The 232,620-nt window shown below is 31.3% G+C and overlaps 22 protein-coding genes, 2 non-coding genes and 6 pseudogenes across 67 annotated transcripts; 13 read left to right on the forward strand and 17 right to left on the reverse strand.

Moving 5' to 3' along the window:
• Nucleotides 1–1,166: 1,166 nt before the first annotated feature.
• LOC111310200 (Transducin/WD40 repeat-like superfamily protein) lies at nt 1,167–9,771 on the reverse strand. Of its 11 annotated transcripts, none has more exons than XM_089748300.1 (16): nt 9,598–9,770; nt 8,917–9,110; nt 8,606–8,732; nt 8,426–8,463; nt 7,915–8,008; nt 6,944–7,578; nt 6,071–6,202; nt 5,414–5,486; nt 5,045–5,084; nt 4,847–4,919; nt 4,554–4,619; nt 3,399–3,476; nt 3,138–3,310; nt 2,428–2,474; nt 1,768–2,023; nt 1,167–1,675 (listed from the first exon to the last, which is right to left on the reverse strand). In XM_089748300.1, the coding sequence occupies exons 2-16, from the start codon at nt 9,090–9,092 to the stop codon at nt 1,338–1,340; spliced, it is 2,346 nt and encodes a 781-aa protein (XP_089604426.1). In that variant the 5' UTR covers nt 9,093–9,110; nt 9,598–9,770; the 3' UTR covers nt 1,167–1,337. The 11 variants fall into 11 exon arrangements, with proteins under 11 accessions (XP_089604426.1, XP_022765150.2, XP_022765149.2 ...); XM_022909415.2 differs by having other exon boundaries at nt 8,426–8,466; XM_022909414.2 differs by having other exon boundaries at nt 8,426–8,469.
• A 3,273-nt stretch (nt 9,772–13,044) lies between these two features.
• Nucleotides 13,045–22,366, forward strand: PAT2 (protein affected trafficking 2). 2 transcript variants are annotated; one of them, XM_022909411.2, is made up of 11 exons: nt 13,045–13,440; nt 13,975–14,051; nt 14,632–14,881; nt 15,346–15,972; nt 16,821–16,994; nt 17,786–17,912; nt 17,997–18,106; nt 18,525–18,725; nt 19,650–20,644; nt 21,343–21,612; nt 21,801–22,366. In XM_022909411.2, the coding sequence occupies exons 1-11, from the start codon at nt 13,225–13,227 to the stop codon at nt 22,162–22,164; spliced, it is 3,411 nt and encodes a 1,136-aa protein (XP_022765146.2). In that variant the 5' UTR covers nt 13,045–13,224; the 3' UTR covers nt 22,165–22,366. The 2 variants fall into 2 exon arrangements, with proteins under 2 accessions (XP_022765146.2, XP_089604425.1); XM_089748299.1 differs by lacking the exon at nt 21,343–21,612.
• A 450-nt stretch (nt 22,367–22,816) lies between these two features.
• LOC111310201 (ternary complex factor MIP1 leucine-zipper protein (Protein of unknown function, DUF547)) lies at nt 22,817–25,679 on the reverse strand. Its single transcript, XM_089748302.1, is given in 10 exon segments — nt 22,817–22,832; nt 22,834–23,129; nt 23,233–23,340; nt 23,643–23,726; nt 23,884–23,943; nt 24,033–24,132; nt 24,226–24,646; nt 24,732–25,041; nt 25,123–25,239; nt 25,315–25,679. Coding segments are annotated over 10 exon segments (1,581 nt in total). The 5' UTR covers nt 25,384–25,679.
• An 814-nt stretch (nt 25,680–26,493) lies between these two features.
• TRNAK-UUU (transfer RNA lysine (anticodon UUU)) lies at nt 26,494–26,566 on the reverse strand. Its single transcript has one exon. It is a non-coding gene; the product is annotated as a tRNA-Lys (tRNA).
• Nucleotides 26,567–27,077: 511 nt separating this feature from the next.
• Nucleotides 27,078–30,713, reverse strand: LOC111309789 (Calcium-dependent lipid-binding (CaLB domain) family protein). Of its 2 annotated transcripts, none has more exons than XM_022908797.2 (5): nt 30,421–30,713; nt 29,627–29,692; nt 28,676–28,814; nt 28,026–28,161; nt 27,078–27,260 (listed from the first exon to the last, which is right to left on the reverse strand). In XM_022908797.2, exons 1-5 carry the CDS (start codon nt 30,485–30,487, stop codon nt 27,207–27,209), a joined length of 462 nt encoding a protein of 153 aa, XP_022764532.1. In that variant the 5' UTR covers nt 30,488–30,713; the 3' UTR covers nt 27,078–27,206. The 2 variants fall into 2 exon arrangements, with proteins under 2 accessions (XP_022764532.1, XP_022764531.1); XM_022908796.2 differs by having other exon boundaries at nt 28,676–28,826.
• Nucleotides 30,714–32,753: 2,040 nt separating this feature from the next.
• On the reverse strand, nt 32,754–36,502 carry SCL30 (SC35-like splicing factor 30). The gene is made up of 8 exons (XM_022909425.2): nt 36,420–36,502; nt 35,636–35,828; nt 35,481–35,558; nt 34,204–34,368; nt 34,057–34,094; nt 33,735–33,813; nt 33,490–33,660; nt 32,754–33,093 (listed from the first exon to the last, which is right to left on the reverse strand). Exons 2-8 carry the CDS (start codon nt 35,815–35,817, stop codon nt 32,967–32,969), a joined length of 840 nt encoding a protein of 279 aa, XP_022765160.2. The 5' UTR covers nt 35,818–35,828; nt 36,420–36,502; the 3' UTR covers nt 32,754–32,966.
• A 567-nt stretch (nt 36,503–37,069) lies between these two features.
• Nucleotides 37,070–40,427, reverse strand: LOC111309790 (Radical SAM superfamily protein). Its single transcript, XM_022908798.2, has 10 exons — nt 40,156–40,427; nt 39,989–40,064; nt 39,803–39,900; nt 39,281–39,382; nt 39,052–39,138; nt 38,767–38,883; nt 38,198–38,301; nt 37,940–38,079; nt 37,672–37,808; nt 37,070–37,573 (listed from the first exon to the last, which is right to left on the reverse strand). Exons 1-10 carry the CDS (start codon nt 40,378–40,380, stop codon nt 37,397–37,399), a joined length of 1,263 nt encoding a protein of 420 aa, XP_022764533.2. The 5' UTR covers nt 40,381–40,427; the 3' UTR covers nt 37,070–37,396.
• A 1,635-nt stretch (nt 40,428–42,062) lies between these two features.
• Nucleotides 42,063–44,134, reverse strand: LOC111310203 (receptor-like cytoplasmic kinase 176). The gene is made up of 6 exons (XM_022909426.2): nt 43,973–44,134; nt 43,458–43,774; nt 43,197–43,332; nt 42,967–43,109; nt 42,753–42,876; nt 42,063–42,663 (listed from the first exon to the last, which is right to left on the reverse strand). The coding sequence occupies exons 1-6, from the start codon at nt 44,022–44,024 to the stop codon at nt 42,206–42,208; spliced, it is 1,230 nt and encodes a 409-aa protein (XP_022765161.2). The 5' UTR covers nt 44,025–44,134; the 3' UTR covers nt 42,063–42,205.
• Nucleotides 44,135–52,801: 8,667 nt separating this feature from the next.
• On the reverse strand, nt 52,802–60,040 carry LOC111310204 (P-loop containing nucleoside triphosphate hydrolases superfamily protein). 26 transcript variants are annotated; one of them, XR_016330310.1, is made up of 6 exons: nt 59,991–60,040; nt 56,482–59,799; nt 56,046–56,145; nt 55,295–55,347; nt 54,918–55,154; nt 54,656–54,795 (listed from the first exon to the last, which is right to left on the reverse strand). XR_016330310.1 is itself a non-coding variant. In XM_089748304.1 (3 exons), the coding sequence occupies exon 2, from the start codon at nt 59,784–59,786 to the stop codon at nt 56,484–56,486; it is 3,303 nt and encodes a 1,100-aa protein (XP_089604430.1). In that variant the 5' UTR covers nt 59,787–59,799; nt 59,991–60,040; the 3' UTR covers nt 52,802–53,847; nt 56,482–56,483. The 26 variants fall into 26 exon arrangements, 7 of the variants coding, with proteins under 7 accessions (XP_089604430.1, XP_089604429.1, XP_022765163.2 ...); XR_016330313.1 differs by lacking the exons at nt 54,656–54,795; nt 56,046–56,145 and adding an exon at nt 52,802–53,847; XR_016330311.1 differs by lacking the exon at nt 56,046–56,145.
• A 562-nt stretch (nt 60,041–60,602) lies between these two features.
• Nucleotides 60,603–63,907, reverse strand: TPI (triosephosphate isomerase). 2 transcript variants are annotated; one of them, XR_002692525.2, is made up of 9 exons: nt 63,753–63,907; nt 63,410–63,485; nt 62,855–62,978; nt 62,449–62,533; nt 62,172–62,304; nt 61,757–61,851; nt 61,528–61,606; nt 60,964–61,060; nt 60,603–60,854 (listed from the first exon to the last, which is right to left on the reverse strand). XR_002692525.2 is itself a non-coding variant. In XM_022909431.2 (9 exons), exons 1-9 carry the CDS (start codon nt 63,789–63,791, stop codon nt 60,804–60,806), a joined length of 765 nt encoding a protein of 254 aa, XP_022765166.1. In that variant the 5' UTR covers nt 63,792–63,905; the 3' UTR covers nt 60,603–60,803. The 2 variants fall into 2 exon arrangements, 1 of the variants encoding a protein (XP_022765166.1); XM_022909431.2 differs by having other exon boundaries at nt 60,964–61,046; nt 63,753–63,905.
• Nucleotides 63,908–68,995: 5,088 nt separating this feature from the next.
• Nucleotides 68,996–70,555, forward strand: LOC149513318 (DNA topoisomerase 2 pseudogene; annotated as a pseudogene).
• LOC111310207 (DNA topoisomerase 2-like) lies at nt 69,516–77,817 on the forward strand. Its single transcript, XM_089748307.1, has 19 exons — nt 69,516–69,863; nt 70,611–70,903; nt 70,988–71,054; nt 71,139–71,409; nt 71,499–71,698; nt 71,817–72,026; nt 72,155–72,268; nt 72,353–72,463; nt 72,580–72,744; nt 72,853–73,194; nt 74,626–74,759; nt 74,841–75,186; nt 75,263–75,449; nt 75,552–75,601; nt 75,711–76,133; nt 76,220–76,406; nt 76,525–76,583; nt 76,708–76,801; nt 77,085–77,817. The coding sequence occupies exons 6-19, from the start codon at nt 72,009–72,011 to the stop codon at nt 77,639–77,641; spliced, it is 2,787 nt and encodes a 928-aa protein (XP_089604433.1). The 5' UTR covers nt 69,516–69,863; nt 70,611–70,903; nt 70,988–71,054; nt 71,139–71,409; nt 71,499–71,698; nt 71,817–72,008; the 3' UTR covers nt 77,642–77,817.
• On the forward strand, nt 70,626–71,999 carry LOC149513319 (DNA topoisomerase 2-like). Its single transcript, XM_089748635.1, has 5 exons — nt 70,626–70,903; nt 70,988–71,054; nt 71,139–71,409; nt 71,499–71,698; nt 71,817–71,999. Exons 1-5 carry the CDS (start codon nt 70,626–70,628, stop codon nt 71,997–71,999), a joined length of 999 nt encoding a protein of 332 aa, XP_089604761.1.
• A 9,870-nt stretch (nt 77,818–87,687) lies between the features above and the next one.
• Nucleotides 87,688–90,743, forward strand: PSF2. The gene is made up of 8 exons (XM_022908799.2): nt 87,688–87,874; nt 87,967–88,041; nt 88,131–88,245; nt 88,922–89,021; nt 89,102–89,132; nt 89,212–89,301; nt 89,504–89,656; nt 89,898–90,743. The coding sequence occupies exons 1-8, from the start codon at nt 87,827–87,829 to the stop codon at nt 89,913–89,915; spliced, it is 630 nt and encodes a 209-aa protein (XP_022764534.1). The 5' UTR covers nt 87,688–87,826; the 3' UTR covers nt 89,916–90,743.
• Nucleotides 90,744–93,607: 2,864 nt separating this feature from the next.
• Nucleotides 93,608–96,345, forward strand: LOC111310208 (uncharacterized). The gene is made up of 3 exons (XM_022909433.2): nt 93,608–94,050; nt 94,577–94,793; nt 95,335–96,345. Exons 1-3 carry the CDS (start codon nt 93,820–93,822, stop codon nt 95,820–95,822), a joined length of 936 nt encoding a protein of 311 aa, XP_022765168.2. The 5' UTR covers nt 93,608–93,819; the 3' UTR covers nt 95,823–96,345.
• Nucleotides 96,346–100,601: 4,256 nt separating this feature from the next.
• On the reverse strand, nt 100,602–100,943 carry LOC111309499 (protein RDM1 pseudogene; annotated as a pseudogene).
• Nucleotides 100,944–104,131: 3,188 nt separating this feature from the next.
• LOC111309793 (glucan endo-1,3-beta-glucosidase-like) lies at nt 104,132–106,479 on the forward strand. The gene is made up of 4 exons (XM_022908801.2): nt 104,132–104,662; nt 104,842–105,429; nt 105,882–106,182; nt 106,286–106,479. The coding sequence occupies exons 1-4, from the start codon at nt 104,189–104,191 to the stop codon at nt 106,309–106,311; spliced, it is 1,389 nt and encodes a 462-aa protein (XP_022764536.2). The 5' UTR covers nt 104,132–104,188; the 3' UTR covers nt 106,312–106,479.
• Nucleotides 106,480–107,004: 525 nt separating this feature from the next.
• On the reverse strand, nt 107,005–107,077 carry TRNAK-CUU (transfer RNA lysine (anticodon CUU)). Its single transcript has one exon. It is a non-coding gene; the product is annotated as a tRNA-Lys (tRNA).
• Nucleotides 107,078–107,143: 66 nt separating this feature from the next.
• On the forward strand, nt 107,144–111,069 carry LOC111310209 (uncharacterized). Its single transcript, XM_089748309.1, has 10 exons — nt 107,144–107,352; nt 107,462–107,510; nt 107,973–108,079; nt 108,694–108,739; nt 108,966–109,100; nt 109,236–109,325; nt 109,399–109,530; nt 109,631–109,714; nt 109,862–109,926; nt 110,610–111,069. The coding sequence occupies exons 1-10, from the start codon at nt 107,240–107,242 to the stop codon at nt 110,794–110,796; spliced, it is 1,008 nt and encodes a 335-aa protein (XP_089604435.1). The 5' UTR covers nt 107,144–107,239; the 3' UTR covers nt 110,797–111,069.
• On the forward strand, nt 110,854–113,386 carry LOC111310210 (uncharacterized). 4 transcript variants are annotated; one of them, XM_089748311.1, is made up of 4 exons: nt 110,854–110,991; nt 112,322–112,444; nt 112,568–112,729; nt 112,815–113,386. In XM_089748311.1, the coding sequence occupies exons 2-4, from the start codon at nt 112,350–112,352 to the stop codon at nt 113,251–113,253; spliced, it is 696 nt and encodes a 231-aa protein (XP_089604437.1). In that variant the 5' UTR covers nt 110,854–110,991; nt 112,322–112,349; the 3' UTR covers nt 113,254–113,386. The 4 variants fall into 4 exon arrangements, with proteins under 4 accessions (XP_089604437.1, XP_089604438.1, XP_022765171.2 ...); XM_089748312.1 differs by having other exon boundaries at nt 112,655–112,729; XM_022909436.2 differs by lacking the exon at nt 110,854–110,991 and adding an exon at nt 112,005–112,237.
• A 1,132-nt stretch (nt 113,387–114,518) lies between these two features.
• Nucleotides 114,519–117,154, reverse strand: LOC111310212 (actin-like). Its single transcript, XM_022909438.2, has 5 exons — nt 117,073–117,154; nt 116,426–116,495; nt 115,899–116,292; nt 114,888–115,501; nt 114,519–114,795 (listed from the first exon to the last, which is right to left on the reverse strand). Exons 2-5 carry the CDS (start codon nt 116,483–116,485, stop codon nt 114,730–114,732), a joined length of 1,134 nt encoding a protein of 377 aa, XP_022765173.1. The 5' UTR covers nt 116,486–116,495; nt 117,073–117,154; the 3' UTR covers nt 114,519–114,729.
• A 1,538-nt stretch (nt 117,155–118,692) lies between these two features.
• LOC111310214 (very-long-chain enoyl-CoA reductase) lies at nt 118,693–121,015 on the reverse strand. The gene is made up of 4 exons (XM_022909439.2): nt 120,720–121,015; nt 120,545–120,584; nt 119,395–120,149; nt 118,693–118,954 (listed from the first exon to the last, which is right to left on the reverse strand). The coding sequence occupies exons 1-4, from the start codon at nt 120,786–120,788 to the stop codon at nt 118,886–118,888; spliced, it is 933 nt and encodes a 310-aa protein (XP_022765174.1). The 5' UTR covers nt 120,789–121,015; the 3' UTR covers nt 118,693–118,885.
• A 1,813-nt stretch (nt 121,016–122,828) lies between these two features.
• Nucleotides 122,829–124,395, reverse strand: LOC111310211 (KIN17-like protein pseudogene; annotated as a pseudogene). The gene is made up of 2 exons (XR_016330315.1): nt 124,272–124,395; nt 122,829–124,183 (listed from the first exon to the last, which is right to left on the reverse strand). The product of XR_016330315.1 is annotated as a KIN17-like protein pseudogene (transcript).
• A 1,553-nt stretch (nt 124,396–125,948) lies between these two features.
• On the forward strand, nt 125,949–139,059 carry LOC111309501 (protein ROOT HAIR DEFECTIVE 3-like). Its single transcript, XM_089748636.1, has 22 exons — nt 125,949–126,175; nt 127,776–127,842; nt 127,965–128,067; nt 128,393–128,463; nt 128,803–128,866; nt 128,956–129,021; nt 129,149–129,196; nt 129,299–129,361; nt 129,493–129,549; nt 129,658–129,816; nt 129,903–129,971; nt 130,115–130,206; nt 130,289–130,367; nt 130,578–130,743; nt 131,595–131,719; nt 131,816–132,078; nt 132,176–132,251; nt 132,345–132,479; nt 132,597–132,701; nt 132,823–132,945; nt 138,224–138,300; nt 138,690–139,059. Exons 1-22 carry the CDS (start codon nt 126,025–126,027, stop codon nt 139,057–139,059), a joined length of 2,529 nt encoding a protein of 842 aa, XP_089604762.1. The 5' UTR covers nt 125,949–126,024.
• Nucleotides 139,060–143,506: 4,447 nt separating this feature from the next.
• LOC111309502 (protein ROOT HAIR DEFECTIVE 3 homolog 2-like) lies at nt 143,507–147,899 on the reverse strand (annotated as a pseudogene).
• A 31,592-nt stretch (nt 147,900–179,491) lies between these two features.
• Nucleotides 179,492–180,250, forward strand: LOC111297604 (uncharacterized; annotated as a pseudogene).
• Nucleotides 180,251–182,401: 2,151 nt separating this feature from the next.
• Nucleotides 182,402–188,874, forward strand: LOC111309505 (protein ROOT HAIR DEFECTIVE 3 homolog 2-like). Of its 2 annotated transcripts, XM_089748314.1 has the most exons (21): nt 182,402–182,510; nt 182,627–182,860; nt 183,336–183,402; nt 184,146–184,248; nt 184,413–184,483; nt 184,757–184,820; nt 185,081–185,146; nt 185,269–185,316; nt 185,416–185,478; nt 185,584–185,640; nt 185,768–185,926; nt 186,018–186,086; nt 186,181–186,272; nt 186,465–186,543; nt 186,636–186,801; nt 187,249–187,373; nt 187,472–187,734; nt 187,854–187,923; nt 188,020–188,154; nt 188,526–188,630; nt 188,712–188,874. In XM_089748314.1, the coding sequence occupies exons 2-21, from the start codon at nt 182,713–182,715 to the stop codon at nt 188,811–188,813; spliced, it is 2,052 nt and encodes a 683-aa protein (XP_089604440.1). In that variant the 5' UTR covers nt 182,402–182,510; nt 182,627–182,712; the 3' UTR covers nt 188,814–188,874. The 2 variants fall into 2 exon arrangements, with proteins under 2 accessions (XP_089604440.1, XP_022764277.2); XM_022908542.2 differs by lacking the exon at nt 188,020–188,154.
• Nucleotides 188,875–189,293: 419 nt separating this feature from the next.
• Nucleotides 189,294–192,283, forward strand: LOC149513320 (protein ROOT HAIR DEFECTIVE 3 homolog 2-like). Its single transcript, XM_089748315.1, has 7 exons — nt 189,294–189,838; nt 189,937–190,028; nt 190,393–190,558; nt 191,385–191,495; nt 191,590–191,852; nt 191,924–191,999; nt 192,104–192,283. Exons 4-7 carry the CDS (start codon nt 191,478–191,480, stop codon nt 192,137–192,139), a joined length of 393 nt encoding a protein of 130 aa, XP_089604441.1. The 5' UTR covers nt 189,294–189,838; nt 189,937–190,028; nt 190,393–190,558; nt 191,385–191,477; the 3' UTR covers nt 192,140–192,283.
• Nucleotides 192,284–201,411: 9,128 nt separating this feature from the next.
• Nucleotides 201,412–203,041, reverse strand: LOC111309796 (CASP-like protein 4D1). The gene is made up of 3 exons (XM_022908802.2): nt 202,825–203,041; nt 202,517–202,652; nt 201,412–201,782 (listed from the first exon to the last, which is right to left on the reverse strand). The coding sequence occupies exons 1-3, from the start codon at nt 202,995–202,997 to the stop codon at nt 201,576–201,578; spliced, it is 516 nt and encodes a 171-aa protein (XP_022764537.1). The 5' UTR covers nt 202,998–203,041; the 3' UTR covers nt 201,412–201,575.
• A 19,334-nt stretch (nt 203,042–222,375) lies between these two features.
• LOC111309508 (CASP-like protein 4D1) lies at nt 222,376–227,179 on the reverse strand (annotated as a pseudogene).
• Between the last annotated feature and the right edge of the window lie 5,441 nt (nt 227,180–232,620).

The raw sequence follows: 232,620 nt of genomic DNA on the forward strand, positions 1-232,620 counted from the left end.
CTATTCTTTTAACTCTAAACATCAATCCAATTAGTCCCACTTACAAACCAAAAATCATCTCAAATGGCATTAGAGCCATTCGTTTCACCGTTGCTCAACCATCTTAGTATCATTTTGAAGCATTAAACTCAAATCTTTAATTTCTTTCGCATCTCAAACAAAGCACATTCAATTATACCCAAACTTACACACCAATATTCAAAAGAGAAGCATATAACTGTTGAAGCATTCAAATGAAAATTTTATTTAACTCACAAGATTTGAGGGATTTGGTGGTTTTTATCTCACAAGATTTGCGGGATTTGATGGATCAAGGTTATTAAGAATAAGAATTAACAAGCAAAAGGATGCAAGAGCCTTACTCTTCGTACAACAAGGAATTCGCAGGAGTATCTTTCCAAGAATAATGACAGCCAACACTTCAAAGAAGCAAGAGGCATGGATATTTGAAAAATGAACTCAAGGATTAAAAAACAAAGTATAACTAATAGTAGTTTTATGGTTTATTTTGCAAATAATGCAGGAGCTGGCTTCCAGTCCGGATATGCTTCGGGGTTTTTACAAATGAAAATAGTTTATATATAACTATATCTCTTGCAATAATGCAGGTATAATTATATCTTTTACTTTACTCTAAAGAAAAAAAAATCCTGTTTGCTCTAATAACATGTATTAATTACAGTATAATTTAATGAAAATTTTGGTGGGTTGATGGCATGCATGCAGATGCAGTTGACATCAAATCCACATAACACAGGAGGAAACCATGACGAGCTTTTGAGTTTTTAGGTGGCAAAGGACAACCTTTTACATTACAAACAAATATTTTCGCTAATGATAGAGGAGGAGGTTGAGAGCAAAAGTTTCATCTTTGGTTTGATCCCACTGCTGATTTTCATACCTATGAAATTTTTTGGAGTAAACATCAAATAGTGTAAGCAAAAACTATTTTCTTAAAAATAATTTGATTCTAGTTTAACCCATTACAACATTGCTTTGAAGTCCTTGGCTTTATGTTTTGTACATGGTTGATGCATGGAAATTAACATATCTAATTTATGGTTCTCAAAAATAATTTGATTCTTTAATCCTATTTTTTCTTACCTTCTTAGGTTTTGTGGAAAATACACCCATATATAATTGGATTGAAAGATGTTGAACCGTGATCACAGAAATTAAAGTGTAAAATTTTATTAACAAATTGCATAATTATTGACGAATTAACAAAAGAGAGGTTTTTGATTGAAATTTGGGGCTAAAACATAAAGGGGAAAGGCCAATATAGACATTACCTTAAAAATGTAAGACATTGTCAAAATGTTGAACTTGTAACGTTCTTAACTTTTTCTAGCTGATTTCTTATCAACATCAGGAACTATAATCTCTTGACATCGAAGAATCCCGGCTGCTCCTCCATAGCACAACCATCTCTCACTACCCTTGTTCATGTTCCATCTCACTCTATGCATTGCCACAATCTTGGGAGGAAATACTTCTATTTCATTTCCAGTTTCTTCTTTCTGTGTATTTGTTGGTTCTTCAATTCTGATTGCCAATACTTGATCATCATCGGCTTTCTTCTTCCCGTTAGATTTTTGTTTCCTTTTGCTTTGAAGAGCTGCCAATGTTTCCTCAGATTCAGATTCCACACCAGGATCATTGCCATAATAAAGGGCTGCAACAGATTTAAGAACTTGTTGGTTGTTAAGAAAGAAAAAGAGTAGTTGACTAGGAATATCTGATTAGCAACCCGACTGTCAAGCTTACCTAAAGTTTGCTTATTGGAAGCTGCAACTTTTGCCTTCCTATCCTTTGCGTTTTTACCCTGATTTGACTCAGTTAAGAAGGCCCTCATGGACCTTGGGCCCTCCCCATAATCATTACTCGGCTTCTTCAATGTCACAGGAATATCTGGTAATGGAGTATTAACTATTACAGCTGATTCCTCCTCGGTCAAGGATCCGCATGGAAAATGTGGGGTTCGATGTCGAGAAAAATCTTTGTCCACTGCTTTTGAAGTAAGCTGGTTATAAAAGCAATACCATTAATTGAGGCAAAAGCTCAGAATCAGCTTACCAATTTACAATGAATGGTTTTAAATTATATTTTGAAAGAAATTTCAAACACTGGTGTCAAATATTTTAATGATATGCAGCATCAATGAAAGGACTCCAATAGTTTTACACTGCCAATTGACTAACAACTAAAAGGCTAAGATTCTGTCTAGTAGGAAATGGAAGTAAACATGAACTACTTGAGAAATGCAAGCCGAGAAGTAACAAAAAGAACTTGGAACAACAATTCTCAACCATTTCCAAGAGGAATTTTCATTGGAGGCTAGGAAAAGAAAAGAAAATATTTATATTTTGGGCCCAAAGTCTGTCAGGGAAAAATTATAGCAAACATTGTAAATAAAGCTAAACTTACCTGAAAGCGGGTAACAGTACCATCTGCACCGCAATATGCAACCATGCCTAAAATATAAATTCACCAGTCAATCTATATTTGGAAACAAATTTTTGAAAAATCAAGTTGTTTGTGATCCCACTTTAATTGTCAAAAAATTTTGTAACTGCCTACAAACATGTGTAGTGACATGCAAAGAGACAAAATACAAAGAGAATTTATGACCATTTGATGAAATAGGCATGTAATGTTGCAGCAAAAATACTAGATCAATAAGTATCATCCCACAAATTTTTTTTAAAAAAAGTTAGTTTGTCACATTTAGAACAGTTTTATGCTCGCAAACAATTTAATCTAAAGAACGGGTTCACATCTACCTCGTAGGAGCAAATTTCTTTCTACAGTATGCCTATACAATTTTGAACACATTTATAGTCAAACAGCATTAACCATACATTCGTTGACTTTGCCATCTTTTATTTGATCTTTTGTTTTCATATCTTGTTCTTTAAAAAGTTTCCAGGTTTATGCACATCAAGATTTCATTTTTCTTTTGGAGAAACAAACTACAATTTGAGTTATTGACTAGCATATTAGGTCCGCTACAAATTTTATTATAATGAAAAAAAAGTTTGTTGTAATTTTGCTTGCATAAATATTTTGTGTTTGAAGGCTACTTCTCTCACAAAAAGACAACATTAATAATGTAAGAAAATCAATGCCTGGCATACCCGTTAATCGTGACACTTGGACACTCCAGATAGCAAAGGATGAACAATTATAAAGGTGCAATCCTTGTTGCTTGGTCCCAGTGAAAGGTTTTCCAGTGACAGGTACATCACATGCTGCATGAACTAAGCTGAGCATTTTCATTGTTCCATCATCGAAGGATAGAATAACACATCTAAAGACATAAAAAGTTGCCTCAACTCTAGTTGAAGAGAAGACCATCAATTCCAAAAATAATAGGAAAGGCATCAGGTATAGCCTACCTTGGTTCTGGCAGCCAATCGAGGCTATAAATGAACTTTGGTGCTGGATGGACGTCCCACAAGGGAAGGAATGGATCACTGCAAACAATCATCAAACTATAGCTCTTAATAATATGTAATCATACTACCGCAAAAACTAGAACAGGTAAAATTCTTAGAGATAAATGTTCAATACAACGTTCATATATATATATTTACAGACACACACAACACACCAAAAGAACACATTTTCAGTGCTTTTAGTCAAAAGGAAGTCAGAATTCAGGATTACTTCCCTTCCTATTTAACAGTTAACTTATGCAAATTTTTCCCGCATCCTAGAGAATCAGAGTTTGCATCAAACTATAGATAAGATGTAATCATGCTACCACAGCAACTAGAACAGGTAAAATTCTTAGAGATAAATGCTCAATACAACATTCATATATATATATTTACACAGACACGCACAACACACCAAGAGAACACAAGAGAACACATTTTCAGTGTTTTTAGTCGGAAGGAAGTCAGAATTCAGGATTACTCAACTTAAAATCAATGGAAACCTATTTAACAGTTAACTTATGCAAATTTTTCCTGCATCCTAGAGAATCAGAATTCTTTTAGAAGTACAAACTCAAATTTTGAATTATTCAGAACTGATAGGGAAATTGGAAATCACTCGAACTTAAAGTCTTCCAGATTGATATTCTAATTTATAGTAATTCACAACTGAAGGTAAAATAGAGGAAACATTGAAGAGAATCCAGCCAACTCCATTCACTAAATAATGATAAAAATAGAAATTAATTTGACTTCTCAGACAATGAAAGCTGTAACTTCAGCTGAAGCTTCTATAAATCTGTAAACTTCATTAAATCATGGAAGTTCATGGCACTTGAAAAGAATCATGAAGAAAATGAAATACATAATAGTAAATTAGAAGAGTAACCATTAAACTGTCAGTCTACCTAACTCTGCTATGTTGTACTATTTAGAAAGTTTAATTAAACTTTAGAACTATACAGTCAAAGAGTTTAATCTTAAGAAATGCAATAAAAGCCACCAAGCATCTGAATTCAATTGGGATGAATGTATTGGAAACAGAAGCAAAAGCTCAAAGATAACTGAAATACAAAGTGATTAAACTTAAACCAAAACAGGCTATCAAGTTACCGTATGTCCCAAAACTTAAGACCTCCATGTCCAGCAGTAAGAATAACATTTCTGCTCTCCATATCACTGAAATTCAACAACAAAGTTTTATTTATGACAATCAGCAAGCATCAAAGGATAGCCAACAACCTTGGAAATTTAAAACAAAAAAATAGATAGACGCAATATTGATAAAAGGTCAGTCCCCTTTGCATTTTAACCACCAAATTACAAAAGGTAATTTTTGTGAATTGAAGAAAGCATAGCCACATAAAATTTTAGTATGTAAAAGGAACATTGAAGACATCACCGACCTTCCAGATGGAGCCCATGCAACCGATCTAATTGGAACACTATCTGCACTAAAACAAAGCAGAGGTCTTGTATCTGCATGATTACAAATATGAAAATAAAATTCAACTGTTGATTTAATGCCCATAATCAAACCCTTCTATAAACCACATGAATAACCAAAAAAAAAAAAAAAGAAAAGACTAATACATTGACATTACCTTTAGGTGTATCACTTGCAGAGAACTTCCACAACGCAACCTGACAAAAACTAAGTTAGTTCTGATACCAAAAAATTCAAAATTATGAGTAAATGGGAATCTTATGCATTGAAGTGATAATGATGGGAAAAATCTAAGCAACTTAACAGATGGTCAAACAACAAATTAATGCAAAAGGAACTTAATTTACAAATAATCCCTAGAAAAATTATATTGACTATAGATTAAATTCATAAACAAAAAGAATACTTCTATCCCATTTATGCAAAGGCATGATATCAATTCTCTCAAAAGTCAAAACATATACTATATAAGTTAAATTTTTTAATAAAAAAAGAAGATAAAATAACAAACTAACTGACATTATACCATTCCATCATGGCATCCAGCTAGTAAGTAATCATGTGGAGATGAGGTTGACCACTCAACTGTTGAAGGGATGCTGTACGATAAATAGGAGCCTGTCTATTAGTGATAAACGAAATAGAATCGAACACACAATAAGATCAAAAAGGAAAACTGTAAATGACAAAAGGTCGTAGAACTAATGGAAGAATTCTACAGATCAAAGGATAAGCTTGTAGAAGCAACCAAAGAAAAGCTTTTAATTAGTAAACCATTTAGTTGAATTCTATGTTTGCACTGCATCTGCCTGGTGCATTCTATCGACTGCACCAAATCTATTTGCAATACTGCAGTGCACACTAAGCTGCACTGAGTATTTTGATATTAATTGCCTATGCATAAATAAGGATCAATGCTGCATAATAGCCCACGCCCCACACTTCCACAACCTCCCCCCTTCTCCCTCCATTTTCTTCGTAAGCATAGCCATTAGCATCCCTAACTCATTAATATTCTAATAAATCTTCTGTTTCCATCATGTTTTAAATATTCTAAAGAATTATTGATAAATGTTTAGCCTCCATCATGTCTTAGAAATTCTAGAAAATTTCTGCAATATTAGAAGAACATGTCTATATCTTGAATAATTTATTAGAGAAAAATGATAGATTTGCAAAATACCTCTGTATATCACCACATTTTAACTTTGAGCACTTCAAAACTGGCTCCAATTTTACAAAACGAGGATCAGTACCCTGTTTAGGTGACGAGGAATAAACATTTCTAATCATATTTGGAAGAGGAACCTCCCACCTGCATTGCATTGGTGGAATCAGGACATAGAATCAACAGACGTTGTCAATGATACATCATAATGAAACATATAACCAACTAATTGCTATAACCTAATGCAAAAGTGGATGATATGGAACTGACTTAAAAATGAGAAACAGGGGGAGCTGTCATGGAAAGCTAAGATTCATAAGGATGCCTTTAAAATGATACAGCGGGCTAATTTTTTAATGTTTACTGCAATATTTTTTATTTCTACATTTCAAGTATTGAACAAACGCCTTATATCCCTCTCTCATTTACATACTTCTTATGCACCCAATCTATTTGCCATATTGCAGAACTGAATTCTAATCTTTCCATAACATTCTGCTTAGCTTCCATCATCTACTTCATTACATCATTGTTAATATTCCAAATATTTCCTTATTGTTGAAAGCTCGAAATGACATCCAATATCAACATAATTGTTCTTTGGATTATTATCCAATCCGCTGCTAGTGCAGTGCAAACACTCCACAAGCGTGGTTGTTTGATGCAATGCTTCCATTTAACAAATTGGAAATTGAATTATGAAGCAACCTAACTGCCAAACAAGGCATGGAAACAGAAGAGCTCCTTGAAGAGCTTTTGTGTTCTATCATTGTTGTATAAGATAATGATGTTTATTCTTTTATGACTAAGTCCTAAAGAATGATAGGAAAAAGAATAACGAAGAAAATTTTGAATAAAAAGTCTAGACAACTAAGGCAGATGACTTACACTTCCAAAGATCCATTTCCAAGTAAGACAGCCAGATAGCCCATCCGTTGGTTGAATTTAGAATCATTTATATCATAAGGCTTCCATTTTACATCCCAAGCAACTTTTCCATTGTGAGCTAGGCAGAGGACAGCTCTTGGCAGTGCAATGTCCCCTGGAATAGAAGAACCCGGGCTGACCTCAAATGAATTACTAGAACATTTTCTTATCTGATGATTCTTATCTGGAACATTTTCTTGCATATTTCCAGGAGTGTTGTCTATAGAAACTGGCTCAAAGGAACCTTCTGGGTACTGAACATCAAGAGGCTGGAAAGGCTCGTCATTCTGATCACTGTTAAGAGGTTCACCAATTGATTTGTTTCTAGGTCTACCTCTTGGCCTCTTAACCCGATCTGTTTGAGATTCATCTAGTGGCTTCTTTCTAGGTCTTCCTCTAGGCCTCTTTAACGAGCTCTCCTCCACGGCTTCCGTACTTTGAAATCCCCGTTTTGGCTTTTTCTTTGACAGTGGATCTTCCTCCTTATTCCCCCCAACATTTAGCACACCCCATATTTGAATGATGCCTCTACCAGTAAGTGGGGTGCCCATCTTGTGATAATAAGATTCGGGAGGATGAGTAGCGACAGCAATGAACTGGGAAAAAGAAGGCAAAAAAATGTCAAAACAAGGATGGTCTCACAAAATTGCAGCACTAAGATAGTGATAATTATTATTAAAAATCCTACTCATTAAGCATGCATGCAATATTTTAAACTATTATTTAAGAACAAATTTAGGCTTTTGTCTCTTTCATTTGAAATAGCCAAGTAGATTGAGGTTTGGGCTATAATAATGTGAAGCCCATAAATAGAAACATTTGAATGCAAAAACAAATTGAAGCTCAAACACAAAAAAAAAAAGAATAAATAAATAAATAAAAGGTTCCCAAAAGTAGGTTAGGGATTTGAGAGGGGAGAAGTGGGGAAGTACCTCACATTTGACAGGTCTGTTGGGATTCTCATGAACTCTAGGACACCAATCTAATGCCCAAACAGACCCTCCAACATACATCACGAAGTCCTTGCTGCAAGAAGATTGTACTTTAATCATGTTATTCAATAAATGTATACAACATACCATTTTGCAGCAGTGTTGGTTTGGCTCTAAATTTTCTTTCACAAATAAAAATATTTGGTAGCCCATACACATCTTAAATAAGAGGAGCAATAATAACACCAAAGTTCTTATCTTATAATATGCATATGCATCATAGATTAACAAGAGCAAACACCATCCATAACATGCTGTTCATAAGAGTTAAAATTAAAAAAATAAGATAAAATAAAAAGAAAGAAAGAAAGAGGAAAAACTTTTATGGTCAATTAACTTCGATTTATGCTGGTCAAGAATAAAACTAATACCTTTTCCAAACCCAAATTACACCATCCTTTTACCAATAATATTGAAAATTAATATTCCTCAAACGAAAATCCAATCATACCTGGATTCCGGAGGTGCGTTGCTTCCACATAGTCCTTCCTGCTGCTTCCATAAACCAAAAAAAAAACAGAGTATTAACAGAATATTATAATATAACAAGTAATAACTATTCCAGAAGATTTATGCAGTCATTGAACATTCCTACAAGTAGGGGACCCAAAAGAAAAAGATTTTCTCTCACCTTGGGAACAGTTGCTGATGAAAACTGAGGCAGGTTTATGACATCAGAAACACCTTTACCTGGTGAATCTCGTAGTTCACTAGCAAACCTAATGATCCTAGGTTCGTAATTAAAATGCCTCCATTCCCTAAAAGCATGTGCAATAGTAAATTAAGAACATGTAGTTGTAAATTTCTATGTTAAACAGATATAACTAACATCAAAAGAAACAAACCAGACTCATATCAGCAAATTAAATTCAATAAACGCTGCTTAAAAATTGGTTTAAAAATGTGAAAGTTCTAAATGCACAAAGATAAGCATAAATTTACCTTAAAAAAGTGATTGAAGAAGAGAATCTCTGGATATCAGTTTCATTGAGACCATCAATCTTGAACTCTTCACAAAGCTTAGAGATTGTATCCATCGCCTTAAAATGATTCTCGATTGAATAATCAAATATAGAAATACTAACTCCAGGACCATCATTCAAGGATGGTTCTTCCATTTTTCTATTTCTTTTTTCCTACATGTAACACAAAATATGAGATATATTATAAGAAACGGAACCTAAATTGTAACTAATGCTAAATTTGGTACTTTAAATTAAAAAAAAACACATAATTCAAAATATTAATAAACAAGATAATTTAATTTGAACAAAATAAATGTAATATGAAACATCAGATTCAATAATAATTATAACGCATTAACTTAAAATTCTTTCTAAACTTTTTTCCTCAATCAGCTTCGAGTTTTTCTCTCTCAACCAAAAACAAAATAAATAAATAAATAAGATCCATGAATTTCATATATTTTTCCTCAAAATTTCCGTGAGCCAAACATAGAAGTAGACAAGACTAAGACTGATTGATCTCGATTTTTGTTTGACAAATAAAGCCTGTAAACGGTCACGCGCTCCAGATCAGACGATGAAGTGAAAAACATGTGGATCTCAATTTCAAAGAGAAACAAAAGAAACGCAGAGATTAAATTTCTAAAAACTAGATTACCTAGAAAACCAGAGATACTCGGCCAAAAAAAAACAGAAACAAGAGACAGCGTTTTTTGGTAAGATAGGAACAGCGAATGGAAAGAGGAGGGAAAATCGTAACTTTTTTTTTTTTAAACGCGGGAACCTTCTTCCGTCTTTTGTTTAGGGTTTCCAGATTCGAACCCAAGAAGGCAAGACCGATTGTAGTCTTTTGTTTTATTATATGTTTATTTTGGGAAAATCATTATGACCCCCCTGAGGTTTAGTGATAATTTTACTTACCCCAGAAATTCTTATAATACCCTCTTACCCCCTAAAAAATTGAAAACTCAAAAATACTCCTATACCATCTTCATCCCATCTGCCCCGGTAAATATCAGTCTTGGAAAACTACTCCAAGGGTAAAGCAAGAATTTCCAACTAAAAATATTGAACCAAGGACGTCTATAATTTTTCCAAACAAGCTTTTGCACCATGAAAGATTCAACTTCATTCAATAAAGATTCAAGTTTGTAACAACTCAAAATTATACCTACTCATCGCAAATTGATATCATCAAACTCGCTCAAGATGATAAAAAAATATTTATATTTGATATGTTATCAGTATATAAATTTTATATATTATTAATGAATTAAATAATATTATTTTATTAATAAAATAAATCAAATAATAACATTTTATTAAAAAATAAATAAATTTTTATATATTTATTTTAAGAGTTTATATTAATTTATTAATAATATATAAAATTTATATATTAACAATATATATGATATATAAACTCATAAAAAAAATGAAGATTTCCAAAATCTCGGATATGTATTAAACCAACGCAAAAAATTAGGTAGAAACTCGGAACAAATGGACAACAATACACGAAAGAGAAGAATTGTGCATGCAGTGCGCATACATTGTTTACCGTAAGAAGGATCAGTGCGGAAAATTTTACCTTGGAAAAGAACAAAACGTAATGCATAGAATGACTTGAAATGGATTCTAACACTTGAATTTGATTTCCAATTATTAGAAGAATAGAAATTGTATCGAGGATCAATCAGTTTCAAGGAGAGGAGAAAATATATCCAAATACAGAAGTTCTACCCTCTAAAACAACAGTAATCAGTTCACTGTCATCAAAACCAGTTTATTGATCATAATCCTGCAGAAATTACAAAGTATTTACCTGTAATTTCAGCTGAAGTAGCTATTTTATAGTAATATACAGACAACTTTAACATAAAACTCAGCCTCAATTGCCTAATCATCCCAAAAGAAATTCATATCAGCACCATGCAATAAAAAGGAAAACAGTAAAACCAACAAGATGATCAAAACCGAAAGGGTTTGATTAACGGGGAATCCATAATCACGGTTTAAAAAATGAAGCATGAATTGTAGAACATTTAAGAGTCAACAGTACGAAGACAATAAAATTTCACAGAATACCGAGGAACAAAGCTTGTAATAATAGGGGCGTTTGGTTTGGAAAATTTGAAAATTTTTTTTAAAATCTTATTTGTAAGAACGTAATTCTTATATTTGGCTCATGAGTATCTTATTATTGAGATTAATTTTAAATTTTCAACAATATTCAAAAATCTCATAATAAAATATTTTTTGTTATTTTTTAATATTAAAAAAAAATTATTTTAATATATTTGACTTGAATGAAAATTTATATTATTCTATTTTACCATTTTAAAAACCAACATATAAAAGAAATATAATAATAATTCTTTATTTACAAATATTATATTGAAAAATAAATAGCTCCAATACTGTAAATAAAAAAAAATATTTTTATACATTAATAAAATCATATATTTTGTTCATGAAAAATATAATAGTTGCTATATTACAATTAATTTATCATTTATGTGATATTTTATCTTTTTGCTTTCAATACTGCATGAAAGCGACGTGAAAGACAGCAACGACGGCGGTGCAACAGGGCAACTACGGCACAATGATGGCGGTGCAACGATGGCAATACCGGCACAATGACGGCGGCAATGCTGGTTACAAGCGGTTAGGGCTTTGATGAAATAAATTGAATTGATTTTAGCGGTACGAGGTTTCTGTGAAGTTTAAGGAGTGGATCAATTCAGAAACGACATAATATTTGTTTTAAATTTTTTTATATCAGTTACGAATAGGGATGACATCGGATCGAGTTCGGGATGAGTTTTGCTCGCCTCGAATTCGATCCGACTTTATGTTTTAGCATACCCGAATCTGATTTTACCTAATTTTTTAATATCCGAATTCGATCCGATCCGATATTATGTAAATCGTATTCGACTCAAAATTAATAAAATATTATTTTTTAATATAAAATATTATTTTTTAAATATAAATATTTAAAAATATCATTATATAAATATATATAAACAAATAATTAAATAATTAATTAAAAAATAAATTTTTATATAATGTTGGATCGGATCGGATTTTAGGCATATTCGATACCGATTATTTTCTAACTATACCCAACCTTATCCAACTCGAAAATCGAAAAAAACCCAACCCTATGAGATCAGGTTGGATCGAAACCCGTTGAGGACGGGGTTAATTGTTATCCCTAATTACGTACGTTTTTATATTTACAAATTATATAGTATCTGGTTTAAAATTTTTTATATCAATTACGGTAATTTTATATTTCAAAATTATATAGATTTGAAATGACATAGTATTTGATTAAAATTTTATTTTTATATCAATTATGATGTTTTTATATTAAAAAATAATGTAATATTTGATTTAATTTTTTATATTAATTATGATGTAATAATTATTTTAATTTTTTATATCAAATACAACATTTTTTATTTTAAAAAATAACATTGTATTTATTTGATAATTTATATCATTATGTTATATTTATTTTATTTAATATAAATTTTCATTTAAATTCAAAATTTATTGGTCAAATACTATTGTTATATTTAACAAAAATTGTGTATTTGACATAATTTAAAAGACATTATTATAAAATTTTTAAAAATAATTTAATTTTTTTTCAATCAAATAAATGAATTTAATATTTTCATACCACGATTTACACTTTTTATTAGCCTACACTTATTATGTTAAAAAAATGCACAATATAAATGAAAAATTATTTTCAATGAATTTTTAGAAAAAAAGTTTTAAAAAAGTTAATAAGATGTCATATACGCTTTAAAATACATTAAGAAACAAAAAATTAATTAAAAATAAAAGCAAGACATATGTTATTTTTTTAATTTGATTAAATTAAAAATAAATTATTTTTATTTCAAATTTATAATGATAAATTTATTTTTTAAAATAAAACTATACAAAAATTTAATATTTGTTTATAATGTAACGACAAATTGAATTTTTATTTAAAAAATTTATTGCATGCAAAACAAATTACATCCAAACACTGACTAACATTTTCTGCGTTAATTATCAAGCATAGGAGTCATAATAATCCACGACCAGATCTATTATCTATTTGCATACCCAAACATCCTCTCTCCAGCTCCACGCTTGCCCACTCCCTCAAAGCTCTAGATCTGAAACCGGTGAAATAAATTTTCAAATGCAATTTTGATAAAATTTTAATTATTAAGGAGAAAAGAAATAAAGAAGAAAAAGAAAATACTAATCGAAAATGTTTCCCCAATTCGGAGCAACGGCGGAATCGTTGAGCAAGGCGTCGACGATGGTGTTCCGGATAGGAACCGATGCTCACCTTTACGACGATCCCGATGACGTAAGCATAGCCCCTCTTTTGGACAGCAAATTCGATTCGGAGAAGTGCGAGGCTCTCAAGCGACTCCTCGCTCTCATCGCTCAAGGCTTCGACGTCTCCAATTTTTTTCCTCAGGTTATTTGATTTTTATTTTTTAATTTTATTTCTTCGTTAAATGGATATATGAAAAAATAATATTAAAGTGTTATCGATTTTGAAATTTATTTAGGAGCTCTGTTTGGCTGCAAAGAAAGTTGCAGGAAAATGAGAATAAACTTAAGTGTTTGAAAGTTTAGATATCATTGTTTAATAGAAAGTGTTTTGAACTTCAAAATTATATGAACCGGTTGTTTCAGTTTTCTGTTTGGTTGCTAAGAAAATTGCAGGAAAATGGGAGAGAAAATTAAGCATTTCAAATTTTGTTCTAACCGAATTCCACTATTTCAATTTACAATCCATGGGTTCTTTATTACTACTTATGTTTTGAGTAGTTAACAATGGGTTGAATTGAGTCTCGGAGTGTGAACATTCATTGTTATTCATTGTTAAATTATTGACAGTGTTTAATAAGGAAATAAGGGTTTATCAATGGATAATTTTAAATCTTATGTTTTGTTTTAGTTAATTGGGGTGCTATGTTTTTCATCTCTTTGGTTGATGGAATTACAGGTTGTCAAAAATGTGGCATCTCAATCTTTGGAAGTAAAGAAGCTGGTTTACTTGTATCTACTGCATTATGCTGAAAAGTACGTTCTGCAAACTTACATTATTTAGAGTGAATTATCTTTTAAAATCGATTGCTGTTCCCATATGAACTTACATTATTTGGAGTGAATTATCTTTTAAACTTCATTGCTGTTCCCATATGAACTTACATTATTTGGAGTGAATTATCTTTTAAACTTCATTGCTGTTCCCATATGAACTTACTTTATTTGGAGTGAATTATCTTTTAAAATTAATTTCTGTTCCCATAAGTTAAATAGGCAATAGTAGTAAACCAAGAGAAATTTAGTACAACCGAAGTGCTTGCTTGCTTGAACTAATTCTCTTTCTCTAATTGCGATGGATACAAGTGGATCAATTTCTATTAAAAGTAGGTCAGCTTAGAGAAGTTATTAGATAATGGTTTGTTATGGGCTTTCAAGGTAAATGAATTATGAATAATTTGGAAGTCCCTATTTGATTTCTTATATAAAAGTAGTGCTCGAGTAGGTAGAATCTCAGTAGCTTAAAATAAGGGAGGGGGTGGCTGACTGGTTTGTATTTGTTATGTTTAAGCATTGACATTGAATGTACTAACCGTTTCTGCATTTAATTATGTAGGCGTCCAAATGAAGCATTGCTGTCGATTAATTGTTTTCAGAAGGATTTGGGGGATCCGAATCCTTTGGTGAGAGCATGGGCACTTCGCACCATGGCTGGTATCCGTCTACATGTTATTGCACCTCTTGTTCTGGTGGCAGTGGGCAAATGTGCTAGAGATCCATCTGTCTATGTCAGAAAATGTGCAGCCAATGCTCTTCCCAAATTGCATGATTTGCGCCAAGAGGAACATACCTCGTCGATTGAAGAGGTTCGCTTGATAACTTTATTTTTTCATACTTATTTTTCTTTCATGTTTTCTATGATTTAGTTTGACCTTACAATTTGCTACTATTCATTTTTCTTTGTTAAGATCTGGTGAATAATGCTTATGAGAAGACTGCTTGGAATGTTGGATGGCTTTCCTTAAAAGATTTGATTATTTTTGGAAATAAGGTTTTAAACTAGTTTGACTTGCATATCAAAAAATATAATTTGTGCATGCATTTTTAGGAATTTCTATAATTTGCAAAGAGTATTGGCTTCTTCTGTTTGTTTATATTTGTACAAAAAATGGGCCTAGTCTAAGTTATATATAACTTTCAGATTTATGCTTCTTTAATTGGATGTTCAAATTTAGATGTCTTTAGCAGCATGTTACCTTAGACATCTATCTCTTGTTATAATACATTTTCATAGGTTGGATTTATACTATTAAATATTTATACTTTGCAGATTGTTGGGATATTGTTAAATGACCACTCTCCTGCGGTAGTTGGTGCTGCTGCTGCTGCATTTGCTTCTGTTTGTCCGTATAATTTATCTTTGATTGGGAGGAACTATAGAAAGTTATGTGAGATTCTTCCTGATGTGGAAGAGTGGGGTCAGATAGTCTTAATTGGAATCCTTCTACGCTATGTTATTGCAAGGCATGGGCTTGTCAAAGAATCTATTATGTGTTCTCTGCAATGTACTGATAGCTCCCATTCTGAAAAAAATAGTTCAGATGTAGACTTTGGACTAGTAAAGGAATCCAGAGACATGAGTGGGACATGTGATTCTGAATTTGTAAATATGGTTTCCAGGTGTTATATTGAGGGCCCGGATGAATATTTATCTAGGTCAAGTTATGCCAACAGGGTGTCCTTTGAATTAAATGGTGCACAATTTACATCTGGAAAAAGTAATGATGATGTGAAGATCCTGCTGTGTTGTACATCTCCACTTTTATGGAGTAACAACAGTGCAGTGGTACTAGCAGCAGCCAGTGTACACTGGGTTATGGCGCCAAAGGAGGATGTTAAAAGAATCATTAAACCACTCTTGTTTATACTGAGATCCTCTAATGCCTCAAAATATGTGGTATATTACGTGTCCTTATTTCTTCTTTCTCATGCATTTGTACTATGCCATCTTTATACTTATGTTTATATGAAACATGGTTATGTACTTGTGCATATAAACACTATGTAACATGTGCATGCATGTATGTATCTATGAATGTTCATGCAAGTACATTAATTCATTTTGTAGTTTTCTATTTTAATGAGAAATTAAGATTTTGCCTTATTTTGTGCTTACTTATCATCATTTCAAGAAGCTATTGATTTTAATAGTTGTCTTTATTGTTTATGAATTACACAAGAATTGTGACTAGAAAATTTTTGTTTTGAGGTGGTAATTAGATTTTTGTTTGCTAGAGGTTAAGAGGCATAAATGATAAAATTTGTGTTATCTATAATCAGAAGCGAAATGTGATTTCAATTGAAATGTCAAGTTTTTGAGTTCCTAATGGGAAAGTACCATGAAATAACTAAACCTTTTTTCCATTTTAAACACAGATGTGAAATTGTGTTAAGTATATGAGATTTTCTCAACAACAGCCTGGGGAAAATTATGTTTTAAGTGTAGATTAGCTAATAAGGTTATAATTGTAATATTGTAGCACACATATTGTAGGCATATAGAATATTATGGATTAGTCTGGCTCTGTCTGCACATTATAACATATATACATGATGCGGGTAATGCCACATATTACAAGGTTCTATTGTAATTGGAATTCAATAATTTTATTGTTTTGGGATTCCTACAGTTGTGACATTTCATTTGGCAAATCCAGTTTTGGGTTTGGGTTAATCTACCTGGTTTATGTTTGAAGTTTATTGCTGGGAGATGGTAAGAATGGTTATGTTGATTTGCATGAGCAGGTCCTATGCAACATTCAAGTGTTTGCTAAAGCAATGCCTTCTCTCTTTGCTCCATACTATGAAGACTTCTTCATTTATTCTTCTGAGTCGTATCAAATCAAAGCCTTGAAGCTTGAGATACTTTCTTCCATTACTATAGATTCGTCTATTTCTTCTATTTTCAAAGAGTTTCAGGTACTAGCTGCCTTCCTAAGTAATTTCTTATCATTGTTGAGATTTGCAATATGTAGATATACAAGATAGAAGAAATAAAAGTTACATTGAAACTTCTGTCTGGTTTATTGTAATGAATTTCCTTAACATCCAGATGTTCTAGAAAAAGAAATTACGCAGTCCTCAGTATCAGAGAGGATGTTATTTTGGACTGTTTTCATTCAATGCAAATAATTTTGTTAATTTTAGGAATTTTGTTCTGATTATTGGATTTGATGTACTATATCATTGAGACAATGTTTGTACTGGCAAAAGGCTGATGTAACTGAAACTAAATTTGTTATATGGACCATATCTGGGTCACCTTAATTACAGATTAGTTTGGGTTTGGAATATGCAGTTTTTTTTGGTTCAATGGAATATTCAGATTCTTATAAAAAGGAGGTTGTCTTTTTTTGAGCTCATGTGAGTTACCAAAGGTGCTTAATGTTATTGTATCTATTGTCCTTTTGGTTCTTGACAGTCCAAGGCTCTATCCTCTTACACTGTCAACATTGGAAAACTGAAAAAAAAAAGAGTAATTGTAACTCATGTGCTATGTTAGGAAGAAAAAGGTGATATGGACGGAATGGACTGAAAATTTTAATAATGCTTGGTTTCCAGTTTTCAGCATCTGACACTAAGCCATTTCCTAGACACTGCCACAAAAGAAATAATATTAAGGCCAGCTAACCAGTTGAAATTGCATTCTTATACAAATATGCTGATCACTGATTGCATGAATTGATGCTTATATTTTAGTTTGTTGTTAGGATTATATTAGAGATCCAGACAGGCGATTTGCTGCTGATACTGTTGCTGCGATTGGTCAATGTGTGCAACGACTTCCAAAAATGGCACATATATGTGTTGATGGGCTGTTGGCTCTGATTAGAAAGGGTTTGTTCCTCTTTCCTACTTGTTGTCTAGTAACATTCCGGAGAATTGTTTCTTTGTATTTTGAAGTGATGCTGAATTTTGCAGAGTTCTTGACTAACGATTTTGGTTCTGGAGATCAAGAAGCGGGTGTTTTGGTTCAGGCAATTATGTCTATAAAATCAATCATAAAGCAAGACCCACCAAGTCATGAGAAGGTGTCCTTCTCTTGCTTGTTTCATGTTAAGCTTTTGCTGCGTGTTTCTGCTTTCCTCTTTGTTTATTTTGGCTGAATCTTTAAATTTTTTGGAGCAAAGTAGAGTCAAGCACAAAAAAAAAAAGGACAAGGATAATATATAACCCGGAGTGTATTTCGCTTTGTGGAGGATATTCCTCTTGCCAGCTGTTCATGAAGTTTATTTCTACTTGCATTTGTCACAGCTTTATGTGTTTGTTTACTGTTATTTTTGTTGGTAAGGTGGATTTAATGTGATGGGCTGCTGCAGTGGTGCTTTATGTTATGCTTCTTCGTCACTCTCTCCAACTTTCTAGCTTCTTTACTAAGCTTTGCAGTCTTTTCACAGGTTCATTTTAGTTGGTTGATAATTGACCTCTAATTTTTTTTTTTATTTGAAGGTTATAATTCAGTTGGTCCGTAGTTTGGATTCAATCAAGGTGCCTGCAGCTCGTGCAATGATTATTTGGATGGTGGGAGAATACAGCTCTTTGGGGGTCATAATTCCAAGGATGTTAACCACAGTGCTGAAATATCTTGCATGGTGCTTTACTTCAGAATCATTGGAAACAAAGCTTCAAATTCTTAACACTGCGAGTAAGGTATTTCCAAGGGCCATGATATTCTCCTTTGTATTATGCTATAAATGCTTCCTCTGTAATATGTTCCATTTGCCATTCGTATATGTAGAAATAATTTTAGTTTAACACTTGGAATCGTGTGCTACTCCCTTCAATACATGAGAAGATGTTTTAAATTGACTCTTCGGACACTCATGTTTTGAAGACCATTCATTTATTATTGGAGTCTTCATATAGTGAGAGGATTGTTAATGGCAATAGAAGTGGACATGTGGCTAAGATTTTATCACCAGGCTTTTTCTTCCAAATGAAATGAAATGAAAGAAAATGAAAACTTGGAAATTTGGTCATGATTTCGTGGCCTACAGATGCAAACATTAGACTGATGGGCAAACTGGATATTTACCTCTGTCTGTGCGGCCTAGCTTGTTATATATATACATTAGCATCTATGCCTTTTGAGTTCTCTGGGGGTAACTAATATTGTTTCCACTGTTAATTGACCAAGGAGTTCTACCAAAATTAATTTTTGTTTGGAATAAAGAATTATGCATTATATTCTGGTTTCTTTTAATGCCTGGTGATTCTGGTGCTTGTCACTAAGCCATTCCAGTTCTTTCCTTACCCACTAAGTTAACTTGGGCATTTTTTGCTGTCACATCAAGATATTCTTGATCAATTCTAGAGTAGCCCCGGTCTAATATTTCTGCAAAAAGATAGTCTTTCAGATTATTCATTTTATGCCTTATGATGTGGGATGGAGGTTGTCAGTCAGGTCAAGTTGCAGTAAATAGCATATCATATTAAGAAATCAGGCATCAAAATTGTTACTGTTGCATGTTATTATTAATTCATTGTAAATTTTGTAGTTTATCAGTTGTTTTGCTTGCTTGGTTTTAATGTTCAGAGAAAATACCTTTACTTCTTAGTTATATGCACTTGCAGGTTCTATTAGGTGCAACAGGAGAAGATCTTTGGACATTCAAGAAAGTTTTCAGCTATTTGGTTGAATTGGCTGAATGTGATTTGAACTATGATGTCCGTGACCGAGCTCATTTCCTAAAGAAACTTCAGTCATGCAATTTAGTTTCTCGAGGACCAGAGGAAGGAACAAATGGTCTTCCTGAAAAAGACCTGCATGTAGTTGCAGAATACATATTTGGGAGACAAAGAAGAGACGTGAAAGCTGAATCAATTAATTACCGGTTTTATCTACCTGGGTCTCTCTCACAGATAGTTCTTCATGCAGCTCCAGGGTATGAACCTCTCCCAAAGCCTTGTAGTTTGCTCCCTGATGACCTGAATGTGCCTGAAGGAACATGTTCAATTAAGAAGGGGGCGGCTGATTATGGTGGGACAGATGATTATGGCACATCATCTGGTTCTTCAGATGACGAAGAGGAAAGTGCTTCTGCTTATGGTTCTCAGCGCTCTATCACTGGCTCTAGTGGCGGTAGTCGTGGTGATGACAGTGAATTTACAAGTGAAGGCAATGATAATGTGGATCCATTGATTCAGATTTCTGACATTGGCAATGCTTCTGAAAATGAGAATGGAGTTTCTCAGTCTTCTACTAATCTGGTGGAATTAATGTCAAATAGAGCTCTAGAGTCATGGTTGGATGAACAGCCTGGTTCATCAAACCCAGGCATATCAGAACAAAGTAAAGTCCGTAAATCATCAGCAAGAATATCTATTGGGGATGTTGGAAGGCGGGTTAAGCCAAAAAGTTATTCACTCTTAGACCCTGCAAATGGAAATGGTTTGAAGGTGGATTATTCTTTTTCATCAGAAATATCAAGCATATCCCATCTACTTGTATGCATAGAAGTTTTTTTTAAGAACTGTTCATCAGAGACCGTAACTGAAATAACTTTGGTTGATGAGGAGTCTAACAGAGCCTTAGATTCTGCAGACCAAGCTTCTGTTGTAGATGAGAGGTGATTTTGCTGTTACATCTATGATTATCTGTGTAGTTTTCCAAATTTCATGTTTATGCATCTTTCACTAATTATTTGATTGCTTAATTCTGGAAAAGCTCTATATTATTGTTCCTAGAGATGTTCATATATTTCTATCACCTTGTTGTCCAATATAATAGCTCAATTTGTTGCAGGTCACGCCATGATTTATTTATTATGAAATATGTCAGTAATTAAAGAGTTGAAAGTAATTTACAAGCTCAACTAAATGCACTCTGATTCAATTTGGTCATCTAAATTCTTTTTATGAGAGACTAGTTAAAGTATCTCTTTTGAAGAAGTTCTAGCTTATATTCTGCTGTTGGAGGTTCCACTTTCTTATTTTCAATGGTGGAGTTTGACCCTTCATCCTTGTTTATCTTATTGCCATGGTATGTGATTATAGTAATTTACTCCAAATAAATAACATTTTTATTTGAAATGTATAGTTGGAACATGTGGATTTCTACAGTTTATAAACTATGGTCCATACTTGGAAGTTAGAGGTCAGGGTTATCAAAGTTGCTTTATTTCCAGTGTATAAATATAGTCACTTCTGAGTGATTGTCAGTGGTATATGCCTTTGTGGGGCTTGTATGATCTTTTTGTTGTTCAAGATGTAGTCTTTTCATGCCTTAAGCACTGCTCTATGAGTCCCTAATTTCTTGATGCTGCAGCTCCTTGTTATCTTATGATAATGTGCCAACACTAGTTCCAATGGAAGAAATTGCTTCTTTAGAACCTGGTCAGACAACAAGCAGGATTCTTCAAGTTCGCTTTCATCACCATCTATTGCCTTTGAAGCTAGCTTTATTTTGTGATGGGAAGAAGCTTCCTGTTAAGTTGCGGCCTGATATTGGATATTTTGTAAAGCCACTACCAATGGATGTTGAAGTCTTTATGGATAAAGAATCTCATCTCCGAGGGATGTTTGAATACACAAGGAGGTTACTCACCTCTTAGCTTGTTCTTTCTGCCGGATATCTTAACAATCTTCTTTTAAAATTATCTTGGAAATTTGATTTCTCCTCTTCACATTATATTTTAAAATTAATAGTTGTCTTGTTTCTTTGCTTTTTCAATTTTCTTATTGCACAGCGTGCCTAACTGGATTTTCTTGCCTTATGTATAACAGTTGCACTTTCACCGACCACATTGAGGAACTAAACAAGGAGAGTGGAGATAGCTTGTTGATCAAAGACAAATTTCTTGCAATCTGTGAGAGCTTAGCACTAAAAATGCTTAGCAATGCTAATCTTTGTCTTGTATCTGTTGATATGCCCGTTGCCACTAACCTAGACGACGCATCAGGTTTGCGCTTACGGTTCAGCTGTGAAATTCTGAGTAGTTTGATTCCTTGTTTAATTACCATTACTGTTGAAGGTAAATGCTCTGATCCATTAAACTTATCCATCAAAGTTAACTGTGAACAAACTGTATTTGGCCTAAATCTGTTAAACAGAATTGTAAATTTCTTGGTTGAGTGTGTCCTTTTTTAATCATTTTTGGCGGTTATGGTGAGATCTGTGGGCCCTGTCAAAGCTTGAAGACTAATTGAGACCGTTGTTCAGCATGAGTGGATGCATTTTTAACTCATTGCATTTATTCTGAATATTTGAAGTTGTACAACTCTGTATTGCTCTGTTTTTTTTTTCAAAATGTCTGAGTTTATATTCTTAGTGCAAGTTCTTTTCTCTTAAATCCTTGATATAGTATAATTTCTGTTTTGGATGTCGTGCTTTCTACTTTTCTTCAGCTTCTTTTAGCAGAGTTTGCAGCAATTTATTATTCCTTATTAATATACCATTTCTAATGTCTTCTGAGGACCCTGCTGTTTCCTTCCAAAGGGAACATACGCAAATTTGTAGAATTTAGAATATGCTGAATGAAAATGACAATTGGCAATGATAAGGTCAACATTGCAAATTATTGAAATACTATGTTGAGATCTCATTTAATTCCTCAAACTGTTTTGCAGAATCTTAGCTAATGCCTTTGATCTTAAAGTTGATCTTAAATTTAATTCCTCGCATGTGCCATTGCAGAAGCTGAGGCACCAAAATTTTCCTAGAAAAACTACAAATATCTGTTACAAATATCTTTGCTAGAAAAACTACATCATTCTGTTCCTCTCTTGTTCTTTGTTCATTTTCAGTTATAAGGGCAGCAGATAGCGGAACTCAGATTCATAATGCTGAACTTCAACCATTTTTGTCATTAGTGATTTTGTTTCTTTGTTTAGGCATTCCATTATTAATCTTTTCAGAGATGCAGAACTTGGCAACTGGCTATAGATCCATTCTAGTAGTGATTCCATATCATCCGCAAAATCTCGCATGTGCCATTGCAGAAGCTTAGGCACCAAAATTTTCCTCTTGTCTGTAACTCCCACCGAAGCTTCCAAATACTCCACCCTTGCCCTCCCCAATTCATCCACTACTTCGTCTGCTGTATAGATCCTTAACTGCATATCACATCTTTGTTTTGTAAATGAGTTGAATTCACTCGTAATTCAGGATAGATGGATGATAGTTTGAATGCTAGTAGTAAAATATCAACACACTTACTGCCGGTGAGGACCAGCTGCCTCGGCAAAGAGCAAATGTTACATTGGGTTCTGGGTACCCCAAACCATATGCATGCCTAAGTAGCATTTCCTTCTCATCCATGGGACCCTTGTAAGTGAGAAATGAATCAACAAGTAGAAGGTAAGTGTTAGAACTTACAATAGGCACCCAAGTAGGACATTTTTCTTTAATTAACTTTTGAGAATCACTTGATTGAGATTGAAGTTGAGATAGAATCTCAAGACCTTGTAACATTTTTCTCTCTACTGGGTAGTGAAAGACTTTGGAGTAGAAACCTTAAAATGCAAAGTTAAAGCTCATTGGATTTTCAGGTTTATATCTTTGATAGTCTCATTATTAGGTGGAAACTATGCAAGAAGTAAATTGTAGTTAATATGTATTTCACTCACATATTTTGATTCACATGGATGCCGAAGAATAAAATGCTCAATGGCTAAAGCATTCAGCACTATACCACCCACATTGAGTGCAGCCTGGATCAGAAAGTAAAAAAGTTATGCTACGGCAACAAAAATTAATTAGTTTTGCTACAGAAATTAAGGTATACTATTGGCTACTGCCTATAAAATTTTGATTTTAGTTTTTAGACCTTGCTGAAGTTCATGATAGTAGTGTGCCAGAATAACTTACCTTGTTCATAAGTGCTAGTAACTTTTCTTGAGTGGAAGGTAGCCCATGTTCAAGAAATGCCTGAAATTGATCAAAGTAGAGTTGCTTTAGATTGCTGCTTCCATGCTCAAATGATGTTGCATTTTGTGGTTTAAGGTTTTGTACAGTACATGCATAATACAGGCATTGTAGATATTGATCCAAAATGCTAGCTTCTGCTTGTAGGTTAAGAAAGTCACGTCAATGTTAGATAATTTATGCATCAAAACCCTGAAAAGGAAAATAGAGAGGACACCTAAGTTAGATGCTGTTCTTGTTTTGTTAGTGGATGATTGCTGGTTTAACTTCATTAACCAGGCCTACCTCAACTTTCCAATTGCTTCTAAGCACTCTGAGAATCGACTGACATCCAATGAGCGCCTAGTTATTTGGATGAAGTTCTTGTAAGGCCCGACGTCTCTTATAATCCCCTCTAATTCTGGCAGTATGCCATAAGGATCAATATTCGATGTATTTTGATTGAGAGGAAACAAGGGTGATTTGAAGTTAAATGAGGGTTTTGCTATGTAGCCTTTTGAAGCCATGCAGGAGAAACTAAGCTTTGGAACAATGGCCGACCCTTCTTTATCTTGTGACGGTTGGTTTAATTCAAGAAATATGCCTATCAGGCATTTTACCAGTTCTTCTGAGAGTGCATTTGGTTTCTCATAGATATTTTCTTTGCTGACAGGGCAATGATTTTGGATTCTCCAGGTATGTTTCTTTGATCCCTCATGAAATTCTCCTGCTTGGAATACCCAAAACCATAAAGAGAGCCTGTAAATTTTGAAAATTTTCAGATTGTAACAGTGAATACAAGGAGAGCATACCAGTGCATTCTGAGGAAGACAGGCTTAGGATATCTAATGCAGAACCCATAGAGCCTTTCCTGCGACTTTTTATTGTCCCTTTTCTGAATACTTCATAATTCTGCGATCTTGTTCGTTGTTTAAGATCATCATCATTGCCTGGATCACATGTTAATTGATCCTGCTGCCGTAGCTGCTGTAATTGCCGCATTTTCCATTCCTTAGTCTCCTTTTTCTCCTGATACAATTTCATTTTCAGCTCATCGATCTTTCTCTCTAGCCATAGTATCTCTTCCTCGACCATTGCTAGTTCAGCAAGAAGTGCCTGAACCTGCATAAAAACAACCCGCCTCGTCAGGTAAATTCGACTGATTCATCCGTATTCTTTAGCATCCTACATACTTGCTCTTACTTGAGGCGGAAGCAATGAGGAAACCAGTCGTTGTGATAACATTGGCCCCTGAAGCGCCCGGCGCAAAACCCTGTTGACTTCTTTCTCCTCATCTAATTCTGCTTGCAAGTTATCCACCTGTCGCATATAAACCCAGGTCACAACTCTTAATTTTCTGCTAACTTTCATGCCAAGTTATTGATAAATTCTCACCTCTTCTTGGAGCTCAAGCTTTTTATTCTCCTTCTCGCTTCGTTCCATTAAAAAGTCTTCGAACTTCATCTTCTTCTTAACCGCTTTCGGCCCTTAAATTGAGCAATGATGATAGCAATATTTAATTGAAGTTACAGAGCCAGAGGTTCCTATACCCTCTTAAAATATAGATAGGAAGAGAGAACGAGAGAGAGAGAAAGGTTGAATTTCGCAGGTCGTGGTTGCCATTAAAGGTAGGTAGAAGAGGGATGGAAGCCAATCCAATCAGAGGGAAAATGTGGGCGGTGTTGCGGTAGAAGAATCGTTGGGTGTGATTGGGGCGGTGAGTTGTGAATCGGTGTTGGGTGCATGGCCATCACATGAACTTATTTAGTTATTGGAGAGAGAGAGAGGTAACGTTTATTAATTATGGAAAGTGACGGTAGATAAACTAGAGACGTGAAGTCCATGAACAGTAAAGATGTTCGGGGCTTCAAAATTTTCAAAAGAAGGGGAAGTCTTGTTTTTATGAGATTACAATCTTAACTTGGGCTGATTTTAACTTGCACTTTAATTGGTAAGAAGGAAAAAGTTTAATGTTTCTCTTTTAAGAATTAGATTTTTTTTTATTAAAAAAAAATTGGAACTTTATTTTTCAGCAGACAAATTATGTTTAAATTATCAAAAAATCTAATTTGAGATTAGATTATGAATCCATTTTGATAGGAAAGTAAGGATAAAAAATGTGCTAACTCTCAATTGAATAATTATAGTTAAAATATTTTTCAATTTTTTTTTTCATCAAAAGAGAGGAATAGGAAAAGAAAAAGTAGTTGATTATCTCTTAAATTAGTTAATATATCATGGAAATTTGACACTTGAAAATTACATGTTTGAGGGAATTTATGTATATAATTTTTTTTTTCAATCAAATTAGAAATTTCTAAAACAAAAATAAAAAGGCAGGTTGATTAGTTGAAACATGGGTAGGAGAAGGACAAGGAATTGTTGTTGACCGGGCACTGCCTCTCGCTGTCTATCTCTCTCGTTAGATGGTGAATCGGTTCGGTAGTTGATAAACCGAAAAATTAGCTCCTGAGGTGTTTTCCTCCCCTCTAAAAGAGTACTTCAGAAGTGTGAAACTAAAAGCGAGAAAAAGCCAGAAAGTTAAAGCTGAAAAAAAATATTCCCCGCAAATTTCGCCGTCTGTGGGAATCGAACCCACGACCACGTGGTTAAAAGCCACGCGCTCTACCGGCTGAGCTAAGACGGCTGGACAATATTGTTTCTTAAGTAATTATTAAATCAAATATTTAGGTATAAATGACTATTTTTAGTATGAAGATAATGCAATTATAATAAAAACAGAGAGAAAATGACCCTTTTAACTATTAAATCAAATATTTTAGTATTATTATTAAGATGTATAAGAATTGTTGAATCAAAAGAAGAAAAATTTTCTAACTCCTCCCAATCAAGAATATTTATTCATAATAGTTTAAACTTTAAAAATATTGATAAACTATCAAACCATCCAAATACCATTCCAATTATCAAAACGAAAATCATTTGCTTAATAATGCTTTTTGGTGGTCATCCTAACATTAGACAATTTGACTGTTTCTAATGTAATATTAATACCTTTTTCAATTTTTTTAGATATGAGGGACTTATTATTATTATTATTTTGAAGAATTTTTTGGTAATCATCATAATTGAGGGACTTGTTCAAAGCAGAAAGATTGGTTTGGAAAAAAAAAATTAGTTAGTAATAAAATGAAGAATAAGGTAAAAGGATCCTCAAATTAAAATAACAACAATTTCCTTAATATTTAAGGAAAAATCCACAGCTAAAATAAACACAAACTATTTTACAACAATTTCAAGCTAAATTGACAAATAGTTGAAGCAAACTAAAAGCTGCTTTCCCTCCAACCTCCATACTCTTCTTCATCGGTTTCCTCAGCCTGTAATAAAATCAAAACAAAAAGGACCCCCAATCACAAACTATAATGCTTTGCATGCCCTTCCACATTTCTCATTTTTCTGTGCCAACTTTCTTTACCATGAAAGAAAAAAATGGAAAATTATTTCCTTTGTGCTGTGTTAGAATGATTATTGTCCTATATTTTATCGGATAAAAATAATAAACAAAGTTAGATGGTTATGATATGTTCATTTTAATAATTAATTGACTTGTTAATTTTCATAGATATGTTCTAATGGGATATTGGACACATGTCGCTAAGCAATAAATCAAACAGATTTGTGTATTTATATTGTGTAAAATATTAAAAATCATATATTTTTCTCTTATTTTATATAAAAATTACGTGTCATAATTTATATTAATATAAAAATATAAAATTTTTTTTTTTCATTTTGTTAAACTCATAAATAGATATTGTTAAAATTTTAAACTATATCTCTATGTTTTTTTTTCATGTCATGTTTATATCATGTCATCCTGTCATGTTTTAAATTGTCAAGTCTAACCACCAACATATAAGATAATTTTGAAAATGTTTTTCATACAAAGGAGGCTATAATCTAATATAGATAAGCCATTGTAAGTATTTAGATTTGAATTTCAATCTTATTAAATATCAACTCTCTCTCTCTCTCTCTCTCTCCGGCTACATGAAGATGGGATTAAAAGGCTAAAAGACAGATTAGTCATTTCTATTTACAAACGGAGCAAGTCATTGTCGTAAGTTATGAAAAAGAAATACCTTTCGGGTGAAAGTAGCACCAACTTCAATCTCTCCACAATATCTTTGATCAGCACGAACTACTCTGTATTTACAAGGATGCAGTTCAGCATTCCCTTTTTCTGCTCCAGTCGCTAACAAATCCTTCACATATATCCTGCATTCGTACGGAAAAGTTTTATGAATCATAATGGAGAAATGTCACCTTTCCTAATGTCATCAGCTGCTCCTTTCGATTTCATTCCATCACTTTCTTGGAAAACAAACATGTTAGGGTCTCACAGTTATTTGCTTGGATGCTGATAGATTCATTGATGATGCAACAAACAAATGAACCATACGACATCGAATCAGGTTTTCCACATAATTCTATATGTATCTATGAGATCGGATATAGAATTTTATTTACTCGCTTAAATTGAATATCCATTTCTCTCCCTTTAATGTTAGGATTGAAAATTTTGTATTTTATATATTCATACGATACTTGGGATTAGAATTATATGCTTGATGAGCTATCAACTTATGTTATCCTGACTATTTATTTTTCATGAAGTACCCATATTTGACACATAACCAATGGGCATGTATGAAGGTTTGACCCCCAAAATATAAGGAAAAATTTTGAAAAATTCAATGTTTGGATGGTGAGAAAAATGTTAATATCATACGTGGCTTGGCCAACAAAGTCATCAGAAGAGAAGGTGTCCTTGTCCATGATTGTAAGAATGATCTTGTAGTCATCACCTGACCCTGGATACTCCACCATGAATGTAAACTTTTCATTCCATGATGGCCTGGAACCACCACCTGCACCATCAACTGTTACTTTAGGTAAATATGTCAAAACTACCAAAGCATAATACAATAGAAACAACAATTTCATGTCTCTTTCAACCAGGCTGCTGCTGCTTAGATTTGTTTTTGATGCAAAGATCAAATACTAAGCACTGATGGAAAGAACTGGTGATATAGGTCAACTACTGATATATGCATTAACTGTACTATTTGACAGCAAGAGTTTTCTTCTATGGCATTGTCATATTTCTTGAAATTTTCTTACACGAACCTGTTTCTTTTTTTATATGGCTTAATATATAATTGGTTTAACCAAGTATTCTACTCTGCAGTCAAATTTATAGATGGATTTGAATGATTGATGATCGATTAACTATATGTTTTTTCTCTCTTTCTTTCCTTGGTTTAAGACAAATTAGACCAATAATTGTGTTCTAAGAAATTTCTTTTTTAAGCATAAAAGGACTCCTTGAGTTTTGTTCGATGCATCTCCTTTTCGTATCAATTCAAGCAGATTTATATCTAGCAAATGCATGAAAAATTACCTTCTTATAACGTTTTAGTAGATTCAAACCCCCCCCCCCCCCAAAAAAAAAAAAAAAAGAAAAAAAGACAGATAAGCACTTCACTAGTTAAAAATGCCTGTAAATGAACCTGTCCTAATAAATGAATCCCCATATTTGTATCTCACCCTCTGTCGAATAGGTACTATCCAGGGCAATGGTCTTGTTTTTCCCTTTTTTTTTTTCCTTCTATTGGATATATATCAATGTTTAACCAACATAAATTGCAGAGAATAAGAAATGAGGAAAAGAAATAATAACCTCTGATGACGCTGCTTTTGTGCTCTTGACCTTTGTATTGAATTATAACATATGGATCCATTCGACCTAATCATACATCACAATCATCAAAAACAAGAACAATAAAAATCTATAGTTCCACAATTCACATCATCAATCTCACTCTTGTACCAATCACCTAAATAAAAAGGCTTTTTCCACACTTCAATTAAAAGATTTTAGCATTTTTACTGTAGGATGTTTATTTAATTTACAAACTTTAAAATATTACTCATGATATTTTGTTAACTTTAATAAACAAATAAAAATCGAATTTATTCACGAACTGTTTCATTTACACCTTGATTTAAATAAATCAAACTGTGATTAGATTCTATATATGTAAAAAAATAGGAAAAAAGCTTAAAAATATACCTTTGTCTAGATCTTAATTAAATTAACAAAGAATATATAGAATTAAGGAATCAAAACAGCAAGTAATTAATCCATTACTGTATAGAAAAGGAATAGAAGGAAATATTCCTTATAAAACAAAAAAAAAAAATCAAAAGCAACCCAGAAATAGCTCATCTTCATCCATCAATGCTAAGAACATTATTCATCATCCAAATTCAATTTTCTTTCTTTCTTTTCTGTCTTTTTATTTTCCCTCTTCTCTAGACAAGAACAGCAAAGGGTTTCCATTTAACAGAAGTTTTGGCATGATGAAACCTTGAAAAAGCTAAATTCAGAAAAGAACGATGGGCAAGAAAATGAAAACATGAGAACATAGACTGATCAAGAAGAAAACAAAACATGTTTCATATATTACATACCTAGAAAATCCGTGTTTTCAAGGTCTTTTGCACTAACTAACAACACCTCCAATATCCCAACAGCCATTCCTTCTTTGTCTTTTTTTTTTCTTTTTCACAGAGATTCTTTGAATAAAATTGTTTGGATTCTCCGAGTGGTAAGACTCTTCAAGTTCTAGTTTATATCGAGGAAATGAAAGAAGTTGGCATGGAAACTTTGCTAGGGTTACAGTCCACGACACATTAAATGTAAAACAGGACATTGGCAACTCAGTAAGGTTTGAATTAGGGCCGGCATCGGATTGAGTCGGGGTAATTTTTATTCGTCTCGACTCTAATTTTATATTTATTAAATTTGAACTTAATTTAATTTTTTTTTTTTTTCATACTTAACATTAATTTAATATTATATAAATTATATCCGATTCGAAATTAATAAAATATTATTTTTTAAAATATAAAATATTATCTTTTAAATATAAATATATATATATAAATAAAAAAATTAAATAAATAATTAAAAAATTAATTTTTATATAAATATCGATATCGGATCGAATTTATCTAAAATTTGAATTCGATTAAATCATTATTTTTTTTAATAATATCTGATCTAAAATTTAATTTTAAAAAAATTAATTTTATAAGATCAAATCAAATCAAAATTTATCAAAAACGAATTGAATTATCAACTCTAGTTTGAACAATTCAACTTCAACCCATAATATGAGTCGTTTCGAGCAAACTGATAAAACAAATAAAACAAAAGGGTTGAAAGCTTCTTCGTGTTATTATTATTACATTGTACTAAGAAATGAGCTTTGTTTGATGTAAATTATGTGTAACCTCCTGCCATCTTGTTTTTATACATGTGAAAAAAAAAAAGACATACGTTACTCTTACACATTGGTTCAGCTTACAACTCAGTTGATAAGAATGTTCGAATTAAGTGATAAACTCAAATGATTTATATAATTTTTTTAAAAAATAAATTTTAATAATTTTAAATTTTAAATTTAAATTTAAATTTAAATTTTTTGTAATTTTTATATTGTAATTTTTTATATAAAAAAAAGTGAATACATCATATTGATTAAAACTATATACTTTAATTTAATTTAAAAATAAAATTAAATAAAAATATTGAAAATATCCACTACTCGAGAAAAAAAAAAATCGTTCTCTTACCATTTTCTTAAAAGACTGCTAAAACTTCTGAGAAATGTAGTACATTTTAACGTTACTTTCATGTCTAAAGTACTTTTCATCTTTGTTTATTTAGTATTTGGGTTTGTATACTGATGCAATTGGGTTGTGGATTATTGAAAATTGGAACGTAGTTTTGGAATTTACTTGGTACAGATTCTGAATTCAAAGATTCCTTTGCCTTTTTATCTTTTTACCCTCAGCTGCCCCTTGGGAATTTGTCCAAACCAGGCAAAATGCCATGGTTATCGGCTGTTGTGTCAAAAGTAGAGGAGATTTGGTAATTTGTATTGTTATATTATATTTTGTGTCAGAATTTTAGATATAAATATTTAAATAATATAAATAATATAAATATAAATATAATATTTTATTATATTTATTATATATGAGACGATATAATTACTTTATTTAAAATTAATTTATTTAATATAATTTAAATAACATATTACGATATTATATAATTAATTAATTTATTAAAAAATATCATTTAAATTAATATTAAATAAAAAAATTATTTAAAAAATAAATATTAATAATATATTTAAATATTAAAATGATACGATAAATATGATTATTAATTTATTTAAAAAATAAATTAAAATAAATTTTATAATTTATATGTTATAAATGCTTATATAGATAATATCATGACTTAAAACATGTCTTCACTATTTAACCCAAACATGATACAAATATTTTAATTGTATCAATATATACAAAACATAATTACATTAAACTCATACATAAATTTTTTAATATCATATTATTATATCATATTTAAAATTAACAAATCTAAATCAAAATGATCATACATAATTTTTTTAATATCACATCATTATATCATATTTAAAATTAACAAATCTAAAACAAGCGATCGATTGAGCTGCACAGGAATGCATTAATACTCAGATCAAGGAACTCTTATTTAATTGGCATTTTCGTTGCCAATACTTTCTAACATATTTATGCAGTATTAATTTATGAAAATGATTGAAATGACCCTAAATATGAGTCAGGTTTTTTTCGATCTTTTTAAATCACTCTCGAATAAAATCTTTAATGCATCGTATAAATGTCTCGATTTCCGACTTTTACGGCGTGTTATCAGGCACAAATTCTCTGCAACCGCAAAAGAAAGGAGCAAGTCTGAAATATAAAACCTAGATTTAGTAGTGTTAATAACACATGATAATAAAGGAAAAGAAAACTGGAATGTCATCGTTGTTTCATTACAGAGTTTAGACGTAATAAAAAGATGAAACCAAGCCACAAATTATTAGCTCCATGATCCAATACACTACATTATCGTTTTTATAAACTAGCACACAGTCCACCATGTGATAAATGCCAAGCAGAGGCTAACGGCCGTCTACGTTTGCGTACAGGTCAGCAGACCTAGATCTGGACCCAGAGGGAGACCTTGATGCTCTACCAGGGGATGGCCTCCATGCAGCCCGTGGTTCCTCAGACTCATATGCAGACTTCCTACAAATGGAATGTTTGAAACAAGACACACAGTCAGGTTGAAACAAAGAAAAATCACTACTAATGGAGGTTAAAAGATGGAACTGTGAAGTGATCAGATAAGCAACATCTGTTTATTAAGACATTGGTTCGTCACTAGACTTGGTTACAGGCACCATCCAGGCCGGGAAATGCAGGTAAGCGCCATAAAAACCGATTGTATTTGAGTTTCGTTGCATTACTACTAGCAATTTTCTCATAGTGCAAAAGGCTAGTCAAACAAATGGTTTAAGTTCCTTACTTGTGCCTGTAACAGGTCAGTTCTTTATAACAGCAAAAGTCAAAATAAATGCATATATGGTTGCAATACAAGGTGGCGCTAAGAAAGTTGAAACTATGAAAGAGACTTCCACTTACTCGCCATAACCATTCCCATCAGCATTCTCGTATCCTGGAGAATATGATCTGTGATTGTAATCACCATCTCGCTCTTGAGGAGGACCTCTTGGAGATCTTGGATGATCTGCATGCCTTCTACCTGGTGAAACAGAATAGTTTCCTCGTCGTATTGGAGCAGGGGAGTATGACCTGACAAAATTAATATATAAGTATCACCTTATTTGCTAACGGTCAAATGAGAGGATGGCAATTTGACAGTTTACCTTGAGCGATAGCGGCTTCTAGAACCCGATGGTTGGTGTGGAGAGCGCATAGGGGATATTGAACGAGACCGAGAACGTCCTGACATACAACAAATGAGGAATTGCCAGGAGTTATTTTAGGATTACAAAGCGGAAAAACAAAGGATCATGATTTGTACAGATCCAAAACATCCTACCCGTCTATAAAGAGCTCATGGTTAGATGAATAAAAAATACTTCAAAACACAGGATAGGACATTATGTTATTAAGAAAGAAGACAGAAGCAAAGCCATAAATAGTAATAAACTCTGAAAATATAATGTAATTTAAGGAATAGCATACCATAATAAGATGATCGTCCCCCATAGCCTGATGGTCCTCTGGAGAATTACATGCCAAATAAATTACTACGTAAATATAAGTAAAATAACAGGAAACTGTGTGTGTAACAGAGAGAGAGAGAGAGAGAGAGAGAGAGAGAGAGAGTACCTTAGCCTTGCTTTATGCCGCATCTCCTCAGGCCTTTTCCTTGTCTCTGCAGCAACAACAACAGATATCTCTCTCCCAGCAAATATCTTCCCATTCATGCGCCGTTGAGCTTCTGCAGCATCATATGAATCCACAAACTGCACAAATGCAAACCCTCGAGGTTCCCTGCACAAAGGATACAGCAAGCCCTCACTTGATTCAGCGAGTTAGATACGAACAAAAAAAGATAAGATAGGGATGTCAAAACTACTATACGATGTTACTGCTACAGTGCCATTACTTTGTATACCCTTACATATCTAAATATCAGCTCCAGAAGACAACCACATATGTGGATGAATTTATATGAAACAGGTTTAGTGGCTGACCTTTTCCCTTAATAGTCAATATCAAAGGCAACTTCAAAACAGGCAATTGACTTGAAAAATCTTCACATGCTTGTAAATATAAGAAGCACTTGATTTCAACATTTCCTCAAACTAAATATCTCTTCATGTAGCCTTCAATTGGTCAGAAATCAATCTTCTTCCTCATCAAACCTCTATTGATTGTGTAATTATATAATTTCGCTTCAAAAAGGAACATTCTTCATATGATCATTACTCTTAACACCCTTGGATCAATATGTTAAGAAATCATAAACAGTAGGCCTTCATCAAATGTGGGGCTTGGGCTTGTTTTTACTTCAAACCATTATACCCCCCTGACAAACCAGTTCAAAATTTAATTCACTAAGGAAAAGGAAAGAATAAGTGCTTTAAGAAATAGTGCGGAAAACAATTCAAAGGAAATAACTTCCTTTATAAGTACCTACATATCTAAGATAAGAATAAGAAAAAGGAAGTAGCTGGTAACCCGTCGCACAAGTTAATAAACCAGCGATCTGAATCAATTTTTTACAACCTAAAAGCTTGCTGTGCATTGTGCAATAACTAGTAATGGCCAAAGAAGAAGAAAAATACTATCAATTATTGTAGGTTATGCAATTGCTCATTCAATATAAAAAGTAAGTAAACTCTTTTGTACAATATGACAACTATTTGCCCCATATTGTCGATACACCAACCGTGGCAGCGAATTGAATATAAATTAGCCTGACCAACAAACTAGGGCATGGACAAGAAACAAGAAGCTCATGCTTAATCCAAATAAAACTAAACAAACATCACATAAGACAACTTAAACAAACATAAACTACAAAGAGTAAACTTCCATTAAAACATTCCAAGAAAGTGATGCAGGATCAACCAAAATCAGTTTAAGGGTAAAATACCAACCCTGTGTAGTAGTCTTTAGGAAGATACACATCTCTAACAAGCCCAAATCTCTCAAAAGGAATTCGAAGTTCTTCTGGTCTGCAAAAATGATCAAACATAAATTAGTACAATTCATTTAACCTGTATTAAAACAGGGGCTATAACAAAAGATTTACCTGCAATCCAAAGGAATGTTTCTGACCAAAAGACTTCCATGATTCTGCTCCCTCCTTCTACCATACCCTCCACCACCGCCACCGCCACCGCCACCGCCATATCCCCTCCTTGGAGGACTCCTTTGTCTACCTCCATAGCCTCTCCTTGGAGGACTATAGTATTGGGGACTGTACCTCCTCATCCCAAAAAAACCTTCGAAAACAATTCAAAATTAATAAACTTCTTTTACATATCTTCCCAAGAAGCGAAAAAATTTACCCATCTAATTACAATAAAGCTTTGTTATTTTCTTATTTTAAGAGAATCCAAGAAACTTTTTCTTTTGAAAAAAAAAATTGCAATAGAAAGAAGATGCTTTCGCTAACTCATGAAATACCCAAATCAATACTATAGTTAATTCTAAGGGTTCAGTGTAATAATGATTCACTATTTGGTTATCTTAAGTTAAAAAAAAAAAATCTCTTTTAAAAAATCCATAAAAACAAGAAAATTTGTTAACTCACAAAATACCCAGACGAAAACTCTTGCATCGTTATGAAGAAAAAAAAAGGCATAAGATTAAAAAAAAAATCTCAAACTTTCTGTTTGGTTGATGACAAAACTAAAGAAAAAAATATTTCTTTGGGCATTGACTTGGTTGACCCTCAACTATACTATGTTAAAATTAAATTTACATAAAATCATAAAAATTAGTTAGAAAAAGTCTGTGAAAAAGAACACAAAATCTGAAATAGGGGAAAAACAGTTAAAATTTTCGATTTGGAAGCAGAAATAGTTGATTACCTGGAAGACGAATTTGAAACAGAGAGAGAAGAAAAAGAGAGATTTTTGTTTAGAGTTAGATCTGAACTACAAACAGTATAACTATGTTAATGCTTTTTCACTTGCTCTATTTATAGCGTTTAAAATTGGGTTTGGACCGCAGTGTTGGGCCCTGTCGGCCCGTTTAAAATTCTCTCTTTTTTTTTTCTTTTTTTTTTTTTTCTATTTTGCATATTTCGTTCTTAATCAATTAATAATGTTTTTTCTTATTTTGTCAAATATAAAAACTCAATTATGTACAAAAAAAAATGTTCTTTCGGTCTTATAATTACTTTTAGGAAAATATAAAATTTTTACATTAAGTAATTTTAACTATTATTAATATTTTAAAATATGGTGGAATATACCTTACCAGACATTTTTTTTTTTACTATTATTTCAAAACAGGACAATTTGAAAATTTTTTATTTGTTAATGAAATTTTTGAAATTTACTTTTTGAAACCTAAAATTGTGCTTTTTTTTTTTATTTTAAAATAAAAAATTAAAGCTAAAACGAAAAATCATACATCAATTATTGAACCAAATGTTAAGTCCGATACGATAAAACTTTTTTATCTTCATGCTCATGGTCATTATAATTTTGCAAGTTTGGAATTGGTACAGAAAATATAAAGTTAAACAAATAAACATGGAATTGCTCTTCTACTGCTGTATAGAGATGTATTTTAGCTCCTTACAATAAGAATAAAGTGAAATGCAAGGGAATATAATCATTTACTTTTCCCTTGCACATCGCCGGCAGCCATCAACTTTTGCCAGCAACTCCATTGATGTTACCAGAATTTTCTGCTTCATGTGCTGGAAGAAACCTGTTTTTGCAGTCAATAATATCTATCGAATTGTGACAATTTACATAAACAGCAAAGCTCCAGCATTGGATCAATCATGCCTACTGCAGATGCAAACGAGCAAAATCATGGCATCGCTCTGCAATATTCAACATGCAATTGCAACATTTGCTTGTGATTGTTTGCTATCAGATTCAGTCAGCAGAGGATTTTTCTGGAAGTTATTTCTTAGCTGACCACAGGCAGCACTTGCGTCTAGGCCCCTTGTTTGACGTATACTAACTGTTACTTTACGGGTTTCCAGTGCACCTGCAAATGCCAACACCTGGGAAATGGAATAAAGGATTAATGAATATGCTCAAGAAATTAAAGGATTTATGTTGGTTGGAAACAAGGGGAAAGTGACAATAGTCATCAGCATACCGCTTTTTTATTCGGCCGTTGATACTCAGAACCCTCTATTGGATTGAAAGGTATCAGATTGACATGATAATTACGTCCCCACTTGTGCAGTAGTCCAGCTAGTTCTACTGCCTGCTGTACTGAATCATTCACTCCAGCTGCATCAAAAACAAAAGACAAAAAAAAATAATAATAATAATAAAGATAACTGATTACAGCTTTAGACTGCTTTTCCAAGTCCCTAAAGTAGGCATGCAAGGAAAAAGATTCAGGGAAAAAATTTCAGTACCTAGAAGTGCATATTCAAAGGAAACTCGTCTACTGGTTTCAGCAAAGTAATCCCGGCAATCTTTCATAAGTGCATCAAGGGGGTAGGATTTTGCACTGGGCACAATCATTTCCCTTAGTTTCTGGTTTGAAGCATGTATGCTGATGACAAGAAAGTGAGCTAAATTAACATTTAAAAAATAAAGGCTTAAGAACCGCTCCAAAACAATAACATTTGAATATCAAATCAAGTTGCATTGTTCCTGTTAAATAGACAGACCTGACGGCCAATGTTGACTGAAGTTTGTGAGAAGCCAGCTTTTTTATGGTGTTTGGAACTCCCACAGTGGAAATTGTAATCATTCTTTGCCCAATTTGCACGTCCTGCAGAAAAAAGGAACCAAACATCATAAATGATCTTAACTTGAGAGCCACATACAGGCATTTACTATAGCATTTCAACAGTTTTAGGAGACATTGTTTCAAAAAGAGAATTCCACTTTACAATTAGTTCAGTATAATCAAATAATAATTCGTGTTACCAGAGGGCACACCAGAATTCTTGCAACATGTATCTCAAATCAGACATCTATGATATAATCCACAAACCAATGACATGCAAATCTCATCTGACTTATTTTATTTGTCAGCTCCAGTTAACTTTGACGCATTAAATGAGCAACAAACATGGGAAGACATGATTTTTCTTTAATAAAGCAGTAGCTAAAAATCTTTTCTTCATCAGGATGAAAAAGAAGAGAAATTAGCTGCATTTTATATCACAATATAAAAAATCTTTACACAATTATATGCTGTGTGAGAAAAAGTTGCAACTTGCAAAAGATGCACCTTATTCAAGCATCGATGTGCATCAAGTACTGACTTCAAATTCAACATGGGCTCCCCCATTCCCATGAACACTACATTTGTCACCCTGTGCTTGAAGATATCCTCGATAGCTAACACCTGCTCACATGAATTGTCTTAACATATTATACCAAAACTATAATGTCTTCATTATGCATTAAAAGGAAAAACAGCCACTGTTTTTCCATAAAGTTACAATCTTAGCCTCCTTATTGACAAGTTTGAAAAGCATGTACATGCAAAAAGTTGAAGAAACAGATCATACACCTGCTCAATAATTTCATGCCTCTGAAGATTCCTCGAATACCCTCCCTTTCCAGTGGCACAAAATGAACAGCGTAATGGGCAGCCTACCTGAATACGAGAGCAAAACAAGAACAAGAAAACAGTTGAAAGTGTTGCATGAGATAACAACAGAAATAAATCGCTGAATGGACAAAATATTTCCCCACCCAACTCGTAACAACATCCAAAATACATAAATACCGAAAATCACCTGTGATGACACACAAGCAGTAAGTCGCATTGAACCCTTTTCATCTGCAACTGGTATGCCAACTGTTTCAATCAATCTGTTGTCTTCCAACTTTATCAATAACTGAAAGATCAGTAAGAAAACACATATAATTAACAGAATAAACATCGACAACAAAATCACCGTTAACTCAACAGCCAATTCTCTAGTCAAAATGTAGTCTCTCTCTCTATGTAGTTGTTACTTTTGCTACTTGCATTTTTGCTTCTTTAAAATTGCCAAAAAGGTAAAACGTGTGATAGAAAATAAACAAATAACTAAAATCTAACGCATTCAAATATAATTTATTTCATATAAAAGTAAAATAATTCATTTTAATTATTCAAAAAAAAAAGTATAATTCAACCTTTTACCATTCTGAAATATCATTTAATTTCGTCTCAAAATGCAGTTTTTTTTACATTATCTTTTCGGAATTAGCACTAAGTAGTAAAACTAATAACCAAATTGTAAAATTCAAGAATTGAGTAAAAAAAGATTTACCTTAACAGTGCCATCAGCTGCACTAACAGTGTGGTAAATAGGAGACCTTCCTATTCTCCATCCAGCTTCTATAAGATCATTTCTAAATGCTTGAGGCACTATTTTTAAAAAAATTAAAAAAATAAATTAAAAATTTTCACTAAATTAATAAACAAAAATAAATAAAAGTATATAAATAATTCTTACAGTGACTAAAATCCTGAATCTCTTTTTCCTTTCTCTTATAAATTAAATGGTGAAGCTGCTTTCCTCTGTAACTTTGCTATATAATTAACCAAAAAATGAAAAAAAAATTATGAGAAATTTTTAAGTAAATAAAAATATATATAGAAAATTTGCAGTTGTGTAATTACCTGGCCGAAATCGATGGCGAGTTGTTGAAGATCTTGTTCGGACATGCCGAGGAGGACGAGGGCATCCACGTGAGGGGCTCGTGAGGAGGAGGTGGAGGAAGTGAGGTTACGCGACGGCGTGATGGTGGTGGAGGCGGAGACGGTGAAGGAACGCGGGCGGATCGCACGTGCGAGAGGAACGGAGCGTACTTGCTGAAGCATGAACATTTTGGTCGTAATCATCATCACTTCTCTTTTATGAGCTTCGTCAGTGGAAGAGCAAAACCCTTTCTGTTTCAGCCTCATGAACTGGCTAAAACCTCGGCTTTATTTGAAATGACGAAATTACCCCCATCCCTCCCCTACGAAACGATTTCATGGGCCTGGGAAATATATTTGGACCCTTTATGGGTTTAATTTTAGGCCCAATTAAAAAATTTGAATGTTAAATACAAATTCATCGGCCTAGACATTTCCACCGGCTGAATGAGCCTTACAAGATTTTTCAAGTTCATGAAAATTTTTATTATTAAATATTTAATTTTAATTTAAAATATTAAAAATTTAACACAATTTTTTAATATTTTAATAATAAATTTGAAATATTAAAATTATTGAGCCGTTCAGACTGTGCCATGGAAAAGGCCTTAAGAGTGCCAAACGATTCTTGTCTTTATGCCATCAACTTATGAATAAATTTAGAATACAAGCTTTAGCTCAATGATTAATACATGTTTAACTTATTCAAATAACTGAATTCAGATAGCCCATTCTAACATAAAATAAAAATAAATAGCACTTCTATTCAATTCATAAATGCAACATAAAATTCTTGTATATATCTTTTTCGACTTAACTTCGAAAAAAAATTATTGTTATTTTTTTAAATTAAAAAATTAATTTATTTTTTATATTGAGATTTAAATTTAAGATTTTTAGCTTTTAAGTTAATTCAAAAAGATTTTTTATTTAAGTTGTAAGTGAAGCGATAATTTTTTTTATTTTAATTTTCAAGAGATGATAGAAGAAAAAGTTGTTTTCTGTTTTATTGAAATATCTTGTCATTATCTTTTGAAAAAATCCAAGCCAAAGCCGTCAATTATTTTTAAAACTTGAAATTCGTGTCAAAATCTCGTGTTTGCCCTTCAAATTTTGACTAGTTTTGTTTTTATATCTTAAAGAATCTGTCAATTTATTCCAGCAGAACGTAAATAACAAAATCATCCAAATTTTGAAGAGGCAATAATATTTAATTTAACATTCATTTTTTTCTTAAATTCGTAGTGTGGACAAAGATAAGAACACAATAACAACTTAAATTAATACGAGAAGTCCAAATTTCTTTTATAACGAAGGACGCCAAAGTTATTCAAAAACTTTATGAACTTTCGAACTTATAAAATTTTATTATAAATATTAAAATTAAAATTTTAAATTTATTAAATGTTACTTTAAAAGTGATTGGACGACCGAGCTCATTGTGTAAATTTTTAGTATTACAGGACTGGAAAGACTAAGATCATTTTTTTTTTCCTATTCTTTCTTTTAACTCTTCTGCTATTGACTTATTTATAAAAAGGCTATTGATGGAACCACTATCTATATTTTTCACATTCCTTGTCTTGTAAAGCTGAATGTAAGTGGTTGAGCTCCATCTGTAAAGATTCCAGCTTTTAACAGATGTAAATGTAATCAAAACCAACACATGTAATGAAAGTTGACCTTGTTATGTTCATTTGCAAGCAAAGCCATTAGTTTTTGACAGTTAGAAATTGGTAGTCAAATCCAACTTGCCTTTTTTTTAATCTGTCATCCATCTGTATCCTCCCAAGAAGCATCAAAATTTTGTTTAATGAAGTTGGTACCATGAACAAGCTTTGAAACCAAATATGAGACCCTCAAATAACTAGTGGAAGACAAACACAAAATGAGTCAAAATGCTGAACTCGGATATTATTGAATTCAACAATTGTACAGTGATCAATAGCTGGACATAAGTGCTTGAGTTCAAGATATGATGTTCATTTAAGATTATCATCTATAAATGCATGCTTCAGATTTTTTTTCCTCTTTATATACTTGGTGGAGAAGAAGATGGCCGGGGAGATAAGATAGCATTTCCATTGCAGATATCATTGGCATTTTTGCTTTGATATTTAGGAGCATTCCTTGAATTCCGATGAGAATTATGGACAGATGCATTTCTAGGGCCCCCTTTGTCACCGGAATCTTGAAGTTGCTCTAGTGCTTTCACTACTGCATCCATGTTAGGCCTAAGCTTAGGCTCTATAGATAGGCATTGCAGCGCAAGATAAGCAGCTTTTAATGCTACGTCCGGTGTGTATTGGCCTTCGATACGAGCATCCATGACTCGGAAAATCTTGCGTTTACTGGTAAGGTAAGGCCTTGCCCAATCAACTAAATTTTGTTCTCTAGATGGTCTGTTCTTGTCCATTGCTCGCTTGCCTGTTAACATTTCGAGAAGAACAACCCCGAAACTGTAAACGTCACTTCTGGCAGTCAGATGACCTTCATGGGAAAAAAACTAAGTCAAAATACAATTAGGGAATTGCATTTATAATTGTGAAAATGAAGAAGGCGGCATGTTAAAAAGATACCTGTTGCCATGTACTCAGGAGCTGCATAGCCATAGGTGCCCATGACCCTTGTAGAAACATGGCTTTTATCACCAGTTGGTCCATCCTTGGCCAGGCCAAAGTCAGAGAGCTTTGCATTATAGTTCTGTCATTTTACATTGGAAAAAAAGATGTTAGAGAGCTACATAATTCAAGTAGGAGTCCTGAATTTCAATAATTATGCAGGTTTTCGTACCGAATCAAGCAAGATATTTGAAGTTTTGAAGTCTCGGTAGATCACTTTGGCCTCATCAGAATGCAGAAATGCTAGTCCCTTGGCAGCACCAAGAGCAACCTTCATCCGAAGGTTCCAAGAAAGTGGTTGAAAATAAGAATTTCCTGTCCATTATAATGGAATTATTCCTTGGAATGGAAACAGTTGAACGGATGGCTAAATAAAGGAATAGATATAAATGAATAACTCACTTCTAAAAAGATGATTCTCCAAGCTGCCCTTAGGCATGAATTCATAAACCAGAAGCCGATGATCATCCTCTAAGCAGTAACCAACCAGTTTCACAAGATTGGGATGATATAGCTGCCCCAGGTAGTTGATTTCTGCCTATAATCCACATACATCATTTAAATTAAAAACTATCATATCCAACATAGTACTTTTAACATCTAAAAGGATGTTTCAAAAACTGCAGAGCTCAAGGGTAGAGCTGGGGAAGATATGATACTTACCAGCCATTCCTGGTGGCCCTGAAAGCCTTCCTGGTTAAGCCTTTTGACAGCAATAACCATGCCAGTACCAGGCTTGGCAGCTGTAAATGAATTCTCATCAATCCAACCCTTAAAGACACAACCAAAACCACCTTCACCCAAAAAGCTATCCGGACGGAAGTTCCTGGTAGCTGTTCTTAGATCACTGAAGTTGAAGCCCTTCAAATTGGAAGACTGTAAAATCTCACCCTCAGTTCTAGGCACCGAAACAGATGAGATCCTGCTGCTTGGACCACTCATTTCATTCCCATATTTGCTACCATACTTTGGATTAGCCCCTGCCACGCATATCAAACAGCCAAATATCAAAATATGTTACATCAGATACAAGCAAATGGACACTTTCCTCATTAGTCTCTTGGAAACTTTTATTATCTTCAATAACAAAGATCTCAAAAGGCAAGCTAAAACTTAGCAGCTGATGCTCAAAGTTTACGGGAAAAAGTGATCAAATCTGAAAAGGAAAGCATGCATACCATTGTGGAGAGGACTCTCAGCTTTAATTCTAGAACTAAAGCAAGACCCCATTAAAACAAAACTGAGGATCGTCTTCTTTTCAGTACTCCTCCACCTACAAGAAGGAGAACAAAATACAGAGAACAATTGATACAAGCAACCAAAAAGCCCGTGAAAAGAAAGGATCGCTTCAAGTGTGAAAGCATAACTTTATATACGTAGACCAAGGCTCACCTGTCACCCACGACTCACGAGAATAACTATCCTATTGAAAACTTTGACTGATAAAAAAGGACAAAAGTAAAACAAAAGAAAAATGCAAAACCCGTCATAATAATGTCATAAATGAATGAGAAAACCAAGATTGAGTAAAAGCACAGCAGCAGGCAGAAAAGTAGGGAGCTTTTGGCCTTACATGTTTTGTTAGTGTGGTTCAAAGAAAGTTCCAACATTAAAATAAAAAAAAAAGGTTTGGGAAAAGCAAAAATGAAAGGGTTGACTTGGCTTTAAGCTAATGTTTCACACTTCCATTTATCTGCAAGTGGAAACTTGTTGTATTAATTAAAACTTTCATGGCTTTGGGAGGCATTTATCCCTTTCATTTGATGACTAGTTGTCCTATTTTTCTTATTCTTTATGGCTTTCATACACATGAAAGGACAGCCATGCAAGATCTGCTGTAGAGATTTTCTAGCAATTGGATTAGCATTCACGATTTGTCAACGGATTAATATTTATAAAAAAAAAAAAAGAAAATGTTGTTTTGCTCATTTGCGCCGGCGAAGAGAGGGGGGGTGGGGGGGATGGTTATCTGGGGACTTGTCAAGTGGCCTTTCTCAGCCATAGTTTGGTATGGGGAAAAAGGGTCCCACAAGAGAAAGTCAATCACTTTTTTTTTATTTTTGTTAGGAAAATTGGCCTAGCTTCATGTAAGTAGTTTTAGATCAAGTAAAGATCATGAGCTTTGATCTTTTATTTTACACAGAGCCTTAGCTATTTAATAAAAAAGAGGTGGGTTGTTTTAAAGGTATATCGAAAACCAAGTAGAGAAAGAAGAAAAGTAAAAAAAAATAGAAAGAAAAAAGAGAAAGGAGAGTTAGTTGAACGGAAGTCGATCCGTAGTCCGATTGAATTGAAACTTTATCAAGAAGTTTATGATTCAGAGTTTTACATTCTGAACGGTGAAGATCGGGTTTGAAGCTCTCTAGGAACAAATTCAGGGTGTATTTGTTGAGTCACTTATTGGTGAGATTTCTTCAATTGTTTCTCTAGTTGTTAATTAGCTCTAGTTTTAGCTAGAGAAGAACTTTGTATACCTATTATTTGATAGTGAAGATTTTTCTAGTGGTCTATGATTTTTTTCCTCTACACTTGAGGGTTTTTCACGTAAATCTTGATGTGCTTTATTTTTTCTGTGTTTTTTTATTATTGATTATTGTCTATTACTTCTGTATTATTGTGATTATTGCTTCAATGGTAACAAGTGGTATCAGAGCGAGGGTTATTTTGAGACATCGATACAGAAACAACCTAGGATAGAAGTAAATTCTGTTTAAGATCATGAAAGGTGACACAGGTTCTATGATAAAATTGACAGCATCAAATTATTCAATTTGAAAGCCTATGATAGAGGATCATCTATACTGCAAAGATTTGTATAAGCCAATATTGGTGATTCGACTAAACTAGCAAATATGAAAGATGAAAGCTGGAGGAAGCTAGGTAGAAAGACGCTGGCTACAATTAAAAAATGAGTTGATATCAGCGGTTTTATCATGTAACGTAAGAGTCAGATGCTCACATTGTTTGAAAAAAATTGGCAGCATTGTATAAAAAAAAATAGATATGAATAAAGTTATACTTATTAAAAAGCTTGTAACTTTACAGTACAGGGATGGACGATCTGTTACAAAGCACTTGAGTGATTTTCAAGATATATTTAATCGGATGACTACTATGGTGCTTAAGATGAATGATGAAATGAAGACGTTATTTTTTTTGGATTCATTATCATACAGCTGAAATACTCTAGTTGTGACTATTCTTAAATCAACTCCTGATTATAAGGTGACATTGAAGATGGTAAAGGACAATATGCTTAATGAAAAAGCAAGGTGAAAAGATGTAGACCTTGGGAATCAAGCTTTGATAATAGAGAACAGGGGTAGAAACATCGACAAAGGTCAAGACTCAAAAGGTCTTGATAAGTTTAAATATAGATCCAAGTCTAGAGGTAAAGTGCAGTGTTTCTATTGTGGTAAGACAGATCATATAAACTGAAACTGTAAAATCTTGAAGCAAGAGCGATAAGATGAGAAAGATAAGAGTTCAGATGATGATAATGTTACAGCAGTAAATTCAGATGTAATTAAATTGCTTTGATTTATACATATGATGATTGTAATCATATTAGTGATCCCGACATTGAGTGGATAGTTGACATAAAAGCAGCATATCATTGTATTTCTAAGAGATAATTGTTTACAACTTACAAAGTAGAAGACTTTGGTTGTATCAAGATGGGAAATAAGAATGTATCATAGATTGTTAGGATTGGTGATATTATTATACAAACTAGTACAGGCTGCATGTTGACTTTGAGGGATGTCAGACACATTCTAGATATGAGAATGAACTTGCTTGCTATTAATGTTCTTGATAGTGTTGACAGAAAGAGTGTTGACAAAAAGAGTGTTGACAGAAAAAGATACTTCATACTCTTACTTGAAAGTTTTTTGGTGTAAAGCATTCATGTATGTGTCGAAAGAATAGAGATCAAAGCTTGACAGTAAAATCACACAGTGTGTGTTTGTAGGATATGGTGATGGAAATTTTGGCTACAGGGTATGAGATCCAGTAAAGAGAAAGATAGTCAGAAGCAGAGATGTGATCTTTCATGAAAAAAACCATAGCAGACTTTGAAAAAAATAAGAAGACTAACACGGGTTACTGTTGAGTGTGATATTTCAACACCGATAAAGATTTCATAGGAAAGAGCCATAAATGGTGAAAATGAGCAAAAATAGAACTTGGAAATATGAATGAGCCAATCACAGTTGGTGATGAGCCAGATGCAATTAGTTTTGAGCAAGAAGAGCAATCCTCTCTACTTGAGAGTGTTGAGCAGGGGGAACTATCTTCGGCATCAAGTGATGTAGAGTTTCAACCCAAGAGATCTATTAAAGAGCGCAAGCCATCTACCAGGTATCCAAGTTCAGATTTTATTTTAGTTACCAGTGAAGGAAAGTCAAAAAGCTTTCAAGATGTGCAGGCTACTCCGGATAGAGAGCACTGGTTAAAAGCAATAAAAAAAAAGATATAGTCATTACGAAAAAATGGTACTTATGATATTGTTAAACTTTCAAAAGAGAAAAGGCCATTAAAGAATAAATGGATATTCAAGTTGAAAAATGATGGTGATAAACTAGTGAGGTACAAAGCTCGATTGGTAGTAAAAGATTTTTCTCATAAATCAGGTATCGATTTTGATGAGATCTTTGCTTCAGTTATAAAGATAAGTTCTATTCGAGTGGTACTAGGATTAGCAGCTAGTTTGAATCTTGAGCTTGAGCAACTTGATGTTAAAACTATATTTTTGTATAGTGATTTATAAGAGGACATTTATATGAATCAACTTGAGGGTTTTGAAGTAAAAGAAAAAGAGCACTTAGTTTACAAATTGAAGAAAAGCTTGTATGGCTTGAAACAAGCTTTACGATAGTGGTACAAGAAGTTATAAAGATGAGTTCTATTCGAGTGATATTGAGATTAGTAGCTAGTTTAAATCTTGAGCTTGAGTAACTTGATGTTAAAACTGCATTTTTACATGGTGATTTGCATGAGGACATTTATATAAATCAGCTTGAGGGTTTTGAAGTGAAAGAAAAAGAGCACTTGGTTTATAAATTGAAGAAAAACTTGTATGGCTTGAAATAAGCTCTGCGATAGTGGTACAAGAAGTTTGATTCTTTTATGGTGAGTCATAGCTATAAAAAAACAGCAATGAATTCTTGTATGTAAGTTAAATAATTTTTTAATAGTAATTTCATTATCCTATTATTGTATGTTGATGATATGTTGATTGTAGGATAAAATGCTAGTATGATTTGCAGGTTGAAAGAACAATTGTCTAAGTCCTTTGATATGAAGGATTTAGGTCCAGCAAAGTAGATTCTTGGTATGGACATTATCTGAGATAAGAGAGCTGGAAAGTTATGGTTGTCATAGGAAAAGTATGTTGAACGAGTGCTTGGTAGATTCAACATGCAACATGTTAAATCAGTCAGCAGTCCACTTGCCAATCATTTTCATCTAAGTAAGAAATCTTGTTCGGTGTCTAAGGAAGAGCAACTAGCTATATCTAGTATTTCTTATTCTTCTGTAGTTGGTTCTTTAATGTATCTTATAGTTTATACAAGGCCTGACATTACTCATGCAGTTGGTGTAATGAGCAAATTTTTTTTTAATTTGGGGAAGGTTCACTGAGAAGTAATGAAATAAATTTTTAGATATTTAAGGGGTATCTAAAAAATGTGCTTGACTTATGGAGTTTCATAATCAATTCTAGAAGGATTTACTGATGCTGATATAGCAGGCGATCTTGATAGTAAGAAATCTACTTCAGGGTATTTGTTCACTTTTGCAAGAGGAGCTGTATCTTGGCAATCTAAGTTGCAAAAGTGTGTTGCTTTGTCAACTACAGAGGTTGAATATATTGCAACAATCGAAGCATGTAAAGAAATGCTTTAGATGAAACATTTTTTTTTGAATTAAGGTTGAATTAAAAAGAATATGTGGTATTTTGTGATAGTCAGAGTGCTTTAAATTTGAGTAAGAATACATGTACCATGCTAGAACAAAGCACATTGATGTTAGATATCATTGGTTACGTTCAGTGATTGAAGAACAGCAGATGCTGTTGAAAAAAGTTCATACTGATAAGAATGTAGCAGATATGTTAACTAAGATACTTCCCAAAAAAAAGCTTGAGCTTTGCAGTAACTTGGCCGAAATGAGTTTTCTGGTCAAGGTAAGTTCTAAATGAAACTGCTATGGTGATGAATCTCCTCCTAATAGGGCTGAAGGGGGAGATTGTTAGGAAAATGGGGTCCAGCCTCATGTAAGTGGTTTTGGACCAAGTAAAGGTCATGGGCCTTGATCTTTTATTTTACACAGAGCCCTAGCTACTTAATAAAAAAGATGTGGGGTTGTTTTAAGGGCGTGTCAAAAACCAAGTAGAGAAAGAAAAAAAGTCAGAAAAAGCAGAGAGAAAAAAGAAAAGGGTGAGTTAGTTAAACGGAAGTTGATCCGTGGTCCGATTGAGTTGAAACCTTATCAGAAGGTTTATGATTCAGAGTTCTACATTTTGAAAGGTGAAGATTGGGTTTGAAGTTCTTTAGGAACAAATCCATGATGTATTTGTTGAGTCACTTATTTGGTAAGATTTCTTCAATTGTTTCTCTAGTTGTTGATTAGCTATAGTTTTAGCTAGAAAAAAATTTTGTATACCTATTATTTGATAATGAAAATTTTTTTGGTGGTCCGTGATTTTTTTCCTCTACACTGAAAGGTTTTTCACATAAATCTTAGTGTGTTTTATTTTTTCTATATTTTTGTTATTATTAATTATTATCTATTGCTTTGTATTATTACGATTATTACTTCAAGCACAACAATTTCAACCACATTTGTTTCTTTTGGATATATGAAAAGTTGGAATGAAAATTCTATAACTATTTCTTATTACTTTAAAGGAACTAATTTGGGTACTCCATTAAAATGTTACTCTTTTTTTAGATATCAAATACAATTTTGTGTCTAAAAAAAAATGTTTTTCATACGCATTTTTTGTCAAGAAAATGTCAATTATATAGTAAAATAAAATTCAAAGTATCTAATAAATTTAGAGCATATAAAAATAAAGTGAAAATTTTATATTTGAGAATAGATTTTACTATTCATATATTTATATAATGTAAAATAATAAAATTTATGAATTTATGTTTTATTTTAATAAAAATTATATATTATAATTTATATCGACATAAAAATATAAAATATATTTTTTTATTTTATAAAATTTATATATAATAATTATTAAAATTTTAAATATTATTATTTTTATATTTTTTATTTATATCATATTCGTGTACGAAAGCAATAAACTTTTGAGATAAATGCTTCAAATATCAAAATTTTCCACATTCAGATAGGTTTCAATTAATGGATGCAAATAGTTTCTGGAAGGTATTTTAGGAAATGAATCGTCTCATTTTGCTGCGGAAGTACTTGCGTATTTTTCAAAGGTCAAAGAGGTTTGTTGGGAAAGCAAGAAGTTCAAAAAAGGGGGCGTTGGAAAAGTTATATTAAGATTCTTCTGCTATTATGATTATGACAATTTCAGTTAAAATGTTTTTTTTTTTTTAAGGATTCGGCTAAATTTGGTGATGTTTTTGTTTGTAAAAATATCATCAAATGACAATGTTTTTCCTGTAATGAATTTATCTGAGTTTCACCATAGATATCAATTTTCAGATGACATTTTGGATATCCTTATCTAATGGATTAAAAATTATAAAATCTTGAATATTTTTGCTTCTTTTCCTTTAAAACAAATGTGTAAAAATTTTTGAAAAATCATCCGTTTTAACTCGTAAATTTTATAATTTTATTTCATAAAAAATAATTTATAAATATAAATTTAAATATCAATTTATATATTATAATTAATATTTAGAATATTTTTATACAAGATTGAGATATCACAAATCACTTTCATGAAATTCAAAAAAAAAAATTCGATTTTAGTTTAAATAATATTAAATTTAATTTTTTTTCATAAATTTGAAGTTATATAATTTTTAATGATAAAAAGTCAAAATTTTATGAAAAATAATTTTAGAATAGAAAAAAAATGATATTTAAGTATTAAAAAATATAATTTTAAGACATCCAAATAAAATGGGACGAAATAAGTATATTTTGAGATAAAGTATTTCTCTCCTTGTTAGAAGATAATGAACAAATTAATTAATATCAATATGCCAACAATGGTATGGTTTTTATTGAAAGAATATTAGATTTTTAGTTTCAATAATTAAAATTTAATAACCATAATTATAAAAAAAAATTAATATGATTCCTTAAAATATTAATAAATTACGTCAAAGTGGTTGAGTTTTTAATTAAAAAAAATCCAATAACTAATTTAGTTTCAATGTCGTAATTATAATATAAACTATTTTCAACTAATTAACAAATGTAACTAAAATATGAAATTACTTTAGTTCGAATTTTAAGAGTGAATCTAATATCCACTCAATTAGAAAAAAAAAAAAACTATTGATATTAAATGTGTAATTTTGATTGAATATTAAATATAATAAATACTTAACAAAAACACCTCTTTGCCTTAACAATATAATTTTGAATACAAAATTAAGACATTAAATATTTAAATTCTATCATTTACAAAAAAATAATAAAATAACTATTAAAATCAAGTTAAATTAATGATTCTAATCTAACCGATTCAATTAAATTTGATCCTATCTGTTCGATTGATCTGATATATTTTTAAGTCACCGATGATGATGGCTAGGATCATATTTAAAATTACATCTATTCCATTGAATGTGAACATGCAGTTGATCGTCAATCAATCACATTAAATTAAATCATACATTTTCACGTGTAAACTGACAGTGTTAAACATTAAATTTTTAACGACAGGCTTGAGAAGTATAGTCCATGAAAAATAATTGTATTTTATTATTATCTTTCTTAAAAAGGAAAGCAAAATAGATTTCATTATTTTGAATTGCAAATTGCAGGTGGGAATTCAGGAATTGGGGATTAGGGAATGAACGCATTAAATTAAATTAAAATTAAAAAAAAAAAAGAAAAAAAATCCCGTGAGACCCACCCCTTTCTAGCCACACTTTAGTATTTCACTTTATTTATTTATTTTTTTAGAAAGCTTTAAAGACGGAGGTGATCGTTATGGGAAGATTCACGTACGACTCTTGTGTTTTTGCAACTCTTTTGACTGCTATTATTGCTTATTCTTATTATTTTTTTGGAGCCTATCTTTCTAGTCTTCAACGATTGTTGATGAGATCCAACGTAAAAATTTATACTCGTATTAACTAGATTGACTCGTGTTACCGCATAAATATCAATGTTTGTATAAATTAAATTTTAAAATTTGAATGATATCCACTATTCTTGAAATATTTGTATTTAAATTTGTTTAAATTTAATATCATTATTCATTTAAATAAATACTATTTATTTAAATATTTAAATTTATTAAAATATTAATTTATTTAAAATTTTTATTGTCATATAAAATAAACAAAAATTTAATTTAAAATTTAAATTTACTCTTAATTAAAAATAAATAAAACTTATTTATAAGATTTAAAATCTTTTTAAATAACTATATTTTATATATTTTATATACGTAGTCGGATAATAAATTTAAAAACATATTTAAATATCTATTATTATTCTTAAAATTAAAATAAATTCAGATAATGAATATTCGATAAATACTATCCGATCTTCTTCTAATTCATCAAGAATAATAAATTTTTTATCTGAATTCATTAATTATCCATTTTTAACTATCAAAATTCAACATAAACAAATTAAATAATAATAATCTCTATTTATTTACTATCCATTATTATCATTAATTTAAAGACACTATTTTTAATGTAGGATTATACTTGCTGTATTGTCTAGAATAATATTGATGAAATAATTTTTAACTTTCTTTGAAAAAAAAATTATTCAAATTGTTCATTATTTAATTGTTCTCACCTCCTTACCAAAACTACGTAATATTCTTTTTAATCTTCTTTATTTGAATATTCCTAAACATATCGAATAAAGTAGTTTCATCTTCCATAGAATACTGATTGTGGGTGCCTACGGACAACTAGATCACCTCAAACTTCTATCAAGTCAAAACACATTGGAACTTGAGATTCCACCGATTTCTGCATCGATCGTGTGACCCTCTTTGTAGCCTGGAAAAAATGGGTTTCCCAGGCTACAAAAAGATGTCATTCAACTTATTGGTTATGATTTGTGACCCTAATGTCATCAAATGGGTGACTTGAGATTTAAACATCTATACCCAATGTTTCAAAGTATCGACTTCACCCCACAGCCAACAATGGATTTTTGCTAGTCCTATTGGATGTGCTCGACCACTGACCTAAGCACCCCAATCAGAAGCACGAGCTTATTTAAGCTACAAAGTCAACATAAGGTGTGCCTAATAAGTAAAACTGCTTTGCATTTTCTTTGGCTGCTGCAAGAAAAAATGCTTCAAAATCTGATTATCCTGGCCCGAGTTGCATTTAGATTACACAAGGACTATGTTTCTCTCTATAATCAATTATATTTGCAACCTTTTAATCCCAGAAAGACTCACCTGGTCTGTTCATGCAGGAAGTCGGTATTCACTGTCTATGAAGATACATCAAAAAGAGGTAAGTCACACTGAATGGAAACAAAGATCTCTTCCACACTCAAATATTAACTAACTAATATCATGCAGACAATTCTCAAGCGAAGAATCTGGATGCATAATCTGAGGGATGAATGATCTATGAATACAGTCCAAAGACTGATTAAAATGACAAAAAGGCTCTTTCAACTCACCTAACTTCAGTGCTCGAGATAGAGTGGCGAACTTGCCAGTACCATTCACCTACACAGGCCCATAGGCAGAAGCAGCATCTGCCCTGGTTGATACATTTGTTGCCATTGGAAAATTAAACAAGAAAGCACCTAGAAGGGTGTTGCAGTTAGCAAACAAAATTCAAAGAACAAGTGCAGTCCTTGAAACTTGTTACAGTCGGTGCAGCACATAAATTCCGACCTGTGCATTCAAATAAGAACAAATGCAATCCTTCAATCTTGTTACTATAACAGTACAAAGCATAATGCAGAGAACATTTAACAGCATTCACACAAGAATGTACCAAGAACTATTTCAGAAATAGAATTTAATATAAAAACACTCTCCACAAGATAAACATATATGGCAAGCCTATCTAATAATATGCAATCAAGTCCAATGCAGAGTGACAAGAACATTTAATCATGTTTATATGTCCAAAACCACTCAGGACCAGAGTGTGATGGACACAAGGAATATAGAGGAAGAGGACAGTTTAGTCCCGATAGGCAAGGAGCAGAGTATCACAGAAATCCATAAACATCAGCCTACCACACACCAGGGATGGCTTTCCCTTGGAGAAGCTCATGTCCACTAACCCCACATACTTCACCACTGTTTTTACTTCTTTCTCTAATTGATTTACAGGTTAATCTCCATGTGATATCATCTATTGTGATGACAATATTCTTCAGCATATCTTCAATCCTGTCATTTCAATTTCAGTTTCATTCATGAGCCAGTCATCTCTGCTGCCTTTACACAAATCAAATCCAATCGAACAAAAACATACATACTCTTTCACTTGCCAAATTGAGGCTCGTCATTTTCTTTAGCAAATACCCTTCCACTTTCTACTCTTTATAAACAAGAACAGGGAATACACAAATCAAATCCCAGCCTAGCAGCTCTGATTGGGTTTGCTATATGCTGTTCATAACTTTATATTGAAGTCAGATATATACTTTCAGAACATATATATTAACTTTAAAAAAAGAAAAAACTCAAGTTCAGAACAAAATATGGCTAAGTATTAAATTTGCAAGGATCCAGGACATCCACATCTTTCTAAACCAAAATGCAATCTCAGGTTGATGCTTGAAATAGCATAGAAGTTCCCATTAGGGAGAAATATGTTACCAATCACACCTAAGACATGAAAAAAAAATACATCATCTTCCTCGTCAAAAGGTAATTAATAACATGAAAACATCATTAAAGACATTTGCCCTTTAAAAGAAAGAAACTTGATCATATGGTTCAGGAATTACAGCATCTGATTCCTCTACTTATCTTCTCGACCCAGCACCGTAGTGGGACTCAAGCCACCATCCATATCAAATTAACTAAAGGATTAGTGAATCTGAGGCCAAGTAAACAGAGCCAATGCATCAGAATGCACCAAACCCAAAACAACGTGCTCCTTTTAACTATAACAACTCGATGAGAAACACTACAATCACTAAAATCTGAAAATAATGGACTTACGAATCCTGGCCTTCTCAGACCTGAAAAACAAAGGAGAAGAAAAGACAAAAAGGAAAAAAAAAGAAAGAAAGAACCCTTGTTAATCACCAGTATTAAATGGATTTCAACAGAGGTTAACCAATGTATGCACATAAGAAAATCATCCTTTATCAGCTAGTACTTTTGAGAAAGTTCCTCCCACAATGTAGGTGAGAGCTAGTAATGGCTCTATCTCTGCGATCAGAAATTGGAAAATAAAATAGCATAAGACTCTTAGCAGAGAGAATAGGAAATCTTTTGAAACATCAGACGAGTAATTAAAATAAGAAAATGGTGACAAAATATGATACAGCATATTTATTTATGGTTCTGGCAAATTATGTGAACCACATACATATAGTAGTCAAAACTCAAAAGCAAGAACACCCAAAATATATAAAAAGTATCAGTACAAGAGTTTATAAGCCTAATACATCACAATTTGATAGTCATAATGAAAATTAAAGAGAAATAACTTATGGAGGTCATAAGCTATCACTTGATTGACAGGCGATTAAACCAAGCATCTGAAACAAAACAAAGGTATCAGTCCTTGACATATATGATAATAAGACTTATCAGATACACATAAAAATGTTCTTATTTTACATCCTGAAGCATTTATAATTTATTTAGTCCAAATAAATGTAGTATTTGGCACCAACTTACTTCACCAGAGTCATCTATGTCATTAACCAAGTACATATCAATTACTTTGGCTCAGGCCCCCTCCACTGCACTGACCATCTTATAACAGGGCCTCAGCCAATTATATGTCACTAATTAATTAACCATATCACCTTAAAAGCATCATTATGTTTTCTTTCTTCAAAACACAATATTACTAAAATTATGCCCATTTGTAGTTAAAAGACTATTGGGTGGTTTCATACCCCACGAAGGATGCAGAGTCCTGAATCTTACGAAGAGGAACGCCATCACGAAGATTGACTTTCAGGTCTGAGAGACAAGCCCGACTACAAATCCAACAATCTATACAAGAGAAGAGTGTGTAGTTTACTAGTCCATTTGTTGTACCAAAGATAAAGTCAGGACCAATTCAGATTGCCTTCAATAAATATGTTAGGTTACATTATAATGTTCTCCTATTTGACTGTCATAATCAGAACAACTACACTTTTCTTTTATTAGAAAATAACAAACAGCAACACCTTTGCAGCAAGTTTAAAAGTAACTGGTAAAAGCATATGTTCCAGGAAAAAAATTGAATGAAAAAAATGAAAATGAACAAAAACGCAGATAGATCTACAGAGAAACTAATATAGAAAGAAAGTTTATGCCTATTGGAAGTTGGATATGAGTTCTTACATCTACAAAACCTGGTATCTGCCAGGTTGAGTCCCACCAGGAAGTTGTAAGGACTGGTGTGAGATATCTTCCAAGACACGTTTTAGTTCAGCCTTAGCTCTCTTAACAGATAGCTCTGTAGGTCCCTCAATGAACAAGTAAAGCTTGCGTTCCCCTGGTCCTGGGATCCGACCAGGTGGGAAAAACTGGCCCCTGGTGGTAATGGCAGCTCCAGTCCATTCTGATATTGGACCCAAAGTTTCCTTGTGGGTAACCTTCCATCGAGCATTCTGGGGGAATTCATTTATCTCCAACTCTGCTTCATAATGTTCTGGCATCGCATCAGCTTGAATCTTTGCCAAGTTATGCTGCAAGTTAAGGGCAGCTTGCAATGCAGCTTTTCGAGCAGCCTCTTCATTTGGAAGACCAGGCAGCCCACTCCCAGGCACAACTGCTGCAGTACCTGGCATTGACACACCAAGTACACCAGGAAGAGAAACGGGCAATACAGCATTGGGAAGCAGTTGAACAGATGATAGAGTGTTCTGCATCAAAGCAGTACTAGCTTTGGTGGCAGCAGCCATGGCAGCTATTTGAGCAAGCGCTGTCTGCTGTGAGATGTCACCACCTGCCTTCCGCACCCCTTCATCTTCATCTTCAGAATCTGACTTGTCTTCCTCAAACCCATATTCTTTTGCTTGTGCTTTCTTTGCTGCTTTTCTCTTTTCATCCTCCTCTTCATTGAATTTAAAACCACTTCCACCATAACCTGTTCCATGGGCCTGCTCAAGTCCCTGATTGACTTTTGCCATAAAGCCATCAGCAAGAGCTTTCAGGTCATCAGGAAGAACTTGCTCAGAGAGCTCCAAAGCTTTTACAAGATCTGGTGCATATCTTGCATCATCCTCGGAGATAAATGTGATGGCACAGCCTTTCCGGCCAGCTCTACCTGTCCTACCAACACGGTGAACATAATCTTCATAATGATTTGGAACATCAAAATTAATCACTAATTCAAGCTCCTTCACATCTAAACCCCTTGCTGCAACACTTGTTGCGATCAACAAATTGCAGACATTACTCTTAAAATCAGAAATAGTGGATTCACGATCTGTCTGATCCTTGGCCCCATGAAGTGACAGGCAAGGGTAACCGTGTTTGAGTAAATCCCTAAACAAAGCATCACACTTTTCTTGGGTGTGGACAAAAATCAAAATTTTCCCCTTCTCACACCATTCACCTAGAAGTTCTAACAATCTCAGGAACCTTTCACTTTCTGGCCTCATCTCGACCAACTGAGTTATGTCCTTGTTCACAACACTTCTCCCACCAACCTGTATTTCAACAGGTTTATTCAACACTTTACGTGCCAAAATCTCAACCTGACGAGGGAAAGTGGCAGAAAATAGTACAGTTTGGCGATCAGGTCGAATATTTTGAACAATTCGAGTGATTTGAGGTTCAAAACCCATATCAAACATTCTGTCAGCTTCATCCAAAACCAAATATGTTACTCTACGCAGATTACTAATTTTTCCCCCACTAGTACAAAGTATATCAATCATCCTACCTGGAGTACAGACAACAATCTCTGTTCCCCGCTTTAATTCACTAATCTGCTGGGCAACACCAGACCCTCCATACACAGGGACACATCTGATTCCCAATGCCTTGGCAAACTTCTTTATATCACTATGAATCTGCTGGACAAGCTCTCTTGTAGGTGCCATGATGAGCCCAATAGGCCCGTCTCCAGCTACTACAGGTGGCTGATCTTTGATATGCCTTAACATTGGTAGCACAAAAGCAAGGGTTTTGCCAGAGCCGGTTTTTGCTATGCCAATGCAGTCTCGACCACTCATAATTATGGGTAGTGCCTGAGCTTGAATTGGCATTGGCTTCTCATAATTAAGTTTCCTTATTGTCTCCAATATTTTACTTGTGAGTCCAGTTTGATGCCAGGTTTTGATTGGTTTGGGCACATCCTTTCCATGTAACTTCAATTCCAATTCCTTCCTGTAAGCAGCAACTTCTTCAGGTGTCATTCTTGATATCTCCTTCACTTCAATATAGAAATTTTTCCTGAAAGGTTTATAATCAATCTTCGAGTGATCAACAATAGATAGTTTTTCAGCTTTTGTCTTCTTTACCCTTTTCATGAACTCATCATCATCTTCATCTTCTAAATTCTCTTCATCATTCTCAACATCCCCATAATCTGAATCCGAGTCTTCCCCAGAAATAATTCTCCCAAGTGCCTTGTTAGAATCTTTCTTTGGTTGCTGTCCACCATTACTGAAGCCATCTTTTTTATCCTTAAAGTTCCCATTTTTATCATCATCAGCAGTAGGAGGAGGATCAACAACCGCATTACTTAGTTTCTCAACTTCAGGTAACACCATTGAATTCATAAAAGCATCTAATGGATCAATTTCATCATCATCCTCAGCAATCCCATTGCCCCCATTTTGGTTAACAACCATTTTATCTTCCCCATTATCAGAATCTCCTCCTTCCATCATTCCATCTCCACCTTCCTTACTATCAGGCTTCGAATTCTCATTATCATCAACATCCATATTTGTATACAATTTTGTTGGAGAACCTACTTCATCATCATCTGATTCTCCTTCCAGAGTCCAAGCTTTACCAACCTTAGCCTCCTGCTCTTCCACATTCCCTTCCCCACGTTTTTCCCTCTCTGATTCTTCCTTCTTCCTCCTTAACTCCTGCCATTCCTGAACCCTTCTCCTCCGTTTCTCCATCTCCTCGTCCAGTCTTTGCTGCTCATCTTCCATCTCCTGTTCCCTACTCTTCTTCTCTTTCTTCTCCAACTCATCCTCACCACTCTTTTTCTTAGCAGGACTTTCTCCTCTAGTCGATTTGCTTTCTCTCTCCTTATAATCATCACCATCATCATCATCGTCTCGTTCCCTCCTTCGACGCTTCCTATGTCGTTCCTTTTCCTCCTTACTATCATCACTATTATATTCCCTCCGCTTCTCCCTTTCCCTTTCCCTTTCCCTTTCCCTCGACTTCCTCTCTCTCTCCCTTTCCTTTTCCCTTTCTCTTTCCCTCTTCTCCCTTTCTCTTTCTCTTTCTCTTTCCCTTTTTTCCCTTTCCCTTTCCCTTTCCTTTTCCCTTGCCCTTTCCCTCTCTTTTTCTTTTTCCCGTTCCCTATCTTTCCTCTCCCTCCGGTGTTTTTCTTTTTCCCTTTCCTTTTCCCTATCGGAATCACTGCTCTTCTCTCTCTCGGAACGGCGCCGTTCTCGATCCCTATCCCTATCTCTTCTCTCACGGTGCCTTCTCTTTTCCGAATCTTCCATTGCTCAGAAAACCCTAAAAAATAAATTTCTTAGGTTATAAACAGAAAAAAAAAAAAAAAAGAATTAGGGATTGGAAATTAAAAAAAAAAAAAAGGAAAAATTCTAAAGTAAAATCAAATATAATGAATCGAATAATGAAAGCTTAAAAGAAAAAAGAAAAAAAAAAAGAAATTGGACAAAAATTACGGGAAGAGGTGGACTCACCAATTCTGTTCTTAAACTTAGGTACGATTCCCCTCTACGTTTCTCAGTTCATTTGTTCTGCGTAAGGAATTGTTTTCCTTTTATATTTTATTTTGGGCTGATTTGTGGGCTAGGCTGGACTTGATTTTTTACCCAGTTAATAGATCAATTTGGACTCAAGGGATTAATGTTTTGGGCTGGGCTTTGGTTCTTCTTTGTCTTGTCAATTGAGCAACTACCCCTCCGTAGTCAGATTCAGCTTTCAACTAAACGTTGACGACGCGACAGAGTGTTTTGGGTGGGAAGTTCGTAAGTTAGCATTTGCTGGTGAGAAACTTGATCCATCGACGCTTCAATTTGCTCTATACGGCCTTGAGGAAAATTGAAAATCAAGTCTCCTTGCCTCAGGACCATCAATTATAAAGATTTTTAATCGTATAAACCAATTTATGCAATTAAAGACATTTTTTGTTATGAGAAAAACCGATTTTAAACTTATCATGTGACATTTCTTAAAATTGTCAAAAAGTTGAAGAACATCCAATTATTCCATTTTGATTGCACAACTTTAAACCCAACCATGGATTTTCACTGATGAAAAATGAATATAAAGGAGCAAATACACGCACTCCATGAAAAATGCAGTACCAAGGAAATAGTAAAAACTAATTTTAATAATACATAAAATCCAGTTTGAAGTGCTGGTAGGAATAAAAGCATGAATTCTTTCGCAAAAAAAGTAGTACATTTTATAAACTCTTATTATGCAATAGATTCTATACCTCCCCAACAAGAGCTCTTGCAAGTACGCTAACTTCAGCTTCGAGCTAAAACTTAGGCATTCTTCTTTATCTCAGCAGATTTGATAATATCAATGAACTCCGGCTGGTGAGAAGACAATAAACATAAGCCCAAAATATCAGGAACAGAACCAACCATAAAGAAAATTGAAAACGAGCAGAGATGGAAAGGAGGAGAGTAGCAATATCATTACCTTCAGTGATGCTCCACCAACCAAGAAACCATCAACATCAGGCTGAGCTGCTAGTTCCTTGCAGTTTGCAGCAGTGACAGACCCTGAAATAGGGATCCTGTTAAAAACTAAGTCAAGCAACAAGGAAGAACATACGGCTATTTTATTTTGTATTTTGCTATTGTTAAGACATTTGACATGCTAGTGCAAAGACAAATTCACCAAAGATAAGCAAATCTTGCCTGTGCAAGATATTTATATTCTTTTCCATTTAACTACAATGTGATAATGATGCCAATTGTTTGATCTATTCATTATTTCCCTATTAGAGAAGAAACGGGACCTAAGCCCAATAGAGGTAAAAATGGGAACCAAGTTGCTCTTGGAGCTAAAAGTGGTTTACCGTTTATGAAGAGCTAGATAAAATCCAGTATTTTACAGAAATGTTTTCAGTTTATGAAGTTCATTACCTTTAGAATATGAACATTGGAAAAAAGGGCCTACCTACTGAACTTTCATTCAGGATTGCAAGAATAACTTAAGGATAAGATAAAGAGGCAAGAGTAGACAGAAGATGTGGAATACCTCCATAAATAATCCGGGTTGATGCAGCAACATCAGGACTGACGTTTGCTTGAAGCCATTTCCTCAACTCAGAATGTACCTATTACATTTACAAAAACTTTGTAAGTAAATCTTCACCACATTATTCCTAGACATTAAATGCAAAATTGACCTAAGAATTTATCATCTACACTTGTATACAACATAAAAGTAAGTCAGAGAAACACCATTATGAGGTTTTTAGACTTACTTCCTGTGCTTGAGCTGGAGTAGCAACCTTCCCAGTTCCAATAGCCCACACAGGCTCGTAGGCCAAAACAACATCCGTCCAGTTTGATACTTTTGCTGGCATTCAAAATTACACAGGAAACCAGCCAGACGCTTAGATTTTGTAGCAGTTAGTACTCAAATTAGTGATGCAGAAACAGCATTTGTTAAAGAAGGGTGAGTACTAATATGTACTAATTGCAACAATACATGCAGTATAGCAAAAAAAAAGTTGTACTTACACAAAATATCCAATAAATATAGCATCTAAACAATTAACAAATGCTGACCACACTGACACAAGGTCTGCTACCTTGACATATAAAAGTTTTTAAGAGTACCACCAAAAGAATAGCACCATAGGCTTTACAGATGCAAAAAAAGCAGTAAATATGTACCTGCAATTGCTTTAGTTTGTGCAGCAACAACCTCCATGGTAGATCCTGCTTCACGTTGCTCAAGTGTCTCCCCAATACAAGCAATCACCTTCAAGCCTTGAGAAAGTGCATAAGCAACCTTATCCCCAACAAACTAACACAAAAGTACCAAAATTGCTAAGTTAACAAAATGTTGAAAGTTTGACTGACAAGCAAAATTGAAACTATATTTACCAATTCATCAGGAAGGAAGTATTACCAGATGTTAGTAGTAATAGTCTGATCAAACACAGCTTACCTCATTTGACTCCTTCAAAATAAGTCTCCTCTCAGAGTGACCAATAATGACCCATGGAATGCTCAAATTGTCAAGCATCTCTGCACTGAAAAAAATACATAAATTGTTAGCTTAAAAGATTTGTTATAATGTCAAACCAAACAGATGGCTGGATCAAACTGCATCAACTGAAGCATTTGCAAAAAAAAAACCAAAAAAAAAACAACGACAACAACATCATCCTTTCTTTAATTGTGAAGATGATCTTTCTTCTTTCAAAACAGAATGATACAAATATGTTTGCTTGAGCAAAAAAAGAACAACATCTAAATGTGAAGAATTAAAGTTCATGTACATTAAAGAAAAAAAATAAATTGGATTGAAAGACTAAACAATAAGTAATAGTAGACAGCAAATGTGGGCATACCTAACCTCACCGGTGAAAGCACCTCCTTTATTGACCCAACAATTTTGTGCAGCAACATGAAAATCAGGCCTCAGTGAACTTTTTACCAAAGGCAGGAACACAAACGGAGGGCTAACCACAACCTCTGCAAAAGGATAACACGTTACCCCAAATAAGTTATCTGCTCTATCATCACTTTCAATACCAATAAAGGAGAAAATAGATGTAGCAAAGAAAACAACAAGTACCACAGCACGCGGGGCACAACAAAAGATTAAAGCAGATAAAGAAATCAGTCAATAAGCAGCTAAAACCGAAAATCTAACGATGGAATTGTGATAAGTATGTTAAATTACAAGGTAATTACAGAATAACTAATCTAACCCAAAAAAAAAATGTAATTACTTTTGCTTTAAAAATGAAAAAGAAAATTGATTTATACTTTGCTATGAATTTGGTAGTTTCCATCAATTTTTCACTAATGCAGGCTTCAAAATCGCAGTACAAGTATAAAAAATCAAGTTCAGAGAATAAAATTAAAAATATATTTTAAAAAATAGTAATCGATTCACTTACCAACAACATCCTGAGAAGGCACCTCTCCTCCATTCAATGTACTCACAATCTTGTTCACTTCTTCAATGGTGCCATTCTAAAAACATTTTTTTGCTTAAAATTAGAAATTAAAATAAAAAAAAAGACATTAATATATTATTAAAGATCTATCATGAAATTAATAGCTATTATTTTCCCTAATATAATTTATTAATAATAATTGACCAAAAAAAATTTGAAACGGTTGGATAAAGCTAGTAGTCATTTTCTGTGGAACCAAACAGAAAATAGATCATAGAAACAATAAGGAATATTTTTCAAAAAATAATTTAAAAAAAGAGGAAAATACGAAGAAAAAACTTACGCATTTCCAGTTTCCGCCGACGAAGAACTTCCTTCCCATTTTTTTTTTTTTTTTTTGCTCCACGATCACGAAAATCGCCAAAGCTCAAGCTTTTAACTAACTTTTGGCTTTGGCTTTAGGTGAGCGCGTGACGACATACCTAAAAACACAGTATTAAACGAAATTACTATTATAGTCAATAGATTAGGATATTCTTAGTGGATGTTAAGGGTAATTAAGTGAAACTGAAATAGCGAATTGGATTTTCAGATTTTTAAGGCCGGTATAGTGGGCCCACAGGATTAGGTCGGTTACTCAGGTGAAGGGAAGGTGAAGGCCACGTCGTCACCTACGGGGTCATCCTCTCACTCCTATCGTTCAGCGTTTTTAGTATAATCATTATGATATAATTAACTAATTTAATTTAAAATAAAAAATTATTATTAATAGTAAAAATTTTTAATTTTATAAATAATATTAAGATAATAATACATATTTTTTTTATATTTAAAAACTTTAATTTTTAAGAAAATAAAGCATGTATCGTCATTTTAAATTAATTTGTAAAATTAAAAAATTTTATTATCAATTTATTAAATAATTTTTTATTTAAAATTATATAAATTTTATCAAAAATTTATAATGAAATATATAAAACTTTTATTATAATAAAAATTTGAAGGTGATTTTCATTGTCCTCACATCGTATAGTTCCATCCGTACCATGGGTCATGCGCGACTGTGGTAGACAAATTTTTTTTTATATTTTATATGTGTTATTTTTTATTATTTTTATTTGGCCATTTATATATATTTTTAATTAATAAAATAAATCTAGATCTCAAAGATATTTTTTGTTAACTTTTTTTGGGCATGTCTTTTTTTTTTTTAATCATACCTTTTGGGCATGTCTTTTAGCGATGGAATCATTGATATTTATATATGTTAGCTTTTGATACATTTATTGTGTGGGTGAACAAATTTTTAATTAAAAATAAATTTTATGTTTTTTAAAGGTATATGAAGAATTAGATTTGTTAACAAGTTTTAAAAATTTTTGCTATAATTAAAAAAATATAAATACATATATGTATTTAATTTTAATTTTATTATTACAATTAATTTTTTATCTGTGTAAATACACATAATTTTTATATTTATAATAATATTTTATTTAATTCATTAAAAATCTAATTATAATTTTTATAAATTCAAAATTTTATTTTTATCGCTAAATATTTGTATCTTCTCTCTTTTTATTTTTAATTAAATTTATATATTTAATGTTAAAATCTTTGATATAATTTTTAATTTCATAAATTAAAAGTACACAATTTCAAAATAAAAAATATAATTTCTCAACAAAATTTTAAATAACTTTTTGACCTCCATCTTAATTTAGAAATATATATTAATAAATATTTAAATTTTTTAATTAAATTCATTTCATAAATTAGATTACTTAATTGGTAAAAAATAGATATTTGCTATATATATATGAAAGGTTTACATAATATCCAAACGTAATAAGTATTTATTGATCTAAAAAATTATAAGAAAAACCTGTAATTAAGATAAAATGTAATTAAAATTTAATAATGAAACTGATCAAAAGAATTAAAAAAAATTTAAGTTGAAGACAAAAACATGATTTAAAAGTCGAACCGATAAAAATTTATTAGATTTTAAATAATTTAAAATTTTTTCATCATAATAAAATAGAACTTAGAGCAGTAGCAATAAAATGAAAACTTTTTAAAAAGTAAATAACATACTCAAGGAAAAAAAAAAAAAAAACTTATTCTATTTGAAATATCCATTATTTATTTTTATTGATTGTATAAATCATTGTAAAAAGAAAATAAAAAATCTTAAGCAAAGAAATAGAGTTCTAGAAAATAAATATTAATGAAAAAAAAACTTTTAAATGAAAATTTTGAAGAAATTTGGAATGGAAGAAGTAAAGAAAAGAGTTTTAAATATAATAGAATAGCGAAAATCTATTATGTTTTCAATTTTATATCGAGTATTTTAAAATATAAATAATTGATCATGGTTTTATCTATTTATTTAAATGGGTATTTTTATCTTCTTATTTAACTATATATTTATAAAAATATATTAAGATGGATAATTTCAAGTCCTTAAATCAAAATTTTTAAGTAATAATTTATGCATGCTCTTATTAATTTAAACAAATTTAAATATTTTAAATAAATGTAAATAATATTAAATAAAATAAAATAATCATATATAGTTTTATCCGTTTTTAAATTAATATTTGAATATTTTATTATTCTTTAATGATTTAGTTTAAAAATTTTTTATATTTGATTACTTTGAAAATATATGTCATAATTATTTATTATTATCCTATGTATCATCTAAAGAAACTATTCACCTAAACATTCATATAAATAAAACCTTATCAAATTTGTATATATGTTATAATATAATGTTATATATGATTTAGCTTATTGTTTTAAGTAAATTTATCGATTAAGTTGGCGTGCAATTAACTTTTGACACCAACCTAATAAATCACTTTAATGTTTTTATTTTATTATATATATGCACTAATTTTATGCACGTCCACTTAACATGTGAATGAAATACTAAAATAATAAATAATTTATTATTAATAAAAAATAAATTAGTTAGACATGAGAAAATACTAGCTAATTAAATATACAGTTATTTTATAAGAATGTATGATTATTTAATAGCGAGAAAACATTTTTAAGAAAATAACGATGCAATTTATATTTCTTTGATAACCCTTGTAGCATTTTTATAATATTTGTAATATTTTTATTATTTTTATAACTTGTTATAGTATTTTTAATCATTTTTATAGCATTTGTAGTATTTTTGTATATTTTTTTTGTTTTAAGTTATACTCGTAATCATATATTATATTTATATTATTAACTATTACATCATTAAATTATCAATTAATAAATTATAACTTAATTAAATAATCAAACACTTAGAGTAAAACCTAAATTAAAACTTTTTCCGTATCATTTACATTTTTATAATCAAACGACTCATTGGCATTTTTGTAACATGGGTATCATTTTTGTAGAAATTTGTACTATTTTTTATAAGCTTTGTAACACTTTTTATAACCTTTGTTATGATTTTGATAACCATTGTAGCGGTTTTTATAACTTTTGCAATAGTATTGATATAATTTTGATAATTTAATAATAATTTTAATAATATTTTATATAAATTTGATAAATTTGTTATAATTTTGATAAAATTTATAGTATTTTTAGCATATTTTATAACCTTTTATAGTATTTTTTTAATTTTATAATAATTTTGATAATTTTTGTAAAAATTTTATTATTTTAGAAAATTTTATGTATGTAGATTAATTATATTTTCCTAAAATATTAAAGTTTTATTCACTAAACAATAGAAAAAAGCTTAACCTTTTCATTTTTTTTATAAAAATGAAAGTTTCATTTGTTAAAAATTAAATCAAAACCATTAATCAATCTAATAAAATCGATTATGGATTCATTTGCATGGACATTAAATTAATTTTAATAAATTAAAAAATAATGATAACAATAAAATTAAATATTATATTAATTATTTTAAAATAAGTGATAAATATATTTATATAAATATAAACATAACGATAACAATAATATTAAAAATGAAATTAAATTCAGTGAACTATTTTACCCTTTTCCAATTGAAAACCGAAGTGGCTGCTAGGATGCTATCAAAAATCAAAATGCTCACATGGTGCTGTTAGGAGAAAATTTCTCTAGGATTCTAAGGCGACGTGGAATCCAAATGAGGTTTATGGCCTAAATCTAGTGATTTGTATATCTGTATCATATAAAATATTAAAATTTATATATTTATATTATATCTAATAAAAAAAATTATATATCATAATTTGTATCAACATGAAAACATAAAATATATATTTTTAATTTTATTAAATTTATATATAATTATTGTTAAAATTTTAAATCGTATCATTTTTATGTTTTATATTTGTTTCATATTTATGTTGTGTCATCATATTATGTTTTAAATTGACAAATCTATTATGCCAAAACTTTTATGAAAATTAATATGAATTATTATTATTATTATTAGAAATTTATTTATATAAATGTTATATTATTTTTTATTAAAATTAAATTCATAATATTTATTTTTAAGTATTTTAATTCAAATATTAAAAAAATGATATAACACTTACATTGAAATAAGTGAATCTCTCATCTATTATTATTATTATCATCAAATATATCCTAAAAAATGTGTTAACCCTTAAAACTCATATGTTGTGGATTTATGAAATAATTTTTAATTAAAATTTATGAAATAATTTTTAATTAAACTTACCATGATGCCACATTATTATTAGGATAATATATTTTTAATGTCTACAAAAACTCTAATTAGATTAATATATTTTAATGTAAAATCTATCATCAATTTTACTAATTTCTAAATACAACCTTTATTATTATTATTATTATTATTATCTAAACTCACTAAACATCTACAAAATTTCAACTCAATACCTCAAATTTTATTATTCACAACCCAAACAAAATTCTTGCCATTTACAACATTCAAAATCATTACTCCTTCTTACATATTTCTTTTATTTCCCAAACTCTCTCACCCTAAATCTATATAAACTAAATATAATAATTTAAAATATGAAACAATGATACAAATACGAAAACGATACGAATAAAAAACATGAAAACAATATGACTTAAAATTTTAAAATATTATAAATGAGTTTAATAAAAAAATTATATTTTATATTTTTATATCGATACGAACTATGACATATTATTTTATATCAAACATAAAACAAATATGATATTTTATATAATATGATGATACAATTTGTTAGATATAATCAAAACAAAATCTCACTATAAAAATTTCAATCAAAATTTAAATCATAACTTTCGGATGAAATTACGTAATTTGCATTTTGGTGTAAGGTGCATTTGATTTTTATTATATTTTGATTAAAATGAAAAATGATTTATTAAGGGATTGTTTTATGGTTTTACGAATTACAAAAAATATATATTTTTAAGTTTTTAAAAAGTTATGAATTTGCATGTTTATAAGTTTTAAAAGTTTATAAAAATGCATATGTAAAAAGCTTAAAGATATGTACATTCATAAATTTTTAAGTGAAAAGAGTTAAAAATAATTTGATAAAAATTAATTAAGTAAATTTTATGAGAATATTTTTATAGTAAAAAATGTGATTGCGTCGAAATTATTTATTTATTGGAATTGGAAGCTGCTTTAATATATTCACCGAATGTTCTTTTATTATTCTTCTTAAAACTACAATGACAAACCACAGCCATCGGATCGTTCAAATCTCATCGTGATTTGCAACCATACCAAGTTGTTTTCTGGAATTTTCCAAAATCCCGCTCAAAAGTTTCAAATTCAAAAAATCCTAGGCCCTTTCCCTAATTAGATTCCCTCAAGCCCCCAACGTCTCTCTGCTATTCAAATCCCAAAAAAAAAAAAAAAAAAAAGCCAAAAAATCCCAAATCCGCCATGGTTGCAGATTCGAAGCTCCCGCTGCAAAGCAGCAACAACGCGAACATGAAAGCTTCCAAAACCATCGAAGAAACCTACCAAAAGAAAACCCAATTAGAACACATCCTACTTCGACCCGACACTTACATCGGCTCAATCGAGCAACACACTGAGCGGCTCTGGGTTTACGAAAACGACGAGATGGTTCACCGTGACATTTAATACGTTCCAGGGCTTTACAAAATCTTTGACGAGATCTTGGTTAACGCCGCCGATAACAAGCAACGGGATCCGTCAATGGATTCCGTTAAAGTAGTGATTGACGTGGGACAGAATTTGATTTCCTTTTCTAGTAACGGAGATGGAGTTCCCGTGGAGATTCATCAGGAAGAAAGGGTTTATGTTCCGGAGTTGATTTTTGGGCATTTGTTGACCAGTAGTAATTACGACGATACTGTTAAAAAGACTATCGGAGGAAGAAATGGGTACGGTGCTAAGCTTACCAATATCTTTTCAACCGAGTTTGTTATCGAAACGGCTGATGGGAAACGGCAGAAGAAGCATAAGCAGGTATTTCTTTAGTTTATTTTTAATTTTTTATTGTATGTTTTTTTTTTTTATTGGTTGTTGATTTTGGACGCAAAAATTAAAAAGAAAAGTGTGTTTGGATGTGAGTTTCTTTTTTTTTATACTTGATTATTGATTTGAATTTCCAGTATTTGTTGATGATAAGATTAAAGATTGAAGTAGGCAATGGTTTTGATTCACTGAGGATGTGGTTTCAAATAGGGTTACCTTATGGAAGCAACTTATAGCTAAAATGAGGGTTTAAATGCCTCGGTTCATAGCTTATCAAACAAATTTATACACGAAATTATATGTTATTTCTTTGGTTTTCTTGTTTGGTTGCTTGTTTTCGACGCATAAATGACAAAAAAAGAAGAAGAGGTGTTTGGACGTGGGTTTTTTGTTTTATATTTGATTATTGATTTGAAATTTCACTATTTATTGCTATGGTTGAAGATTTGAAGGAAGTAAGTAGTTTTGATTTAGTGAGGATATGGTTTGAAATAGGCTTACCCTATGGAAGGAACTTTTAGCTATAATTTGGGTTTAAATGTCTCTGTTCATAATTCGAATGTTAGTTTTGATATTGGGTTAACTTGAGGCAATTCAAACTATTGATTTAGCAATAGCATTAGTACTATTTCATGGTTCGTTAGCTTTTTGAATATATTTATACGCGAAATTCAGATGTTATTTTTTTTTGCATCTTTAGTAATTAATAGCAATCTAAACTGCTGTTTTTTCTTGAAGGTGTTTTCAAACAACATGGGAAAGAAATCTGAGCCTGTTATAACCAAATGTAAGGAGGGTGAGAACTGGACAAAGGTTACATTTAAACCTGACTTGGCCAAATTTAACATGACTCAATTGGAGGATGATGTGGTTGCGTTGATGACCAAGAGGGTGTTTGATTTAGCTGGTTGTCTTGGCAAGACTGTGAAGGTGGAGTTGAATGGGAAGCGCATTCCTGTGAAATCATTTCTTGATTATGTCAACCTTTACCTTAGTGCTGCCTCTAAAACTAAGGATCAACCTCTCCCAAGGTCTGTATTATGAATTTTCGTTAGGTGTTTGTTTTTGTTAATGTTGAAGGGATTTTACTTATTTGAACTTGTTTGTTTTACCAGGATTATTGAGAAAGTTAATGCAAGATGGGAAGTTTGTGTGAGTCTCAGCGAAGGGCAGTTTCAACAGGTATCTTTCTGATCTGATTAAAGTTGTTGTGGTTAGATTTTAGAGTAGTTATGTTGATTTTTTGGGTTTTTCTCTAATTCCCAGGTCAGCTTTGTTAATGGGATAGCTACGATTAAGGGTGGAACCCATGTTGACTATGTCACTAATCAGATATCTAATTATGTGATGAATGTTGTAAATAAGAAGAACAAGAATGCTAATATCAAAGCACATAATGTGAAGAACCATCTGTGGGTTTTTGTCAATGCTCTTATTGACAACCCTGCTTTTGATTCTCAAACCAAGGAAACTTTGACACTTCGTCAGAGCAGTTTCGGCTCTAAATGTGAGCTTTCAGAAGATTTTTTGAAGAAAGGTTTGTCAAAATAGCTCACTTTTATGTACATTACACAAAGCAGTAAATAGCTAACTAATTTGGTCCTTGGACGGTGAATTACTTTGCAGTTGCAAAGTCTGGAGTTGTGGATAGTTTGCTGTCATGGGCAGAATACAAGCATAACAAAGATCTTAAGAAGACTGATGGAGCTAAGTCAGGAAGTATTCGTGGGATCCCCAAGCTAGATGATGCTAATGAAGCAGGAGGGAAGAATTCAGATAAATGCACTTTGATTTTGACAGAAGGAGATTCCGCAAAAACTCTTGCAGTAAGTTGTCATGTTTTAACAGTTCAAGTTTGATTTTTCAGTATGATATGAGTATCTTGATACAACGTAATTATATTAGGGTTATTTTGAGTTCCTAATGGATTCAGACTTTTTGCAGGTGGCTGGGCTTTCTGTTGTAGGCCGAAATCACTATGGTGTCTACCCATTGAGGGGTAAACTTCTCAATGTGAGGGAAGCAAGCCATAAACAATTAATGGATAATGCAGAAATACAAAATCGCAAGCGGATTCTTGGATTGCAGCAGGGCAAGGAGTATTCTAATGTCAAGTCTTTGAGATAAGGGCATTTGATGATAATGACTGATCAGGTCTAATGCAGCTCATGCTTTTCTTGTTGTATTTGTATTTTTGTTTTTATCTTTTCTTTGTTGTCTTCATGCTAAGAAGCTCATGATCGGCTTGCCATAAAAAGTCTCACATTCTGCATTTTCTTCAGGATCATGATGGTTCCCATATTAAAGGTCTTCTGATTAATTTTATTCATTCCTTCTGGCCATCGCTGCTAAAAATTCCATCTTTCATCGTTGAGTTTATAACTCCTATTGTGAAGGTTAGTGTACCTTCGGCAAGCTAGATTTTACTGGTTGAACATCTTGAAACGAGCTTATTATATTAACGCTATATCTTTCCGCAGGCTACTCACAAAAATAAGGAAAAGTTATCCTTTTATACCATGCCTGAATATGAGTCTTGGAAGGAAAGTTTGGGGGCTAATGCAAAAGATTGGTCAATTAAGTACTATAAGGTTTGTGTCTTCATTCATTTATAACTAAGGAAGCAATGAAACAGTACAGATTTCTGCTGTCTACTGCTTTGTGGTGTTGTTGCTTTTCTTCCATAAATTTCGGCATGTCCTTGTAGGGGTTGGGAACAAGCACAGCAGCAGAAGGGAAGGATTACTTTAGAGATCTTGACAAGCACAAGAAAGAATTTCGCTGGGAAGGTGACCAGGATGGGGATGCAATAGAGCTTGCATTTAGTAAGAAGAAGATAGAAGCAAGGAAGAATTGGCTGCGGCAGTTAGAGGTTTGCAATCGTTACAGTTTCTTTCAACCTATAATGCAATGTTTCTAGAGAATATGTAAATTATGAAATAGCCTCTTGATGGAATTTTGTTACCTTTATGAGTTGCAGCCTGGCACGCACCTTGATCACAATCAGAAGCTCATCAAATATAGTGACTTCATTAATAAGGAACTTATTCTGTTTTCCATGGCTGATCTTCAAAGGTCAATTCCTTCAATGGTTGATGGCTTGAAGCCTGGTCAAAGGAAGATCCTTTTCTGTTCTTTCAAGAGGAATTTTGTAAAAGAAGCGAAGGTTGCTCAATTTTCAGGTTATGTTTCCGAGCATTCTGCTTACCATCACGGTGAGCAGAGTCTTTCTAGTACCATTGTTGGAATGGCACAAGATTTTGTGGGCAGTAACAACATAAACCTTCTCCATCCAGGTGGTCAATTTGGCACTCGTAACCAGGTTAGTTGAAGTTCCTCTTGGTTGTTAAAAGTATCAAGGATTCAAATAGCGATGTCACGGCCGCTATTTCGTGGTTGTGCCACCATCCGCCACCGTTATTGAAGAAAAAACGTGGGAGAATTTGAATTTCGTCTATAACGGATAAATTGCGTCCGTGAATTGAGGTATAACGGTGAATAGTGATAATAGCGGTTCGCTATTGCCTGCTATTATCGCTATTGCCGTCATTCCTATTTTCATTCAAAAATTCAAAAATTCAAAAAAAAAAGTTATTTGATTTTGTTTAAAAACTTAAAATAAAAACAACAAGAAAGAAAATAAACATTAATTTACAAATTCAAAAAAAAAAACCCACAAAACTTAAATTTTCAAAAAAATCAATTCTCTTAAGTTAAACTTCAATCAAAATCAAGTATATGCAATTTAAAGTAAACAATTAATTTAACATTTAAATTATCTTTTGTTTAATTTCCAAATTTGTTATGATTTTGTGTATTTGGGATTAGATTGGGTTATGTTACATTTATAGAAGGAGGTAAGAGTTGCTGAGTGATTGGGTTATGTTACATTTATAGAAGGAGGTAAGAGTTGCTGAGACTTAAAATAAGAGATAAGATATGAGAGTGAAACTTGAGGTTTACAGAAGCAAACAGATAACATACACTAAATAAAAAGAGAACTGAGAGATGGGGATGAGAATGAAGGTTTGGAGAAAAAAAATTATTGAATGCAAGGTGAAGGGATAAGAAGTTGTGTGGGTCTGTGCAATTTAGTTAAGAGACAAGAGAAGTAGACTTGAAGTTATTATTGTTGAAAATCGACCATAACATGGAGGTTGTCAAGTTTGATTTACTGTAAAAATCATAAAAAGCAATTCTTTTGACTCATAAATAATAATGCTCTTATTTAATTTGTGAATACTTAATCACTTATTATTTGATTTATGCATAATATAATTTGGTAATAATTTGATGAGTATGGTAATTAAATAATTAAATATATTATTCGTTATGATTATTTATTTTTCACATATTTATTTATCTCTTTTTATTTTTTAATTATCATAAAAATAATTTTTTAAATATGAATATTTTACTATAAATATTTTTTCTTAAATAAATAAAACACATGATAAGATATAAATTACTTTAAAAATCATAAAATAAGAGATTTTATGATTAATAATTAAAATTATTATATTTTATAGCAAGTTGAGCAAAATTTAAAAAAATTCACGACCGTAATGGTCGCAATGACCGCGAAGGTCTCCATTATATCTACAATCGTGACAAACGCGATGCAACCGAAAACGTGATCGTTACTGCAATTTAAATTCTTGGTTAAAACTGAATCGAGTTCAGACCATCACATCTGAATTTTTATTACTCTTTTATCTACTCATGCAAAATCTGTTGCTTTCATGTGTCACAGGGTGGCAACGATGCTGCAAGTGCTAGGTACATTTTTACCAATCTTTCTCCCATTACTAGGTATTTGTTCCCCATGGATGACGATGGCCTACTCGACTACTTGAATGAAGATGGTCAATCCATTGAACCAACCTGGTAAATTGAAATTTACAGCACCAAATACTTTATTTTGAAACCGTGTGTACATGAAGGTAATGCCTTTGTTCTGGTATTTAGGTATGTGCCCATTATACCAATGGTTCTTGTTAATGGAAGTGAAGGAATTGGGACAGGATGGAGCTCTTACATTCCAAACTATAACCCAAGAGATATAGTTGCAAATGTGAGGCGCTTATTGAATGGTGAACGAATGGAGCCCATGCATCCATGGTATAGAGGATTTAAAGGTACTATTGAGAACACTGCATCAAAGGAAGCTGGTGTTACCTACACTGTTGCTGGAATTATAGAGGAGGTTGATGAGACCACACTCAGAATAACAGAACTACCAATCCGTAGATGGACTCAAGATTACAAGGATTTTTTGGAATCTATCATAACGGGAAATGACCCTTTTATTAAGGTAAAATCTGCTACTTTCAAATGCCTCTTTCTATTGTTTATGGCTCTGGTCTCATAAATTATTGTACTGGTTGTAGGAATTTAGACAATACAGTGATGATACAACTGTAGAGTTTGAAGTTACCTTGACCGAGGAGAACATGATGATGGTCAAGCAAGAGGGTTTGCTTAAGAAGTTTAAGCTAACAACAACAATTAGCACAAGTAACATGCACCTGTTTGATTCTAGAGGAATGATTAAGAAGTATGACACCCCAGAGGAAAATATGTGCTAATCCATTGCAATTTTGGTGTAGTTAACAATTCATTGTGTTGCATAACAGGCATATTACTGCAATACTGACTTCTTAATATGTGTAAATGCAGTCCTTGAGGAATTTTTTCACTTAAGACTTGAATTTTATGATAAAAGAAGGGTAAGGTCACTTGAGTTTTTTTGGAGTTATTGAAGGTCATCATTATGCACGAGCCTATATTATTTTATTTGGACAGAGATATTGATTAAAAACCTATCATATGCTGCAGAAACTTCTGTTGTACAATCTTGAAATGGAGTTGTTGAAAATGGAAAACAAAGTTAGGTTTATCCTTGGAGTTGTAAAGGGGGAAATCGTTGTGAATAACAGGAAGAGAGCTGACCTCTTCCTTGAGCTGCAAGAGAAAGGTTTTACTCCTTTTCCAAAGAAGTCTAAGACTGTTGAAGTTGCTGTGGCCGGTGCTACTGATGATACAGAGGAAACTGAGAACTCTGATGCTAGCGCCAAAGGAGTAATGGGTGGTGATTATGACTATCTATTGTCCATGGCAATCGGATCTCTGACACTTGAGAAGGTCAATGAGCTTTGCTCTGATAGGGATAAAATCCAGCAGGATGTTGAAGATTTGAAGAAAGCCACTCCCAAGTCTTTATGGCTAAAAGATCTTGATGATCTTGAGATACAACTTGATGTATGAATCGGAAACTAGTTTTGTGTTGAGTTGAGTACTTTTTCTATCAATGTTCGCACTGTTAGGATATTTTCTTGTATAATCAGGTGCTCAATGAAGCTGCTCAGGCAGAGGAAGCAGGAAAAGTAGTTAAAGGCAGAGCAAAGGGTGAAGCTGGCAAGAGGGCTCAGAGACAACCAACTAAAAACTCACAGAAGATAAATAAGAAAGACAACAATGCACAAGTTGTGACAGAAAACTTGGAATTTTCATCCAGTTCAGCAATGGAAACAGGTGACCTTGCGATTCTATCTACTATTTCTCTTCTGGCGATGGTGTATTTTTCCGTGTTGTAATTGTTTAGCTTTTGCTTTTCCTAAAAATTGATTATTATTTGCACTTGGTTCACCAGAGAATGTTCCTGCTGTGGTGAAGCCAAAAGGCCGGGGTGGTTCAAAGAAGGCTGAAAAGGTGAAGTTCTTGTTCTGTTTCATGTCAGGATGATTGTGAGAATGATAAATGTTGATTTTATAGTCTCTTTTTCATGTATGGTGCTCTTTGAACTAAAGAGTGTTACTTCTATGTTTATTGGCAGGATGACAGTGACGATGATGAGGACATTGATATTCCTGGTCTAAGGGCGCGACTTGCCAAGCATAACATTGATTCGTCTCCCGATAATTCAGAAAGTATGTTTAATCACAGAAGCAGACTATAAACTATGAAGGGTCTTATGAACAATTGCAATTATAGCATAACCAACTAACCATGTTAGTCAAACATTTAGGTGCACTTTTTAAACTGAAACAGGCTTGGTTTCCAGAAACGAAGTCATATGGATTTGATAAAAGAAAGTGTTTCTATCTTCATAAGAACATTTTATATGATACATTAAAGATCAAATTCTTGATGAAAAATATGTATCATCAAGATTTTGCCTATAATGAAACTTACGTTATTTGGTTCCCACAGCTATGGAAACTGAAGTGCCCAAAGAACCAGCTGGGAAGAAGGAACCTAGCAAAAGGGCTGCTGCTGCTACTAAGAAGAAGCCAGTAATATCTCTTTCAGAGATTTCTGAGAGCATAGGTGAAATTAACATCAAGGGAGGAAGAAAAACCGCTGCAAATTCAAAAGCAGCTAAGCCCCCTGTGGTGGTAAAGAAGAGAGGGCCAGCAGCAGGTAAGCAGATGCTTTTGACAGAAATGCTGAAGCCAGCAGCAGAAGAAGGTTCAGGGATATCGCCGGAGGACAAAGTGAGGAAGATGAGGGCATCTCCATTTAACAAGAAAAGTGGTTCAGTCCTAGGCAGGGTTGGCATTGGCAAGGAGATAGAGACAACAACTGATAGTGAAGAAACATTTGGTTCTGCTTCTATGTCTGGAAACGAGAGTGCAGAAGTGACTGAGGTTATCCAACCAAGACCCAGACCTCAAAGGGCCAACCGCAGGCAGACAATATATGTTGTTAGTGATTCTGAAACTGACAATGCTACTGATGATTCTGATTTTGAGGAAGATGAAGATTAAAAACAGGATGCATGTTTTTCTTCGGTTGAGGAACCCTAACTAGTAAACTTGTAACTGTCTAGAAATGGGATATATTTCAATGGGAAATTTAGGCTTGTTTCCCTTTGAACCTTTTACGTTTGTTATCTTTGACTGAATTTTAACTCATTGAATTTAATTGATTCCATTTTTTTAAATATTACATAATATTATAAGTTTTAAAAATTTGATCCAAATTTAGATTAATTTTTTATACATTTAAATTAAATTGACTTGAATTTTATTTGAGATTAAATTTTTTTATAAATTATTTTAATTTTTAAAATAAATTTTAAAATAAAATTATTATTTATTTTATAAAATTTAAAAAATATATAATTCAATTTAATTTAATTTTAATTTTAGTCAAATAAAGAAAAAATGAATAAAATCAAATTAAATATTTCGGTTATGAATTAATTTTTAATTTTTTATCCCTAATTCTTTTTATATTTATTTTATCTTAATTATGTATAAAATATAAAAAATTGATATTGTAGACACAATTTAATCCGAATTTAAATCAATTGGGTATAACCTAAATCACCTAATAGAATCCAAACAATTAAGCTCAATTACTGATTATTTAATTTAATTTAATTAATTAATTTTATTTTTTGGGTTTTATCTTTTTTTGATTATTTATTTGTTTGTTTTTGTTTATCTTTGATTTTTTTCGATTTATCTTTTAGGATAATAAAGTAATAGTACTGAAAAAAATTAAAAAATAAAAAATAAGAATTTTTGTTTTCAATGGGATTTGGCAAAATTGTGGATGGATTCAATTAGTATAGGATAAATTATATGTTTTGTGAAATCCTGTCAATTGTAGACTTTCTTATGATTTTTGCCTTATAAAATACCTATTGATTAGAGGCAACAAAGGGACAGAAAAACACATAAATCACCCGTAATGATAGAGAGATTAGAGAACATAGAGAGAGATTACACACAGAAACACAGATATTAGAAAAAGCACACGAAAGCAATCAAAATTTGGGGGGAAATTTTTGGATAAAAATTTTTTTTTTGAAATTTTTTGAAAATTTTTTAGAATCTGATGAAATTTTTAGGCAAATTTAAATTTTTCGACAAGATTTTGACCAGATCCCAGATTCTGGCAAGTTTTTCAGTTTTCGATGATTGATTCTAAAAACCAACCAACCTCCAGTGAACTTTTGACAAACTTACCCAAATTTTGATGAAAATTTTCAAAATTCGATGGAGTTAACTGGTGTTCGTGGGTTTTTAGAGAGAGGGGGAGAAGGAAAATTTGAGGAAAAAAATATAGAATTTGGGCTTTTATATCGTTCCCAAAATGATGTCGTTTTGGTATTTAAAAGGCCTCCGGATCCGTGCATTTCTATTCAGATGACCTTACTCGTAGCGTTGACCTGTTTTTTACTCACGTACCAGCCGATTCCTTTGGCTGCGTCGAGCCACACTAAGTCGCCAAGCCATGTCCCTGGAGTTGATTTCTGTGCCTGAAGTTAAGCCATGTCAAAGCTAGAGTCGTTTTCGTTTTTGGTATTTTTTTTATTTTGTTATTTTATTTAATTTTTTAAAGTTTTTTTATGATTAAATTTTGAGAAAAATAAAAAATATAAAACAAAACAAAATATTTGAGAACAAATAATAATTATCCAAAGATGAACTTTTTAAAAATTTCAAATGATAAATTTCTATAAAATTTTTAGGTGAAATTTTTTTTTTCTAAATTTGTCTCAAATAATAGAATAATTTAGATAAAGTTTCAATAATAATAATTAATATTTATTTTCAATTCAAAAAAAAAAAGAAAAAACAAAAAATTTAATAAAAAATTTTGGTTAAAAATATTAGAAATTATTTAAGGATGAAAAATCTTAGAAATTTCAAATAGTTAATTCCTAAGAAATCTCTAGGTGATAAGTTTCTTTAAATTTCGTCCCGAAAGGTGGAAGAATTTAAATGAAACTTCAAGAAAATAGTTGTAATATTATTTTCTACAAAAAAAAAAAAGAGAATTTCTAAATAGACTAAAATGGTGAAAAATTTAGAAATGAAAAATAAAAATAAATTTCGATAATAAAATTCTTAGTCATCGCAAATGATCGATTATCTAAGAAAGTTTTAAGTGATAAGATATTTCTAATATTGGCCTAAATAATGGATGAATTAAAAATATTTTCAATAATAAAAAATGATTAAAAATTTTTTAGACGACGGAGCCCCTTCAAAAAAATAAATGAAATTTTTGAATACTTTTGAGGTGAGAAAGTATTTTTAAGAATTTTACCAGATTAATAGAAAAATCTTAGAAGTTATTTCCAATATTCAACATTAAAAACAAAAACCATTAGAATTAAGACAATTGTAAAGATAATTTAAAATTAAATGGTACCATCTTAAGATGAGTATTGTAGAGGTGCTATAACTTTTTTCATACATAATCGAACTCTCAAACTCAGTTTTGTTCAGAATATCATAATCTATTCTTTAGGGGCCTTTAGTTAAGCTTAAGAGCTCATTAAAAGGATATATTCATTAGGTGGCCAATCACACCTTAATAAAAGATTAGTGGTGACTCTTTATATTGTGTGTAGTTATAGATTTACGAATATATATGTTATGACAATTTGGCGACTCTACTGGGGATGTTATAGAGAGTCAGGCCATAATATTTTAAATTTATCCTATCTTTGATGTAATGGTTTTAAACTGTAATTTTTTGTTCACTAAATTTTTTTTTATTGTCTCTTATTTGATTTATGGGGTTAAAAATTATATATTCCTTCACATGTACACTATCACATACATTTGCATTATATGAGCTCTATTCATAGGCTCAATCCTTTTTATGAAAGAGTAAAGTACCTACACTTTTATGAGATGATAATCTCTGCAATGGCTAGCGAAATACTCCCACTCAGATTGAATCCTTTTTGTTGGTAGCCTGTGAAATAGGTGAGGATTGAAATGCCTTACTAGTTTGTGATGGATAATGATGTAAGAAAAAATTTAGAAACCTTTAGTGGTCAAAGTCACTTAACCCAACATATAATATACACTTAAGAGGCCAGCCTTAAGATAGAGCCCATCTTACCTGTTGATAAATGTAACCCGAATATAGGACACATGAAGGAATAATTTGTGATCTAATTAGTTTATTTGTTTGATTTTGTGCATTTGCATCAGTTTAATTAGTACTTGCATTATCATATCATGCATCATTTTCATTGTCATATCTCATTTGCATCATTTTCATATAAGAAATATTTGTCACATATTAGATCTCATATATGGAAATGTACATTTCATTCATGTATTAACATACTAAACACAAAGCATAGCATTTATAATAATTTAATTATGGTACTCAAGATTCAAGGATAGCACTACCAAGCAAAAACCCCACACAATCAACTCACCAATACAATACAAAAGCTCGAGCTAGACAAATGAACAAGAAAATTTTAACTGTTTCAAGAGGATAGAGAAAGATTAAAAAAAGGTTGAAGAGAAGTTGAGTAAGATTTTAGAATCCTTGAATAAATTGAACAAAGGAAAGGGTATAAAAAAAATACTAACATGTAGAATCATCCATCATAAAAGGTGGCTGACCCTTTGTACCCTCTTGATTTTAGGCCACATCAAGCTTAATCTACACAAGATCCAGCACCATAATAGTCACATATCTTGTAGGGTGTACATACCTCAAAAAGCTATCATCTTCAAATCTTGAGTAGTACCAGAATTATATAAATCCTGTCTTTACTAAGAAAGTAGTAGAAACAATATCAATCTTTAACTTGGATGACCCAGAGGAGAAAAAAAAGTTGATGCCTAAGGAGAAAAAAACTTTAAAAGGCTTAAAAGTTGAACAGAAGATGAACTTATTAAAGGAAAGGTTACGAGATATGGAAGAATTAGTTTTTATGATTTCGTGGATGCTGTGGGGCTCTGTTTAGTCTTAGATATTATTATTCCTCCAAAGTACAAATTGCTGGACTTTAAAAAATATAATGGTACAAAGTGCCTAAAAACTTATATCATTATGTATTGTAAAAAAATGACTGTCCATGCTAATAATGAGAAGTTGTTAATGCATATATTATAAGACAACCTTACTGGCTCTACTGCCAGATGATATGTCTAGTTGGATAAGACTCGTATTCAGTCTTAGAATGATATGGCCTGTAACTTTATCAATCAGTATCGACATATCATAGATTTAGCTTATGATCATCTGTCTTTATAAAATATAGAGAAAAATGTGACTAAATCATTTAAAGAGTATGTTCAAAGATAGAGAGACATATCTACTCAAGTTCAGTCACCTTTAATTGAGAAAGATACCACAGTATTGTTTGTAAGCATTTTAAAATTTTCGTATTATGAAAAGATTATAGGAAATGCAATTAAGAACTTCATTGATATGGTAATTTCATGAGAAATTATTGAAAATACCATTAAGAGTGGCAAGTTTCAAGAAAGGGAAACCACTAAGAAAAGAGGGTTGTCTATAAAGAAAAAAGCTTAAGCCCAAGCTGTAAATTTTGATGGCAATAATATAGAAGCTATGCTCTATATCCACTATCAGTTCATCCTGTTTACTATCACACATTTAATGCTATTACGTAGGCCCCTTAATAACCATATCCATAACCAGTTTACCTACTAACCTATCAATCAACCTTTCAAGTACCTACATCAAAGCCTAACAACCAGGCAAGTGGTTTAAGGAGATTTTAGAATAATTAAGAAAGGGCATGCATTAATCTTATCTTCATGACTTACATTGAGTTATTCCCAAAATTGGTTAAAAATAATTTGGTATTCTAATTATTCTAGAACCATTAAAGCCACCTTATCCAAAATAGTATAATGCTAATGCCACATGCGATTTTTGTAATGAAAATGTGAGTCATTCTATTGAAACCTACCCTATTTCAAACATAGGGTGCAAAGTTTAATCTAAAAAGGCTTAGTGAGCTTTAATGAATTAGGGGCTAAGATGTTAATAAAAATCTTTCACCTGATCACATAGGGGTATAATTTTGAGAAATATGTTAAGGTTGGTTGGAAGTTGCATTTTGAGATTTCTTTCAGAGTGATGTTAAGAATTTTTTTATGCAATAAGATTTCATTTATTATCATTTTAATAAAAGATAAATTGATGCATTACATTTTCTCTTTCATTCAAGTTATTATTCCATGCTTTACTATTTGCCACATTTTTTTATTCCCATTCTCAAATTTTAAATTATGAATGTTGAGATAATGATAACAATAATTTTGAGATTTAATTTTGAAAACTCATTCACATAGATAAAATTTAATTTGTGGAGACTATTTGAGCAAAAAAAGTAAGTTGCTGGTAGATATGCAATAGAGATATCTTGAAGATAGGCAGTCTTTTATAAAGATCCATAAGATTGTTTTTGTTCAATAGATGATTTGCAAGGAAAACATTCACATATGAGATGAAAAATGATCGTATTTATTTTACCATTCATAAAACCATCCATTGTTACCTCTATTGAGCTTATTATGATTTTTTTTTCTAAGAAACCTAAACCAAGGATCACATTTCATATTGGGGGGTAAATTTTGATAAAAACTTGCATGAAAAAATAAAGAGACAAAATATTGCATAAAGTCTTAAAGATAGCGTAAAAAAATAAAGAAAAAGAAAAACCTTTTATAAAATAAAGAAAAAAATGCATGCCACAAATGAGTTGGGATATGGTAGTGCGAATTCTTTTATGAAGAATAAAATGAGTGAAAAAAGAAAAAATAGTAAAATGGGGGTAAAATGCCAAGTTCCATCAAATGATGAGAAATGATCGTTTGGTTTTAAACCTCTTTAAACACGGGTTTTGAGCTTATTTTATTCAATTCTTTCATGACGCCTCACCATAGCCTACATTACAACCTTTAGAAGTCCATTTAGATCAAATATGAATGCTCAAATTGAATGATCGTATATTGGGTTAAGATATGTTTATGATGGAATATTGGAATCATGCTATATTATTTTAGAGATAAATGTGGATAAGATATCACTAATGAGTGAAAAAAAAAAGGAAAAAAAGAAAAAAAAAATGGAATAAAAGGGGAAAATGTAAAAGATGAAAAAAAGCAAAACTAATTGAAAACTCAAAATGACGATTTGGATAGAAAAACATCAAAGCTAAAAGTTGGATAGACAATTCTAATATATAGAAGATCAAAGACATCCGAAGATCCTCTGAAGTTGGGACAAAGTTTGATGAGTTCAAAATGATTTCGATAAGTGAATGGAATGAGTTTTTAAAAAAGAATTTTGGATTAATGTTCAAAACTATTTGAATATTTATTGTTTGGATATACCATTCATCCAAATGACATGCATCATACATGTTTTTGTCTCATTTATTTTGTACCAGACTCATTCTTGTATTGATTACCTTTTTTTTTATTCATTTTGTACTTTCTTATCCCTATAATGAATCGAAAAAATGTATGATTACATTATATTTTTCATGATTTGGAATGATAATGTTCATAAAAGATTCCTATATTCTTTTGATTTGAAAAGAACTCTAGGGGCAAAAATAAAAAAAAATTTTCAAAAATGAGGAGTTTTGAAACTTTGGATGAAATCCTAAAGTTTTCAAAAAATTTTTTTTTTTAACTTTTAGGTGTGATTCTCCAGAACTCGAATATTTAAATGTTGGATATGAGCCTCGTAATTTTCATACAAATCACATAATTAAAATTTTAGATGTGAATCTCATAAATACGAATCTTGAAATCTTACGAATCTTAAGTCAAATTTTTACGAATCTAAATTCTTGCAAAGCTGAAAAATCTTGCTAATATGATATTTTTACAAATATGAAATTTTAAGAATCAAATTTTTGTGAATTCTTGTGAAATTGAAAAATTCTTCTGAACTTAAAAATTTTTTTGAATATGAAATTCTTGTGAAATTAAAATTTTGATAATCAAATGGTTAAGAATAGGAAAACCTTGTGAATCTGAAAATTTTGACAAATATTTGAATTGCGAACCTTTAAATTTTGAAATTGTGAATCTTTGAGTTTCAATTACAAAATTCATATTATAAATTTTAAAATACTTCAACTTGTGAATCTTTAAAGTTTCAAAATTTTGTAATTGTTATTAAGTCACGCTTGGACGTAATGAGGTGTGTACGTCTTTATTTATTTTTCTAAATTTGTTAAGCCTTTGTTTAAATAAGCTTTATTTATTTTTTTAAAGTTGTTGAGTCTTTGATTATAGGAGTTTTATTTAGTTTTCAAAAGTTGTTGAGCCTCTCATTAGAAGAGCTTTATTTATTTTTTTTCAAAAGTTATGAGTTTATGCTTATGGGAGTTTTATGTCATTCAACAAGTTTGGGTGTTTGATTATAAAAAAAAAAAAAACGTTTTGGGATGACTATTTGGATAAGAGGGATGTTTACATATTTGCACAATTCTTATTTCACAATAAATGTGCAAAGAGAAGCAGCAGTAGACACTCTATTTGGTCTAGACCCAAATCAATTGGATCTGACCCAAATCATCCAATAGAGTCCAAACAATTAGGCCTAATTACCATTTTTTATTTTTTAATTAATTAATTATTTTTTTTGTTTATCTTTTCTTGATTATTTATTTGTTTGATTTTGTTTATCTTTGATTTTTTTCGATTTATCTTTTAGGATAATAAGATAATAGTATTGAAAAAAGTTAAAAAATAAAAAATGAGAATCTCTGCTATGAATGGGGGTTGGCAGAATTGTGGATGGATTCAATCAGTATAGGATGAAATACATGTTTTGTGAAATCCCAGCAATTGTGGACTCATAATTAAATAGAAACTCTTTTGATATTTGCCCTATAAATATCCATTGATCAGAAGCAACAATGAAATAGAAAAATATACAAATCACCCACAGAGACATAGAGATCAACGAACATAGAGAGAGATCACACACAAAAATACAGAGGTTAGAATAAGCACACGAAAACAGTTAAAAATTGGGGGAAAATTTTTGGATAAAAAATTTTTTTGGAATTTTTTGGAAAATTTCTAGAATTCAAGAAAACTTTTCGGTAAGTTTTAATTTTTCAATGAGATTCTAGCCAGATTCCAATCAAATCATAGATTCCAACAAGTTTTTTAGTTTTTGGCGACTGATTTCTAAAACCCAACTAATCTCTGTCAAAATTTTGATGAACTTACCTAGATTTTGATGAAAATTCTCAGAATTCGATGGAGTTCAATCAGTGTTTTTGGGTTTCTAAAGAGAGAGGGAGAGACAAGGAAGAAAAGTGAGAGGGGAAAAGAAAATATGAGGAGAAAAATATAGAACTTGGGCTTTTATATCGTTCCCAAAATGAGGTAAGGATCCATGCATTTCTATTGCAGTGACTCGACCCGTAACGTTGACTCATTTTTTACCTACGTACCAGACGATCCCTTCGGTTGTGCCGAGCCACACTAAGCTGCCAAGCTGGGTCCTTGGAACCGATTTCTGTGTCTAAAATCGAGTGCACCAAAGCCACCAAGCGAAGCCACTTTTGTTTTTTGTATTTTTATAGTTACTTATTTTATTTATTTTTTAAAGTTTTTTTGTATGATTAAATTTTGAGAAAAATAAAAAATATAAAACAAAATAAAATATTTGAGAATAAATAATAATTATCCAAATATGAAATTTTTAAAAATTTCAAATGGTAACTTTCTATAAAATTTTTAAGTAAGAAATTTTTTCTAAATTTGTTCCAATTTATGAAATAATTTAGATAAAGTTTCAATAATAATAATAATAATTAATATTTATTTTTAATTAAAAAAAGAAAAAATATAATAAAAAGAAAATTTAGTTAAAATTTTTGGTTAAAAATATTTGATAATTATCAAAAGATAAAAGTCTTAGAAATTTCAAATGATCAATTTCTATGAAATCTCTAAGTGTAAAATTTTTTTAAATTTATTTCAAAAGGTGAAAAATTTTAAATGAAACTTCAAGAAAATAGTTGTCATGTTATTTTTTACAAAAAAAAAAGGAGAATTTTTAAATAGATTCAAATGATAAAAAATTTAGAAATAAAAAATAAAAATAAATAAAAATAAATTTCAATGATGAAGTTTTTAGTAATCTCAAATAGCCAATTATCTAAGAAAGTTTTAGGTGATAAAATATTTCTAATTTTAGCCTAAATGGTAGATAAATTAGAAATATTTTCAACAATAAAAAATGATTAAATGTTTTTTTGATGATGGAGCATTTTTAAGAAAACAAATGAAAGTTTAGAGTACTTTTAAGGTGAGAAAGTATTTTTAAAAATTTTATCAGTTTGATAAAGAAATCTTAGAAGTTATTTATATTATTCAACTTTAAAAATAAAAATCATTAGAACTAAGATAATTTTTAGGATAACTTAAAATTAAATAGTACTATCTTAGAATAGGCATTGTGAAGGTGTTATAACATTCTTCATATATAATCAAACTTTTGAACCCAATTCTGTTCAAAATGTTAAAACTTATTCTTTAGGGACATTTAGTTAAGCTTAAAAATTCTTTAAAAAGATAAATTTATTAAGTGACTAATTACACTTTAATAAAAGATTGATGATGACTCATTAGATTGTACATAGTTATAGATTTACGAATTTATATATTATAACATATATATTAAATATCATATATTTTTTAATTTTTATTAAATTTATGATTTTTTCGAAGTTTTAAAATTTATATTATTTTTTTGTCACAATATATTACCGTGTCTGGTCGAAAATTACTGTCTTAAATGTAGTGAAATGGGCTGGGCGAGCCCACTAGGTCGTTTAAGCTGATTTTATCGTTAAAATATTTTGTATTAAATATTACTATAATTTTGAACATTTCCCGTAAAAGAAATATTTTGAAAATTGTACCTTTTTTATAAATTTGAAAACTTTAAAATTAATTGTTTTGCCGCGTGGTCAAGCTTGCATAATTTCCCGCCAATAAACAGAAGGAAGAATATAGGGCTTCCCATGATCCCAATTCCCATTTGCACCGATTCACTGATACAGTATCTTCATATGCACTCGGGCAACTCTCGACTCAGTCTCTAACTCACCCAAATTATTTCTCATTTAATCCAATTTCCAAACTAGAAAACCCCTAGATCAGTTAGCAGACATGGCCGGTCAATCCGATCCTCACATCTCTCTCTTCTCTGCCGAAGAGGTCACTTTCCCTTCTCTCCTTATCCTTTATACGTCGTCGTTGAGAGAAATTTGCTGGTGATGTTATTTATTTATTTATTTTGGTTAAATCAGGTGGAATTTATGGCTGAAGATGAACTAATTGAGATTGTGCCAAATATGCGAATGGATCCTCTCAATTTCATCTGTGTACTCTCTTCAAGCCTATTTTAACTCAAATTTTCTTTTTTGAAATAAAAAATTTGCCTAATTTGTTTTCAATTTTGATGAAATTACAGGGTGATTTTGGTCCATTTTTGCCTCAAATAGCGACCCAGGTACCGCTATGGCTCGCGGTGGCTTTAAAGAAGAGAGGGAAATGCGCGATTCGGCCTCCTCAGTGGATGTCAGTTGGTTAGTTTCTTTCTCTCCATGCTTTGATTTAGTTATTTCCGCTGTCGAAATTGGATTAGAATTTTTAGTTTGTGACACTTGATTTGGTGCTGTTGTTTCGAGTCATGTATACTATTTCACTTGTATATTCAAATAGGAAAAGGGTTTTGGATTGTACTTAAGGTTTGCTTCATGTTTTTATACTGTCATGATTTGACCGATAAAGTAAAAGAGTTCGTTTTCTAATCCCTTAGGTGTAGCTTAAAAATTCCACTGGCAATAGATGGGATAATTTTTCTTAGGCAAAATGATGGAATGTACGTGCAAGTGCTTGAGTACTTTCATTACTTGCTTTTATCTTGAAATGTTTCACTGACTTAACGTAATAAATTGGTTGTCATCTGTGTGCTGTCACCAACGGGCCAAGGTTTTGCAGGAAATTTACTATAATGTTACCTTTGGCAATGAGAGAGAAACAAATGTTCATTTGGAAGGTCCATTCATCATGATTTTTTGTTTTTTAACTTCATTCTTTTGAGAACATATATAGCTTGAACAGGGCCCAGAAGTTGAGTTGAGAATATGCTATTGCTAGGTAATTGATAGTGGGGGTTTTGGGTTACAGTTCTGTCATATGAATACATTATGATAATGTTCTTTCTTTTTTTTTTGTTTTTTGGTTTTTGTTGTGGACTAGAAAATTTGACACGGGTTTTGGAAGGAGAAAGAGACACCCAAGGGGCATTTCAGGCGCTGCCATTTCACTATGTGGAGATATCTAGACTTCTTTTCGACCAGTAAGCCTTGCTATACCTTTTCCTTATTATTATACAGTTTGACATGAGAAAGGCTTACACTGCTATTTTGTGGATGGCAGTGCGCGTGATGACATTCCTGACATGTATATGGTGAGTTGGATGATTCTTTTAACCTTTTTTTATTGTCCATTTGGTTTCTGCAAGTAGTTGTTATGAATCCTTATTACAGGTTAGATCTCTTGTTGAAGACATAAGGGATGTAAGGATTCATAAAGTTGAGACTAGCTTGGAAAAGTTCAGTGGCACATCTGCGGTTAAAGTATGCTTTTTCCCACCATTGTAAATTTGTTGATACTTATTATCACGAAGTTTTAGGCTCACTGCTATGTTATATTTCTCCTATTATGCCTCAGATGAACTGGATTGCCTCAATGATCTTTGTGTTAATTATGGATCTTTTGTCTCACTTATTTTTTTCCTCTTCTTTATTTCTGTGCATCTAATCCCTTGAAATTGGTCAGATTCCAAATTTATCAGCTATGGAAGTGAATATAATTCGTCCATTTGTTGGGAGGGCCCTACAGGCGTTTTATAAGCATGATAATCCAGAAAAAATACCAGATGTAGATAGAGCACCCAGTGGACATACACGAGTAGCTAATAATGAGCCAAGAGTATGTTCTTGTTTGCTTCTTGCCTTTGTCTTATCTAAAGGTTATAACACTAAATGGATAATGGCTTGACCAGTGGTCTGCATATATTTTCTGCAAACATTTTTCATTCTTTCCCTACTGATTTCTCTTTGTGTTAGGAAGACATGTCTGAAGGTAGCAAACTAGATTGCCGGATGATCATGATTGTAAAAATTTTATTACTGGATCAGGGGTTTCTAAACTAATACTTTTTGCTTTACAGCGGCCTCTGAGGAGATAGCAAGTCATTTTCATTTTAGATTCCTTTCCTTTATTGAAAACTGGAACTTCAGCCAGGCAGCATTGAAGGTACTTCAGTTCTCTTTGCAACGCTTTTTGGAGAATCCTAGTTGGTGCTCTTTTCTTTGTAGTAGTGAATTAATTGCAGCATTTGTTTTAAATCCTTGTTGAGTAAAGTTGTTAACTTATTGTAATAGCCATTAAAATTATTATTTCCCGCAAAGCTGTGAAGACCTCAATTCTAGTGGATTATATTAAGAATTCTTGTCAATACAACATCATTTACCTCATTTTTTTAAAGCCCTTGTGATCTCTTTGGCGTGATCTTTGGGCCTGGGCTTGATATTTTTCATGAGATGAGAATGCAGCGCTAAACTAGGAACATTGCATGTTGTTTGTCATGGAAAACAATTTATAAGAATTCAAGATCTAAGTCAAGAGAAGGATGTTGATGTGATATATGTGGTGAAAGAAAATATAGCTCAGGGATAAATGTGTTTGTTGAAGGTGGCATCAACGTAGAGGTTGCCTAAGATGTTCTGATCATGAATGAGAAAGAGTAATGCAACAATATATAGGAGTCAATCATGGCTCATGCTAACCATTGCAAAGAGTCCAAAAGCATGATTGCTAACAATTTGAAGCAAGATTTGGCTCTCCACAGCTGAATGGTGGAAAATGATTCATGTATGTTAGACAGTGCTCCCTTTTTATTTTCAGTTTTCATTTTATATATTTCATTATTGTTGGACAGTTCCTGATTTATTATTACTCATGTCATAAAAACTTTTGCTCAGTGTTATTTCTCAATGAATTGCAATTTGGATATAAACGATTGTGTTATTGTTGTATCTTGCTCTCAAATACAACTTATCTTGATCCTATTTGAATAGACATTCCTGAAATTAGCATTTCCTTTTATTTAGTTATTAGTATTAGCATGGTAAGGTTGTTACTTGTTTGACATATAAAATAAACTTGAAACCCCATAGAAGTGGTCCAAGGCATATTCCTTGTCTCTATCACATTCTTTGCACCATAAGTCACAAAAGAGAATCCATCTTGTTTTTAGAAAAGATGGAGACCCCCAAGAGAGAGGTCTGGGATAGTCCTAAGAAGCCAGATAGAAAACTCCAGAAAAGCATCTCATGTTCCCTCATCTGACCCACCCTAACTTATGGGGATATTAAAGTAGTGTTCATTAGCACATGCTGTGGTTCCTCAAGACTTTCTGTCTCCATTGTAAGCTTAAAATATTAATCATAAGGAAAATGATGGTTATCATCCACAACCTCCTAGGAAAGCAAAATATCGAATTAATGAAATGAATCTTAACATGATTTGTTGTCGACCGAGCTGTGAGTTTGAGGATGTGTCGGAAACTGAACCGGTTTGTTTTCAAAATCTTGGCCATGGAATTATGATTGATGATTCAGGTGAAAGCATTGTTACCTGCACTTTAGATAATTTATTTCTTTCCTATCCTTTGTGATTTAATTCTAAGGTATAACTATTGCAGCATTGTTTTCTTTTGTCCGTTTGAATTTAGTTGACCTTCACAAGTCTCCTTGCTATTTGGATCTTAGTGGACAATTTATTTCTCAATCATAGGAAAACTTTCCATATCGAATCTCTCTGCCGTATTGCATAGCCTGCATTTCCTTGTGAATTAGCAAGCCTGTTAGGTTAGGATCTGTCGTTTCTGATCCATAATTTTGTTTTCTATTAAGCTTCAGTTGGCTTGGCAGTTCTCTATGGTGGGGAATCATTTGATTCCCTTTCGAAGGAGGTTCAACATTTGTTGCAGGTATGATTACCAACGTTGAAAGAAGCCGGCAGCTTATGATCATTAATCGCAGAATAATAAAAAATCTATGTTAGCTGCAAGCCTTTGCAATTTTTTTTTTGGTGAGTACCAGGCAGTTTGAGAAATTATATTATGATGGGTTGCCATGACTAATGATAAGCATAAACATCAATTTGCTACGGCTTTAGGTCAGTTCAAAAATTAAACCTCAACCTACCTAGTGTCAATGGCTACTTTTTTTTTTTTTTTTTGAAGTTTCTTAATTTCCCGTTTAAATTTTTTTATCCTATTATATATCTTATCGAAAAAAATATCACGTATTTAAATTTTTTTAAATTTATAATTTTTAAATATCACATATTTAAATTTTTTTTAAATTTATAATTTTTAAGTGTCAATTTTAATATTATGTTAACTAATTTGAGAGATTAACGGTACTAATGACTATTCTAGATTGTAGTGTATTTAGGTCCTTTAATTTTTATCAAGTCATGACGTCGATGGTAAAATTAATATATTCAAAGTTCGAATTTATGCTATGATGTAGGCTAAAGGATTTTATTTTTTATGAAATCTTTTTATCTAAAATATATTTAGCGGACATAAATATAAATTTTTTTTAAAAAAAAATATATATGTTGGATAATATTTCATATTTGACACAGACTTTATAAATGAAGTAATATAGTTAATAATTTTAATCTAATTTTAAAAGAGAAAAATTAAAAAAAAAATGGAACCAAAATCTCAGCTTCATAGCTTACTTTCACCTTATTTGCATGATCAACCGAGCACTTGAATGAACTTTACAGTAGTGTTAATATGATGATTAAACAGAGCAAACATTAACAGTCAACATTAGGCTAACGGATTCAAAGATTATTTTTTGTTTATCAATTATAAATATTTGAGCTCTAATCCCAATATTTATTTTAATAAACAAATTCTTAAAAAATTAATTTAAAATGAAATTTATGCACATGATAATAAAAGATTCTGACGTGAGGATATAAACAAAGAAAACTAAAAATAAAATGCCAACTCATTAATCAATTATTCGGTGATTTAATTATATTGACGTAAGGATTTGGTCTTCCTAATATATTAGATTAGACACTGACTGTACTTTTTCTGTTTTTTTCTTTCTGTTCCATTCAATTTGCACGGTGACTTGGTTACCAAGCCATTTTTTTTATTTGTTTGTTTTTTTTATTTAAAATTATCATTTTGCCCCCCCAATTCTATTTTTTTTTGACCCAACAATATTTTCATTTGACCTAATTGCAGCTTAAAAGTTATCCTTTTAATATCTTGAAAACCAAAATGAAAATGAAAAAAAAAAGGATTAAATAAAATAATCTAAAAAATAAATTAAATATATAATATTTCCGTCAAAATTCACTTAATAATTTTTTTCCTTTGAATAAATTTTTTAAAAAATTATTAGGGGATTTTTACTGTGTTATTTTTTGTGCTTTGATTTTTATTGTATTTTTTTATTGATTGTTGTTTTTGTTGAATTATTTATTTATTTTCTTTTTTTAAGATTCAATAGTTGTTTTCCTAATATTTTAGTAAAAAAATAAAAATTCTTTCATTTCTTTTTAATTTTTATGAAAAAAATTCTTTCTTTTCAAACAAAATACAAAATAAAAAAAATTCTTTCTCATATTATTAAAAAGGAAACAACCATTTTTTCTTTTTTTTTGGTTAAAAAATTCGTTTTAGCTTTTATCCACAAAAATCCTAACAAAAAATTTTTTTTTTCCACCATATCCAAAAAAATTAACTTCTGTCGTAACAAAAATATCTCAGGCCCATTATGGTCATTTCACATTTCCTCCATCTACTCCAAAACATTTTTATACCTATTTCCTTTTCATTTCCAGACCCGTCTTTCTTCTTCGCTTCTTTTTTAACCTTTTCGTTTCCTTCCCAGCTCTTTCCCCTTCCCTCTCCATTTCTCCTTGCCCACCACAAAAGAAAAAAAGCCCTGAGCTTCAAATAGATTACGGGAACGCCCTTTTTTTATGGTTGGTATGAATTGTAAGGAGGGAGTGGGGAAATTGTGATCGGACGGCGGTGGTGTGTTGTGGCGATGATGGAGTGCAGCGTATGGATAGCCGCAGAGGATCATCAAAATAACACTAATTCTATTAAAAATAATAATAATTTATGGGGGTTTAGCCATGAAAGCGAGCATGATTTGGCTTTTATGGTTACCGATTTTTTGGAAAATAACGGTGGAAGCGCCGGCGGAGATTCTTGGTGTAGTAGCGATAGCGAGTCTGGCTTCTCCGATCTTATCCACCTCGCCGAGAAAATCTCCGTTAGTTAATTAGTTCCCTTTTTTTGAGGTTTAATTTTGATTGGTTGAAAATTTTTTGAGTTTTTTCTTTATTTTCTTTAATTGGGTATTTTTGAATTTTATATATTTCCTCTTTGGGTTTCTGGGTTTATTGTTATTTTCTTTGCGTTGTTTTTGTTGGTTTTTGGTTTTCAATTTATAGATGTAAAAGAACTAGTTTAATTAAGGGTTGAAGTTTAATGTTTGCTCATTTAATTTGAGTTTTTTTTTTTTTTTAAATTTTATAATTTTGGTAACTTCATCTCAGATTGCCCCATCGATAGGTTAATCTGTTTTTTTTTCCTATAATTTTTTTTTATAAATAAATTAGGCCTTGTGAGAATTTACTGTAGTTTGCTTTTTGATCCAGTTCAACTCTATTTGGTTTTGAAACTGAAATCATGTGAATTTTGGTGATTCTTTGTACTTTTACCATATCATTTTCCTACCAAAAGCATTTGCTTAATGTTTATGTAATTCTCGTTCATTTTGCTATGTCATGTTGCAGTACTATAAGCACTCGGTAGGTCAGTGTCAGATTGACTTGTTGTCAGTGGTTCATTCACTTATATTATCCATCAGTGAGGCGGACCTACACTTTGTGAAGTCGGGTCCATGTAATGCCAGCTGCATCAGATATTCTCTGGTAAAGCTGTTGAGACTTTCTGGCTATGATGCGGCTGTTTGTGCATCAAGGTGGCAGGGTAGTGGCAAAGTTCCTGGAGGTATTCCAAGAGCATCTGAATTCTAATTTTTGAAAGCTCCTTTGGATTCTTCAATTTTATTTTATTTTTTTTGTACCTGGATCATTTAATAGTAGAGTTTGTTGTTGCCTAGAAGGTAGAAAAAGGGACTTTTTTTGAGCTTATTCTTTCAAGATGTCCTGAAGTCTAATTTGAAGTTTTGAACTGCCCTGATTGTTCCTTCCATATCTCTCTTTCTCATTGTATTTTGTGTGGTTGCGTGTGAGTGGGTCATGGAGAATCTATGTTCTGCTGCATCTGATACCTATTTTGCATGTATCAGAGAGTTTGTCCCTATAATTCATGATGAAAATCAGCTTCCCCAGCATGATTCTGTTCAACTAGTTCTAACATGTATTCACGATAAATTTATCATTCTAAAAACCTAAGGGGTACTAAAAGTATAGTGATATTTTGCATGTTGTTTTCTAGGTTTCCTACCCCTCCTACAACTGTTTTAATTTACACATAAATCAGTAAAACTATAGTAATTTTGACAAAAGCAGCTGTGACATATATGCAGGTGATCATGAGTATATTGATGTGGTCAATTACAACAATGGGAGTTCTGAGCGTTTGATTATTGATATTGACTTCCGAAGCCACTTTGAGATAGCTAGAGCAGTTGATTCTTATGATAGAATATTGAACTCCCTTCCGGTTGTCTACATGGGCTCCTTGACTATGTTAAAACAATTGCTTCAGCTTATGGTAGATGCTGCTAGGTCATCTCTCAAGCAAAATTCAATGCCTTTTCCTCCATGGAGATCTCTTGCTTACTTGGAAGCAAAGTGGAACTCACCCTACCAGCGACAATTTACTCTTGATGAACGCTATATTAGTGGCACTGTTTCTTCTGACCATAAACAGTGTAATGGGCATTTAAGGAGGCTGCAGTCTTTGCTTCAATCCGAATTAGAAACGGAACGACTGTTGAAACCCATAAACATTGATAGTAACCGCAGATTGAAGCTTGACAGGCGGAGGCATTCTTCATTCAGGGCGCTTTGACATGTATAGCTTTTGATCTGGAAGATGCAAGTTCTTTTTTTGTGAGATGAATTGTATTGCGGCTTTTCTTTAGTTATTTTTTTCCCTTGATAGTGAATAAGTGGTGGACCTCGGAATAAAGGGCAGGTTCATATAGCTCACAGTGAAGACAATAACACACCATATTTTGTCATTCCGGTATCTTCATTTCTCATATCGAGTTGGGGAGTCATACGTTTCTCTTTGATTTTTTATGCATGGGCTGAGTGACAGTATTGGGTTCTGAGAACTACTGCAGCATTCTTTGGTTTGAAACAGCTCCTAAAGTCTATCATACTACGTGCATCATCTTATAGATCTTATTTGTTTTCCCTTGCCTCTTATTTTTTCAGGCTTAGGAAATTTTTTTCTTAGAATATTTGCTCTTTCTTAATATGTGATTTCATTGTGGAAATGTGGTTGCGTATCTTCTGCAGCCATCAAGATCGTATGCTTGGATTACAAATACACATCAAAATGAATAGTATTGGTTGCTTTTATTACATTCCTTGATGATGCATCTGTTTTTTTGTTGTCAAAAGCAGAAACCCTAGTCAATGTTTCTTTGCTGGTCTGCCATTTAGAAACTTTTGAAGTCTTAAAGCATGCAGAAATATGCCTATTTTTATGTTTCTCTCTAGGCCGTTGCTTTTGGTTTGCCTGGCACTTTCACATGTTCAAAGCTCAATAGGATAAGGAAATTGCATCATGTGACTTTCAGTTTAAGCACATTATGTGGATTAGTTGACCTATGTTTGAGATAACTATTGAGGGGATTGTAAAACTGTTAGGAAGACAATATTCCATGTTATGGGGAAGAAAGAAATTGGCCTGAGTATAGAACAAGTAGTTTGGATTTCTTTTTTAACTTATGGCAATACATGAAGAGATTTAATTTAAATATAAAATCACATTAAACTTATAACGATAACACTTATGAGGATAACACTTCTCTTCATGTATACTAATAACCGAAAAAAAAAGTATCGCGTGATAAATTCAGAAAAAAAACAAAAAAATGTATCATGTGACAGACTTAGAAAAAGGAAAGAAATTAAGTAGAAACCCAAAACTTAGCTGGTGGAATAATATCAATGAATACTCTCAGGAAGATTTGGCAAGTTTCTTCTTCTCCATACAACAGCTGAAGTTGGAGAAAACTACTGATCATTCTGAGGAGGGTCTCAGGCCCAAACCTATGTTAAGCATGCATCATGATGGTGAAATCCTTTGGCTCAATTCTGTCACCTCCTATTCCTATAGCATAGCACTGCTGGTACCTGGGATGGCATTAGGCACTAACAAGTGAAGGAGGCTTGGCACAGGAAAATCTGGTCAAAATACCACGTTCTCTTAGCATGTTTTAATGTAACCTGGATGGTTATTTTAGATCGACTGCAAACAAATCAGAGGTGAAAAAAATGGTGTACAGACTCTACTTTTCACTTGACTTGTCTCTTCTTTCTTCTGCCATGCATCAAGCTGAACAAACTCGATCAATGACAATAACAACACACTGAACTTTATATTTCATATTCTGAGGTTGACTGTATGAAAAAACAAATAAATAAAATCAAATTGGATTGTAATTTAATCCTCTTGCACCACTAATTTTTATCAATAATCACCTTTTCATCTCTTAACAAACATGATCAAGGTCACTTTTTTTTTTTTTTTTTGTAATTTCAATTTTCACCAAGCAGCTGATTCCGAAAGAGGGCACTTCAGCTTTGTTGATTTTGCAGACAAGCTGCAGATGGGGATAGGGATAGGGATAGCTCAGTTCCTTCGGGCTTGTCAAAGGTTAAAACTTAAAAAGAGAGCTTCCAGGAGTGTCCTACTTCAAATTACCTACACCAATCTGAATATAGAAGAGACTATTTCCCTTATAATTTTTTTTTTTACTACAATCTTAAAATTATCCAATCCTAATAAAAATTGAGTAAGGGTCTAATACTTAAAACTCCAATGGAATGATATACTTAAATCAGTGTGAGATATATAGTTTTATCACCATTACTTAATGGAGTCATATATATATATATATACTGATTTATATAATGAAAGATGCTGAAAAGACATTGTTTGTAAAGCTAAAACAGGTCTTATTCATTAATTTAAGATCACCTTGTTCCAAGGTACAAAAGTATGGAATACAGCCAAAGTTAAACAACAATTCAACTTTGATACAAGAGATTCATCATCTAGCTCTAGCTGGGGATCCAATTTCTTTACGATTATATTATTATTATGACCTGCTTGACAAATAAACCCTGCAATCAAACATATATTACCCATTAATCATGTAAAGATAATCAGAAAATTAGGGGAAGAGATGGTTAAAAATAAATTATGGGTTTTTTTTTTGGTTTCACCTTTGGCTTGAGTTTGGTCAAAAATCAATGCAAACCACGCCCGATCTTTCCCATGCATACAAGACTTCGCGTTGGGTGCGGTATTGACGCCCAGATGGGTCATAATAATACTGCATCGTCATCATCTTAATTAATTATTATTAATGAAGTTTTCTTATATATATACAAAAAGTCGAAATCTAGGAATAGACAGTGTGATTGCAGGCGTTCGGATTTTATCCCTAAAAGAATAATGGAACGTATCTATGTATGAATGAACAGGGCTTTTACCCTATAGAGCCTGCCTGAGAGGACGCGGCGCTCTTCAGCAATCCAACCAGGCAGCAACCAGCCATAGCCAGGGTCTGTGTTATCAAAGTGAATGATCGAACCTCCAGGTTGCTTCCTTTTGCCCCTTCGACGAGGCTGTTCTTTTATTATCTGCAAGGTGGCTATCGTCAGTGGCGACCGCTGCTTTTCATCCCTGCTCGAGCTTGACTCTCCTTCCTCTTTCACCATGACTGCTAGATTCTTGAAACACTAACGCTATATCGTTTTGGTGGGTTTTGCACGTCCTACAAATCCGCTATAAATAGGCGCCAGGGGGTTGGTCGCTTTTGCAGATTTTGCACTTTTCCTTTTTTTTTCATATTGGTCCCATAAAATATTTAAATTCTTTTCAATTTTGCCCTTGGACAATTATAATTTCTAGAGTTTATTTAAGCTATGTATTTATCAATCGATTGATGAGCAAGTATAATATGCATGATAGATATTGTTTAGGGTTAATCTACTGGGTACAATATTATTTTAAACATGAAGATAAATGTGCAAAATAAATGAATAATACGTTGCATGAAAATATATGTCGCGTATTGTCTAATTACTTTATTCGCGCGTGATTTTGATTTTAAAATTTTGAGTTGATTATAAAAAAATAAGATAATATTTAATTGGTATTAATTAAACTATAACAACATAGGCTAACTTTTAAGTAATGGATAAAAGTTATGTACTTTTCTACTTACAATAGATTTCAAGGGTTGATAATTACAATAACTTATATAATCAAGTTTGTTCGATTTTTTTTATTTGACATATAATTTATTCAAATAAGCATGATATTTATTAGTTATAAAACGAAAATAAAAGAGAAAAAATTACTATTTTGAGAATAATTTATGATGATTATTTGATGCGAATATATACGTCAACCATTACATTTTTTAAAATTTTAAAATTTAAATATTATATCATTGAAAACAAAAAAAAATATATAAGTGAAAATACACATAGATCACGCTAATGAGAAGATTTCATTATTGTTATATTTACAAATGTTAGAAAATCTTAGTAGTTAGAAAGGGGGAGGGAAGAGGGTAAAGAGAAGGTAGTGAACTAAGGCACACAGAGATATATATATATATATATATATATATTGACTAAAGTGAAATAAAGTTAAAATCTTGAACTTAAATAATATTATCTATTATTTAAAGGGTCATATTGCAATAAATCAATATCTATAGGGTATGCCAAGGCAAAATGATGTGGATATTGTCCAAATATAGACAAGAAATCGAAATGGATTTTCGTTGTCAATTTTTTGCTAGATTCCCGAGTAAACATTGACGATGTAACGTTCACTTTTGAAAAAATATATATATTTTTTACTTACCAAATATATATTTTTTAAGGGATACTTACCAAATATTTAAAAAAGGGTTAAGAATTTAAATGAAGGGATAAACTTAAAAACTTTTCATTTATGGCATTGTGTTGTTAAAAATTTAATGGTGAAGCAATTTTTGGCATATGCATTTGTTTTTAAAGAAAAAAAATTAAATTATCTAATGGCAGAAAATAGTTTAGTAATCAATTGACTCCAAATATAAGATTTTTGGCTGGTTCCACTATTTGTGACTTGCTGTGTTTAAAACTTTACCTTTATTTTAATTATTTCTTTAATTGTCCCTTTTTTATATATATAAAATTGAGCTGAATTTAAATTAGTTTACGGAAAGAAAATATTCATTAAATGCACTTTTTTACGTTAATTTGATGCATTTAAAATTTAATTCATAAAATGCTCACACAAAAATTGAACTTAGTTGGCAAAAGAGAGTTATTTTCTTGCCAATTGATGAATAAATATGTTTTTTTTTTTTTTTTTTTTTTTTTTCATATTTTGATATATGTCCCTAATATAAATCAGTCAAAGAACAGGTTAAATTCTAAAAAAATTTGAAAAAAATTGACTGTGTTATTTAAAAAAAAAAGAAAAAATTAAAATGGACACATTGATTCATATGTTAAAGGTTATGGAATAAGGCAATTTTATCACAAACAACTTTTTCATCAACAAGTTTTCACATACATGACTTTAAAAGATCATATACCAAATTGTTCAATTCTTAGGGGTGATTGTATCAACAAAATCATGGTAGTTTGGATCAGAAAGCCAGAGCTCAGCCAGGTAGTGATGAGAAGCAAACTGCCTGTTAAATTCTTCAACAACCCAGACGGTGGCTTCAGCTTTACTAGGATGAATAACATTGCTAATAGGCTTGATTAATTCATTCTTTGTAGTACTGGCTCTTGATTGATCCCATTGTTTCAAGAGCATGTGAGTGAGGTAATGTAATGGTTGCTCATACTTTTGCTTCATTGATTCTGCTAATTTTTGCCATGTAATGAACGGAAGTTCTGGTGACGTTTCCAGGGCAACCGGGACTGAGATCTGCTTCATGTGTTCTTGATAATTTTTTGCTTCTTTTATCACCTCATTTTCTGGCATAGCAAAAGAAAAACCTATCGATTCGTAACACAAGAAGGAAAAATATGAAGAATAAATCAAAGTAAAATAAATGTTACTACGAAAAATAAGAATACAACATATATAAATAAACCTGGCTTTTCCTTGAATGCTTCCCTATCTTGACTGCTTTCTCCATTAACAAGTGTAACTTCCTTCGTATTTGATCTCTTACATTCCTTTTTAATGGAATTTTTTCTATTATTATTTCTTTTTTGATATAGATGTTCATAGTGAACATAGTCATCAATTAGACCGTCCTCTGACTCAGTCTCTGAATCTGATAAAAAAAGATGATCAATTTTTGGAGGATAAAATCTTTTCAACATGATCTCTTGTAGTTTTATGAGAGGAAAAAAAAGGGGGGAGAGAGAGAGAGGGTGAAAGAAAGAAGAAAAATAGTGTGTAAAGGATACTTGGCTTTAAATTATACTTAAATTCTTACTTTGTAATTATTATATATTGATTTTCAAGAATTTGATATGAAATTTAGATGATGAGAGATTATGTGGAGGTGCTTTTTGATTGTATGAAAATATGTTGCAGAGGATATATAATTGCTCACATTGGTCCACCTTATGCATGAGTTACAATTGTTAATTGGCATGTAACATAAGCAAACAGATTCTCCAAATTAACTATAATTTTCTTAATTGTGGACAAATTTTAAATAAAATTTTGTAATGAAAAAAATAAGTCAAGTGTTTAAAATTGTGGGTTGCACAAGATTAATTTATTATTGGCAAAATATGAATTGGATTAAGCCAAAAAAAAAAAAAATAGTTGAAACGAACCTTTTAAATGCATGATATATGATCACTCCAAATCCCACATATAAAAAATTAAGAGCATTTATTATAATATCGTTTATATAAAGGCTTCATATCTATTCCTTGAAACATTTTTTAGAAGAAAATTGAAAGAATATTAAAATGTTAAATGTAATATTTAAAGAAAAAAATGTGTAATTTATTCATTAAATTTTTCTTAAATTTGATAAAAATAATGCATTAAATAAACAATATGTTAATGGTATTTTCGATGAATATAAATTGATTGGTGATTCGAGAGATGAGTTACGTTAATTTAGACATGCAACAATAAAGTATAATCAAGGGATGTCGAAGTTTGTTATTTGGGATGCATTCCAACATTTAAGTAAGATAAATATACAAAAGACAAAGGAAGAAGAAGATAAAGTGTAAGGGAAGCTTAAAGGTAAATTACTTAGAAGTGTTATTCATGAACGTACTTGGATCTCATGTTTATCTTATATGAGAAGTGGATGGTGATATCTGGACGATGATAGAGTGGTGCTAGGATTAAAATAGGTGATAATTGATGGAAATTTTATGTGAAGTTTAATGAAAATCTATGTGGATTAATGTTGATCACATTTAATGATTTTAGATGAACTACTAACATATTAAATGTAAGTTAAATTTTTATAAAGTGTCAGGGTGATACAACGTTAGTGGAAATAGTTTGATGATCCAGGTCCAAAGATAGAAGAGCCTTTGTGATGACAAGGAGTCTGGTGTCGCTATCATTGGATTGAAACATGCATAATCGATAATATACAAAATAAAGTGAGTTTTACAAAAACAAATGCAAATACTAGGGTTGGTGGGTGGGTGGGTGCAGTTTGAATTCGGCTTCTATTTTTTTATCCCCAAAATTGGCTTGGTTCATCAATAAGCCCATGGGCTTTAATTCCGACCCAATCTTCCTTGCTCAAGGATTTATTTAGGCTAAAGAAAAAAAAAGAAAAACAGATACAGATATCTGTTTTTTTTTTTTTTCAAACTTTTTTGAGTTATTTTTAAGAATTATTATATTGTATGTATGAGATAATATTTTATTGTAATTATTTTTTTATTGAAATAAATAATATGTATTTATATGTATCGAAAAATTTTCACCAAAGATGCTGGATAATATACAAAAGAACAAACAAAGTCGCCAAGAAAGAAAAACGAAAGCCGCCTCTGACAACGCGGTTTCAAACTTCAAAAAAAGCTTGCACTTGGGCTAAACAATGAACAAGTGGGCACTCCTCAGTCGTCACGCCCGCAATGATTCCACGGTTTCACTTTTTTTTGGCTTGTTTTGGAGATGAAACTGCTTACTTGCTTCAGCTAAAATTCCTGTAAAGCGGTTGCAATTTTGAAATTGAATGTTTGAAAGAAAGAAAGAAAGAAAGCCATGAAAAAAAAAAAAGCTTTAGTCAAATCCTTCATTAGTATTAGGAAAAAAAAGCTTTAACAATGTTGGGTTTTAATTCTCGACATGAGCAACTCTTTCTCTCTTCATAAACTAATTTCTATTGAAAATTCCTAATTTTATGTACAATTATTATTGTTTTTATATAATGGAAAACAACATGGGATAATATGCCAAGGTATTTTCGAAAAGGATTTATCTTGACACGTGAATATTTGATTTAATTAGTATCATATTAAATTTTAAATTAACTACAATGATTATAGATGATATTCGATGTATGGTGAGTTGTATTATTATAATTATTTATTTTTATTTATATGAAAGAGTATATAAGATTGAAGCTTTATTTATGAATATTATAGTAAAATATAAGAAAGATATTAAGAGTTACATCATTGATTGCAACTTATTAAATTAGTTAGAAAATAAGATTTTTTGCATAATTAATTTTTAAGAAATTTTTAAAAAATTCAATATTTTTCTATGCATTTTAACAAATATTTATAACACATTTTGTCTTTGATACAAGAGAGAACCTTAGGGATCAAGAAAGAAGAATTGCACATGCTGGAAATCAACTACAAGAACCCAACTCTTAAAAAAAAAAACACAAAAATAATTGGCCATTTAAAATAAAAAACACGAAAATTTCTCAATAGCCAAATAATATGGGGTTGAAAAAAGGAGAAAGGAAAGCTAAATTTGGAAACAATTCCAAAATCAGGAAAATCTCTCTTTGATTAATTAGACTGTTAAATCTTTTGAAAGGTCAAAAGTTGATAATCCTTTAATGAATCCTTTAATGAATCAAGCTGTTAATTATCCCTTCCTATCTGTCAAAATATTGAAGATAAATTACTTTTCCTTCTTGATTTCTCTTCTATTTAAATAAATTATAAACCCATAGGAAAAATTAAGGGTCAAAAAGATTGAACAACTTTTGTTTTGCAACCATGACATTGTTCACCAATAACCATTCCTTTCACTACCTCTTCCTCTTCCTCCTCCTAATCACCTTCCTCCACCTCTTCTCCTCAACCGCCGCCCTCGGCGTCAACTATGGCATGATTGCTGATAATCTCCCTTCACCAACTGAAGTTGCCAACTTTATCAAAACCCAAACAATTTTTGATAGTGTTAAAATCTTTGATTCCAACCCTGATGTCCTTAGAGCTTTTGCTAACACAAATATTTCGGTCTCAGTCACGGTTGCCAATGGAGAAATCCCTTCTTTAACGACCGTTCGAGCAGCTAGGCGATGGGTGAATGCTCATATTCGCCCTTTTCATCCACAGACAAAGATCAAGTATATTATTGTTGGCAATGAAGTTTTGCTTTTAAACAACCTTGCTGAAATTAACAATCTTTTGCCTGCTATGAAATGTCTTAACCGTGCCTTGCATAATTCCCAAATTCAAGATATTAAGGTTCGACAATGCTTTTATGTTCATAAAATTACAATTTTTTTTTATTAATAATCGAGAATGAGATTTAAATTTTAGTTCAACATTCTATCAATAAATCACACTATTTAATTATTTTTTATAAAGTTATTTTTGTATTTAAATTTGGTTTTTACTTATAACAATTTGTCAAAAATTTTCAGGTTACATCGGCTCATGCCCTTAATATATTCAATGGTCTCACAGTACCAAGTTTGGCTCGGTTCAGGATCGATTATGCAAAGAGCTTTTTTGCACCTTTACTACTATTCCATCGTAGAACCAAATCACCATTCATGATCAATCCTTACCCTTACTTTGAATTGAATGCAATAGGAAACAAATTGGACTTTGCCCTTTTCAAAAGAAACCCTGGTTTGTTTGATGGACATAGTGGCAAAACATACACCAATGCCTTTGATGCTCTTTTGGACAAGACATTTTCGGCCATGAGTGCCATTGGTTGTGGAGATGTTGAGATTGTCATTGGTGAAACCGGTTGGCCTTCTCAGGGTGATGGGGGAAACCTAGTTGCTACTATTGATAATGCACTTTCTTACAATGGGAATTTGGTTAGGGAAATCCTTTCAGGCAATGGGACACCTTTGATGCCAAATAGGACGTTTGAGACTTATATTTTTGGCTTGTTTAATGAGAATCAAAAACCAGGTCCTCTTGCTGAGAAGAACTGGGGATTGTTTAGACCAGATTTCACCCCTGTTTATAATGCTGGAGTTTTGCGCAATGGCCGAGTAAGATTTTTTTTTTTTTTTTCGTTTTTACTTTAACTAAAGTTTGAATTGCAATTGCACTAAAATTTAGATAAAAAATTCTCATTTAAATGAAAAAAAATGATATGAGCAAGCATGATTGATTAATCGTAATCAAATTTGATTTATTGATTGTTATTTTAAAAGAAATATTCGTAAACCTTTTGATTTAGTGATTAGAAAATGATTGCAATGTATGTAAGTTTGGATTCGAATCAAAATAAACTTAGTCTTACTTTAATTTATATAAATTATGCTAATAAGTGAGTTTTAAAATCCGATAATTAAAAAGAAATTAAAAAATCATAATCCATTGATCTTCATGTTATCTTGTTAAATTTTAAATCTATACATATATATAATACATGACATGGTTAATTTGTATGGTTTGATTCATTTTTCTTTCATCCTTGTATATCAAATGACTTAATTAGCCGGTACCAACACCTACGCAACCACAACCAACTCCATCTCCGGCAACACCAGTACCATCAGGCAAGAGATTTTGTGTTCCGAAACCTGGAGTTACAGATGCACAATTGCAATCAAACCTGGATTATGCATGTAGCCAAGGTACTAATTGCAGTCCAATTCAACCTGGTGGACCTTGTGCTGAACCTCCCACCACGAGGTCTCGTGCAACATTTGCCATGAATTCTTTCTATCGAAGCAAAGGTGAAGTTGATAGCGCCTGTGATTTTTCTGGCACTGCTCAAATCACCACTGTCAATCCAAGTAAGCAAAAAAAAAAAAAAAAATTGCTTAATTTTGTACATGGAGACTTAAAATTCAAAGACATTGTTTAATTTCTTTGTTTGGGTATTTATGTTTGGTGCAGGTTATGGCAACTGCCACTATGTCTGAAGAATTGGATGGGAAAGATTAGTTATTGAGAGAAATTTTTGGTTTGGTGGAAAAGCTTGAGAAATTCCCTCACATAAACAATTCATGTGCAGTGTAATAATTCTTTATATTCTTTGATGAAATGTAGAAGTCATAATTTCCAATAATGCTTATTTGTTTAAAGGCAAAGCTTCATTGCCAACAATGATAAAACCATTCGAGTTCCTAAAAATTATGACAAAATGTTAAAGCAATATCATTTAAAACCACATGTTATTATTCATAATATATAAAAAAATATTCATATCACTTTGTTTAATTTAAATTTTTAATAATATCAAATCAAGACTTTGGTATAATTCCACAAACTCAAATTAAACATAATGATTTGTGTATTTATATTGATATTAAAATTTTTGTATTTAAATTGCTTTTTATATAAATATTACATATCATAATTTATAAGATATAAAAGTATAAAATAGTTTTTTTATTAAACACATATATAATTATTACTAAAATTTTAAATTATATTATTTTTATATATATTATTTTTTTATTGTGTTATTATATCATTATTTGAAAATGAAAAGATTTTGAGTTTGAAAAATGGGAAAGTATATTAAAAGAACAAAGAAAAAATATATAAGCAGAGAAAATAGGCCCATTATTTGGGCTTTGTTTCTTGAGAAAAAGAGTCCACGAAATTGAAATCGCCCACCGTGGGGCTCGAACCCACGACCACAAGGTTAAGAGCCTTGCGCTCTACCGACTGAGCTAGACGGGCGTTGTTGGTGTTGTGAACTCCATTACTCTTCCTTCAATAACCTTTTTTTTTTTTTTAAAGTACTGAAATTTCAATCCTCGTTGAAGAAAAACACTATTAAATCTTGGCACTACCAGAAGCAGCAAAAAGCTGGGAAAAGAAAAAAAAAAAAAAAAAGGAAAAATGGGGTTTTTGTTGACGATGATGGAGTTGTTGGCTGCTTTGATTTTGATCGTTCTTTTTGGTTTAGTTTCTTTAATCGTTTTTGAAGCTTACAGAAGACGTCACAATAATGCGTACTTTTTCTCTAACCCTAATTTCCTCTTTTCCAGTTTTTATTTTTATATATAATTATTTGATTTTATTTTAATTTTTAACTTTCTTTTTTTTTCTTTTTAAATTTAGTCATGTTGGAGCGCCTGCGATTTTTGAGGATCCGAAATCATTGAAAAAGGTAATCACTTTTATTTTTTTTTATTGTTCTTTGTTATCGCTTGTTTGGTTACTGAGAAAATGAGTCAAATTTCGATTTATTTTTTCTTTTGTTTTCCTGTGATTTTGTTTAGGAAATTGATGGAAAAGTCAACTTTGACAATCTAAATATAACTACATAGTTATTAGCACTAATTAAGTTCATTAAAATGGAACTTGTTTTATAATACCTTTTATTTGAAGCAAATAATTGAATGAAAAAAATAAAAAAGGCTTCGAATTGATTTTTTTGGACGTGAAGAAGTCAACTTTATTATAAATATATGTGAGAAATGATGATCAGAATTAGAATTTTCTAACACCATTTTTGTATTCGTTATGTTTAAAATGAGTTTTCCATTTTAATTAATATATTTATGGGATAATGATGTATATGAACTGCGTACGGATGCTAAGAATTTGCTGGATGATTTTTTTTTTACAGGTTCCTTGTCCTTATATTTTTGATCCAGCGGAGAAATACTTGTCGTTGATAATTCCTGCTTTCAATGAAGAGCATAGGCTTCCTGGAGCGCTTGATGAAACCATGAAGTAAGTTAATGCTTCTCTTTTAAACTCCCTGGATGTCTGGATGGATGTGCTTTGGTTGGATTGGTGTGTGACAACATAATTAGGTTATATGTCTCATAATGTGGGATATATATTTTCAATAGTTTGTATTATCTTGGAATGCTAACATGTGAATTTGATTTCCTCACAAAACAAGGGATAAGAAAAATTGATGCCAAGAAGCAAGGTTATTCAATTGATTGATTTTAATTTCTCTCATGATAACAATAAAGTTTAAGAAATATGCTCTCTGAAAATGATTTTGGTACTGACAGTACCATTCATTCTGTCATAGCTCGCTAAAAGTCTTTGCTATATTGTTAATGCTTTATCTTAAACTGGCTCGAACATCAGAACATGGTTTCTTAAGTAAAGGATGGAGCTTTTACTTCATGATGCAGTTGTGGTTCAGAAGTGATACTTCAACTTTCTATTCTCCATCTGTAGCTCGATTAATCCTTGTCTTGTATTTCTCAGGATGGAAAATATGGTTTCTTAGATATATTTCTTTTGAAGTAATTTAAAACTATATACATAGTTGTAACCAACAAGATTATGATGTTAAATAGTAATGATGTGATGTTGCTACTCTGCAGTTATCTTCAACAACGGGCAGCAAAAGATAAGTCATTTTCTTATGAGGTACCATTTTGTTCATTCTATTCACTGGATCATCAAATTGGTTTTATGAAGTCTATTTTGTTCAGCAGTCTCTCGTGTCTCTAATGAAATTTAGATTTAGATAGGTTAAGTGTGTTTCTGGCAGACTTTACTGCCTTAGGGTAGAATAACCAACTTTTTAAAAATGTACCATTTAACTGTGCTTTTGCTGTCTGCATCTCTCTTACGTGAATGAGTTACTGAGCAGGTATTGATCGTTGATGATGGAAGTAGGGATGGAACAAAGAGAGTAGCTTTTGACTTTGTAAAGAAATATGGTGTAGACAATGTAAGGGTTATCCTTCTTGGTAAAAATCACGGAAAAGGAGAAGCTATAAGAAAAGTGAGTTTAACCTAAACCATTCATTTGGATATTCACTAATATTTCCTGATGCTACTGAAAGCATTATGCTTTCCTGCTCCTGCATGACAACAATTGATTAAAGCTATTTACCTCTGCGAAAGCATTGTAAAACAGGGAATGCTACATTCACGTGGTGAATTACTTCTAATGCTAGATGCTGATGGGGCTACCAAGGTTACTGACCTAGAAAAACTTGAAAATCAGGTTTGTAAAAGATTTACTACCTATGTTGGGGATATTCTGTGTGGTATGGATTGTCTGATGTTTTGCACTTCAGATCCATGTAGTTGCCAGAAAAGATGATCATCATGGGGATTCAGCTGCCAGTGACACAACTTTCAGAATATCTGATATCCCATTAGTTGTATTTGGTTCTCGTGCTCATCTTGAGGAGAAAGCTCTTGCTACAGTTAAGTTCACTAGTGACGCATTCAGTTTAACATTGTTTTGATTTTCATTGTCTAAGTTGCACATTTCTTCTAGTTGAATTTGTTCAATCTATGTTTCAGAGGAAGTGGTACCGCAATTTTTTGATGAAGGGTTTCCATCTTGTGGTTATCTTGACTGCTGGCCCTGGAATTCGTGATACACAGGTGTGTTACATCGTTGCATAAATTTCCATTTCTTTTGGCCTAAAGTCTATGAATGAGTACATATATTCTATATTACTAACTGAAATGAATAATATAGTAAATTTTCTATAAGCATTTTCCTGATTTTGTGTTCTTCATAAAACGCAGTGTGGTTTTAAGATGTTTACTCGGTCTGCAGCAAGGAAGCTTTTCACAAACATCCGTTTGAAAAGGTGATTCTGACTTTGGTGACACTATTGATCAACCCGTCCTTAAGTATTATTACTTGCATATCCGGTCATAAAATATTCAAAACAACACTATATTACATGTGTAGATTAGTGTAATGTCATCGGACACATGCACATTTACCTCTTGAATAATCTAATGGTATTTTTCTATTGCTTCCAGTTTACGGATACAAGTGTCTAAAAAGGAGATATAAACAATAGAAAGTAGTGGATGGAGGTGCAGTCTTATGTAAAATTCAGTTTCTTTGAGTTGCTGAGAATGAAAAGAAATAATAGAGGAATTAAGTAATTTCTTTAGTAATAGATATTCCTATTCATGTTAGTTTCATCAGTCCACACCTCACTCGTTTTGAAAAGATTTGCCAAGTAATTTTGGATATAAATTGTCAATTTGTCACTTATAATTTGTTACATTTCTTTTGATTTCCTCTTTCTATCAAAACCAGATGAAAAATTAACAATTCTCTCCGATTTTCAATTTTCATCTACTGTTTAATGACTCAAATTTGAACACGCTTCTGACTTTGTCTTGTTTCAAAGGAACTTCTTCTAGGTCAAGCATTTAGGTTGTAGCAAGAGAAGATTTCCTCTACCTGTTCCCTTCTCTGATAAATCCACTCGAAATTTTCTGTGATCAACTTAGCATTGTGGATTATATTGTGCAGGTGGTGTTTTGATGTCGAACTGGTTTTCCTTTGCAAATGGTTCGGCATCCCAATGCTCGAGATATCTGTAAACTGGTCTGAAATTCCTGGATCCAAGGTAAATCCATTGAGCATTCCGAACATGCTTTGGGAGCTTGCTCTCATGTCTGTAGGATACAGAACCCGTATGTGGAAAATTAGCACCTGATGTTGTCATTTTCCCGGGTCCGTCCATTGAGCAACGACAAACAAAGAGAAGCGATCTAGCTGATTGATAACCTTCGGTTTAGTACATTCTTTAGGAAAACTTTTACAGTAAGCTGAAATCAGTTTATCTGAGCTTTTTCTTTATGCAAAGCCACCGCCAGGACATGCAGTTTTTTCGGTTGTAATATTAATTCAGGTAACTCTTTTTGTGTTTTTCACATTTTTACTCTTTTAACGTTTTGATAATTAAATCACGAATATATTTCCTCCGTAAGTGCTTGAAGGAGCAGCTGAAGCAGGTTACCTGTTATTAGAGTTCAATTTTTTTTACAATCCTAGGTATTAAAAAAAAAAGAGAGATTTACAATTTAAATTTACTCTCATCAAATTAAAAACACTTCAACATAATTAAAATCAAGATTTGATTAAAATGATTGGATTGCTGGATTTCTTTTTTCTATTGTTCCCAGATGAAATAGAGCAAACGTCCTTGTTACATTGAATTACAAGTTACATCGAATAAAACGAAGACAAGAAACTGAAATAAAAGGATATATATCTATATATATATATATATATATAGATATATATGTATGTATGTATAGTTGATTAGAACCTAAAATCAGTAGGTAATTGGGTACCTAACTAACTACTAAATATCCATGTAGAAAAATCAGTGGTAACTGCACTTTAAAGTGCTGTAGCACCAATTTTTAGGTCAAGAATAAGCACTAAACTTCAACAAATCTTTTTAGACTAGCCTTCTGCCCAACTTTGCCTTTTAATTTTCTCAATCTCAATACATTCCCTTCCAATTGGACCAATTCTAGTTCAAACGTTAAAAAATTCCAAACCTGCTTCAACCTTTAAACAAGTTAATTTCATTTAAAATATTATTCTTGCAAGGTCGTATATATGGGTGAAAAATTATCTCATTTACTATCGATAATTTTTAGGCTATAAGATTAGTAAAATGACAAATAAATTAAATATATATTAAAAAATGGGATATATTTGATCTTTTAATTGTATGGAGTTTAAAAATTCTATTTTAAGTGTATCAAAAATGAAATCTCTCTCTCTCTCTCTCTCTCTCTCTCTCTATATATATATATATATATATATTACCTCATTACATATGCAAATCATCTTTTTAGACAGTAGTTGGTGACTTAAATTGTTTTTTTCTTTTTTTTTGCTGTAATGGAGTTGTTGCACCCTGTATGCTTAGCTAAGGATATATGAAAGAAACTTCATCAAGAATGTCTTTCACATTTATCCTTGTTTACATGCCTTGTTAATCCTTCATATCTCCAAAACACCAAATTTGCAAAAATGGGTAGTCTTGTTTTCCATGAATTCAAAAAGCAAGCTTCTTTTTTCTTCAAAGAAAAGATCAAGACTGCTAGATTGGCTTTAACAGATGTTACACCAGTAGAATTGTAAGCTTCATTTTTCTTTTCTAAATTTCTTCAATTTTGTTTGATCCAAAGATTAATTTTTTTTTCTTGGTTTTTATTTTGAAGATTAACAGAAGAAGCCACAAATGGAAATATGCTATCACCAAATGCCTGTAGCATGAGTGCAATATCAAGGGCTGCCTTTGAAGTTGATGATTATTGGAGAATTGTTGATATTTTACACAAGAGGTGAATTAATTTCTTGGTTTTTTCACCTCAAAATATTGCTTAATTTATATTCAATAAACAGGATTTTCACTGTAAAATTCTCTCTTTTTTTTTTTTTTTTTTTTGCCTTCAAATATAATTCAGATTGTCAAAGTTCGATCCAAATAATTGGCGTGCCTGTTACAATGCTTTAGTTTTATTGGAACATCTGTTAACTCATGGTCCTTTAAGGGTTGCTGAGGAGTTTCAGAATGATAAAGATTCAATCAAGGAAATGGGAAATTTTCAATATATCGATGAGAAAAGGTTGGTAATTTTGGCACCTTTAATTTCATCAATCACAATCAGCTTTTGCATCAAATTTTTTTGTGTGATTTTATTGCAAAAACAGGTTCAATTGGGGCTTGAATGTCAGAAAATTATCAGAGAAAACCTTGATGTTACTTGAAAATGAGTCATTCCTCAAAGGAGAAAGAGCTAGAGCTCGAAGACTAACAATGGGGATCAAAGGTTTTGGGAGCTTCAACCAGTTTTCCTCTTCAAGGGATGAAAGTTTCAAGTCGTTTACCAACTATGGAAGATCGAATTCTCAAAACCATGGGGAAGACTATTTCATGGAATTTAAAGAGAGAGTCTCATCAAAGGAAGGGATCAGAATAACAGAAGAAGACAGCTACAATCAGATCAAGTTAGCTCCAGAGAAGCAAAAACTCAACACTAATCAGTCTTTGGAAATCAATGGAGATAGATTTAACAGAGAAACGGAACATCCATTCTGTGAGGATGATCAGCAAGAGACTGAAGAATCATTGCTTTCTCCAGTCATGTGAAAACTTGATTTGAAAACAATTTCATTAGAACTTGTATCCCTAAGCTTTAAGCTTTCCTCGAGCTTAATCGATCTTTTAGTACTTGTATGTAATACAACAATGATAGTCGAATTAATTTGAGATTTTTTTATAATTGTTCGATGTATGATGCTTGAAATAATTTAAATATGAAATCGAAAGAGATACAAATAATGAAATTATTGAAAATAATATAAACTTCAAACGTAAAAATTTAATATTTTATATTTATTCGAATATTTTTTGGGTTCAGGTTCTTTAGCATTTTTTCCGATATGGTATGTAAAAAAATTTGATTCTAGGTCAAAATAGATCGATCTTATTGTTGCATTAAGATGCAAACCAAGAAAAAAGTGATGGGAAGGAATTGCATAATGTATTAATGTTAGGTGGGATATATACAAATATTGGATTGGTTAAAAAATAATTTGGGAAATACTAAACAAAAACATTAATTGAGTAATATTAGCTAAAATCTTATTTTATTTATATTTGATAGGAGCTACAAAAGTAGGTTGGATGACCAATGTAAAGTGGTAACTGAAGCATTACTTGATGATCCAGTATTTTATGATATTAGAATAAAACTTTGGGAACATTTATATAATTTTTCTAAAAATGTTTTAAAGGTGAGGGCAATTTTTTTTATCCAACCATTATTAAGTATCAACCACTATTAAAGTTTTAAACCAGTATTTCTTATATATTACTATAATTCGAATTCGTTTTTGATACTCACTCTGAATTCAAATAAAAAACTCGCTCTGAATCCGAATAAGCTAATTCCGAGTTCGAATAAATAACTTGGGACACTCGTCTTTGACAGGCATCTTGAATGAATAATAAAGGCTGTAAGTGAAGGAGTGGTGGTTTTCTTCCTATCAGAATCGCCTGACGTCCTGTCAATTGTGCTTTGAAAGGTAGCAATGGGGTTCGACGGGTCAGCCAAGTGAAAGAATCAAATTTCAGAAGATAACGAAGGAAACGAAATGAAGCTTGGGATAAAGAGAAAAAGACAGTTCAGTTCTTGAAAACCATCCAATCTGAAACATGTAAGGATTCAACCAGAGCCACCAACCCCAAGCTGTAAAATGTATGGAAATAAGGGAATCTAATATCATTGTTCATAGTCCAAGTCTAGCTAGGCTTATCAATTTAAGGTCAAGGGAACGATCGAATATTCCATGGAAATTGGTTCGAACATGAATAGTAATGGCTAAAAGGAAGGGTGCCACAGAAACCAGATATGGATAGTCAAACTTACCGATATTAAAGTGCAATTAAAAGAATTGGACCACAATCAAACAAACCTCTCGCTTTCTCAAAGTTCATTGATCACTCCAACATGAGAATAAACATAGATGGATAACAAAGATAGAACAAAAGCAAAGTTGCAAGCTGCACCAAGAAATGGTGGAACAGAACTTTCTCTCTTCGATCCTATTCATATCAAAACATTTAGAAGCATTTCCTGTGGACGATTGATGGACCTGACTCATCGTACTCTGCCTTGGCTATCCACATCTGTGACCAAATAGGAAGCAAATCAGCTAATGTAAGACATTGAGGAAGCAACTAAAGCACTATAAATGCAAATCAAAAGTAAATTAACTTACTTGTTGGAAGGTGCTGAGGGAAGCCAAGATTGAGCCTCCAATCCAGACACTGTACTTCCTCTCAGGTGGAGCAACAACCTTAATCTTCATGCTGCTGGGAGCTAATGCAGAGATCTCCTTGCTCATTCTGTCAGCAATACCAGGGAACATGGTTGAACCACCACTGAGGACAATGTTACCGTACAAGTCTTTCCTGATATCCACGTCGCACTTCATTATGGAGTTGTATGTGGTCTCATGTATGCCTGCAGCTTCCATACCAATCAATGATGGTTGGAAAAGCACTTCAGGGCATCTGAAACGCTCAGCACCAATGGTAATAACCTGACCATCAGGTAACTCGTAGCTCTTTTCTACTGACGAGCTTGTTTTGGATGTCTCTAGCTCCTGTTCATAGTCAAGAGCAATGTATGCCAGCTTTTCCTTCATGTCCCTCACAATTTCCCGCTCAGCAGTGGTCGTGAAGGAATATCCACGTTCAGTTAGAATTTTCATCAAGTGATCAGTGAGGTCACGGCCAGCCAAGTCAAGACGAAGAATGGCATGTGGGAGGGCATAACCCTCATAAATAGGGACCGTGTGGCTGACACCATCTCCAGAGTCCAACACAATACCTACGTAAAAAAGGCACAACATTTTTGTTACTTGTCTCTTGCATAGCAAAAATATGTTCCACATATTAAATTCAATTCAACTCCAACTGTTACAATTCAAAGATTTCACCAGCTAGCCAAGCAGAATAAATTGGAAAATTTTGACAGGTGCTCATAGCATGTCTTTATAAGAATCAAACTCATGCCATTTATACCAATAGTACCCAGCCAATAGTGCAGTTTCTATAAGTCAGACTACATTGCCAATAGTGCAGGTTTTATAAGTTGGACTATATTGAAACACTCAGCAGACACATCTTAGGATATTTGAGAACTTTACCTATCAATTTCAGTTAAGCACAATCCAAACAAAGTTGAAACTCAATGGATCAATCATTTATTCATTGAATGATCTTACCGGTTGTACGACCACTGGCATAAAGAGAGAGTACGGCCTGAATGGCGACATACATAGCAGGAGCATTGAAGGTCTCAAACATAATTTGGGTCATCTTCTCACGATTAGCTTTAGGATTGAGAGGAGCCTCAGTAAGGAGAACAGGGTGCTCTTCCGGGGCTACACGAAGCTCATTGTAAAAGGTATGATGCCAGATCTTTTCCATGTCATCCCAGTTGCTCACAATACCATGCTCAATAGGGTATTTCAAGGTCAGAATACCTCTCTTAGATTGAGCTTCATCACCAACATATGCATCTTTCTGGCCCATGCCAACCATCACACCAGTGTGACGTGGCCGACCCACGATGCTAGGGAACACAGCTCGTGGGGCATCATCCCCAGCAAATCCAGCCTAAAACGTAACATTTTTACTCTCAACTTATATCAGATAAAAAGGCAGTACCATTATCCTTAACATGACATAACAGTAAGTAAAAAAAAAACTCAAACTTTCACTCAAAAGATAAAAGCTTTCAATGATTTACCTTAACCATTCCTGTTCCATTGTCGCAAACAAGTGGCTGAATATCCTCAGCATCTGCCATCTTCTACAACCTGATATATATAACAAAAACAAATGTTATCTTTTGGAACAAATATCCCTTAAATTCCACCAATCCCTTCTATTAACCCAGATGCTTATTACTGAAACCATCAGAATTATCTTTAGCAAAATCATAATCAAAAAGTATATCTTTCTGTAATTTAATTTCCCATCTATGCACAAATATCCAATCTTTCTCTTTTGTTTTTTTTTTTTTTTCTAATTTTCTCATTTGTGGGTCTATAAAATCAAAATTCAAGCATCATCAGATCCATCAAGAATCTGAAATCTAAAACACCATCAAAACATAGCAGTCAGACAAACAAATAAATCAAACAAGAAACAGCAGAAAAAGGGTAAACAGATCTAATCAAACAAAAAAATAAAACGAACCCATTGCCAAAATGGGATTCTTTTTCTGTCTTTCGATCAACCCAGATCATAAAACCAATCAAACCCACAGAAAAAACAAATCAACAACAAAAACAAGAACAACCCAGAAGAGAAACAGAAGAAACAGTTTAATAAAAAGTGAAGACCAGAGAAAATAACAGCAGATCTAAGGGAAAATGAAGAGAAGAAAATGACCTTTGAGAAAACGAGGATGTGTCTGATGGGTGAGAATGTGAGGGTTAAAGAGAGAACGAGAGACTGAGGAAGTCCTTTGAACAGGGGAGAGTTACAAGAAGGAAAGGGCAATAAAAAGAGGAAGTGAATGAATGCGGGCCGTTGGATTTGGAGAGAACGCGTCATTGGGCTCTTATTATCATGCTTTTCGGTCGTTATTTTCACTGCCTTTTGCCACTTGGTTTGGCCTAGTTACCACTGATTTCCTAACCTTTGACTTTTCTTAGTTTTTTTTTTTTCTTTTATACATATATATATATATACAGACACTAATAAAAAATTATTTAGCTTATTAAATTAAATTTAAGAGTGTATAGAAATTATATTTTCAATTTAAAAAATTTAGCATATATCATTGAAATATTTTGAACTTAAATTTTTTAAAAAATTTTGAGTACTTATAAGAAAAAGAGAAATTTTATTATTCTGCATAAAATTTTTAATAAAATTTTAAAATTCAAAGCTTTGTTGAGGCAACTCTTCCAACAAAAAATACTTGTCAAAACCCCCCAATGGACCGACCATTTTTACACTTTAAAAAAATTACCATATGATATCGAATTCAATCCTAAAAATCATATATTTTGTACCAAAAGTAGTTACCAACTAAATTATTTCTAATAAATTATATAATAAGTATCAGTCATCATAGATTCTTAGTTGTATTTTTTTTTTATTTTCCACCCCTTGGATCACTAGAAAAAATATAAAGTTTAGTATATTTTCATTTAATTATTTTTAAAAAATAATATTTAAAAAATTTAAAATTTAATATTTATAATCTTTTTCATACTTCATGATTGCGACTTATTTATAAAAAAATAAAAAGCAAAATTTGAATACTAAGACAGTTAGATATTGTTGTGATGTTATGATTGGACAAGTTTCACATCTCAATTTCTTCATTAAAATTGAGTTTAGAAACTTACAAGTTAAAGTTTTGAAATTATACTTTATTAAAGAACTCAAATTGGACCATGTCTGTCAAGTAACTAGAAAGACTTGCGGTTTGATTTAGCTGTCACCATTTAACTTTGATTTTTTTTTTTTTTTTTGGGTACAACCATTTAACTATCGTTGCTTTAGCTGCTAAACAACCTACTGCCATTGCCACCATTCCTCAAATTCAAAACCAGGGGCAGGGAATTGTAGTTTGATGTCAGAAGTATCAGCTCCGATAATGGCATCTGCCTTGTGCAACCAAATAACAACCAACACTAATGGTTTAAATCAGCAAATGGTTCTACGTAAATATTCAAATATTTTTTTTAAACTTAACAATTCATGTATTTATATTATATAAAATATTAAAATTTATATATTTATATAATATTTTATAAAAAATATTTATATTATATTTTATAAAAAAATATTTATTATAATTCATATCAAAATAAAAATATATAAAAAATATTTTTTATTTTATTAAATTCATATATAATTATTATTAAAATTTTAAATTATATCAATTTTTATATCTTATATTCGTAACATGCTTCGTGTCATCATATTATGTATTTTAGATTGTTAGGTTTAATTTTTTCCACCAAAGAGTAACTTGATTGGATTGAGAGGTAAATATGAGAAAAAAAAAAAAAAAAACATCCTTAAGCATTTCAAAGCCATTACATTGTCTAAACAGAAGACTAAAATTTTGTGGAGGGTGATCTTAAGTTCAAATCCGATAAGAATTGATCTTCAACACTCTTGAATCCATGCTTCTAGAATGAAAATACCAAAACAAGACCAATAAGTAGGAGGTTCGGCCCTCATTCTACAGGAATGGGGGAAGAATTACCCATCTGCGGGGGTACTTGGGCCTTCCTTCCTTACCGTCAAAGAGCTGCGAGTGACATGAAGTAAAAGGTAAGGGGAAACTTTAATTCAAGACAGGAAAATGTACCTAACAAAGACTAAAGATTAACAGAGTTGATATTATATCTATTAGCAAGACAAAGATAAAATGATAAAAAGTATAACCTCCAGCCATAACCACAAAGGCATCATATATGAACTTATAGAATTTTATATGCAGAGAGCTTTGCCTATACATTTGATTAGCATAATGAAGCAAATCACATGTTGCTCCAAGAAATCCTAATCCAGTATTTGTTTCTCAAATTAAATGAAAACCAATCCAGTTTACTTTCAGCTTTAGGCAGAAAGGAAAGGCAGAGTTAAAGTAAGAGATTTCACTGTGGTGTTGAAAATGAAGGCAACTTTAATGGTATCCACAAAAGCTATGTGATATGGTAGTTCAACCAAAAAAGCTAAGGGAAATACCTTCTTCAAACGGCGGTGCTTCGCAAGTGCCCAATTGGTCATGATAGAAGTAGCAACCACAAGAAATACATAGCCTGCGACAGTCTGCGTAGCAATATTGAAACCCAGCCATTGGTAAATCTCTGTTGTGTAATTTGCACATGTCACAATGTTGAACACAAAGCCACGAGGAATTTGATACCCTCCACTCCCATCAGGGCTGCGTAGATTCTTCAGTATGATATGACAATAGAAGTTTGCCAGTTGACAAACCAATCCAAACCCAAACCCAATCTTCATCTGAAGGTCACTAACTGGTGTGTAGAGTGGGTGGTTTACGTAGTAAGCAATGTATGAACCAAAGGTCCAGTAATAAGCACAATTTCTGAAGACATTTGATAGTGGAGATGTTGCATGGCTGAAGTGGTGGACGAAGAATGTTTCCATGATACGCTTGAAGTAGTGGAAACACCAGTAATATAAAGCATATGTTTGAACAGGGTGGATGACACGCTTCCCTTCGTAACCGAAGAACTTGTACACAGGAAAGTAGTAGAAGATAGGATAGAGGACTAAAGGACCCAAGTACTCAAAGAAGAAAAGCGTACGATAAGACACTTGAGGACCCAGATCCTTGAACACTACAGTTATGTTGTTCTGGTTTCCATCGCAGTAGTCTTTGAGACTCTTGTTGTAGCTAAGGACAACAGGCCTCTCCTTTGATCCCGATGGCACAGGAAGTGTTAGTCTTTGTCTTGAAGGATAGAACTTTTTAGCTGCTCGTACAACACATGAGAATTCAGTTGATAAGAATCTAATGACCAATGAAGCTGCCTACACACATGCTATCAAAAACACATCTCTTGAGGAATTGGGGCAAAGGTTGAAGATGACAATAAAAAGGCAAAAAAATCCATCAAAATGTCGGCATTTATTACCACTCAAATGCCAAACTATAACAAACCCCATAGAACCCCTTTCCTCACGAGTAGAAAGGGGCAACAAAGTAATATATGTTGCAACTGGCAAGATTTTCTTTCACATCAATATGGATGGAATTCAAGAAATATCTATTCTACAAACCCATCTGAAACTTAAATAGAAGGAAGAATTGACTAACAGAGTAAGCAATTAAGCTAATTTTTAACTACTAAGAAAGGAAATCACATACTTCTCTTGTAAATTGCCTCCTGCAGATCAGCCACAGTTGCCTGAAAAAAAAAAAAAAAAGAAGAAAGGAAACACAATAAATTTCCCATCTTTCCCTTCATCTTCCAAGCAAACAATCAGCCTAACAATATAAAACAAAAAAGAAAGTAAAACCCATGAAAGATAAAAAGACATACTGAGTCATGAAGCTCAAGGCCTCCTTTGATAAACTCTCTTCCACTGCGTGAAACTAGAGTGACCTTCATCCTTTCTGAGAACAAAACAAGAGAGACCCAATTTTTGTTATGGGAAAAGGAACAAACCTTTGAAGACTTAAGCTTGGAAAGTTGGATCTTTTGAGTTCGGAGATCTCAAAGTTTATAACTTGACAATAAATGTGTGAAGCGGTTGTTAGTTTAGGAAATGGGAAGTGCTGGAATTGAGAGTTGAGATAGGATATATCTTAAAGGAGTATGGTTGGGGTAGGAGAGCTAACTGTCTAGGCTGATGAACCACACCCCATCTGAATTGCTCGATAAAGCTGACACGATTCCTGGGCTCCACGTGCAGTGGGTTCTGATTTAACGATGATGGTCTTGACACGTCATCATCTTGCTTACAAGATTAGTATATAGGTAGATTACTTCCGTCACAGGATAAATCTCAAAGCTTTCTTCTTAAAATTTAACTTTGATATATATAGGAGTTCGTTTTTATTTATGATTGGTAAATTTTTTAAATTCCACAACTAAAAAATTGTCATATGATACATTTTACTAACTTATGTAAAGCTACAAATTTTACAAATGAGATTAAAATATCATTATTTTTTATTTGTCATATTAATTTAACTAAATTTAAACTGTCAAATTTAAATCAGGCTACTGTCATTTAAGTATGATATTCAAATTTCTAAGCCTTATAAAATTTTTCCATCTTAAGCTAAGGCGAAAACTCTGCTTTGGCTTTTGGAGATACAAAATTTATTTATCACTATCTTAATGTCGTTCTTGTGAGTAGTTGAACGCTGCTGCATAACTAAATTAATAAATTAAAGCGCCAAAGAAAGACGTCTTCCCCATCAAACTAAGCATTTTTGTACCCATCAATTCATTCTGGCCACCATTGACTTTAGGCTGGTAAGAGGTAGGGGCTTCAGCTGTCAGCCTCTTCTTAAATAAAGGCGGCTGCCACCATGGAGCCAGCCACCCCACACCTCTCTTTCTGCCCCTGTTAAGCTGATCACTGCTGTTTTAGATGATAAACATTTGCTAGAAGGCTAAACCAGAAAAAGAATACATGTTACTTGTAACAGAAATTCAGATCCCACAAGGCAGGGCAACTTGCCACAAGTTCCATTCTCTTTTCCTTGCTTTCTTCACCTAATTTTCAGCTAAAACTCTCTATCACACTCAATAACAGCATGATTTTCTTGATTATAGTAGAAATCAAAGGCTGGCAAGCGAAAACATTGGAAACTGTACTCATTTATCATACAGTACTAAGTTGCAGAAGCTTTTATTTCATAGGAGATATGCTAATATCGGCTGCCTAGATCACTACATTGTGCTAGAAAATCAAAGTATGCTGTCTAATGGGATAGACTGATACAACATCAACGCAAGCTCTATGATTTGAAAACAACTGATACGACAAGAAGATCAGATTCTATCAACATAAGCTAAAATTCTCCGTAGAACTCATTGGGAAACTATTTATATAGCCTCACACTCAATAGCCTTCAGCACTCTTCCATCGTCCACATATTCAAAACCTAGCCCGTTGGTTGGGCTCATAACCTAACTAACATCAACTTTGTGTTGAGCCAATACATTAAGGTTCAATCTCTAACTAAAACAAAAATTAAGTTTTCAGGATTCCAGCAATCTAACAATTCTCAAGCTACAAAGCCATTCCAGAAGCCAACACAAGAGGCAACCAAATGTAGAAAATAGAAAATAAAGAATCTTAGTTTTGTGGTATTAGCTATCCTACATATGTAAGTTAGGGCCAAAGAATCCACTAAGGAAAATACTTGTCAGCAAATTAAGGCATTCCATGGAAGTTTTGAATTGGAGGAGTACATAGTTTCTTAGATCAAGTTTAAGGCACTATATTTGCATTTGGATGTGTAGGTAAATGAGCTCCATTCAATTCAGCTGCCTAGAAAACACAAGGAAAATAAGCAAGAAAATAAGCATACTAGCATAGAAATTGATGAATAATCAATTTACTCACTGTTAGGGGTCCTGATCCCTAAAAATTTACCAATTCAGAATGCTGAAATTTCCAGAAGACTAAGGATAGTGAAAGTTTTTAACACAGTTTCTTAGCATTTATCAAGCAAATGATACATTAGCAAACAAAAACCATCATAGCAAAGCTATAGGGTTTTGAGGAACAACTGATAAAGAGCAAAAATATCAAATTCCATCACTATATGCCAAAATAATAGGCAGAACTCACTGAGCAACTTTGCATATATCCTCATACTCGATAGCCTTAAGCACTCTCCCATCATACACCCCTTTCTCAGTCTGCACCTTTGCACAAAACTTCTCTGTATCCACACCCAACAACCTTGCATTCGACCCACGATATGCCCCATTTACTATCCTTACCATTCCCCCAATTTGCGGAATCACAGTCTCAAGCTCTTCCTGATCAACTCTCAACACATGCTTACTCTCAAGCATCTCAATCTCCCCTACATACCTATCTATCGCTTTCCTCACAACTCCTTTCTGCTTATAGTACCCTTTTTGCGCCAATGCTTTACTCATCACCTTCACAACTATCCCCTCACAAAGCCAATAATCTTTCCTATTACTTCTCTCCTTCGCCTTCTCCTCTTCCCTCATCAACTCTTCCAAAGCATTTTTCCTCCCACTATTCTCTTTCCTCTCATTCTTATTCTTCTTATCATTCTCTTCCTCTTCGAAAACCATTCTAGAAGTATTTGAACTCTCCCCTTTCTCTCCTTTTGAGACATTTCCCACTCCTAAAGAAAACCCTATTTTCACTCCACTCTCTAAATTCAACTCTTTTGTTACAGCCTTTTTAACATTCTCCTCAGATTCCAATGGCGTTCTTAACTGCTCAGCTTTCTCAATTTGCTTTTGAATTTCCCTCTCTTGTTTCTCTTCCTCTACCATGTCCAATTTAATCCTTTTATTCTTCATTTTCTCCTTAAATATAGTCTCTGAATCTCTATCAATATAAGTAATAAACCAACCTTTGGGCGTCTCTTCAACCTTACACTTCCCGGTTCGTCCCAAATACTTAACGAACTCCGTTAACGTAGCCCATTGGGTCGAATTCATATGAACGTGATGTCGATCATGGATAAACTCATTGTAAACGACGGTGGCGGCGACGCGACTGAACCGGTGGCTACGTTTCATGAGGTCGAGGAAGTTTTTTTCGAACTCTTCGGAGTATCCGGATACCATCCGGTCCGGGTTTTGCCCGAAGATTTGCATTTGGCGTTGGTGAGATTCGCTCATGCAATGGCATTTGAATCCGTTTTCGTCTCGGCATTGCTTTTGGCACATTTGGCAGTACCATCGAAGCTTCTGGAGACCTTTGGCTTTGATTCGATTTGCGATTGCTTTGGGGGTTAAGAAATCGTTTTTTCCCATTTGGGGGCCAATTGAAATCCCTAGGGTTTGGAAAAAGAAATTAAGCGGCAATTAAAACTGGAAAAAATGAAAAGGAGAAAAGATTGAAATTTATTTAAGGAAGCAAACCTGAAAATTAAGTCTCGATTAAAATTGAGAGAAAGACCGGCGAGGCAGCGGCGCGTGGCTTAAACGACGGCGAAAGAGGGCAGTGAAGAAAAAGGGACGGCGTTGACTGTGGGGGGGAGAATACAGGCTTTTTAGATTTCTTTTTCCTATGTTAAAAAAAAGAAAGCCCAATACAAGGCCCATTTTTAATGTAAACAAAGTCCAATACAAATACCCAATCAATCACTCTCATCACCGAAATTCACATCAAAACGAGCTTCCAGGAAATCACCTCCCCTAGAAACGAAGAAGAAGAAAAAAAAGAATAAAAAACAAAAAGAAAAATACAAAAGCGTATCTATCAAAGAGATCTAACTTCATAAAGTGTGGAATCGGAAACTGTTAAGTTATAGTTAAATTTTCCTGATACTTTTTAATCCATCTATGTCTTTCTCTAGCTAACTGTAATTTCTTCAAAGAGGGAGAGCAATTTCAACCTTATTAATTCATATTTCAAAAAATTAATCTATATTGATTATATATATTTTTATAAAATTATATCAAAATAATTGAATAATCAATTAATAAATTATAATATAATTAAATAAATTTAATATAAAATTTAATCAAACTAACACATAATAATACTTGAATCTAACACTTCTAGGATTTTAAAATTAATTAGAAATTTTGGACAATTTTTTTGGTTGAGCAAGCCCAAAGAAAATTTGCAAATTATAAATTGAATCTATTATACAGCTCTATTTCTTGAACTATCGGGTTAATTTTATTGTAATTATGAGCTAAAGTACACGAAGCAGGACAAAAGCCTAGCTAGTTTGTACATATACAGACAGAATTCCTTATCATGGTGCTTGTCAATCATATTGTTTTAAAATCCATTTTAAACTGTTATATTAGTGTTGTTCTAGCTTAACCATAAGAATAGCATCAATATAATTAATCATAAGAATAGCATCAATATATATATATGAATGAGAGGGATCAATTTATACATTGTAATTTTGTTTGTTTTACATATTTTTTAATTATTGATTTTATTAGATCTATGATATTAAACCATTTTTCTTATTTTTGCTTGCTTCTTTAATCTCTTAAATCTATTAAAATTAATAATTAAAAAAATATAAAAATAAAAGAATTATATTGTGTAAGTTGATCCCACCTTTTTATATAAAGGACAATTTATTAAAAAAATTAAATTTTATTTCTTAAATTTATTAAAATTAATGATTAAAAAAATATATAATTTTTTAATATAAATTAAATTTCTCTCGTGCATGCATGCACATATGTGTATATATATATATATATATATATATAGTTTGTATCGCATTTGTACTTTTGTAGCTGTCTGTTAGGCAGTTAAATACCTTAACTGTTTCTGGGATCCTCTGCTTGTCTTTCTGCATAACTTTATTGATATTTGAAAGACTATATATTGACCAATAACTTGAAGACTCAGTTAAAAAAAAGGAAAGAAAGAATAAATGAAAGAGGCTTTCCTACTTAATTTCATACGCTTGTAACAACAGAAGAGGCTTGCTGGCAGATTGGAAAAGCAAGCATAATAAGGTAAAGTAGAAGGTGTTTCTTAATTTCCATGTTTTTGGTGTCAAGTTTAATAACATCAAACTGTTTTTACTTGTAAGATTCGTTAATCGGTTGCTTGTTTGTTTAGTACGATCGAATATCTTCACTTGTTGCGGAAGAGCCATCCCTGATCTTGAGGCGATTCTTGTTGATTTTGGAGATGGAAAATATTGACCACTGCTCCATGCAATTGATTAACAGAGAAGGACAATTCAATGTTGCCGGAGTTAAAGAATTCATGCAGAAAACCAAGTTTTCTGAGTGCGGCCTCTCTTATGCTGTTGTCGGCATCATGGGACCCCAAAGCAGCGGTGTGTGCACTATATGGATTCTTCTCCTTCAGTTCTTTTTCTTCTACACAAGACCTGAAAATGAAGTTTTTTTTTTTTAAGTCAACTTTATAAGTTTAAACACGATTAAAAATAACTAAAAGAAATCCAGCCCTTGCATTAAAAGACAACAGCATAAAAACCATGATAAAAGTATTTGACTAGCTGTTATAGTAAGTATATATTGATCAAATTTTGTGTTTAATTTTTTTTAGATCCCACATCATGAGAAGTGACACCTGTTTAGATCCCACATGTTGCTTTCTAAGAGCTTTCAAAAAGTTACTAAAATTGAATCGAATTGATTCGATTACTGTATAAAAATATTAAAAAATTATTATTATATTAATATTACATATATTTTTAAGATTGATTTTAAATAAATATATTTTTATTTATTAAATAGTTATTCAAGTCAAGCTAGGTTGAGATCGAGCTCCAAAACTCATTCAATGGCTAAATTACACGCATGGCCTAATATTTGAACAAATCCACTTACCATAAGTCATTTAAGTTATTAAAGTTTTATTATATCAAAATAATATAATCTATCATTAAATGAAACTTAGATATTAAATTTAAATGGATATGATAAAATAATAAATAAATAATACATAAAACAATATAATTAATGAAATGAAATATTTATATTTTTATATTTATTTAATAAATTAAGATCATTTTTAGTACATAAAATTATGATAGGATAAGATAAAATGATATTATAAGTATGATTAGATTAAATAATGTTATCTTATTTTGTTTTTGATGTATGTAAAGATTAGGATATGATAATTTATTTATTTATTAAAATTATTTTTTTAAAAGTTTATATAATTTAAATTATTAATATAATTTTTAATGGTATAATTAGATATATAAATTTAATTCTATGGATTAAAAATAATCCTTTTACTTTTGGAGAATTGAATAATCTTATGCTAAGAAGATATTAATGTTCCTTGCAATCCCTATCTTTTTTTAAAAATACAAATCAAATATGATATAAATAATTATTATCTTATCTTATTAATGATTTTATGTATCAAACATGGCTTATTAAAAATAATACTCATTAAATTATTATTAAAATATATAATATAATGAATGACATGTTTAGCTAAATATATTAAGGTGGATCAATTAAATTAGAGGTATCCTGAGTATATAAATACGCTAATACAGTCTCTACCGTTTCCAAATATTTTAAAGTTGGAATAACTATCATAAAATTTAAGAATATCCTTATATTTTTTGAACGTCGACGTCAAGTTGCTAATCAGTATATCAAAGAAAGTATTTCACATATAATTATTATTTTATAATTAATTAATTATATTTTAAAATAATATAAAATTTATCAAAATTTTTACATGAAATTCATATTTATAAGTGATAAATCCTTCTATAATTTTTCGTTGTAATTAAAAAATTTATAAAATATGATAATAATAAAAATTCTAGGTGAAATACCCCATAGACTAGTATTTAGCTTTTCCACTCTGTAAATGTATACAATGTATATATGCTTATAATTAAGTGTCTAGCTTGTAAACTAAAAACCATCCTGCTCTATTAACAGGGAAGAGCAGTCTCTTGAATCATCTTTTCCATACAAATTTCGAAGAGATGGATGCATCCAAAGGAAGGTTTGTTCTTTCATTATTCTCATTCTAAAGGAAGAAATATGTATTTACTCTTTTATACTATACAGCTGCATGCTTTCATACGAGTGTTATATATGCAAAAAGTGATCCAGTTTTCATTGCAGGCCTCAAACCACCCAAGGCATTTGGATTGAAAAGTGTGCTGGTTTTGAGCCTTGTGTTGTTGCCATGGATTTGGAGGGTACTGATGGAAGTGAAAGAGGCGAGGTAAGAATAATTAGCTTAATTTGAAGAAAAATTGATAAAGTCAAATTTTCTCAGAATTTGTTTTATAGAGGCAATTGCTAGAAATATGGTGATAACTTGACCCAAAAGAACCCTATATAATGGACCTCTCAATTGTGTATGTGACTAAATATACCAAGCCTATTAATTAGTTATTCCAACTATATTTTTGTGATAAATTTTGGTCTGTTAATCGATTTAATAAAGGTGGATTGTTGCAAGATTATCTGTATTTATAGTGAATACTTGCTTAATTCTCAAAACTTTTGTTTGTATTCAAACACTCGGGGATTTCTGTTATTTTCAGGATGACACTGCATTTGAGAAACAAAGTGCTTTATTCGCTTTGGTCATTGCTGATATTGTGATAATAAACATGTAAGTGTTTAATATAACTAGATATGCTTTGAATTTGATACAATATTCAATATATATATATATATATGGATTTGATGGTTACTTGCCCTTGGTTGGATCTTGGATAACCTTGAACTTGTCTCAAGCTGTGGAGCCTACAACTTTTACCTATGAACAAGCTCGAATGACATGGTATAAGAAAAAAATATGAGTTTGGTCTTCCAAGTAGTTTTGGACTTAGGATTTGGTAAAACTGTATGATTGTATGCCTTGGTGTTTCAATTAGGGCTACCATATAGTTTGAATCCTAGTCACTGAAACTAAATATTGATCACTCATGTGCGATGGATGTAAATACAGGTGGTGTCACAATGTTGGTCTGGAGCATGCTGCCAACAAACCTCTACTGAGAACTGTTTTTCAGGTACTGATTATTCTATTGTGCAAATCCTTCTAAGTGTGTGCATGTTTATTGTGCTTGACAATCTTATTGCATCTTTTTTTCTGAATCAGGTTATGATGAAATTATTCAGTGCTCGGAAAACAACACTGCTATTTGTATTACGTGATAAAACTAAGGTCTGGATTTCTGCCTTTAATTTAATTTCTACTAAACTGAGTTGAGATCAAACTTCCTTATAAAACCTTTGAGATACAACTTTTGCTTAGTGAGTCTGTTTCTTGTTCCTTATTGTGTGTGATCTAGACCTCTCTACACTATTTTGAGCATACCCTGAGGAAGGCTGCAGAAAAGGTATATATCCTGTATATAATCCTTTACTTGTTTCAGTTGCTCTGATCTCTTCCTTAATTTTTCTCGTATTCTATCTTTACATTTTGCTCATGATTGATGCAGATATGGGATTCAATTCATAAACCTGCAAGATATATTGATACTCCACTTAGTAAATTTTTTAACGTAAGTAAAAGGTTATATATATATCTCTCTCTCTCTCTCTTTCTGTTGACCACTTTGTAAGTGTTCCGTTTTATATTTCACTACTTCATATTGTTAAAGCATCATTTTACATATTGATGTTTGAAATGAAGGTGGAGGTTGTTGCTTTATCAAGCTATGAAGAAAAAGAGGAGCTGTTCAAAGAAGAGGTATATATATACTACTATTTCTAGTCAATAAACTGTGATTATCTTGCTTCACTAAATTTAATTAATATAATTTGTGGGTTAAGTAGAGACTTATGTCTTAATAAGCAGGTTGATTCATTGAGGCAGCAAATTGATTCTATTTCTAAAAGAGAACTTGCTAGTGGTGATAGAAACTATTCTGTTCCCGCCTCTGGATTTTTTGCTAGTGCACAACATATATGGGAAAGTATAAAAGAAAACAAGGATCTGGATCTTCCCACGCACAAGGTTTTTTTTATTGACCATTAAATATATTAGCATTTATAATTTATTGGTTCCTCATAAGAGTAAATGTTGTTCATCATGTTTATCAGGTAATGGTTGCCACAATTCGTTGTGAAGAGATTGTCAATCAGACGCTTCATCAGTTATCTTGTAAAGAGGTATGTATACTCTTGCATGCATCTTTTTTGGCAGATAAAATCTTGCTACCTTTCAAGTTAAAGTGGACAAGTACCTTGTAGATTGGGTGCAAATTGAAAATACTGTTTAATTATTAGCCATTGATCAAGTAAATATTGTATAGGATTGGCTAGCAATGGAAAGAGCTATTCAATCTGGGCCAGTATCCAGTTTTGGGAGCAAGTTGACTAAAATCTTAGACATCTGTCTTTCGGAGTAAGTTTGGAACATTATGTTTCCTTTTCTTCCCACCCCCCCGTTTTATGGAGGCTTAATCTTGAAATTTCTTTTACCATAGATATGACAAGGAGACAATCTACTTTGATGAAGGTGTCAGAAATGAAAAACGAAAACAACTGCAGTCAAAAGCTTTGGATGTAAGGACTATACTCTCTCAGAACTCCTACAATAATGATTACTAATAAATGTTTGTCATTCATATGATTATCATACAAATTGTAAAGCACATTTTAATGTGATACTACTTTTGATAGTTGTTAATAATAATAAAAAAAAGTACTAAAAATAAATAAATATAAAACTACATGTTATATGGTTTTTTGATCATTGACTCCTAAATTTTGCAGTTTGTGCGTCCTGCTTATCTTAAGTATTTGGAACATTTACACTTCGAAGCACTGGAAAATTTTAAGTCTAAACTGGAAGATAAGCTAAACGAAGGAGTAGGATTTGCAGCTGCTGCTAGATTGTGTCTCAATTCTGAAATACTCCAGTTTGACCAAGCATGTGCAGGTAATTTATAAATGTAACTTTCTGTCTTGTACTTTGTACCCTATTCCAAGTATGCAATAGATCCTATATGTCAAAAATTACACGTTAATATCAATAGTTGAACCCTAGAGCTGAGGAGTATTAATTTTTTAATTGACATTAATTTTTATATATTGTCAGGTGGAGTTTTAAATTTTTAATATGTAAAATTATCAAAATTTAAACCATGATCACTTGAATTAAGATTTTAATATTTCGTCAATAAATCATGCGATTATTAGTCAAACAATGCTAAAATTTATCATATAAAATTTTAAAATGTATCATTATAGTATATATGAAAGCTCTCTAATTCTATAAGTGAAGTTTTTAAATTTCTAATATACTATTTGTAAAAATAGAGGAAGCTTCAAACTCCAAAAGTAGTCAAAGTTAGAATTGAACTTAATAACCAGCATGCATGTTACAATACTTGTTATTGATGATTGTTAACTGCTAACTTCCCTGAAGAGAAAATGACACCTGCAGGAATGCTTGGTTAATTTAGATATGACGATTTGTGTTTTTGTATCATATAAAAATTGTAATTTGTATATTTATATTATATTTTATATGAAAGTTGTATGTCATAATTTATATTCATATGAAAACATGAAATATATATTACTTTTTAATTTTATTAAATCCATATATAATTATTGTTAAAATTTTAAATTGTATTATATTCATATTCTTTTCTCATGTCATGTATCATATTTGAAATTGTAAGGTCCACAAATCTTGTAAATAATATATCAATTTGATTTTTAGAATAACAACCTTTTTTTTTATTTTCAACTTGTGCATCTGCTTTCTATTTTTTCCTCTTGCAGAGGCTGCCACCGAACATCTTAACTGGGATAATTCCGAAGTCCGACAAAAACTTTTCCATGATATTGATTCGTCCAAATCAACGATTGCTGAAGAAATTTTGTCTAAATTGAAAGTTGGATGTGAGGTGATTTTCTTGAAAGCTATCCATTATGCATGCAACATATATATATATATATGTATTTCAATTAAAAAAAATTATTGACATGTTACTGATGCTCAGGAAGAACTTAATGGAGCACTGCATGAACCACTGAAGTCCCTGCTTAAAAATCCTAATGAGGAGACCTGGGCTTCAATAAGAGAGCTTCTTTCATGTAAGACTCAGATTGCTTTATCGAAATTGTTGGCTGGCATTTCTGGCTTTGAGTTAGATCAAGAGAAAAGCAACGAAATGGTACAAGGTCTGAGGGACTACGCTAGAAATGTAGTAGAGAGAAAAGCAAGAGAAGAAGCTGAAAATGTTCTGCTCTCAATGACAATTAGGTAGCTAGGGAATTTAAAATTTTTGTATTCGATATTTCTGTAATTTCTTTAGAATGATAACTCATTTTTAATACTTGAGAGCATATATATATGTCAGGTTCTCAGTTATCTTGACTGATGCGGCTGGAAGAAGAGATGACAGAACAACAATTACTAGTATTGCCCGCAATGAGGTAATTAATTTGCTTAGTTTACATTTCATGATTGGAACTTTAATTTTTTTTGCGACATTAATATGAAAATCTTCAAATATTGTTTTATCGCAGTCTCTTCGGCTCTTATCTGTTATGGCAGCCATACGATTAGATGAAAAACCGGATGAAATAGAGAACATACTGTTTTCCTCCCTCATGCATGGAAGTGAGTCTTCAGAAACTCTTGCCTCAAGCACATGGCCGGAGGTACCTATTATATATTTGGGGTGGTTACTTAATGCTTAATACAAGAATTATATATATATATATATATATATATATATAAACAATTCATATTTTCTTATGTAAAATCGACTGTGTTAGGTTTCTCCAAATGATACGCTGATCACACCAGAGGAATGCAAATCAGTATGGGAAGACTTCCAAGCAGAGATTGTCTCCATTACTCAAGCTTTTCACGATGGACAGGTACATTTCTTTTACCATTAAAGGTGTTCATAAATTAGGTCAGATCATCGGACTAACTGAACATCTTTAAAGGTTTGCAAATAATCAATTCGGTTTCTCTAACGATTTTGTTTCTTTCCAGGATACAAGACAATCGCGAAAGCTTTACTGGCTAAAATCGGCTTTAAAATTGACTCTGCGGGTTGGACTTGATACTGTGGGCGTTCTTTTCGGCTTAGGAGAGTTGGGTGATTTTTTTGATCATGTGAGTCAATCGTGCCAAGATTTAGCAAGCACCCAATAAAAATGAAGGGAAATAAATTGGTTAATCATATTTCTCAAGCTGGTCATTTCAGCTATATTGGGAGTTCGACTACTTATGTTTCAATTCTATCAGAACTACTTTCTGTTGTCCTACAAATTTCTTTTAAAAGTTTCTTCTGTCCTGCATGTGCTTTTGAATTTGAATCCCAATGGGAGGAAAAAATGTTGTAAATATAAAAAAAACTCATAAACTATAATTAAATAATAATTCAAATTCTCTATCATTTTTGTTATAACGTCTAGATTCAGAGATCTATCGCTAGATATTGACTTGAAGGAATTGTCATTAATCTTTTTTATCTAAGTACGATTTGTCACTTAAAGAATCTATCTTTTTAAGGAATATCTAAGCCTAAAAGTCGTTAAAAAAATAGATTCAGTCTACTAACTAGAATATAGTTTGAGAGTACGGTTACGTGTAAGGAAGGTTATAGTACCCTTACAACGCCCATCAAAAGATAGTACCAACTTAATTTTTTGTTATCCAATAAACTTTAAAAATTTACTATGTAATTAATTATTGAAAATTATTCTCAATTGACTTTAATACTTTTAGCAGAAAATTAAAAAAATTCTCTCACCTCAAGAGTATGCAAGAAGACTATTGTTTCACTTGTAGAGGCTTTATTGTCAGATTATTTAACATTAAAGAAAATTCAAGACACAAAAAGGAAAAGAAATAAAATGAAAAAAAATGATTTAGCTTTAGATATAAATCCTTTTCTCTTCAAAAACTCATTGCTTTTATACAAGAAAAATTTATACTTTCAACTTTTCCCTAAAATATTTTTTTGAAATTTCAATTTCGAGAAAAATTGATACTTTCAACTTTTTCTAAAAAAAAATATCATTTTTTAGAAAATCATTTTCAAAGAAAATTGATACTTTCAACTTTTTCTTGAAAATATTTTTTAGAAAACTTATTTTCAAGGAAAATTGATACTTTCAACTTTTCCTCAAAAATATTTTTTTAAAAAAATTTTATTTAAAGAAAATCAAAAAATAAAATAAAAATAAAGATAAAAATAAAAATAAAATAAAAATACTAAATAATTCTAATCCAATCAATAATAATAATAATAATAATAATAATAATAAAAGAAATAATAATAATAATAATAATAATAAATAAGAAAAAAAATTTTTTGGAACGGCTCGGCTCAAGACAGAAAAGAAGGCTCGAAGACGCGGCTCGGCTCGGCTCGACTCAGCTCAGCTCCAGGGATCAGCTAGCACGTGGGTTAACAAATCGGGTTGTGATCGGGTCGGGTCAGCCCAAATAAAAACACGCGGATCTTGATAACATACTAACACTAAAATGACGTCGTTTTGCACGGATATAAAAGACAAAGAACAGATTTTTTCTTCGGATGCGTCTTCCCCTTTCTCTCTCTTCCCTTCAGCTTTCTCCTCCTTCTCTCTACCTGAAGAACACAACCCAAAATCCAGTTGAATTTCCATCGAATTCTGAAAAATAATGCTTGAAACTTTAAAGTTGACCGGAAAACTCATCGAAAAATTCAAGGTTCGCTAAAAAATTTCACCGGATTCTGAAAAAAATTTAAAAATTTTTCAGAAAAAAAATTTCAAAATTCTAAAAAAATTTTCACAGATTCCTAAAGCTATATCTAAGCACCAGAACCTTTTTAGCTTATGTTTTCTCTCTGTATGTGTTTTTTTCATGTCCCATTGGATTCTGTTTCAATACCTATTTATAAAGATTGATCAGAAGAATTTCTAATTAATCTCAATTTCCTTTGAGATTTGGATTCAATCTTTGAATCCAATCCCAACTCTCCCAGTCTCCTGATTTACGGCCAAACTCCCTTCTAGAACCAAGAATCATAATTAAGACCGGACAAACCAACAAAAAAAAAAAAGAGATAAATATAACAAAAAATATTAATAGATAAATAAAAATAAAAATAATAGATAAATATAAAAAATATACATTAATAGATAAATAATAAAAAATATATTAATAAATAATAAAAATGTATATATATTAATAGATAAATAAAAAAGATTAATAGATAAATAATAATAAAATATATATATAAATAAAAAATAAAACTAAAAATACAAATGGATTTACTCATTTGGACCAGGCTCAATTGATCCGGACTTGAACCAAATTGGGTGTCTACAATTTTATTATAATTAATTAAGTTCTCAAATATCTATTTATTAAAAATTAAGCGTAAACAATAATTTTTGTTTAATTAATGGTTCAATTAAATGAAAATAAATGTTTAAAAGTTTAATTATGTGAAAATAAATATTTAATGATTCAATTAATTTGAAATAAAAAATTTAAGATTTGATTCATTGTAATAAAATATCAATAATTTAAATGATTATTAAACTTTTGTTCAAAAATTTTATTATCCTTGAGAAAAAAATAAAGTTATACCTTGCATTCATGATTCTCTTATCAATCAAATTCTCCTGTCTTTCAACAAAACTCAAACTCTTAACATTTGGTCATTGTCTAATCTATTATTATATATTTTACTATAGTCTGTGTTTGATATGGTAAGTTTTTCTTGCTTATTTGGATAATGAAATACTACATATTCAAAAAAAAAAAAAAAATCAAACAAAAACAAACAAATAAATGGAGTATGCAACAAGAATAAATTTAATATTATCCGACATGGATTTGTACTAGTATAGTGCAGTGGAAGTATATAATATATATAATAGAATCATCAACTTGCATGGTGCTAGGGAAAATATTATAAAAATTCAATAACTAAGAAAATAATATAAAAATTCAATATCTACGAAAATGATAGAATTATTCGATCAAAAATTATATTGCTAACAAACTTTGAAAATTAGACAGTATTTACTCAAAGGCAATTTATAATTAAATTTTATAAAAAATTTGTAAAATCTTAAATTTAAATGTATAAAAGGAAGTAGAATAGTATTCTTCATGAGCAAAATCAAGCAGATATATAGTACTAATAACTTCCCTAAACCTATTTGCGAGCTCGGTTGCTTGTCACGCTCGTGGGTTTGGCTCGATTTGATAGGGCACTAGAGAGGATTTTTAAGGTTCGGGTCTGATCGATCCAACTGCATTATGTTATTAAATATTTTTTCAAATTTAAATTTAATTATAAAATGTGTTTGAAATATAAAATATTAATATTATTATATTATTAAATATAAAATATTATAAAATTAAATAAAATTTAAATGAGTGCAGTCGGGTTGATCTGGCTTGTGGACACTGAGTCTACGATAGGGGAGTAAATGATACGTTAGTATCACAAGCTACTTGGGTTCGATTCGAATAAAACTCGAATTTGGTTTGATTATTATCGAGTCGTGCTCGAGCTCGAGTAACTCGACTCATCGATCGAGTCTAGTTCGAGTATTCTTATACTTGACTCGAGTAGCTCTTGAGCCTAATCAAGCTTTTATATTTAAATATATTTTTATTATTTTAATTAATAAAATATATCGAATTCGAGTTCAAGCTAGAGCATAAATAATCAAACTTTTGTCGAGTATACGAATTGAGCTTATTTTTATATATTAATCGAGTTTAATCGAGCGAGCTCGAGTAGTTTAATTTCGATCATGAATCGAACTCGAACTAGGAAAATGAAACTTGATCGAGTTCGAATCGAGTATCGAGCTGTGAGCTGGAAGTCAAACTTATCACTGTATCGACTCGATTCGACTCGATTACACTCCTAATCTACCTTAATTTGAGAAGTGTGAATTTTAAGAGTTGACAATCAAAGTTTGACTACTATATATATATATATATATATATATCAATTTATACTCCACTTTGAATCAAATAATTGAATTTAAAATTGAGTATAGAAATTGAATTCATTTTTATTCAATAAAAAAATTTAATCAAGTAAACTCAAGTAATTTAATTTTTATCTCAAACCAAATTTGAATTTAAAAATTAAAATACGATAAAAGTAGGATTAAATTTCGAATTAAGTTTAAACTCGAATTTTTCATTGTATTAACTCAACTTAGCTCGACATAATTACACTCTTATTGAAAATCAAACTCCGAAAATCTACATGTTGAATTACCATGTCCGAATCATTTTTTTTTTATTACAAAGATCAGCGAACATAACTAGAAATTTCCTGTTGAACCATGTCCCAATCGACACAACTAGATTAAATTTTCGATTAGAATATGATGAATGATTCTACTAGGACAATACCATCATTTTAATCAGAACGAGGTTTCTTTTTTAATTTTTTTTTTCAAACCAAAGTATTATAAGATCTTAATTTATCTCAAAATAGGGTGCTTTTAATCTTATTTTTCAAATTAAGATCGATATTTAAGCCTTGTCAACATGCCACATCATTTTATAATTATCCACTTAGTTAACAATTAATGAAAGTGTTGAATTTATCTTATATTTAATTGAATTTTTAATTCAAATAACGTGATAAAAACCATAATAATATGTGTTTTCAACAAAATCAAATGCAAATCTCTCTAATGCAAAAGTAGGCAATCGACACTTTGGTTCTTGGATCTAATTAAGGTTTAATTAACAAGACCTTTCAACAAAGATTTGGATGCCATTTTATCAAGAGGAGTCTAATTAAATTTCATTTAAATACCTTTAAATATAATTTATGTTTAATTAATTATATGATCACTGCTACTAATAGATTCCATCAAATTCATAATCAAATAATTGAACCAATTATTACAATATTATCTTTCTAAATTATTGTTATAATCAAACAACTTTTAATGCATATGGAAATAATTATTTATTCATGTACCAAAGTTTAGATTAATAAATTAAACAAAGCTAAACCAACAAATTAACAAATAAAATACTGAACTAAATATTAATTGAACTCATATATGATGAGACTTAAATATATGAAATTGAATGTAAAGGGATTGGCACTTTGAACTATATCTGCTTGATAATATGATAATTGATTAGAAAATTATGAATAATAAGATTTTGAGGGTTTTTTCTTTTTGGAAAGGCGGAGGAATTTTGTTGATAAGAAAGTTGAGTGCAATCGTTTGAAGAAAATCACGTACTTAGTGATTGAAGAAATTCTTGATTGTTCCCTTATTGCCAATGAAGTGATTCAGTCAATGAAGAAAAATAGAGCTGGTGGGTTAATACTCAAGGTTGATTTCGAGAAAGCCTTTGATGGTATGGTCTTGATCTTTCTTGACTTTGTAATGTCCAGAATGGGCTTCAGTACCAAATGGCGAGGCTGGATCTCCCAGTGTATCTCAACGGCCTCTATCTCTGTATTGATCAATGGTTCGCCTTCTCCAACTTCACAATTTTCTGTGAAACGAGGATTGAGACAGTCCATTTCTCTCCAACTTGGCTGCTGACTCTCTTTGAATCCTTTGATAAAGCTACCTCGTAGGACTCTTCCAGGAAACAAAGATTAGGAATAATTCTGTAATGATTCCTCTTGTGCAATTCGTAGACGATAGCATCCTGTTTGTAAACCTGATCTTCAACAGCTTCTGAATATAAAAGGACTTAAAATTAACTTTTTCAAAAGCTACTTAATGGGGGTGAATATTGATCAACATACACTGCGAAACTGGGCTGATGCAATTAATTGTAAGACAGATCAACTCCCTTCCAAATACCTGGGTCTACCATTGGGTGCTAGTCCCTATTCTATGTCCACTTAGCTGCCAGTCATTGAAAAAGTTCGTACAGGCTCACTTCCTGGAAAAATCAATATCTCTCGATAATCGGAGAATCAAGGATTCTAATTTTGCGGAGTTTATGGCAATCAAAGAGGGTCTTAGCTTCTTTGCTTCTTCTATTTGGGCCCATTCACACGTTCTTGTTGTGGAAAGTGATTCTACTAATGCAATCATTTGGTCCAACAATCGTGCAGCCGTTTCTTGGTGGATGAAACACATTGCGAACCATATTGATGTCCTCATCAGGATCCTCAAGGGAGTAACATTGAAGCATATCCTACGGAAGGCCAACTCCATTGCTAATGAGTTTGCTAAAGCTGGGGTATCTCGTTCACAGGATTTACGTGCTTGATTGTAATTGTGTTTCTTTTTTCGTGTTCTGTTCTTTTCTCATTCTATCTTTTCCTAAATCTCTTAATACTGTACCTCCTTACCCTTCATTGAAAAAATTCCTTTGCCTTTCAAAAAAAAAATTTTTTTTTGAGTGCACGAAGCAAGATAGTTTTCTATTTTGGCTATTGGAATTCAAATTCAAAGGTATCAAGAAAAGAGAAACTTCGATCGGCTCGAAGAAAAAATTTATATTGAGCAAATTTTCAGAGCCTCTTGCCGCTTAACTAAAAAAAGGAGAAACTTTTTTAATAGGTTATATTCTTCAACTAAAAGTTTAAATTATAATCAAATATACAGAAACAATGGATCTTCAATTATTACAATCTCACAATGGATCTTCAAATGTACAGAAACAACCAGCTTTGATTATTATCAACCAAATTTTGCAACACAAGATTCTAATTCTGATTGGCAAAGTAATCACTTTTCCAATTTATCATAAATATGATGGTCCTTTTGTTTGAAAATTTTAAGCCTTAAAGTAAAACAATAACACCACTAAGAACAATAGCGGCACCTGGAAGAGCTGCAATGGCAGCTCCAAGGCTCGCAACAGAAACTGCAAGACTCGCAGCAGCTATATAGAGGCCCTTTATCCCTCCCTAATACAAAACAAAACAAAATGGTCAAAGAAATTAAGGCCGAAATTGTTCCTCAATTAATTGATATAATGTACCTGTGTTTGAACAAAATCTTGAGTAGGAGTGAAGCCATCTGCTTGGAAGCGTTCCCATAATGAATTGCATTGCGCTGGTGTAATTAGGGTATCCTTCGGAGAAACCTAACACATTTGATTTTATTTGTGATTAAATAATGTGATTAAATAACTATGAAAAAAATTTTCTCTTAAGATCCTACTCTTTTATTTGTGTCAATCGAAATCTCAATCTATTATTTGGTGTCGAAATAAGCTGAATTTGAATGAAAGCCATTGATGTGATTTATCGCGTAACTTATTTAAACATTGAGTTCATTTGACACCAAATAATGAGTTGAGAGCTCAATTGAAACAAATAAAAAAGCAGGGGCTTAAGTATCGATAATTTTACCATAATTCGAGGGCTTATTTTGTCAAGAAAGTAATTAACCATCCAAACCTACTATACCTCTGGTCATGTGCTTGTGTCACGGGTCGAGACTTAAGCTCCGAACCCGCGCGGCTCCGGGATCTGGGCATTCACCCTTCCAGCATCCCAGATCAGCTTGACCACCACGGTTCACACTCTTGTGAGGTATTGTCCGCTCTGGCCCTCCTAGCCTCACGGTTTTGTCCTACAAAAGGCGCCTCACAAGACGGAGGTGGTGTGAACCCTTTTATACCCCAGGGACCCTCCTATTATATTCGATGTGGGATTCAGGACTCTTCCTTAGGTCCGTGACATTCTCCCGCACCCAACCTCGTGACGCCCTCGTCACGGAGGCTGGCAACCCTGCCTACCTCCCTCGAGGTGCTTGGCGTGGATCGAACGGTTTAGGGCTGACTCTGATACCACTTGTCACGGGTCGAGACTTAGGCTCCGAACCCGCGCGGCTCCGGGACCCGAGCATTCACCCTTTCGGCGTCCCAGATTAGCCTGACCGTCATAGTTCACACCCTTGTGAGGTATTGTCCGCTCTGACCCTCTTGACCTCACGGTTTTGTCCTACAAAAGGTGCCTCACAAGACGAAGGTGGTGTGAACCCTTTTATACTCCAGGGACCCTCCTATTATGTTCGATGTGGGATTTATGACTCTTTCTTAGGTCCGTGACATTTGAGGCAAGAGTTTTTGAACGCACTTTTCCATCCATAAGGCAGGAAAAGAGCATTTTCTCAATTTTATCCGGTTTCTCATCTAATCGCATGGCGGTCATTACAGACAAAAGCTTAAGAGACTGCAATCGAACAATATTTGAAGACATTTTAGATTAACGAAAAAAAAAAAAAAACTAATAGCCATGAAATAACTAAGCAAATTAATTACCTCAGCTCGAGCAGCCCTAACAACTTTTTTTGTGTCTTTTTTTCTCACAGTCTCATCGTTCAGGATGGATACGAACCTGACATATATATGCTTTCAGGGATTAAAAACGAGCGATCCTTCTAATTAATTATAGTAATGAATAATAAAATTAAGTTATTAGGAAATTCTAGAGACACCCTTGATTGTATTATCCAAAAAAAAAAAATCTAATGAGCACTAAACAAAAATGGATTTTTTTTTGCCATATTTCATTAAAAAAGTCTCGAGATTTCGTGATTTGAAAATGGTAATGACATTTTAAGAGAAAACACTGCTAAATTTTAAAATAGACAGCATTTGTTAGTAAATCGCCACTAAAAATTGTTTAAATTCTAAATGCACCATTTGGATATATTTAATGACTGTTTGTTAACAACAATGTCGATAATTTATATAATTTAGCAGTTTTTATCAAAATAAACGCTGCTATTTTTATTTTGGCCAATTAAAACGCTGCTAAATTTGCAGGAAATTTAATGGGGTTTAAAACAATGAATTCGAAAATTAAGTTACATACCTAATTTCCGTTAGTTGCTGAACCTTTTCAGCTGCTTCTCTCGCTTTTCTCTCCACCACGTTTCTAGCATAGTCCATCAAATCTTGCATCATTTTGTTGCTTTTCTCTTGTTCTAACTTCAAACAAGAAATGATATCTAACATTTCCTGTGTTGCAAACTTAAGAAGTTTTCTTATTGAAGCCCAGATTTCTCGATTAGGATTTTGTTTGGATAGTTCTCTATCAAGTCTTTCCCGAGGATCAATAACATGTCAACGTTTAATTTTTTGATGAAATACATATAAGTTGCATGTATAAGGAATAGCTTTCAAGAAAATCACCTAGTATTCAATTTTCCATTTTGAAAAAATTTCTTCACGAACTGATGATTTGGACGAATCAATATGTTGGACAAGTTTTTCTCGGACTTCGGAAGTATCCCAATTAACATGTCTGATGGCTGCATATGAAAGGGGAAAAATTTTATATAATACATAGTAAGAAGTGGTTTATAGCATGGTGGGGTTCGATCCTCAACATTTGCAAATTCCTCTTCCTGAATTTCCCTTAGGCAACAATCTCTATGATTCAACTATTAATATTAAAGTTTAATTTTTGATTTATAGGATGGCTTGCATACTTAGAATAATAGGGTACAAAGTGCAATACAAAAACATACAAGATGTTTAATATATATATATATATATGCATAACTTACAAGATATTTAATATATATATATATATATATGCATTTCCTTCACATGCTTGGTCAAACTCGAGCGTGCCGTAATTACTACACGATTTAGCTGTAGCTGCAAATCCTACTCCTTCGTTTAGCATTTGTACCAGTTTAGACTTAAAATTCTCCAATGCCTTGAAGTAAAAATGTTCCAACAATTTAAGGTGAGCAGGACGCACAAACTGCACAGTTCAGGAGACCTGTTGTTAAACGAAAGGAAGATGTCTATAACTGAAGGGACAATGAGATTTTTTGCTTCCAATTACATCGCTGAAATGCTATTCACATGCATCTCACAAGATGCAATTAAAAGCAAAAAAGTAGCTTAGATTCCATCATGAGAGTGCGATGAAATCCAAATAAACCCTTAAAAAGCATTATTATAGTAGTACTGAGAGTATAGTCCTTACATCCAAAGCTTTTGACTGCAGTTGTTTTCGTTTTTCATTTCTGACGCCTTCGTCAAAGTAGATTGTCTCCTTCTCATATCTATGGTAAAAGAAATGTAAGTGAAAAAACAGAAAGAGAAGCTCCCAAATTATCGGTATAAATTTATTAATAAAAGATTTTCAGAATGAAAAATGAGAAACATAAGGCTAAATTATTACATTTGTATTCCCGCATAACTAATACTCCATTTTTAAAAATTCAAATCATGAAAATCTCAGATTCAGTGAATTGTTACTAAAATACTAAAATTTTAATATTAATTATTGTAAACACTTCATTTTATCCGAATGATTTAAAATAGGCCTGATTCGGATTTATCGAGGCATCTCAATTGAGTTGTTCTTGTTGTTCAAAATTAAGTGAAGGACTTGTTGCTGGTGATAGAGAGGATTTTGTTCAAAAGTAATTGGTGTTGTTTTTAATGTAGATGCTACGAGTTGTTAATTCTTTTTTATGTGTAAAACTCAAAATTTTTGTAGACTGAAAATTATTTTTTTAATAAAATTTAATTTTATTAAAAATATAAATTTTATTAGGTGATTAATTATATCTAGTAAAAAAAAATAATGATAACTCCATGTTTTTTAATATCGTCTACCAATTCCAAAACTATTACAACAATAATCAAAATTTTAATTTTAATAGTCTCAAATAAAAAAAAAAAAGCAATATAATAGATCACATAGGAAGAAACTTCTTACTTTCGTAAAATAGATTTCTTAGATTTTAGTCAACTTGCTCCCAAAACTGGATACTGGCCCAGATTGAATAGCCCCTTCCAATGCTAGCCAATCCTATACAAAACTTTCTTGATCAATGGCAATAGACAGTATTTTCAATCATCCAGAATAACACATAAATAAAAAAACTATAAGATACATGTCCACTTTAATTCCAAGGGTCTCGAGATTTTTATCCACAAAAGAAAGATACATGTAGGAGTATACATACCTTATTAGAAGATAACTGATGAAGCTTCTGTTTGGCAATCTCTTCACAACGAATTGTGGCAACCATGACCTGGTAAACATAATGAACAACATTTACTCTTATGAGGAACCAATAAATTATAAATGCTAATATATATTATGGTCAATAAAAAAAATACCTTGTGAGCAGGAAGATCCAGATCTTCGTTTCTTTTTAATACTTTGCCATATATGTTGTGCACTAACCAAAAATCCAGAGGCGGGAACAACATCTTCTCTACCACCAGCAGCAAGTCCTCTTTTAGAAATAGAATCAATTCGCTGCCTCAATTGCGCAACCTGCTTAGTAAAACATTAGTCCCTACTTAACCCACAAATTATATTAATTAAATTTAGTAGTGAAGCAAGATAAACACAGTTTATTGAATACGTCTTCTTTGAACAGCTCCTCCTTTTCTTCATAGCTTGATAAAGCAACAACCTCCACCTTCATTTCAAACATCAAGTGTAAAATGATGCTTTAACAATATGAAGTAGTGAAATATAAACTGGAACACTTACAAAGTAATCAACACAGAGAGAGAGAGAGAGAGAGATATCCTTTTACTTACGTTAAAAAATTTACTAAGAGGAGTATCAATATATCTTGCAGGTTTATGAATTGAATCCCATATCTGCATCAGTCATCAGCAAAATAAACAGATAAAATGCAAGAGAAATTAAGGTAGAGAAAAGAAGATCAGAGCAACTGAAACAAGTATACGTATATATACAGGATATATATGTGTGTATATATATATATATATATATATATATATATATATATATACCTTTTCTGCATCCTTCCTCGGGGTATGCTCAAAACGGTGTAGAGGGGTCTAGATCATACACAACGAGGAACAAGAAACAGATTCACAACGCAAAAGTTGTATCCCAAAGGTTTTATCAGGAAGTTTGATCTCAACTCAGTTTAGTATTCAAGGCAGAAATCCAGACCTTAGTTTTATCACGTAACACAAATAACAGTGTTGTTTTCCGAGCACCGAATATGTTCATCATAACCTGATAAAAGTACCAATAGGATTGTCATGCACAATAAACATGCAGGCACATACAAGGATTTGCATAGTAGAATGATCAGTACCTGAAAAACTGTTCTCAATAAAGGTTTGTTGGCAGCATGCTTCCGACCAACATCATGACACCACCTATATCAGTTTTTAGTTCGAGTGATTATGGTTCAAATGCAACCAAGGTCAAGTACGCATCGAATCCATATATATTGAATATGTCAATTTCAAAGCGATCTACTCATATTAAAAATTAACTTACATGTTTATTATCACAATATCAGCAATAGCCAAAGCGAATAGAGCTATTTGTTTCTCAAATGCAGTGTCATCCTGAAAATAACGGAAATTCCCAAGTCTATGAATACTGCAAAATGTTTTGAGAATTATGCAGTCACCTTATTGGTATTGCAAATACGTTTATCTTAAACAACGAAACGCATCTTAACAAATTAAGCTAATTATGCTTACCTCGCCTCTTTCACTTCCATCATTACCCTCCAAATCCATGGCAACTATGAAAGGCTCTACGCCAGCACACTTTACCATCCATATTCCCTGTGTGGTTTGATTCCTGCAACGAAATTGAAATTTTTTTATGAAGGAGATCAAAGCCTAAGAGAAATGGAGAAGGAAAATTTGTATGTAATGGGGATGGAAAATCCAGTTTGAAATTAGTCCTTTACTATTTTATTTATATGGTTTTGATCCCTATACTCTAATTTTAATAAATTTAAGCCCTATACTTCAATAAAAAATCGATTTAAAGACGATTGCTGAGGTAGTAAACTTTTGCAATTAAATTCGACTATATGAAAGCATGCAACTAGAGAATATGAAAGAGCAAACCTTAAAGTCTGAATTTAATTAGTCCTCTACTATTCAATTATATGGTTTTTTTGAGGACTTAACATGCTTATTTAAATTTTTTTTTACCACATTACATACATTAATAATGAAAGAACTTTATTTTTTATAATAAAAATACTATTTTTTAATTTAAAAATATTAATGATTATTTAATTAAAATAAATTATGATATTTTTTAATCTGATATGTGGAGATTTACTCTACTTCATCATGTCAAGCAATCAGCAAACTTTCATGCCATCTAAATTAAAGATAAAATTTTAATATTGTTATCAATTGTTCATAAATATACTTTTAATAAAAGTTGATGATTAAATTTATCAAAACTAAAGTAGAAAGGCTAAAACAACAAAATTGAGATAGTAAAGAGACTAAATTCAAACTTTAACCAAAGAGCAGATATATATATTTTTTTCCTTTGAAAAATAACAATGAAAGAACAAACCTTCCTTCTGATGCATCCGTCTCTCTGAAATTTGTATTGAAAAGATGATTTAAAAGGGTGCTCTTCCCTGTTAGCAGAGCAATTGTTTTTAGTGTACAAGCTATAATCACTTAATTATAAGCAATATAAATTGTGTATGCTTAAAGAGCGGAAAAGCTAAATACTTGGCAAATATATTGGTATCAATATTTTTCTAACAAATTTAAGGATATTTTAAAATTTTAAAAAGAACATTTAACTTGAAAATAATCGAAAAAGGATGGATAGATACCGTATTAATACATTAATAAGCTCATAATATATACCTCTAACTTAGTTGATATTCAGGTAAACATCTTATTCAATTTTACTATTATATTATATTGTGTTATTAACTTTTTTTTATTAACTCAAATTGGATCAAATTTAGATTTGAACAAAACAAATTGAATGAATTTTTGAAGTCAATTAGTTATATCTATTAAGCAGAGTAACTCAAATTCTAAAAAATTTGATAAGATATATATTTGAGAATTTTTTCAAGATTAACTAAATATTACTTAACGGATAATATTAAGACTTGCAAGAGAAAAATTTTAAAAGGAAATAGATTCTTAATAACCAAGTTAGTAGGCTTATAAATAGTGAGTCTCTATAAGATTAGATTTATGAAAAAAAAATATAAGAAAGTTATAAAATTTTACAAGATATATACTTTATAGGATAAGGGAAGAATGAGGGGGTCTATATGAGTGTATATGTTAAAATGAGATGGTTCATATAGGTATATATGTTAGAATGAGAGGGCCCGTATGGGTGTGTATTTTTAATATTTGGTGTATGAATACTCCATAAGAGAATAAGAGAGTCCATGGATATAATGCTTGTTAAAAGAGTCCATATATAATATTTGTTATGTTTGTGAGTAGATTAGAGGAGAATGAGAGGATTCATATAGGTATATGTGTATATTTGAATTGAGATTGTTAGAAATTAGATTAGGATTTAAATTGTATGTTTGTAATTTTTTATAATTAATTGATTTTTTCTTTATTTGTGGAGGAAGGTAAGTTAGGTGCTAAAATACATTAAATTATTATATCTTGTATGAATAATTTATAATTTATTTTACTTCCAATAATTTGAAAGTTAAATTGAATGAAGGCCTTTTGCCTATTGATACCAACTCTATTTCTTTTTTCCGGAGCTCTACTTTTAAGTTTTAAGACTTGTGTAGAATTGTAAAAGAACTGAAAAAAGAATAAATATCTCACACACCGCTACTTTGGGGTCCCATGATGGCAACCACAACATAAGAGAGGCCGCACTTATATAGCTCAGTTTTCTGCATGAATTTGTCAACTCCCTCCACATTGAAATCTCCTTCACTGTTAATCAATTGCATGGGGCTGTACTCGTTTTCCATCTCCAAAATCAACAAGATTTGCCTGAAAATGGAGGGATCTGATTTTTGGCAAGAAGTAGAGATATTGGATCGTTGTATATATAAGAAGTCACTGAATAAACAAAACAAGCAACCAATTAGGTTTTTATCTCAATATTGTTTGGATTACGAGAAATTTTATATTAAGATTTTATTTTATTTTTCTTGTTGTCTTTCATGACTATCAAGTAATTTCATTCTATTCCTTTTCAATTGGTACAAAATCAATCTTGCTTTGCACTTGATTGTTTTAATTCGATAATAAATGCATGTGTTTCAGTTTTGATGAATTCAAATCTTTTCTTTTTTTTTAATAAAAAATTAGTTTTGTTTTCTTTTTTATTATTTTGATATATCAAGAATGAGTTTTATTTTTTTTTTTTATTTCAATGATCACTTCAAAAAGCTCAAATGGCAATCTAAACTCCAAAACATGAAAAAAAAGGAGGAAAAAATGAGGGCTTTTTTAAAACGTCAATGATCTCTTTAACATGCTCAAATCCCAACCCTAATTTCAAAAGATCCACTATAAAATTTAAGTTTTAAACACCTCATCTAAGAGATAGGGCATGGCCCTCCACAAATATATATATTATTACATAAAAATTAAGAAGAAAAAGTGAATAAATTCAAAATAATTGATCAACCAAATTATGAGAATGAAAAAAACTTCACAAAGTACCTCAAAATGTGCAAACTTGATACCAAAAGCATGGAAGAAACATGTTCTATTTCACCTTATGCTTCTTTTCGTAATTTCACAAGCCTCTTCGCTTGGTACCTGCGTAGGAAAGCCTAAAGAATTCTAAATTGTCTTCTTTCTTTTCTTATTTTCTCAAAGTAAGAGCAATTTTGAACTTATTGAACAATATTAAGCTTTTTTATATATGTTGCTGTGCAAGTTGTTTACTAACGTTCTTTGAATTAATTGATCAATAGTCAACTCCAAAATGTGAAGGGTACCCCTTACTATAAAAAGAAAAAAAAAAGTCAAACGTACCTGGTTCCGATCACATGTAGGAGAGAAGAATTATTCCAATTGAAATGCCACTTATCGATATTTTTCTTTATTATCCTTCTATTATATATATAACGATTTAAAACTAATGAAATCCACTATAATAAGGCACCTAATTGCAACTCTATATGTCAGGTTCACATATAAGTTGACAAGTTGGAAGAGCAATTGAGATGGGCAGTAAAAAATTTACAGGGAAAATCTTTGATTATCATTATATTAAGGATTACTTGGCGTGCTTTTATTTATCAAATATAAAGGAAGAGGAACAACAAATTATTTGAAAATTTGCAAGAGTTTTTAATACAAATCCTAAGTCATATTAAACAGGTTGTCAGTTTGAGATTATCAGGATTGAATCAGTGTTAATCGAATCATGTTCTGATAGAACATGCTAACAGAAATTTTATATAACCTGGCATAGGACTATATTTTTATTTATGATTCTCTGTATCCTAATCACATTGGCTAACACAGTCTTGATATAGCAGTATTTCTGTTATTTTCTTTTTTTTTTTTTGGATAAATAAAATATTTTTATTTATAAAAAAAGTCAATGAGTAATAACATGACAAAAGGGAAACTATATTTTTAATCCAAAAATATAACATTTATTTGATTTATTTTTATTTTATGGACACTTTCAAAAGAATAATAACTATATCTCCTCCATTAAATATTCTTGAGAGTTGAGACGAATTATTCTCAAAATATAATATTTATTTAAAAGAAAGCAAATTGATAGTATTAAACGTTTCTATAGATTCCCCACTTTCCCCATTGTTTCTTAGAATGAATTTGGGAAGAAGATTTTGGTCAACACGTATGAAAGTCAAAATTGGTTTTTTTTTTGGCCAGAAGAATTGGTTTATAGGAGAAATCTATTTGTTAAAGTTTTAGAATAATATATATATTTTGTTAAGGGGTTTAACTGAGGATAACCATAAATTGTCTAATTTAAGTAACGTTAGGTATTGACTTAAATAAAAATTTTAAGAATAATAGTATAGTGACACTTTTAATTAATTAATTTAATGGATGATGTGTAGTCTATTCAATAAATGACAAGAGGTTTCTTTATAATTTTTAAAATTAAAGTTAAATAAAATAATATATTTGATCGTGCTAGATCGAACTTAACTTGAAAAATCTTGTCCAAAGCTCTTATTGAGGGCTAGACCCACAAGCTTGATTCGAAATATTCTAAGAGTTGAGCTCAAATAAATTCTTCCTTCTAAAAAATTGTTGGTGACAAAAATTTATTATTCATTGAGCACTGTAAGCCTTTGGCGTTCTTAAAATTGGCTTGAATTTTAAAAATTATAATCTTTTCTTGGATTAGACAAGAGTTAAACCTCGAACCTCAAATGATCAATATATTAGTTTTCTCACCTATAAATATATATATATATATAAACTATTTATTTAATTATTTTTTTATGCAAAGTAGGGAACAATTCAACAAATCAAAACTAGAAAAGATGCATGAACTGAGAAAAAAAAAAAACTAGAAAAGATGCCCCAGATGACATATTTGGTTATGCTAAAAAAATATAAGTTAAATTAATGCGAAATTTTTAGTCAAGTTTGTCCATTTTGTTAGCAGAAAATGAAGAAAAATTAAAAATTAATGGCTCAATCCTCAAATATCAAAAGAGAAAAATAAATCCTTAGCGCTTGTAATTTTTTTAATTTCACTAAATTACATTCTCTTTTATAAAATAATACATTAAGCTACGAATTTGTCTTTCTTATTATTAGATTTGGATACACCTAATGCATTGATGAAAGAGAAAAAAAAAAGTAAAAGTAAAAAATGAATTTACCTAGTTGAAAAAAAAGGATGAAAAAAGAAATTAAAAAATAAAAATACTAAAGTATCTTAACAATGAAAAAAGAAATCTTGGCGGAATTTCCCATCCTTTATTTTCATTGAGACTAATTTTAATATAAAGGGAAAAAAGCCAATTCATGTCGATAAAAGGGGGAAGGTCAAGGATTCGTTAATTAAATCAAGATACTATCAACAAATTAAACTATTGTTGAAGTTCGAAATGATAAAAATGTTTATGGGCCGAGTCGAGTTTGGTTGGCTCTTCTAAAAATTAGGTCTGGGTCTTACCTGTTTAAGCCAGCTTAATTAAGTTCAGTTTAAAAATATTAAAAAATATTTTATATTAAATATTTATAAATTTAATGTATTTTATAATTAAAATTAAATATATCAAGTCGGATTAAATTGAACTTATTTGAAAAAAGTTATCCAAAGCTCTAATCAAGTCCGGTTAGGCCTTTAAGCTTGGCGGGCCATCCAATCACGAACAGGTCTACAAATGAGATAGAGAGGAAATTGTTGCATCAGGAAAGTCATCCCCACTTACCCTATTGTTTCCTAGAATCACCTTCGAAAGAAGGTTTTATTCAACAAGAAGTGCGAACGTCTAAATTGGTTTCTTGGTGAAGTTAAAGCTTCTCTCCTTTCGTGGAAAATTTCCCCATGAATCACTTCGCACAGGGTTGGCAATCAAACCCGAACTTATCAGGTTCTGATTTGACGTGATTTTATAATTTTTTTTAAAATTAAATTTTGGGTTGAGTTATTCTTTTTAATTAGGTCAAAACGAAATCAAATTTTAGATAAATTTACTTTAACTTGACTCGGCATATATATAATATTTTTTATTATTTATTTAATGTGATATTTATATATATATTTATATATAAATAATTTTATAATTATATTTAAAAAATAATATTTTATATTAAAAAATTTTATCTTAAAAAATATTTTATCAATTTTAAATTAAATTAATTACGAATTTATACAAATGCAAGTCAGGTTGGCTATAAAAGTATAATATTTTAATATTAAATTGGATTTAAGTATTTGTTATATAAAATTAGATAAGATTCAAAACGAGTAAAAACCGGTTTTATCCCTATTGCAATCTCTACGTACTATAAATATTTAATACTATCAAGTTATCATTCGCTTTCTTTTAAATATATATTATATTTTGTGAATAATTCGTTTCGACTGTCAAGAATATTTGATGGACGAGGAGACGCAGTATTATTCTTTTAAAAGTGTCCAAAAAATAAAAATAAAATTAATGATATATTTTTTATTAAAAATAAATTACTATCCCTTCTTTCTTACATATGGATGTTGTAAACATTTATTTATTATTGTTATTTTTTTTTCTTCTATTCTGGTCTCTTCTCTACTAAAAGTCTCAGTGCAATAAACGCAACTATCTTGAAGGTCCAAAATCTCGGCCATTCGAAGCTGCGCTGACAATCACCAGTAACTCTCTAACAACCGACCTAACTTGGAGCAAATTTTTAACAAAAATATTAGATTTTTTGAGATTTGAGATCTTGTTTGGCTCTATAAATAGAGCAACCCTAAATAAAGAAAAAAATTAAAGAGAATAGATACAGAAAGAAACACCCTAAAAAAATAAAAAATTTTGTCATAATGTATAAATTTATGAATTTATTTATAGTTAAACATATTTTAGGAATCATCACTAATTTTTTTTATTTAAATATGGTTGATTATCCGATTAAATCTGTCATATTTAAAAAAGAGTCTTAAAATTGATTTAGGTATATTTAAATAATAGATTCTAATCAACGAAATTAAATTTTAGGTTTGAAAATATAATTACGCGTGAAGAAAGTTATAATACCTTCACAACGTCCATCACAAGATGGTACCAGTTTGATTTCAAATTATCCAAGCCTTAAATGTGTTTGTAATTTATCAAAATATTTAATATTAAAAATTAATCTTAAAATTATTCAAATAGTTTGGTAGTAATTTAAGATAATTTTTTTTTATCTCAGAAGTATTTATGGAGACTAGTGTCCCACTCTAAAGAGGATTTGTCATTGGATTTATTAATATATATATATTTTAAAAAATAATCAATAAAATCTTCTAATAGTTTAGTAAGATTTTACTTTGTTGCAGATTTTTCATTAGTTTCATGAGATTTTATTTGAAACTCATTTATAAAATTTTATTTTTGAGAAAATTCATTAAATCTTTTAATTATTTGATAAGATTTAATTTAAGATGCAATCCTCTAATAGTTTGTTAGGATAAAATATAAAATTTTTATTAAAAAAATATTTTTCTTTTAAAAATTGATTTATAAAATGCTACAATAATTTGGTAGATTCCATAAATTTAAATTCATGAAAAATCCTTCAATAGTTTAGTATGATTCATGAATTTATTTGAAAAGAGTTTTTTCATTTTTTTTATTGTTTTTCAAAAATAAAATAATGAAAGAAATTTTTACAAAATATTTAATAAATAATAAATTACTCAATAAAAATAAATAATAAAATAAATTAAAAATATAAATACAAATAAATTAAATTAAAAATATAAATATAAATGTAAATAAAATAAAAAACTTAAAATATAAAATGATAAAAAATAATAAAAACTTACAATCAGATTAGGTTAAACATGTGAGTCATCTATGGATCGTGGGCTAACGCGCGATCCTAGCTTACTAAAATAGTGTCATGTGTGTCAACAACAAAGGTCATAGATCAACAACTTTTCTTTATCAAAATGGCAGCATTTGTCATTTTTATAAAACCTTAAAATTTTCACCTTCTTTCTTTTTTTGGCTCTTGTTTCTCCCTCTTCAGGTTTACAGTTCTACCTTTTTTCTAACTAGATGAACAACCTAGCCAAAAATACCCAGTTGCAAAGAAAGCCCGATCGACAGCTTCTGACGATCATCGCATTGACTTTTGGCCTTTTTCCTTTATCCTCTATTCTTCGTCAAAACACAGAATCCAAAAGAAACTTACAACCCTTTAAATCTAAGATTTAAACCCTTTGAAAGCTTGAAAATTCCTCTGTGATTTGCCTCAAATCTATAGTTAAACTTCATAGAAATTCACCAAAGGCTTTTCTCTTAATTTAGCACATGGATTAAAAAAATCCCGAATGTGACAAACTCGAAACCCAGCTTCCCCTTGTTCGTTTTTTTATTGATGTTGTGTGATGACTAAAAATTGGGCTTGATTGCTTTTTTCTTGCTTGTATGATTAATTGCTAGATATGGGTGTTCTTGGCTCTAGGTAGTTGCTAATTCTAGGCTTGGATTCTTGTTTCTAATTTGTTGCTTGAATGGTTTCTACCAATTTTCTGTTGATTTTCTATGCTTTCCTTTCCTTGTTGATTAAGGCTTTTGTATGCTTAATTGACATTTTTGTCAATCAAGCTTTCTTTAGAAATTGGTTGCTGTGTGCCTAATATTAGGGCTGAGTTGGTGGAATTTGAAGCTAGTGATGAGTTTACTAACAAGAAATTTTCCCCCATTTTTTATGAGAGGTTGTAAGGGTGTTACTTAGATTTTCTGTGAATGATTTTTCTCTATAAATTGATTCTCTCCATGAATTATGCTCCAACAAATCTAGGACTGAATCATCAAGAATTATTCCAATAAATTTAGGACTAAATCACCAATTTCTCTTTTCACAACAATACCATGTTTTTCCTTCTTCTAATTCCCTCTTTTTATTTTTTTATTTTTTTAAAAAATAAGTAAAATCAAATTAAATCAAATTTAAATTGAAAAAATTCCTATTAGGCCTAAAACTTTCGGGCCCAATTAATGGTTGAAGGTTTATTTTTGTCTTAAAAAAATCCTAGATAAAATAGGGTATCTACAAACCAAAAAAAAAAAAAAAACCTTGTTAGTATACCCAAAAAAAAAAAAATTTCTGTCAAAACAAAAAAAAAAGACCCAAACAAAACAACACAATCCTTCTTATGAGAGAACCCAACGTTGGCCTACAAAAAAATCAATAGAACAAAAAAAAGGTTTAGAAACTAAAAGGTTTCTTTTTAGAGCTAGGGGGTTTGGAAATTTTTTTAATGAAATGAAGGTTGAAAATAAGAATAAGAGAGGAAGAGGAGCGTTTGGGTGTTTTTTTTGGGTTTTTATGGTTACTAATGACGGCAGTCGACGATCGACGATCACCAGTGGCAAAGGCTCTACCGTTGGTTCGATGACACGACGTTGGATTTTGGTTGCGACAGAGGGCCTTGGGATTGTTTTTTTGAAGCTATATATATATATATATATTTGCAAAAGGGAGGATATGGTATAAAAAAAAACAACCTTTTATAGTGGATAGAAGAACCAAAACAACGCTCATTGGAGAATGGTCAAAATGATGTCATTTTGACTGTTGAGTATCCGAGCGTCGACCAGGCGACCCTACTCAAGATCTACGTAATGACCCGATGACCTATTTTTGACCGTTGATCGGTCCAACAAAATCGACCTAGATCGACGCTGACCGAACTGTTGATCAGTCCAGTTTAGGTAAATCTTTTTTAAAAAATTTTTTGGTTTAATTTTTTAATATTATTTTTGTTATTTTGAATTTTATCATTAATATTTATATATGTTAAAATGTTTAAATTTTGTTAGAATAAAATTTGTTATTTTTGTAATAATAATTAGCAAAAACGAAAAAAAATACGTAAATAAAAATAAATAATGAAATATGTAGTTAAAATTTTTGATAATTTTGTTAAATTTGAAATAAATTTTATAAAATAATAATAAAAAATGATTAATGGTTATAATGTAATATTGATGAAAAAATGGTTTTTAACCTTTGATAAAATTTTTTAAAAATAGGAAAAATAACCAAAAATGATTAATAAAATTAATAAAAATTAATAAAAGTATAAGAAAAAAATTTTTATCCGATGATGAGAATCAAAAGTACTATAAATAATGATACTTATAAAAGTTATATGTGAGAATATTTTTTTTTAAATACTACCAATACATTGGAGTATTTATAAAGAGTTTTTAATACAATAAAAAATTTCTTTTGCTATAAAGTAGTAAATAAAAATTAACTAATTTTTTTAAAATAAAATAATAATAAAAGAAATTTTATTCGAGGACGAAATTCTAAAAGTATTCCAAGTAGTGATGTTTTATAAAATCCTTAGGTAAGAAGATTTTTTTAAAAATATTACCAATGTATTAGAGTATTTATAGAAAATATTCAATATGATAAAAAATCCTCCTTTTGTCCAAAAATTTAAATTCAAAAAATAAAGTTTCTAAAAACAAAATAATATATGTGCATCAACATATTATCATTTGCATTGCATGCACAACATAGTTTTTTATGAAAAGAAATTAGAACCTCCGAAGATGAGATTCTAAGCTATTCCGAAAAGCGATGTCTAAGAAATCTCTAAATGAGAAAAAATTCTTTCAATGTTATTAACGTACTGAAATTTTTAAAAACTATTAAAATAAAAAAGATTTTAATTTATTTTTCTAGAATAAAATGGAATAACAAAAGAAAATAAATAATAAAAAGATAATAAAAAACAAAAAAACCAAAATTTAATAAACGAAAGAAGTCAAGGAAACTATTTTCAAACACTAAAACTAAGACTATTTTCATCAAAATAAAAGGATAAAATGAATTTAATTGGTACCATTTTAAACAAGCGCTGTGAGGATGCTAGTATTTTTTCATGCATAATTGATTCTCAGATCCAAACTGTTTCGTAGACCCTAAAATTATATTTTTAATAAATTTTAATTAATTTAAAAATTTTATAAAAAAGATATGTTTTAATATGTGGCTAATCGCACCCAGCCAAAAAAGATTGGTGGCAACTCTATTTTTTGTTTTTTATTTTTATTTTCAAATTCGTTAGGTGACTCCAAAATCGTTATGACAGTTTGGCGACTCCACTAAGGATGCCTTTTTTTTTTAAAGTCAGGCCAAAATTAACTACATGTTATCCTCAATTTTGCTTTAAATAATCTTAATCAGTACTTCATTTTAAGTTCCTAGATTTTGATTCCTTTCAATAAAAAAACAAAAAACCAATAAAAAATAAAAAACAAATTGAAAACAAAAAAAAAGTTTCACACATATTTTTTACTATACCTTTTGTTCATTTTTTATCTGTAAATATTATTCTCAATAAGTTAGGATACATCTACACATGCGATGACATGTTGCACTTCATGCATGAGCTCTATACCTAGGTTTTGTCCCTTATAGGAGGAAGTCAAGTACCTATGGCCTTCGAAGGTGATAACCTCTATAATGGCAAGCAAAATATTTTCACTCAAATTGAATTATTTTCTTTCGTAGCCTATAATGAGTAACGATCGAGGTGCCTTACTAGTCCAGCATGGACGATAGTGAAGAACAATTTGGGAACCTTTAGATGTGTGTGTCAATCCAAATATTGTATGTAATAAGAGGTAAGAAGCCAACCTTAGGTAGAGCTTCACCCACCCGGTTGTAAAAAATACCTAAGTCCAAAACATGTAAGAAAAAAAATGTGTTAAGAAAAACAAAAACAAAAGAAAAACAAAAAATCTAAAAAAATACATTTTTTAATCCCAAATCACATCCTCATACTAATTCAAATTTTTTTTCTTTTTTTCTTTTACATAAATTATATCATACAGTTCTATATCGAGGTATTTGCTCTAGGATATATTTTTTTGAGAAGTTCTTCATAGATATTGTAGAACTACAGATTTGCTCATCCTCTATCAATGTCTTATGTGAGTTATATAATGAAGTATATGTTTGGTCTAAGAAAGCCTAGCAAAAGAATAGAGATTGCTTGCCTATCGGTTATATGTTTGAGTTACCTGATAAGATGCATTTGGATCTCATATAGAATAATTTAGAAGACTTAGCCGTCATATTCGAGAAATAGTTGGTTAGGGCAGCTATATAGTTTTGGGACCTGTACTATAAATGCTTCACTTTTAGTCAGAAAGATTTGATGCCAACTATTGAGGAATATTCAATTTGCTCGAGATAGAACTACAGTGTCCAGATAAAATGTTTACCCGAAAGCCAAAATCAGAATATTACAAAAAAGTTGGCCAAGCTTATGGGGGTTAAAGTGGAAACCATAGATTCTTTCGCAAAGCCAAAAGGTGAGCATTTCGATGTCCATTAGGACTTCTTCCATAATTTTGTTCAAGGGAATCTAGATGATGATCAAGGCATGGTTATGTTTGCCTTAGCATTGTACGGCATGGTGATCTTCTCGAAAACCTTAGGCTATATCAAGAACTATGGTGGACTTTTTTCAAGCAAATTGAAGCCCAAACAACTAATCCTGTATCAGCAGTCCTAGCCAAAACTATCAGGTCATTGAATTTCTATTGACGGAATAGAAAAGGATAATTTATACGATGTGTACCATTATTATATGTATAGGTCAGAAGTCATTTCAAATGTAGGAAGAGTGCATTCTCAAAGTCATATCTTTGAAACAAAGCACTAATTGAAAAGTTCTACAAAAGTTAATGACTGATATTAAAGACTAAGGAAGAATGAGTTCTATTCTTACAAAGGTTTACTCGGGATAAGATAGAACGGATGGTGCCATGGATGCCCTGTGTGCCGATGTTATATTGAGAAGGAAATAAACCATGGATACCATAGTTAGGACTATAAGGTGTGGTAATTTACGCTCCATTGATGATACTTAAACAATTCGGTATAAAGCAGTTTGTTCTTGCCACTCATGGCCTAGCTCAAGTAGAATTCACGTACGGAGAATCCAATCCACCAAAAATATCAGAGTAATTGATCCAAGCATGAAAGAAAATGCGAAGAATGATATTAGGGCCTCTTTTCGACAAAGTCACCCATGATTATCGGATTTGAAAATTTAAACGACTCAGAGGCATCATGCTCCCTCTTGATGATGGCTCACATCAATCAGCTAACTTTTTGGCAGAAGTGTATTTATCAGAAGTCGAGCTTGTCAGGAAATAATTAAAAATTGAATAAAAATAAATAAAAAGAGAAAATTTAAGATTTCGTGAGAAGATGGGATAGTTGAAATACAAAACAGAAGTACAAGGGAGCATATTGGAGAAGGTCAGTGTGTAAATTATGCAAATTCATATGTATAAATTCTTTATTTAAGGTTCTTCCATCTCTATTCCTTGATAAGAATCTAGCTTAATATATCCATCAACTTAGGGTCTCCACCACTCAATTCAAGAAAAAATTTTCCTTTGTTGATCATATCCCTGCTTTTATTATATGCTAATTAATTTCAAAAGGTTATATCTTGATTTAATTCTTCCTTATATATAATTAGAATAATACATGGGTATAGTTATTTGTTTATAATTGATCAATTTGGTCATTGTGTAGTCTAATATCCATCACATGTATAAAAAAATAAATTTGTTTGGCCTAAATTATTTTAGATCATATAGGAAAAATATATGTATGTATATTTCTTCTTGACACCAACAAGTTGATCAAATTAATAAAAATAATATTCTAACTCTTTAGTAATTTAACCATAATTTATAAGAATGAGATTAATACATTTAACTTATTGAACTAGAATTTATCCCAAATAATTCATCTATTTTTGAAAAAAATTCAATTCTCACAAAACTAGATTCAATCCTCGACGTTGGCAATTTCCCTTTTTAAGCTTCGTAGGCTGCAACATCTCTTGTAAAAAAAATACATTAAAGCTATTAATTTGACTTTCTTATCATAGATTTTGATACATATATATATATATTACATGGATGAAAGAGAAAATGTATGTAAAAGTGAAAACGAATTTACCTGACAGATCCTTCCAAAAAATTTACCTGGCTGATAAAAGATGGATATAGTCCTTTTTTCTAATTATTGAATGCCATGTGCCTTTTGATTATTATAAAAAAATTAAAAAAAGTACTCAGTCAAATGTCATTTAAAAAAAAAACTATATTCAGTGAATATTGCTATCATATGTTAAGAATGTAGATTTGTAGCAAAAAAGAAATTTAGGGGAAATTTTCGAACTTCGGTCCTTTATTTTCATTGAGTCTACTTTTAATATGAATAAAAAAAAGAGAGACCAATGCTGGTCAATTAATCGGGAAGGTGTGGTTAATTTAATTAGGATGCTATCAATAAATTAATGTTGAAGTTGGATATGATAAAAGTGTTTACCAATCAAATTGGATTTGATTATCTCTATTAAATATTAGGTTTCTTTTAAATATTAGGTTTCGGTTCAACTTGTCTCGATCCATTTAACAAAATTAGACTATTTTAAATTATTTAAAATTGTTATATTATTTTTGAAATAATTTTGTATATTTTAAAATTAAAATTAAATGCAAATAATTTATATTAATAAAGTGAGATATAAGATTGAATTCAACTGAACTTAATTTAAAAAATCTTTTTGAAAGCTTTGATCAAGTTGGGTTAAGTTGACAAGCTTGGTGGGTCATCTAATGATCATGAAGAGGTATGCAAATTTAAAATATGATATAGTAATATGATATGAAAAAGAATATAAAGCGATACGATTTAAAATTTTAGTAATAACATATATATTTAAAAAAATAAAAAAATAAATTTTATGTTTTTGTGTTGACACGAATTATTACATGTAACTTTTTTTTTTTGGATAATTTGTAATTTTGTTGCCTAAAACAGTAATTCACTACTATCAATATACAACTCATGTAATTCCATCTGCCACTTTAACTTCTATACAAATATATCCCTTCTTAAACCCCATTTCTCATGTGAATCTTTATTTACACTATCAAAAGCAATATTTTTCAGCTCCATTAATCTCAATTGTATCACTTCTTCTATCATTCTAAGGATCTGCCCTTTATTACTTTTCACAGTAGCAAATTGCCTTTTATTCCTTTCACTCCAAATTAGATAAATGGATGCATCCCATGCTAGTCTCAATATGACAGATATTAGTGCTTTCCCTCTTAACCTACTTACAGCCAAATGGAATTCTTCTTTCCAGCCAGATACCTTTTTATGTAAGTTATAGAGTTGTAAAACCTATTTCCAACAGCTTTAGAATAATTACAACTAAAGAATATATGGCTCCTAGTCTCATCCTCTTGTTTGCATAGTACATAGCTTGTTTCATTTGTAATCCCCCATGCGTTCAATCTATCCTTGGTAGGGAGTCTATTTAATATCACCATCCAAGCTATGATTACATGTTTGGGTCCATGTAGCTTACACCATATTAGCTTGTGCCATACCACATTTATTTGTTTTGGTCTCAATTCTTCCTATATAGCTGTAACTGAGTTCCCAATTCCTCTCTCATTCTATTCCATCCCATGCCTTCCTCTATTTGCACCAAAAATTGAATGGCATGTCTCCTCATTTGTAATAGATTTTTCATGCTCAAATTGCTATTTTGTGTAATAGGCATCTCCCTCATTTTATGCCCTTTAAGCACATAATTGTGCACCCATGCAATCCACAATAAACCTACTTGTGAGAAAATAGACCATAGATTTCTAATCATACAAGCTTGATTCCAAATGAATAAATCCTTTAACTTAAGTCCTCTTTCAAATTTAGGCCTACATAGAGTTTGCCATTTAACCCTTGCCCTTTTAGCTAATTCATGTTACCTTTCCCAAAAGTACCCTGAACATAGCTATATTACCTTCTGGATCACCCTCTGTGGCAGCATAAAATGTTTGCACCAGTCGCTTTGAATACTAAATATGATTGATTTGTTAAGAAAGTGAGGTATAGCCCTATTGGTTATTTGACTATTCAAAAGTCATAGGTATTGTGTTTTTAGGCTTCCTTAAGAGAGCCCTACATAATAAAAAGTGAGGGCTGGTTTTTGGTGAAAAAAAAAAAGGAGAAACAAAGGAGGCACTGATAAGAGAAAAAGCAAAGCCAAAAAATAAAGAGAAAAGGGAGAATGGAAAGTTGGTTGAACGAAAGTTGATCTATGATCCGATTGAGCTAAAATTTTGTCAGCAGATTTATGATTAGAGTTCTATATTCTGAACAGTGAAGATCAAGTTTGAAGCTCTCTAGGAACAAATCTATGGTATATTTGTTGAGTCACTTATTTGGTGAGATTTATCTAATTATCTTTGTAGTTGTTGATTAGCTCTACTTTTAGCTAAAGAAGAACTTTGTATATCTATTATTTGATGGTGGAAGGAGATTTTTTTGGTGGTCCGTGATTTTTTTTTCTTTACACTGAAAGATTTTTCACGTAAATCTTAGTGTGTTTTATTTTTTTATATTTTTTTATTATTGATTGTTATCTATTACTGTGAGTTTATTGCGATATATATTACTTTTGGATTGTTGTGTTTATTACTTCAGGTCCAATAAGTGATATTAGAGTAAGAGTTATTTGGACACATTGATGCAGAAGCAGTTCAAGACGGAAGTAAATTCTATTTAAGATTATAGAGAGTGATACAAGTTTTATGATAAAATTGACAGCATCAAATTATTCAATTTGGATGCCTATGATGGAAGATCATTTATGCTATAAAAATTTATCTGAGCCAATATTAGGTGATTCAGCTAAACCAATAAATATGAAAGATAAAATCTAAAAAAAGTTAGGTAGAAAGACATTGGCTACAATTAGAAAATAGGTTGATATCAACGTTCTCCATCATGTAGCATTAGGGACAGATGTCCATACCATTTGAAAAAAATTGACAGCATTGTATGAGAGAAAAATAGATATGAATAAAGTTATGCTTGTTAAAAAGTTTACAACTTTATAGTACAAGGATGAACGATCGATTACAGAGTACTTGAGTGATGTTCAAAATATATTTAATTAGATGACTACTATGGAGTTTAAGATGGATGATAAAATAAAGATGTTATTTCTTTTAGGTTCATTGCCAGACAGTTGAAATACTCTAGTTATGATTATTCTTAATTTAGCTCTTGATTACAAGGTGACATTGGAGATGGTAAATGACAATGTGCTTAATTAAGAAGCAAGGTAAAAAGATTCAGACCCTGAAAATCAAGCTGTGGTCACAAAGAATAGGGGTAAAAATATCGACAGAGGTCAGAACTTAAAATGCTGAATAAGTCTAAACATATATCCAAGTTTAAAGATAAAGTGAAGTACTTCCATTATGATAAAATAAATCATATAAAATGATATTGTAAAATTTTGAAGTAAAAGCTAAAAGATGAGAAAAGTAAGAGCTCGGATGATGGTAGTATTGCAATAGTGAATTTAGATAGTGATTCAATTATTTTGATTTATACATACAGTGATTGTAATCATGTTGGTGATCTTGTCATTGAGTGGATAATTGAAACAGAAGTAACTTGTCATTGTGTTCCTAAGAGGGAGTTGTTTATAACTTACAAAATAAAAGATTTTGATTGCACCAAGATGAAAAATAAGAGTGTGTCATAGATTACTAAGATTCGTGATATTATTATACAAACTAGTATGGCCTACATATTGACTTTGAGAGATATCAGACACATTTTAGATATGAAAATCAACTTATTATTAATGTCCATGATAAGAGAGGATATGAGAGTTGACAAAAAATGGGTAGTGGAAGCTTCTCAAAGGATCTATGGTAGTTATAAGAAAAAAACTATGCTGCACAATGTATAAGACATGAATGTAATTGAACGGTAACTAAATAATTACCGTTGAGGATGATGCTTCAGTAAACTTATGACATAAGAAGCTGGCATACATGAGTGAGAAAAAGTTACAGGTTTTGATAAGTAGTCTCTCATTCTCATGATCAAAGGTATATCTCTCGATTCATGTGATCATTATTTATTTGGTAAGTATCGTAGAGTTTTTTTTCATAAAAGTTCTCAAAAAAAAGAAAATAGATTGAAATTGATTTATTCTAACGTAAGTGGTCCTATTGAGGTTGACTCATTAGATGGTAACAAGTATTTTGTTACTTTTATTGATGATACTTCACGTAAAATTTGGGTGTATATGTTGAAAAATAAAAGCTAGATATTGTAGTATTTTTAAAAATTTTATGCCATGATGGAAAGGATGACAAGGCTACCCTTAAAGTATATTCAAACTGATAATGATGAAGAATACATATCCAAAGATTTTGAAAAGTACTGTTTAAAGCATGAGATCAGCCATGAGATGATAGAACTTGGAACATCGTAGCATAATGGTGTAGCTGAAAGGATAAATCGTACCATTGTGAAAAAAGTCAGATGTATGTTGATGATAGCAAAATTACCAAAGCCATTATAAGGTAAAGCATTCAACACAACTTGTTATTTGCTTAACAGATCACCATCAATTTTTTTAGGCTTTTACATTTTAGAAATAGTGTGGATAGAAAAAGATACTCCATACTCTCACTTGAAAGTTTTTAAGTATAAAGCATTTATGTATGTGCCAAAAGAGCGAGGTCAAAGCTTGACATAAAGTCACACAATGTGTTTTTGTAGGATATGGTAATGAGAAATTTAACTACAAGGTATAAGATCCAGTGAAGAGAAAGATAGTCAGAAGCAAATATGTGATCTTTCATGAAAAAGAAACCATAACAGACCTTGAAAAAATGAAAAGACTACACGAGTTACTATTGAGTGTGATTTTTCAACATCGATAGAGGTTTCATAGGAAAGAGCCACAGATGGTAGAAATGAGCAAGAAACAGAACTTGAGGATATGAATAAGCGAACCACAATTAGTGATAAGCTAGATGTAATTAGTTTTGAATAGGATGAGCAGTTATCTCTATCAGATAATGTTAAGCAAGGAAAGTTACCTTCGGTATTAAGTGATGTAGAGTCTTAGTCTAGGAGATCTACTAGACAGCATAGGCCATCTACTAGGTATTCAAGTTCATATTTTATTTTAGTTATCAGTGAGGGAAAGCCAAAAAGCTTCTAACATGTGCAAATTACTCCGGATAGAGAGTACTAGTTAAAAATAATGAAAAAAAAGATGGAGTCATTGTGAAAAAATAGTACATATGATCTTGTTAAAATTTCAAAAGGAAGGAGGTCTTTGAAAAATAAATGGATGTTCAAATTGAAAAGGGATGGTGATAAACTAGTGAGATACAAAACTCGATTAGTAGTGACAAATTTTTTTCAAAAATCAAACAATGATTTTGATGAGATCTTTTCTCTAGTTATGAAGATGAGTTTTGTTCGAGTGGTACTAGGATTAGCAGTTAGTTTGAATCTTGAGCTTGAGCAACTTGATGTTAAGACTGTATTCTTTCATGGTACTTGTAGAAAGATATTTATATAAATAAGCCTGAAGGTTTTAAAGTGAAAAGAAAAGAGCACTTAGTTTACAAATTAAAGAAAAGCTTGTATGACTTGAAACAAGCTCCGTAATAGTGATACAAAAAATTTGATTCTTTTATGGTGAGCTACAGTTATAAAAGAATGGCAACGAATCCTTGTAAGTATGTCAAAAAATTTTTTGATGTAATTTCATTATTTTTTATTATATATTGATGATATGTTGATTATGGGATAAGATGCTGATATGGTTCACAAGTTGAAAGAACAATTGTCTAAGTCCTTTAACATGAAGGATTTAGGTCCAGCAAAGTAGATTCTAAGTATAAACATTATCCGAGATAAGATAGCTAGAAAGCTGTGATTGTTACATGAAAAGTATATTGAATGAGTGTTTAGTAGATTAAACATACAATACACTAAATCAGTTAGCAGTCCACTTGCCAATCATTTTCATCTAAGTAAGAAATCTTATCCAGTGACTAAATAACAGCAACTAGTTATGTCTAGTATTCTTTATTCTTCTGCAATTGGTTTTTTGATGTATCTTATGGTTTGTACACGACATGATATTACTCATGCAGTTGGTGTAGTGAGTATATTTTTTTCTAATCCAAAAAAGTTCACTGGAAAGTAGTAAAATGAATTTTTAGATATTTGAAGGGCATTTAAAAAATATGCTTGAGTTATGAAGTTTCACAACCAATTCTAGAAAGGTTTACTGATATTGACATAGCAGGTGATCTTGATGGTAGAAAATTTACTTTAGAGTATTTATTCATTTTTGCAGAAGAAGTTGTGTCTTGACAATTTAAGTTGCAAATGTGCATTACTTTGTCAACTACAGAGGCTGAGCATATTGTAATAACCAAAATAGATAAAGAAATACTTTAGATGAAATGCTTTCTTCTTGAATTGAGATTGAATTAGAAAGAGTATATCGTATTCTATGATAGCCAGAGTGCTTTAGATTTGAGTAAGAATACCATGTACTATGCTAGAACGAAGCACATGGATGTTAGATATCATTAGTTATGTTCAGTGATTGACGAATAACAGATGCTATTGAAAAAAGTCTATACTAATGAGAATATAGTAGATATGTTGACTAAGATATTTTTCAAAGAGAAGCTTAAGCTCTGCAGTAACTTAGCCTGAATGGGTTCATTGGCCAATGTAAATTCTAAATGAAACTGCTATGGTGATGAATTTCTTCCTAATGAGGCTAGAAAAAAAGATTGTTAGAAAAGTAAGGTCTAGCCCTATAGGTTATTTGATTATTCTAAGACCATGAGCTTTCTATTTTTAGACTTCCTTAAGGGAGCCCTACATAATAAAAGGTAAGGGCTGGTTTTTGGTGAAAAAAAAAAGGGGAAGAAATAGAGGAGGCACTGAAGAGAGAAAAAACAAAGTTAAAAAATAGAGAAAAAAGGAATAAAGAAAAGTTGGTTGAACAAAAGTAGATCTATGGTCTGATTGAGTTAAAATTTTGTCAGCAAGTTTATAATACAAAGTTCTACATTCCGAACAGTGAAGATTGGGTTTGAAGCTCGCTAAAAACAAATCTAAGGTGTATTTATTGAATCACTTATTTAGTGAGATTTCTCCAATTGTCTCTCTAGTTATTGATTAGCTCTAGTTTTAGCTAGAGAATAACTTTGTATATCTATTATTTGATGGTGATGATTTTTCTTGTGATCCGTGATTTTTTTTCTTTACATTGAAGGATTTTTCACATAAATCTTGGTGTGTTTTATTTTTTCTATATTTTTTATTATTGATTATTGTTTATTGCTATGGGTTTATTGCGTATATATTGCTTCTGCATTGTTGTGTTTATCGTTTCAAGCCCAATATGATTGTATTAGCTGCAATCTACTTGCATATGATAAATTTTTTGCTGCCCAACTATGTATTCTTGTTGTTATCTTCTCTATTAGTAGAGTACAATCCTTTATGGAGATCCTACGTGTAAATAATAGAACCCCAAGGTATCTTACAAAGAGTGTGCCTACTTTGAATCTTGTCACCTACACTATCTCTTGCAATGCCCTTCTTGGAATACCTGTAGAAAATAGTTCACTCTTTTCACAATTAAGCTGAAGTCCCAAATATGAATAAAATAATTGTTGGACCTGCTGTTTCCCAAAGATGGAATCCAACTTCCCTTTTGTGAAGATTAGCAGATCATTAGCAAAGCACAAGTGCATCAATCTTGTTTTCTTTCATTTTGGGTGATAAGAAATAATCTCATAATATATTGCTGCATTTATGACATATAACTTTCATATAAAATATAATATAAATATATAAATTTTAATATTTTATATGATACGTATATATGAATCATAGAATCTACTTATTGGTTATCACGAACTAAAGACGGATGAAAATTTTCACGTAGAAGAAAGAAGGTTTAATCACCAAGAAACCAATTCAGACTTTGATACGTTTTGACGAAAATCTTCTTCCAAGTTTCATTATTCTAAGAAACAAGGGGAAAGTGGGGAATGTACTAAAAACGTTTAAAACTAATCAATTTGCTTTCCTTTAATTTCTTTCTTTGAAAAAATCAATTTGCTCTCTGTTAAGTATCATATTTTTTGAATAATTCGTCTCATCTTTCAAGAATATTTAATAAAGTAATATCCCTTCTTTCTTACATATGGATGTTGTTATTTATTGATTTTTCACGAAATTTAAAGAGTAAAAAAAGATAGTACGTAGAAGAAAAATAGAATGTGTTAAATTAAGTGGTTTATTATAGTGTATTTCATTAGTTTTAAATTGTTATATAATAGAAGCGGATAAAAAGAAAATTATGGACGAGAATCAAACTTATTAAAAATCGCTTTTAAAGGTAATTTTCACTTGAAATAATTTTTAAAATGATTAATGTCATAAATGTTTTTTAAACTGTAATTAAATATTTAATGTAATATTTAAATTTTAAAAATTTTTAGTATGATATTTGATTATTAATTTGTTAATTAATATAATACTTATTTTTAATGTAGTTAGCGTTAAATGATTGTATATTATAGACAAACAACTCTTTAAATATCATAGTAATTAATAAATTTATAATTTAAATATCACATTAAAAATTTTTAAAATTTAAATATCATATTAAATATTTCACTATAATTTAAAAATGTTTTATGATTTTAAACCTATTTAAATAGAAGAAAATGATCGCATTTTGGAGTGGAGGAACTAAGATGGAAAGTGTGTGGAGAAAAAATGAACACATATCACAGTTGACTTAATCGACCAATTGGACTCAAAGCGCATTACTAAACAACTTGCACGTCATTTTATAGAAATAGGATCAATAAGTTAAAAAGTTCGAAACTTCTTTGAGGCAAGAAAAAAGATAGAAAGAACGAAAATTTACATTCTTTATGCTTTCATAGCTATTTTCATATACGCATTTACCAAGCAAGGAGATAAGGTATTTCTTCCATGCTTCTGGTATCAAGTTTGCACGTTTTGAGATAATGCTTTGTTTTGGTTTGATCACTTATTTTGGATTGATTCAATTTTTATTCTTAATTTTTATTCTCATAATTTGGTTGCTTGTTTTGTTCATTCAGTGACTACTTATATATATAACGATCCAAAATCTCTAATTCTTGTTTTCATATTTTTAGACTATAGTCTCTTTTGTATTAAAAAACAAAGATAAAATCGAATAACATGTTTACCTAAATATCTATTAAAGTGGATCAATTAAGTTGGAGGCTTATATTATGAGCATATTAATATACCAATACGGTACCTATCCACCCTTTTTCAAGTATTTTTGAGTTGAATATCCGTTTTAAAATTTTAAAATTTTATATAACAATCATTGATGCCCGTATATTTCCCAAGTATTTAGCTTTTCCGCTCTCTAAACATACACAGTAATCCACATATTGCTTATAATTAAGTGTTTATAGATTGTACAATAAAAACCATATCTTGTTCTTATATCAACAGGGAAGAGCACCCTTTTAAATCATCTTTTCAATTCAAATTCGGAGAGATGGATGCATCCGAAGGAAGGTTTGTTCTTTCATTGTCGGTACACCTGATGAATTGAAGTCTGCCCTTTTTGAATCTTTGTCTGCAAGAAAGCCAGCTATCATAAATGCGATCATTGATCCATTTGCTGGTGTAGAAAGTGGGAGAATGTAGCACAAAAACTGAGGTAGGATTTAGCTCTACTTTTTCTTTTGTTTTATATATTTTGCTTAAAAAAATTCCACTACTTAGCATGCTGGTATCAATGAATAATATAAAAGTTTTAATTCGATTTATGCTCACTCGTGAAAGAATAGATACAGATGATGTTAGCAGATACCATTTTTGTCATTTCTTTTCTGATTGTTTTTTGGTTTGTAATCCCATTAGGCCACTGCACGTCTTAATGATTTGAGTCTAAAAGCAAGTTTGCAAATGTCAAAATAGAATGTACCCTGCTGGAAGTGACACTTGTTTTAGTTATCTATGTTTAAGTTAGTGTGTTTGCTTTTATGGTATGGAGTAAGGTTTAGCAGGAAGTTTGATCTCACTAGAAGAAAAGTAATTTTTATTGGCATTTATATAAGTGCTAGTAAAAGATTAAAAAAGTGTCGTTATTATTATTGTTGATAGTTTTTTGACCGTTGGTTAAATGAGAGTTGATGAAAATTTTTTGACGATCAAGCCATCGGTGCTGAAGTTTACACATATATTTGCCGAATGCCTTTTTTTTTATTATTATTTTAAAATGCCATTATAACTAAAAAATACATTTAAAAGCATTTTATTTTAAAATGCCAGTAAAAATCACATTATTTGAATATTTTATATTTTTGAGTGAGCTATATTAACACTTAAAAGTCACCCTTAAAAGTCTTATTTTATTTTTTAAAAATAATTTTTATGTTAAAAAAATATAGAATTCAAAACAAAACAAATTAATGTAGCGTTCTATTAAACTGAGCATTCAACAACATAAAAAAAAATACTAACAGATCTTACTTCATACTATAAAAGCAAACACACTAATATAAACACAGATATCTAAAACAAGTGTCACCTCAATCAGAGTACATTCTGTTTTGACATTTGCAAACTTGCTTTTAGCCTCAAATCATTAAGATGTGCAGTGGCCTAATGGGATTACAGACCAGAAAACAACCAGAAAAAGAGATGACAAAAATGGTATCTGCTAACATCTTCTGTATCTGTTCTTTCACAAGTGAGCATAAATCGAATTAAAACTTTTACATTATTCATTGACACCAGCATGCTAAGTAGTGGAATTATTTTTAAACAATATATAAAACAAAAGAAAAATTAGAGCTAAATCCTACCTCAGTTTTTGTGCTGCATTCTCCCACTTTCTGCACCATCAAATGGATCAATGATCACATTTATGATAGCTGGCTTCCTTGTCGAAAAAGATTCAGATCGGCCAGACTTCAATTCACCATGTGTCCCAACAAGGTAACCCTTTCCTCCGCAAGCCTCCATTAAAGTGTGATAAGCAGCACCAGGAATAAAGGTAGTGGGGGCAGGATCATCTTTCAATGGGGTAACTTCTTCAGGGCTCCTCCGATCACCTCCATATACTCCAACATTGTTAAAGACTATCACAACCATAGGCAACTTGTATCGAACCAATGTTTGTAGAATTAAAAAAGACAAATACCATATTTAAAAAAATAAAAAATAAAAACACATCTCTGTAAGCAGAGGATATTTGTAAGTCAAACAACCAGAAAAAGCATTCATAATTTTGAGATTTATTTTAGCACCTCCAAAGTATAAAAGAAGTCTTCCGGGATAAAAAATGAAAACACAAAAACAAACGAGAAGACGAGAAGTTCCCTTCACAACGTTATCATTAAACACCCAATTTTCTGCAATTAACTTTACTACAAATCCATCATGATATTTGGCAGTGGATATATACATGCATAGATACCTACAAAAACACATGCATGTGTGTGTGAGAGAGAGAGAGAGAGAGATAAGCGAAAAATTGCGCAACTTTTAATCAATAAATTGTGACACAATCAACTTATGGCAAGCAAATCCATAACTCAAAGACTAGATTCAGTTCAACATTGTAAACTATTGTTAAACATGTTTTTGCTTTTTTCTTTAGTGGTAAGTACTAGCCTATTGGAAATTGTCAATGCCTAAAAGGAGCAAAATAATTACTGTTTTCTGACTGATTATGAAGTTATAAAATTACATTGCTAATGCATATATTCTTTTACAATTTGGTAACTCAATCCACATGAGCAAGGAATTATCTTTTGCCAACAAGGACATAGAACATACAAGTGACAGAAAGACAATATATTTAATACTACTTAGCCCTTAAAAAATCATCATGACTACCTTAGGAGGCACTATATTTAATTTCTTCTATAGAAACAAGAAAATTATTTCCATCTTATCCGTCGGTGATTAGTTCATAAGCCAATTTAGATTGATAAACTACAGAAGATAGAATACCAAATTTCTCCATAAACTAAAAATGTAAATTTTGAAGCAAATAGGATTATACATTAATAAATTATTATATTAAATCGTACGTATAAATTCGTAAACCTATCGCTAAACATAAATTTTAAAAGTTGTTCCCAACATTTTTTTAGTTTATGTACGATTGACCACCTAATTGAATTTGTCTCATTTTAAAACGGAATCCCAACATCGACTTAAGTATCTTTAAATAGTAGATTTTAGATTACAAACTATATTTAGGTTCAGGAGTGTGATTACATGTAAAAAAAAATTATAGCACCTTCATAGTATCCACTTGAAAAATGATACTAGCTTGATTTCAAATTATCTAAGCCCTAAAAAATCTTTATATTTTATCAAATAATTTAACTATTGAAAATTGTTTTTAAAATTACTACAATCCTTTGGATTCAATTTAAGACAATTTTTTTACTTTAGGAGTATTCATAAAGACTAATGTCTTACTTTAAAATAGACTCCATCATCAAATTCATTAATGTATTTTTCTAATAATTAATTAGTTTTGAAAACAATCAACAAAATCTTCTAGTTATGTAGTAAGATTTTATATCAATACATATCTCCCAAAAATTTTAAAAAAAAGTCATTAAATCTTCTAATACTTTGATAAGATTTAATTCAAGATTTAAATTCTTCAATCATTTAGTAGAATTGAAAATTTATTTTTCACAAAAAATTCATTAAATCCTCCAATAATTTGATAAAACTTAATTTAAAATTTAAAATTTTCAATCATTTGATAAGATTTTATGAGTTTATTATAAAAATTTTATTATCATTTTTAACTCACAATCTTTAAACTTTATTTTAAACACGCATAAAAAATTTAAAAAAGTTAAGTGAAATAAATTAATAAATATAAAAATAAATATGATAAAAATTAGCTTAATGAACGCAGACAAACCAAAATTATTCCTGGACACACTTCAAGCCTAGTACAAGTCTGTGTTGGCGAGAATCATGGCCTAGTAAAACCAATCTTTGGTCAACTACTTCAGCCCCTTGTCTTTCTTATCACTACACGGCACCTTTGAAATGCTTCCTCCTGCACGAACTGGCTGCTATTCTCCTCCAATGTTTCCCAAAATTAGAACTTTCACTGTCAAGATTTCCGCCTCTTTTTTGTATCTTTTATCCTTATTTCTTTGTGTTTTCTGTTCCCCGAAGATATCAAAACCCAAATACTAACAATCGAACTGCTAATGTAGATTGGATACTGCTATCTCCAGATTTTCCTCTCAATTTCTTTTTTGCCTCTCGTCTGTCTTTTCCTTTCAATCCCCGATCGCTGGCAAGATATAAAGATCCAGAAATCGAATGTCCGTCACCGCCAATCCTAGAACACGGACTGTCACCGCTAAGTCGACCGCCGTCGAAGCGATCGCAGTCACTCCTGCTACCCCACCTTGCCTTTCTTCTTCTTTTGTTTCCAGAAATCCACGAAAAAAATACCTCAACCAAAAGCGTGTAATTCCTCTCTATTTACTGCCCGAGTCTGCTTGATTTTTTTTTTGTTGCGGCGTGGCTGATGGTTCTGGGTCCTGCCTCTGTACGTTTATTGTGATACTGTGGAAAATTTAAAGCGATTGAGATTGCTGGAAATTAGGAATTTGATGTGGTTGTTGATTCTGTAAGTCTTGACTCTCTTCCCCACCATGTTGGTGATGGATGCTGATTCTGAATGGCAACGTGGGCGACGCTAAACTGATTTGCTGGTCACTGTAGCTCATGTTGGGAATAAGGACTTAAATCTCGTAAAAAATTTGTTTGGATTTGGTTAGATATTGCTTGATGGACAAAAAAATTCTAAAAGAAAATAAATTTTTAATAAGCAAGTTTAACTAGTAAAAGAAAAATTTTAAAAGGTAAGGGATTCTTGATAGATAATTTTGTATGATTATAAATAAGTGAAGTTTTTATAAGGTTAGGTATGAAAAAAAGATATAAGAGAGTTATATAGTTTTATGAAATATATATTTCATAAGATTATTGGAGATTTACAATTTATGGGTGTGTATATTTATATGGTGCATGGAAGTGAAATAAAGGAGACTAAGAGGGTTCACGTAGGTATAATGAATGAGTACATATAGGTATGTGTTTGTTTGTATTGAAAGGGTGTACATTGATATATATTTATTTGGGTTGAGAATACTCAATAAGACTAAAAGAGATTGAAAAGAGTTTATAAGTTTTGATTGTTGAGTGGTTGATATATTTTGATGTATGTCTATAATTCTTTACAACTAATAGATCTTGTTTTTCATTCGTAGACATAAGTTAGTTTGATCGAACCACGTTAAATTGTTGTCTCTTATGTATTTGATTGATTGTTTGATTATGCTTCCGCTGATGTGATTGGATTATGGTTTTTTGGCCTAACAAGTAGTATCAGAGCTATGGTGATCCTAACAAATGGTATCAGAACATGGTTTGAGACATGAGAAGAGGTAAGTCCAGAAAAACTCGATTTAAGAGTTCGAGTTCAAATTTTGAGGGTTGAAAATCAGTTAACGTGAAGTGTGAAGACACACAAGAGAAGATGATTGTGAGACTTTTATTGCAGGTAGAGCCAAACATTTTTAGTATGAAGACAAATGTTTTGATGAAATTTGAGTTAACGTGAAGATTGTTGGGTATAATGACTCAAATCCCTTAAAAGATTTGTTTGGGTTTGGTCAGATTTACTTAATGGACAAAAAGACTTGTAGAAAAAGAATTCTAAGATAAAAGAGATTCTTAATAGGCAAGTTTGACTAGCAAAATAAGAATTCTAAAAGGAAATAGATTCTTAATAGGCAAGTTTGTATGATTATAAATATGTAAAGTCTCTATAGGGTTAGATATGAGAAAAAAATGTAAGAGAGTTATAAGGTTTTATGGGATAAACATCCCATAAGATTACTGAAGATTTACGTCTTATGGGTGTATATATTTGTATGGTGCATGGGAGTGGACTAGAGGAGACTGAGAGGGTCCACATAAATATGATAAATTGGTACATATGGGTATGTATTTGTTTGTGTTGAAAGGGTGTACATAAGTATATGTTTGTTTAGGTTGAAAATACTCTAAAGGACTAAAAGAGTTTGAGAGGGTCTATGGGTATTGATTGTTAAGTAGTTGATATATTTTGATTTATGTTTGTAATTTTTTATAACTAATGAATTTTGTTTTTTATCCGTGAACATAGGTTAGTTTGACTAAATCATGTTAAATTGTTATCTCTTATATGTATGATTGATTATTTGATTATACTTTCGGTGATGTGATTAGATTAGAGCCTTTTAATTTAACGAGTAGTATCAGAGCTGTGATAATCCTAACAGCTCGAACAGTGGGAGGATGGCAGCGAAGGGTAAGGATGGTGGTTGAATCAGCTACTGGTTCTTCTCTGTTTCTCCTTTGATTGGCTGTGTCTTGTGTTTTGCTCTTTTCTGCGCCTTTTATTGAGGCTTAATGTCTAACTTTTGTAAACTGAATCATTGAGGATATTTGAGAAATCGAATCTGCAAATGGATTTCAATACTGCTTCAGATTTCGATTCAGATTTTTATTCGGTCCAAATTTTCAAATTCTCTCACAATATCAATGAGTTATTCTTGATTCTCAAGTTCAAAACATTCCAATTTTCACATTCTCGATAATCCACACCCAAATCCAACCCTAGTGTTGACCATGATTTTTGCCTAAAATAAAGAATAATAATAAAGGGGAAAAAAACTTTTTCGACCATTTTATTTTGGCTCTATTTCATAATTAAAGCATAATCGAATAATTTTCAACTCAATTACCGGAATAAGATATGAGGCCTACTAATATCAAAAAATTTTGAACAAAATAAGATGTCAACATCGTCAATATAAAAATTCATATTATATTTCTTAATGAGTAAGAGCATTCAAAAACATAACATTATAACATGAATAAAATGCTAAATATTAATCATAACATTATGAGCAAGTAACATAAGCATAAATTGAAATTTTGATCATAAACAAAATGCTGCATTGATGAACTAAATCTTAAGAAACAGCCCAGTGATGTATAACCCCGATTTGGCTTCATATTAATGACAACAACAGATTCTGATATGAAGAAATAATAATTGAAAAAAAAAAAGAAAAAATAGGTGAAACATTATGGAAAAAAGGGAGAGTGAAGAGAAAAATTTATATCAAAAGCATTTGTTTGAAAACCAAACTTTAGAAAATATTAAAGCAGTCAAAAACCTCTAATGATATGTGGAAAGTCAAAGTACTGCAAATAAACCAAATTCTATGCACTTTAGACCATAGAAAGTTAGAGACCACATTGTCCTTAGTCATCACCTATATGTGATAATATTATAAAGAAAAAGAAGTACAACAAACAAATGAACAAAACTTATTCCCGTTGTTAACAATTTTTTATACGGAGACTTGATTGCTATATATAAATAGTAAAACAGTTGTCAATAATTTTTTTTTGTTAAAGTGTGATTAGTTATCAATATGATTTTTGATCTACGAATTTAAAGTTGGATTAAAAATTATGATTACGTGTAAGAAATGTTATAGCATCTTCATAATGCTCATCTAAATATGATACTAATTAATCTTATATGATCTTGGAATCCTTTTGTTTGAATAGTTTTTAATTTTTTTTTTGTTTATTATTGTTTGAATTTTTATTATTTGAATATTGAAAAATTTTAAGTTATTTTCAAAATTTTTGGTGTAATTTAAGATATTTTTTTATTTTTAAAAATATTGAAAGAAATTACTTATTTCATTGAAAAGACTCATCGTCAAATTTATTTTAATACATATTTTTTAAAAGTAAATCATAATTTTTTTATATCAATACTTTTGATACAATTTTAAAATTTTGGAGGAAAACCACCATTTGGAATTCTCTCTTAATTTTATTATCAATGAGAATTTTGATTTATTTTGAAATGTTTATTTATTGTTTATTTTATTATTGAGATAAAAATTTTATAAGTTATATTTCCAAAATATTTTTGACAATTTTAAACTGTTTTGAAAAAATCTTTTGCCTAAGATATTTTGATAAAGTGACTGTTCCTGATTTTTATTTTTTTGTTTGTTTTAACAAATAGCCAAAGGTATTCTAGAATCTAGATTATCAAAATTAATGTATGAACTTTTTAAGATATATTCTGCAAAAAGAAAAGAGCATTTTTTACGTTAGCAAATATATGATTGAAGTCCTATGTCAATTTCTCTCTCTTTTTTTTTTCCTAGAATAATCGAAATCTAAAACCATCCATTGACATAAATACATTAAGCTCTCAATTTGAGTTTTCTATTAGTAGATATTTTGATACACCTACCACATGGATGACAGTGTAAAAGCGACACGATTTTACTTGGCTGGGAAAATATGGATATAGTCCTTTTTTTTTTTTTTAAATAAATTGCTGAATGCCAATGTTTCCTTTTGATTATTATCCTCAATAAGAAATAAAAAAAAAAAGTCAAATGTCATTTTTGCTTAAAAATAGAGAAATTATAAAATATATTAGCATTGAAATTTTTTTAATATTACATGCAGAGTTAAAATGATAATATATATCTGTAAATATATATATTTAAAATAATTAATTTATAAAAAATATAAGATATATGTTATTATCTTAATTTTACTTGTAGAGTTAAAAAATTCTTATTTTATAAAATAATTTCTCAAAAAAAAAATCATAATGCTAACAATGAAAAAGGAATTAAGTGGAAATTTCCATTTCATCTTTTCATTGGGACCAGTTTAAATAAAACGAAAAAAAAAAAAAGAAACCCAATGTTGGTCAAATAACGAGATGGATTGGTTAAATAATTAATGCTATAAACAAATTACTTTGTTTTTTTTACATGAAAATTCGCAACTTGAAAATAAAATAAAAATGATAGATTTTATAATTCAAAGTTTAAATTTATTATATATATATATTTTAAAACAATTACTTGAATTAATTAACTTAAATTTAAAATTAAAAAATTATTATAAAGTTGAACATAATAGAAATGTTCATAAATCAAATCAGGACCAATTAGATTTTTCCCCTTTTCTAAGTCAAACATTATTTTATTGACAACCGATTCGATCTATTTATGAACTAGGTTGAGTCAAGGTAGGCTCGGTTAGCCTTTTTAAACTTCTGCTCAAGGTTCATCAAGCCTCAAAAGTCCATTTTTTACAATTATTAAAATATTAATATTTTAAATATATTCTAGAATTAAAAGAATATAAAAAAAAAAAACATTTTTTATTAATTAAATAATCAGTCGGGCACGGGCTTGGAAAAATTCATGAATCATTGTCCTCTAGAAGCCTTCGACTTGTCATTTATGGTTATGCTAAAAAAATATAAGTTAAATCAATGCGGAATTTTTAGTCCAGTTTGTCGATTTTGTTAGTAAAGAACGTGGAGTTGTGGAAGAAACTAAGAAAAAGCCGAATTACATATTTCTACTGTATAAATTACGCAAATTCACGTATGCTAACTAATTTCAAAAGGTTATATCTTGATTTAATTCTTCCTTATATATAATTAGAATAATACATAGGTATAGTTATTTGTATATAATTGATCAATTTGTTCATTGTGCACTTTAATATCTGTCACATCCCTTACAAAAAAATATATATTATAAAAAACAGGGTACTCAATCAAATGTCATTTTAAAAAAATGAAAAACTATAGTCAGTGAATATTGTTTCGTACGTCAAGAACGTAGACCATAATGTTTTAATAAAGAAAAAGAAATTAAAGAGAAATTTCCGGACTCCAATCATACTTTGATATGTATTGACAAAAATTATCTTTCGAAAGTCAAATTAATTGAAGAGTTGCAGTTATTAATCTTTTGAAAGTGTCCATAAAATAAAATAAAATTAATCAAATAAATCAAATCAAATTCTTTTGAAAAACTATAGTCAGTGAATATTGTTTCGTACGTCAAGAACGTAGACCATAATGTTTTAATAAAGAAAAAGAAATTTAGTAGAAATTTCCGGACTCCGATCATACTTTGATATGTATTGACAAAAATTATCTTTCGAAAGTCAAATTAATTGAAGAGTTGCAGTTATTATTCTTTTGAAGGTGTCCATAAAATAAAATAAAATAAAAATAAATCAAATCAAATGGAATACAATGGATCTCTCTAATCGGACGAATCCTTCCACATTCGTTGCCATGTGCCATTTGAATAATTATAAAAAATTACACAATAAAAGTACTCAGTCAAATTTCATTTAAAAAAACGAAAAACTATGGTCTATGAATGTTGTTTTCGTGCCTTAATCTATTTTAATTGATACTCCTGTATTTTATTTTCATTGAGACTACTTTGTCTTTTAATATAAAGAGCAAAAAAAAAAAAAGGCAAATTAATCTATTGTTGAAGTTGGATTTGATTGGCTCTTCTAAATACTAGGTTGAGGTCCAATGTTTCTGGATCCGCTTAATTAACTTCGATTGTTTAAAAAAAAATGTTAATATTTCAATAATTTTATATGTATTTTAAAATTAATATTAAATAAAATATGATTTTATATTAATAAAATAATATATCAGCTCGAGTTCCATCGATCTTCGACTTTGAAAAATCTTTCGAAGCTCTGATTAGGTCAGGTCAAACCAATAAGCACGGTGGGCCATCTAGTCATGAACAGGTATAGAGACAAAATTACTTCTTGCCATCAGGAAATTAAACATGGATGAAATTTTCCACGAAAAAGAAAGGAGATTTTTCTGGAAGAAACCAGATCATCGTTTGATACGTGTTGACGAAAACCATCGTCCCAAAGTCAAGTTAATTGAGGAGACGCAGTCATTATTATTTTGAAAATGTTCACAAAAAAAATAAAATCAAATTAATGGCATATTTTTCGGTTAAAAATGAAGTAATATCCCTTCGTTCTTACAGATGGATGTTATTGCTGATTCACTTTTCACAAAATTTAAAGAGTAAAAAAATATACAGTAGAAGAAAAAATTATGTGTTAAATTAAGTGTTTTATTATTATAGTGGATTTCATTATTTTTAAATTGTTATATAATAAAAGGATAAATGAGAAAATTTTCATTAGAATATTCTTCTTAGCAGTGTTATTACTAAAAGTAAAGTTATTAATATAAAAATTTAAAAATAAATTTAATTTACATTTACATTAAAAGTAAAAGTAATTTTCAAAGTAAAAGTAAAAGTAATTTACATTTATTACTTTTAGTAATAAATTTAATTTACATTTACATTAAAAGTAAAAGTAAAAGTAATATTAATGTAAATTTACGTTGATGTTATTACTAAAAGTAAAGTTAATTTTATTTCACCCACTTGAGCTTGAGTGGAAAAAGAGCGAAGTCCCTTTCTTCTGCGATGGTTGCAGAGAGCTAGGATTTGGACTTTGCTACCAATGTCCCAACAAGCATTGCAATTTCATTCTTCATAAGGAACGTGGAATCTGTCTGCCAGCTCCCCCATTCCAGCAATTTTTCAACAAATGCAACTTCGAATTTCACAAGAAGAATCCATCAGGATCAGGAACCAGGATCTGTGACGCCTGTACCTTAGATATACAAGGTTTCTTGTACCAATGCTCCCATGGGGATTCCGATTTACATCCCAGTTGCGCAAACCTTCCTCCAGTCTTCTTCCTTTCGTAGACCGACATGAAAATCTACCTTAGCAAAGAGATCAAATCGAAATGCTTGAAATGCCAAAGCAAGAAAAGGTCATCAGGCAAAGCCCAGGGTTTGTCCTATGTTTCTTCGGATGGTAAATTCTGTTACCATGTGGCCTGTCTGAAAGAAGCCTGGTTTGATAATTGGAAAAAGGGTTATTTTCAACTTGAAGTCATGGCCGATGATGAGAATAAAAGTCTTCCATTGCAAAATCTTGCTCCGAAACAAGTAGCTTCCCGAGAAGGAGGGCAAAGTTCGAAAGCAATGAAGGGTATCAAATGGTTGGTCATTTTTCTCAAGCTGGTCGTTTCTGCTATATTTGGAGAGCCATTGACTCTGATTTCTACTTAATTTCAATTTTATGAGAACTAAGTTTGTATATATTAATTTGTTTGTTTGTGGGCTGTTCCCTGCTATATTTTCCGTACTTGGGGAAGGGGATTTGAATCTAAATAATGTTTGGATGCCTTTTAGTTTGTTTTTCTTCTTATTGGATTTTCAGTGTGGCTGTTAAGCTAGGCTTGACCTTTGTACTTGCTCTTTTTTTTCTGTAATTTGACCGAATAAAATGAATGTTGCTTTTTTTTTTTTGGCCTTTCCAAAAAAAAAAAATACTATATCCAATAATAAGTAACTAGTTATTTGGAGATTCACATTATCAAAAAAATTACAATAAAAAACATATTTTATAGATGTAATTGATTATTAACTACTGAAAACACAAAATATAGATTAATATGTAATTTGTTTGTATATAAATAAAAATTAACACAAGATTAATATGTAATATGTATTTATATGGATAAAAATTAACATTGCCAATAAACGGGCAAAAGTCATTATCATGCTTAAAACTTTATTAAAATTATAATTTGCATTTTTAAAGACAATTTTTATGCAAAAATTCAATGACTCTTCTATGATATGAAGCTACCAGCAAATTTTAAAGTTTGAATAGATAGAATATATAAACGGAAAGTACATAGATATATAGAATAGAAGGTGCAATTGTTATTTCCTAGGCTTTTCTCCCCACATTTCCTTCATTCAATTTGGTATAATATTACAAATTGATTGATTGGAACTCGACACTCAATCATCATAATAATAATCATAATAATTCATATAATTTAATTTATATATATAATTTATATTTTTAATTTTTATATTTATATGAATTAAATATAATCTCATTAAATTTAATTTAATCATATTTTTAAAAATTTTAATTATATAAATAAAATCTAATAAATGAATTTAAAATTTATTTTTAATTTAGACTGAATTTAAAAAAATTTTAAAATTTAAAATTTAAAATTAAATCAAATCTAAATAAATATATAAATTATTAACATTAAATATAAATTTAATTTAATCCTATTCATAAATATCTCTATAGATACGGTCCCTTTTTTTTCCAATGATCGAATAGCGTGGGCCTATTGATTATTATAAAAAAATAAAAAAAAAAAGGTACTCAGTCAAATGTCAGTTTAAAAAACAGAAAACTATGGTCAGTGAATATTACTTTCGCACGTCAATTTATTTTCATTGACACTCCGGTACTTTACTTTTCATTGAGACTATTTTGTCTGTTAATATAAAGGGAAAAAAAAAAGACAAATTAATCTATCGTTGAAGTTGGATATGGATTGGCTCTTCTAAATACTAGGTTTAGGTCCAATATATCTGGATCCGCTTAATTAAGTTCGATTGTTTTAAAAAAAATTATGTTAATATTTCAATAATTTTGTATGTATTTTAAAAGTAATATTATTAAATAAGAAAATTGTTTTATATTAATAAAATAATATATCAGAGCGAGTTCCATCGAACTTCGCTTGACCAAGTCAGGTCAAACCAATAAGCTAGGTGGACCATCCAATCATGAAAAGGTGTAGAGAGAAAGTTGACCATTGCCAGGAAATTAATGATGGATGAAAGTTTCAACAAAAAAGAAAGAAGATTTTTTCTCCAAGGAGCCAGTTCATACTTTGACACATGTTGACGGCAACCATTTCCCAAAGTCAACTTAATTGAGAAGTTGCGGTTATTATTCTTTTGAAAATGTCCATAAAATTAAAATAAAAATCAAATTAATGGCATATTTTTCGATTAAAAATAAAGTAATATCCCTTCTCTTTTACGTATGGATGTTGTTATTTATTGAAAAGACTTTTCACAAAATTTAAAGAGTAAAAAAAAAATAGATAATTCAAGAAAACAAGTTTATTTGAATTTTTTATCTTAAAAATTATTCTTTAAAAATAATTATATAAATTAATTAAATTAAATTTTGTATTCTAATTAAAATAATTTTTAAATAAAAAACAAAGTTATTACATTTTGGAGCGGGCTAACTAATTAAGATGTAAAGTGTGTGAAGAAAAAGTAAGCGCTAATCACAATTGACCTAATGGACCAATTAGAATATTCAAAGCAAGTTTGTAAACAAAATGGACAGCAGTGATCGATCGTATATAAATAGGCCAATATTGATCAATAAGTTCAAAAGTTCTGTTACTTTGAGACAAGAAAAAAAAAAACACTTGCATACTTAGGCTTTCCTAGTTTCATATACGCCAGTGCCAAGCGAAGCGGCTTGTGAAATTACAAAAAAAAAAACATACAGGTGAGATAAAACATGTTTCTTCCATGCTTTTGGTATCGAGTTTGCACATTTTGAAATAATGCTTTTTATGAAGTCTTTTTATTCTCATAATTTGGTTACTTGCTTTGTTTATTCAGTGTCTACTTACATATACAACGATCCACAATCTCTACTTCTTGCCAAAGATCCCTCCCTTTTTAGGCAAATCTTGTTGATTTTGGAGATGGAAAACGAGTACAGCCTCATGCAATTGATTAACAGTAAAGGAGATTTCAATGTGAAAGGGGTTGATGAATTCATGCAGAAAACAGGGCTATCTAAGTGCGGCCTCTCTTATGCTGTGGTTGCCATCATGGGACCCCAAAGTAGCGGTGTGTGCATGCTATCTAGATTCTTTCTTCACTTCTTTTACTTTTACACAAGACTTAAAAGTAGAGCTCTGGTAAAAAAAAAAAAAAGAATCTGCAAAACTTATTTGACTCCGAAAATTCATTAAATTTGTTTAATCTGAATTCAACTTAAAATTTATTTTAGTGGATCAACCAATTACTTTTGCGACATCAACAAGTTCAAATCCCCATACTTACAATTCTCTTTTATATTTTTAAATTATGACCTCTTTTATATTAAAAAACAAAGATAAAATTAAATAACATGTTTTTTTGAATATCTACCCACCCTTTTTCAATTATTTTTGAGTTGAATGTCCGTTTTAAATTTTATAGAACAATCATTGATGCCAGTATATTTCCCAAGCATTAAGCTTTTCCGCTCTCTATATATTGCTTAGAATTAAGTGTGTCTAGATTGTACACTAAAAACCATATCTTGTTCTTACATCAACAGGGAAGAGCACCCTTTTAAATCATCTTTTCGGTTCAAATTTCAGAGAGATGGATGCATCCAAAGGAAGGTTTGTTCTTTCATTGTTACTATTCAATGGCCAAAATATATATTTACTCTTTCGTTAAAATTTGAATTTAGTCTTAATTTTTACTATCCCAATGTTAGTCTTTCTACTTTAGTTTTAATAAATTTAGCTCTCTATTTTTATTAAAAATAGATTTAAGAACAATAAGTAATATTAAAATTTTGTCATTAATTTAGTTGACATGGAAGTTAATTTAGTGATTACTTAACATGTTGAAGTAGACTAAATCTTCCGTTACCTGACACATAAATTTAAAAAACATCATTTTTATTTTAATAAGTAATTTTTAATTTAAAATAATAACATTTTGCATTAAAGAATAATTTTTTTCATTATTAATCCGTGTCATGTGGTCGAAAAAGTTCAAATTAATTTGCATGTTACATTTTAAAAAGTCAGGCAGTCGAAGTTAATTGCAAATTTTTAATATTATTAGCAACCTTTTTAAACCCTTTTTTTTTTTTAAATTATAGAGATTAAGTTTATTAAAATTGGAGTATAGGGATCGAAAAATTCAAAACCACATCACTGAGACAGCAGAAGTCTAAATTCAGACTTTGAACTTTGCTCTTTCATATTCTCTAGTTGCATGCTTTCATATGAGTGATATATACAGGAAGTGATTTTTCAAAGACTGGATTCAATCTCAATACATACAAATTCTCCTTTTCCAATTCTCTTAGGCCTAGATCATCTTTGTAAATATATATTCAATTTCATCGCAGGAATCAAACCACTCAGGGAATTTGGATGGAAAAGTGTGCTGGCGTAGAACCTTTCATAATTGCCATGGATTTGGAGGGTAATGATGGCAATGAAAGAGGCGAGGTTAGAATTAGCTTAATTTGTTGGAGATGTTTTTGGTTGTTTAAGATAAACGCATTTGCAGTACCAATGGGATTGCAAGATTAGCTGGTATTTGGGTGAATACATACATAATTCTGAAAACATTTTGCAGTATTCATACACTTCGGAATTTCTGTTATTTTCAGGATGACACTGCATTTGAGAAACAAAGTGCTCTATTCGCTTTGGCTATTGCTGATATTGTGATAGTAAACATGTAAGTTTTTAATACAAGTAGATGCCTTGAATTTGGTATATTCAGCATATATGAATTTGTTGGTTGGATCTTGGATAACCTTGTCCTTGGATAGCCTACAACTTTTAGCTATGAACAAGAATGACGAAGCAAAATTAAGAGTTTTGTCTTAAAATTAGTATTGGATTGGTCATGTGTATGCCTTGATGTTTCAATTAGGGCTACCATGGTTGAATCCTAGTCATTGAAACTAAATGTTGATCACGAACGCATGTGCTTTGGATGTTAATACAGGTGGTGTCACGATGTTGGTCGGGAGCATGGGGCCAACAAACCTCTTCTAAGAACAGTTTTTCAGGTACTGATACTGTGTAAATCCTTCTATGTGTATGCATGTTTATTATTATTTGGATAAGTAAATTTTATTTATACAAAAAGCAGAATTCTGCTGCAGTCCTTCTACAACCAATTGCGGTCGACCAACTATCATTATCTACACAATCTGTTGACTATCACTATCTACACTATCATTCAGTATATTAGTATTAACGTTCCACCTTCTATGTCAATGCATGTTTATTAATTGTGCTCCACAATCCTATTACTTTTTTGAATCAGGTTATGATGAGTTTATTCAGTGCTCGGAAAACAACAATGCTATTTGTATTACGTGATAAAACTAAGGTCTGCGTTTCTGCCTTGAATTTAATTTCTACTAAACTGAGTTGAGATCAAACTTCCTGATAAACCTTTGAGATACACTTTTGCTTAATGAATTTGTTTCTTGCTTCTCATTGTGTATGTAGACCCCTCTTCCCCTTTTAGAGCAAACTCTGAAGAAGAATTGTGAAAAGGTATATCCTGCGTATATTGGTCTCCTTGTTTTCAATTCACTCCTTTTCCCTTCCTTTCTCTCCCATTCTATTTGTTCATTTTGGTCATGATTGCTGCAGATATGGGATTCAATTCCTAAACCTGCAAACCATATTGATACTCTCCTGAGTGATCTTTTTAACGTAAGTAGGAGGATATCTATCCCTTTCTCTTTCTGCTGATCTCTTTACATTTTACTACTTCATATTGTTAGAACATTGTTTTTACTTTTGATCTTTGACATGAAGGTGGAGGTCACTGCTTTATCAAGCTATGAAGAAAAGGAGGAGCTATTCAAAGAGGAGGTAGTCTCTCTAGTATATATTTGCCTATAACCTCCTTTGTTTTTCACTTTCAGAGTGGGTTGTTAACTCTTTTCATGTTAAATTATTTAGCACAATATTTGGTCCTTAAATCTTATGTCTTAAGCAGGTTGCTGGATTGAGGAGGCGATTGCTCGAATCTATTTCTAGATCAGGACTTGTGGGTGATAGGCAAGGTGTTGTTCCTGCATCTGAATTTTCTTTTAGTGCACAGAAGATATGGAAAAGTATAAAAGAGAACAAGGATCTGGATCTTCCTGCTCACAAGGTTTTCTTTTGATCATTACATTCCTATTCGATAATATTTATAATTTATTGGTTCCTCATAAGTGTAAATGTTCCTTCATCATGTTTATCAGGTAATGGTTGCAACAGTTCGTTGTGAACAGATTGCCAATCAGAAACTCCATCAGTTTTTGTCTAATAAGGTACATATACTCTTCCATGTATCTTTCTTTTAGGAGTTACTCTGGCTGATTGAAATACTCTTCATTAGCTACTGATCAAGTAAATTTTGTATAGGATTGGTTAGCATTGCAAATGGCAATTCAATCCAGGCCGGTATCCGGTTTTGGAAACAAGCTGAGCTCTATCTTAGAAACCTATTTTTCAGAGTAAGTATTTTCCTATGTCATCCATTCTATTTCTCCTTTTGCTCTCACTTCGCCTTTTCTACAGTTGAATTGTTACAAATGGAGCACTGGTTATGCTGAAGTGTGCAAATTTAATAAATAAAAGTAGAGTGGCTTTTTCCTTTTATGCGTTTTACCCTTATATTTCTCATATTGAAATTTCTTCTGCCATAGATATGACAAGGAGGCATTCTACTTTGATGAAAATGTCAGAAATGAAAAACGAGAACAACTGAAGTCAAAAGCTTTTAACGTAAGCTACATAGAACAACTGTCATCTAAACCCATTTTTTATATTATAGACATCTTGCTTCCCTCTGATTGAGACACTCCTAAAATGTGCAGATTCTGCGTCCTCTTTACCTTAAGTTGTTGGGACATTTACACTCGAAGGCACTGGAAAATTTTAAGTCTAGACTGGAACATAAGCTGAGCAAAGAAGTAGGATTTGCAACTTCTGCCAAGTCCTGTATCAATTCTGTAATGCTCGAGTTTGACCAAGCATGTGCAGGTAATGTATATAATATCTTGTAAGTTTCTGTCTTGCATTTGTGCCATATTGTAAGTAACCGACCCTAAGTCAAGAATTAAACTTAGATATCGAGAGTTGAACCATAGAGACGTGGAGTACTGAGTTTTGAACAATTATGTTTTAGTTCAAATGCATGTAAAAATCATGAACGAATCTTTGATTTGAGTCACTATTCTCAACAGAAATCAAATGGTTTTTTATGATATTTAATTTTAAATGGTATAATTATTATTATTATTTTTATACTACAGTCAGGGGTATCCCACAATTTTCTTGGGCCTAATCCCTTCCTCGAGTTTAAAATAACTAGTACTGTTTGCTTGCAAATCTTCTATGCATGTACATTGTTTAGAATAACAGCCTTTGTTTTATTTTCAACTTGTGCATCTGCTTAAGTTAGCAGTTTATTTTTCTCTCCTCTTTCAGATGCCTCCATCAGACAGGTTAATTGGGATACTTCTGAAGTTCGGAAAAAACTGTCCCAAGATATTGATTCGTACAAATCATCGGTTTTTGAAGAAATTTTGTCAAAAGTGAAAGTTAGATATCAGGTGATTTTCTTGATCGCTATTCCTTATAACCAAGCAACATATATGTATTTCATCAAAAAAAAAAATAATAATAATATTGACATGTTGCTGATACTCAGGAAGCACTTGATAAAGCACTATCTAAACCACTAGATTCCCTGTTTGAACTTCCTAATGGAGAAACCTGGGCTTCAATAAGAAAGCTTCTTTCAAGCGAAATTGATATTGCACAATCCGGACTGTTAGCCGACATTTCTGGTTTAGAGTTAGAAGTAGAGAAACGCAACAAAATGATACAAGATTTGAGGGACTATGCCAGAAATATGGTGGAAAGAAAAGCAAGAGAAGAAGCTAGAAAAGTTCTCCACTCAATGACGGTTAGGTAGGGAACTAATGTTTAAATTCATTGTCATAATACATTAGATTTTTATAATTTTCATATTCATTACTACAATTCATTATATTGCTTGTTTTTAATCCTTGAGAGCTTATATATGTTAGGTTCTCAACCATCTTGAATAATGCAAAGAAAAAGGACTCAAAAAAAATTATTGGGGATGGCTACACTGAGGTAATTTTCTTAGCTATTTGATGGTAGTGGAACTTTAATAATTCTATTTCCTACGATTAGTAATTTGAAATGTCTTCCAATATTGTTCTGTTGCAGTCTCTTAGGCTTTTGTCTATAATGGCTGCCATCCAATTAGATGAGAAAGAGGATAAAATTGAGAAACTGCTGTTTTCGTCCCTTATGAATGGCAAAGAGAGTTCAAACACTCTTGCCTCCAGCACATGGCTAGAGGTAATTGGTTTGGATGGTTACTATCTTGATACAATATATTAAGGCATAATGATAAAAGCAAGCCCTCGAATTATAGTAAAGTTCTTGATACTGGAGTCTCTATTCTTTTATTCGTGTCATTTGACCCTTAACTTATTATTTGGAGTCAAATGAATCGAATTCAGATAAATTGTTTGATATGTGATGTTAACATTTTTTTTTTATTTAAATTAGGTTTATTTGACACCACACAATCAGTGAAGGTTTTAGTTGACACAAACACAAAAAAAAATGAAAATTTACCGTAGTTTGAGAGCTTATTGTATCATTATGCCTACATAGACAATTTGGCAATTCAAAATTTTCTCATGTTAAATCAAATGTACTGTTAGGTATCTCCAAAGGATACGCTGATTACACCAGCGCAATGCAATTCGATATGGGAACAATTCCAAGCTGATATCTTGCCTCAAACTCAAGCTTTTGCTGAATTGCAGGTACGTTATATTGATTAATTGAGAGGAACGATTTAGGCCTTAATTTCTCTTACCAATTTTTTTTTTTTTTTTGTCCTTTAGGCGATGAAAAAGGACCAGTCTATAAGAATTGCACAAATTGCTACAGTCGCTGGAATTTCCATTTTAAAGATTTTAACTGGAACATGCCCTCAAAATGGATGAAGACATTTAATTTTGTTCGGATTGATTTAAATTTGTTTTATTTTTTTACTTAGTTTGCACATTTCCATTTAAGCTTTTCTGTGCATTTTAAATGAATTTATTTAATTGGTTTCCTTAAAACTTTGTTGCAGAATTAATTGTAGTTAAATTATTTGTATGAGTTAAAGATGCAATTTAATTCAATTTTGGATCAATTTAAATTTAAGTAATTTGGACTTGAAAGTCCAAACTTAACAATAAAGTCAAAGTTCATTTTGTTAATTAAATTTTACCCTCTACCCCTTAACATCAAATTGATCACAGACCTAAGACCCCAAAAATTCAGCAAGCACATCATCTCAAATGCAGCAGTTTGCTGCTGCAATTCTACTAAAACATTCAATTCCTATGTCCTATCTAATTGGTGATTCTACAAGAACCTAAAAATTCACAGAAGGGTGAATCCACAGCAAAAAACAGTAAAAGCTTCTCTCGGTCTAACAACTGAACTACTCAAAAAACACTATAACCCAACACCATCTCTACCCATTCGACACCCTTCAGCACCCCACTAGCTCCTATCATCATCACCCAAGCCACCATCACAGCCTCAGAACCCCTGCCAGTCGAACCAACATCACCACAACTCAACCTACTATCAACCCTTAAGCCACCATCACCTTCAAACACTACCACCACCAATAGGCTCGAACCTCTCTTAAAAAAATCTCAGACAGCAAAAACAATTCATAAGCAAAACCTACGAAGGAAAAAAAAAACCCCTTGAGTCATTTAGCCCTTTCACCAGTACAATATCATCCTCAGCTTAGCAACAACAACCCGATAACAACCTCTCAATCAACTTCAACCATTGCCACCATCTTACAAAAACAGGATCGCCACTCTCAGCCTCTTCCTAGCCCACACACCACCAAAGCTTTACCTAAAACCCCAGGCCATCATAAAACACCATCAGACGGATTGGTTCAGACACCTCCCTTTCAGCCTAGCTGAATAAACTCACCATTCCCACCAGAACCGACCAGGTGATTCATATATTTGTATAATGTAAAATACTGAAATTTCTATATTCATATTGTGTTTTACACAAAAACTAGCGACTGATCAATTAAATTTTGTATAGGATTGGTTAGCATTGGAAAGGGTAACTTAATCCAGGCCGGTATCTGATTTTGGAAGCAAGCTGAGCTCTATCTTAGAAACCTATTTTTAAGAGTAAGTATTTTCCTATGTCATCCATTCTGTTTCTCCTTTTGCTCTCACTTTGCCTTTCTTACATTTGAATTGTTACAAATCTAATAAATAAAAGTAGTTATGCTGAAGTGTGCAAATTTAATAAATAAAAGTAGAGTGGCTTGTTCTTTTTACCCTTATATTTCTCATATTGAATTTTCTTCTACCATAGATATGACAAGGAGGCATTCTACTTTGATGAATGTGTCAGAAATGAAAAAAACAGAACAACTGGAGTTAAAATATTTGAACATAAGGACTACATAGAACAACTGTCATCTAAACCCATTTTTTATATTATAGACATCTTCCTTTCCTCTGATTAAGGCACTCCTAAAATGTGCAGATTCTGCGTCCTGCTTGCCTTAAGTTGTTGGGACATTTACACTCGGAGGCACTGGAAAATTTTAAGTCTAGACTGGAACATAAGCTTGTGAAAGGAGTAGGATTTGCAGCTTCTGCTAAGTCCTTTATCAATTTTGTAATTCTCAAGTTTGATCAACCATGTGCAGGTAATGTAAATAATATCTTGTAAATAATCTGTTAAGGGTATTTTTAGGTCCAAAAGGTAAAATTGATATTTTCTCCATTAGAAAAAGTCAGGAGACAGTTAGGGGCATTTTAACTTTTTGACCGAGCTAACATATCAAGCGATCTTGAATTCACGGGTCACATTAACTCAACCATCTCATTAGTCTATAGGCTAGACTCCTTTGATGCTGATTTTTCACGGCCTGAGAATATTAAACGTCCAACTCAGCTCATGCCTACCAGGTCATCTAGACCTCGAGTAACCTACACTGCCTAAAATCTCTTATCTTGTATGTATAAATAACACTATCCAGGTACTATTTTCTTATTTTGATTTCTCTATTTTTCTATTATCTCCTTTCCATTCCTCATCTTTATTGATATCTGGCTTGAGCGTAGGAGTACAAACACTAAGACCACTCTTAGCTTTTGTTCTTAGTTGCTCTCTTTCTCTTTCTGGTAATTTCAGGGTTTTACTCCTCGAAGGCAGCTAGACACCAAACATAACTGATCCTAAGTTAAGAATTAAACTTAAATATCGAGAGTTGAATCAAAGAAACGTGGAGTACTGAGATCTGAACAATTATACTTTAGTTCAAATGCATGTAAAAAGTCACGACCGAATCTCTTATTAAATCTTTTAAGATTTGAGTGAATATTAGATTTGAGTGAATATTCTCAACAGAATAACTAGTACTGTTTGAGTGAATAACAGGTTTTAGTGCATATGCAGTGTTTTGAATAACAGCCTTTGTATTCTTTTAAGCTTGTGCATCTGCTTTCTCCTTTTTTAAATGCTACCATCAGACAGGCTAATTGGGATACTTCTGAAGCCCGGGAAAAACTTTCCCATGATATTGATTCATGCAAACTATTGATTTGTGAAGAAATTTCGTCAAAATGGAAGTTAGATATGAGGTGATTTTCTTGATAGCCATTCCTTATACCATGCAACATATATGTATTTCATAAAAAAAATCATAATAAATATTGACATGTTGTTGATACTCAGGAAGCACTTAATTTAGCACTATCTAAACCACTGAATTCCCTGTTTGAAATTCTTAATGGAGAAACTTGGGCTTCAATAAGAAAGCTTCTTTCAAGCGAAATTGAGATTGCGATATCAGTAGTGTTAGCCGGTATTTCTGGTTTAGAGTTAGAAGTAGAGAAAAGCAACAAAATGATACAAGATTTGAAGGACTATGCCAGAAATGTGGTGGAGAGAAAAGCACGAGAAGAAGCTGGAAAAATTCTCTACTCAATGACAGTCAGGTAAGGAACTAATGTTCGAATTCATTGTTATAATTCAATAGATTTTTAATCATTGAGCATATGTATGATAGATTCCCATCCATCTTGAATGACGCAACTGTGAAGAAAAAGAACGCACAAAAAATTATTAAGGATGGCCACACTGAGGTAATTTGCTTAGTTATATGATGGCTAGTGGAACTTTAATAATTATATCTCTTACTATTAGTAATCTGAAATGTCTTAAAATATTGTTAATTCCTGTCTCTTAGGCTTTTGTCTGTAACGGCTGCCATGCGATTAGATGAGAAATAGGATAAATTTGAGAAAATGCTGTTTTCCTCCCTTCTGAATGGAAAAGTGCGTTCAAAAACTCTTGCCTCAAACACATGGCCAAAGGCAGTAGGTTTGGATGGTTACTTTCTTGATACAATATATGTAAGGCATAATGATAAAAATAAGCCTTCGAACTATAATAAAATTATCGATACTTAAGTCTATGCTAGCTCTTTTATTTATATCAATTGACTCTCACTTATTATTTGGTGTCAAATGAACCGAGTTAGGATAAAAATATTTGGTGCCAACATTTTTATTTATTTAAATTAGGTTCATTTGACACAACGTAATCAATTAAAGTTTCAATCACTATAGAAAAATGACATATTAGCGACAATTTTGTAGTAGCCTTTGACTTACAAACGCTGCTAGCTTCCATGTTTTTATAAAACTTCAGGCGTTTATTATTCAAACGCCACTAAATATTTAAATAGCGGCGGTATTATTTATAAACGCCACCCAAAACTTGATATTACAGGCGTTTCTCTACTAAAATGCCTTGAATATTTTTTATTAAAAATTTTAGTGAATAGTTAAGGTGTATTTTTGACAGACAACGTTTTTAATAATCGCGTTATAAAAAATTGTATGAGATTAATGAAGGCGTGTTCTACAAGAAACGCCTTTAATATTTGGACAAAAAATTTTCGTAGGCTTATCGAATTTATTTTGTTCAAAGATACCTTCAATATTAAGCTTACCAAATTATTTAGATCGTACAGATATTTACCATAAGGTTGTAGGTTTGATCCATCATTTAACCTTTTTTTGGGTTTTTGCACAGATTATTTGTAATTGATTATTCTAGACGTTTTTTTGGCAAAAACGCCTTCACTAGTTGCTTTAAAAAAATTTTCATAGAATATTGAAGGTGTTTTTCGTGGAGAGACACCCCTTAATAATCCATAAGAAAAATATGGAGTCGATTCTTGAAGGTATTTTTGGCCGAATTCGCCTTCTATAATCCAATCAGTAAATTTTTTTTTGTGATTTTTAAAGGCAGTTTTGTAAAAAATGCCTTCAATCCATAGACAAGTTGGATGGGATGCTTAAAGGCGTTTTTTGCTCAAAACGTCTTTAATATTCTCAACAATAAATTTTAATGGTAAGATTATTAAAGGTGGTTATATCTAAAAACGCCTTCATAAACATTTTGTTAGGATTATTGAAGGCGTTACCCGTATGAAAACGCCCTTCATAATCCATTCGATTAATTTTTAGTTGGTATCATTGAAGGTTTTTTTTGCCCAAAATGCCTTTAATATTCCACACAATAATTTTCTGGGGGATTATTGAAGGTGATTTTGGTAAAAAACGCCTTCAATATTTTCTGTTAGGGGTGATTGAAAGCATTTTCTTGCTAAAAATGCCTTCATTAATCCCATCAAAAAAAATATATTTGATACTATATATGTGAAGTCAGTTATAGGTTTATGCTTACAAAAACGTTTGCTGTCAGTTATATATTTATGCCCAAAAAACATTTGGTTTATATATTTGATACTATGAAGTACATTTTGGAATTTACATAATGAACATTGTTGTATTTTAATAAATTGACCACACATCTGAAATTAAAATTGATAACGCTGCCATATAAATATACTTTTTTGAAATAATCGTACTAATAATTTATTAATTACACATAGTGTATTCATATTAAGTATAACAATAATATTAAACCAATACCCCCAATGTACAAACTTAAAGTTTCCATTCAACATGGCATGTTAAAAACATTATAACATTTTGTTCCATATATATTTACATTCAACCAACAATGTCTAACCTGAAAGTTTATCAACATTGATAAATGACAATACATAATCACACCATTCTTTAGGGATTTTATCCAGCTCCTCTTCCGTGAAGCTTTCTTTACCCTCCCACTAAAAAAAATATCAAAAGTAAATGTTAAGAAATGAGAACATAATGTACCATTTTATTTTTTTGAATATATAACGGGTTTATGAAATTGATACTAACTTTGAATGGTGTGATCATAAAATCATGTAACACTATCTCACGCATAAAACGAAGGATATAATATCCACATTCAATATTATCAGGTTAACGAGGTACCTGAAAATTAAATTGAGTGGGTTTAGAAAATATTTATTTACACAAACTCATTATTAAAAGAATATATTTCATATTTATCGGTAATGACACCCATTTCGGTTTCTTTATCTTATTATCAAATGCAAATATTACCCTAAATTGAAAAGAAAAAAATTAGTGGGAACATAAATAAAATTACTTATGAAGAAACAGAACATATATAATATAATAAAGTGTAATACCTCTTTATAAAAGTTTGAATATCTGGGTTAGGCATCGTCATTGGATTAACTGAATTAAGAAGGTATGGCATTAAGGATTTGGTGTCAATCACAATAAGCACCCAATGACGATTGTAAAATAATAACAATGATATACGCATAATATGCATTAGATCATATTTGGGTAAGGTTGGAGTAATTAAGGTTGGAATATAGCTTATTGGGCATTTTACGGGAGCAAATAATAATCAGTCGATCTTTTCATGCATAGGATCACATGATTAGCATGATACACGACTGTGTCACTCTGCTCACTAATGAAGTTAGGGTTAATGAATCTAAATCTGTTCGTCAACTGTCTCCCTTTCAGCTCTTTATATAGGAAGCTACATGATAACAATCAATACTACTGGTTAGTATTACACCCTAATACTAACTTATTACAAATTGAATGTGCATATTTGTATTTATAAGCTAACATCATATAAGCAACAATTTCAGCAGCTGATAATTCGTCTATTTCATAAAATTCTTTAACCTTATCCACACCAATGAAAGAAAATGATTGTTTATCAAATAACTCTTCTTCAGACTCAATGGATATGAAATTTTCGTTGGAGAAATGCTCCAACGAATATTTTGTTAACTCATCCATGGAAGCCTGGGCAAAGGTCATACTGTAAGTCTGAACATTCGGCTACAATATTTAATGAACTATAAGTATTAAAACTAAATCAATCAATATAATAAACAAATTAATATTTAAATTATAAACAATATCATACTTCTTGGGTGGCAACGGATGATGGGATCGCTTCTTTACTTGTAACAAAAGCTTCTCATATGGGGCTGATGTTATTAGGTCGGGCTACTGGCATAACCTGCTGCATTGTTGCCAACATAGACTCCAAAAGCAACAAATCTTTGCTATTGGTCATTGAGGCATTGCTCCTAGTCATTAATTTGTTGCTGTTGTTGCTCAATTATTGCTTCATATTGTGCATTTCTCATTCGTGGGATTTTTGGTTGTTTACTATAAAACATTGATGGCAAAACAAATTTACCAACCCCACGAACTCGACCAAGCCTTTCTTTAGCGCCTAATGCTAAAGACAAAAGATCTTCGCCATACTGGGTTACCAGTTCACCAGATTTGACTTTGACAGCATAATTATCTTGAAAGATAATAATAAGTTGGGCTGCTAGAACAAATCTATACAAGCTAGTAAACACCCATGCATACAACCACAATGCCAATCATACATTATATAAAAAAAACAGTTATACATATAATCTTTTTTGCCATTTCTTCGGTTGTTTCATCTGCGAATGATTCATCCTTCCATAGATGTCTTTATTTTTTAGAAACTTTTGTGTTTAAGCTCACTGATTCCTATTAAATTACTGTAATAAAAAAATTAAAATGAATGTTCATAAATATTCATTAATGAGAATAAAACAAGTGTGCGAATAGATACAAGTTCATACTTCACATTTACATATCCTTTTCTTACTGTCCGATGGTGATATTGTTGTTTGGCCCGAATGTCCCGATGTTGTTCTTTGATTTTCTACAAAATTAAAAAATTACGTCAATCACATATGAAGATCAAAGGCTATATTGCATAAAGACTAATGAACTTGGACTATTTTGGTAATGGGTTTGCGTACTGAGAAATCTTTTGAAAGTCGATATTGAACAAAATTTATCCAATCTTCAATACTTATAACATCTGCATATGTCGCAGGTGGAATAGCTAATACATCACCTTCACCAGCCAGCAGTAAAATATATTGAGTTGTCAATCTGCTTTTAAAGTCTTTCAATGCTTTTCTAGCAGATTGCAACACAATCTTTTTACACTCAATTGGGACGTCAAACCATTCCTAAATAAGTTAACACAATTAGTATCAACACATTGAATTTCAATTAAATGATCATTTAACAAATTTTACGAAATAGTTGAATAAACATACTACAACCGACTATCATATCTCATCCTTTAGATCATCAGGAACTCATCACCAATCGGTGTACGTAATTGAAATCCTTTAATGGATGATGGCTCCAATATGAGTAGCCATCTTGACAGCTCTTTCCGACACAAGCTGCCTACTTTGATTAAAGTCAGCATGAATTTTTGTGTCAGTCACTTTGATTTATTTATTTGGGGCCTTTCCTTTTCTTTTTTGGCCTACACTTCTGTCTTCTACATGTTTATTAGAAGGAGAATGATGTTGTTCGGAGTCCATAATACCTACAATATTGATCATAATTATACGAATTACACAATATAACCCTCTAAATTGATCATTGTACGTAATTTAATACAACCAATATCATACTACGTATAAAAATAGCATTTAGCACACCATTCAGCAATGTGCTCATACACACCCTTCAACAAACCACTCATAAACACCATTCAGCATACGATTCAGCCCTTTAATTTTATTCAAACCCATTCAACAAAACAATATCAGACAACAAGTTTCAGCAAACCATTCAACATGAAATATGATTCAGACCCCCAATATCATACAATACCATTCGGTAATACAATATAAGTCAACAAGGTTAAGCAAACCAGAATATTTAATGCATACTACATAGAAACAACATACTTGCAATAAGAATAGAATCTTAGACGACTATGCTAACGGTGATGTTAATGAAAATATATAAACACTTATGTCAATATTAAGGAATCGAAAAAATAAAAAATCTCTATTGAATATTGTAAATAATACAGTAACTAAAAAAAGGACTTATCGGTTAAAACAGATGTTCGCAGCGATGATTTGTTGAAGGTCGGTGGCAACGAAAGGGATAAAGAAACCAATGGTCTACTAGAAATGTGTTTAAGGGTTTGGTTTGTTTAGTTGAATAACATAGCTTTTAATCATTCTGTGTACCAGCTGTTTGTAAATTCTTATGTTCAAGGCAGGGAAATTAATATAAAATTAATTATTAAAAGCATTTCTATGGAACAACACCTTCAATAATCACCTAAAAATTTTATTAAAGATTATTGAAGGTATTTTTTACAAAAAAAACGTCTTTAATTATAAGCCTTTAAAATTGTTCAGCCAACTTATTAAAGGCATTTTTCATAAAAAAAAATGTCCTTTCTAATTCTTAAAAATTATAAAAGGCATTTTCAATAGAAAATTACCTTTAATAATTATGGATTTCCAAAGTTTATAATAAATTATTAAAGATATTGTTATCTGTAACTACCTTCACTAATTATCTACAAACTATGATAAGAGTTATTAAAGGTATCTTTCTTGGATATACGCTTTCAATAACCGCATTAAAATTTATGTAGCAGTATATAAAAGGCATTTTACAATAAAAAATGCCTTTAATAATTCTCAAAATTTTTAGTGAAAAAATTTTGAAGGCGTTTATTATTAACAAACGCCTTCAGTAATGGATTACTAAGTTTAAAGATATATTGAAGGTATTTTTTTGAATAAACACCTTCCATAACCATCATGGTATATTGAAGGCATTTCATAATAAAAGATACCTTTAATAATCTGAAAATTTTTTTTAAGAAAATTATTGAAGGCGTTGTTATCTACAATCGCCTTCACTAATTATCTACAAACTCTGATAGAAATTATTAAAGGCATATTTCTTGGATATACGCCTTCAATAACCGTGTTAAAATTTATGTGACGGTATATAGAAGGTAATTTACAGTAGAAGACGCCTTTAATGATTCCCAAAATATTTAGTGAAAAAATTTTGAAGGCATTTGTTATTAACAAACGCCTTCAGTAATAGATTACTAAGTTTAAAAGTATATTAAAGGTGTTTTTTCGAATAAACGCCTTCCATAACTATCGTGGTATATTGAAAGTGTTTCATAATAAAAAAACACCTTTAATAATCCAAAAAATTTTTTTTAAGAAAATTATTAAAGGCGTTGTTATCTATAACCGCCTTCACTAATTATCTACAAATTGTGATAGAAATTATTAAAGACATCTTTCTTGGATATACGCATTTAATAACCATGTTAAAATTTGTGTGGTGGTATATAAAAAGTATTTTACAATAGAAGACACCTTTAATAATTCCTAAAATTTTTAGTGGAAAAATTTTGAAAGCGTCTGTTATTAACAAACACCTTCAGTAATGGATTACTAAGTTTAAATGTATATTGAAAGCATTTTTTCGAATAAAAATCTTCACAACTATCGTGATATATTAAAGGCGTTTCATAATAAAAGACGCATTTAATAATCCAAAAAAATTTTTTTAAGAAAATTATTGAAGGCGTTGTTATCTGTAACCGCCTTCACTAATTATCTACAAACTATTATAAAAATTATTAAAGGCATCTTTCTTGGATATACTCTTTCAATAACTGTATTAAAATTTATGTGAGGGTATATAAAAGGTATTTTACAGTAGAAGATGCCTTTAATGATTCTCAAAATGTTTAGTGGGAAAATTTTAAAGCGTCTATTATTAACAAATACCTTCAGTAATGGATTACTAAGTTTAAAGGTATATTGAAGGCACTTTTTCAAATAAATACCTTTCATAACCATCATGGTATATTGAAGGCGTTTCATAATAAAATATACCTCTAATAATTCAAAAAAAATTTTAAAAAAAATTATTGAAGGCATTGTTATCTACAACTGCCTTCACTAATTATCTACAAACTATGATAGAAATTATTAAAGACGTCTTTCTTGGATATACGCCTTCAATAATTGTGTTAAAATTTGTGTGGCGGTATATAAAAGGTATTTTACAGTAGAAGACGCCTTTAATAATTCATAAAATTTTTAGTGAAAAAATTTTGAAGGCATCTGTTATTAACAAAACGCCTTCAGTAATGAATTACTAAGTTTAAAGGTATATTAAAGGTGCTTTTTCGAATAAACACCTTCCATAACCATTGTGGTATATTGAAAGAGTTTCATAATAAAAGACACCTTTAATAATTCGAAAAAAATTTTTAAAAAAAATTATTGAAGGCGTTGTTATCTGCAACCGCTTTCACTAATTATCTGTAAACTGTGATAGGAATTATTAAAGGTGTCTTTCTTCGATATACGCCTTTAATAACCATGTTAAAATTTATATGGCTGTATATAGAAGGTATTTTACAATAGAAGATGCCTTTAATAATTCTCAAAATTTTTAGTGAGAAAATTTTAAAAGCGTCTGTTATTAACAAATGCCTTCAGTAATGGATTACTAAGTTTAAAGGTATATTGAAGGTGCTTTTTCGAATAAACGTCTTCCATAACCATCATGGTATATTGAAGGCATTTCATAATAAAAGATGCCTTTAATAATCCAAAAAATTTTTTTTAAGAAAATTATTGAAGGCGTTGTTATCTGCAACCGCCTTCACTAATTATCTACAAATTGTGATAAGAATTATTAAAGGCATCTTTCTTGGATATACGCCTTCAATAATCATGTTAAAATTTGTGTGACGATATGTTCAAGGCGTCTATAATATATTTTAAAAATATTTATGAGGGAATTATTGTTGGCATTTTTTTTTAGTATACGTCTTCTATAATCCTATCCAATAAAAATCTTTCCAAGCTTAGCGCATCCAATCACCAATTCCAAGCTTCATCTTCATTATTATACTATTTCTCTTTCCAAATCAAGTACAATTTACTTTCCCTTTCCTTCTTTTTTTAGTATTCGATCATTGTCTTTTAGAACCCTAATTCAACTATTCATTACTTATTGACTTTAGCTTTTACTTCTTTCGACTATTCATTCACCTTTTGCAATTCGTAATTTTCTTTTTGGTGTAAAAATTTTTCTCCAAAACTCACCTTATTTCACCTTATGTCAACCCTAACTACAAATACTCTTGAGTACTGTCTCCGTTAGCAGCAAAGTTTTAATAATCATAATATCTGGTAGCTGATAAATTACTTCACAACAAGGAGTTCTCGTTTTGTGTAAGTACATAAAAATTTATCATAGTTTGAGAGCTTATTGTATCATTATGACCAATGACTTGAAGAGTGAAAAATCAATATTATTTTTAGGATTGTAAAATACATATATACAAATACATAAATGGGTTTAAGGCCTATGAGATATATTCAAAAATTAGGTCCAATTTTATAAGTCAACTAAACATAATATATATTTTAACAACCACACTCAATCTGAATATGTTTTGAAATAAAACATATGGAGTTTGAAAATGATTGAAAATTAAGTAACAAAAACATAAACTTGAAAGAGATTTTGTAAAAAGATCTGCTACTTGTGAATAAAAAAAATGTGGTAGCAAGATGGTTCTTTTTTATATCTCTTGCCTAATAAAATGATAATCTATTTTAATATGTTTAATCCATTCATGACAAATATCATTATGAGCAATTTGAATTGCACTCTCATCATCACAAAAGAGTGGAATAGAAGTAGGTGTGTCAACACCTAAATCTATAAATAACCGAAACACTCACTTAATATTTGTTGTAGTGTCAAATAAAGCTTCATACTCTGCTTCAACATTTAAATGCGCCACAACCGTTTGCTTTTTACTTTTTCAAGAGATCAAGGAATCACCCAGAAAAATACCATAATCAATTGTAGAACATCAATCTTTTGTCTTTGATTTCTAATTTGTTTCAATTTTTATCAGAACTAGTTTTTTTTTATTATTATTATCTTATTATGTTGTCAACTTTCATGTTTAAGTCCCACCGTATGAATCAATCTAATTTTATGTTGGTTTTTTTAGTTAATTTTTTTATTGATTTATTTTATTTATTTTCATTGAAATTTTTAAACTTTATAACTGAGATTAGTTTGGTGATCCTATCTTTTCGGGTAACTAGAAAAAAAATTAAAAATAATTTTTAAAAAAATCAAACATATGTTAGTATCTTTATATGTACGTTAGTACCTTAATTTGACTTGTAAAATTAAAAAATTTTACTCAAAAGTATATAAAAACGAACTTTATAGAAAATGTATCAGACACATAAACATATAGTCTCCGTAATCTTGAGGAAAGGAAAGTTGATTAAAAAGAAAAAATTTTGTGAACATGAGAGCTCTGGTAAATATATATATATATATATATATATATATATATAGGAATTATTAGCATTAGTTAACCATTTTCGGGAGGGCATAGGATGAGAAAACAGATAACGTGGCAGCACAAAAAAATGCGATAAGAAGCAAGCTAGCAGATGCGTAGGCTTTGTCAAAATAGTCGTCAAGGTCAAGCTTTGCCGCATCAGCCAATGCCTTAAGATCTTTAGTTGCACCAAACCCAGCTGCAGAACCAGTTGCTACCATATATGATATAGCCTGCCCAAAGATTTGAAGTTAATGTATTAAAACATCTCTATTTTCTGCTCCATTTTTCAACGTCTCCAACTTATGAAGAACCAAAGAAGATCAGAAACTTTAGTTCCCGTTTGGTAACATGGCTTACTGCAGTAAGGGTCATTCCCACAGCAGTGGAGCCACCTTTTGGACCAAAAGGCGCTAAACCCTTCTCACCACACCAGGCCACGGTACCGAACGAGGCCTTAAGTCTCAAAGTTAAAGCCTCACAACAGTATTGCAAGTAACAATATAATCCAATTCTAAAATGGGAATATGAAGTAATGCCCAGAAATTAATTTCCAAACACTTAATTTATGAATGAAGCGAAATTTATGTGACGGCAAATGTTACCTCCCAATTCCTATAGTATAACGAATCAAAATCCATTGAAGTACAAAAAAAAATGGAGGTAGGAAAAAAAACCCCACTTGTTGGAAGTAAATTAAGACAAAATATTAATATTTTAATAATCAGATCGGAAGTTGAATATATTAGATGTCCTATTCCTGGTTCAATAGGTTTCACGAGAAATATTGATTAAAGAAAAAAATGGCCTCCATCTAAGCTAAATATAGATATTAATTAGTGAAGACTATAGGATGATTAAGACTAATTTTAATTTAATCTCCATGACAAATAAAAGAAACAAGATGGAATGTGAAATGTAACCATGGACAAAAACCAAATGTTTGAAGACTATAGTTGATTTGTACCTTGTCCCCATAGAAATCAAAAACAAAGGCACCATCTCCTGCTATCAATCGATTTCCGGTGGCAATATGGTATAAAGAGAAAGCAGTTTGCAAGAGTGAGTAAACAAGTCCAATGATAATTGAAGCAAGCACGTATCTGAAATGGATAGGAATTCGATTAATTACAAAGTTAAATAATTTTCAATATATAATAATAAAAAATTTATTTCATCTCAGATCACTCTGTATATAACACAATTATTATTTCAAGTAAAATAAATAAATTAATATAACATTAAATCAAATTTACATAAATTATAATGATTTACCGATAAGTATAAATATCATCGAAATGAACTGTCGAGTCTGGAAAAAGGTCGACTGATATGGTTGCGGTGTCGGTGACTAGTACAACCAGTGATGCTAAGAGAAGAGTAAACATGACAATCTTCAAAAGAAGAGTAATTACTCGGGAAATTGTTGAAGAAGGTGGAGGTGCCATCTTTTTCTTGGTGTTCCAATATTTTTCCCGTATTATTTTGGTGCAATTTGCTCTCTCAATTTATATAACCAAGGTAGAGTATATACCCAAGGGGTGGAGACAGCTGTGATATTCGACAAGGATAAGGCCTCCTTTATTTGGAAAATACCGTCTTTCAAAGTTCTAATGAACCTGAGACAATAAGGTTAATTTTCCAATATTTATTGGGGTTGTCAATTTGAGGCATTGTCATTGTCTTATTTTAGCTTTGTAGGACTATATTTTATTTAGATAAAAACAAAGCCTTGAAAACAAATTAAAAAGCATTTAATTTTGTCATCTGCAATGGTTTTTGAGAAATGTAAAGACGAAGAAATGATGATGATAGGATTGTTTAGCTTTTTCAGAAAGTAGGAGTAGAAATTATTTTATACTATAAAAAAAAATTAAAATAAAACTTTTTGCAAAATAATTAAGTTTATTACTAAATGTCACATCAATACCTACATATAAAAGTTGTTGCAAGTCAAAAACATTTAAAAAATTAAACTCTAATATTATGCCATGTGTCCCATGATTGGGATTTATCAGCCAATAGAAATTTTAATTGATAATTTAAGCATAATTGTGTAATTAACTTATTATTTAAAGGTTAAAATTGGAATATAATGAAAGAAGACCTCCACTAAATTTATCAAATTACCCTTAAGGGATTTAATTGATCTTAAAGATATTTTGGGCAAATGAAACTAATTAATTTGAGAAAGAAAAAAATAAAATAAAATTCCTAATACCTATATACTAAATTTATCCCCAACCATATAATGAAAGATATTTAAAAAATTAAAATCTAATTTTATGCCATGTGTCCTTTAATTATGATTGATTGGTTAATTGAAATATTAGTTGATAATTTAAGGACAATTGGATTTGATTATTTCTATAAAAAAAAATTAAAGTTGTCTCTTGTATTCCAATTTAAAGCCAAATCAACTTTCCCATTAGACATGATATGATGGTTAATTTTTGAAAGAACGGTGATAATGAGGATAAAAATGTCATTACCTGCTTATCTCTTTTCTTGTTTCTAATAATGGTAGTATAAGAAATTTATTCAATGTCAATTAGTCCTGCTCTAGGTATTACCTTTCAAATCTCTCATAAGACCAAATCTTAACTTGCAAAATAACTTTGAATCAATATAATTTTGGTGCTCAATTTTTTTTTTATTTGGAAAACGAGGGTTCTGATATTAGTTTTGAAAAGGAAAGATTACATATCAATAATTAAATCAAATATTTCAAGTCTTTTGGTATTCAAAATTTATGTATACATAAAGTTAAAATAAAGTAATTAATTATGCCTTAATTCAAATGCATGTAAAAATCATGACAGAATCTCTTACTAAATTTTTTAGGATTTAAGTCAATATTTTCAATAGAATAACTAGTACTGTTTGATTGCAAATCTTCCATGCACATGCATTTGTTTGAATAACAGCCTTTGTTTTCTTTTCACCTTAAAGCAACAAAATGATACAAGATTTGAAGGACTATGCCAGAAATGTGGTGGAGAGAAAAGCAAGAGAAGAAGCTGGAAAGGTTCTTCACTCAATGACACAGTCAGGTAGGGAACTAATGTGCTAATTCATTGTTATAATTCAATAGATTTTTAATCATTGAGCATATGTATGATAGGTTCTCAACCATCTTGCATGATGCAACTGTGAAGAAAAAGAACGCACAGAATATTATTAGGGATGGCCACACTAAGGTAATTTGCTTAGTTAGTAGAACTTTAATAATATATCTTTTACTATTAGTAATCTGAAAAGTCTTAAAATATTGTTGTATTGCAGTCTCTTGGGCTTTTGTCTGTAATGGCTGCCATGCGATTAGATGACAAACCGGATAAAATTGAGAAAACGCTCTTTTCCTCCCTTCTAAATGGAAAAGTGCGTTCAAAAACCCTCAAACACATGGCTAGAGGTAGTAAGTTTGGACGGTTACTTTCTTGATACAGTATATGCAACGCATAATGATAAAAATAAGCACTCAAACTATAGTAACAATAGTAGTACGATTAAGTAATCACAATTCAAGAGTTGAGAGATGGGGGAGAACTTTAGAGAAAAAAAGAGTGCAAGAAAGTGGACAGGAAATGGTAGGATGTGGCACTTCAATCGTTATTGCAGTGGATCTTCTGACATTGAGAGATGGAGAAGCAAATTGGTCATGGTGTTCGTTGATAACATCAACCCGAAAGGCAGAGAAGGAGATTTGTGGGACCTGATCATGAAACATGGTAGAATTCTGGATTTTTATATTCCTCTAAAATGGAAAAAGCCAAGAAGGAGTAACTTTGGCTTCTTCTAATTCAAAGACCTAAAAGAAGCATTATAAGTTATTAGGGCTTTAGACGGTTACTACTGTGATGACTGGATATTAAACGTTGGTTTAGCCAAGTACAATAGAAAGTTCTGCTACAGGATACCACCAGCAAACGAGGAAAGCTAGCAATAAAGGTAAATATCCCTTAAGAAAGCACCAAGGCCTTAACAGACTATCTTATGCTAAGATTGTAAAAAAAGGAGTAGCAGATATCGAAGTGGAAGAGCCAAAGGGCGAGGCACGAAAGGTTGTTGTATCATTGGACTACTTACATGAAAAAGGTAATACACGGAAGAACCAGATTGTTCTGGAAGACCAAGAATTAGAGTAGGAATGGCTGGATAAATGTGCTATAGCAAAGGTCAAGAATCCTCAATCCATCCACATGCTTTAACGACATATTTTTAGTCAAGGCATTTCTCACTTTTCAGTTACAATGATGGGGGGAAGTTTGGTGCTATTAACGTTTGAATCTAAAGAAGAAATGATCAATATGCTGCAAGAAGGGAAAACATGGCTTAGCAAATGGTTCTTTTGGACAGTGCCATGAACTACTGATCTCATTGTCAACAATAAGTTTGTGTGGTTAAAGTTAGAAAATATCCCCCTTCATGCTTGGTCTCATGGTTTCTTCAAAAAAATTGGTGATCTTTAGGGAAGTTTTATATCAGTTGATGATAGTATAATGTTCAAAAAGCGTTTGGATGTAGCAAGAGTTCTATCTCTTATGAACAAAGACGTTTCACCATCCAATTCAATACAAGTTGAGTTTAAAGGAATCCAATGCAATATCCGATATTCTATCGAAGAAAGGCCTGACTTTTTATGGAATTCCAATGTGAAGAATACTACAAAGGAAAAATTTATCCCATGTCCAATGAAAGTTCTCCCAATGAGGTTAACTCAAGTATTAATGGAGAATACAGAGAGGAAGAGAAATAGTTCACATGCATGTGGGAATATAAAAGTAAAACAAAAACCAGTATTCCCTCGAAAATGAATATAACAGCTAGCACAACAATATGTAGGCCGTCCTTTTCAAATTTGTGACATTCTCAAGGCGACATTGATGATGTGGGTTGTATGTTAACAGATAATCTGGAGTTGCACTCAATAGAAAATAGGTTTATTCAAGTGGAGGAGTTTGAGGTTTTTCAATCAGGGAAATGTGGTAAGCCTATGGAATAAAGGGTGGAAGAGCAAATTAGCCTAAATTCACAAGATTGTGAAGATAAGTAGTTCAACAAGGAAAGACCCATTAATGATTGGGAAGAGAATTTTAGGCTCAATATGGCCCTATGCTCTGAAAAAATGTTTATGGCTGAAGGTAGTGTAGTAAACAAAAAGGCTGCAATAACCAGTATGGCCCCTACTGAGGAAAGAAAAAAGTTAAATGAAGACCTAACCAAGAAAACAAAAAATGCTGGGAGAATTAGGAAATCGATGCTGGTGCTTGATTTTGATATTAACAAGAAGGTTCCAGTAAATAAGAGAAAAATAGCTAGGAAAAAAGGTAAAAAAGAGAAGCTTCAGTCACAAAATAAAGCTGACCTTCTAAAGTTACAAATGTTAGAGGAAGCCTTCATTTCAAATAAGGACATCAAGAGTAGAAACAGAATCCTATGAATAGAGGTCAAGAAGACATTGACAGTTGGTAAGCTCTTTAGATTAACTGGAGACATGGACGATGAGGATTTAATTGAAAAGCTTATAGCTATGGAGAAGGACGAGGATGCAAAGGTAGGTAACCCTTAAAAATTTCACACTTTATCTTCCTATATGGGGTTCTCTTAGTTTCAATTAAGTTAATTTCAATAAATATTAATGGAATTGAAAAATCAAAAAAAAAAAAAAATGAAGGCCTTTGAAAAATTGATTTCTAGGGAAAAACCTTCTTTAGTTTTCATTCAAGAATCGAAATTCCAAGGGGTATCGGACAGAATCATTTAACAACTCTAAAGGGGAAATGACATAAATTTCAAACACAGTGACTCACGTGGCCTTGCAAGGGGCTTAATCAGTATGTGGAGTAAAGCTCAATTTCAACTCATATCTTCTGTGATTCAAGCAAGATACATTTGGTTAAAAGGAACTTTCTTGGAATTCTCTGGAGTCTTTAATCTTATTAATATTTATGCCCCTAATGATGTCAATAAAAGAAAACATTTCTTTGAGAAAGTTGTACAGTTGATAACTACTGATGATGAATTTTGGGGCTTTGCGGGTGATTTCAACTCAGTCTTAAGTGAAGAAGAAAGAGTTAGGGCTTCAGACTACTCCAGATCCAATAATGACTTCAATGCCTTTGTCCAAGATTCAGAGCTTGTTGATCTACCACAAACAGGGAGAAAATACACTTCGTACAGAAGGAATGACTCTCCAGCAATGAGTCAGCTTGATAGATTCCTCCTATCCACAAACTGGTTATCTTCTTTTTCATCAATTAATCAATGGAGCTTAGATGATTTTTTTTTGGACCACATAGCTATTTGCCTAGGCATCAATGTTATGGATTGAGGACCGAAGCCCTTTAAACTCTTCAACCATTGGCTACAAAATGGTGAATTTAACATGCTGATGGATGAAAAATGGAATAATTACAAGGTGCAAAGTTTCGCAGGTTTTAGGTTTCACAAAAAACTGAAGTATTTAAAACAAGACATTTGATCTTGGAAAGGCTATGTAAAAGGTGGCATGATGGAACCCATAGAATTCTTAAATAGTGAGATTAGCAGCCTAGAGAAAAAAAAATGAGACCGATTCTTTCAATGTTAAAGTCAGTACTATGATCAATGAGAAGATGGAGGAACTATGAAGCACCCAAGCTATAAAAGAAAAAACATGGAGATAAAAGGCAAGACTGAAATGGCTACAGAAAGGGGATAAAAACACAAAGTTCTTCCATTGTATTGCAAGTAATAGATGGAGGAATAACTTTATTGGCAACCTATCTTTCAATGGCAGACAACTAAATAACCCTAAGGAAATCAGAAATGCAGTGAAAAAGCATTTCTCAGAGCACTTCAGAAAAGATCAAAGCCGATCTCTTGTATTCTCAAATGCATTTCTGAATGTGCTCACCCCTAGTCAAGCCTTTTAATTAGAAGTCCCCTTTTCAGAAAAGGAAGTGCTGGATGCAATTATGTCTTATGATGGTGATAAAACTCCAAGTCCAGATGGCTTTAATATGAATTTTATGAAAAGAAAGTGGAGTCTCTTCAAGTTGAAAATGATGGAGTTTTTCCAAAAGTTCTTCAACACGAGAAAGCTCACAAAAAGGATCAACAGCTCTTTTATAACTTTGGTAGCAAAGAAACACTTTGCAAAATCTCTAAACGACTTTCGACTAATATCATTAATGAGAGCATCTACAAAATTTTGACAAAAACTTTAGCAAATAGATTGAAACAAGTAGTGGGTTCTCTCATTAGCCAGACTCAATCCGCCTTTGTGGAAGGCCGCCAAATTATAGATAGCATCCTTATTGCAAATGAGGTTATTGATAACCTCAAAAAATCAGTGAATAGAGGTCTAGTGCTCAAGTTAGATTTTGAGAAAGCTTTTGATAAGGTCAACTGAAATTTTCTCCTGCACATCATGAGTCTCGTGGGCTTTAAAAATAAATGGATTGGATGGATTAGAGGTTGTATTTCTTTGACTTCAATATCAGTATTAATAAACGGATCCCTGACAAATCTTATTGAGATGCAGAAAAGTCTTAGATAAGGCAATCCCCTATCTCCATTCTTGTTTATAATGGTTACAAAAGCATTGAGTTTTTTACTCAATAGGGCTGTTGACTTGGAACTCATCAGAGGAATAAGAGTCGAGAATGGTGGTCCGTTGAAAATTGATTCAAAATTGAGTTCACACCTGGGCTCAAAGTCCTAGGTTTTAAGATATAGTTGGTAGTAGATAATGGTTTTTAGGATTAGTGGGTAGTAGTTGTTGGTAGTAGTTATTAAACGTTATTGAGTAATTCTTAATATTCAACTACTTTCCCCACTTACCCATTATCTGTTAACTGTTTGAGTTTTTTTTTTCTGTTAGTAAGCCTATAAAAAGGCTGATTGAGTTTAATAAAAATGCAGAGTAATTTATTTACAATTACCCAAAATTTGTTATTTTTTGTGTGTTGTGTTTAATTTTAGGAAAACATATCTCCTTCCCCAACAAATCTTTGGTATCAAAGCCTTAAGATCCTTACCCATTTTTTGTATCCGCTGAATTATCAACGATGGCAGTAAGTAGCAATTCAAATGTAGCCCAACCTCTCATTCTTGTGTTCGATGGAAAACATTATGACTTTTAGAGCATTAAGATGAAAACACTCTTCAAATCTTAAGATTTTTGGGATTTTATAGAAACTAGATATGACGAGAATAATAACGATGAAGGATGATTGAAAGACAATAAGAAGAAGGATTCCAAAGTCCTATTTATCATTCAGCAGGTAGTTCATCAAACACTTTTCTCCAAGATTGTAGCACCCAACACTTCAAAGGAAGTTTGGGAAACCTTGCAGAAAAAGTTTCAGAGCTCTTCAAAAGTTATTGTTGTGAAACTCTAAACTCTTTGGCATGAGTTTGAAACTTTGATGATGATGAGTAAGGAAATGGTGCAAGATTTTCTTTCTAGAGTAATTTCTATTATTACTCAATTGAGATCTTATGATGATAAGATTACTTATGAGATTGTTATTTTCAAAGTTTTACGAAGCTTAACTCCAAAATTTGATCATATAGTTACTACAATAAAAGAGTCTAAAGATTTATCTATTTTTTTCTTTTGATGAACTAATGGGTTCTTTGCAAGCTCATGAGGCAAGGCTAAACAGATCACAAGAGAAGACTGATGAAAAATTATTTCAAGTGAAAGGGGAAAAAACTAGAAAGGAAGTGTCCATTGACAAAAGGGGTGACAGAGGAGGCTTTCATGGAAGAAGATGTGGCAGAGGTAGAGGAAGAAGTCGTTCTGATGGACAAGAGAGGCAATCGATGGTGAGTAAAAAGAGAACAGAAGTACTGTTCAGTGTTACAATTACAAGAAATTTGGGCATGTAAAAGCAAATGGCTAGAACTAAGTGCGCTATATGGAGGAAAAAAGTAAAGAAAGTAAGTTATTCATGACTTATTTACTTGCTAATGAAGTTCCAAATGATGTTTGGTTTGTGAATAGTGGGTGCTCGAACCATATAACCCCCAATAGATCACTGTTTAAGAATCTTGATGAGTCACAAAAGTTACAAGTCAGACTTGGGAATAACAAGCAGATGCAAGTTGAAGAAAAAAGTACCGTTACAGTAAAAACAAGCAATGGTAAAATAAAATTACTTTTTGATGTCTTCTTTGTTCCTAATTTGGCCCATAGTTTGTTGAGTGTTGGACAACTAATGACTGATGGATGTGTAATTGTGTTTGAAAATGGAGTATGTGTGATTAAAGATAAATTTGGGCAACCTATGGTGAATGTGCATATGACAAAAAATAAAATATTTTCACTTAAATTTTCTAACGTGGAAAAGTAAGCTCTTATTGTTAGCAGGAAGGTTGAATCAAAATTATGGCATCTACGATATGAACATCTCAATATCAAAGGCTTGCAGTTACTAAGTAAAAAAGGTATGATTCTTGGATTGTCTAAAATTGGATCTCTTGATTTATGTGAAGGGTGTATTTATGAAAAACAAGCAAGAAAGTCATTTCCAAGTGGACAAAAGCCTCTGAATGCCTTGAATTGATACATGTCGATTTATGTGGGCTTATGAGAACTACATCACTTGGTGGGAGTAAGTATTTTTTGCTGATGATTGTAGTCAAATGAGTTGGGTTTATTTTCTAACCAATAAGTCAGAGACTTTTGAGAGTTTCAAAAATTTAAAATTTTTGTGGAGAAGCAAAGTAGAGCTTTCATAAAAACTCTTCGCACTGATCGAGGAAAGGAATTTTTATCTAATGACTTTAACCTTTTTTGTGAGAAAAATGACATTCACAGGGAATTGACTGCGCCTTATACTCCAAAGCAAAATGGTGTAGCTGAAAGAAAAAATCGTACTGTTGTGGAAATGGCTAGAAACTTGTTGCAAGCAAGAGGACTACCAATCATTTTTGGGCTGAAGCTATGGCAACTACTGTTTACTTGTTGAATCTTTCTCCTACAAAAACAGTCTTCAATCAGACACCTTATGAAGCTTGAAGAGGTATAAAGCCGACGGTAAGCCACTTAAGGATTTTTGGTTGTGTTGCTTATGTTTTAGTTAATTCTCAAGCTCATCACAAGCTTGAGAAAAAATCTAAAAAATGTATTTTTGTGGGATATTACACTCAATCCAAAGCATATCGTCTATATAATCCTCTTAGTGACAAGGTGATTATTAGTAGAAATGTGATCTTTGATAAAAATACAAGTTGGGAGTGGAATGACAAAAATAAGACTACTCAAGTTATGAATCCAAGTGAAATTGAAAATTCAAGTGAAAATGAAGCAAATGAATATGTCAAATCAACTCTCACAAACTCTTCGGTTAGTTTTTATTCATCGACTTTCTTATCTCACTCTTCACCTCCAACCTCATAACACAACAATTTACCTTCTTTGAAAGAATTATTAGATAAAACACCTCAAAAAAAGTTTAGATCCTTGAAAGAGATTTATGAAACTTGTCAATTTGCTCTCATTATTTCAGATCTGACAACTTTTAAAGAAGTAACAAACCAAGAAGAATGACAGAATACAATGCAAAAAGAGATGATGGCAATCCAGAAGAATGAAATATGGGAAATGATAGATTTACCGAAAGACAAGAATGCAATTGGCCTCAAGTGGGTGTTCAAAACTAAATACCACGTTGATGGAACCATACAAAAGCACAAAGCTCGATTGGTGGTGAAAGAATACTCGTAGCAACAAGATATTGATTTCGAAGAAACTTTTTCTTTGATTGCTCGATTTCAAATAGTGATAATTATTTTAGCTTTGGCCGCACAATTTTATTGGGCTATTTATCAATTTGATGTCAAGTCTGCTTTTTTAAATTGAGACTTAAAAAAAAAAGCGTATGTTAGTCAACCTCAAGGGTTAGTGATCAAAGGTAAAGAACAAAGATGTATAAGCTAAAAAAAGTACTTTTACAAGTTGAAATAAGCACCACGGGCATGGTATAGTAAGATTGATAGCTATTTTTATCACAATGACTTTACAAGAAGTGAGAATGAGCCTACTCTTTATGTGAAGAAGAAAGAAAAAGATGATCATATAATTATTTACCTTTATGTTGATGATATTATTTATATGGGCTCATGTGATTCTCTTGTTGCTGAATTTAAAGCTAACATGATGAAGGAATTTGAAATGTCAGACATGGGTCTGTTGCATTATTTTTTGGAGCTTGAGGTAAAGCAAGGCGATGATGGAATTTTCATTTCACAAAAAAAATATGCAATGGATCTACTTAAAAGATTTAATTTGCTCAATTGTAATCCAACTACCACACTCTTGAACATGAATGAGAAGTTACAACTTGAAGATGGTTCAAAAAAGATTGATGCAAAGACTTTTAGAAGCTTAGTAGGAGGTTTGATTTATCTAACCCATACTAGACCAGATATTGCTTTTTCTATTGGTATAATATCCAGGTTTATGCAAAGTCTCACAAAACATCATCTTGGAGAGACAAAAAGAGTCTTACATTATATTGCTGGAACTAGTGATTTTGGGATTTGGTATTGACAAATTACAAACTTTAAGTTACATGGATTCACATATAATGATTGAGCAAGTTCATTGGACGATAGAATGAGTACTTCAACAAGTGTTTTCACTCTTGGATCAGGTGCCATCACATGGAGTTCAAAGAAACAAGCTACAACAGCTTTATCATCTTCAGAAGTTGAGTATGTAGTAGTAACTTGTCAAGCAATTTGGATTAGAAGACTTCTTGTAGATCTTTGTCAGGTTCAAGATGGAAACAACAAGTCAGCAATTGCTATGACAAAGAATCCAGCATTTCATGAGAAAACAAAACACATTGACATTCGCTTTCATTTTATTCATGACTTAGTTACAGATGGTGTAATCAAAATGGAGCATTGTGGAATGGACGAAAAGCTAGCAAATCTTTTCACCAAAGCACTTTCAAGAGAGAAATTTTTTTACTTCAAATTACGTCTTGGAGTTTGTGATTTTGAATTAAAGAGGAGTGTTGAAAAATGATTCAAAATTGAGTTCACGTCTGGGCTCAAAGTCCTAAGTTTTAGGATATAATTAGTAGTAGACGATGGTTTTTAGGATTAGTAGGTAGTAGTTGTTAGTAGTAGTTATTAAACGTGATTGAGTGATTCTTAATATTCAACCACTTTCTCCACTTACCCATTATCTATTAATTGTTTAAGTTTTTTTCTCTGTTAATAAGCCTATAAAAAGGCTGATTGAGTTTAATAGAAATGCAAAGTAATTTATTTACAATTACCCAAAATTTGTTATTTCTTATGTGTTGTGATTTAATTTTAGGAAAGCCTACCTTTTTCCCCAACATGGTCTACAAATATCTCATCTCTAATTTGTAAATGACACTATTATTTTTTGTCAGCCAAATTTTGAGCTTCTTTTTACAATCAAAAAGGTCTTTCGGTGTTTCTAGTAAGCAACGGGCCTAAAAGTTAATTTCTTAAAAAGTGCGTTGATCTGAGTTAACATAGACTCACAGACTCTATCGGAATAGGCTGGTAAAATTCATTGTAAAATAGATCATCTACCCATGAAGTACCTGAGGCTCCTTTTAGGCTCTAATCCAAGGTTAATATCTACATGGCAACCTATCATTGAATCATTCAAAAATAGGCTAAACATATGGAAGAGTAAGGTGCTATCTTTGGGTGGTAGAATTGCTTTGATCGGGTCAGTTATAGCTAATCTCCCCATATATTATATGTCACTTTTTAAAGCTTCAAGAGGGCTACTATTAGAATTGGAAAAAATGGAGAGACAATTTTTGTGAAGAGACAAGGAAAATAAAAGGAATATGAGGTTGGTGGACTAGAACTAAATATGTAAAAGTAAATATTTTGAAGGACTAGGTATCTCTAAAATGCTACATTGTAACCAAGCAATGTTGTTGCAATGGTTTACGAGGTTTGGGATTGAGCAAAAAGCATTATGAAGGGCTGTAATTTTTAACAAATATAACCTCTCTGCTAAGGATTTGTGGCCTGCTTCCTACCCATCTCACTCACTTTCTCAGATATGGAGTGATATTTAAAACACATGGGATGGGGGTGCTTCTCTAACATTATAAAATCTAGTTTTTCTTTCTGTGCAGGTGATGGTGCTAATATTCATTTTTGGAGTGATATATTGATTCAAGGTCTATCATTAAAGTTGGCTTTCAGATGAATATACCTTTTCACCATTAATAAAGATGGTTTCGTGAAAGACTATGGTGAATGGGATGGGCAAATTTAGAGATGATGAATTTTACTTCGAAGGAATCTTTTTGATTGGGAACTTGAAACCTAAAGGTAGTTTACAACTCTTTTAAATTTTATGTCACTCTATAACGAAGCTCAAGACTATCTCATATGGATGCATACTGCCAATGGCGTTTATCGACCATAGAAAAATATATTTGGAAAGGTTATGCCCCTCTTAAAGTTGAAGTCTTTTGTTGAAAAGCTCTAAAAGGTGGCATTCTTATGATTAAGGTATTGCATAAGCGAGGCTATCTGATGAACATGGAAAATAAATGTACTTTTTTGGTGAAGCTGAATTCATTGACCACTTTTTCCTCTTTTGTAATTTGGCTTGGAATATTTGGTGCAAGTGTTGCAATCAATGAGGCATCTCATGGGCTATTCTTCATTCATTCAATAGTCTTTTTTATTTGTGGACTTACCTCTTTATTAAAAATCAACATCAAATTATTTGGGATTTATTATTCTATGCTATTGTTTGTGTTACGCCTGAAGCAATAATCATAATAATACAAAAGCAATAGACAACAATCAATAATCAAAAACGTAAAAAAAATAAAGCACACCAAGATTTACATGGAAAACCCTCCAGTGTAGAGGGAAAAAATCACGGATCACCAAAAAAATCTTTACTATCAAATAATAGGTATATAAAGTTTTTCTCTAGCTAAAACTAAAGCTAATCAACAACTAGAGAAACAATTAGAAAAATCTCACTAAATAAGTGACTCAACAAATACACCCTGGATTTGTTCCTAGAGAGCTTCAAACCCGATCTTCATCGTTCAGAATGTAAAACTCTGAATCATAAATCTCTTGACAAGGTTCCAACTCAATCGGACCACAGATCAACTTCCGTTCAACAAACTCTCTCTTCTCTTTTTTCTCTCTACTTTTTTTGGCTTTTCTTCTTTCTCTACTTGGTTTTTGACACACACATAAAATAACCCCACCTCTTTTTTATTAAGTAGATAGGGCTCTGTGTAAAATGAAAGATCAATGCCATGGCCTTTACTTGGTCCAAAACCACTTACATGAGGCTGGACCTTATTTTCCTAACAATCTCTCCTTCTAGTCTCATTAGAAGGAGATTCATCACCATAGCAGTTTCATTTGGAACTTACCTTGGCCAAGGAACTCATTCCGGCCAAGTTACTGCAAAGTTCAAGCTTTTTTCTGGGAAGTATCTTAGTTAACATATCTACTACATTTTTATCAGTATAAACTTTTTTCAACAGCATCTGATGTTCTTCAATTAACCAATTATATCTAACATCAATGTGCTTTGTTCTAGCATGGTACATGGTATTCTTACTTAAATTTAAAGCACTCTGACTATCACAAAATATCACATACTCTTTCTGATTCAACCTCAATTCAAGAAGAAAATGTTTCATCCAAAGTATTTCTTTACATGCTTCAGTTGCTGCAATATACTCAACTTTTGTAGTTGACAAATCAACACACTTTTGTAACTTAGATTGCCAAGATACAGCTCTTTCTGTAAAAGTGAACAAATACCCTGAAGTAGATTTCCTACCATCAAGATCACCTGCCATGTCAGTATCAGTAAACCCTTCTAGAACTGGTTGTGAAACTTCATAAGTCAAGCATATTTTTGAGGTACCCCTCAAATATCTAAAAATCTATTTCACTGCTTTTCAGTAAACTTTCCCTGGATTAGAAAGAAATATGCTCACTACACCAACTGTATGAGCAATGTCAGGCCTTGTACAAACCATAAGATACATTAAAAAATCGACTGCAGAAGAATAAGAAATACTAGACATAGCTAGTTGCTCTTCCTTAGACACTGGACAAGATTCTTTATTTAGATGAAAATAGTTGGTAAGTGAACTACTAACTGATTTAGCATGTTGCATGTTGAATCTACCAAGCACTTATTCATTATACTTTTCATGTGACAACCATAGCTTTTCAGCTATCCTATCTCGAATAATGTTCATACTAACAATCTACTTTGCTGGACTTAAATCCTTCATATCAAAAAACTTAGACAATTATTTTTTCAACCTGCAAACCATACTAGCATCTTATCTTACAATCAACATATCATCAACATATAATAATAGGATAATGAAGTTACCATTTAAGAATTGTTTAACATACACATAAGAATTCACTGCTATTTTTTAATAGCTATGACTCACCATAAAAGAATCAAACTTCTTGTACCACTATCACGAAGCTTGTTTCAAGCCATACAAGCTTTTTTTCAATTTGTAAACTAAGTGCTATTTCCCTTTCCCTTCAAAACCCTCAGGCTGATTCATATAAATGTCCTCCTGTAAATCACCATGTAAAAATATAATTTTAACATCAAGTTGCTCAAGCTCAAGATTCAAACTAGCTGTTAATCTCAGTACCACTCGAATAGAACTCATCTTTACAACTGGAGCAAAGATCTCATCAAAATCGATGCCTGGTTTTTGAAAAAAAAACCTTTTACTACCAATTAAGCTTTGTACCTCACTAGTTTGTCACCATCTTTTTTTAACTTGAACACCCATTTATTCTTTAATGGCCTCTTCCATGTTGGAAGTTTAACAAGATCATAAGTACCATTCTTTCGTAATAACTCCATCTCTTCTTTCATTACTTTTAATCAGTGCTCTCTATCCGGAGTAACCTGTACATCTTGAAAGCTTTCTGACTCTCCTTCACTGATAACTAAAATAAAATCTAAACTTGGATACCTGGTAGATGACTTACGCTTTCTAGTAGATCTCCTAGGCTGAGACTCTACATCACTTGATACCAAAGGTAGCTCCCCCTGTTAAACACTCTCAAGTAGAGAAGATTGCTCCCCTTACTCAAAACTAATTGCATCTGGCTCATCACCAACTGTGGCTGGCTCATTCATATCTTTAAGTTCTGTTTCTTGCTTATTTTCACCATCTGTGGCTCTTTCCTGTGGAATCCCTATCGATGTTGAAACATCACATTCAACAGTAACCTGTGTAGTTTTCTCATTTTTTTCAAGGTCTGTTATGATTTCTTTTTCATGAAAAATCACATCTCTGTTTCTGACTATTTTTCTCTTTACTGGATCTCATACCCTATAGCCAAATTCTTCATCATCATATCTTACAAATACACACTGTGTAGCTTTACTGTCAAGCTTTGATCTCTGCTCTTTCGACATATGCATGAATGTTTTACACCCAAAAACTTTCAAGTGAGAGTATGAAGTATCTTTCCCTGTCCACACTCTTTCTGGAATGTCAAAGACCAAAGAAACTTATGGTGACCTGTTAAGTAAATAACAAGTTATGTTGACTGCTTCAACCCAGAATGACTTTGGTAATTTTGCCATCCTCAATATACATCTGACTTTTTCCACAATGGTGCGATTCATTCTTTCAGCTATACCATTATGATGCGGTGTTCCAGGTTCTGTCATCTCATGCTTGATCCCATGCTTTGAGCAATACTCTTCAAAGCCTTTAAATGTGTATTCCTCACTATTATCAGTTCGAATACACTTCAAGGGTAACCTTATCATCTTTTTAATCATGGCATGAAATTTTTGAAAATACTGCAGTACCTGACTTTTATATTTCAACATATACACCCAAGTCTTACGTGAAGCATCATCAATAAAAGTAACAAAATATCTGCTCCTATCTAATGACTCAACCTCAATTGAACCACATACGTTAGAATAAATTAATTCCAATTTATTTTTTTTTCTCTGAGAACTTTTACGAAAAGAAACTCTATGATGCTTACCAAACAAACAATAATCACATGAATCGAAAGACATACCTTTAGTCAAGGGAATGAGAGATTGCCTTGCCAAAACCTGTAACCCTTTTTCACTCATGTGTGCTAGCCTCCTGTGCCAAAAGTTTGCTGAAACATCATTTTCAACGGTATTTACCTGATTACCATTCAATTGCATCCATATCTTATACATTATGCAACATAGTTTTCCCCTTGCAACTATCATAGATCCTTTGAGAAGCTTCCACTGTCCATTCTTTTGTTGGCTTTCATATCTTTCCTTATCAAAGACATTAATAGCAAGCAAGTTCATTCTCATATCTGAAATGTGTCTGACATCCCTCAAAGTCAACATGCAGTATGTATTAGTTTGTACAACAATATCACCAATCCCAATAATCTGTGATATACTCTTGTTTTCTATCTTGATATAACCAAAGTCTCATGCTTTGTAAGTTATAAACAACTCTCTCTTAGGAACACAATGATATGCCACTCTTGTGTCAACTATCCACTCAATGCCGGGATCACTAACATGATTACAATCACCATGTGTACAAATCAAAGTAATTGAATCACTATCTGAATTCACTGCTATAACATTACCATCATCTGAACTATTACTTTTCTCATCTTTTCGCTCTTGCTTCAAGATTTTACAATTTCGTTTTATATGACCTGCCTTACCACAATAGAAATACTTCACTTTACCTCTAGACTTGGATCTATGTTTAGACTTACTACGGCCTTTTGAGTTCTGACCTCTGTCGATGTTTTTACCTCTATTCTCTATGACTAAAGCTTGATTCCTAGGGTCTACATCTTTTTACCTTACTTTTTCATTAAGCATATTGTCCTTTACCATCTCCAATGTCACCTTATAATCAGGAGCTGAATTAAGAATAGTCACAACTAGAGTATTCCAGCTGTCTGACAATGAACCCAAAAGAAATAACGCTTTCATTTCATCATCTATTTTAAGCTCCATAGTAGTCATCCGATTAAATATATCTTGAAATCACTCAAGTGTTCTGTAATAGATCGTCCATCCTTGTACTGTAAAGTTACAAGCTTTTTAACAAGCATAACTTTATTCATACTTATTTTTCTCTCATACAATGCTGCCAATTTTTCTCAAACAATGTGAGCATCTGACTCCTGCACTACATGATGGAACACACTGATATCAACCTATTTTTTTATTGTAGCCAGTATCTTTCTACCTAGCTTCTTTCAACTTTCATCTTTCATCTTTCATATCTGCTGGTTTAACCGAATCACCCAATACTGGCTCATATAAATCTTTACAGTATAGATGATCATCCATCATAGGCTTCCAAATTGAATAATTCGATGCTGTCAATTTTATCATAGAACCTATATCACCATCTATGATCTCAAACAGAATTTACTTCTATCCTGGGTTGTTCTGTATCGATGTCTCAAAATAATCCTCGCTCTGATACCACTTGTTGCGCCTGAAGCAATAATCACAACAATACAAAAGTAATAGACAACAATCAATAATCAAAAACGCAGGAAAAATAAAGTACACCAAGATTTACATGAAAAACCCTCCAGTATAGAGAGAAAAAATCACGGACCACCAAAAAAACCTTCACTATCAAATAATAGGTATACAAAGTTCTTCTCTAGCTAAAACTAGAGCTAATCAACAACTAGAGAAACAATTGAAAAATCATACCAAATAAGTGACTCAACAAATACACCATGGATTTATTCCTAGAGAGCTTCAAACCCGATCTTCACCGTTCAAAATGTAGAACTCTGAATCATAAACCTCCTGACAAGGTTCCAACTTAATCGGACCACGGATCGACTTCCGTTCAACAAACTCTCCCTTCTCCTTTTTCTCTCTACTTTTTCTGACTTTTCTTCTTTCTCTACTTGGTTTTCAACACACACATAAAACAACCCCACCTCTTTTTTTATTAAGTAGCTAGGGCTCTGTGTAAAATGAAAGATCAAGGTCCATGGCCTTTACTTGGTCCAAAACCATTTACATGAGGTTGGAACCCATTTTCCTAATAGTTTGGTCAATCTGGTTAGCTCAAAATGAAAAAGTCTTCAAGTAAAAAACCAATTTATTTGCCAACATCTTCAGTCTGATTCGTACTAGACTGGCTTGGTGGATGAGTGCTAAATTTCTATATTTAAATTCACTGCCATCAAATTGTGTATCTAGCTTCCAAAATATATCCATTCCCCTCCATAAAAAAGAATGCAAGAAGAACATCGAATGGTCTCCACCCCCTTAAGGAATTTGGAAAATCAATATAAATGGATCAGCTATAGGTAAGCCTAATCTTGCAGGAATTGGACGTGTTATCTTCGATTGGAAGGGAAAAGTATTGCTAATGTTTTTTAAGAATGTTGGAGTTAAGGAATCGAACCTGGCAGAGCTGTTAGTGGTAGTTGAAGCCCTTACTATTGTGGCTAATGCCAATCTGGATCCCTTACCTGATATCATTATCGAAAGTGACGCTAAAGTTGTTACAGCCTGGCTCAACAAATTAAGTGAATACCCTTTGAAGTATAATGATTTGCTAAATAGGCTATACATTCTCTTCGCTAGGGTTAAGAACATCACTTTTGTACATGTTTTTAGAAAAGCTAATTATTTTGTAAACTGTCTTGCTAAGATGGGAGTGCACAAATCTTGCGATTTTGTAATTTGGTTATAATGACCTCTTTTATATGAATAATATCTTTGTTTCAATCTTTTAAAAAAATATAAAAATAAAACTATAGTAACGATACTTGAGCCTATGCTAGCTCTTTTATTTATGTCAATTGACTCTTACTTATTATTTGGTGTCAAATGAACCGAGTTGGGTTAAAAATGTTTGATGTTTGGAGTCAACATTTTTTTTATTTAAATTGGATTTATTTGACATATAATCAGTTATGGTTTCATTTGACACAAATACATAAAAGTGAAAATTTTACCGCAGTTTGAGAGCTTATTGTATCATTATGACCATACACAATTGAGAATTCAAAATTTTCTCAAGTAAAATCAAATGTTTTAGGTTTTTCCAATGGATACGCTGATTGCACCATCACAATGCAATTCGTTATGGGAACAATTTCAAGCAGAGATCTTGCCTACTACTCAAGCTTTGGTTCAATCGTAGGTACATTATATCGACTAATTGAGGAGCAATTTAGACCTTAATTTCTCTTACGATTTTGTCTTCTTTTTTTTTTTAATCTTTAGGGGCTGAAAAAAGGCCACTCTATAAGAATCACCCAAAAAAACACAATAACCAATTGTAGAACATCAATCCTTAATTTGTTTTTGATTTCTAATTTGTTTAAAGTTTATCACAACTAGTTTTATTTTAATTTTTATTATCTTACTAAGTTGCCGACTTTCATGTTTAAGTCCCACCGATCGAGTCAATGTAACTTTATGTTGGTTTTTTTAGTTAATTTTTTATTGATTTATTTTATTGTCATTGAAATTTTTAAACTTCATAACTTAGATTCAGTGATCATATCTTTTTGGGTAACTAGAAAAAAAATTATAAATAATAAAAAATAAAACATATGTAAGTACCTTATTAATATGTTAGTATCTTAATTTGACTTGTGAAATTAAAAAAAATTTATTCAGTATGTAAAAATGAACTTTTTAGAAAAGGTGTCAGATACACAAATATATAGTCTCCATAATCTTGAGGAAAAGAAAGTTGATTAAAAAGAAAAAAAAATTGTGAGCACTGGAGCTCTGGTTAAGATATATATATATATATATATGAATTATTAGCTTTAGTTAACAATTTTTGGGAGGGCATAAGATGAGAAAACAGATAATGTGGCAGCACAAAAAAATGCGAGGAGAAGCAAGCTAGCGGACGCGTAGGCTTTATCAAAATAGTCGTCAAGTTCAAGCTTTGCCTCATCAACCCGTGCCTTGAGATCTTTGGTTGCACCAAACCCAGCTGCAGAGCCAGTGGCTACTATATATGATATAACCTGCCCAAAGATTTGAAGTTAATGTATTAAAATCTCTCTACATTCTGCTCCATGCATGCATGCATGCCTCGAACCTTCAGGCCCCGTTTGGTGATATGGCTTAGTGCGGTAATGGTCATTCCCATGCAGAGGAGCCACGTTTTGGACAAAAATGCACTACACCAGGCCATGGTACCGAACGAGGCCTAGGCCTCAAAGTTAGAGCCTCACAACAGTATTGCAAGTAACTACATAACCCAATTCTCAAAAAGGAATATGAACTAATGCCCAGAAATTAATTTCCAAACACTTAATTTATGAATGAAGTGAAATTTATGTGACGGGACATGTTACCTCCCAATTCCTATAATGTAACGAGTCAAAATCCTCTTAAGTTAAAAAAAAAAAAAAAAAGGGACATAGGAAAAAAAAAACCCATTTGTTGGAAGTAAATTAAGTTAAAATATTAAATTTTAATAATATCAGATTGGAAGTTGAACATATTAGATGTACTATTCCTGGTTCAATCGATTTCACGAGAAAATATTGATTAAAGAAAAGATTTTAATTAGTGAAGATTATAGGACGATTAAGACTAATTTCAATTTAATCACCATGACAATTGAAAGAGAGAAGAAGGAATGTGAAATGTAACTATGGATAGTCTCATAACGGTTTTATGATTGCTAAACGTAAAAAGTTTTAAAATCAAGAAAAATAATGAATCGTCATCAAACTTTTTTATGGTGTGGTTGACCACTCAAAAGTTTATCTTTTTAATAAAATTATAAAAACGGATTCAAAATTTATTAAAAAGATAATTTTTGATCTACGAAAATCAAGTTGTTGGGTTCGATAATCGATGATTTGTGGGAAAGAATTAGCACTCCCATAGCACCTATAAATTGGTACCAATTAATTATGTGCTATTTTCAATGTTGGATGAAATGGTTTTGTTTTGAAATGTAATATTAATTCCTTTTATTCTTAAAAAATAAATTTTACTAAAATTCTTTATTTAGAAATATTGAAGAAATCTTTAAGTTAAAGAATTATCTTAAAATTCCCCAACATCTAGACAAAATTTAAAATAATTTTTTTCGCTTAAGATTTAACACAATATTTCTTAAAATGAAATAACACTTTTTATAGAAAATAATTGTTGGTGACTCTCCAACATCTAGGTAGAGTACCAAAAATTATTTCCTTCAGAATGCTATTTTTATCTTATTTAACAACTTCACGTTTTAAAGTAAGTATTTTTATTTTTACTTTTAAAAAAAATTGTGCAAAAAAGTAAATGATGGAAACATCTAGTAGTGAACAAAAATTAAAGGCATAAATATGCAAAGCAAGTGCAAACAATAGCAAATAGATGTAGGTATGCCAACAAATGTTATGCATGATGGTAAAATGCAATTTAAAAATGGATTCTTAAATATAATGAGACCACCTTGACTCTTCAACATCTAGGCAAAGCTTTATGTGCAACTATTTATTTTTAAGATCCCATTTTATTATTAGACTTTTTATTCATTAGTTATTAATTCATTGTTAAAGCAAATTAAGAACTTATGAGAAAAACTCAATGGAATAAAGTTTCTTAAATACGCTATCGTCTAGGTGGTATCCAAGAACAAATTACTTCACTTTTAGATTTTCACACGTGTCCTTAAAGCTTTAGAATGGTATTGGACCTGGGTATGGGTCATGGTTTTAAAGTTTGGTGACTTGTGAGTGATGGTGCAAGATTGTGTACCAAAATTTGGGGTTTTAGGTTTTAAGGTTTGGGATTTTAAAATTTAAGATTTTTTTTTATTTTAAGGTTTGAGGTTTAGGGTTTTGATTTTAGGGTTTGAGGTTTGGAGTTTCAATTTTAGGGTTTGGAGGTTTTAGGGTTTTGATTTTAGGGTTTAGAGGATTTAGGGTTTTGATTTTAAGGTTTGAAGGATTTAAGGTTTAGTTTTATGGTTTGGAGGATTTAGGGTTTTGATTTTAGGGTTTTGAGGGTTAGGGCTTAGTTTTAGAGTTTGGAGGATTTAGGGTTTTGATTTTAGAGTTTAGAAGGTTTAGGGTTTTGATTTTAAGGTTTGGAAGGTTTAGGGTTTAGTTTTAGGGTTTGAAGGATTTAGGGTTTAGATTTTAAGGTTAGAGAGTTTAGGGTTTTAGTTTAAAAAAAAAAACGTGAATATCTCTAAAAATTTCCAACATCTAGGCGAACTTTCAAAGCAAGTTCAATTTTATGATTTTTAAAAATTAATTAAAATTTTTTCATTTTTTTATGAACATTTATTATTATTATTATTATTATTATTATTATTATTATTATTATAGATTTCTTTATTTTTTATAATTCTTCAATATCTAGGCAAAATTATTTTTAAAAGAATGTTTTTATTCCCTCAAACATCTAGGCAGAAAAAAAAAATTTATTACTTTATTCTTATTATCATTTTTTTAGACTATTATTATTTTTTAAGCATTTTTTAGTTATTATTCTTTTTATTTATTATTTATTATTATAAAATAATAAATATTTATTCTAACATTTTAACATGCATAAATATTAATAATAAAATTTAAAATAACAAAAATAATATATATATAATTCAAAAAAACATTTTACCTGACCGATCCAGTCAACAAGCCAATCTGGTTCGTTCGGTGGTTCAACGATTCAAGCCAATCCGAATTAGTTCACTGGCAATTCATTTTGACCAGTTGAAAGCTGGCTGAAGTGGGTCTTTGGGTTGGGTTATGCAAATCCTAGGTCAGATCCAGGTACAAGCATGGATCCCCCTTGCTTAAAACGGTATCATTTTGGGATTCACTCTTCTATATAAAACCAAATTTTTTTTTTAGTTCATTTGATCCTTTCTGCCCAAAAAAATAATTCAAAGCTACAAGGAGAGCTCCAAGGGTTCTATCAGCCTTCGACCTACAACCTCTATGCCTCTGTGCCTTCACATCCATCGTCGTCTAAAGTCACCGTCGGTGGTCGTCAGTGATCAAAAAATTACAAAAAAGTTTCAAAAGTTATCTTCAATGTGATCTTTTCAAATTCGATCTCTTTTTCTTCGAAAATAGCCTCGTTTAGTGTAGATCAAGGTTTAAAGTTTTTTGTCTCTTTTTTTTTTGTAAAACTAAAACTGACAGCTTTTCTCTTTTTTTTTTTTTTTTTTGCAGGTAACTCTTTGGCGTTGATGGTTCTTCGCTAGATTAGGCGAGGATTGTGTTTGTTTTTTTTTGTAAACTTTTTGTTGTTTTGTTTTTTTTTTTTTTTGTGGCTGATTTTTTTTTTTTTTTGTGTTTTTTTGGTAGGTAGTTGTCTTTGTTGGAGGCTGTTGTAGGAATTTATAAGGGTAATTTTTAGTTTACGATGTGGCTTTAGTGGGATCTATGTTTAGGTTGGAAGGCTTGAGCTGATGCTCGGCTAGATGAAGGTTGGGAGGTCTGATGATGGGTGTGTGGGTTCTTGGTCTCGCACGAGCTAACGTCTTTTTTGGGTGCTGAGTATGAAGGTACCAAGGTCTTTAGTAATGGCTGATTGGGGTTTTTAGGCATCTAAGAGGGTTGTGAGTGCACAGGGCTTAGACAATGTGACTGGTGGGTAGAACGCAGAGGTTAGAGGGCTGAGTTTTCTATGTGTTTGAGAGTAGGGTGTCTGAGCTTAAGAGTTTCTAGTGTGTTCGAGGATCCCTAGAAGGGAAGGGAACTAGGAGCTTTGCGTTTGTAAGTGGTGGCTGTAGGTACGACTAGGGTAGGCTATAGGTGGTGGCTATAGGGATGGCTAGTTGGGTGGCTAGTGAAGGGATTGGATAAGGGGCGACCACAGTGCCATACACCAGCCCACTACGTTCTGTTTTCTTCTTCTTCTTTTTTTTTAATTGTTTATTTTTTATATTTTTTAATATTTAATTAATAAATGATATTTGATAAATAAAAACAACAATAAAAATGAAACAACAATAGTGGGCTCAAGCCTGAAGAAAAAATCGGGCTTTGGCTCACGAACTCAATAAAACTCAAAAACTTAAACCAAGATTCGGATAAAATTGGTATCCACAGACAGAAACAAAATATTTGAAGACTATAGTTGATTTATACCTTGTCCCCATAGAAATCAAAAACAAAGGCACCATCTCCTGCTATCAATCAATTTCCGGTGACAATATGGTATAAAGAGAAAGCAGTTTGCACGAGTGAGTAAACAAGTCCAATGATAATTGAAGCAAGCATGTATCTGAAATGGATAGAAACTCAATTAATTTCAAAGTTAAATAATTTTTAATACATAATAATAATAAATTATTTCATCCACTGTCAATACTCTATACATAACATATATAACACGATAATTATTTTGAGCAAAATAATTAAAAATAAATAAATTAACTTAAAATTGAATAAAATTTACATAAATTATAACAAATATTAAAAGTTACCGATAAGTATAGATATCATCGAAATGAATTTTCAACTCTAAGAAAAGGTCGACTGGCAGAGATGCGGTGTCGGTGGTGAGTACAACCAATGATGCTAAGAGAAGAGCAAACATGACAATCTTCAAAAGAAGAGTAATTACACGAGAAATTGTTGAAGAAGGTGGAGGTGCCATCTTTTTGCTTGGTGTTGCAATATTTTCCCGTATTATTTTGGCGTAATTTGCACTCTCAATTTATATAACCAAGCTAGAGTAGATATCTAAGGGGTGTAGACATGCAGCTGGGATATACGACAAGGATAGGGCCTCCTTTACTTGAAAAATGTCATCTTTCAAAGTTCTAATAAGCATGATAATTAACCTGAGACAATGAGGTTAATTTTCCAATATTTATTGGGCTTGTCAATTTGAGGCATTGTCATTGTCTTATTTTGGCTTTGTAGGGTTATATTTTATTTAGACAAAAATAAAGCCTTAAAAACAAATTCAAAAACATTTAATTTTGTCATCTGCAACGGTTTTTGAGAAATGTAAAAGCTAATTAAGAAATGATGATGATGATGATGATTATAACAACGATTGTTTAGCTTTTTGTAGAAAGAGGAGTATAAATCCTTTTATATTATAAAAAAATTAAAATAAAACTTTTTACAAAATAATTAAGTTTATTACTAAATGTCAAATTCCTAATAATGGTAGTATAAGAAATTTATTCAAAATCAATTAGTTATACTCTCAATATTACCCTTCAAATCTCTCGTAACACCAAAACTTAACTTGCATAATAACTTTGAAGCTATTGGGATTTGCTTTAAATCCTTTAATCCCACATCAAAAGTTAAGTAAAGTTATAAGAGTTAAAAGTTTATCTTATATCCTATATCGGGAGTTTAATAAAAGTATAAAGAGTTTTACTTTTATAAATAAGATGTTTTAGTTTTAGTTTGGTAATCCTAAATAGTTAGACACAAAAAATATAACTAAATGAGTAGATTATTAAAATGATGTAATTGGGTTTTTGGTAGCTAAATGAGTATATTAAAAGGGTGTAATCGGGTTTTGAGTTAAGTTTTGAATAAAAAATTGTTGGTAACTTTTCTCATTCCAAAAGTATTGTAAAGATTTATTTGTTGGTGGATGGGTTTAAGTAAGGCTATTTTGGGTTGGATGAAAATAAATATATTTGTGTGTTTTTATTCTTGTTTTGAACTTATTATTTTGTGTATAGGTACTGTGCGTGCATATTGATTTCTCAACAAATTGTATCAGAACAAGGTTTGAGGTTCGAGACATGATAAAAAGAAATGCATGCCTAAGAGATCGTGAAGTAAGTATTTCAAAATGTTTAAAGAAGATATATCTAATATGCCTATGCCTAAGTTCTAGATTTCTTTATTTGATAAAAAGAGTAATTTTATGTCATGACAAAATACGATTCAAAATCTGTTAGTACAACAAGGGTTGGATCAGGCATTAGAGAGTAGTAAGCTTGAAAAAATGTTTAACAATAATTGGAATAGAATTTAGAAAAAAACTGTTAATACTATTATATTGGCGTTAGCCTTAGAAGTAAAATACAGTGTGTTGACTAAGAGTACTTTGAAGAATTTGTGGGATAAGCTTGAAGGTATTTACATTTCGAAGTCGTTGACTAACAAATTATGTTTGAAAATGAATCTGTATTCTCTAAAGATAGAAGAAGTTATGAGTTTTCATAATCACTGAAATGAGTTTAATATGTTAGTTTCTCAATTGCTGACAATTTTTGTTGATGAGTTAGAAAATGAAAAGAGAGCTTTAATTTGTTGTTAGGTTTGCCAAAATCTTGTAGACCTTTAATTTAGACTTTGTTAGTGGGTAGGTTTACTTTGAAATTGGATAATGTGACTATTCTATTACATGAGAATGAAAGATTTATAGGAACAACGTAACTTATCACCTAGAGGAAGTACACTAGCTATAGAGAGTTCTGTTTGAGGGATGATTCAAAAAAGAGTTGATAGATCAAGAGAGAGATTCAAGTCGAAAAATAGAGATTACAGTGATGTAAAATATTATTATTGTGATAAAAAATGACATATCCAAATACATTGAAAGAAGCTGAGAAGGGATATAACTATTTTTAAAATGGCAAATAATGAGAAAAGATCATATGAAGGAAAGGGTGATACTGTTATTTTTATGTCTGATAATAATGATGTCATTTTCACAACTTATTTGGATAAGTCTTAGACTTCGAAAGGTAATAAAAGTTGGGTTTTAGATTCAGCTACTACTATTCATGTCTGTAATGATAAGAATTGCTTTGTGAAGTTGGATGAGAATGAAAAGTATGAGGATATTATAGTTGCCAATAATGAAAATATGCAAATTCAATGTATTAGGAGTATTCGCCTTAAATCTTACAATGATCTTGTTAGGGCGTTTCGTCATGTAAGGTATGTATCGAGTTGTAGCTACAATTTAATTGCTTTGAGTCAATTAGCTTTTTGAGGTTACACATACTATGATAGTAATGATTGCTTGAAAATGTATAAGAATAGTAATATGATTCTACAAGGGAATAGAGTCAAAAATCATTTATACATGCTTTATGAAGGCTTAGTTATTGGGATTCTTATAACGAAGAAAATTTAAGAAAAAGGATAAACATGTCAACTTTACAGATACTATTGAAGTGTTTGAAGAGTCAAGTCAATGGTAGATTTGTTAGGATTTGACTTAAATCCTTAATCCCACATTGAAAGTTAAGTGAAGTTATAAGAGTTGAGAATTTTTCTTGTATCTTATATCAGGAATTTAGTAAAAGTATAAGGGGTTTCACCCTTATAAATAAGATGCTTTGGTTTTAGTTTAGTAATCCCAGATAGTTAGACACTAAGAGAATAGCTAAATGAGTAGGCTATTAAAAGGATGTAATTGGATTTTAGATAGCTAAGTGAGTAAGCTATTAAAACAAATAAGTTTTAGGCTAAGTTTTGATTAACTAATTTTTAGTAAGTTTTCTCATTCTAAAAGTCTCATAATTGTAAAAATTTATTTATTAATAGATTGGGTTTGGAATAAGACATTTTGAATTAAATCAAAATAAATATATTTGTGTGTTCTTATTATTGTTTTGACCTTATTATTTTATGTGTGGATGTTGTGCATACATATTAATTTCCCAATAAAATCAATAATAATTTTGATGCTCAAAGTTTTTATTTGGAAAACTAGGGATTCCGATATTACTTTTGAAATGAAAAGATTGCATTTTAATCACTAAATCAAATATTTGATTTTTTTTAAAATGTTGTATTTTGGTATTCAAAATTTATGTATACATAAAGTTAAAATAAAGTAATTAATTAATATCATAATAAATATTAAAGTAATTACTTAGAGTTTCAAGAATAAAACAACATTTCTATTACTTAGGGAATAACCTGCCTTACGGGGTAAGTTAAGAAATTAAAAAGATTTATGATTATGGCCGGCCAAGTCCCCATCAATCTTGGGCCCAGGCGAGACCAAGTTTACTATGGTTTGGTTACTGGTAATAGGGCAGTCAAATTCTTGAACCGAAGTTTCTTGTGAAAGGAGGAGATCATCAGATCGGTCCAACTTCAGCCACTATGGTTTGATTATTGGCCATAAGCGTGCCAAGCAGTGCCAAGCCAAGAGAAAATTAAACTAATGTAAGGGAGGAAAGAGTGATGTTTAGGAAGCCGTTGAAAGAGGTGGTGCTGTCATATTAATTTGGAGAAAACTAATAATTTATGATTTTTTTGTAACATTTTATTTTTATTCGTAATTTTTAAAACTTAACTTTTTTTATTTACGAACCTTTTAAAATTATTCCAAGTCAATCAATTCTATTAACTACCATTAAAATCTCATCAAAATATGTAATTTCAATATCGTATAAACGTCTATGTGACATAAATTTTAATCTAAAAGTCAAACTAACTTTTTTTTGTCACATGGAATGAAAATGAATGAATTTGAAATATTTTAAAAGGTTAATAAATTCAAAAATAAATTTTAAATATAGTTAATAAAAATAAAAATAAAAATTATGGATTTCTTGTGTCTGGTACAGTTTATTCGCCATTGCTGCTTAGGCTTAACATTCCACTTACTCTCCATCTGAAGTTTTGATGCAATTAAATTTCTTTGAATTTAGTATTTTTGACCCTGCAGCCCAATTTACCATCTGTTGTCAATCGAGCCCAAATCCTTCTTATAATTTATTTACTTGGATCATGTGATGGGCTCACAACTTACTGGGTTCCTTGACCCAGAAGTTGTGGGAGAATAAACAGGTAGAAATCTCCCAATTTCTTGTTCCACGCTTGGATTGATTAGCATTACGTTTCGAACTTTCTGTGAGCTTGTTGGCAATATTTATGTACACAAAATAAAATCATTAATCAACCGATTATCGAGTATTTGATTCAATGGTAATTGCATGTATTAATTTATTCAAAGAATTGAGTTTGAAATGCCATCCTCTTTCATTAAATACGAAATAAATGATTCTGTTTATGAATTCAAATTTAATTTAATTAATTTAAGTAATTGAGTAATATTTAATAAGTTTAATATTTAAATTTTAAATTTTATAATCTTTTTTTATATTCTTAAAGTACGGTCTCCTTTGTTTGAAAAAAATGAGTTTATTTGTTCCTTTAACTCATTACTAGAACTAAAAATTTTTGAAGCCAATGTACCATTATTCCACTATTGTTGAAAGTGTCATGAACTCTTAACCGACAAGTAAAAGGAAGTAGAGAGAAGAAAATTTATTGAGCTTATAAGTTATGCCATCTCAAATTTTGATTATCAAATTAGATCAATCTCTTGGGATTGATTACTAGGACAAAAATAATTATGTTTCAAACGATCCTTTGCCCAAATTTAATGGCTGATCTAATCAACTTTAATACTAAAGTGAGACATGACCCAATTTTAAAAAAAAAAGCAAATGATTAAGTAGGACCATGACGTTTATGGCAGTGGAATTTTAATTTGATTTCGGATTAAATATGTTGGGAGCTTTGCATGGGCCTCTTATCTCTTTACACATTTCAATGTATAATTTTAAAACTTCTTGTACTTTTGGGGAGCAAAAATTTTCTCATCATCCATTTGCCTTTAGCTCCTCATCTCCAATCAAACTCCACTTTGAAGATGAGAGCAAGAGAGCCACAAATTTGTCAGTCAATTGGCCCAAATCTTTCAGTCAAAGATTATCAGCTAATAGGCAAGATGATATTCTAATTTAATGTGCTTGCTTAGTAGCATCAATGTTGTATAGTTTTGAAGTTTATATTGAGAGGAGCTTTTTACTAAAGGCAAGAAAATTTACTTAAGGGTGAAGGTGTAAAATAATATTAATAGTATCTTTTTGAAAGTTATCTGTTGTTTTCTTTTTTTTTTTAATATACATTTGATATTGAGTTATACAATGGGAAGTAGCTTAAGTCCCATCCCATAAGTTTCATGCCATCTAACTTAAAATTCAAACTTGAGACTTTCAAAATTGAATCTTTAAGCTTTAACAACTAAGTTATTCGTATGGGGATACCCGTTATCTGATAATGATGCTTACGTTCTTTCTTTCTTACGTT

Source organism: Durio zibethinus, chromosome 19 (genome assembly GCF_047325235.1).
Source record: "Durio zibethinus cultivar Kanyao isolate XHJ-2024 chromosome 19, ASM4732523v1, whole genome shotgun sequence".
Lineage (NCBI taxonomy): Eukaryota > Viridiplantae > Streptophyta > Magnoliopsida > Malvales > Malvaceae > Durio > Durio zibethinus.

Excerpts from the sequence above, each read along its gene's own strand:
- LOC111310204 (XM_089748304.1), bottom strand. The coding sequence starts at position 59,786 with ATGGAAGATTCGGAAAAGAGAAGGCACCGTGAGAGAAGAGATAGGGAT.
- LOC111309789 (XM_022908796.2), bottom strand. The coding sequence starts at position 30,487 with ATGGCTGTTGGGATATTGGAGGTGTTGTTAGTTAGTGCAAAAGACCTT. Across the intron at positions 29,693-30,420 it reads TGAAAACACGGATTTTCTAG|GTCGAATGGATCCATATGTT; the intron begins GTATGTAATATA and ends ATGTATGATTAG. Across the intron at positions 28,162-28,675 it reads GACTTTGTTGGCCAAGCCAC|GATATATGTGAAGGATTTGT; the intron begins GTATGATATTAA and ends GTACGAATGCAG.
- LOC111309790 (XM_022908798.2), bottom strand. The coding sequence starts at position 40,380 with ATGATGATTACGACCAAAATGTTCATGCTTCAGCAAGTACGCTCCGTT. Across the intron at positions 39,139-39,280 it reads CTGCTTGTGTGTCATCACAG|GTAGGCTGCCCATTACGCTG; the intron begins GTGATTTTCGGT and ends TCTCGTATTCAG. Across the intron at positions 37,809-37,939 it reads CTTTGAATATGCACTTCTAG|CTGGAGTGAATGATTCAGTA; the intron begins GTACTGAAATTT and ends TTTTTGATGCAG.
- LOC111310203 (XM_022909426.2), bottom strand. The coding sequence starts at position 44,024 with ATGGGGTCTTGCTTTAGTTCTAGAATTAAAGCTGAGAGTCCTCTCCAC. Across the intron at positions 42,877-42,966 it reads CAAATATCTTGCTTGATTCG|AACTATAATGCAAAGCTCTC; the intron begins GTACGAAAACCT and ends GTAAAATGACAG. Across the intron at positions 42,664-42,752 it reads TCCTGAGTACATGGCAACAG|GTCATCTGACTGCCAGAAGT; the intron begins GTATCTTTTTAA and ends TTTCCCATGAAG.
- LOC111309796 (XM_022908802.2), bottom strand. The coding sequence starts at position 202,997 with ATGGCACCTCCACCTTCTTCAACAATTTCCCGAGTAATTACTCTTCTT. Across the intron at positions 202,653-202,824 it reads GATGATATTTATACTTATCG|ATACGTGCTTGCTTCAATTA; the intron begins GTAAATCATTAT and ends TATCCATTTCAG. Across the intron at positions 201,783-202,516 it reads TTGATTTCTATGGGGACAAG|GCTATATCATATATGGTAGC; the intron begins GTACAAATCAAC and ends ATCTTTGGGCAG.
- LOC111309505 (XM_089748314.1), top strand. The coding sequence starts at position 182,713 with ATGGAAAACGAGTACAGCCTCATGCAATTGATTAACAGTAAAGGAGAT. Across the intron at positions 185,317-185,415 it reads TGAAGAAGAATTGTGAAAAG|ATATGGGATTCAATTCCTAA; the intron begins GTATATCCTGCG and ends TGATTGCTGCAG. Across the intron at positions 186,087-186,180 it reads ATCAGTTTTTGTCTAATAAG|GATTGGTTAGCATTGCAAAT; the intron begins GTACATATACTC and ends AATTTTGTATAG.
- LOC111310214 (XM_022909439.2), bottom strand. The coding sequence starts at position 120,788 with ATGAAGGTCACTCTAGTTTCACGCAGTGGAAGAGAGTTTATCAAAGGA. Across the intron at positions 120,150-120,544 it reads GGAGGCAATTTACAAGAGAA|CTAAAAAGTTCTATCCTTCA; the intron begins GTATGTGATTTC and ends TTGTACGAGCAG. Across the intron at positions 118,955-119,394 it reads AGCACCGCCGTTTGAAGAAG|CTCTTTGACGGTAAGGAAGG; the intron begins GTATTTCCCTTA and ends TGTCACTCGCAG.
- LOC111310207 (XM_089748307.1), top strand. Across the intron at positions 73,195-74,625 it reads AATTTGGCACTCGTAACCAG|GGTGGCAACGATGCTGCAAG; the intron begins GTTAGTTGAAGT and ends CATGTGTCACAG. Across the intron at positions 76,802-77,084 it reads GTCTCCCGATAATTCAGAAA|CTATGGAAACTGAAGTGCCC; the intron begins GTATGTTTAATC and ends TGGTTCCCACAG.
- LOC111310209 (XM_089748309.1), top strand. The coding sequence starts at position 107,240 with ATGGGGTTTTTGTTGACGATGATGGAGTTGTTGGCTGCTTTGATTTTG. Across the intron at positions 108,080-108,693 it reads GCGCTTGATGAAACCATGAA|TTATCTTCAACAACGGGCAG; the intron begins GTAAGTTAATGC and ends GCTACTCTGCAG. Across the intron at positions 109,101-109,235 it reads AAGGAGAAGCTATAAGAAAA|GGAATGCTACATTCACGTGG; the intron begins GTGAGTTTAACC and ends ATTGTAAAACAG.
- PAT2 (XM_022909411.2), top strand. The coding sequence starts at position 13,225 with ATGTTTCCCCAATTCGGAGCAACGGCGGAATCGTTGAGCAAGGCGTCG. Across the intron at positions 18,726-19,649 it reads TTCTTAACACTGCGAGTAAG|GTTCTATTAGGTGCAACAGG; the intron begins GTATTTCCAAGG and ends ATGCACTTGCAG. Across the intron at positions 21,613-21,800 it reads ATGTTTGAATACACAAGGAG|TTGCACTTTCACCGACCACA; the intron begins GTTACTCACCTC and ends TATGTATAACAG.
- LOC111310200 (XM_022909414.2), bottom strand. The coding sequence starts at position 9,092 with ATGGAAGAACCATCCTTGAATGATGGTCCTGGAGTTAGTATTTCTATA. Across the intron at positions 8,470-8,605 it reads CATCAGCAACTGTTCCCAAG|CAGCAGGAAGGACTATGTGG; the intron begins GTGAGAGAAAAT and ends GGTTTATGGAAG. Across the intron at positions 1,676-1,767 it reads TTCCAATAAGCAAACTTTAG|CCCTTTATTATGGCAATGAT; the intron begins GTAAGCTTGACA and ends AATCTGTTGCAG.
- LOC149513320 (XM_089748315.1), top strand. Across the intron at positions 191,853-191,923 it reads CTCTACTCAATGACAGTCAG|ATTCCCATCCATCTTGAATG; the intron begins GTAAGGAACTAA and ends TATGTATGATAG. Across the intron at positions 192,000-192,103 it reads TTAAGGATGGCCACACTGAG|GCTTTTGTCTGTAACGGCTG; the intron begins GTAATTTGCTTA and ends CCTGTCTCTTAG.
- LOC111310212 (XM_022909438.2), bottom strand. The coding sequence starts at position 116,485 with ATGGCAGATGCTGAGGATATTCAGCCACTTGTTTGCGACAATGGAACA. Across the intron at positions 116,293-116,425 it reads ATGGAACAGGAATGGTTAAG|GCTGGATTTGCTGGGGATGA; the intron begins GTAAATCATTGA and ends GTTACGTTTTAG. Across the intron at positions 114,796-114,887 it reads CCCTCAGCACCTTCCAACAA|ATGTGGATAGCCAAGGCAGA; the intron begins GTAAGTTAATTT and ends ATTTGGTCACAG.
- LOC111310208 (XM_022909433.2), top strand. The coding sequence starts at position 93,820 with ATGATGGAGTGCAGCGTATGGATAGCCGCAGAGGATCATCAAAATAAC. Across the intron at positions 94,051-94,576 it reads ACCTCGCCGAGAAAATCTCC|TACTATAAGCACTCGGTAGG; the intron begins GTTAGTTAATTA and ends GTCATGTTGCAG. Across the intron at positions 94,794-95,334 it reads TAGTGGCAAAGTTCCTGGAG|GTGATCATGAGTATATTGAT; the intron begins GTATTCCAAGAG and ends ACATATATGCAG.
- SCL30 (XM_022909425.2), bottom strand. The coding sequence starts at position 35,817 with ATGAGGAGGTACAGTCCCCAATACTATAGTCCTCCAAGGAGAGGCTAT. Across the intron at positions 33,814-34,056 it reads GGGACGATCATCTTATTATG|GACGTTCTCGGTCTCGTTCA; the intron begins GTATGCTATTCC and ends GTTGTATGTCAG. Across the intron at positions 33,094-33,489 it reads GATGGGAATGGTTATGGCGA|GAAGTCTGCATATGAGTCTG; the intron begins GTAAGTGGAAGT and ends TTCCATTTGTAG.
- LOC111310210 (XM_022909436.2), top strand. The coding sequence starts at position 112,131 with ATGGGTAGTCTTGTTTTCCATGAATTCAAAAAGCAAGCTTCTTTTTTC. Across the intron at positions 112,445-112,567 it reads GTTGATATTTTACACAAGAG|ATTGTCAAAGTTCGATCCAA; the intron begins GTGAATTAATTT and ends AATATAATTCAG. Across the intron at positions 112,730-112,814 it reads CAATATATCGATGAGAAAAG|GTTCAATTGGGGCTTGAATG; the intron begins GTTGGTAATTTT and ends TTGCAAAAACAG.
- PSF2 (XM_022908799.2), top strand. The coding sequence starts at position 87,827 with ATGGCCGGTCAATCCGATCCTCACATCTCTCTCTTCTCTGCCGAAGAG. Across the intron at positions 88,246-88,921 it reads TCCTCAGTGGATGTCAGTTG|AAAATTTGACACGGGTTTTG; the intron begins GTTAGTTTCTTT and ends GTTGTGGACTAG. Across the intron at positions 89,133-89,211 it reads ACATTCCTGACATGTATATG|GTTAGATCTCTTGTTGAAGA; the intron begins GTGAGTTGGATG and ends TCCTTATTACAG.
- LOC149513319 (XM_089748635.1), top strand. The coding sequence starts at position 70,626 with ATGGGAAAGAAATCTGAGCCTGTTATAACCAAATGTAAGGAGGGTGAG. Across the intron at positions 71,055-71,138 it reads GCGAAGGGCAGTTTCAACAG|GTCAGCTTTGTTAATGGGAT; the intron begins GTATCTTTCTGA and ends TCTAATTCCCAG. Across the intron at positions 71,410-71,498 it reads AGAAGATTTTTTGAAGAAAG|TTGCAAAGTCTGGAGTTGTG; the intron begins GTTTGTCAAAAT and ends ATTACTTTGCAG.
- TPI (XM_022909431.2), bottom strand. The coding sequence starts at position 63,791 with ATGGGAAGGAAGTTCTTCGTCGGCGGAAACTGGAAATGC. Across the intron at positions 61,852-62,171 it reads ACAAACTAAAGCAATTGCAG|CAAAAGTATCAAACTGGACG; the intron begins GTACATATTTAC and ends TTTGAATGCCAG. Across the intron at positions 60,855-60,963 it reads TTGGTGGAGCATCACTGAAG|CCGGAGTTCATTGATATTAT; the intron begins GTAATGATATTG and ends TCTTCTCACCAG.
- LOC111309793 (XM_022908801.2), top strand. The coding sequence starts at position 104,189 with ATGACATTGTTCACCAATAACCATTCCTTTCACTACCTCTTCCTCTTC. Across the intron at positions 104,663-104,841 it reads CCCAAATTCAAGATATTAAG|GTTACATCGGCTCATGCCCT; the intron begins GTTCGACAATGC and ends AAAAATTTTCAG. Across the intron at positions 106,183-106,285 it reads AATCACCACTGTCAATCCAA|GTTATGGCAACTGCCACTAT; the intron begins GTAAGCAAAAAA and ends TGTTTGGTGCAG.
- LOC111309501 (XM_089748636.1), top strand. The coding sequence starts at position 126,025 with ATGGAAAATATTGACCACTGCTCCATGCAATTGATTAACAGAGAAGGA. Across the intron at positions 129,022-129,148 it reads TATTACGTGATAAAACTAAG|ACCTCTCTACACTATTTTGA; the intron begins GTCTGGATTTCT and ends TGTGTGATCTAG. Across the intron at positions 129,817-129,902 it reads TGGATCTTCCCACGCACAAG|GTAATGGTTGCCACAATTCG; the intron begins GTTTTTTTTATT and ends CATGTTTATCAG.